This window comes from Oryzias latipes, chromosome 20, assembly GCF_002234675.1.
Source record: "Oryzias latipes chromosome 20, ASM223467v1".
Lineage (NCBI taxonomy): Eukaryota > Metazoa > Chordata > Actinopteri > Beloniformes > Adrianichthyidae > Oryzias > Oryzias latipes.
In genome coordinates this window covers 4482050-4728394 of record NC_019878.2, presented here as the reverse complement: position 1 = coordinate 4728394, position 246345 = coordinate 4482050, and the positions used below count along the sequence as shown (strand labels likewise).

Genomic DNA, 246345 nt, shown 5'->3' with positions numbered 1-246345 from the left:
TAAAAGAACCTTTTGGAGCAAGATGGACTCAGTCTTGTCAGGAAGCCTTTGAAACTATAATCGAAAAGCTTACAACAGCTCCGATACTAGCATTTGCTAATCCAAAGTTGCCCTATGTTTTGCATACTGATGCCAGTACGACAGGGCTGGGGGCAGCCCTCTATCAAGAGCAGGAAGGGGAGTTGCGTGTTATCGCATTTGCTAGCCGTGGGTTGTCAAGAAGTGAAGCGCGTTATCCTGCCCACAAGCTTGAGTTTCTTGCCCTTAAGTGGGCTGTAACTGAAAAGTTTTGCGACTACCTTTATGGAAGCTTTTTCACTGTTGTTACTGACAGTAACCCGTTAACATACATCTTAACTACTGCAAAGTTAGATGCAACAAGCTACCGTTGGTTGTCGGCATTGTCAACTTTCTCTTTTCAACTTCAGTACAGAGCAGGAAAACAAAACATGGATGCAGATGGGTTATCTCGTCGTCCCCATGCTGAGTTGGTGAATGATTCTATTTCCCAAAAAGAGCAGGAACGTATTTGCCAATTCATTCGGAAGCATTTAGCTGAACCAGAAAGTTCTGTTCTCATCACTAAAGATGCAGTTAATGCAGCTTGTGAAAAACATATTGTGTATTCAAACGTAAAGGCAGAGAACAGAATTTCACATGCTCTTGTAACATCTCTTGCATTGTCAGCTGATGCAATCCCAGAAAGCTATTCAGATTGTGATGGATTGCCTGTGATCTCAGGTATTACAGAGGAAGAACTTAAGCAGAAGCAGAGAAGCGACCCTTCATTAAAAGAGGTTATTAACCAGTTGGAAACGGGGAAGCCGTGTCTACCTCTGTTAAGAAAAGAACTTCCAGACCTTCCTATTCTACTCAGGGAGTTAAGAAAACTAACTCTGAGCAATGGAATTCTCTACAGAATGAGACAAGTTGGTGATGAAACATGTCGGCAGTTAGTATTGCCTGACAGTTTAAGGAACATGGTCATGCAAAGTCTACATGATGACATGGGTCATCTAGGAATTGACCGTACCCTTGACCTTGTGCGGACAAGATTCTTTTGGCCAAGAATGGCTGCTCACATTGAAGAAAAAATAAAAACATGCAGTCGTTGTGTTTATCGAAAAACTCCACCCGAGAGAGCAGCTCCTCTGGTAAACGTATGTGCCAGCAGACCCCTTGAGTTGGTTTGCATGGATTTTCTTTCTCTGGAACCTGACAGAAGTAACAAGAAGGATATACTAGTGATAACTGATTTTTTCACAAAGTATGCAGTTGCGATTCCAACCACAAATCAAAAGGCTAAAACAGTGGCCAAATGCTTGTGGGAAAATTTTATTGTACATTATGGTTTTCCAGAAAAACTGCATAGTGATCAGGGACCAGATTTTGAATCAAAGACGATCAAAGAGCTTTGTGATGTGGCAGGGATTCGCAAAATCCGAACTACCCCATACCATCCAAGAGGAAATCCTGTTGAGAGATTCAACAGAACCCTCCTTAATATGCTCGGAACTCTTAAAACCGAAAACAAAACACGCTGGAGTGAGTTTGTAAAACCATTAGTGCATGCTTATAATTGCACTAAGCATGACACAACAGGCTTCTCACCCTATGAATTAATGTTTGGACGACAACCTAGACTGCCCATTGACCTTGTTTTCAACATCAGTGGAGATCAGCAACATCAGAGATCCCACTCGCAATATGTTGAAACACTAAAACACCATCTTCAAGAGAGCTACAAGTTGGCTACTGGAAATGCTTCAAAAACGGCAGAAAGAAACAAACGCATGTTTGATAAACGTGTCACAGAATCTGTTTTGACTGCTGGTGATCGTGTGCTAGTAAAAAATGTCAAACTAAGAGGAAAGCATAAAATAGCTGACAAATGGGAACCTGTTGTGCATACAGTTGTCCAGCAAGAAGGAGATTTTCCCGTCTACACGGTCAAACCGGAAAACAGTGAAGGTCCATTCAGAACGCTCCATAGAGATCTTTTGTTACCGTGTGGTTTTCTGCCATCTATTCCAGACAAACCAGCAGATGTTTCTGTAAAGGTCAGACGTCCACACACACGTCAAAATCCAGTTGCTGTCGTAAGTGAGCCGGAAAGCAACACAGATGATGATGATCTAGTGTATCTTTGTCCGAAACCAGTTCCTTATGTTAGCAGGTCTGTAGACCAATACGATGTTGTGTTATGTCCAAATGATCAGACACGTTCATTAAACAAACCTTGTTCAGATGATGAACTAGTCGTTTCTTCTGAAAAACCAGCAGAACGAGACATAGAAAGTACATCTCCAGAAGAGTCTGATTTGCCTGAAATAACAGATGTTACCGGAAATGTGGAATCTTGTGAAAGAATCTTTTCTGAAGTGACACAGGAAAAACAAGCCCAAAACACTGAGGAAAGTGTATTGTTGCTAGAAGCAGACCATGAATCAACAGACTTCAAAAAGACAAATGTTGAGACTGTCAGTGAGTCTAATTCTTTACAGAATGATGAGACTCTTGGTCTAACTGTTGATGATAGCAACATAAATGAAACGGAAGAACAGTTTTCAGTGAGAAAATCCTCACGACAAAGACAGAAAGCACAAAGGTTGACATATCCCGAGCTGGGAAATCCTTTGGTTACAGTTGTCCAAGCTCTCTTTCAGACTCTGGGATCAGTTATATCTGATTCCATTGTGCAATCAAGTGCTTATCAACCACCTGAACCTCAGGTTGTTTAGCCAAATTTTCTTATGCACAGAGACGTGCAAACCGTTTCGGCGGGAGAGAGTGTAACCCAGGTTACTAGAACTTGTGGGAGAAGTTTTTTTTTATCCTGTAGAGGGCGCTGTAGGTTGGGAAGGACAGAACAACATGCGCGGAGGGATACGTCAGATGTGAGATCTGTGAGCTGGACCTCAGACTGCTGAGAGAACGTGAGCGAGTTGTCCCCGTTCTTTTATGTTTTTCTTGAAAGAAAGACAATTGTCTTCAAGATATTGCCTCCCAGATAACACGTTTTGTTTTGTTTCACACTTACAAAGGAATTGATCAGGTTTTTTTCCATTGTGTGAATTCACCACCGTCGCGAGTGCCCAGTTCCCACACACCGCAGCAAATGACGGAAGTCTGGTGATGGCGAGCCACCCAACTGGAGTCTGAAAAGAAACAACCTTAACCTGGAACACTGATTGCCGCAAAGAGGAAATTGAACATTGCGTTCAATCGTGGTAGGAGAGTGACTACCTTAATTCCACAGGTGCCCAATCACCTGGATCTGAAAGAACTGCCCAAGGACGGAACAGACTTGTATTTCTATTTTTAGATATTGTTTTGATTAAGAGAATTTTACATAATTTTATTGCATTATATTTTTTTGAACCAACCTGGTATATTGGGTTTAAAACTGAACTAAAAAGTATTTTTTCTGAAAACCTTGCAAGGTAAAATTTGACCAACCCCGGGGTTAACCAATTTTCTTTCTACACAAATTTTATTTGGGTTATCAGGTTTAATTGTTCATGTTCTGGAACTGTTTGAAAGTGTTTTTGTTAATTCCCATCCATTTATAAATAAGTCAAAAGTTAAAAAATCATAATTGTGGTCTGTGGTCATTTATTTAATTTAGTGTACTCAACTGCTCCTCTGAACCTAGAACTATTCTGGTCCAACTCAGCATTTGAGGTGCTACACAGTGATTTGTAAATGATCAAATATTTGGGACCATTCTGAACTGAACCATTAAACAGGTAAAAAAACAGTGCAGGAAAATGAAACCAGCACAGGTGACCAAACAGGCAGAAAGAGCAGGATCCCAAAGAAACAGGCAGAAAGAACATGGTGCAAGCTGCAGAGTCAACAGGGCCAAGAAAGTTTTGCTGCTGGATACATGCTGGTCAGTTCCTTTGTTCAGGAAACTGAAATGTGACTTTAAAAGACTGAACTTTGTGATAAAACTATGGGACAATAAAAGGGTGACATACAGAGGAATTGGCACGAGGAAACTAAAACCAATTTTTATGTAGGCAAATTCTAACAAGTGGAAACAGAACAGACAAATAACTAAACTTAAGTGAAAATATGAAAGTTGAGCCAGGAGAAACCAAACCTACAGAAAAGGAAATAAGTAGGCGTGTGTATTGACAAGAGTCTGACGATATGATACTGCATGTATCACGGTATGCGTCTCATGACATGATATGGATTGCGATATTGGCAGCAACGTGGTACAGTTCGGGACCCATCCCAAGCAAAACCTATGTAGTACCCGTCACATGGCAACAAAAACCTTGAGGCTGACTGAACATTTAGCACTTAACACAAGCTGATTCTCACGATATCTTGTTGTTTTGGTGTGGTGTAGAGCTGCTCAACGATGCTCAGTTTGTGGTGCTGCCAACTAGCGGTTGGGGGTTTTAGTGGAAAACAACTCAGATGCTGAAGAATGCTCCTAAGTGATTAAATAAATATCATCTTGACAGCATTTTAGAAATGATATAAGTATCGCCAAATGAATATCGAGATATATCGGTATCGTTCATCTGAACAATGAGAAACAGTAAACCACAAAAACAAAAAAATCAAGAAATCCATCCTGAAGAATTTATATACATTTATTTGCATTTTACTGAGGGAAATACGTATTTGAAGCCTCTAGCCAGAAAGAGTACTTTGTGGCAAAACCCTTATTAGCAGCTCAGAGGTCAGACATTTCCTGTAGTTGATGAGCAAGATTCTGCTCATATCAGGATGAATTCTGGTCCACTCTTCTTTACCAGTAGCCGCGTTTACATGGGCAAAAGTAATCGGAAAGAACGCCTGATCGGAAAGAAAATGCGTCATGTAAACACGCCGTTCGGAATACTCTGCCCCGATCAGACTCATTCGGATCAAAATTTCTTTCCGATCGAGATAGGTGGGTTATACCGATCGTTTATCCGATCGTGGAGCATGTAAACGGTCATTCCGATCGTGTGTCACTACTGCTCTGGGTTACGTCACGCATAGATGGTGTTTCGCTGAGAGAAAGCTTTGGAGCACATAGGGGACCGACCAGCTGCTTGGCGGAGGCCCCGTGAAAAGCGCCGCTCTGCTCTCACCCCGCTGGCTCTCTGCCTCTCCCCCCTTCACGAGGGGTATGCGGGGCAGCAGCGCTTCGGTCCACTGGCACCCGAGCCCCGGTGAGCGAGCAGGCGCTTCATAATATTCATAACATTAATAAAAGCACGTTTGGAAGATCGCCTCGTCTCGTGTTACAGAGCTGCTGCAAAAGTCTGTGGCAGCGGTCTGTTTACAACGGGACGCATCTCTTCTTCCGGTTTTTTTTTTTTACCACTACTGCGCATGCCCAAATGATTAATTCCGACCAAAGGTGTGCGCCATGGGAACGTTTGTTCTAATCGGAAAAAGGTTTTCTGATCCCATGTGCACGGGTGAACTTTAACCCGAACATTGATCCGATCAAGATATTCTGCCCATGTAACCGCGGCTAGTGACTTCTGAATCATTCAGATTCGGTGGCTGTTGCTATGGAACTCTAAGCTTCAGCTCTCTCCAGAGGTTTTTTATAGCAGTGGTCTCCAACCTTTTTAACGCCACGGACCGGTATGACGTCACACAAAGTTTTGACGGACTGGTCTTTAAGTTGTGGGAGAATGATTATTGTGGAAACAGTACGATAAAAGAGGAAAATTGACTTGCCAAGAGCTTTATTTTGACACGCACTACATTGTACATCGCACAGGTGTCATCATCATCTCCCCTTCCCAAACTCATGGTGCAAAAAGGAAGTACTTTCTATTAAATGTACCTTTCTTTATTTTGGAAGTCGAAGGCTCCTCTTCTGTCTCCTGGCTGTGCATTTTCACCTTGGTAAAGAAACTTTCCAAAGATGTTTGTTTTTTACTATTTTTGCTAGCTCATGGGTTTTATTTTAGCGGTAACCTATCACGTGACCGAGAAGAGCGCCTTGGCCTGCGTCAAGAGTGACATAGACTGATGTAACAGAGAATTGAGGAATTTTTCAAAATAAAACAAGTTTCAGATTCCGAAATAAATAAAATGGAAGTATTGTAAGTTATTTATTCTTTCTGTTTGGCCCGGTACCAAATGACCCACGGATCGGTACCTGTCCACAGCCCGGGGTTTGGAGACCACTGTTCTATAGGACTGAGGTCCAGAGACTGGCTGGACCACTCCATGATCTTGATCTACTTCTTCTTCAGTCATTCCTTGGTTGTCTTGGCTGTATGCTTTGGGTCATTCCATCCATGACCAATGAAAAGCCTCCTGGTGGAGGGAGGGAGGTTCTCAATCAGGATCTGATGGTACATGGCTCTGACCATCCTCACATCTACATGGTGAGGTAGCCATATGCAGACCCCCCCCCCCCCCCCAAGCATAATGCTTCCACCTCCATGATTGGCAGTTGGGGTGGTGTTCTTGGGGTTCTTGAGATGATGCCAAAGAGCTCAGTTTTGGTCTCATCTGACCACATCTCCTTCTCCCAATCACTCTCTAAATCATGAAGGTGTTCATTGACAAACTTCAGGTGGGTCTGCACATGTGTCTGCTTGAACAGGGGGGCTTTTCACGATCTGCAAGATGTTAAACCATCAAGTATTGCCAATAGTTTTCTTGGTGACTGTGGTTCCAGCTGCTTTGAGATAATCAACTAACTCTTGCTGTGTTGCTTTAGGCTGATTTTTCACTGTACTCATGATCATGGAAACCCCACCAGGTCAGATCTGGTTTGGAGCCCCAGACCTAAAGGTGGATTGATGAGCATGTTCTTGTATTTTGGCACCAGTCAACTTAACCTCCAGCTTCTTGCTGATAGTTTGGTAGTCCAGTCCGCTCTTGTGTAGGTCTACAATCTTCTCTCACTGGAAGCTAGTTAGTCTTTTCCATGTTGGAGAGTTTGGAGTCTGACTGATCGACTGATTCTGTGAACAGCTGTCTCTGTACAGGTGATCCGCTCAAACAGGTGTCTTCAGCTCAGGTTGATTAGGAGAGTCGAACTGGTCTGTGTGAACCAGAACTTTTAGGGGATCAAATACTTATTTTCCTCAATGATTAAATCTCTTTAAATTCTTTAAAGTGGATTTTTTTTATTTTCTTTGTGATTTTCTGTCTTTCACTGTTCAAATGAACCCAACATTAAGATGACAGACTGTCAATTTCTTTTAAGTGGTTGAACCAACAAAATCAGCAAAGGATCAAATACATATTGCCTCCACTGTAAGACGTGTTACCTGGGGACTGCAGCCTAAGAAAACAATTCAAAGACCAAAGGCAAAGGGTCTTCACCAAGTCATTTGCTTGTAGTTTTACCTGGTCTGCTGGGCAGCAAAGCTCTGCAGAGCAACACTGACAATGAGCAGCAAGATGAGGATCCACAGAAAGCATCGTCTGCTAAACAGCCATCTTCTCACAGACCTGCAGAGGGGGCAACACTAGTTAGAAGAAATATCTTGTGAACGTGTCATAAATGAATCGATGTGTTGTGAACTTGTGTTCGAAGACGACACTCATATCCAGGACCTGTTTTTAATAATGATTTTTTAAAATGAAAATCCTGAACCAGAAGATGATTCTGGCAGCTCCTCTGACCAATTAAAAGTTAAGAGCACGGTAGCTTCAGAGAAGAACCACTGAATGTCTGTCATCAAGCTTTTTCTAGGAATCTGAACCACATAAATCCACAGACCTGGAATTCATTTCAGACATGTAACTTTGAGATCATAATCTGTGCTCTTCATTCCATCACATTCTCACATAGCTTCACATCATTCTCAGCTTCCGAGAGAACAGTTCTGACCCAAACGAAGTGGAACTTTTTCTTAATAAATCAAAGCAAAGTTTAGGATTTGTAGCTGTGAGGAATGTTTTCGACTGATCTCCTGCAGCCGGCAGCCAAATGTGTCTGTGCCTCAAAGAAATCTGCAAAAGAGGGAGGGATGCACCCTCAGAAGTAAACCAGCTGAAAGATTGAGGAGTGACGGAGGCCCTAAAGGTGATGGAGACCTGCAACAGGCTTCTTTAATTCCTTACATCTTGTGCAGAGTGAGGAGCTCCAGAGATGAATGTCTGAAACAAACAGAATCTGAGAAACTTGCTGAACAGAAACAGATTTCCATCATTCAACCTCACACAGCTCTAAAGTTTAGAAACAAAACAAATGAGCTTCATTCACTTTTCCTTTCTTTTCTTTCCAAATGACAGTTTATTTTAGTGCAGGCAGAGATATTTTTTAGCAGAGCAATAGAAGTACAGAAGGAGAAAAACAAACGTGTAGGTTTTATTTTCTTAGGTCCATAGGTTGATGAAGATTGTCATTCATCCAGGTGATGTTGTCTTGAAGTTGAGTCCTGGCATCTTCGTTCAATTTGTGTCCATCCACATGCCTCTCACCCTCCATCTGAGATGTGAACCCTGGCCAGCTCTTGAAGCTGATGCTCCAAAGAGCTTTACTTTAAATCATAGAAATCAGATTGAAAGTTCATGGAAACTTGTGGTTAGGATCTGATCCTCTGGAATGGGCCGCTCCAGTATCACTTTCCATGGGCTGCGGAGAAGAGAGAGCGGCCTCCTCATGATTGATTCAGCAGCGGGTTAAAATAACACGGTGGATGTGAAGCTGCTGAACCACTCGCGGCTCTGTGTCTGGCTGTCAGGGCGCTGATTAGAGCTTTTCTAAGAAGTTAGTCCTGCCAGGTTAAACTCCAACAAATCTCACCGAAAAGCCTACTGTCACAGTCCCAGGGTGGGACTTTTGAGGAGCAAAGATAAGGCGCTCACAGTCAGACGTAATGCTGTGAATCATGAACACACTCTTGACCTTCGCTGTTTTAAACACATATTTTACTGTGGCTTGAAACAGAAGCTTACCGTTATGGTGTCTGCGCAGCTCTTCAATGTTTAATGTGAAGCATACAAAGCGGGAAGAGTTGGATTTCACAGAGGTGAATTGACAAACTTCATCTCAGCAGAAGCTTAACCTGAGCTAATCTACTCCTCATTCGCGGACAATTAAACCTCTCAGAGTTTGATACTGGACTCACATTGAACTTAATTTGTTTTTTCACATCCTACGCATCATATTTTAATGAGTTTATTTGTCTAAAAGGGTAAAAACTGAGGATTTTTCAGCAAAGCAGGAAAAACTGATTTTACACTTCAGCAAACAGATGCAACTGGAATTGTGTTCATGCAGTGAAGGACGTGTGTAAAATAACTTACGTGCCGATGAAGAGAGGAAATGACCTCCTCCCTGAAAACAGCATCTCTGTGAAAGCCAACAGTCTTCTCTGACTACGACCCGGTTGGCGTCGGGTCTGTGGGTAAGGCTCCTCCTCCTCAACTCAGCCAGCAAACAGACAGCAGCTCCTGTCTGGAGGATATTATCAAACACAACCAGTAAAATGGAGACACTCTGCAAAGTGAAAATAAAATAGATAAAACAGATTTTGTCTGTTTTCTTATCAACAAAAACTACTTACGTATTTAATGAAAAAAAGACAAACTGTGCATGTTTACACAAGTACTAAAAATGATTTAAAAAAAAACGTGTTTTAATATGTTAAGATTTTAACTTTTTTCTTTAATTTTTTAATCTCAATAATCTGAAAAAATTCAAATATTCAGGACACTTTTCGATTTTCAACCAACAATCAAGAAGAACAAAGGATGTGTCAATTAAGGCAGGACATCTGAACAATAATAAAATGATATATGACATAAATGATAAAAATTCAATTCAGTTTTATTCATATAGCCCAATATAACAATAATTGACAAACGACAAACTACTAAAAAGAACCTGATTCCAGGAAAAAGGGAAGGAACCTCTGGGTGTTCATATTAAGGAGGGATCTTCTCCCAGGACGGACAGACGATATGACAAAAACTCTACAACTACATATTTGGATAGTGTAGCAGATGGGCTTCATCCAGATGGAACTGGGGGACGGCTAGGGGCGAGCCAGAGGCGAGGTCCACGGCCAAGGACTGGAGCACAGACAAGCCAACTGGGATCTAGAATCACTCCCAGGAGGGGAGCGGGAAGGAGGGACAACACATGAATCTGACTGTGAAATTGAATTCAAACATTCAACCTTTGTGCTGTCTTAGATGACCCCACCCTTACATTGACGTGTTCTCCCTACCATGACAAAGGTGGATAAAGGTGGAAAGATTTCATGGAATCCATGGACACCAGTGAAGATCACAAATCATTGAAGAAAAAAGGTTCAGAGCACTGTCTAGTGGGTCTAGATGACCCAACTCTCAACTTTAAAGTGCCTAGGATAGCACAAAGGTTACTAGTAAGTCGAATGCAGTATGCATTGCAGACATATCGAATGGCAATTATAACGACAATAATAGGAAATCTACAGTTTTAGGATATCAATATTAATACAATAAAGTAATAATTTAAGCAGGAGGAATGGGTCGCCCTGGCCCAGTTTCTGAAACAATCTTCTCTCTGCTTAGATCCGCTGAGAAATATGTATAATGGATGTAATGAATGTTGTAATTATTCCCTCAAACACAAGTAGGTAGGTAGAGGAGCAATAAGTTAAATATTCTCTGATTACTATAGCTAGTCTGGCAATGAGTTTGTCCAAAAAGGAATGTTTTAAGCCTAACTTTAAATCTATAAACTGTGTCAGCCACTCTTCCATGAGCTTATTCCATAAGACAGGGGCTTGGTGGCTAAAGTCTTTACCTCCAACTGTACTTTTCGAAATTCTGCGAACCACAAGCAGTCCTGCATTTTGTGAGCGAAGTGAGCGAACAAGGCTCCTGTTAAAGATCTGCTCATGAGGAAGAGATGGATGTGCACAAAGGAAGATCATCCAAAATATAATGTCATTACAAACATAATAACCCAATTTCAGCTTTATTTCTTCATTTAATTGAAATCCATTGTTTTAAAAAAAAACACCTTTATGGTAAATGGCGTATACTTATACAGCGCGTTTCTTCCTACAAGGACAAAGCGCTTTACAGTCACACACACATTCACTCACTGGTGGCGGCTCCGCTGCCAAACACAGGCGCCCACCTACCACCAGAGGCAAGGTGGGGTTCAGTGTCTTGCCCAAGGACACTTCGACTCATGGGCGTGCAAGGTGGGAATCGAACCTGCAATCTTACGATCATGGGTCGGCCGCCCTACCGCTGCACCATGGACAGATGATATATCTTCTGTCATGATTCGAACGAGAGTTCAGGAATGACCCAGATGCTGGAACCCGGAATGAGACTTGACACAACGGTAAGTATTAAGTGGTTTAATCTGAACGTGAGCTTGACAGGGTTTCCTTCCTCAGGCAGAGAGGGCGAGAGCAGGCTGGTGGAAATCTTGAGCGGGAAACTCCTCGAGGGTGAACTGCGGCGAGAGCGAGGCTTGAATCCAGACGAGACGGGGCGCAGGCTGGAGGTTACTTGAGATGGCGTGGGCGAAGCTCGAAGCAAGGCGAGGCGAGGCGGCTGGCTGGAGGTTTCAGGGTTGGCGTGACTGCAACGTGGAAGGACTGCGACCAGGTGAGGATCCGGAAGGTTAATGTCCTGAAGCAGAGCGAAGACAATAACATGAGCTTGGTTCTATGAAACTGAGACAACAAACATGAGCTGACCAGACTATGCACCATAGGAGGAACAACGAACTGGCACCGGCTGATGATCCAGGAGGAGCTTATGAAGGAAGGTGTAGATGAGGTGAGTGGATCCAGCTGGTCGCGTGCACACAGGAAGGAGGGGGGAGGAGGGAGTAGCTGCCAGGCCATGACAGTACCCCCCCCTCAACGACCGCCACCAGGCGGTCCAGGGCGACGATCAGGATGGGCAGCATAGAAGTCGTCGATGAGGGTATGGTCCAGGATGAGCGAACGCGAGATCCACGAGCGTTCCTCCGGACCATACCCTTCCCAATCCACCAAGAACTGGACCCCGCGACCCCGACGCCGAACGTCCAAGATCTTGGAGACAGTGAAGGCGGGGGCCCCATCGATGGTACGGGCGGGCGGCGGGGAAGTGGCCGGCGGGCACAAAGGGCTCTCGGAAACAGGCTTGATCTGTGACACATGGAATGTGGGGTGTATTTGCAGAGCCGCCGGCAGACGAAGTCGAACACAGGTCGGATTGATGACCCGGTCGATCGTATATGGACCAATGAACTTGGGCAACAGCTTGCGAGAGGACGCCTGGAGAGGGACATTGCGGGAGGACAGCCACACCTTTTGACCTGGTTGGTATTCGGGACTCGCCCCCCTGTGACGGTTGGCAATCTGGCGGTTATTCTCAGCGGTGCGGACGAGAGCGGCCTTGGTCTGCAGCCAGATCTCCTGACAGCGCTGCAGATGGAGCTGGACAGAGGGAACCGCCAGATCCAATTCCTGGGAAGGAAACAAGGGGGGTGAGTAGCCCAGCGAGGCTTCAAAAGGTGACCGTCCCGTGGCTGTAGAGGTGTGGGAATTATGGGCATATTCCGCCCAAATCAGATACTTGGACCAGTCAGCATGGTTCTGAGCTGCCAAGCATCTGAGGGCGGCCTCTAGCTCTTGGTTCGCCCGCTCCGCTTGACCGTTAGCCTGAGGATGGTACCCTGAAGTCAAACTGACCGTGGCCCCCAGGGCGGAGCAGAATGCTTTCCAAACTTGGGAAGTAAACTGGGGGCCACGATCTGACACGATGTCACAAGGGATCCCATGATGTCGGAAGACGTGGTTGACGAGGGTGTCGGCGGTCTCCGTGGCTGTGGGAAGTTGAGGGAGTGGAACAAACTGGGCAGCTTTGGAGAATCTGTCTATGACGGTTAGTATGACAGTATGGCCCTGTGAAGGTGGAAGTCCCGTGATAAAGTCCACCGCTATGTGGGACCAGGGACGGCTAGGGACTGGCAGGGGTTGCAGAAGTCCCGAGGGAGGTCTGTTGGAGGTCTTGGAACGGGCACACGTGCTGCAGGCCGCAATGTACTCTTTAACATCGCGTTCCAAGGTAGGCCAGAAAAAACGTCGCTTGAGCAGACGACTGGTACGATAAACCCCTCCGTGGCAGGCGATACGTGAGGTATGACCCCAGGCGAGGACGTCAGACCTGAGGGAGTCTGGAACATAGAGAGTGCCCGGAGGGCTGGTGACACCGGCGGGGATCTCACTCTGAGCCTGCTGCACCTTGTTTTCGATCTCCCAAGTGAGATTTCCTATGAAACATGACGTTGGAAGAATGGTAGAGTCAGTGCGGGTTTCAGTGGTGGAGTATTTGCGGGACAAGGCATCCGGCTTGACGTTACGGCTGCCCGGACGGTAAGAGATGACAAAGTTGAAACGGTCGAAAAATAAACACCATCTGGCCTGGCGAGAGTTAAGCCGTTTAGCACTGCGTAGGTAAGCCAAGTTCTTGTGGTCGGTCCAGATGATGAATTGTTGTTCCGCCCCCTCCAGCCAGTGGCGCCATTCTTCCAGCGCGAGCTTGATTGCCAGTAATTCGCGATTGCCCACATCGTAATTTTGCTCGGTAGGGCTCAATTTGCGCGAAAAGAAAGCACATGGTTTGAGCTTTCCCGAACTGTCCTCGCGCTGGGATAACACAGCCCCCACTCCAGAGTCCGAGGCATCGACCTCCACTATGAATTGTCTGGACACATCGGGTTGAATGAGAATGGGTGCGGAAACGAACAGGGTCTTGAGCCGCTTGAAAGCGGCATCAGCGGCAGAGTCCCAGACGAAGGGGCGATTGGTGGAAGTAAGCCGTGTGAGGGGAGCAGCAATAGAACTATAGTCCCGAATGAAGCGACGGTAGAAATTAGAGAACCCTAGGAACTGTTGAAGTTTTTTACGTGATTGAGGTGTCTCCCACTGCACGACGGCCTCGATTTTGGCGGGGTCGGGGCGAATATTCCCAGCCTCAATGATATAACCCAAGAAGGGGACAGAGGAAACATGAAAGGCACACTTCTCTGCCTTGACGAACAACTGATTAGCGAGAAGACGTTCTAGGACAAGACGGACGTGGTGTTCGTGTTGTGTCTCGTCGGCTGAAAAAACCAGAATATCGTCGAGATACACGAATACAAATCGGTTCAGAAAATCCCTAAGAACGTCATTCACCAAACGCTGGAACACCGCAGGAGCGTTGGTGAGGCCAAAAGGCATAACGAGATATTCAAAGTGGCCCAGCGGGGTGTTGAACGCTGTCTTCCACTCATCACCTTCGCGCATGCGTACCAGGTGATAAGCATTCCTGAGATCAAGCTTGGTGAAAAACTTAGCTTGCTGAACCGAATTGAAAACCGACTCTAGTAACGGTAGAGAGTACTTATCCTTAACAGTGATCTGGTTCAATTCTCTAAAGTCAATACAAGGACGCAATGTTTTATCCTTCTTCTCCACAAAGAAGAAACCAGCAGCGACCGGTGAAGAAGAAGGACGGATGTGACCAAGGGATAGCGCCTCCTGAATGTAAGCCTCCATGGAGCTCTTCTCCGGACCAGAAAGGTTGTACAATTTGCTCTTAGGGAGAGGAGCTCCATTAAGCAATTCGATGGCGCAATCGTATGGACGATGTGGAGGTAAGGCACTAGCCCTGGATTTGCAGAAAACGGAACGAAGGTCATGGTAACAGGAGGGTACGTTCGAAAGATCGATGTCCTTACTAGACCCTGGGTCAGGTAGCTTGGTGTGGGGTACAGCAGACTGCAGGCAATTAGCCATACAGAAGGTGCTCCAGTTGGTGACGCGGGAGGATCCCCAATCTAAACAAGGGTTGTGCTTTTGGAGCCAAGAAAACCCGAGAATTAAGGGTGTCTGAGGACATTGGGTGATGAAAAAGTGATGGTACTCCCGATGGTTACCGGAGGTGATAACGAGAACCGGACCGGTGCGTCTGGTGATGCGTGACAGTTGTTTACCCCCCAACCCGGCTGCATTAACAGCGTTATCGAGAACCTCGACAGGGAGAGAGAGTTCTTGAACGAGACTTAGATCCATTAAACTGTGTTCGGCCCCTGAGTCAATAAGTGCTTTAGTTTCCAGAATTTTGCTTTGGTGGCAGATTTTGACAGGAACATACAGAAACTTGGGAACATGAGAAGTTTCCGGCATACCCCCCCGTGGCCTGTCATTTAACGGGGGGTTCGGGGGTTTAAACGAACCGCGCACTGTGAGACCTGATGACCCGCTTGCCCACAGTAAAAACATAATCCCTCATCCCGACGTTTCTTTCTCTCTTCGAAAGAGAGCTTGGAGTGACCAATTTGCATGGGTTCATCGAGTCTAACCGAAGGTGAAGCAGGGTTAGCAGGAGCTACCAGAGGTAAGGGGCGAACAGGATTGACATGAGTCGACGGCAGCTTACTTTTCTGCTCCGTTTGGCGTTCCCGGAGGCGGAGGTCCGACCTTAGAGCGGCCGTGACGAGCTCCTCAAAAGTGTCCGTTTCAGGCTGGGTACAAAGGTGATCTTTAATGCGTTCATTCAAAGACTGGTAAAAAATTCCCTTGAGCGCGGAATCCGGCCATCCGGCCTCGACAGCAAGAATTCGAAAGTCTATGAGGTGTTCGCTTACCGGGCGGTTGCCTTGTTTGAGACTTAGCAACCGCCGGGTGGCTTCTTCCTGCTTTCGGGGTTGGTCGAAGACGAGGCGGAATTCTCCCAGGAAGCGATCGAAAGGAAGATGCGTGATGGGATGAGCGGCTAGGAATGCTTGAGCCCATTGCAGCGCCTTACTGCGGAGAGAATTTACAATGAGAGAAATGCGAGCGTGGTCGGCTTGATAATACCTGGGGGCTTGTTGGAAAATCAGGTCACACTGTAGTAGGAACCCTCCACAGGCAGAAACATCCCCGAAAAAGGGTTCCGGCTGTAGACGGACGTTTTCCGGGGAAAACTGGGAAGCGGAAGTGGCACTGTTGCCGGAAGAAGTGGAAGCGGCACCGGAGGCGAGGTTGGTGGTTTGCCCGGTCAGTTCCATTAGCGATTGCGTTATGCCGTCGAGACGGCGAAATAGTTCCTGCTGGGCGGAGGACATTTGCGTCAAAGCGTCAGCTTGGCGATTCAACAAGTTACCTTGGAAGGCAATGGCGTGACGAAGTCCCTCCGGGTCAGCTGGGTCAGGTGTTAGGCCAGTTCGTTCTGTCATGATTCGAACGAGAGTTCAGGAATGACCCAGATGCTGGAACCCGGAATGAGACTTGACACAACGGTAAGTATTAAGTGGTTTAATCTGAACGTGAGCTTGACAGGGTTTCCTTCCTCAGGCAGAGAGGGCGAGAGCAGGCTGGTGGAAATCTTGAGCGGGAAACTCCTCGAGGGTGAACTGCGGCGAGAGCGAGGCTTGAATCCAGACGAGACGGGGCGCAGGCTGGAGGTTACTTGAGATGGCGTGGGCGAAGCTCGAAGCAAGGCGAGGCGAGGCGGCTGGCTGGAGGTTTCAGGGTTGGCGTGACTGCAACGTGGAAGGACTGCGACCAGGTGAGGATCCGGAAGGTTAATGTCCTGAAGCAGAGCGAAGACAATAACATGAGCTTGGTTCTATGAAACTGAGACAACAAACATGAGCTGACCAGACTATGCACCATAGGAGGAACAACGAACTGGCACCGGCTGATGATCCAGGAGGAGCTTATGAAGGAAGGTGTAGATGAGGTGAGTGGATCCAGCTGGTCGCGTGCACACAGGAAGGAGGGGGGAGGAGGGAGTAGCTGCCAGGCCATGACATCTTCAGTCCAGAAATGATCTCCAGAGTTCTAGTCCTGCTGTTTCCATGGATATTCATAAGAATCTACAAGAGACTTTTTTCTTTTCAGAATCACATTTTATCTAACTACAGCTCAAAATGGTGATATTTCAAAAAGACTATTAAGAGTTTTTACTCTTTAGGACGGATATTTTGTTTATTCCCTGAACATACAATTTTTTTTCTTTTATGTTTAGGATTATCCCAATCTCAACATGTTACTGTTATGTTACCTGATTGTAAATTTGCATCTAAAGGAAATTATTTATTCATAAATCATCTTCTAAATCTGTTTTGTCCCTTTTGGGGTCGTGGGGTTGATGGAGCCTATCCTGGGCACTTGTAGCTGAAGGTGGGGGACATCCTGGACAGGTTGCCAGTCAGTTGCAGGACTACAAATCACATACCCAAGCACACTCACATCTACACCCAGGGGCAATTTAGAGTAACCTATTAACCTATCAAGCAGGGAGAAAGCAGGGGTGCCTGGAGAGCCCCTGGAAAGGCACACGCATGCACGGGGAGAGTTTCCTTGGTGTTCTGTTTCAGGTCCCCTAGCCGGGACTTGAACTGGGCACCTTCTTGCCTGAGCTAAATCAAGCTTCTTACATTTTGTCTTTTAGTTTCCTTTTCTTGTTCGTGCTGTTCCACAGTGGGCCCTCCTCCTCTGGGCCTGGCTGCTGATTTGATATCGTATTTTGAGGTCATTCACATGACTTTGGTTCAAAGGTTTTGTCTGTTTTTTTTCTTTTTATAAATTATCTGAGATAAATCTCAATAACTTTGATTATCTGTATGTGCGTTGTTACGATTGCCACTTCAAAATTTAATCTATAATTTTATGATCCCTCACAGGGTTGCTGGAGGCATGAATAACATAGCACTTTCACTTTTGAATTGACTGACAAATCAATTCCTACTTAGGCAATGTTCATTTTCTTTATGACCCTGCATATAAAACGGAACATCTAATTTATTTTTCATCCTCTTTCATACCTACTTTGTAAGCTCGTGGAGCTGCAAGAACCTATCCAGACTGCTGTAGGGTGTGTGGGGTACACTCATAGATACATGCTGTATATAAATAACATGTAGCCAGTCATTTACAGGACCACAAACGCACACATTCAAACCTTGGAGAGAATTTTTGATTAATCAATGAACCAATAATATAAGCTTGTTTTTGCTCCCAGAGAAAACCCACACATGCCGGGGAAGAACATGCAAACTCCACACAGAAGGGTCTCAGTTCAGGTTCAAAGCAGTCTTCTTGGGTGAAGTGAGCGTGTAAACCACTACAAAGAAATGCAGCCTTTGTTTCATTTTTTATTACAGTAATCTCTTGCTATAACACGGTTTACTTTTCACGGTTTCGCTACTTCACGGATTTGCATCGTGCATTGTGTTCTGCATTCTGATCGGCTAAAAAGTCACTCCGCTTCTTCTCTACCTGTGCGTCAATAACACTACAGTTTAATATGTACACGTACGTAAAACAGCTTGCTAAAGTTACATTACATACGTGCAAATTCTCTTGCAATTTCGAGTTTCTCTAAAACCCATAGAAAAAGAGCGACAACAACTGTCAATCACTATGTTCTTCTCCTGAACAAACACAGCTGCTCCGCGGGCTTCAAAAGAAGAAAACACTGCAGAGCAGAGTCAGGATGCAGCGATTCAGTCTGGAGACCAGTGAAATACACCTGAGTCACTATTTGTCCCACTGTACTTTGTATTTTTTTCATAATCATTTTAAATTTTCTTCCGTTTAATCCAATTACTCGGGTCGCGGTGGGCGGGGCTAATCTCCGCGATTTGAAGCCTTCTGTTCACATTGATGATTAAAATTATTATTTGACAGTACAGTACAAAAGATATTTGTTGAAAAAAAAACATTTCTAAAGTACTTTTATTTGTGAAACAAATGCTTCAGCCTGTAAAATGGTTTGTTCTTTCTTTTCAAGAGTTTTTAATTGTATTATACTTGTTAAAAAAATAGAGGTTTCTACCTCACGGATTTTGACTATCACGGGTTCTTTTTGGAACGTAACCCCCGCGAAAAACAAGGGTTTACTTGTATATCCATTTATTTATTTTGTATTATAACGTTATTTTTTTTATCTGATTATAAGTATTTATCAATCAAAAAAAATCCCTAATTATTGTCGAAATGATTGGCTCATGTTATGTATATATTTTTTACAGAATTAATGTTTCAGGAAATACTTTTAGAATTATAATGCCTTTATTTTATTTTGAAAAGCATGGCGCGGAAGTGTTTCTGGCTTCAATCTAGCAACACAAAATGTTCGCAGTTTTCGGAGGTTTTCAAAGCCGGACCGGGGCTCTCCGTCCGGCGGTCTTTAAAAAGCTGCTGCAGAGGGATCAACCAGCGCGGGGTCCGAGCAGAGGCCGCTGGGTGTCGGTCTCAAACTCAGGTACGGACGCGGAAGCAAAGCTGCTTGGGCTAAAAGCTGTAGCAAACGTTCCCACGGGCCGGCAAACACGCGCCTTTCCTCCGCTGTGGGAATGCTCACGTGAACACAGCAGAATGTTTCTGGACCTGACTGTCCGAAACTGACGACAAACCAGCGACTATAATAAACAGTTTGGGCCAGACCGGAAAAGGTGAAAGAAACTAACAAAATAAAAGACGCAGCACATTTCTACGTCATATTTCGTATTTATTCAAAGAAAAACGCGCTTGCATTTGGATTGGTCACAACGCTGATCATTTCTTGCAAAAAATAAAGGTAAAAAGAGGAGGAACGTTTAAAAAATAGTTTAAAAACTCATAAGCACTTTAATTTGGCTCGTCCTAATTCAAGACAAGTGGCTAAATCTTGGTGAGAAATACACCAATTCACGCTTTTTACTTAGAATTGTCCCTTTTAATGCAAATAAAATAAAATTTGACAAATGAAAAAACAAAACAAGTATGTCACATACATAATCTTTCTAAAAGAAATAGGAAATTTTGTTCTTTTTTTTTAATGCACTAGAACAGTTTCACAAAATCACAGTTTCTTAAATTAGAGAAAAATCAAAGAACAGGTGCACCCAAAACAGCTCAAATATGTTTTCAGTTTTTTAAAGTTTTTTTTTTTTGGTGGGTAAACTAAACTATGGAAAACAGGTTTGATTTTGCACATTGACTGTAAAAACAGAACTGGACTGAGTGACTCCTCCCCCCTGGTGTTCCAAACAGGAAGTAGCCGCTGGGTCCAAGGAGCCAAAATCCCACAGACATCTGTGGAGAAATAAACAACTGTTACTCAGTCATTCTATTGGTCAGAATAACCATTCTTACTCTGTCACCTTTTTTAACATTATCTCGATAATCCAATTTTTTCACATTTCTTTCTTTGTTGAGAGTTTTTCAAGTTACAAACTGACCAATCAGATACCTTAACAAAAGCATGTGATGCCCGCCCGCCCCCACCTTGAGAAATTGAATTGTTTGCAGGGCTCCAGACTAACTTTTAACACTAGGAGCACTGTGGCCCCCAACTGAATATTTTAGGGGCACAACCAGAAATTTTAGGGGCGCATTCCGTAAATCAACATTCGAACCAAATCTACTAATTTCCACTGTATTACTAATAAATACTTTAATAATAACTGCAGAAATTACAATGTGCTGTTCCAAATTCAGTGTCACATTTTATTCTGCAATATTGAAGATGCAACAACGAGGTAAACTGACAGCACCATCGCTGTCATAACAGTACAAATACTAAACAAAATACCATACATTTAGAATTAAAAAAAAGTTTTTAGTAACAAAGTGATTACCGTAGTAACCTTTCGGTCATTTCACAGTTTCGAACAATACTTAAATGTATGTAAACATTAGGGGATGGAAATTCATCTTGGTGATACCAAATAAGTGCAGCCAAGATGCACAATAAGTGTGTTTGAGATCTCCCAGATGGACGTAATGCTGCGCAGATCACCTGGTGTGAGATGTATATTTTTGTTTTTGCTCCAACATCACCTGTCAATCAAAACAAAAATATCACGAGAAAGGGGTGGGAGCAAGGGGCAAACCTACCCGGACACAGCTGGAAACTGAACTGACTGAAAGCTGCCCTACAGACTACAAAACAATGCATTATGGGACATGTGTCCTGATGGGTGGTTGTAGTTCAGTGATCAATTAAAATAAATTAATATGCCAACTGATTAAGAAAAGGCTACATCCATTACAAAAAATTAAAATAATCATAAAAGATATAATATCACAAATCACAGATCATACTAAGGGGAAGAGGCATATTAAAACTAAACTGAATTTTAAGGACAACAACTTCCTGTTCTCCTTAAGTCTCGCTGCAGCTTCGCCTTCACCTTCAGACCGACTTAGACCAATCACTGCTTGCTAACATCACCTGGCTTCAAATGGCAGCATTCGTATCACGGAAAAAAGGCGACTTAAGTGACTTCATTTCATTGAAGCCGAAAGAAAGCAATTTTCTATGGATGAGGTCATACTCACTCCAGTTCTCATAAACAGTCAATCATTTTATATCACATCTATCAACTGAAAGTAGCAAGAAAAAAAAGTTTACAAAAAGGTGAACATTTAATTCAATTCAATTCAATTCAATTTTATTTGTATAGCCCAAAATCACAACAACAGTCGTCTCGATGGGCTTCGAAGTAAAACATGAAATCAAAAGGATCACAAATACAAAGAGTTCAATAGGAAAATACTAAAATGAACTAACAAACTGACTAAGCTATACTGGCATCCCTGCCCTTAGACCCCCCTTCGCGGTAAGGAAAAACTCCCAAAAAAAACGGATTCCGGAAAAAACGAAGAAACCTCAGGGGTGCCCACATGAAGGAGGGATCCTCCCCCAGGATGGACAGGCGATTTACCAGAACTCTTAGAGAAGAATTAACTTATCTAAATCTACAACTACATATATATAAAAGTCCAGCAGACGAGCTTCATCCAGCCGTGGTTGTGGGGACAGTCAAGGGCGCGAGTCGAGCCGGAGACAGGAACCACAGCCAGGTGTAGGAGCAGGAGCAGAGACGAGGTACTCGGTCAGGTACAGAGCAGAGATGAGCCAAAGATGAGCCAGAGGCAGGATCCACAGCCAGGTGTAGGAGCAGGAGCAAAGGCGAGGTAAACGGTCAGGAACTGGAGCACGGATGAGCCAACTGGAGTCTGGAAGCACTCCCACTCCCCAGGAGGGGAGAGGAAAAGAGGGACAATACATGAATCGCACTGCACCAAACAGCGGCATGGAAAACTAAATGATGAATAATGATCAAGAATAGAGGAGAGGAAGGGTAGAAGTAAAAAAAAAGGAAAGAGGACAGAACCCCAGTGCACCATAGTTACCCCAGCTTCAACTTCTAGCAGCCTTTTAAAAGAAATAGTTATTATTAAGTTTAATTTAAACAAATTAACATTAAGTTAAATAATCTCTGAATACTAACTAGTCTGACAATAAGCCTGTCCAAAGAGGAATGTTTTCAGTCTAGCTTTGAATGTAGAAACTGAGTCGGCCTCTCTTACATGAGCTGGGAGTTTATTCCATAAGACAGGGGCTTGGTGACTAAACGCTCTACCTCCAACCGTACTTTTACTAATTCTAGGAACAACAAGCAGTCCTGCATTTTGCGAGCGAAGTGTTCTCATTGGATGGTAAGGGACTATGAGGTCCTTAATATAGGACGGGGCCATTCCATGTAAGGCCTTATAGGTTAACAGGAGGATCTTGAACTTGATTCTAGAATCAACTGGGAGCCAATGGAGCGAAACTAACACATGAGTGATGTGATCTCTTCTGCTAGTTCCTGCTAACAATCTTGCTGCTGCGTTCTGAACAAGCTGGAGACTTCTCAAGGAACTCTTAGGACACGCTGCTAACAAGGAGTTACAGTAATCCAGCCTCGACGTAACAAATGCATGGATGAGTTTTTCAGCATCACTCTTAGAAAGTATATTTCTGATCTTAGCAATATTCCGCAGGTGAAAAAAGGCAGTTCTGCACGCCTGAGATATGTGAGCCTTAAATGATAAATCCTGGTCAAATAAAACCCCAAGGTTTCTAACTGTGGAATTGGGGGCTATACTTATACCATCCAGGGAGACTATCTGAGCAGACAGAGTATCTCTGAGGTTTTTAGGACCAAGTATAATGACCTCAGTTTTTTCTGGGTTCAAGAGGAGGTAATTAATTGTCATCCAGGTCTTGATGTCACTGATGCAGGCGTTCAGTTTCTCTATCTGGTCATTCTGGTCAGGCTTCATGGATAAATACAACTGCGTATCGTCGGCATAACAATGAAAATTAATGCTGTGATTCCTGATTATGTTTCCTAGGGGTAGCATATAAAGCGTAAACAGGATCGGTCCCAAGACTGAGCCCTGTGGGACTCCATAGTTGACTCGAGTGCACTGAGAGGAATGGCCATTTACATTAACGAACTGATACCTATCGGACAGATAGGATTTAAACCACTGGAGAGCAGATCCTCTGATCCCTATGTCCTGCTCTAATCTATGGAGTAAAATACCGTGGTCGATAGTGTCAAAGGCTGCACTGAGGTCCAACAGGACCAGAATAGAAAGTAGTCCCTTTTCTGAGGCCAATAACAAGTCATTAGAGACTCTAACTAGTGCAGTTTCCGTACTGTGGTGAGGTCTAAATCCCGACTGAAAGTCTTCAAAGTGGCTGTTGTCCTGTAGGTGGCAGTAAAGCTGCTTAACTACAACTCTTTCTAGGATTTTAGAAATAAAGGGCAGGTTTGATATCGGTCTATAGTTGGCCAAGATGCTAGGATCCAAACTGGGCTTTTTCAGAAGAGGTTTAACAACTGCATATTTAAAAGACTGTGGCACGTAACCCGTTTCCAGAGAGGCATTTATCATTGTTAATATGGGATCATTAATTAGGGGAAAAGTTTCTTTAAAAAGTCTAGTGGGAATTGGGTCTAACAGACACGTTGAGGATTTGGAGGACGTAATAATTGATGTTATTTCCGCTTGATCCACAGCAGTGAAGCAGTCTAATGTTACAGAGGTTTCTATGGATGCCTCCATTTCTACCGCTTCAGCCTGTTCTGGGCTGATAGTAGGAATAACTTGATTTAACTTATGTCTAATATTTGAGATTTTACTGTCGAAAAATGTAAGAAAATCATCAGAGCTGAGAGAAACAGGAACATGTGGTTCTACTGAGCTCTGACTGCGAGTTAATTTAGCTATAGTGCTAAAAAGAAATCTTGGATTATTTCCATTCTCTGATATTAAGGTTGAATAGTACTGGCTTCTAGCTCTACGCAGAGCTTTTTTATAATTTAATAGGCTATGTTTCCAGATATCCAGAGACTGCTCTGAACCGGAGCGGCGCCATTCTCTTTCCAACTTACGGGTTTCTTGTTTAAGAGAACGAGTTTCAGCGTTAAACCACGGTGCTACTCGGTTTTGTCTGACGAACTTAGGTTTCAAGGGGGCAACAACATCGAGTGTACTCCTGAGGGCTTGTAAGGCATCATTAACAAAGTGGTCATTTATATTAGGACTGATACTATGGGAGCTGGTCTCAGAGTATTTTCTCAGAATATCACGAAGTACTGGCTGAACTGTATGTTTAAACTCAGACACAGAACGGTCAGTTAAGGTTCTTCTAAGCTGTTTCTTATTCACTGGTGCAGAAGGATGTTCCAGTGTAAGCTGGAAGGTAATCATAAAGTGATCAGAAATGATGGGGTTAAGAGGAAGGACACTCAGCTGGCTGATCTCTATACCATAGGTTAGAACAAGATCCAGGGTGTGCTTATGACAGTGAGTGGGTTCATTCACACTTTGGGTGAAACCAACATCATCTAATAAAGCTGCAAAAGCCTTTCCTAGACAGTCACTGGGGTCATCAACATAAATATTAAAATCCCCTAATATTATAATTTGATCAGAATGTAAGACAATAGTCGATAGGAAGTCGGAAAACTCAGTTAAAAATTCTGAATATGGACCGGGGGGGCGATAAATAATTATGAGTAAAACAGGTTTTGGAGTTTTCCTGTTTGGGTGACTTAAAGACAATATGATGCTTTCAAATGAATTATAAGCATTTTTAACTTTAGGGCTGAGAAGTAAGCTAGACTGTGATATTACTGCCAAACCACCTCCTTTCCCTGAAATCCTGGATTTCTGATAGTTAGCATAAGTGGGGGGGGGTTGCTTCATTCAATCTAACATAGTCATCCTGATGGAGCCAAGTTTCTGTCAAGGCTAAAAGACTGAGGTTGTTATCAATGATCAACTCATTGACTAAGAGGGACTTGGAGGAAATGGATCTAATGTTTAATAAACCGCATTTAATTACATCATAATTCTGCTTGTGAGTACTGCTGTCTGTCACTTTTAAGTTTCTATGACGCGCTCCTTTCATTTGTCTTTCAGCACATAAGCTAAAGCTAGGACCTGCTTGACTTTCCCTGCATGGGTTTTGCACCAGCACTAACCCTAAGGGAGGCTCAGAGGAGCGTTTTACACTGCTGCTCTGCGCCCGGGTCTCGTCTCTGGATTGTCAGGTTAACAGACTAAGGCTAGCAGAAATGTTTCTAGAAAGAAGAGCGGGATGGACGCCGTCTCTACGCATGAGACCGGGCTTCCCCCAAAACGCGCTCCAGTTATCCACAAAACCAACGCCGTTTTCTGGGCACCATCTAGAAAGCCAAATGATGAAAAGCGGCTGTACATTTCATCACTGACTAAGTTCGGCAGGGGACCAGAGAAAATTACAGTGTCGGACATCGTCTTAGCCAGTTTACACACCGAAGTTACGTTTAACTTAACCACCTCTGACTGTCTCCGTCGGGCATCATTACCGCCTGCGTGAATCACGACTCGACGGAACCTGGACTTACTCTGAGCTAACATCCTAAGGTTCCCCTCGATGTCACCAACTCTGGCCCCCGGATAACACCTGACTGTAGCCGCTGGGAGCTCCACGTTTCTAACTTCAGAAAAGCCTATAACCAGAGTTGAGTGTTCAGCGGGTGTGTCGCCGAGGGGGGAGAACCTATTACTAACGTGGAGTCTCGGGTGCTCTAAGTTTTTGCATTTAGCACTATGTTTCCTCCCAACCGGTACAAACCCCTGACTGTCTCCTGGCTGTTGGGAGGGCGCTGGGGTGCTAGCTAAGTTAGCCCTGGTAGCGCGGCCCGCGCTACGAGTAACGACCTGGCTAGCCGGCTTAGCTTCCACTGTGCGGAGCCGCGCTTCTAACTGCTCCAGCCTGGCCTCCAATTCTAACACAAGACTACACTTAACACACCTACCACTATCTTCACTAAAGGAGGCAGGATCATCACTTAACATATGGCACATGGGGCAGGAGAGAGGAGGAGAGGCGGAAAGAGTGGTGGCCATGCTAGGTTTTAAGCTAAGGCTAGCGGTGTTTAGGTAAAGAGAAGTGGTCTATTTAGCAAAATGAGAAAGTGAACAGCAAGCGGTTTAACAGTGGTGAATTCGCTAATAAAAGGTACTAGATGTGAATATTAACCCAGATAACCCTTAGAGTAAGCAATAGTAGTAAGGCTAATGCCAAACAAGAGGACAGCAGTCACACACGACTAGCACTGGGAATAGCTCACCCGGAAATGACGTCACTGTTTTTTTTTTTAAAATATATAATTAGCGAGTCACATGCTCAGCTTTATCTTTCTGACCCAAGCATGTTAAGCCCCAGTCTTTTATTTGGGAGAAGATTGAGCTCAACAAAATTAGAAAAAACAAGTTCAAAGATTATCAATATTTAATAAAGGATCAAATGCAAGCATTTCTGTTATGCAGAGACATAGTTAATAGGGTTGTGCCGATGGACGATACCATCGTCCATCGTGATGGGTGACTGACATCCCGATGGAGAGACACCATCGTGATGCTTCGCCCCCGCCACGCTGCGAGTCGACACCATAAGACGCGGTTACATGTGCAAAATATCTTGATGAGGATTATTGGTCGGATTAGAATCCAACCGTGTAGATGGGCCCAAAAATTTTTTTTCAGATTATAAAAAACATTCACATGGGTCACACTTTCGGTCGGAATAAATCATTCGCACATGCGCAGTAGTGTTTTTAAAAAACGGAAGAGAAACTTAGTTCCGCCGAGCGGCTACATACATAGATACGTCAGTTCGGTATTATACAAGATGATCTCCTAAACGTGCTTTTATTAATGTTACGGTTATTATGAAGCGCCTATTCGCTCATCATTTTAATTTAAATCCGTGTTGTCAGTGCTTTTTCTGTTGAAAAACGGAGCCGGAAACCAGGATTAGCAGTATGCTAACACGGGCTAACAACATTAGCATGAACATAAGATCCATGCGTGAAACGCTGCAATCTGCATCTTGGCTGAACGTAAATATGTGGGGATAACATCAGCCTTTATTTTGTCGGGACACGACTGGAAACACAAATCCACGTAATTGCTTTAACGGTTTCTAAGGACTGAGTGGCCTGTCTGCTTTGAAGCTTACACACTGCGTTAGCTAGCGCTCAGAGCTCTACCCCGACACACACTTTTACCGGGAGAACCCGGTTCTCCTAAATTCCGGTTGCTCGTTCACGTAGAGCTGCGGGACGGATCACAGTCCTAAGTCTCCCACACGTAACAAAGCATCCTTACTTCCCCTAAAACACAAAACTGTAAGTCCGTCTGCTCTGCTAGAGACACGGTCGCTCGCCCCACCGGTCCATCAAGTGCAGGACCGGACCACTTCTTTTCTATTTTGTTTATTTTATTTTTTTTAAAGTCACTTCCCTCAGTTTAGACTGGATCATCGCGGATGAGTCATTATTTGGGAAATAAAATAAATAAAGTATTAAAGTAAAATAAGGAATAGCAATTATATAAGAACGAAAAAATTATCACCGTCCATCCCGATGGTTGACTGCAAACATCGTCAACTGCCAATTTAAGGGACATCGCCCAACCCTAATAGTTAACCATCAGTGCTGGAACAAACCAATGTCTCCTCAGTAACAGACATCAAAAATATAGACACGGAGTGTCCCAGAAAGAAACTTTTACTCATTATTCTCTCAAGTAGCTAGCTTGGCTCCTTAGAACGTGCCCCTGAATAGATCAGTTCTCAATGTGTTCAAACCCTGCTGCAATTGTAGGGTGCGATTCTAATTGGTTTATCTGCAGTGTAATGTGAGCTGCAGTTAGGGCTGGGAATCACTGGGTACCTCACGATACGATAAAATTTGCGATACATTGCTCACGATAACGATACTATCACGATATGGCGATATTGTAATCTATATATCTCGTCTCTAACAACTTATGATATATCAAACTTTAAGAAAGAAGAACTTGAAAAACTGTTTTTTTGGAAAATATTTCCCCATTTATTTTTTAAACACCATGATAAAGAACAACTTGTGTCCTATTTGGTGTAATGAATAACAGACTTTTGTGTAAGATTGCTGAAATCAGTAATACTATTTGACAAACAATGACAATTTTCATTTGGAAATATCTGTAAAATTTGGTTTAAATAATAGGGAACATGAACAGCAGCCATTATTTAGTACAAAATTGCTGTAAACAGGATAAAAATGAATAAGTCAAGTAGCTGTATTAACTTTTGAAAAACAAACCCATGGCCATTGCTTAATTTAAAAAAATAGCTGTGAATCAGATATTAATTCTGTGAACAAATTATAGTGTCTTTGTTCAAAATATATGACACCATTTAGTGCAAATGTGGTGTAAACAAAAATATAATTCTCACAGAAAAATAAAATCAAGTAGGAACTTTCCTTTAAGTTATTTAAGACATAAACTGCTTTCAAAATAAATGACCAGGGATAAAATACATGAAGAACTTAAAGTGCATCTAAAAGTAAACATCTTTGTGAACAACACGAATGGGGCAAAGCTGCATGCGATGTATGTTTAAATGTTCATGTTTTTCTGGAGAACCACAGGCTTTTTAGCGTCAAGTAGCCGCTCTTCTACCGCTGCTTTGAGGAGAAGGGGGGTCTAAGGGCAGGGATGCCACTCTTTCTTCCGTTTCCATCTCAACCATTGCTCTGGTCTGCCCGTACAGTGCAGGGATCCCTTTTTCAGTATTTCTGAGAGGGAATGTCAAAGCGTGGTTCGAATGCATTCAATAAAACCCCAAAACCATCGTTCTCCACCGCGCTGCAGGGACGGACAGTTTTCCGTTTGTTAATGCCGCTGCTCTGTCTCGCAGAAGACGGCGGTAGCTTCGTCTGGAAAAAGGTATCCGCGTCGGGCTGTGTCGGCTTCAGGCCAGCAGCAGCCATGGCTTTCTCACACAACTTCAGGTGATGCAGCTTCAATGCTGCCGGCACGTCTTTTAACCTGCTGCTCTAGCTTCTCATTGTTTTTCCGCTCCGCCATCTTTGTTTGAATGTGTGTTCTTCTTCTTCCGCCCGCAACAGCCAATCTCGCAAAAAGCGCCCCCCTATTGACCCTCCGAAGAATTGTCTTACCAAAGGATGGTTAATATAACGTTTTACAGGGTCTTTAAACGTAAATAAAAGGTCGATACTTGATGAAGACGTATCGAGAATCAATCGTGGGACTAAATGTCGCGATATATCGCCATATCGATATTTTGGCACACGCCTAGCTGCAGTGGTGTGTCTTTAGCTGGATGCGAAAAAGCATCAGGTCCAAAGTTCAGTATTTGTTCACTAAAAGTTACTAAATGTCCACAAAAAGCATTCCTTCAATCTATTCTACAACAAAAAGAAAAAACATCTGCAGCAAATAGACAAAATCAGTGATGAAAAGACAATTTATACTGGACACTTTCTTTTAATGAGCTTGTTTCCTTTGTTTCAAGTTACTTAAAAAATAATTCAAACAGCAAGCTTAAAGATTGTCAGGCCTCTGTTATTGCTTCTGATGAGCATCTGAAGCATCAGAATCCTTACTGGATGTCACCCAGCAATTAGGAGCGGTCTCAGTCCAGACTAAATTTACTCTCCTGGACCAGTGTATGAACACCACTTACGGTACTTCAGAGGTGAGCTTTACAACCAGAAGCACAGTTGTGCCATAGGCTCCCCAGTGTCTCCAACTGTTGCCAACTTATGCACGGAGGCAATGGGCAACCAAGCCCTCTGCTCCTTCCAGTGGTTCAGATGCAGTGGTGCAGCCACCAATTGTGCAGGCTTTCACATTTTAAAAGATGAGAGGTCTAACATTTTCCCCATAGGTGTCCCTCAATTATGATAGACAAAATGAGAAAAAAAATCCAGAAAATAATAATGATAATAATCCATTCTATTTAAAGCGCCTTTCAAGAAACCCAAGGACACTTTACAAAACAAAGGTTAAAAAAATCACATTGTCTAATTTTTAAAGAATCTATTTGTAAATTATGGTGGAAAATAAGTATTTGGAGACCAACAAAGAAGCAAGATTTCTGGCTCTGTAACCTCTTCTGTAAGAGGATCCCCCTACCTGTATTAATGACACCTGTTTGAACTTGTCATCTATATAAAAGACATCTGTCCAAAACCCTCAAACTATCACACTCCTGCACCAAGTTGGGAAAGCTGAATCTGCAATAGGTAAGCAGCTTGGTGTGAAGAAATCAGCTATGGAAGCAATTATTAGGAAAAGGAAGACATACAAAACCACTGCTAATCTCCCTCCATCAGAGGCTTCCCACAAAATCTCACCCCATGGGGTCAAAGTGATCACAAGAGCAGTGAGCAGAAATGCCATAACCACACCGGGGACCTAGTGAATGACCTGCAGAGAGCTGGGACCAAAGCAACAAAGGCTACCATCAGTAACACAATACACCGCCAGGGACTCAAATCCTGCAGTTCTAAAGCCAGAACATGTGCAGGCCCGTCTAAAGTTTGCTAGAGAGCATTTGGATGATCCAGAAGAGAATTGAGAGAATGTCCTATGCTCAGATTAAACCAAAATAGAACTTTTTGGTAAGAATTCTACTCCTTGTGTGTGGAGGAGAAAGAATGCTGAGTTTCATCCAAAGAACATCATACCTACTGTAAAGCATAGGGGTGGAGGCGTCATGCTTTGGGGCTATTTTTCAGCAAAGGGACCAGGACGACTGATCCGTGTAAAGGAAAGAATGAACGGGCCATGTATGGTCAAATTTTAAGTGAAAACCTTCTTCCATCAGCAAGGGCATTGAAGATGAAACATGGCTGGGTCTTTTAGCACGACAATGATCCCAAATACACTGCCTGAGTAACTAAGGAGTGGCTTCGTAAGAATCATTTCAAAGTCCGGGAGTGGCCTAGCCAGTCTCCAGATCTCAACCCCATAGAAAGTCTTTGGAGGGAGTTGAAAGTCTGTTTTGCCCAGCAACAGCCACAAAACATCACTGCTCTAGAGGAGATCTGCATGGAGTAATGGGCCAAAATACCAGCTACAGTTTGTGGAAACCTTGTGAAGACTTGCAGAAAACATTTGACTGCTGTCATTGCCAACGAAGGGTATTTAACAAAGTATTGAGTTGAACTGTTTTTGTTGACCAAATACTTGTTTTCTACCATAATTTGCAAATAAGTTCTTTAAAAATCAGACAATGTGATTTTCTTGATTTCATTTCTCATTTTGTCTCTCATAGTTAAGGTCTACCTGTGATAAAAATTACAGGCCTCTCTCATTGTTTTAGGTGGGAGAACTTGCACAATTGTTGGCTGACTAAATACTTTTTTGCCCCACTGTACGTGGACAACACCTGGGTGAGGATTAAAAACCAAAGAGGTGCTGGCCTTCATAGAACACCTTAATACACTGGACTGGAACATTAGATTTACGAGATAGAACACCAAGAAACAACCGCCCTTCCGGGACTGTGCAGTCATCAGAGATGAAGGCAACCTGCAAAATTTGCGATAAATGGTTACCTTAAATCTGCTAAAACAATCTTATGGCATCTTCAGGTATTTAACAAATCAAATCAATCCATTTATGCATTTGACCAATTGGATGCATTCCCCTGGTGGCTCAGGTGGTGGAGCAGGTCAGGTTCAATTTCCGCTTCCCCCAGTCAACTGTCGCTGTGTCCTTGAGCAAGACACATCACCCTCCCTGCCTCCAGTGAGGCTCCATCAATGTGTGAATGTGTATGAATGTCCGGGTGATGGTCAAAGGGGTCGCAAACTGGCTGCCACGCCGCTGTCATCACCTAGTATGAATGATGGGCACATTGTAAGCACTTTGAGCGCAGGAAAAGCGCAGATAAATCTTTTCTTTTTTTTGTTCACGTTGTTTACTTAACGGATGAAGCCTTTTTATGTTACATGCTCGCCTTAGATTACTGTCATTTGGAGTGTAATTTAAGGTATGTTGACTTTTATTTAAATGAAACTGTTGCAGTGAAATGGAAGTGATGTTTTTTGTTATTTTGCTATTTTTTCATGTATTGCAAGTTATATCGTCATCACAATATTGATCATTAATATTGCATATCGCGTTTTCTTATATCCTGCAGCCCTAACTGGGAGTAATTAAAACTCAGAAACACATAAGAAAAGAATGCCCACTTCAGCAGGAAAAATGAAGAGGTCCATCTGAAAACCTGTGGAAATCCCAAATGGGTCTTAAACAAGGCATCATCTCACACCAGGAGGAAAAGAGAGGAAGACTCTCAGGACAAAAACAAAAACATTATCACTCTGCACGACGCTTGTGTCTCTTAGAAACTTAAGAGAATTTCTGCCAAACACAACAGACAAACCTATTTCAAAACTACTAACACACTTTGAGACAAAAACTGGTTCACCTCAAAGACCCCACACCCAAAGAAAAAAGAAGAAAAAATTAATGCAGTCAATTACAGTAAAGGATACTCAGAGCTGTACATTGGAGAAACAAAGTAGCAATAACGCATGAAGATGTACCAGCACAGCAGAAACAACACCTGATGACCAGTTTCTGCTGTTTATTCACACTTAAAGAACATTCACTTGAAGATTCTTGAGAAAAGATAGATGGTCTAAAAGAAGGATCAGAGAAGCAATTCAGGCATATGTTAAGAACATTTACCTTAACAGAGGGGAGGCATCAAACCCAGTAACCCAATTTGTCTTATGTTTATCATGCTGGCCTTTTATTAGTTCAATAGAACACCAAAACATCAGCGCAACCACACCCAAAGACCCTGTGACGGGGCTGGGGGAATAGCAAAAGGAGAGGCTCTTGTTTCTCTTTTTCAATTGCAGGAATGTGTCTGTCCCACCTGGAGGATAAAAATGTTTACTGCACCCTGCACCACTCAAACTGATGAAACTTTAAGACAATTCTACCTGGATGAAGAATAACCTTCACTAAATTAACTAAGTTTAGATTCATCTCACTCCTTGGTGCACCACATTTAGATGCTGTATAGTTGAATTTTGAGCTGATGGTACTTAATGAGTAAACAAACAGGTATTGTCCTGAGCTTGATCTTGATTATTCCCTTATGTGTACAAAAGTTGCAATCCTATTACAGCTCTGCTTACTTTATTGAACACAAACATCCATATATTTACACTTTAAAGGGCCTATGTCATACTGTTCTTTAGCCTTTCAGAATAAACTGTATCCATATATATGACAATATATTACCTCTGGCACACCAAAGAACATATGATTTATGAAAAATGAGTTATTTTTGTGAGCTCTATTCCAAAGACGACTCGATCTTTGTGGAACCGCCTTTCGCTGTGACGGTTAGCCCAAGCAGTGGCGGTTCTACCCTGAATTACTCCCCGGGCGAGGCCCTCCTCTACCCCCCCCCCCCCCCCCCCCCCCCATAGAGTCACTTTGTCCATTTATTGTAACTGAAAATACAGTTAGGAAATATTTAATAAACACAAACAATCTGAAATAAATATTATAAACTACAAATCACACTAATAATACACTAGAATAAATGTAACTGCAGCACTAAGAAGAGAAAACACTAACTAAAACCTAACCTTTGTGGCCTTCCTGATGCAAGCTTGTCAATAACGTCATCATATGAAATCTGCTCCCCCCCTGAATGATTGATACTAACAACAGCAGGTTAGTTAGTTGCTCCTGAGACATTGGTGATCTCAGGTATGACTTGATCAACTGGAGTTTTGAAAAGCTAGCAGCAGCAGCAGCAGCAGCAGCAGCAGCAGCAGCAGCAGCAGCAGCAGCAGCAGCAGCAGCAGCAGCAGCATGCTACCATCACAGCTTATTTAACATTATGAACTAATATACAACAATAAAACACAACAAAAACTTTGTGTTACAGCAGAGCAGACAGACACATGAATCATAACTAATGTTACAAGTTAAGGCAGAGCAAACATTTAAGAATAAATATCTTAAAAATGACGTTATTTGCAATATTTGGGCCTACTTCAGTTTTGGTCATGATAGACCAAACAAGAGATTTTTCCTCTGCAACGTTGTTGTTGTTGTAGGGCAGGTAGCATTCGAATTTAGAAAACATGCATCTAGCTATGCGATAATAACCTTTTCTTTGTCTCTTTTCTCCTCTTCTTCTCTTTTCTTTCTAAATTGGGCACCAGCTTTGACCTTTTTTCTCCATATTTCAGATGTTTTTGCATTTAGCATAAATGTCCTGACATAGGTATCAAGTCTGTCGACTAAACCAACTGTCATCTAAGTAAAGAATTTTTTTTTGTTTTCCCATTTTTTATTTGAAATAACCAAAAAAGCATGATTTTTTTATACTTTTTTTATACCCGCAGCGCCCCCCCCCCCCCTCCCGTTCGTCAAACATTCCCAGCAGGAGCGCGTGCAGCTGCACCCAGGGTCGCCAATTCGCTACATGGCGGCGCAATTTTTATTTTTATTTTTTCATCAAGCACTGAGCCGCGGCCCGCGACCGTTGCCCCCCTGGAAGAAGATCCAGCCAGGTTTGCGCATGCAATTTGTGCTCCGTGCTCACCTCAGCCTGCACCCTTCACCCCGCGCCCCCTCCCTTCTCCTTATTCACCCCGCGCCCCCTCCCTTCTCCTTCTCACACACATTTGCGTCTACTTCTCAAAGACAGGAGGGAGCGCAGCTGCGGGGCGGGGGCGCTGCCAGGTTTCAGGCTGTTACAAACTCTGTGATATAAGTGAACCAATAGTGATGCATAAAGTATTTTACAAGAGCTGAGCCGCTGGCGCCGCCCCTCCGTCATTTTTCCGCCCCGGGCGATCGCCCGTATGGCCCGTGCCTAAAACCGCTACTGAGCCCAAGGGAGAAAAACCAGGAGCAGGAAGAACGACCCAGATCCAATAGTTCACTCGAAAGGCTCTAATGCTAAAAACCACAACAGAAAACCAGGAGCATAGAAACGAAGACGCTCCGACACAGAAACAAAAACAGACACTGTATAAATAGACACAAACATAGACACAAAAACCTCCTCAGGAAGGGGAAGGCCTCCAGGAGATCACAGTTGAGGCAAAGACAGGGTTCTTCATGGCATTTGCTCTTTGTGGGTGCTGCCCATTTCATGACATCATCATAGAGCGTGTCTGCGTCTCCCCACAACAACAAACAGCATCCAAACTTTTGCAAAAATGGATGTGCAGACGGTATATCTGCCTTTAGTAACCCCGGCGTCTATTCCAAAAATTTGGCAGCTGGGCCAGAATCTACTGGAGACCGGTTTTTATTCCATCACAGAGAGAATGGCAATGGCTAATGGGTTCTTTTTTGCGGTGAAATTCATTCACAAAATGCAGGAAACGCCAGATGAACATTTCTGGTTTTATTGAAATGATGAGAACATTGTATAAAAATAATAACAATACGTTTTATTTATATGGCACCTTTCTAGACACTCAGAGGCGCCTCACATAAACAAAGTGCATTAATAAATAAAAGCATGGGAAACAACAGTTGACAACTGAAACAACAATAAGTTGACAACTAAAACAACAGTTAAAATGTCACATACTGAATGCCCGGTGAAAAGATTTTGAGATGTTTTGAGAGGAAGTGAGTCCATATTTTGTAGATCAGAGTTGCGGGAAATGAAACGAAATCTTGGAGCAACCAGCCGAAGAGAGGTGAAGGATCTGAGGGAGCGAGTAGGAGTAGCAGTAGTCAGGAGTTCTGAGAGACACAGAGATACAGGGGCAAGGTTGTGGAGAGCTTTGAAGGTTGGAATGAGGATTTTGTAGGTAATCCGGTAAGGCACTGGTAGCTAGTGAAGCTGCTGTAAGACAGGTGTATAATGCCGAATGAAATGGGGTTTGTGTTCTTGTTCGAGTAGCTGAGTTTTGGACCAGTTGGAGCTTGCTGATGTTTTTTTGAGGTTGTCCAGAGGAAGGTTTAAGTAGTTGATGGATATCCTCAACTTTAGATATAAAACATGTTGCTGGGGTGTTACAGAAATCTGAGAAGTACCTGTGAGGGGGGAATTAGTTTGGGCATGATGTTGTTTTTGAGAGAAGGGAAAAGAGGGCTCTTGTGTTTCCTTCAGAGGAATTAAATAAACCAGAGAAATCAGTGACTTTTGCTTTGGAGATACAATCATTGTAGTTGATGAATATGGCTAAAGTATATTTACTTATGAACAGTAAGACCAGTTTTCTATGTAATCTTTCCAGTTGTCGTCCTTTGGCTTTAAAGTGTGTGCGATTGGAGGTGAACCAGGGTGTAGAAACGGGACATATGGTATTGTGCATTTAAAAGGAAAGTGAGCACTGCTAGCTCTGTGGAGAAAGTGTTTGTGTTAGCCTGGGGGCGGTGCCGGCAGCGCAGAACCTTCCTGGAAGGGGCGGTTTCTCATCTATCTACGTCAATTTGTGAGAATCCACTCGTTTTCATGGATTGGGAGCGGGTGGTGCTCACAGAGCAGGTTTTTGGAGGAAAAGTCAGAAATGTGTGAATGGATCAAAATACCACTTTGGGGCTGTTTTCATTAGGAATAAACGGCACAAGATGAAATGGAATAAAAACATTTCTCCAATATTCATCTGCATTTAAATTTGTTTAAATCAGGTTTTACAAACAGGTATTTGACGTAGCTTTTAACTTTTTTGCTTTTACTATTTTGTGTCGCTACATACCATATTTTCCGGACTATAAGTTGCTCCGGAGTATAAGTCGCACCAGCCCAAAAATCCATTACAAAATTGAAAAAAACACAGATAAGTCGCACTGTCGCATTTTGACGGGAAATTTATTTGACAAAATCTGAGACCAAGAACTAATAACTTTCACAACCTCATATGACACAATCATAGCAGACTGTTTATCTCATAATTTCACAGTAATTCTTTCTCATACTTATTTATTTATTCTTTTCATGAAGCATCATTGGCCAACTAATGCTCTGTTTTCATCCTATATTTGTAGAAACAGTTGTCATTTTTATTGCATTTCTGAATCTATGAAATCATTGGAAAATAGAATATTATGTTGTTAGCCTTCAAGATATTAATGTAAAAAAAGGTTTGCTGATTCTCTGAGTCACTTAACATACTCTTAACACTTAACATACCTCATACATCAAATTGACCCAGGAACATCATCTCTGTTCCTCACAAATGAACATAACAGGAGGGTTAACAATGTATTTATTTCAATTTATTTCTAATATAAGTTGCTGCGGAGTGCCAAACTATGAAAAAAAGGGCGACTTATAGTCCGGAAAATACGGTAACTTTTCAAAAGTGAAGCCCTTTAGGTGCAGCCTTTTGTTCAGTTGGAGTGCAATGTAAAGCATTTTATATAAAACAGCTGAATTAAGTTGAGAAAAAAACATTTCTTCAATATTTTAAACTGAACATTTTGTAAAGGTTACAGCAATAACAGGGTAAAAAGGACTATTGAACAAAGGGATGAATAAAAAACTGAGCTTCAAATGTGGATTGAGTGAAAGTGTCTTCATCCTCTGAAACCTTTAGGCTCCCTGACGTGCTGATCCAGAGTCTGGGAACTGGTCTCTGCTTATTCTAGATTCAACCCTTGAAGCAGGTCTGAGAAAGTCCACGAGCATTCAAAGGCAAAATGATTATTAAGATGGAGAAAGGTTTGAAAGATCCTTAACTGAGATCTGAGAAACACGAGAAGACGATGCAGTGATTCCAAAGTGCTTTCTGATGCCCCTCTATCCTGATTTCAGGTCATTTAACTAAAAATTGGTGCTATACAAAAGAATACCTGAGATTTTGCAGAAACATTTTGGTTCAGAGGAAGTGTTGGTTTAAACCCAAACACTTGGGTTTTCTTTTTTAAGGAGCGTCTACTTATTTTAGGTTACGTAAAAAGGAAGATAATCTTTAGAGTGAAGTTTGTGTTAAAGTTTTAATCATGCAGGAAAAGAGACTACTGAAGTCCAACACAAAGCTTTGAAGAGAAGGAATGTGTCCCTTTCAAACCCTTGTGATCTTCTGCAGGAGAAACAGTCCGGCCACTGGAGGGCATCAAAGTGCTGGACCTGACCAGGTGAGAATGGGGTTGATGAGTCTCCTCATCTCTGCTGGAGCATGAAGGCTCACGTATCTGATCTGTCCACAGGGTTCTGGCTGGTCCATTTGCTACCATGATCCTGGGAGACCTGGGGGCGGAGGTCATTAAGGTGGAGAGACCAGGTCAGTTCAGGGCTCTGTTCGGCCTGGCAACAAGGAAAAGGTTGTGGGGAATGATAGGATTTAACCAACTCGTTGTTCAGGTGTGGGCGATGATACCAGAGCATGGGGTCCTCCTTTTGTGGGCTCAGAGAGCGTCTACTTCCTGAGTATCAACAGAAACAAGAAGGTGAGCATCAAAAGTTCATGGACCATGGAGACAATGAAGGATGAATGCTCAGATCATGGACAGTCAGATTTTGAGAAACTTAGATATAAAAAACTACCTGTTTAAGAGCAAGATGGACACTGAAAACAGCAGATAATTTCATAAAAGAACATGACTGAGAAGGAATCGCAGGAGGTAGCATCATCATTGTAGTTGAGTACATTTGATCCAGGTTTAGCTAGTGTGATTGGCCTGTTAATTAAGTGAAGTGCTTCATCCTTCATTTATTGGTGGATGTTAAAGGGCCTATGTTATTCAAAATCTACTTTTTGAGCTTTTAAGTGTATTATAATGTTCATTCCTCACTACACACAACCTCAAAGCAGTATGTTGACCCATTCAGGCATTTCTGAGTATTCGTCCAAAACCCTGCTCTATGAGCACCAGCCCCTTCCAATCCCCAAACACAAGCGGGTTCTGAGATTGTAACGTAGATAAGTTAGGAGCAGCTCCTTCCCTCCAGGAAGAGTCAGCACAGCCCCCAGGCTGACACATACACCCACTTTCTCCACTGAGCAAGCGGCCATCGGCAAAACACTTTCATTTCAAATACACACCATCTCTTTGCAAAAGTTTGGATGTTGTTTGTTTTTTTGGCTGAAACACAGAGACGCTGCAGAGGCCGACTCATTAAATGAGCGGCACCCACAAGGAGAGAAAGGCGGAGCCTCAGAGATTGAGTTTGCGAAAATACATTTTCAGAATTACCCATAACAGGTTTGTGTTTGATATATGTACAAAGATACACATTTGAATTCACTTACTTATAGATGAATGAGAATGCTACGATGCTGAGAGAGCGGCGTTCATGCTCGCTGTGGGACAGGGTTCCTGTCAGAGATGTGTGAGTGCTGAAGAAGCTGTGAGCCATGGTGACCTCAGGATGAACTGTGATCTTTCAGAGTCTTGCTGTGGACCTGAAGAACCCTCGAGGAGCACAGGTGGTGCGGGAGGTACGTCAGACTCACAAGCATCAACACAAACCGGCTCTCTGCATAGGCTCCAGGCTCTGGCCCCGGGAGGAGTCGTAGGTTGGAGATCAGCTTGGGGTTTGTGCAGGAACTCGGTCTACCCCTTTAACGTCAAATCATTTTCACTGTGGTGTCACGCTGTAACTCGATGTGGCTCCATAAAAGTCAGACGTCATCCTGTTATGATAAGCATCAGGGCTATAAACTTCATTGGGTTACCATGGTAACACTTTCTGATTAAACAGAAAGTGAGTAAAAATGAGTATGATTGTGCTGCCAACAGAACATTCTAGACTAGAGTCTGGTTTAAAGTGGAAGAAATTGCTAAAACATCCAAGTCATTTGCTTGATGCCAGAATGTTTGAACCAGTTGAAAAAAAACAACAATAAAAACTTTAAGGCAAAACACTGGATCTGAACAGGAAGTGCTTCCAAGGTAAAAACCCACTCCAATGAAAATGGTTTCTGATGATGAAGGACATATATAAAGAAAATTAAGATTGGAATTCTTTATTTAAACAGTGATTGGTCAGGAGTAAACAAAAATTCTGTTTGAAATAGCTATCTATTCTGATGCATCCACTGTCAGACAAATAGATCCCTGAACATCTTTGTTTTCCTCGTCTGAACGGGAATCTGGATCTAAACTGTACGGCTGGATTGCTCCAATATTGCTCATTATTTTTGTTGCACTGCTAATGCTAGGTTGGGGGTGTGAGGGGCTGTAAACGTGGGACAGAGTTTAAACAGATGGATGATGGGATATCAGCGGAGGCTTACTTCTGCGCCAGCAGTCCCACCCTCAACTCAGAGGTGAATTTCTAATGAACTCCTGCCGCTCTGCAGAAAATATGTCCTAGAAAAAGACATAGTGATAAATGAAAAACACTAGGAACACTTGATCAGAGTGGGACTTTAAATGCTGGAGGTCAAACTAGATAAAGGAGGGGAAAAAAACTGTTATTAAACTTGAATAAACAGATTAACAAAGGCTACAATAGCTGCTAAAACGGCTTCAATAAAACCAGAATGAACCGAATTATTGTTATAGAAGTTCTGAGAAAGAAATCACACAGACAAAAAAGCCATGAAAACGAAAGAGTCGGAGTCAACAAACATGAAACTGCTGAATAGTTGAAAAAGCTTAAAATGAACACAACTGAGAGCAGGCAGGAATGTTTTCATGCAGGAGTGGTTGACGGAGTGGTTACAGGAGTTTAAGAAAGCTGAAGAACAACAAGAAGAAGGGTTTCTCTGTGTCTTTAAAGCTGAATTCCTTTAGTTTGATTTTAAAAAAAGCTGAATAAAAAAGTATTAAATGAGGAGAACTCATAGTCTTCTTCCTTCATCCACGTCTCTTTGTGCTGATTGGGTCGTGTGTTGTGTGTTAGCTTGCAGGAATGTGTGATGTCCTGGTGGAAAACTACCTTCCAGGGAAGCTCCAGGAGATGGGTTTGGGATTCGATCAGCTGGGCGAGGTCAACCCTCAGCTCATCTACTGCTCCATATCAGGTACGCTCTCACCTGCTGGCCTGTGTCTGTCCCAGATTTTGTTATCGTCCTCATCCTCTCCTTAGGGTTCAGCTCTGCCTCTGAACCACCAGAGGTCGCCAGAGTCCACTAAAAACCAGCTGAGCTCTCTTTTCCTCCATGCAGACTGCTTTATGGGGGTCCTGTTGAGGCATGGTCAGCAGGAGGGAGCTCTCAGTCAGCAGCATTTCACAGCGGGGCTTCTGATCTGCTCTAAAGGGCTTCTTTATGAGCTCTAAACTTTTCTGCAGATCAGCAGCCTTAGCTCATCTTAGTTTTTGTGTTTCTGTGGACACCTGAAGGCATAGCTGTGATAGGGCCCCAAACTTCTATGTTTGATCTGCAACATACTTAGAGCTGAACAAAAATCCTCTTTCTGCAGGGGGCGCTGTTACATGCCAGCACTCCACTGCTGAGAGCTTTCATGAGCTTTTTAGAGGAGGAGATCACGCACGCGTCTGATATTCAACATCTGTGCCATCATGAGAAAAATCTCCACCATTGGAGTAACTAACGTCTGCCTGTCTGCTACAACAGAAGATTCCTGCTGGAGTTCATCTTTTCTGATGGTACTCCTCTATCAACTTCTATCAAACCACTTGAAGTCTTTATGCAGCTTCTTGGATTTAGTCTGAGTATGTCTTCACTGGTCTTCACTGGAAGACATGTTTAATTTTTAGAATATCTCTGAATTGTAACAACAAGACTCCTGAACTTTGTAGATCTGCTGGTTTTTATATTGGTAGGTTAACAAAACCTCACTAAGAACATTTGTGTAAATTTGTATAATTTCTTGTAAAATGGACTTACAACACTTGATATAAAATGGTAAAAGGCGTATACTTATATAGCGCTTTTCTACCTACAAGCCCAAAGCTCTTTACAGTCACAGACCCATTCACCCAGTCACACACACATTCACACACTGGTGGCGGCTCCGCTGCCAAACACTGGCGCCAACCTCCCATCAGAGGCAAGGTGGGGTTCAGTGTCTTGCCCAAGGACACTTTGACTCATGGGCGCGCAAGGCGGGAATTGAACCTGCAATAATACGATCATGGCTCGACCGCCGTACCGCTGTACCACGGCCGCCCCAAAATCAGCTGACCAAACAGTTAGCATTAATGATAAAAATAGAAAATACAATATAAGCGATAAACTAATCTCCTGAAATGATTTCTAATTAATGTCTATTATCATGGTAACAGCATAACATTCAGGCCTAAAAAAGATTTAACTAATTAGAGAAAAATAACTCTTAGACGGTTCTATCAACACAAACTGTACAAAAGAATAGTCAGTCTCAAGATGTGCCTTCTCATTTTTGTTTAGGTTAATTTTGTGGACAGGTAAAACACAATCATCACTTTCTACACAGAATAAAATGTCCACATTTTTCATCCCCAGAAATGAAAAGAATTACTGGCAATGGTTTTATATTAAAATGGGAACTCCAGCGGTTCTTGAAAAGAGTGCCATTGACCATTGACTGTATAAGACACATGTGTCAAACTCAAGGCCCGCGGGCCAAATGTGGCCCGCCATGTCATTTTATGTGGCCCGCGAGAGCATTGGGCAACTATACATTAGGACTTAAACACTGTCCACATAACCTAACCTGACAGAATCAAATTTAAAAGGATTTATGCTAGAATAACAAGCATGTTTTCTATGCAACTGTAATTATCACTTTAAAAAGATAGAATAAATAAATGAGTTATTTAACATTAAGGAGAAGTTACGTTTATTTTTCATTACATTTAGTTACATGTATAAGTTATATCTGGCCCTTTGAGGACAGCCGCTATACTGATGTGCCCCTCGGTTAAAATGAGTTTGACATCCCTGGCATAAGAGAACTGGAGCGAATGAGTGTGACGTCACCCATAGAAAATGCCTCATTAAATCAATTTAGTTGCCATTTTTTCACGATACAGATACCGCCATGTTGGAACTAGTAAGCAGTGATTGGTCTCAGTCATTCGGAGTCATTGTTTCTATGGCAACCACTGTCACCAATTAGGCGTGAGCTTGTTGGAAGTCCCCTACCACTGGAAAGCGGGCTCTGGTAAATCTGTAAATCAAATGTTCGGCTTGAGACAACACATTTTTATTGAGGAATCTGATTGGTAAGTTTATAACTTGAATAATAAGCACTACAGAAAAACTATCATAAAAAAAAATTAACATGTTAAAAAGGTATCAGAGTAAGAACGGTTATTCTGGCCAATAGAATGACTGAGTACCAGCTGTTTATGTCTCTATAGAAGTCTGGGGGATTTTGGCTTCTTGGAACCAGGGGATACTTCCTGTTTGGAACACCAGGGAGGGCGGGTCTCTCAGTCTAGCCCTCGTATACAGTCAAAGTGCAGAACCAAACCTTTTTTTTTATAGTTTACCCACCCAAAAAAAAAAAAATCCTCAAAAAAAGATAAAAAAAAAACGTATTTAAGCTGTTCTGGGTGCACCTGATTTTTCTCTAATTTACCTGTTTTGGAAACTTTAGAAACAATTTTGATAAAAAAAGCGTGTATTGGGGTCACTCAGTCCAGTTCTTATATAGTCAGTGATGCCGACAGAGTTGGTTAATGTCAACCATATTGGTAAAATGTTAACAGACCTTGCAACATTAAAGAAATGTTCTCATAAGTGTTTCTATTCTATTCTATTTTGCTGTGTTAGCCTCCGTTCGTGTGGATCTTCAGATGTGGTTTTCTGTGCTCTTAAACTGTTCCTGTGACAAGTCCTGAAACAATCAGAGGCTTTCCAATGAAGCCCACAACCCCACACATGGCTGATAACTCATTATGGGATGTTGTTTACCCTGCATTCTCAGATTATGTCCCACTTTATCACCCGAACGTGTAACCAAACAGCTCTAAAGCTACAAACACCTGTCAGATATTATGAATGGGCGAGTGGATTTAATGGCCGGCTGCGGGCCGCAGAAGCCGCAGAGATGCCAGAGAGGTCTTTCATCTGATCTGAAAAGTGAGATGGACAGGTGGCATCTGTTTGGGTTTGGTTCTTTGTGGATGTTTCAGTGTCGGTGAACTGGAAAAAACTGAGCAGCGTGACGTTGGAGCGGATGCACTGGCGGCTGCTTATCACTGAACACTCATTTGTTTTGCTCTGCAGGAACATAAACTGCAAAACTTTGACTGCTCTGAGCTCAAGTCAGCAGAAACAGACTTTCATTTATGTTGCTTTTTTTCTCAGCATGTTCATCAAACACAATGGGAGAAGCAGCAAAGCTCCCATCCCACTAAAACAAAATGGCCACCAACACACGGTGGCAGAATGGGATAACATTTTGACTGTTATGTTACCTTAGATACCCTTAAGCATTAATGTTTCCATGTTTTCATCATTGGTTTGATCATCAACCAATATGGAGCCTTTTCCAATAGCCAGAATGATGAAAACCCTAAAACAAAAAGGAGCGTCGTCAGCAGTACCATCTTTATTATCTCACACACCTTCATTGCCTGTCTGACTTTTTTTTGATTGATTATCCTGTTCATAAATCTCTGTGGCTCCAACAGGACTCTTCAAAATAAAAGCCAAATTCTTCTGTAAGAGTGTTCTAGTCTGCTGGATAAAGGAAGAATCAGAACCAGATTGAAGAAATCTTCCTTTTGTCACCTTTTGTTTGTCTGACCTTCGTCGTCCGATGAACATGTATGTTTGTTTGGGGGATGAGGAGTGCAATAGCTGGTAAAGGTGTGAGGCTAAGTGGGGGGCCGTGGGTCTCTTATCTTTTTAAAAGCATTTTTGGAAAGCCTTGTTGTTGATGCGAGTGAGCTGAGAGCCGAGTGCAGCCAGGAAATCACTCTGGTTGTTTAGTCGCAGCGGCAGACTCAACACGGAGCTGGAATGTAGATTTCTTGGAAGAGCGCCGTTTGAGTCCCTGCTGTGTTTCCTTTCAGGTCAGAGCGCCACAGAGGTGCTTACCCGTGTGTGTGTGTGTGTGTGTGTGTGTGTTCAGGTTACGGACAGACCGGTCCCCAGGCTCAGAGTCCGGGCTACGACTCCATCGCCTCAGCGGTGTCCGGGATGATGCACATCACGGGGCCAGAGGTCAGCCTCTTCTCTGCTGTTCTCCTAAATCATCCTGATGCTTTCAGTCCGGCGGGTTTCTGTCAGATCTCCAGGGACCTCCATTCTCTTTGAACAAAAGAGCTGCGGCACCCTGGAAACTTGTTTCCATTCAAAATACAACCAAATGTTTATGATTAAAAAATGTTAAACGTATCACAAGATTCTTACTGCAGAGTTAGACTTTACATTTTTGAAATTGTTATCACCTCGTAGTAAGTAAATATTCATAGATAATGAGAAAGAGGACCTACATTTTCCACCAGTAAATAGATTATAATCCATTTTAATTACTGCAATCAATGACCATAAAGGCTCAGAGGGATTATTCTGACAATGGAGTGACATTGTGCCAGTAGATGCCCAGTAAGCAGCAGCAGTAAATGCCTTAAAATTCATTTTAATAATGTTTTTTAAATCTCCTTATGCCTATGGATGAAAATCAGGTTTCTTCCTGTCTTTCTCTAGTGATGTGCAGAAATCCTCCCTAACAAAACAAAACCTTACTCTGGTGTTTCTCCCCCGAGCAGAGCCTCAAACTCACATTCTAACATTTTGAAGAGGTTTTTTATACGCTTTTCCTCATCGGCTAACTAAAGATTCCCTATGAATGAAATCCGAAAACACGAGATCTGAGTTTATGCTATGTTCAATGCAGATATCTACAGTCATACAACGTGGTCACCAAAAGTAAGAACACCAAGTTGTGTCTTGTAGTTGTAATGAGAGTCTTTCACCTGGGAACAGCGTGGCACTTTCAAAACTTCCCTCAAACTGACATTTACCTGATTCCTGAACAAAAGAACTGATCTCTTCCATCCTGAACCTCATTTTTCTTTCTCCCGCTTCCTCCAAGAAGTCTGCAAAATTCAAAAATAAAACAAGTTTATTTGGATTTACAAAAATGTAATTTCTGAATTGATTGCCATTTTGTTTATTAGAGCTCATATCATATTCAAAAGTCTGATCAGCTGCTGTTTCTTCTGGAAATGCTCTAACAGGACGGGGAGCCGGTGCGTCCAGGTGTCGCCATGACAGACCTGGCAACGGGGCTGTACGCTCACGGAGCCATCATGGCCGCCCTTCTGCAGCTACAAAAGACGGGTAGAGGAGGTCACATCGACTGCAACCTGCTGTCCTCACAGGTACAAAGCCTGATCAGCCTGATGTTGCACACTTCACAGGTGTGTCTGTGTGTCACTTTAATCTCTGCACTACTAAAATAGTCATATTTCTGTGACGAAGAGGTTGTTTGACATGCTCGCTGTTTTAAAGCCCAGACCAACTTTGTCTCATTTGCGAGCAACTTTGATCTGGGACACAAAAAATATAGAAATGAATAATAATCTAAAAAATCAAAGCTGCATCGGAAATGGAAAAAAAGGGGTGGAGCTGAAGCGCAAGCATGCTTTTATCTTATTTATGTGGTCTGTTTCACACAAAGGTAAATGGAGACTTGATTTTGTCACATAACAAGTGGTTACGTGGTGAATTGGATCAATGTCCTTAAGCTAGTCTAAGTATGTAAACAACAATTAATCACTTGAATGTATGTATGGAGCTGAGGAAGCATCACTAAACAATATAAGGAAAGTTTTATAGTTTTAAACCCAAGAAACGTTCCCAGACTCGCTAGAACCTTCTGGAGATTAGATATTGATGATCACAGCAAAAACTGAAAAGTTAAAGAAGTTTTTGAACACATCTGTTCACAAAACGTTTAATATTTTTATATTTATATATATTTTATATATATAACGTTTAATATTTTGGTATAACTGTAGTCCTGCCGAACCTTAATCTTTACTTTCCAAACTTTGATTCATTCAGGTGGAAACAGCGGAGACGCTTTGATGTGAAGTTTAGTGTGAGGTTAAAGCTCTTTGACTCCATCAGACAGGACTCTGGACAGCAGCTGATCCATTTTGTTTATTAACTTGAAAACCAGTTTTTACTTCTGAGGAATTAATTAATTCTTCATCTTTATTATGTCGATCTCTGATTTTTGCACATCAGAGACAATCAGTGAACTAAAGGAATTTAATTAACTGAAACATTTAAAGTTGCTTTTTATTGGGAAAGGGTTAAAGTGTGGTGAACAGAAAAGAACAGAAAAACCTCATATTGGTTTACTCATGTTCTCTTTTTAAGCATTAGTCTCCCCACTTCCTGTTTTATTGATTCCCACAGCAAAGAGTTTTAAACAAAAGTTTTTTTTTTATCAGACTAAACTTAGTTAAAAGAGAAACATGTTTTTTGAAAATGTATGGTAACAATCATAAAAGCCGGAACAGTTTCAGGATTCTCCCAGCGTGTTGGCACTGTGGTGTCCTGTCAGTGTCGTTGGGCTCTTCTTTTCTTCTGGGGTGAGATCAGAACAGGTTGGGTTTGGCTTTGGACAGAGCAGCAGAAATTCTGAGCAGCAATTCTCAAGCTTTGGATGCTGCCTGTGTGTTCCTCTTCACAGCCGGTTTAGTGTCTGTGATCAGGTCCACCTAAGGCAGTTGTTCCCAAAATTGTTCCTGTCACAAACACAGCAAAGTCAAAAGGGTTTTGACTCCATTCTTCTGTGTTTGCGTGTAGTTTAGCAAGGATTTCATCTGTCTTAGCTGCCAGGCCTGTCATCAGAGTGCTCTTGTTTGTAAGTCAGAGTCAAGACTCTCTGGATTTGATGTTGTTTTCTTTTTTCCAGTTGTATAAGTTTTGTTTTCTGGATGAAGATGAAGATATATATTATATTGACTGTCTTTTTTGACGGTTTTCCAGTTGGCTCTTTAGGGTATCTACAGTTAAATGAGTCTGTCTGATTCTTTGGTTCATAAGCTTGGGGGAGGCTCTCTGCATAACATTCTTTGTCTTTTGTCCCTTCACAGCTTTTTGTAAGCTCTTGGGGATCGTGTTGGTCTGCCTGGACGTCGTGGTAGACCTGAAGTGGTTCTTGTTGTCACCCACTTTTTTAACAGTTTTCCTCCTGTTCATGGAACTTTCCCAAAACTAGAAGAAGCATCTCTAGATTGTCATTAATCCAGGTTGAGTAAAATCAGCTGGACTTGGTTTATCATTTTTATTAAAGATCTTTCTTCTGTCTTCCAAGTAGTTTTCTCAATTCTCAAATGTTAAATCAAGTTTTATTTAATAATTTGTTTAGCATTGCTGAAACTTCACAAGCTTTGATGCATAACATTTTTAAAAACCCTTTTATTTTGACATGTTCAAGATCAAAGAACTTTTTACATTTATTTTCTTCTGTTTGTGTTCAAATATTGTGTTGTCAGTGAGATAAACTGCAGATGGAATTTGAAGAAGACACATAAGAAGCTTTTTTTTGTACAGATGTGTACTTTAAATAGACAGTTCTGCGTTCCTGCAGCGCTCACGGTCAGCTCATAAATGATGTTGCTAAGCTGAAAGTCAGATCTCATGCAGATCAGTGGGGTGATTTTGACAATGAACATATACGAGTGTGTGTGTGTTTGCTGCTATGTAAAGGGAAAAACAATAATTTACAGAGAAAAACCTGCAGGAATTCAAACAAACCGCTGATTTATCCTGAGAATTTAAAAACATCCCAGTCAGGTTGTGCTGCTGATGTGACAGTGTTGATTTTAGAAAGTTGTTTTATGCGTTTCCTGTTTTCGTGTTTTTGTGCTGAAGGTGAACCTCATAGACCTCCATAGTTCAGGCCACCTGTTTCCTGCAGCTCATACGAAGCTCAAACTCTTCCTCAGTCTGTCACTGATGAAGATGCCTCACTGCTGCAGAGGAGAAGAAGATGCATGCAATGTAGACAAATCAAAAAACAGGAGATCAGAGATTATCTGTGAATGATAAATGAAGAGAGATGGATGACAGAAGACAGGTGGAGGTTAGAGAGAAAGGTTTGGCAGTTTTATCACATGCTAGAAGGTTCAGTGTGATGGACAGAAAAGGCTTTAGCAGCCTACAGGAGAACAGAAAGAAAAATAAAGAACATAAAAGTGAAGTAATGAAAAAATACATCAATGGAATAGTGGAGCCTGCGAGGTTTGATAACCATAAGTAGATCTGACTACTAGACCTGATTTGGGTTCCACATCTTTAAATCTTTATTAAACTTGCAGCCATTGCTGTAGAGTCTGTTCTATATTAAGCTGGTGTCCAGTTTAAAACTGGAGGGATGTGGCCAGTTTTTTCTGGTTTTGGTTAAAACTCAGGGAGCAACGATCTGAGCCGCAGCATTGTAACTAACTAACATTGGATGTCTACACAGTTTTCTGTCTTTTTTTGACTAATGTAAATCTGGACACAAGATCTCTGAATCTCACGTTTGTGTTCTGATTTGTGTCCTTTTAAAGACCCACTCCAATAAAAATTGTGTTTTTGGTAATTTTAACATGTTCTTGCAGCGTTTTTCTGATGAAGGTAATAGGAGGGTCTAAGTTAAAGTCCCATTATCTGCTTGAAAGTTGTTCTCCGCATTTGACCAATCCCCTGGGGGAGCGGTGAGCTGCAGACACAGCCGCCTTCGGGAACCATTTGGTGTGGTGGTTTAACCCCCAATCCAACCCCTTAATGCTGAGTGTCAAGCAGGGAGGTATTGTCCCATTTTTAGTCTTTGGTATGACTCGGCCTGGATTTGAACTAACAATTTCCAGCCACAGGGTGGACACTGTACCACAAGGCCACTGAGCTGGTTTAAACAGGGCCAGTTTAGTTTAGTTTAGCAATAAGCTATTGCATTCTATGACTTTATGTTCTTTATGATTCATGCTTATTATCCAATTACCGGTATGAAGCCCAATGAGACGACTATTGTTGTACTATTGAGCTATATAAACCAAATTGAATTGAATATTTAAAGAAAATGAAGCCTAAAATTGCACTTCCAAGTATTTCTTTATTCAAATTCAAAAGGTTGCTCTGCACCAACGGTCCCACCCACAACTCAGAAGTGAATTTGAGCTACTGCTGCTCTGCAGAAACTATGTCCTTTTGATTTTGGCTAAAAAGAATATAATCAGAATCCCAGTAAAATCCCTGTGAACACTTTTAAAATAGATCAAAAGTTGATCAGAGTGGGACTTGAATATCAGAACTGAAAGGCAAGTCTGAATTTAATATGACATGAAGATTTTTGACTAGACGTCAGTAAACAAAAGCTTCACTCTTTTCCTCAATTTTCACAAAACGGGCTTTTATTTTTGTAATTGTTGAACTGAGGAAAGTTGAACTGCATCCCGGAGTTTAGCTAATGCAAGATAACAAATGTATACAACCACAAAGCTTTGCATAAATTAACATTTAACGTAATCAACTTTTGTTGGTCTGAATGTGTTTTACTTTGTTTCCTTGTTCAAATCAAAATGGTGCAACATAAAAAAAGTATAAATAGATTATTTAGTTTGCCAGTTCTTTGTAGTGAGTATGAATTTTCAACCATACCACAACTGTCAAACATACATCATGGGGTCATAGCTCTACATATCAAGTTACCAAACATCCATTCATCAAAGTGGACGTGCATTCCAAGGGTTTTCTGCATGCAATGCTGCCAAGATGGCAGAGAAAGAGTACAATTTAGAGATTAACTTTGAATCAAATCAGCTACTGTTGCACACCTTTCCCTCTTTCATTATACATTTTTCAGGAACTTTGCTCTGTTCATACTATTGTATCAACAAACAAATCACTGACTAAATATTTTGTCTTAAAAGTGAATTCCTTGGCAGGTTCAGCTACCAGACAGTCTGGTGTCATTGTTAAAACTTATTTACAGCTGCCCTTAAGCGTTAAAATGAGCTGTCTGCGGGCAAAAAATGGGCAAACCTGTACGAGGCACACAGGTGACCCACACGAAATATCAATAATTATAATAATAAACTCTATTTATAAAGCACTCAAATTGCCCATACAGACCCGCAGTGCTGTACAATGAACATGTAAATAATCAGACCCAAATAGATTAAAAGTGTACAAAGAAATTGTACATTGTTAAAACAAAATATATCACAAAAATTAAATAAAAGAGAATAAATTGAAATGTGGTGGGATAAAAGAAAAACAAGGAAACTTTTTACTGTGTATTAAAAGCCAAATTTATAAAGTGGGTTTTAAGGAAGGACTTTAAACGGGCAGTGATGGAGCTTCTCTGACATAAATTGGAAGAGTTTTGGAGCTTTGCTGCAAATTACGGTCCCCTCGTATAGGGAATTACAGTAATCCAGCCTGTTGTTAATGAAGGCGCGGATCACTGTTTCAAACAACGGAAAGTACAGGATAGGTTTGACGTTTGCTGGCTGCCTTAGGTTTACAACCCAGTTCATTTGTTTGTCTAGTCTCAGCTCAGAGTCTACCTTCACTCTTAAATTTGTTGCATGAGGCGTCAAATATTCATTTAAAGAACCAAGGTTAGCAGTGAGGGACCCAGACATGTCGCCAAAAACTATTACCTCTGTTTTGCTGTCATTGAGACTTAAAAAATATTGATTCATCCAGGACTCTAGACGGGTTATTCTTTTTAAGAGGCACATACAGCTGCACACAGTCATCTGCACCACCTATGCCAAGGGGGCAGAAGAGGATGCATGGTCTCCAACACTCACACAGACGGTTTGATCACTCCAGTAAGATTTCAACCACGCCAATGCCAGTTCTTTTACTCCGACCCACTGCTCCAGGCGAGAAATTAAAATTCACGATCAACAGAGTCAAAGGCGGCTGACAGGTCTAAAAGCCCTAGAACCACACAATCACCAGAATGTGTAGCTAAAACCTTTTAAAAGAACTTACTCTGTACTATGCAAAGCCTTGAACCCAGACCTCAAGGATAGTGTTCTTCCAAAAAAAGCCATTAGCTATTCTTTCAAGTACTTTAGAGATAAAAGTTAGTTTAGAGATTGGCCTAAAATTTGCTGAAATTGTAGGATCCAATGCAGTATTTTTGAGTAAAGGAGATACTACAGCTTGTTTAAAAGATTGTTGATTAAGCCCATAGAGTGAAAATATTCATGCACAATTTTTTTTGTAGGTTTTGCTGGTAAAATCCTTCTCATGGTTGGCTGTTCTGCTCTGATTGGTGGTCTGCCACATTGGATCGGGCTTGAAGCTGGTACCAGCAGAGGCTCTTTGGTTGGTTCCACATGTGGAGTCTTCACAGCCGGCTGCTGGGGTGCACTGGTTCCTGTTGTGGCTTCTCTACTGTAAACACAGAATAACGTTGGCTTCTAAACAGAGCGATGATGGACAGCACCACCCATCTGAATGTGGGGCTGCCCGCTCTATCATGCCAGAACTATAACACCCCCAACCCCTTTCTAATCACTCTGCACTTCCTCTTCACTGCCACAGCTGAAGAAAAATGGGCACGAGGAACATTTAGTCCTTCAAGTCACACTTTCTCTGAAAGGTTTTCACAGTTAAACCGGTTTGAAGTTAAACTACTTCAGAGGGTTTTTGAAGCTGCATCAGAAAATAATAACTGGGTAAATGTAAATATAAAACCTCCATTTTGTTGTCTTTCTACATATCATAATTTTCATAAAGATTCAACATGCTACAGCCCCAATTTAGCAAAAAAATAAAGTTTCATTGCAACAAATGAGAATCAGATCAGAATCATGTATTGTCGTTACAATTCTAAATTGTAACGAGATTTGTGCAGCTCAAAAACAAGCAGAGGCCATCAATTGTTCCAAAATTACAGGTCGTCACAGTGTGCAAATATTCAGTTGTGCAAAGATGCAATTAAAATGCAGGTCATAACATAAAAATAAAAGTCAGAAGTAATGTATAAAAATAAAGAGAATAAAGAGGAGTAACAAGCCAATTTCCGACAAGGGTACAGAGTCCGTGTCAATAAGTGTGGTGTCCTTATACTAACAAATGTAATTGTTTCTCTTAATCCCTGGTATATTATTTTAATCCCTCAACTTGTTATGATTTAGTATTTTAGGTTTTAAAATATTGTTTAAATGTGTAAGTGTGTTTCAATGTATGTTTAACCAACTGTGGCTGCCTCTTGGCCAGGACTCCCTTGGAAAAAGAGGTTTGCAATCTCAATGGGATCATTCTGGTTAAATAAAGGTCAATAAATAAATAATGGGTGTTGTTTAAGGTGACTGCTTGTGGGAAAAAGCTTTTCCTCAGTCTGGTAGTTTTTGTCCTGATGAACCGGTAGCATCTGCCGGAGGGCAGTAAGTTGAACAGGGGGTGGGCTGGGTGGGTGCAGTCTTTTGTGATGCTGGTCACTCTGCTGAGGCAGCATGACCAGTAGGTGTCTGTGAGGGAGGGAAGGGGGTGGCCAATGGTTCCCTGTGCTGACCTCGCAGCCCTCCAGTTTGTATTTCAGTCCACAACCCTGATTTAAAAAAAAGACACTTCCTGTGAAAACACTTGTTGAAGACTGTTTTTATACAAATTAGTTTGGCTCACTTTTCTTGGAGATCCAACTTTTGATGAATGTAAGTGTTACAGAGTCATATAACGGCAGCAGCAGGGATGCAGCATGATGACTGTCTGTCCTCTCCACTGTCTGCCAGGTGTCCTGCCTCAGCCACATTGCTTCAAACTATCTGAATGCAGGAAAGGAGGCGAAGCGCTGGGGGACGGCCCATGAGAGCATCGTCCCATACCAGGTAACTCTTCCTAAACCTGCCCTTCCTGCTCTATAACGTTCAAATGGAGGTGGAAACAACATAAAATGATGTGCAAACTTTAAAACAACTAGGCATAATGATTGAAGTGGTTTTCTGTGTAAACCCGTTAACCATGAGGTCAGTAGATCTTTTGATCTTCTCAGTTTTTTTGTATTTTTTTGTTTTTTCATATAATATAAGACAACAAAGTGGCTGAATATGTTGATAGATGGATAAAACATCCCTTTTGTTGGGGAGCTTTAAATATGAAAGAATATGTAAAGGCTGATATGTCTTTTTCCTGGAAGATCGTGCCTACCTCCTTCCAGGAAAACTACAGACACAGATTGTTTCCATGGAAACAGGTCAGCTACGATTCATAGTGCATGCACAGACAAACCATTCACATACACTAGAATTAACATCATCAAGGTTCTATATATGCAGCCCCAGGCCTAAGGTCAGGCTTTGGTTCTGTTACAGCCAAAGCTCTGTGTTTCTCTGTGACACCTGTAGGTCTGACTAGATTTGATACATTTTTAATCTTTTTCTCAGTTTTATTAAAGTGACTTGGACAGTTTCAGAGCTCAGTAAGCATATGCGCTGGTGATCCTGTTAGGGCATCGATGTCGCAGCCAGATGAGTAGCTCTGGAGATGTTCACTAGAAACAATGGCAGAGGCATGAAAGGATGCAGCAATGCCGAGCTTTGATGGTGTTGGAGATTAATGGATCCAGATATCACCGTAAACATAGGTAAAAGTACAACCAGCTGTAAGCTGGTTGTACTTTACTACCGCAAATCTGGTTTTAAAATATAATTAACATGTCTCAACAAATGTTTTTATCTCTCATCCATGCAAACAAGCCTGCTTCATCTCACGGTCTGAGTGTGTGTGTGTGTGTGTGTGTGTGGGGGGGTTCTGAATGCAGCTGCTGCCTCTGATGTAGACGTGCACATTAAATCCTGCACATGCTCAAGGGTGTGCACGTTTGTTTTTTCACACGCATCAGGATGTGAGCATTTATTCATTCACCCATACAAGGTGCAGCTTTAATCAAACCCATGCATGAGTTAATGCAAGGTTTTTCTTCACATGCACGCTAATGTGCACGTTTAGTATATCAAACACACCAAGAGATTCCGGTTTATTCACACACAGAAAAAGTGGACATTTATTTATTCACACACAAAAGAAGGTTCCCCTAAATGTATTTTTACATGAGTAGGTGCACTTTTTTCTTTTTTCCCGCGCATGAGGAAATGTAGGTTTTTTTCTTCCCATGCATGAGAGCATGCAATTTTTTTTCCCCACACCCACAGAAACGTTAACTTTTAGTTATTCACAAAAAAGTTGAATTTTATTTTTTCACGCACACAGGGTGGCGGTGCACATTTTGAAACGCAGACACGGGGATGTGCACATTTATTTATTCACACGCAAATTAACATTTATGTAGAAACACAAGGACGTGTGCTTTTTTTAATGCACATGCACAAGGATGTCCAAGTGTATTTTGTCACACAAATTACACATGAGGGCACGCACATTTGTTTTTGTCACACGCATGAGAACATGCATGTTTTTTTCTTCACACGCACTAGAGTGTGCACATATGTTTATTCACAAATGGATTCACTTTATTTATTCACTCACACGAGGATATTCACTTTTATTTATTCACATGCAATAAAAAATGCGTGCCTTCATTTATTTAACAACGTGCATGTTTATTTAGTTGCAAACACAAAGATGAGCATTTCCAGGCATTGACATAAAAAAAGATGTGCACTAATATTTGGCTTGCACAACAATTCAGCCCTCCACAGATCTCCAGTCCAAACAGCAGAATCTGTGGTTTTATTTGAGTTTTTTTCTGAGAAGAGTTTCAGCTTTTCAAGTGTCTTCATCTCCTGTAGTTGACATTTCCAGGAATAACAGAGGCGACAGGGCAGGCGAGAGAGGAGGTTGTGTGAATCAAAACTTTTGGTTGAGGGTGGGGGGGGATCCACAGATGTCAAATAGTTTAGCCTGAAGCGTAATAGCTTGGTTTCCGAGGCTGAGGGTCAACCAACGGCCAGCAGAGGGCAGACTCCTCCTCCATGAACTGACCACGTCACCTGGCCTCTCCAAGGACTGGCTGTGGTTTAACTCCCCCTTTATGGACTCCATTACCCACAATCCCCTTAGGACAGAGGAAAGCCAGGTTGTATTGGGAGCCTTGTGACCAGAGGGAGAGTGCGTGCTGGCTGAGATGTTTCCACCACTTTCATGTGGTGAGGAGGTTTTATCACAGCAATCATGAGAGAGGGAAAGAACTAAGGAGGGGAGGAAGAAACATGACTGGAGGGATGGAAAGAAGGAAAATAAAAACACAAGAGGAGGGAAAAGAGTGATTCTCTGGCCTTTTCAGCAAGGTTTCTCTGGACGACTTTAGGTTATTAAACTGAAAGCCATCATCTCGCCCCCCACCAATCCCCTTAGCCTCCCATTTAATTAGAGTAAATTTCATTTCTACCTGCTGGGAGATGTGGAACTAATGAAAACGACTCTGATCCCCACGGTCAACACTTTCAAGAGTCAGATTTCCATCTAAATGTGCTGCAGATGTTCTTCCAGCAGAGGCGTGTTGATAGTTTGATGGAGATGAGGCAGGTGATCTCCAGGCAAGACTGAATAAAAAGCTCAGAGGGGTACACAGCCCTCACAGTCTTCTGGAGGGTCCTCTGGTGTTTGCAGGTGCTTACCCATACTTTCAGTTTGTCATCTGATTCTTTGGGTTCGATCATTGTGACGATGACCATTTTATGGTGAAAACTCCCAGAGATTGAAGATAAAGTAGAGTTCCAGCTTCATACTGTAGTTTTGTCCAAAATAAATCCCAATCCAGACCTCCACTGGTTCCCATGACTGTCTTCTGTAAAGGTTGGTAAAATAAGGACACAAAGTTGTGGTTTGTGTGACGCGCAGTCCTTCTATGAATCAAATGACTGCATGACATCTGGTTGGATGGTTGGACAATAGTTTTAAACACGTGTTCACTGGTAACCATACTAAGTAATTTATTAAACTTTTTAGAGTATAAAACACTCTCATGTTTTTTTTGTTTATAATGAAAGTGTGAAGTTTAATATAGATGGTTACCTACCATCACTGTTGTAATGAACCAGGCACATTGATACCATAATTACTGTACTTTTTCATGCAATTACCTGCCAACATTACAAACATCATCTCTTAGGGAATACATTCTGATTTCAGTGGCTCTGTCACATACAGTGTCTGGTCTGTTCACACTCGTCTAAAGTTAAGGCCCCATTAGTTGTCACACACCTGGATGTGTGACATTTGTTCTCTGCATTTGACCCATCCCCAGTTGGAGTGGCAAACTGCAGACACGGCCATGTTGGAAAACCATTTTGCAGTTTAACCCCAATCCAACCCTTTAATGCTGAATATCATGCAGGGAGGCATTGGGTCTAATTTTTAAAGTCTTTGGTATGACTCAATCATGGATTTGAACTCTCAACCTTAGGGTGAACACTCTACCACAAGGCCACTGAGTTGGTCATCTGACCCACTTAGCATCACAGCTGTTTGACATGAAATGCTTCTGTGTCACATAAAGTACACTAAAACAGATTTAGCTTTATGTAAATAACCCATCTTAATCAAGCAAGAGTTCAGAGTTCAGTATCTTTCCTAAAAACTAAACACCTTTGTGCAATAGAAATATTTTTCCTTTGAAATCTATGCAGCCAGGTCAACGCTGGCAACTGTAAACCACTCCATTTCCCGATCTGCATGAATCCGTAATGATGCTCTCTCTGAAAAAATGTTTTGTGCGGCAGAAGATGCTGTGTTGTTGTATTAACATGAACCGATTTGTTCCTACATCCCTCACTGATGCTGAATGTAATCGTTTCCTGGTTTGGAAGGTACATGGTCTAAAAAAAAGAAATCTAAGACAACAAATCCTGGATGATCCTTGTGATCTTCTATCTGTGCTGACCTCCCATTCTCTTACAATTGTTCCAGCAGCTGATTTATTCACACCAAGCTGCTTACCTATTGCAGATATAGAGTTTCCCAGCTTGATGCAGGTCTGCAATTTTGTTTCTGGTGTCCTTTGACAACTCTTTTGAAGTGTGGCTGTTTTGGAGTGTCCATGTATGTGGCCAAATACCTATTTACTGATAAATTTACTAATAATTTAATTAAAAATCAGACGAAAATATTATTTTTTGTATTATTTTCCTCCATTCTGACTCTCATAGTTGAAGTGTAGCTGTGATGTTCGTTACAGGCCTCTCTCATCTTTTCAAGTGGGAGAACTGGCACAATTAGTGGTTTACTAAACACTTTTTTTGCTAAACTGTATTCTGTTGTGTTTATTGCTGCTCCTCCATCTTGTTGATGTTAAGTCGGTCCATTATTCAATGGCTTTATATTCCCACTCAGATCATCTTTTGATGTATTTTAAAAGCGTTCCCAGTGTTCCCAGTTGTGGGAGGGACTCTTGGCACAGAGTTGAACTTGGATGATGTGTCAGAAATAGTTTCAAGAACTTCTTGTTTTTATTTATTTGTTTTTATTTTATCGGGCAATTATTTATTTTTATTGGTTAGCGCTCTTGCCTCACAGCAAGAAGGCCCCCGGTTCAAGTCCCGGCTGGGGGACCTGAAAAACATAAATGGGGACCAGATCAGATGTGGCCGAGGGGCCAGGCCAAACGCATGAAGTTTCAAGAACTTCCTGTGTGTAAATTTAAGAAAGAAGTATTCTGTTGTTTCAATGCTGTATGTGATAAGCCTTCTGCTTAATATAAATTTGCCTTTACAGGTAGTTGTTGTTGTTCTCCAGGTGGTGGTTTGTGTGGTCATCTTCCAGTTGGCTCTGTCTGGATTTGATCACTGGGTTTCATGTTTGCTGTTTCCATTTGGTTTGGGTTTCAGGGCTTCAGGACCAAAGACGGACACATTGTTGTAGCTGCAGGAAACGACAAGCAGTTTGTCCAAGTCTGTCAGGTAAGTTCTGATCCAGAAATCCTTTGTTTGCTCCGTCTGAAAGTCCTCACATCCATATACACTATATAACCAAAAGTATGTATTCACCTGCCTTGACTCACTTACAAACTGAAGTGCCGTCCCATTCCTAACCCATAGAGTTCAGTATGATGTGGGTCCACCTCCTGCAGCTATTATAGCTTCAACTCTTCTAGTAAAGCTGTCCACAAGGTTGAGGAGTGTGACCATTCTCCCAGAAGCACATTGGTGAGGTCACACACTGATATGTTGGTGCAGAAGGTCTGGCTCTCAGTCTCCACTCTAACTCATCCCAAAGGTGTTCTATTGGGTTCAGGTCAGGACTTTGTGCAGGTCAGTCCAGTTCATCCACACCAGACTCTGTCATCCATGTCTACATGGATTTTGCTATGTGCACTGGTGCACAGGCATGTTAGAAGAAGAAGGGGCCCGCTCCAAACAGTTCTCACAAGGTTGGGAGCATGGAATTGTCCAAAATGTTTAGGCCATGGAAACCCATTCCAAGAAGCTCTCTGCGTACTGTACTTGGGCTAATCTGACGGTCACATGAGGTCTGGAGCTCTGCAGCAGTTGACTGTGCAGAAAGTCGGTGGCCTCTTTGCACTATGCGCTTCAGCATCCGCTGACCCCTCTCCATCAGTTTACATGGCCTACCACTTGGTGGCTGACTTGCTGTTGTCCCCAAAGTGAGGGCCTTAGGCAAGGCCCTTAACGCTACTGCCTCCCGAGTGCGGTTACGCTGCAGCTCACCGCTCCCCCAGGGGATGGGTCAAATGCGGAGAAGAATTTCCCAATTGTGGGATCAATAAAGTTTCTAAAAAAAAAAAAAAAATTCTTCCATTTTGTTCTGATAGATCTGACAGTTGACTGTGGAATATTTAGGATCGGGGAAATTTCACCTCTGGATTTGTTGCACAGGTGTCATCCTATGACAGTTTCATGCTGGAATTCACTGAGTTCCTGATCGCGGCCCATTCTTTCATAAATGTTTGTAAAAACAGTCTGCCTGCCTGAGTGCTGATTTTAGTGCTTTTGGCCAGGCCAGGTGATTGTGACACCTGATTCTGATCATTTGGATAGATGAGCCGATACTTTTGGTAATATAGTGCATATGACTGAGAAAGGAGACTTTAACTTCCTCCTCATACTTCAATTCCATAAACTTGACGTATCTACAAGAGAGGTTTTTTTTATTAAAATTGTAGCCAAAAAAACATAAATTGGCAAAAAATTAAAGTGAATCATAATTACATGAGCATTGGTCTATGAACACTTCAATCACAGTAGTAGGTTTAAAGGTTGTCATCTGGACTTGGTTTTTAAGTAAAAGACGTTTCATCTCTTTTTCAAAAGGCTTTGTCAATGTCAGAATTGAATATGAGCATAAATAAATAAATAGGTTTAATTATTAGTCCTGTATAAAGTACAGATGTAAAAAGCGCCATTGTCATTGCTTTTCTTTAGAAGTAAAGATAAGATAAGATAAGATATTCCTTTATTTGTTCCATGATGGGGAAATTTCCTTGTTGCAGCAGCAGTACAGGAACAGAAAGCAATATGTAAAGAAAAAAAATAAAAACTATGGAGTCAATATACACACATATGTACACAATATACACATACATTTCCAAAAACAATTGCACAGGACGACCATATATTGGTTATTGCACAGGGTAAAAGAAATAAAAGAAATATGACAGAGCCGATGATGTTGGTTAACGTGGTTCACTGGGAGCAGCTAAGGTTGTACAGTCTAACGGCAGCAGGTAGAAACGACCTGCGGTGTCGCTCCTTCAGTCTGACGCTGAAGGAACTGCACAGTGAGGACACAGACTCACACATGGGGTGGGCTTCATTCTCCATCATGGATGATAGCTTAGCTACCATCCTCCTCTCTCCCACCTCCTGAATTGAGTCCAAAGGCAGCCCCAGAACAGAGCTGGCCTTCTTCACCAGCTTCTCCAGCCCCTTCCTGTCTGCTGCCGAGATGCCGCTGCACCAGGAGACAGCTCCATAAAAGATGGCTGATGCCACCACAGAGTCATAAAAAGTCTTTAGGAGTGATCCCTGCACTCCAAAAGACCTCAGTCTCCTCAACAGATAAAGCCTGCTCTGTCCTTTTTTGTACAGTGCTTCTGTATTACGTGACCAGTCCAGTTTATTGTTGAGGTGAACACCCAAGTACTTGTACGAATTTACTCTCTCAATGTCCCTTCCTTGGATGTTCACCGGTGCTAATGTAGAGTGAGTGTGCCTGCGAAAATCTACCACCAGCTCCTTGGTTTTCCCTGCATTAATCTGGAGGTAGTTCCGCTGGCACCAGTCCACAAAGTTCTGAATCAGTTCTCTATACTCTCTGTCATTGTCATCCATGATTAGTCCGACAACGGCAGAGTCATCCGAGAACTTCTGCAGGTGACAAGATGCTGAGCTGAACATGAAGTCTGCGGTATAGACAGTGATTGACCCTGAAGACCAATTATACTGACCAAAAATATAAACGCAACACTTTTGTTATTGCTCCCATTTTTTATGGTATGAACTCAAAGATGTGAAACATTTTCCACATACACAAAATAACCAGTTCTCTGAAATATTGTTCACAAATCTGTCTAAATCTGTGATAGTGAGCACTTCTCCTTTGCCAAGACAATCCATCCCACCTCGCAGGTGCGCCATATTAAGATGCTGATTACACAGCATGATTATTGCACAGGTGTGCCTTAGACTGGCCACAAGGAAAGGCCACTCTGAAATCTTCAGTTTTGTTTTATTGAGGGGGTCAGGGGACTCAGACAACCAGTCAGTATCTGGTGTGACCACCATTTGCCTCATGAAGTGCGACACATCTCCTTGGCATAGAGTTAATCAGGTTGTCTATTGTGGCCTGTGGAATGTTGGTCCACTCTTCTTCAATGGCTGTGCGAAGTTGCTGGATATTGGCAGGAACTGGAACACGCTGTCGTATACGCCGATCCAGAGCATCCCAAACATGCTCAATGGGTGACATGTCCGGTGAGTACGGTATGCTGGCCATGCAAGAACTGGGATGTTTTCAGCTTCCAAGAATTGTGTACAGATTCTTGCAACATGGGGCCGTGCATTATCATGCTGCAACATGAGGTGATGTTGTTGGATGTACGGCACAACAATGGGCCCCAGGATCTCGTCACGGTATCTCTGTGCATTCAAAATGCCATCAATGAAATGCACCTGTGTTCGTCGCCCATAACATATGCCTGCCCGTACCATAACCCCACCACCACCATGGGCTACTCGATCCACAACATTGACATCAGAAAACCGCTCACCCACACGACGCCACACACGCTGTCTGCCATCTGCCCTGAACAGTGTAAACCGGGATTCATCGGTGAAGAGAACACCTCTCCAACGTGCCAGACACCATCGCATGTGAGCATTTGCCCACTCAAATCGGTTACGACGACGAACTGGAGTGAGGTCGAGACCTGGATGAGGGCGACGAGCATGCAGATGTGCTTCCCTGAGACGGTTTCTGACAGTTTGTGCAGAAATTCTGTGGTTATGCAAACCAACTGTTTCAGCAGCTGTCCGAGTGGCTGGTCTCAGATGATCTTGGAGGTGGACATGCTGGATGTGGAGGTCTTGGACTGGTGTGGTTACACGTGGTCTGTGGTTGTGAGGCCGGTTGGATGTGCTGCCAAATTCTCGGAAACACCTTTGGAGACGGCTTATGGAGGAGAAAGATTTCAGAGTGGCCTTTCCCTGTGGCCAGTCTAAGGCACACCTGTGCAATAATCATGCTGTGTAATCAGCATCTTGATATGGCACACCTGTGAGGTGGGATGGATTGTTTGCTCACTATCACAGATTTAGACAGATTTGTGAACAATATTTCAGAGAACTGGTTATTTTGTGTATGTGGAAAATGTTTCACATCTTTGAGTTCATACCATAAAAAATGGGAGCAATAACAAAAGTGTTGCGTTTATATTTTTGGTCAGTGTACTTTGATCCATGCCTTCCTTTAATAATGACTACAAACTGTTCTTTTTTTGAGGTTCTGGAGCTGATAGAGCTTACCCAGGATCCAAACTACAAAAGCAACAAGCTGAGAGTCAAGAACCGCAAAAAACTTTTACAGACACTGTCACAGAGGTACACACTCACACAAAATCATTCACACACACGTAGAAATATTCTGATAAACACACAAACATGCACTGTGCCATAGAGATACATGTATTACAAAATGACACAAGGGGTCACATTCACTATCAGACACACACATACACAATGTCACAGATGTACTTACACATACAAATCAAATCTTTTCTGCTTTTAGATTCCAGCAGGAGAAGACAGCTGATTGGCTGAGGCGGTTTGAGGGTTCTAGTGTTCCTGTTGGACCAATCAACAGCATTCGAGAGGTCTTTTCAGAGCCACAGGTGAGTTTTTCTGCTCTGTCTTGTTTCTTTACATGAACAGTGTCAGGTTTAATAAAATCAGTTAACGGTTGGACTTTAGTTCTGTTGTGCTGTGACAATTTCCGGTGCCCAACCCTATCTCGTGCGTCAGTATTTATGTGTTATTCCTGTCAGTGGTTCAGTAGATTACTTTGACAAATCCAGAGTCTCACATCAATCTGGGTTGCTTGCAAACAAACGGCAGGTTTGCAGTCTGTTTCTCAGATTTTCGGATGTTTTGTGTTGTTGTGGTCGTATGGTCAAACCAGAACTTAATCTAAGACTCAGTTTCTATCATTTTAGATTTGTAGCGTAGTTGTTTTGGCCTGGTATGTTTATCCTTATGTTGGTATCTGTGTTGTGAAGGCCCCCCTTGTTTGTGAGTGAGCATGGTGTCCCAGAAACGAACCCTACCTGGAGTCCTCACTGTAGTATCGTGCAGTACTTCAGTGAACTATCACTCACCAGTGTTGGGTAGATTATTAATAAACAGAACTGATTAATTTATTTCAAAACTGTAGTGAAATTATTTACTTATTACCTATTTGAAAAAGTAATTCACTGCTTGTTACTTTACCTTTTTTTTCCTCTTGTATACAAATTCTTATGAGAAAAACATTACAAACTAGATCCTCTTGTCTTTCATTTAAATTTATTTTTAAAGCACTACCTTGTGCAAAGTATGAACCTGGTTCAAGACATAACCTCGTTTCAAAAGAATTTAGACAAAAGTGTGAAAATTGATACAAAATAAGTTACAACAGATGTGGTTTACACCACTACTTAAAGTGACGTGAAAAAAATGGTTAAGCCTTTATTATGAAATTAAGCTACTCTTTTGAAAAGACAGAGAACTGTTTTATGCCTCCATGTTTTTTTTCTCTGACTTTAGGTTTTCCATTACAATGAGTTGCACCTTTCTCTCTCTCCCTACCTCTGCCTTTTGTGCAAAACTCTGCACTGCTGTGAGTCTACTACCCCCCCCCCCCCATCTACAGAGCCCATTGAGTGCTAACTCATATTGATCAGAGAGGAAGTAACGAGGGTTTCTGTAGTCCAGCATTTAATGACCAAAATTTGAACTGTAATTCGTTGTGTTCCTCCGTTGCTGACAAAAGTAATTAAATTACAGTAATTCGTTACTTTGTAATCTGTTACCCCCAACACTGTCAGTCACCTTTGGAGATATTCAAATTGGAGGGTGGTTGGGATTTGAACTATTGTCCCTTTCGATGGAGGTCCGAGTCGCTAACATCCACTGCCTGGTAACGCATTAAACCAACATCACTTCTGCTAACTCTTAAACTCTACAGCTTGCAAAAGTGAAGACGTTCTGGTCGGCTCATCTGAGAAACTGAGAAAGTTACAAAGACTGATCTGAGGAGAACTGTTCATGTTATTTTGCTGCTTTGCACGGACACTGCCCATCAAACCGGGGCACTTCTGCAAGCTCATTTCAGAAATGAGCAGCTCAGCTGTCCTTCAACACAGATCTCCTTTGGGTTGGTTTATTAGTGGACTAATAAAGGGATGAGGAGCAGATCCTGACAGCTGAAAAGCACTGAGGAATCTTTTGTTGGCTCAAATGACTTCAGTCATTTCTGAATTAATTCCATTTAATGCAGTGAGAGTGGCTCAACACATGAGCAGAGTTATAGTACTTTGTTATAGCCAGCGTTGGACGTGTTGTGCAGGTCTGGACTCAGCATCTACAATGGTGTGGAATGGGTCTGGGTCAGTTTAAAGAGGCTCTGGCCCATCTTCAGTGTCCTCTCTGAAAGAAAAACAAACACTTTGATTAGCAGGGAGTTGTCCTCACATGTGGGTGCAGAGGTGACCTCTCCCCGTCGAGCTCATTTGTTTTCATCAGCAGCTTCTGTTTTAGATGAGCGCTTAAGCAGAACCGGAGTCCGGATCAGTTATCCTGCAGTCCAAAAGGTTGCGCTGCCACCTTCATTAGCACGAGAAGTATTTATGAAAGAAATAGTTTGTGGACAGCAATCAGGATCTTCTGATCGTGAGGACATGTGCACATACAAAGATAAACTTCCTGTTCTTTCCTTCCTTTGAATGTGTGTTTGGAGGAGGACAGCTCTCGGCACCACCTGCCGCGCTCCGTCATGTCAAACTATGACTCAGAGTGTGTGTGTGTTTTTGTCAGACCAGCCCATCTGCCTCTTTGAGCGGATGCTGAAACTTCAATTCAACTAACTTTTGAATGCTTAAACTCTGTGGAAGATGCTGGTGCTCCTTCACCTGTACGTTTGTCACATGACGTGAAGCCCAAAACCTTGCAGTGCATCAAGCCCAGTAGATCACAGGCGCATCACAAACATTTGAATGCAAGTTGTGGTGTTCCTTTGGTGCTTTCAATCGTTCAAACTGAAGAATCTGATCATAGACATGAATCAGAGGACTGACTTCTGTGGTCACATGACCTGTTGATTTGTTTTGGGCTCATTTATAGCCTAAAAATAGGCAAAGACAACTGTTTTCTCTGCAGCACAAGACACTTCACACATTTCACTTGTTTAAGTTTTATTAAGAACATAACCATTTTCCTCCACAGAATACAGCCTGCAGTCAAGCTGAGATTGACTTCCTTATTTGCTGAGCTTTTTCAGATGATGGTAGAAGTTTCCTCATCAGTCAAAACCACTCGTAGAAGCAGAACTTTTCGAATCAGCACTCACTCCAGGAGTACGAGGATGGTTCCTCCACTCCTGATGGAAGCCTGTGATGTGATATTCCTTATATACTTCCCACTGCGATCACTTTTTTAAACCATTTTCAAAGTGGTCCCAGTGGTTTTTAATTATGATTTTGCCATTTTTGGTCAAAATAAAAAAAACCTGTGTTGTTTTCTTTAACATAGTTTTTGCAGAGCGGCAGTAATTCATTAGTGGTTCACTAGAAATTCACCTCTGAGTTGTGGGTGGGACTGTTGGTGGGGAGTGGGCCTGCTCACTCTTCCAATCATTCCTTTAGTTACACTCTCGGTCACTAGCTTACAGCCCTCATAACTCAAAGCTAACAGTAGTGGTACAGAAAAAATGGCGAGGAATATTGAAGCTATCCAGCCGTAAAGTTTTGGGCCGGAAACCAGCTCAGACGAGGAAAACAAAGACTTACATGGATCTATTTGTCTACAAGTGGATGCATTCTTTCAATCTGAATAAATACATTTTCAGAAATTCATTTTAATCTTATTTTTCTTCACTTGTGTTCTCCATCATGAGAAAAATGCTACAAGAACATGTTAAAAACACCAAAAACACTTTGTATTTGAGCAGCTAGTTGTAGTTGTAGCACAGACACACTGGCAGGTTGAAGTACTATACAAGAGAAAAAAAATATCCAAGAAACAATTTTTTTACAACCATTCATTGAGAAAATATATACAATTTAGTCTTCGGAAAGTTAAAAAAATACATGCCATATGCATTACTTTGTATTTCGACCACTACAGCCAACATTTTAGTCCCAACACAGAAAAACCTATTAACGTTTATATTTAGGACAAGTTATAAAAAAACCCCATTTAAAATTAGGATTTGTATTTATCAAATGAGCTAATTTCATAAATGATGCTGCTGCAGGTCTTAATCATTTTGGTTATCTAGGTTACTGTCGTTACCATACCAACAGTTTTTTATTGATAAATCCTCTGGTTTGTATGTTCACGTGGACATCTTTGCCCCTCCGATAAGCCATCATTTCTGCTCCTTCAGGGTTTTCCAGCTTTTTTTCCCCTGAAGTAAAGCTCTTTCTCAGGAAGTCTGCGGCTGTTCTTGACAGTTCATGTGCGCTACTTCACATCACAGCGCCTGGACTCCGCAGCAGATCTCATTTACGGCTGCAGCACCGTCCTCTGAAAGCCAAGTGCTGACAGCAGTACTCCGGATTTATTTTAGCCCATAATTGCATCTCTCTGCAGTAAATGTTTCCCACATGATGTCTGCAATTAACAACAAGAGCAGCAAATCCCTCTTTGAGCTCAACTTCAGGCTGCTGCTGCTGAAACTGTGATTCAGCTCGGCTGATTGAGTTTCCTCTCTCTGCAGAGTGGTGTTTACACTCTGCATGCTGGGACATAAGACAGCCTCCGTGTTTAACGCTGCATGTGTTCGTTAGCATACGTTCGAAGGCAGTAAACACGTCACCTCTCAAGTTTCACAGGCAGCACTTCTGTCCAGCTTTCATTTGTTTCCACAGACTTTAAAGTTTCCTCACAGATTCAGGTCCTACCTTCAGCATCTGCAGATGCCCCATCCTCTGAGGTGCCATGGTTGGATGAACAGATTAAAGAAAAACTAGCAGGTGGAACGTACTTAACTTTGATTGAGAGCAGAAACGCAATCTTACGACCCCTTACGACTCCTCCCCCACACATATTAATGAACACAACACTGTTGTTTTCTCTTTGCCTCAGAAGTTTTGTTTTATATTGAAGGATGAACATTTTTAAAAAATTAGGTAAAGTTACTCACAAAACAGATTACTGTTTTCTCTGCACAATAGGGCGCACTAGATTATTAGCCCACCATCAATTCATTTTTGAAATCATGTCATATATAAGGTGCAACAGGCGAGACTAAATAGTCAGAGATGAGAGATAAGTCGGTCAGTCAGACTTTATTAACTGTGTTCACAGTAACTTCGGAAGTTGTGGAACAGTCTACACGTTAGCTATGTTAGCAAACTCACAATACCTGTAACTCTCATAGATGTGGGTAACACCTGTGATGCCTTACAGTGTAGAAAATACGGTAAATGATGGAAAACAATCATGACTCACCCCTCTTGAAACATTGTTACAGCATCAGTAGGGACCACAAGCCACAATGTTCTAAGCTCCAGAGACAAAGGTGGGTGACCACAAACGATAGAGCTTCCAAATCTGAACTTAGAAATAAGTAAAGTAGCTTAATCGACCTAAAATTAAGTTATTCATATTTTACGTCTCAATGATGACCTTTGTTTTGCGGATAGAATACAATGGGAAATATAGATATTCACAGGTCATATCAAGGATTTTTTTTTGTCTTTTTACATACCATATCTTCCCTCTCTGTGCTTTATTAACCATCAATTTTTCACATTTGACAGTTTTTAAAAATTTTTACAAGATCTTTTAATTTATGTTATTATATGCTTCATGTCTGCAGAGTGCAGTTTACTATTTGGTAGTAAGGGCTTGAACCTGTGAACACTCCTTACCATGCACATTAATATAATCGGTCATGACAAATGCAGCGCATTTCATCAAGTTTGCTCAATGTTAAGGAGGCGGTTTTTAGAACCTTATTTATCTTGTACCTTTCATAAAGCTGTGAAATCAATCCAAAGTCATGTCAAAGCTGCCATTGGTTCACAAATGTCTGCTAAGTCCATTATGCCTGGTTTCGAATCAAAATCAAAGTATAAGCTATTCTGTAAAGCACAGCGACATATTTGTTAACACTGTAAAATTTCCAGTGCGGAAACCAAGTTATTCAATGGCGATGTAAATATGTGCAAACTGTATGTGCAGTGACACCCTTTGCGGTACCTACCAGCAGAGTAAGGTTGTGGAGTTTGTAGTCGTAAGGGAAGGAAAATGTACCATTTCATCACAGGACTGAAAACGGCTGAGTCAACGTGAAACCTGACAAAACATGTAATATGTACATGTACATGTAATCTATGAACAGTGGCATTCCACTCTACTGTTCTCATTTGACACCCTTTGGAAGGGTAGAGTGGAAGGCCATTACAAAGGAAAGGTTAAAAAAAGTATTTCATTTTCCTTCATAATTTGTGTCTGACTTTATACTTTGTAATTTTTATAGAGAGATTTTACTACAACCCACTTTGTATAAAGATCTGTCGCTGTTAGAATGAACCGGCTGCTCCACGCGAGCGAACCGTGTCTGAGCAGAGTAGCCAGACTCGAAGCTTCGTGTTTGCAGCAAAAACAAAACAAAAGGTTTTTTTTCAGGCAAGGGGAAGGTGCTTTGTTATGGTGTGCACTCCAGAGGAGGCTTCGGACCACAGTCCATCCGGCTGCTCTGCAGGCCGGACTAAGGAGTACCGCGTCTCCCGGGAGATTGGTATCCCCAATCCAAGCAGAGAAGCAGCTTTGGGACAGTGTGTGCGCTAGCGGAGGCGGATTTTGAATGATCAGTCCTGAGAAACCATACAAACAATCCTGTGAATTTGTGTTACCAGTCGGGTCAGACTAAATAAAGGTTGATGTTATTCCAGTTTATGTTCATCCACGGCTAAATCATGTTGTTACCATGGCTACATGTTGTTAGCAGGTATTAGCTTATTACCCTTCTTCCGGATCCGTTCTAACAAAGATAAGATATAAAGCCAGTGCTTTATCTTTGGCATGGGGCCTCTGCCTGTGACTCCAATTTAACCAGTTAATCTATTTCTACATTCATCAAATGCAAACAATAGTAACCATCGTTTTCTGTGACAATACCAGTAAAGGCATATCTTGGACCTGTTTTCCAAGTTTAAGAGGAAGTTTATTGGTCTGACTTGAACCACTTTCAAGACGTCTTTGTCATCTTCTAGAATTTCGTTTAAATGCTGTAATTCAACATTTAAACTATTACACACTGTAATAGTGTTGAAAACATGTCTGTGTTGGTCTAAAAGCCTTTGAGCGGTACTTGTTCACTGCTGTAAAATGACTTTGTTGTGGTTTTATTCTCATTTTACATTCCTCCCATTACTTCAGACACGCCTCTTTTAGGGACAGAGTTCTTATTACCTTGCTGTTTTTCTAACTAAAACTGTCTGGTGATGTTAGCATCTGAATGGTTTCAGTACGTCTTCATAAAGCTGATCTTGAAGCTCCACCAAAACTTGCAGAATACTGACTTAAAGGTGTAAATTAGCAGTAGGTGCAACAGACTGGTGATCTGTTCTGGATGTGGGTTGCTGTCGTCACTTGACACAACTGGGAGTTGCCGGTTTGTGGCAGTTGCACAGCTCTGCAGCTAACCAGGATGGGTGGAAGTCATTGCTGCAAGTCTGAAATCTGAAAATCATTTGGAAAAAAGCTCTTCCTTTCCCCTTCCTCCTTGCTCAGGATCTCCCATCCCTTTATTCTTTGGTTCTCTGAGGTGTTGCTGCTATTTTCTGGTCTCCTGAGGCTAGACCAGCATTCGCAGAGCTGGCTGAGCCAATGTTTCTCCTCCTGTTGTCTAAAGAAGATGTAGGTAATAATAATGATAATAATGGATTAGATATATCTGCACTTTTTCTTGTTGCTCAAAGCGCTTATAATGTGTCCATTAATCATTGCCTCCTCATTTATACTTGGTAGGTAGGTTGAATAATCTCACATGGGGTCATTAAGGGTCAGCATGTTAAAATGCTGCAGACGCATTAGCAGCTGTTCCAGTGGAGTACAATCACTCATCTGAGTATCAACTGCAAGAACTTTTATCCAAAAGTTTTCAACGCCTCTTTTCTTCCATTTAGGGAGAAAGCAGAGTAGAAATGATGACTTTTTATAATCATGATCTTGCTGCGTCCATAGCTCTATAGATTTGGACCTTTTATTAACTAAATGTTGGATTTTTGGCTCTGAATTGCATAACATGAAATCCCCTTACTCCTTTCACTCTGTTGAAGCTGTCATTAAACACATTTATTTTCAAAGTGGATTTGTCGAGCAGAATTAAATAGGCAGTGTATTCCAGAAAACTTCATACGTGAATGCAGCAGACCTCACACGGTGGGATCCATCAGACTGAAATGATTGATCTGTGGTTTGTTCTCTGGTTCAAAGTGATTCATGAACTTCTCTTGGAATCACAATTAGAATGAGCCTTCCTTAACAAGAAGGAGATGCTGAAGGAAAATGATGCATTAAGTCCTCCATGCCTGAAACCTGTCCTGATCTTGCAACACAGTCATTTTAATCAGCCTTTATCTTATTTTTTGAGGTGTTTTTGTGACTTCATTTTAATGAATGAGTCCTCTTTAATAATAATTAATAATAATAAATTAATTCATTATAATAATTATTTATACTTTTATTTGTCCCACAATGGGGAAATTGTTCTCTGCATTTTGACCCATCCCCTGCAAACCAGCCGTGCCCGGGAGACGACAGCTGGCTGGGGAGAGCGGGGATCTAACCACCAACCGTTCGGTTACTGGACGACCTGCTCTACCGGCTGAGCCACTTGCCGCCATCATCCACATTTGACCCATGCCTTGGGGGGAGTGGTGAGCTGCAGGCTAGCTGCGTTCGGGGGGCAACAGCTGGCTGGGAAGAGCGGGGATCGATCCGCCAACCCTTCGGTTGTTGGACGACCTGCTGTACCGCCTGAGCTAAACTGCCTAAAAACTGCCAAATTGACTACCTCTTTGCTGCCTCACTCCTCTATGGAGTTCAGCAGTAGCCGACGGTGTTTGTACAACCTCAAACCTTATGTCTGTGTATCACACCACCTGGAAAATGTCCAGTTCCTGCATAAAGCATACAGCTAAAGATGGCTTTAATATCCTGATGACTGGAGCTGCTCCTGATTGGTCCCAGCTGAGAGCTCCCAGCCTCTGATGTGGAGGCAAACACTCAACATCAGTGATTCTGCTCAGGCTGAAAATGGAGAATGACTTGCATGCAGCACTAGAGGCTGGGATTCAAACCCTCAAACACGGTGTTGCATTGTTCAGAGGGTAAACCAGTCTTTAGTCACTGCGGTTGTAAACTTTTCTGTTGATCCAGTTCTAACAGTTTTTCTGCAACGCTCAGGGGAACTGAACTTTATCGACTCTGTCATATCAGAAAGCTCACATCCATCATGGCTTGCTAATGGGTCTTCCACAGTTTTATGTTTGGTCATCTGCGGAAGCAGCAGTACAACAGCATCAAAGCTGAGGAAGGTGGTTTGGTCTTGTGCAGAAGAATTCTGCATCAGGCTTTCAACACCAGATCAGAACTTTATTTAGTTTTAAATGTCACGATTTAATGTCACATCAGGGGTTAATAGAACGGTAGTATGAGTAAGAAAGCCCTTAAAATCTTGATGAAAGGATAATGGCTGATCGAAGTAGGCTTGGAAAAATTGCTTTTGTAGGACATTTTAAAGAGTTTATTTGACTTTAAATGTGGTCGTAGAATAGATTCAATAAGGTGTCATCTGCATAAAAATTGAATTTTTCATTTGGTTCCAGACTACTTTGTTAACCAGTAAGCTGCCCATTTTTTTTCTTTCCATAATTCAGTTGACTAAAGTTAAATTCAACAAATCCCATTCTTTATTTAAAAAAAAAAATGCTATTTAATGTATAACCAGATGTGAAGGTCTTTTATAAAGTTTCTAGCTTTAAACAGAAAAATGAAGGACTCGTCTAGTTGTGTTTTGGATGCAGTTTTTTATTATTGTTATTTTCTACCAGCTTCTTTTGGTGATTTGGAGTCAGAACCCAGGTCAGAGAGTGCTGAGTCATCACAGAGCATAATCTATTTGATTCTAGTTAGTCGCTCAAAGCAAAGTAATTCTGTGTCAATCTACGTATCAGTCTGCTACGAAAGCTGGATTTTAGTCAGACTGACATGCTCAGATTAGATTTAAAAACACTTAAAACAACCTATTATGTGGCCGGACATCAAATGTTAAACCAGCCAGCACAGTCTGCTGTCATGGTTTCTTTTGTGGTTTTTTTGGAGGATAAACCCCCGCCAGCTGCGACCGTTTTCTGCTTTAACTGCTGAGTAACAAGAGTTTGCTTCTATTTGACTTTTTCATCTGCCATTTGGAACTAAACTTTAGCCTTTCTTTGATCTTCGGCTGTCTTTGTTTGCTCAGAAGTTCTGAAAATAACCTTTATTGCTGTCTGGAAAGTGTTGAGTAGAGCCGGCACATTAGAGGCGTTGCTTTCCAGCCGGCCCAGGACCTCACACCATCTATTGGGAAGCATAGTAATCTTTGTAAACAGAGAGGGATGGATGATGGTCTGAGGACAGATACAGAGATTCATCCATCACCTCTGGACACCTGGCCTCTCCTTTATGCTGTCAGCTGTGGGACATAAAGGTTATAAAGAGATAATGTGCAGATTTGTTTCATATTTATCAAGCGTGACGGTATTTCTGCCTCAGAGATGGATGGATCTTACTGCAGAATGGATCTCCTGGTCTGGAGTCATTCTTTACAATCCTGGAGGCCTGCTGTTTCGATTGTGATTGAAGCTTCCCTGCAGAACCACAACCCTGAGAATCATCTGTCTGTTCAGAAGATGAACAACTGCTAAAACTACAAGTTTAAACCTCTGAAGATTCAAATTATTAAGAAATACTTCTGAACATATGACCCAACTCTCACTGCAAAGATAAGCAGAATAAAGAGGATGAGTCAATCAATCCCTCATTTTAGCAGTTGGCAGTAGCATGGAGTGTAACCTTTGAAAACCTCTAAGGGTTTGGTCTTTTAAATCGACTGGCTCTAAAAAGTGATGGATGATCAGTGGTTTATATAAGGGAATCAAACAATCCTGGGAGCATCTGGAGTCTTTCTCATTACTTGTGGGCCGTTGTTGGAGGTTAGTTGCAGGATAGACTGGATTTAAAGTCGTGCTAACAGACCTGATGCTGCCTCTGGGTCACGCAGGCCGAAAGGCGTCTGTTCCCAGATAACCTGGATCAACTGCAGCCTGACAGCTGACTGCTGCTCCAGGGAAATAAGTTTCTGCTCTGGATGAGTGGTGAGCTGATGGAGGTGAAGCTTTGGGGGGATCGATGACTGATTTTTATTTAAAATGTTGTTTTCACCATTTGAAAAAAGAAAAGAGAAGGATTTCAATTAGATAGCTGACACTGAATGGCCTGAGCTCTGGATCTTTGCCAGTTTTCATAGAAACTAGTTGTTGAAGTGATTCTGCAACAGAAAACAGACCAAGAAGGAAGAAATGATAAGTACAAACATGACATAAAAGGAAAATGAGATACAGTTTGGTAAATGTCTCGTCTGTGGAGTATCAGTAATTCTCCAAAAAACGTTCTTCTTCTGGGACACATCATCACCAAAAGCCACTTCTACTTCTGTGTCCTGTCTGTTATAATCCTTTTCACTGAGCTGAAGGGATGATGACCACGGCAGAGCTGGATCTAAGATCTCGGCGTAGACCCAGGACATGCAGGAGAGACCGTAGTCTCTTCTGCATGTCCTGTGAACGCCTCGGGGTACCGCCAGAGGAGCTGGAGGAAGTGAACGGGGAGAGGGAAGTCAGGGCATCTTTGCTGACATCTCTGCTGACCCGGTTCTGGATGAGAAGAAGAAGATGAGTGGATTTAAGAAACAGTTTGTTTCATAACAGAACAGCTGATTGAACTTTCAGACGCTTCATTTGATATAGATGGAGAAAAGCAGGTCAAGGGTGAAGAATGACGAGGCTGGCAAAAAGAAAGAGAAAGTTCAGACCATGACATGGCAATTAGGGAGGAATATTTGGACCATCCTAGTCAGGAACATCGTAAACATTATTGCAGAAGAATCTGGAAGTCTTTAGTAGATATCTCAACACCTTCTCAGATGTTCAGTTTAGTTCTTCAGCTGGTTTAAGTCTCATTTCAGGTTGGTTTATCTTTATAAATCACTAACCTCCCTGAAGGTTTCATGATTTACCGCTAAAAAGTATTCCAAACCACGAAAACAGTGAATCACGGGCGTCAGATGAACATTGTGTCAGCAGAAAGCTTGCTCCTCTGAGTGTTTTTTTGGCAGAGCAGCAACTTTGCAAGCAACGACGAAGAAGCCCAGCCACAACTTCCTGCTCCAGTTCATGTCCTAGAGGGAAGATTTGTCATTTCAGAATGAAACCACAGGTAGAGCCAGTCCACAAGAAGCTGTTTGACCCAAACGTGGAAGAAATTTACGGCTCCACTTGAAAGTCCTTTGTCATGAATAATTTGAACTTCCGGAGTTTCCACCTGTGTTCTGTCTGGATTTGACATGATGTGGAAGGAAGAATCACAATGGTCTTCACCACTGTACAGTGGCTGTGTGGAAACTCCAACATCAAAGAGCACATTACATTTCCTGAAAAAAGTTTCCCATCTTGATGAACATTCATATTTTTAAAATGTATTTAAACCCTTGTGATAACTTCAGGAACATTCTACCTAAACTCCCTCTTGCAGGTCTACCACTCCTCCCTCCTGAACAATAGCTGGTGGTCCTGCAGCAGTAGATCTCAGAGCAGCTCCTCAGCTCTGAGATCCATCATGAAGAAATATATTCTCCTTTAAAGAATATCTTTTCCAACACATTCTTTAGAGCATTTGAAGACCTACTCCGATGAGAATGGTGTTTTGGGTGTTTTTAACATGTTCTTGTAACTTGTTTCTGATGATGGAGGAAATATATAATGATAATTAAGATCAAAATTACATTTCTGATGATTTCTTTATTCAAATCATTGTGAATCAGAAACAGACGAAAAAAATGCAGTTTGAAAAAATGGTAAATGCCGTTTACTTATACAGCGCTTTTTTACCTTCTCAGAAGGACTAAAGCGCTTTACAGTCACAGTCCCATTCAACCATAAACACACACACACCGCCGAACAATGGCGCCATTCTTGCCCAAAGGCATGGCTGAGCAAGGCTGGAACTGAACCTGTGATCTTCTGAGCAGAGGTCGACCGCTCTACCTCTGCACCAGAGTATATTTGTGAAGAAGAAAATACGCTGGGTGGGCCACAAGTTCCCCGCTCCACCCAATCCTGATTTATCGGGTGGCCGTGGTGCAGCAGTAGGGCGGTCGACCCATGATCGAAAGATTGCAGGTTCGATTCCCGCCTTGCACGCCCATGTGTCAAAGTGTCCTTGGGCAAGACACTGAACCCCACCTTGCCTCTGGTGGGAGGTTGGCGCCAGTGTTTGGCAGCGGAGCGACCGCCAGTGTGTGAATGTGTGTGTGTGCATGGGTGAATGGGACGGTGACTGTAAAGCGCTTTGGGCCTTTGAAAGAGGGTAGAAAGCGCTATATAAGTATACGTCATTTACCATTTATCCACTTGCAGACAAACAGATCCATGTAGGTCTTTGTTTTCCTTGTCTGAGCTGGAGTCTGGATCTAAACTGTACGGCTGGATAGCTTCAATATTTCTCACCATCTTTGTTGCACTGCTAATGTTATGTTGGGGTTGTGAGGAGCTGCAGGAGAGTGTAAAATGATGGGTGATGGGGGGGGTGTTCTAAAAAATGATTTTTATTTTTTGTTTTGGCTAAAAGCAGCATAATCATCATTTAAAGACCACTGGGAAAAGATTAAGGGATGATCGGAATGGGACTTTAAGATGTGATTCCGTTGCTTTGGTATTCGAGAGCTCCTCTGAATAAAATTGTCTTATAAATGCCTGAATATAAATTTCAGCCTTGTTACATGGCACAGTTGAATTGAAAAACGGGCGCTTGTTCAGTTTAAAACACGCTCCTTCTGTGTTTGTGCGACTTGTGTTGTTTTATAGTTTGAGTGGTCTGACTCCATCAGGGAGTCGGATGAATCCCAATGGCGTCTCTTTGTTGGCCGGTTGCTCCATCAGAATACAAGTCATCAAAGTTTCTTTAAGAAATAAATTATGAGTCAATTTTGTTAAATGTTATTTTGCCGCATTAGTTTTTCACCAGGCCTGACAGCTTTGGAATCCTTCTTCCTGGAAACACCTGGAAGATTTGGAAATTTCTAATGCTTTCCAGGAGTGAAGTCCTCCCAGTTTGATGTGTGTCCCAAAAAGGAAATGTTTTCAGGGAAAAACTCTGAGATTCATTGATTGTTTCCTGACAGCGCCCTCACAAGAGTTTCCTTCTCCGCATTTTCACCAGTTCTCATCTTCCACTTGCTTGTATTCCTTCAGCTTTTATCTTAACAGTGATGCTTGATAAAAGCTGAACTTGACCTGACCTGCTTGAAGACTGCATGAAAGCAATACAACGTTAGAAGGTAAAACAGAAACTCATTAAACAATGATGCAATTGATTAAAAAATGGTAATTATGAGCAGGCTAAACAGGCTGTGTCCCCTATTCTGTCTGCTTCACTTTTAGATTTGTTTCTGAGTATTTCAGAAACCAGTGGGAGTAATTAAGACTCGCCTTTAGTAATAGATTTTCATTCACATTAATCGGTTACTCATCACATCAACAGTTTCGTAGTGTTTTAAAGGCAGACATTGACACACAACCTCTGAATAGTAAGAGTCTCTCTTTTTTAATTTGGTCCAACTATTAACTACTAAACCCCCTTATTGTTGCTGATTATATATATATATTTTGACGCTTTTCTAACTTTTTTGGGCCCTATTGCAGTTTAAACTCACCTATTTCCAGTCATTTAGGTTAGTGAGTTAAAAATAAATATTTGTCCTGTTGTTCATCGTACTTTCTGTCACAATTCAATTACGTTCATTGTGTCTACACGACTCTGACGAAGGTGGAAGGTTATCCGCCGAAACATGTAAGGTACGTTTGACAAAAACAAACCGTGTCTGAGAAAAAGAAATTATTTAAGAACACACTTCCTCTCACCTTCAGTCTAAAAGCATCTCAGTTGTACCAAAACCAAGATTTGTAACAAAAAACGATTTCCCACCCTGCTTTCTTTGATGGAAAAATGTGCTTTAATGTCACGTTTTTCTGTGTCTTAGGTAGGGCATGGTGTACAAAGTCGGCAAAATCATTGAGTTTCTTTTGGGTCGTCTCCCTCCTGCAATCAAAAAATCCAATCAGCCTGTTCTTCCTTTCTCCCATGTGTTCCTGCTTCTGCAGCTGCCGCTCCATCAGGTGTGGATTTAATCATTCCTGGGGGGCTGAAGACTGATACTGGACTGAGAAAGAGGGCTGGTGATGGTGACACTCAAATCAAAATCAATCATATTAAAATATGCTGCTAAATGAGATTGCATATATATGCATATATAGTTGGTTGAGTCATCCTATGGGTTTATCCACTCATGCAGAACATGAAGGTGGTTTTGCTTTACTTGAAGCTGTGACAACGTGAGACTTAACACTAGTTCCTCCCTCTGGTGAAAAAACTGCACCTATTTCAGTTCAAAACACAGAAGAGCAACATTTATTGGCATAGAAGTGCTGAACCTCACACAGTCCAAAAGACTCCCATCTTTGGAACCAAACTGTGTCCTACAACAAAAGAGGAATGAGTCAAGAGCTTTTGTTGATGGTAACCATAGTGACCAAAGGACCTGATGAAGCACTGCAGTAAAATAGTTATGAGGAGGAGTATGACAGTGAGAGCTGTGGTTTGATGAAGTCCAGCTACACAGAGATGACAGACACTGACAGCAGGTGATTGGCTGAGAGAATCCATGTAAAGCTCAACTTCCTGTCAACTGTCTGTTTGAGGGAATGAGCTGCTTCAGGAAGATGAGGGTGTCACCATTTTGTTAGATCTGAGCATCAAGCTGAAACATGTTATTTATTATAGCCTCATTTCATCCCCGAGTATGTGTTAGAAAAGGATTTGTTCAACACGTTCAAACAAAGAGGCGCTTCAAATTCCCTACAGGAGGTTTTTTTCTTCTTCTTTTTTTTTTTTTTACAAACAGGCAAAACCTGCTGAAATTCAGGTAAGGGCTCTGTGAGACCTCATGCAACCCAAAGTTTAGACTAAACCACAGGGGCCATGTTTTCTTACTTCCAGGCCAAAGATCCGTCCTGTACCTTGGAAGGAGAAATAATTAGTTTAGTATTAGGAGAAAAAAGGACTAAAAACCCTGTTAAAAACAAACTAAAGGCGACAGATCCAGCCCGACTACCAAACCAAACTACCAAGCCACAAAGTAAACCCTTTCCAGCCCCCTTTCCAAAAAAGGGCCAACAGTATAGGAATAAAAAAGTTAAAAGGAAAAAATTCATATGATAACAACATACCAGCACCAAGTTTCCATCACACACTGCCCCTGTTGGCCATCATACCAACCGGCTGATCAGATCTGCTTCACCTGGGCCAGGTAGGAAACAGGAGGTGGCAAGGAGGAGAACACCGCCCTCCTCTGTTGTTGATGTGCAAACAGTTAACAGTTTACCATATAGATAGATGTCTGTGGAACCAGAAGCAAACCTTTCAAAAACAAAACATAAAACAGTGTAAACTGAAAAAGGAAATCTCTAAATCACAAAAGCAAAGGGTGGCAAAAGAGTTTACAATGTGAGAACTTAAAATCACCGAATGAATATGAAAGATTATTGAAGAAAAGCTGCTGAGATTTGTTAACAAACATTACTTGACGAAAAACAGGTTACTAACACACAAGAAAACTAGAACTAAGTGAAAAAAACCAACAGGATAGGAGTAACAAAACCTCATCCTCAGATAACCACATTACAAAAAGCAGGTTTGAGCTCAATGCTCTTTTCCCCAATCTTTTTCAGGTCTCAAACCGGTTTAATGCCAGGACTGGTCCGAATGGGGACAAAGTTGGTGTTTAATATATTTTTTAACTTCCGGTTAAAAAAAAAAAATGTTATTATTTCAAAAAAGATTTGTTTTTATAAAATCTGAAAACATTAGTATTTTTTTTTTGCAGATGACACAGATTCAATGACACAAAACAGTTGATTTTTAGAAATTGTTTCTGATTTGTTAAAATTCAATAAAAGCGATTTTTTATCACATGAACATTTTCTGTTCTAGTTTTTTAGCTGCCTGCCTAATTCATTCCTAATCTCCCTTTTACAAGTTTCCTCAGAAACATCTTCAGAAGATTGGAAACTTTATTTGATTGAATCTTCATTCTCTGTAAAATATTTGCGGCTAGTTTAAACTTAAACTTTGTGATGAAGATGAAGACGTCAATGTGGAAGCTTATTACCAAATGCCAACTTTAGTTGCTTCCAACTTTTAAGTTGTGATGGATAAATAACGCAAAATAAAATGACACAACCATCGTAAAACTGGTATTTTATAGATATAATGATAAATGTGAATCCACCGTGTCTTTATTATCTGCCAATGTAAAACATTTGAGAATCAGTCGCCGTGTATCAGGCAGATCGGGGCAGATTCTGGTCTGTCTCAATAAATCTGTATTTTGAGGAAAACATCTGGTTTTGTCTGTAAATAGCAGGTTTTTTTTCTTTATTTGGTTTCCTCACTGGCTCTTTTCTCCTTAAAGACACTTTCCAAATACGTTTTTGAATGTTTTTCATTAGTTTTATGGGCTACTAACTTAGTGGTCTGAGCAGCTGATTAAAGTCACATCACACGTCAAGACAGATGGATGTGGTGAATAGAATCCGGGAGTTTTCCGAAATATAACTTTATCAGAAAATAAACAAAATGGATATAATCAAAGTTAGTGTCTGTATTTCTTTGTCTCTGCGGCCCGGTACCAAGTGGCCCACGTGCCGGTCCAGTTCCGCGGCCCGAGGAACCACTGCTCTAATAAACCTTTGTGTTGTAAGCAGCAGGCTGGATGGATCAAAGATAGCAGACAGCAGTTTGGTGGATGATAATTTATTGAGATCTTGGAGCCGGGCAGACAGGCAGAATCAAACAACGGTTTCTGCAACCAAACCGTCCAAATGGCTGAGATGGAGTCAGTAAAGGGACAATCTGGCAAAAAGGGGCTGGAGGAACTGGGCTTTATGCTGTTGTCCTGATGAGGGAAGTGGCTCCGGCTGAGAAGGGGGTGGAGCAAGAAATACACACAGGAACAGAGGCAGGGATCCCAACACTTTCTATATTATACAACATCCATCCATCCATTTTCTGAGGCCGCTGAATCCCTCTCAGGGTCACGGGGTGGCTGGAGTCTGTCCTGGCTACACCCTGGACAGGTCACAGGCCTGTCACAATTACACATCCATACACGATCATAATCCCACCCAAGTACAATTTAGAGTAATCAATAAAGCATGTTTTTGGACTGTTGAAGGAAGCTGAGTTTGGAATTCCATTGTAAGGCGAAAATGCCAAACACTGCTCCACCGTGCAGCCTATTTTTAATCAAATATATAAATGAATAAATACATAAAATGTCAAAATCAAACATCTTCATCACAAGAAGACGATGATTTTCTCTGTATCTCACTTTAGACACAAAAGACTCATAAATGGTAATTGTTAAACACACACTCACACACATGCATGCATACCTACAGTATGTGCATTAACACATCTAAAATGATTGTGCATGTGAAGTGATAACAAAGGAATTCTGAAACATCTGCTCCTCTCAGTTGAAGTCACAAAAAAAATATCAAACCCAAAGTTTCAATCTTCACACATGAAAAGGTTCAAACTAATGATTAATGTAACTCGAGCTGATCGCCACATGAGATCTGAAGGGTAAAACTGCAAGAAACCCAAGCAAGTGATGCGTATCTCACCTCAGAGCTCAGCGCTGTTACTGTTGGAGTAATGTTATGTCCTGTGCGGATCCGAGTTCAGCTGACAGGAACTATCATTAACAGAAGAAGAAAATATTTGGAAACTTGAGCGGCAGATAAAGCAATTGCACAGAAGAAGAGAAGAGGGCGTCGGCTTATTTTCACTAAACTGTTCACATTAAAAGCGAGATCTCTGCTGGAAGACAAATAAGTACAAGACCAACGTGAGGAGGCCCGACCATGTTCCTGCTCCATCACGGCCAAAACAACCAGAACTCTGTCGTGAGTCCAAGCTGAACCTGGATGTGTTTTCTGTTCAACACTGATTATCATAACAAGATTTTTCAGAGCGGCTGGAATGTGATGCAGAAACATTCACACTGGGCACATTAATACACTCCTCCCACCTCGCTGTGCGAACCCACAGAAGTTGAAAGAAAATGCTGAGACTCAGCAGATCAATGAAGAGAAGGAGAAGAGGGAGGTGTACCTGCTGGAGGAAGCTACTGGTGAGGAAACGTCAGCCAGGATTACCTCTTCAGACCTCTACCAGTCTGTGGTAGACCTGTCTCTGCCTGCTCTTAGTATCATCTGTTGAAAGTAATTGATCATGGAACAGAAAATGAAAGACATACAAGAAGATGCAAAGAACTCTGTCTCATTGCCTTTTGCTCGTGCCAGATCTATCATATTGGAGGATATGATCAGGCTTGGGAGACGATTGAAGGATCTGGGAGAGCAGGAAAAAGGAGGAGGAAGATTCTTTGAAAAAGATTAACTGGAGTTTGAGTATTGGGTTATTTTACTTTTCTGGCCCTTCATAAGCAGAAAAAGGTTAAAGATCACCATAGTGTTACTGGTTAGGATCATTGATAAGGTGATCTAACCTCTGTGTTGTTCTGCAGGTTAATCAAACTAATGATTGATCGTTTGGAGGGGGATCAGTACCAGTGAGCTGATTCACAACAAACAATAACAGCTAATAGAAGTTAGAAAAGAGCCTTTACTTCCTTTTTTTTGGGGACACATGCTCAGACTTCACGCTCGCCTTTTGGTATGGAAGCGAGATCAGCTGCTGCCTGCAGGTTTCTCTCATGGTAAAAACCTGCAGCTGTTTGTCCGCGTGTCTCTGCAGATGTGGGGTTTTCCAAGGACATTGAAGGGATGATTTGGGATCCTCCTGAGATTCCCTTTATATTTCTTTCTGCCTGTTTAACATTTTTTGCTTCATTTTTTTTTATACCGATAACATCCCTTTTTGTTCTCACACTTGCTCTAATCTTCTGTCTCGTGATGGTTTTTCCTTAAGTTTCCATTTTTTAGATGGTCTCTTCCCATCTTTTAAGAAAGTCTTTCTGTTTTTCCCCTCAAATCTGACTTCAATTTATACAATTCTTGACACCGTTCCTTTCTTTGCTGCTCTTTTTCTCTACTGTTCCTGGGAGTGGTCTTGAGCAAGTTTCTGGGGTTCCACCCCTCAAGTCGACCACACTTTAAACAGATCAGAAAGAGAGAGGCGCAAAGCCTCCATGTTTAGACTTGGAGCATTTGGAAGTCATTGTTGTGATGCATGCTGGGAACTCCAACCACATGAAGGAAACGACGACGCTGCGTGGCGTGACGAGGCTGAGGGCCAGCCAGCGGTCACCTAAAGAAAGTGTGAGTCATGGCACCAGTCACTTCACCCGTGTAACGTCTTCCCTCTTATTTTTTGCAACGAACTGACCTTATATCCTTATTTAGTGTTTCTCCTGAAGTGCTCTCTGAGGAATCCAGAGTAACTTTTATACCTCCTAAAGCAGGGGTCGAACAAGTTTGACACAAAGAGCAGAAATTTTTAACTGTGAGAGTCAAAGAGCCACAACACGCACTGACCTTCCAAGACATGCACACAAACAGCAATTAAAGCCATATTATTTCCCATAACACACTCCTCTCCCTACAACACAACAGCAAGTACTGTACTTTTGTTTATTTCAAGGAAAGTGTCCACCCTCAATACACACATCAAATGTGGCTTAGCCAGAGTTAACAGAATGACTACCCTGGAGGTCAGATGCCCCCTCCACACACACAGGAATTCATTTTATTTACTATTTGTTTTTAATACCCTCTGATGGATTTGAATGTGGTTTAAGAGGCAGAAAAAACTAAATATGAAAGGAGGCAAAGAGCCACATTACGGTATTTTCACGACCATAAGGCGCACTGGATTATAGGGTGCAGTTTCAGTCATGCGGGCTGTTTCTGCATTTAACACATACAAAAGGTGCACTTGGTTTTAAGGCGCGGGCACGTTAAAACATACCGGTAAAACATGCATGCTAGTGTGTGTTTTTAAAAGGCAGCAGGAGCAAAACTGAGTTGGTTGTGATTTATTTTTTATTTTTTCAGTCATCAATCAGCATCCAAAAATCAATCAAAGTCCTCATCTTCTGTATCTGAAATGAACAGCTGGGCTGAATGATGCTGGCTTTTGTGAAAGCTGGAAGAACAGTGCAAGCAGACACATTAGCCAAAGCATCTACAATCCATTCACAAAGTGTGGTGTAACTCGCTGCCTCCCAGTCTTAATAAAAGACTAAGACTTAGTAAAGGGAGTGGAAGATAGAAAGCTTTTCATTGTAATCCGCTGGAAGTTGCTGCACCACCTTAGTCCTTGACCCCGATGGATAGATGGAACAGTTTCAAAAAACAAAAGCACCAAGATGGACCTCTTAGAAAAATGTTCAATTTTCATTTCCTCTGCAAGCGTTCCTGCCTTCAGTCGAATGGTGACTATAGGGATGCTTCTCGCAGCTGTTCTCCCATTGTTAAGCCATCACTAGCACCGGTCTTCCAACTCAGGCCACCTGATGCGCCTTTTGGAAACAGGGCGCATCTTCTTGACTTGCCGGAGTTCGTTTTCCAGCTCCTTCCACTTGCGAACCATGGATTCAGTCATCTTGAATTCTCTGGAAGCTGGTCAATTCCCATGTTCTTCCTGTAGCTGATAGCTTGCAGTTTAAACTGTGCTTCATAATCTTGTCTCTTTGCGGATGGCCTTTTTTTAGGGTTTCCAAAACGATGTTGTTCTGCACAATGCACATAGCTGCACTTTTGTACTATTTGGGGGTGTGTCTTCTTTCACGTTGAAACGTCCCCCCTTACCTTTCTTATGCTGTCAAAGTTTTCCCAATTATTTTCTGACCTTCATTTCTTAAAGTAATGATGGCCGCTCATTTTTCTGTACTTAGATGCTTTTTTCTTGCTATAATACAAATTCTAACAGTCTATTCATTAGGCCTATCAGCTATGTATCCACCTGACTTCTGCACAACACAACTGATTATAAACTTACTGGTGGTGTGTGTGTAAAATTTTGTGAAGATCGCTCGAACAAAAGTTTTGTTTCTTGTACTGTGGAAAAATTTGAAAATCGCCATATTTCGCACTTTGCAATAAAATGGCAGCCAAGCCATACATATGTCCTGTGGCCATCCCATAATAGTTTTAAAAACTTCCTTTGGATATACCTGACACCTGTGCGTGTGTTTCTGGTTTAGTATATTTTAAAAATGTTTTTTTTTTAGCCCCAAAAGAGATTTTGGCCCCATTTTGACAGTTTCTCCTGCTGTGATGTCACCCCTTTTTTGGGTTGTTCACTGTGCCCAAAATTAATTATCACTGGGTGTGTGCAAATTTTGGTAAGTATTTGAGTTTGTGGCGAGAATGATATCTTCGACGCAATAAGAAAGAAGAATTGCGAAAAAATCTGGTCCTTGCAGTCCAGGACATAAAAATAAAACAGACAAAAGAATCCAGCTGGATTAAAAGCTAAGGAAGCAAACTATACTTTAAATTTATTTTCCTGAAATGAGTATTGATGAGGCCACACTGAAGTCATCCCTGATTCTGTGTTGGGTCCAGGCTGAGACTGTGTACACTTCCATGGGCAAACCAAACGCTGCACTGGGGTCCAACAGAATCAAAACAGAGACTGACTTAGACTGAAAACACAAACATCAGGAACATCTGAGTTACTTTCTATAAAGATTGTCAACTGTTACTGGAAACATTTGGATTGTAGAAATGTGCTTTTCTCTTATGAAAGTAGTTGGGGAGGCACTGTTTTGCCATAAATCTTTTCTTGCAGTTATTTTTGGAGTAAAAATATAGAAATGAATCTTGGAAGTTATGAAATCAGGATTTCAGTTTTGTAATTCCTTGGCTGTGAGTCAGCTAGAGAAGAAAAGCTTTTAATGTGCCTCTTTTTAAACTTTAAAGCTCCAAACCTCCAAATTGAAACAGAAAAAATTATCATCAACACTTCCAGGTATGAATGCTTGATATTAGAGTATGTTCATGAATGCTTGATATTAGAGAATGTTCAATGAATTTTGATGCTTTATTTTCATTTGAAGGGACTTTTTATTAAATGCATCTGGAATCTGTTCACATTCATGGAAAATGTTGAATAAGATGTGGTTTAACTGCTGTTATAAAGTGTTTGTCGCAAATGTGTCCATGTGGCTGCCTGTAGAGGGCGTCTCTAGGCTTAAGTCCGGCCTTCTTGTGTGGCTGTGGTGTGAAATCTGCAAAATCTCGGAGTGATTGAACCGTGTGAGAAATAAGAGGATGCAGATCCGTCTAAGGATGTTTCGCTTTAGGAGAATTTAAGGTGGGAATCAAACCCTGGACCTAAATCTACTGCCTGCTTGGAGCAGGAATGCTGTGCGGCACGATTTGGTTTGTGAGGCATAATCAAATCAAAATGTGTCTGCATACTTTCCCATGGGGAAGGAGGAGAAGAGGAGGAGGGCCTTCCAATTAAACAGTGACTCTGCTAGAGAATGAGAGATAAACAGACAGATAATAATCAGGAGTGAACAGAGTTTCAAACAAAAGCATGGACCAGGACAGGGAGAGAAATGTCGGCGACCGCTGGTTTTCCATGTTATTTTTGGAGCTGAAACCTGTTTTTATGTAACCATGCACAAAGTAGCAGCTAACGAGCTAAAATACCAAAATTTACTTGAAATGAGAGATCAAACAAACGATGGGGAGAGCTTCTTCTGAACCCACATCTGTGGCTCATTACGCCAACAACGCCTTTTAATGCCACCACTCATTACCGGCCAGAACACAAATGCACAACGACGACACTTGTGTGTAACAAGAGCCGAGTCAGAACTGTGTTTATATTTACTTTACTTGATGTTGAATGTTTCGGGGTCAGAGGTGAACAATTATGGAGCTCTCATTTAACATGAAGCAGACTAATTGAGTGAAGGTTCAAGTAGTGTGTTTTCATACAAATGCAAACATGAAGCTTTAAATCTGCGTTTCGCTGTCAGGGCTGTAATTAGTCAAAGTTTAACGGCAGGCTTTAGGATCTGCCAATCAGAGCTCTGTGTGGGAGTCTGTTCTGGTTTAAGGACCTTTGTTAGTAGACTCGCCATGCTTGTTGAAACCCATCTTCTTCACGAGGACCACAGACACAACGGTCTTCATTTCCACTGTCCATGTCATCCCATGCCTACCTTCCTCATTTCATTAGCCATAAATAGAACTGAATCCATAAACTTTATACCATTTCTCTAAAAGTTTAAATGTTGATTTAATGCAATCTTTTAGTTATTGCATTGGTTTTATTATGTATAATGGGACACGAAAGTCAGTTACTGATTGTGCAAGTTGTCCCACTCAGATACACGAGAGAATTAGGTGAGAGAGAGAATGTAAATAAATAATCTTGGAAATTACATTTAAATTTTAAAGCATGTTTGAATAATAGAACAGAAAATAAGTGTTTGTCTAATGACAAAAATTAATATCAAAACTTTCTCATATAATCCTGGTAGAAAAGGATAGAGGTCAAACGTTTTGTAGGGGTTATTAGAAAGTTTCCTCTGTAGCCGCTATTTTGGTCCATTGCTCCATGCAGGTCTCCTCTAGAGCTGTGATGTTTGGACTTTCAACTCCCTCCACAGATTCTCTGTCGGAATGAGGTCCAGAGACCGGCTTTTTGGGTTTCTCAGGGGTTAAACATTTTTGCTGATCTGTTCGTTTTTGTAATAATTGGCAGAAGATGTTTTCTCTGAGCTGAAGATCTGGATGTGGATGGACTTTATGGAAACTGGATAATAGCTAAACTCCAGGATGCCAAACAGAGACTAATCATTTTGAATTTGTGGTCCTCAACATCAAAAGACGTGGTTTCTTCCTCACATGGGTCTTTAATTAAGATGTATAGTTTATCTTCATTTCAGATGTGGACGGCAACATTTAATTTATAAACCACAGAAGAGCTGCTTTTTCTGAGCATATGTAGGCTTAATGATTCTGAGAATTCATATCAAACCCTTCTAGAGCTCTCTTTCTTTTGCTACTATGCAGCCTAGACACAGTCCTGTTGCTGCATTCTGGGATGTATAGAAGAACATCTCTTCCTGTAATACAGATGAGTAAAAACAGTGATACAGATCTTACCTTATGGAGGATAAATTTCATGTCCAAATTAGCACTAGAATGTATCTAAAGACCCCAGAGTGCAGCCTTCGCAGCAGCATGGCTTTATCTTAGAAGAGTCCAGCTGATAAACTGACTTGCAGTACTGATATTTCTTCTGTGGGTGAATTTTAAAAGTTTCATTAAAGGACAAATATTCAAAGCTGACCAGACCAAAGTCTTTGGAATTCTTGTTTTATTATCAGGGTGATGATAATAGCACCACCATAGCGATCGGAATATCAAAAACATTATTTCTAAAGAGAAAGCAACCCATGAAGCTGTGTTGGGGGGAAAAAAATCTGGATTTTTATGTTTGAAATATTAAAATAACGACAATCAAGTTGGACTGGCCAATGAAGATATCAGTGGGGACTGGGGAATAAGACACTCTATGATCGTTGCATATTTCATGGTAGAGGCAGGTGTTCCTAACACTTGTGACTCCACCTTACCTTACGTAAAGACTTACGTAAGAGGGAAGAGATGCACATGTTTCTGTAATGATCCATCTATCTATTTTCTTAATCTGCTTTATCCCTATTATGGTCATGGGACTGCCAGAGCTTAACCTGGCTACTGTTTGGCGTGGACAGGTCGCCAGCCTGTCGCAGGGCGTTTTACGTAATCATATTTATGTAAACCATGCAAGGTTTTGAAATGTAATATTCTCCTGCTTTAACTAGACAGCATCTGTCATGCAAATCAGGTGGATGACTATCTGATCTTCTCTCATGTGCTGCAAGATGATGCTCATCCCAAAGAGCAAACAAAAACATGACGCATGTTTACTGAGACATTTAACCGGATCTGTCTGATAAATAATATGAAGTCGGAGAAAATAGTCTTGCACAAACCAGATCTAACCAGAAACATTCAAAATCTGACATTGCAGAAACTCAGTTTAGCTATATCGGTAAAATTACAGCACATGACCCTTGGTATTTCAAAAATATTTATTAAAAAACATGTTAACAGAAATAATAACTTGGAATAACATGCATTCCGACATTCCAATCTTATCAGGCGTTAGCATGATATTGTTCTCTGTTCTGAATAATGTAATGATGATATTTTCAGTATTAGGCTAATGACATGTCTATCCAGGCTATTTTAACATAAAAAACCCTAATCACATCAGCAATGAGCGCAGTAGAGGCAAAGTATTTAATGCATTTTCCAGCAGTTTTATTCAATCCAGTGACAGAAATGATCAATATCTCTTGAAATCTGTATTCTTTCTTCCAAACTCTGCATAAAACCTGGATGTGATAGTGAAATAAGCGACTCGTCGCATTTCGGGCAGACACTCGGCAGAATTGCAGGTTACTCCCCTAGGGCGGGTCTGTTAATTAACCCACCTGCTTAGCGTCCTATTTAAGTCAGGTGTACAATTGTTCATTCTCTCTTACCTTCAGCGCTCATTCTTTGCCGGTCTCCGAGCCCGCGGGTCTCCTTCTCTTTCGGCGTCTTGCCATGTTCCCCCGTCCTTGGGAAGGATGATCCCCATCTTTCTGATGTGGGGTTTTGGTTTCGCCGCGTCTGCTCTCCTTAATTTCTCCTCCGCTCCGCGGGCGGCTGCCGATCCGCGGGCGGCTGACGGCGCACAGCGCGTTCGTTTCGCCGCGGTCGCGTGCATCTGCAGGGGGTGTGCTTTCCGCAATGTTCGGGATGTCCGTGCCCCCCGATCAGGAGTAGTCGGGTCTTCTCGTCTGCCGTGGTCACCCCAATTATCCACGGTGAGCGTCGTGCGGTACTTTTCCCATGTAGTTTTCTATGGCTGCGTCTCACTTCCTGTTTACTTCGGTGACGTCACGCCCCTAAGGACCCTGGGAATTGTAGTTTTTTCCGGGTCCTTTATGATGCACTTCTGATTTTTTTTCTGCTGCGTAGTTCTGCGTCGTCCGGTTGTTTTATTTTATTTTTTTTCAGGGGTTGTGGGGTCCTTTCTGTGGTTGTGAAGGCTGGCAGTCCTCGTTTGGACAGGTTTCTCATGCTGGCTGAATTTATCGTGGCTTTTAGCATTTATTTTCTATTGCTGTTTTGTTCTTTGGGAGCTGTGTGTAAATCTTGATTGTCTTTAATTTGATGCTGGCTTTATTATTATGGCGGTTCTTCTGTTTGTTTTCTTCGTTGTTGTAGCTGCTGGTTAGTTGGAATGTGAATCAGTGTCTCTTGGACCCGTCTCTGCGCTATGGACATTTTCCCTTATGATTGGTCTCTCTTATGCAGCATCTATGGCTCATTTTCTTCACTCAGCGATCCTCATTCATTGCCCCGCACGTTCTGCTCCGCCTGTTTTTTTTTCCCTGCTCTGTGTACCCCAGTGGGTCCTGCCCTGTCCTCAGGGACTTGCGTCGGCCGCATTAGTGAGTGTGTCGGTCTCGTCGCGGCCTTGTTTTCTCGGCTGGGGGTAGTTCGATCCTGGGCCGCGTGTTCCTGTTCTGGATTTTCGTGTTTTGCGTTTGATCTTTCCCTCTCTATGCCTGGAGTGGTTTTGTGATGAATGTTGTGTCTTCAGGCTTCCTCCGCTTGTTCTCCTGTGTCTGCGCCTTCTGGTTTGGGGGAAAAGGATTTAAGAAGAGTGGTTTGTGTTTGACCGGCCGCCAGAATCTACAGCTCTGATGGTTCTTAAGGGGTCGTCCGGTTATTTCATCCTTGGAGATTATATTAAGGCTGTTTCAATATTGAATGATAGTATTGTGTCATCGGTTGACTTGGTTAATTAACACTTTGAGCAACTTCTACCCTGACCATAGGAAATATATCACTTGCGCTCTCAAGCTTAGTTCAAGAGTTAAATCTTGTGTCCACAAGTCAGTCTTCGATCTGACTTTTCTAAGCAGATGGCACTCTGCTAGATGCATCCCCATTTGGAGGCTTTTTATACTCCGCCTCTGAATGCTTAAGGTTCAGTCTAGCAAAAATAATATCAAAACCATGATCCCTCATGGCTCTCAAGTTCTCTCTTGCAGTATCCAGTCGCCCTTGGCTAAATAAAAAATTTGAGAACCATTAATATCATATACAAGGCATCAAATCCAGCCGAGCTGTAATCCTCTGCTACGTGGGATGTTGACCTTCCTCATCTACAAATCTCCTTGGCTACTCTTCCCATCTACTACTCCTACTCCTCGATGGCCTCCTGAAGGTGCGTCCCTCTGAAACTGTCAAAGGTCACTTTTATCATTGGAATATATAAAACAAAAAATTGGTGTTAAGATTCCGTGCAGGTCATATATTTCACTATTATTTCACTGTTGGAATTTGTAATTATGGTGGTTTCTAGGGTGCGATAAATCCACAATGGGTCTTTACCTTAACTATCTACTAAATTTCACTTTCTCAGATTTGTTTTTAAAAGCACTGTTATTTAATTTATCTCAATCATTTTTGAAACTGATCAGTTTCTGGGTTATTTATATATTCTTGTCAAGACTAATACTGCTTTGTTTTTTATCTATGCATCGCATCCTGAGCCTGCGAACCCTCACGCCCCGATCAGCTTCTCCGTTTCCAGGAAATGATGTCACCCATGCTTTCCCTGATCTGGTGCTGCAACGATGACTGCTCAACGTACCTATTGCTGCACTGAAAGTGAAGGGGTGGTGGACCTCCTCTGCGTTCCAAGGACACTTCTGGCTTGAATCAATCTATGTCAGCTGCAGAATGAGTGTGAAATTCTTGGATTATAAATGTTGAAAGAAAATTATTTGTCAGGTGGAAGCCTCAAAATTTAGGTTGCTCTAAGTTGTATCAATTCATTCATTTTAATTGGTATGCCAAATGGGAGAAAACTTTGTGGCCGTTAAGCTCGTTGTGGTATTGTCGTTGGAGTTCGTAATAATGGCAGTTTAAGCCTGCGTTAGTAGCATGCATGATGTGTATATAATGGCGTCGAGCCCGTCATAGTGTGATGGCAGCTTAGAATAATGGATTTTACTAAGCTTGTGTGAATATTATGCCAGATGAAATGTTTATGGCCGTTAACCCCGTCATAGTATGTGATGGAAGCTTCAAATATGTGGTTATTTCATTCATGGCATAGGATGTCATCGGGAGCATTGTATTGGATGTAAGTTTGTGTCATCCTAGGGTCGTCCATTGCGGCTAGAATTATAGTTCCGCCAGCGTTTTGCGGACGTGGGCTTTACGTTCTAAGATCAGGTAGGAGTACTTCTTATGTCGGCTCCCATTTCATTTCTTTCCCTCTCTCTTTGAGGTAGTATGCTCCCCTGGTGAATGGGAGCGGCCCAACGGTCAATGGTGCCGGGGTAAACACATAGCAGATACACTAGATAGCATGTTCCCTTCGTAGAGTGGTTCTCGAACGGGAGCGGCCCAACGGTCAATGGTGCCGGGGTAAACACATAGCAGATACAATAGATAGCATGTTCCCTTCGTAGAGTGGTTCTCGAAGGGAGCGGCCAAACGGTCAATGGTGCCGGGTAAACACATAGCAGGTACACTAGATAGCATGTTCCCTTCGTAGAGTGGTTCTCGAACGGGAGCGGCCAAACGGTCAATGGTGCCGGGTAAACACATAGCAGATACACTAGATAGCATGTTCCCTTCGTAGAGTGGTTCTCGAAGGGAGCGACCCAAACGGTCAATGGTGCCGGGTAAACACATAGCAGATACACTAGATAGCATGTTCCCTTCGTAGAGTGGTTCTCGAAGGGATCGGCCAACCGGTCAATGGTGCCGGGTAAACACATAGCAGATACACTAGATAGCATGTTCCCTTCGTAGAGTGGTTCTCGAAGGAAGCGGCCCAACGGTCAATGGTACCGGGTAAGCACATAGCAGTCATACTGGAAAATGAAATGAAGTGAAGTGAAAATGGAATGCAGCCGAAAACACACCTCATCTTATTTACACACTGATTATACATTCACATTTTCTCTTCTGGATGATCTTGGCGTTGGGGGTTTTTGTTACCCTAAAGCGTAAGGAAAATAATTATCTTAAGAGAAGTCCTCCCTCAAGTAGAAGCCGCGAATGATGAGTATAAAATGCATGGTGTTTAAATTGAATCAGGTTGTGTAATCTTGTTGGCTCCCCTCCAGTCTTCTTTTTCTCTCTCTCTCTTCAGATAGTATGCTCCCCTGGTGAACGGGAGCGGCCCAACGGTCAATGGTGCCGGGTAAACACATAGCAGATACACTAGATAGCATGTTCCCTTCGTAGAGTGGTTCTCGAAGGGAGCGGCCAAACGGTCAATGGTGCCGGGTAAACACATAGCAGATACACTAGATAGCATGTTCCCTTCGTAGAGTGGTTCTCGAAGGGAGCGGCCAAACGGTCAATGGTGCCGGGTAAACACATAGCAGATACACTAGATAGAATGTTCCCTTCGTAGAGTGGTTCTCGAAGGGAGCGGCCAAAACGGTCAATGGTGCCGGGTAAACACATAGCAGATACACTAGATAGCATGTTCCCTTCGTAGAGTGGTTCTCGAAGGGAGCGGCCAAACGGTCAATGGTGCCGGGTAAACACATAGCAGATACACTAGATAGCATGTTCCCTTCGTAGAGTGGTTCTCGAAGGGAGCAGCCAAACGGTCAATGGTGCCGGGTAAACACATAGCAGATACACTAGATAGTATGTTCCCTTCGTAGAGTGGTTCTCGAAGGGAGCGGCCAAACGGTTAATGGTGCCGGGTAAACACATAGCAGATACACTAGATAGCATGTTCCCTTCGTAGAGTGGTTCTCGAAGGGAGCGGCCAAACGGTCAATGGTGCCGGGTAAACACATAGCAGTCATACTGGAAAATGAAATGAAATGAAATGAAATGAAGTGAAAATGGAATGCTGCCGAAAACACACCTCATCTTATTTACACACTGATTATACATTATACATTTACATTTTCTTCTTCTTCTGGATAATCTTGGTGTTGGGGGTTGTTACCCGAAAGTGTATGGAAAAATAATTGTCTCAAGGAATTGAACGGAGCCTTATGCCAAAACGAAGTTGTGAATCAAATTGTGAATGTCATCCTAAAGATGTTGTGAAATAAATGTTCTTCTGCAAGAGTTGTCTGACTGAAATAAGCGACTCGTCGCATTTCGGGCAGACACTCGGCAGAATTGCAGGTTACTCCCCTAGGGCGGGTCTGTTAATTAACCCACCTGCTTAGCGTCCTATTTAAGTCAGGTGTACAATTGTTCATTCTCTCTTACCTTCAGCGCTCATTCTTTGCCCCTCCCTCCTCCCCGGCTTCCACCTGTGGGCTCCGTTACGGGGGTTGTTACCCGAAAGTGTATGGAAAAATAATTGTCTCAAGGAATTGAACGGAGCCTTATGCCAAAACGAAGTTGTGAATCAAATTGTGAATGTCATCCTAAAGATGTTGTGAAATAAATGTTCTTCTGCAAGAGTTGTCTGACTGAAATAGTAATGACCTTAAGTATGCTCAAAGAATGATGAAAAAACTTGTTGTTTTACCTTTTGTTATCCGTGCGTCCCATCTGTCCATCCGTCCGTCCGTCCGTCCATCCATCCATCCATCTTCAGAGCCCGCTGAATCCTTTTTGGGGTCACGAGATTTGCTGGAGCCAACCTAGCTATTGTTTGGTGAAGGTGGGATACGCACTGAACAGGTCACCAGTCTGTTGCAAACCCACACACACTCACACACATGCACACCTAGAAGCAATTCAGAGGCACCAATGAACCTATGAAGTACAGTATGTTCTTGGACTGTAGGAGGAAACCGGAGTTCCCGGAGAAAACCCGCGCATGCATAAGGAGAACACGCAAACGCTACACAGAAAGAACCCAACCGGTATTTAAACCAACCCCTTGTTGCAGCAAGGCAAGAACATTAACCATCATGCCAACGTGCAGCCTAACTTTGGTTATCTTAATGAAAATAATAATGTTTTTAAATGACCGTAACTACTTTTATATGGAGGTTTTGGTTCTGTGAAGGATGTAGTGATGGATGTGGTGGTTTCATACAGGCTGTGGTTATGTACAAAATGTGCTTCTATGAAAGTTGTGACTCGACAAAGGCTTTAGTTTATCGTGGTATTGGTTTTATAAAAGTAGTAGTGCTACAGATCAGTGTTTTTCAACCTTTTCTGAACCAAGTTTCACTTTTTTGTTGACAAAAATCACAAGGCATATCAGCAACCATAAATGGAAAAAAGGGAAACTCTGTATTCTGTATGTACCAGTCCCTCCAGGATCTCACAGACATTTTGTGTACTAGTTGAAATAGTTTTACTAACAGTTTTTTTGTCCAAATCACAAGTATAACTCTAACAAAATGGTCTATTTATTTTTAGTACAAATACAACTATTTCCCTTTAGTCTTAGTTAAATGTGTCTGTTTGCAAAAATTCAGTCTTTTTAAATTTTGCTATTTATATTTATAACTTCAACTTTTTGAAAAGTTCCTAAAGATTATTTTTAAACTGTTAAAACAGACTTTTCAATACTTGTTGTGCTTCTTGGCATTTAACAGTAGTGTAGAGATGCTGTCATAGTAACCCAATAAATCATGGGAGATATTGTGAAAAAGCTGTGGTGCTGTGTTGCCGACAGACTCACGCTTCCAACTTGATTATTTTATGCACATTTTACACAGTCTTACACTGGATCCCGCTGGAAGCTACAGCACTTAACCGGATCTTTTGTTGTAACTCAGAGACTTTATGAGCCATGTCGACACAAGGAAGTAAGGATGTTAACCGCGTCTGATTGGTTAGATTGATGACATATTTAATTACGGTAAGCCTTCAAGACAAACTCTAATCCTGGACGGCCGGCCTCCTGCTGGTTTTCCAGAAACCCTGCCTGATCTGCTGCTGATTACCAGGATCAGGTACCAGGTACCAGGTGTTTAACCAATAAGGAGCTTAAACAGCAAGCTTGTGCGAAAACATGTTAGAGATCGGCCCTTGAGGCCTGGATACTGACACTCCTGAACTTTTTCCAAAATGAAAGCAATTGGCCAAAGTTTCAGCAAAAGTCATTCTTATCAAAGCATCTTGAATAGAAAATCAAATAAACACAAGAAACATTAATTTAATGATCGTTCACATTCCTAACTACTCAGTGTGTAATCTGGATGTGTTTGGATGAACACAGAGCGGATATCCTGACAATGGTAAATTCTTTTTTTGTGAAGTTTGAAGAGTTCTCCGAAGCACACCTGACCATCTCTCACTTCACACAAGTGTGCCGCGGCACACTGGTTGAAAAACACTGCTGTAAAGGATGTGGTTAAATTAAGGGGGAGAGCTTCTATAAATGCTTTTGTTTGTAAAGAATGTGGTTCTGTCAATGTTGTAACTCTACAGAAGCTGTGGTTCTCTTGGACCTGTGATTTCATACAAGCTTTGGCGCTATAATAGCGTAGGCTATAATAATGTAGGTTGTGAATTTTTAAGATAAGAACAGTAAGTTCTTTGTTCACTGCAAAATATTTTTCGTGAAAAATGTGGATAACAGCTAATTCAATCATCACAGCTGCCTTGCTCTCTTGAAGGTAGCAGGAGTCAAACTTTCATTCAAAAATGCTTCATATTTGTCCTCATGAAGGATGAGGTTCTAGTTTAAGTCCAGATCAGTCTCTTTGGTTGGTCTTGATGAACTTGTGAAGAAACGTTCTGTTTGTAAAAGTTCTCTGACAAATTGCATTCTGAGGGAAATCCAATGCAAATGTGGCCATGCCCTCAGTCCACAGAAACCATATCCGTGTCTCCATTCAGCTTGTTTGAATGCAGCAGATGTAAACTTAGACTCCGCTGCCCGCCATGCAAATCGACAGGTGGGTCCACTTTAAAAGGAGCATGTGGTGAGATGCTGGAGAAATGAAAAGCCCAAATTACAAACAGCAGAACTCTTGAATGCAAAACCTAGAGTGGATGGATGGTGTTTAGAAGCAGCAAGTGAGACTGAGGTGCGTAACAAATAAATCATCATTTCTGCTCATTATGTTTCACAAAGCTAATGTCCGTTGAGAGGCGGCTGAACACCAATGAGCAGACTTCTGCCGCATCATTAATCCATGGCTGTTTGTTGACAGTTTCAAACCACTTTGGGAAAAAGTTTTATGTTGTCCAGCATCGGAACAGATGGTTCAAGGGGAGGAAATGCCTAATTCATGGTTAAACAGAGCTTCAAAGTTTTGACGTAGTCTGAATCATCCAACCAGAGCATCTGAATCTTTCACAGAGGCAAACTTTGCTGTGTTCTATGAGTTTAGTAGACTTTTTTGTACTTGAAGAAAAAAATAATAAATTCAAACTTTGGTTCAGTTTCTGTAGATCCGCCAAAAAACTGCTGGAGATGAATTCAACTGGAACCAATCAGTCATCCGGGTTTGATCCAACTTTCTTCATTGATGGAATAAAAGCTATCCTGGCCATTAATGTGGTGGTGGGCCTGCCTGCCAACATCTACGTTCTTTGGCTCATCGTGGCGGGGAGAGCCGTGGCCTCTGAGGTCTTCGCTCTCAACCTGGCCGTGTCAGAGATCTTCTTCTGCTGCTCGTCCTTCTACACGCTATTTCACTTCTCGCTGCAGATGTCCTTGGTGATTGGCGTGCTGCTGCTTCAGTTTTTCTTGCAGCTCATGCTAATTTCCCGCCCGCTCTTCCAGACCTGCATTTGTCTGGAGCGCTTTCTGGCTGTGGTGCATCCCACCTTGTTCCTCAGGTAATGATGGATGATCTGACTCCATGTTTTCTCATCTTTTCATTCTCAGGGTCAATAGTGTTCTTCCTCAAAGACACTGAACCATGGAGACAAACTTCCAGAAAAGTTAGTTTTTTTTGTAGTACTCTCCACCTGAACTTCATGTGAAAAAAAGTAGACAAAATAATCATCTCTATTTATTCCTGTTTAATAATTTGAAAAGAAAAACTCCAAAGTAATATTTGAGATTAAACACTTTTAGCTTGGTTTTTGTCAAAAAGAAAACAGCATATTTGATCATAAACACTGTTATATAGATAATAGACAACATAATAATAGCTTTGTTATAACTATAAATCATCACAATCATTTTATTAAAAAAAGATTCTAAGATAAATACATAACAAATAACTCAAACTGAAACAACTATGAATGGTTAAGAACTCAAACCTGGATTGATCGTTAAACAGGGAGTAGGAGGAAACAACAAAATACTAACACAGCATCTGAGGAACACGACAAAAGTCCAAGATCCGTCTTCGTTTTGCTCATGATCTGCTCGGGCAGAATGAATGGATGAAATTAGGCGACCGTTAATTGAGGAGAGCGGTGTGGTCAATGTAACGTATAAAGATCCAGCTACAGTAAAGGGTAGAATTCAAACCGCTGAGCCCTGACCACCCAAATAACAGGTAGCTGACCCTCTGGTATGTTTTCACACCATTGACTGTAAGGAAGAACGAGGCTGAGTGACCCCTCATCCCTGGTGTTCCAAACAGGAAGTGGCTGCTTGTTTCAAGAAGACAAAATCTTATAGACTCCTATAGAGAAATAAACAGCTGTTACTCAGCCACTCTGTTGGTCAGAATAACCATTTTTGCTCTGATAACCTTTTTTAATGTTCTTGATAATCCTATCATGTGGTCTCTTGTCATGTGTTCAAAACATTAGATTGACAGATTTCGTGTAGCCTGCTTTCAAGTGGTAGGACTGTGGACCTTCAACAAGCTCACTCCTGAATGGTGAAAGTGGTTGCCATACAAAAGTTGACTCAAACCGACTCATCAATCACTGCTTACTGACATTGTCTGGCTCCAACATGGTGGTGTCTGTATTTGACAAAATGGAAGTAAACCATTTTTGATGGGTGAAATCACACTCATGACACACACTCAATGTTCCATAAACAGCATTCTCAGAAGAGAAGCCAAAGCTGAAAGGAACCAAACTCCTTGGAGAAATCAGACTCAGTTTGACCCTCCTCTGCTCCTGTTTCAGATTCAAGCCTCTGCGCTACAGGCTGCTGTGCTGCGTGGTCGACTGGCTGCTCATTCTGCTCGACTGCATGACTACACTTCTGGTGCATCGCACTGTTTTAGCATTTCTGCTCATATCTAAATCCTTAGTCTTCTTCCTTATCTTGCTGTACTGCGGCATGCGTGTTCTCTATGTGCTGAAGCAGCCGGCACCTGGCGATGGGGTGCACGGCGCCGAGAGCTGGAACAGCATGAAGAAGAAGGCCTTCAAGGTGATCATGATCACCCTGGTGTTCAACAGCAGCACACAGTTGTTGCAGCTCAGCCTGCTGGGCCCAGTGGTCCTGTATGCCTCCTTAACTCTCATCCTGCAAATCACATTGGTCAGCATGAGCATCAGCATTATCAGCAGCTTCATCACACCTGTGCTGTACCTGCACAGAGCTGGAAAATTGCCCTGCATCAAGTTCTAAAGCTACGGGCACACCTGACACATGACGCACATTCAAGAACCTGCTAAACGCAGGTTCTTGAACGCACGTTTAGTCCATGGTGTTCAAACTAAACAAGCAGGGAGGATCTTCTTTTTCTTTTGCTATTGTTTCCAAGCGCATCTTTACTGGTTTGCCGGACAACTCGTTGTCCTCAGAGTCCCCCCACAGAGAAGAGAAAACAGATTTCGTCAGCATCCAAGTGTGATTTTGTTCAGAAACCGCAGTTTGAATTGTGCGAGTTAAAGCTGCTTCAAACTTCCAGATAGGTTTAGGTCTTACGGTTCCAGAATGTTATTCATGTCATGAGCCGCAAACATGAAGAAACCTCATCAGGGACGGCTGGATTTCTGCTTCCAATACCTCTGAGAGCGCTGGCGGGCAGAGAGGAGCGAAAACGCTGCCGTATTAACAGCAAGCTTTGATTCTGGAGGTCAAACAGAGAGCAGCAGGTTCAGATCTTTATCCCTCTCGCCACTACTCCTCCTCCTCACCTTGATGTTGCTGTAACATGATGTAACAGGGGGCCGGATGGCTCCCCCGGGTGCTGCTCAGTTGACTTAATTCTCTGCCACAGTCACTTCAAAGACTCCAGGAGGGAGGTAGAGGAGGCGTTAAATAGTGGAGCAAAGATTTGATAACCTAACTCACTGACAGAGTTTTAACTCACTCATCATTGAAGAATAGATTTAAGCCTCTGAAGATGAAGAAATCATTTTCAGAAACCGCACGCCAGCAGTTAGACTTGTCCCTCGACCTGCAGCTCAGTGCTCCAGCCGATGGACTTAGACTCCGTCTGTTGATTTTTCTGCTTCATTGATGGGAGCAAACATTTACACAGAGTTGAGAAACTGTGCTGAGGCTGCTCCACTTTAGTCCAGAGTCCTCCATCCTCCATAGATTGACAGGTATCACTAAAGTGGTCCTTTTTGCCAGATGCCAGGACCATCATTACATTTATCCTTTTAGCTGTTCTTCCAGAAAATCGCACAGCAGAATCTCATTTAGGGTCAGTTATAAAAAAACATACCGCTCACTTAATTGAAAATGTACTTTAATACAACCACAGCTGGAACAAAGCACTGCAAAATAAACCACATGGAAAAAAGCTGCTGATCAAAACAGAGGAAAGAATAACTGCAGTCTCATTCTGGTGTTAAAAATTTGTTGTAAAAATGGGTTTCATGTTGTGTTTTACTTCAGGACAGAGTAGGCGTTTGTCAAACCGCTGTAGTTGAGTGTTCCACAGCTTTGATCCATGAACCTGTAGCAGAAGCTGATCAGTTGAGCATATGCAGTTAGTAACAAATATCTGTTAAGATTTACTTTTATCCAGGATAGTTCTATAGCAGAAAACTAGACTAAGTTTTTTTTTTTAAGTTAAACACCTCTTACCCAAGAGTTTATCGATCTTCTATACCCTGTAATGCATTGATTTGAAGACTCACTTTGATGAAAATGGTGTTTTTGGTGTTTTTAACATGTTCTTGTAGCATTTCTCTGATAATGGAGGACATATATAAAGGAAACAAAGCTTAAAATTGCATTTCTGAGTATTTATTTGTTCAAAATGTTGTTAATGAGGAGCATTCAAAAACAATGCAGTTGGAAATAGATTGTATTTGTGATAGAGAAATACAATCTGCGAGCCAAACGCTCCCTGCTCGACTCTGCATCCACTCACAGACAAATAGATCCATGAACGTCTTTGTTTTCCTTGTCTGAGCTGGAATCTGGACCAAAACTGTATGGCTGGATAGCTCTGATATTACTCGCCATTTTTGTTGTTCTGGCAATGTTAGGTTGGGGGTGTGAGGGACTGTAAGCTAGCAGGAGAGATGGATGACGGGAAATGGGGGCGGGGTTGCTCCGTACCAACAGTCTTGGTCACCCCTACTGCTGCTCTGCATAAACTCGGTAGTGAACAACATAGGTTTTTAATTTTGCCTAAAAACAGCATAATCATAGTTAATGGGAACACTTTTACGACAGATCAGAAGAGGAGTTGGGACTTTAGCATAGATCATGCTAAATCCTCATTTGAATAATGCTGTTTGGGGCGGATTTCCCTAAACTGCATAAACATTAACTGATTATCGCATTTAATCTATTTGCATGAAAACATATTTTTGTGACCTTTCATTAGGACCTCTGTAAATCAGGCTTTTTAAAGCCCTATTGTGATACAAATGGTTTCTTCTTTACTAACTGCACTGTGAAAAAAGCTGGACATATCATTCCATATCATTTATTGAGGGTGAAAAACTACTTTTGATTAATTTTTGATGTATTCTATTGAAATAATTCACTAATGTTCAGTTTAGTTAAATAAAAAGTGGTTATCTCTTTTACAAAATTTGTTTTAAATACACATTTGAAAAATGTGAAAATAGTATTTACTGTCAGACTGGATTGATTCTTAAATTGAATCATGACCTAATGAATAAAAAATTGAATTGATTTAATGTTTCAGTAGTAATACGCAGCCTTTTTTGTGTCACTCCCTCCAGCAGATTAAAGCTAGTTGTCCATGTGTGTGTCCAGACACACAACGGTGACAAGTCATTTTTCAGACGTAATGGTCTACAGTCTGAAAATGTAATGAGTGGAAAATAAAGCCTGTCTGTGACCACTCTGTGTGATGAGCATATGGATGCAATGATTCCCTGCATTGCACACAGATAGGATTACAAACCTTACACATGCTTGCAATCACGCAAGCACACACATCCGAGTGTGGCAGTCGGGCATCTTTGTTTTGTCACCATCAAGGCAAAATCCTTTTTGTCGTGGCTTTCACCTCCGGTGAACGGAGATGCATCTGTCAGCGACACGTCAGGAGAGAAGACTCACAATGGTGAATGCGACAAATCTGAGCCGGACCAAAAGCTCACACAAAGGCCCGACTGAGGCTGCACGTCCTTAAGCAACAGACACACAAACACATAGTTTCACACATGTGCACAGAAACACACAGTGTAATTTGTTCAGCAGCAGTTGACTTCCTGCAAAGTTTGATCCTTAAATTAAAGCCATCGATCAGAGCTTGGCTTTTATTAAAGTGCCCCCCCCTTTTGTGTGCGTGTTTGTGTGTGTGTAGGTTTGTGTGTGTGCCTGTGTGTGTGTCATCTGTTGATGCCCAAAGTACAAAATTAGTTTTCTTTAATTATTTTTTATTTGCTTCAGTGCAGACATTTATTGTGTCTTAGAATAAAACAGTGCGTTGATTTCCAAAATATAAGCTTGATTGACCTCATTTATTGGGTACAAAACAATAATTATTCTTGTTTTTAAACTAAAAGAACTTTAGCTGTAGCATCATATAAACTCGGGCTGCACAGTGGTGTGGTGGTTAGCACTGCTCCCTCACAGTGAGAATGCCCTGGTTCCTGGTTCAAATCTCCACCAGTTCATTTTTTGTCTTGAGTTTGTATGTTCTCCTTGTGCATGTGTGAGTTCTCTTGAAACACTCAGATTTTCTCCCACTCTCTAAAGACATGCTTTACAGGTTAGTTGGTGTCTCTAAATTGTTCCTAGATGTGAGTGTGCAGGATGTGTGACCCTGTAACAGACTGCTGACCTGTCCAGGGTGTTTGATTCAAGCGGGTTCGGAAAATGGATGGATGATAATATATTCCTTATCAGATGAACTCCTGACATCAAGGGAGACGTGTGATCAAATTTTAAACATCTGCAGAAAATTAAGTAAATAAAGCAAATAAAGTTAAAATCTTTATTCGCAGTGTTTGTCAATCAATCATGCCATTAACTTGAATCACACCTCAACATAACTGCAATCAAACTTAAAACTCAAACATTGAAAAAGTATTTAAAAGGATAAAAAGTTTTCCACTTTCAAACTCAGGTTCAGGATGTTTTAAATGTGGAGTTGGGGACCCTGAGGTACTCTAAAGGGGTCACGGGAGCTGCCTGGATCAATCTCATCACTTCAATTTTTTTTTGGGACATTTTAACTTCAGGGCCATCCAGTCTTTGATGTATTGTAGGCCAAAGTGGTGGGACAGGACATCATTTTGATCAAATATATATGAATATTATTAGCATAACAGTAGAAGGTAACAATGTTTTCTTAGAATAAAACTTTGAGAAAAGAGGTACAAAGAGAACTAATGATGTCCTAACATGGAGCCTTGTGGATCCCCAAACAACAAGGGAGCAGCTGAAGAATCAGATCAGAAAATGCTAGCACACATAATTCTGTCAGATACAATGAGAACCAGCCAAGTCTGTAACAGTTTCCCAAACCTCCTAAAATATGTTTTGATTTTTCACATACCTTTTGGCAAATTTTTCAAACCTTCTAAAATCTCTGACATTGACAATCCGCTCAAATCAAGTGGGAAGGCAGCTGCAGGGTTTGTTGAAATCTAAAAGTGTGTCTGCAGTGCTGCTTAGAAGAAACACCGCTTATTGGATTCATCAAGATGCAGCATACGTCATGTTGTCTGGGACAGTAGAGACATTACTTATTCCAAAGGAATTTTTACACCAGGCAGCAGCAGATGCAGCTTGTTTTCTGGAGTTTTTTCCCTGCAACTTTATGAAGCAAAGACTTATGAACAAATCCAGTATGAGGTCTAGGTGATAGAGTATCCAAAAACGACAAGAAAAAGATGCGTTACTTCAAAAAATGTTACTCAAATCGAATTGAAAAGTATTCATCCAAATAAGTACAAAGGGCAGGGAGGTCCAAACGTTTTGGTGAGATGATAATGTGGGAGCCTACAATTCGGCCTGCATATAATATCAATAAATGCAAATGAACTATTTAACGAAAATGTTTTTCAATGGGTCACTTTTGATTTCTTTACCTAGAAAATAAATACAATTAAATACATTTTTTTTTACTAAAAAAACTTTGAATTTTATATTTGTAGATTAGAAAGAAAACCGCCAAAAAAAAGTCTAACAAAAAACTTTCATCAGCATTAAATCTTGATTCATATGAAATGTTACACATTATTCATTATTAATTAATCATTAAATCATTAAACTTAAAAAAAGTAAATTTCAATCATGTGAGCAGGAAATTAACTTAAACAGTTAAATTAGTCAGACGTACAAAATACTGAGGTTTTGTTAACAGAGACAAATAATCTATTCCTGTCATTATGCCCTTAAGGCTCTGAAGGTCAAGGAGCCATGGACTGTTGCCAAAGGTTCATCAAGGCTCATAACAGAATTTAGGCAATCCCAATTCAGGACAAACAGTTTTTAGAAATTACTGGGGGCCGCACACAATTGATTTCCTGACAGGAGCCTGCAGGCCAGTAGAAATTTGAATACAGGCCACATTTGACCCATGGACAGGACTTTGGACATGCCTGACTAAGAGTAATAAAATAAACCAAAACAAAGCAACAAATAACTGATGATTAAAGTGAACACATTCTGCATTCACATCAAACACGAGTAATGCAGGCGTTTATTGTTGGTCTGTTTGGCACCCCCCTTAAATTAACTCCTCTACATGTGTCTGAAAGTGGGTTCATAGACTTTATTGGAGGAAGGAGGCCACAAACACCCGGATTTACACGTCTTCTTTTTAAAGCAAAAAAACATTTGGGACAGAGGGAAAGAGCTCATGCGGGCAAAGAATGCTGTGACAACTAGTTTGTAATCATTTAGTCACATGTTGTTTGACTCGTCTCCTGATGAACAGAAAAGGTATCAATTTTCAGCCCTGACTACAGAATCCCTGAAATCTGATTTACAGCTAGCATTTACAGTTAACTCTCAGCCTTATTTTTGACAGTCCTGCGTGATCGCCACCTGCTGAACCCCCGTTCAGGAATGCCTGTTTAGCGCGTTCTTGAACGCATGCCTGCTGTGTACGAAGCTTAAGTGACACAGCAATCCAGCTCTGAAAGACACCTGTTTGGACAAAACTGGAACAGTTCTTCAGCCGCCGGAAATTCGTCTCAAGAATCTTAATAGAATCTGTTCATATTTGTTTCTCAAAGTTGTTTGAAAAACCTTTAAACCCAAACCATCAGAACACTGACTGGGCTGGGGTTTTTTCAGCAAAAGCCTTCAGTGAGCCATCAACTTCATCATGATCATTTATGCAAAAACCAGCTGAGGGTGTCACGTTTTTAGAGAGGCGCCCTCATCTGTAGAGCAAACTCCTAAATCTCACAGGAAATCAGACCTCAGAAACAGGACTCTCTGAATATGGACTGCTGTTTTCCTCATCTCCCTCCAGAAATAACTGATGGCATCATTTCCTCCTCTATGTCGGCCCGGATGATTCAGGTGCGCCTGTAAAGTCGGTCAGAGCAGATGAAGGATTGTCGGCAGCCCCCCGCTGTGACTTTGTCTTTATTTATCGCCTCCGGTAAAAGGTTTCTCTGAATCCTTCAGCGCTCATCGGGTCTTCCAGGTCACCGAGTGCTGAGTTCAGGTCAGGACGACCACCGCGTCATGCTGATGCTGCTAGAGCCTGATGCTGACGTCGGCCTCGAGTTACAGAGGTCCAGACAGAACCCGAGAAGAGAGCTCCAGGTGGGGGTGCCACGCTCTGATCAACTGGGCTTCATCACGAAGGAATATTCTGTTTCTTTAGGCTCATTCTTAGAAAAACTGTCATTTTTCTCTGACCTCACTTTCCTGGGATTTTCCTGACAGAATATAAAGATTTAATGTTAGAAATGTTCTGCCCTGAAGATCTCCGTTTCTGCTTTGACTTTGAGATGAATGTCCGAAAACAGAACACCACTTTTTACTGCAGCAGATCACGAGGATGCCACAACAAAAGTGAGCAGCGAGAGTAGAGAAGGGTCTGAAAGGGTTCCAGAGTCTGAGTGCAAACTAATCCAAAATCCATCTACCCAAACCACCCAATCATTCAGCTCAGTTCACTTTAACCCTTTGATGGAAGCAAGCCTCAGTCATAAACCTTCTGCTCTCTGTGGAGGACTGGGATGCAGCAGCTCCAAGGCCCTGAGGCCATGAATCTGGAGAGAGTGCAGCCCAAAATCAGATTCTAGACAATAGGCAGATGCTGCATGAATGAAGGCTTTTTGGTGTTAGGAAAGATACATCTGTTTTTAGTAGTAAATGGAATAACAACGAATTTTCTGGGAGTTCCTGATGGGGCTGCAGAGAAACTGAGTGGATCTGCTGCCGCTGACGGCGATTTTGTTCAGCGGCGCAGCCGAGCACACTCACACACGAGACTGTTGACTTGTTGCATTTACATTCCACACTGCCACCGCAGCAGAAATTAAGCAGAGCGGCGCTCCCTTCCCTGGAAGAGCTGCATGTCGTTTTTCTAATGATGGCACAAACAAACACAAACATTCCGAGCAGGGCCTCCTCCACCCACACCAACTTAGGTTCACAGCTTCCACAACAGGGAGCCTGGCGTCTGAAGTAGCGGACGCTCACAAATCTCATTCTGAAAACTAAACTCACCGAAATCAAGTTGAATTAATTTGTGTGTTTGTTTGTTTACAGGTGAAACACAACGCTCTCATACAGGAAATGAAGCATCCGACCGCAGGACGCATCGCTGTGCCCGGTCAGCCTCTCTCATCTTCTCTGACACCAGTTTGTTAGTGCCATTGTCTGCATGTGTATGCACGTTAACATTCATAAACACGCACAGACATGCACACACTCCACTAGGACAGGGCTTTGATGAATTTCTCCACAGATGCGCAAACAAATATTGCTCATCAAAACCACAAGATCCTGCCGGTCATCCAGGGGGACGCCTGTCCGCTCCGCTTGATGGATCTCAGCCGGTTTCCACTAACAGGAAGCCGTTTGTCCACCGGGCCGTGTTTACGCTGGAATCTGACTCTAACCTCACAGTGGTTTGTGGTCTGACACAGGAAGACATTCATAAGAGGCAGGTGGAGGTGGCGTGTACTGAATCCACCGACTCCCTCTGGTTAGAAAGATACTAAGATGAAACTGAACACCAGCAGGTCCCTGTCAGCCTTCACATAGAAATATGGTACTTTCTTTGCCCAAATGATGCAGAAGTGATGACTTTGAAAATGTTTTTTTTATTATTCAAACTCACTCTGACCTTGTGGAAAAGGAGAAGAAAGTGTTGAAGTATTTGAACCATCCTGTATAACACATTGTCATCCTTGTAATATGATCAAATTCTACGTAGTGGCTATGACACGGCATTTAGTCTTTAGTAAAAGATTAACTTAACAGAAAAAATGAGAAATATTAAAGCTGCATTGCATGCCCCCACCCTTGCCACCCCCTTTTACCCTCCTTCGCTGGCTGAGCAGATGTTACAGGCGCCTCACTCTACCCTCCTGCCAAGCAGGTCATAGCTGCATCTGATAAATGCATGAAAAAAAACGCTTTTTCAAAATGCCGGCTCTTCTGTTGGTTTTTATCACCATAGCAACAATTTCATTTTTGGTTGCTTTGGGGTAACAAACATGTCACTGCAATTTTCAGAATAATCATCAACAGTAAACTTTTGGCTTTCATTGGCAAACAGAGGTTTTTGTTAACCACGCACACACTCCTAATATGTTCATGTTCTGTGTTATACAATTCTGTTCAATTTAAGTCAATGACCTGTGTTCAGTTTTTACAATATTTTGGTTAAAAATGTGTGAGCAGCATCATTTTTGCAAATTTGCTACACTAACGCCGTTCAAAATCTACAACTTCTAATTCCAACATCTTTTCCCAAGTAGTTAGCTCAAGGAGTTAGGAGGAATAGATCAAAATCCCTAGGAGGAGTTTAAATCAGTAATTAAGTTCAAAAGACTTTGGTGGTGGTTGGGGACTTAAGCTAGCAGTATGTTTATGAAATATTATGAAGATTGCTCGCCCTAAAGTTTTTTTCCCATATTGTGCGAAAAGGAAAAAAAAAAAATTCACACTTTTTTCACAATTGTGTGGATATTCCCTACACGTGTTTTCTAGTTTTGTTGGTAATTTTTTTTGAAGCCCCATAAGAGATTTTGGCCCCATATTTTTTTATTACTATTTCTCCCGCTGTGATGTCATTATTTGTGGGTGAGGGGGGGTGACTTTGTGCAGGGACATTTCTGCACAAAGTTGTATCAAAAAAGAAGAATTGCAAGAATTGCAAGAGACAATCTGCTCCTTGCGGTCCAAGACTGCTGTGAGACAGAACCATTCCTTTAAAGATATGTCCCAGGGATTGAGCCCCCCCCCCCCTGCATTTCAGACAGGAACGACAAGAAGACAAAATCCTCAAGAGAAATAAACAGCTATTACTCAGCTATTCTACTGGTCAGAATAACTAATTTTTTCTGACAACCCCCTTTTTTATATTATATTTTTGCTGTCTCGCAAGTTATTCAAGTTATAAACTGATCAATCACATGCCTCAGTAAAAGAAGGTGGCCTTGCATCAAATGCTTGAAGCATTTGATTGACAGATTCTCCAAAGCAAACCTTCAGTGTAAGGAGTGTGGTCTTCTAACAAGCTCACTGCTGATTGGAGAGCGTGGTTGCCATAGAAATGTAGAGTCAAACCAACGCGGACCAATCACGGCTAACTGAGGATACCTGGTTTCAACATGGAGACGGACGTATCATGGAAAAATGGGGCCTGAATTGACTTCATTTGGATGGAACCAGAAGCAAGGCATTTTCTTTGGGTGATGTCACACTCACTCAGTCCAGTTCTATTATACAGACAGTGGTCCCAGGTGTCATGCTGTATATGATTTGGAGAGTTCTACAGATGTGCCGACAAGCACGTCAATGTGTCTGGGTTAGCAGGAGCTGTGCCTGGATGACAGCCATTTTAAACGTTATTTCTGTCTGTCTGTCTGTTTAGCGACTTGCTATCCCACATTAACACGCATTAGAAAGGAAAAATAAAAATAAAACTGGATAAATGTTGTGAAGCATCTCCCATCCCTCTATAAAAAATATACATATATTAAATAAATAAATAAGAAAATAAGAAAAGGGTTTATACAAAGATACACCTTGTGTGTATCTTTGATTCATAACCCCCAAAAATAAAAAAAATAAAACTGGAGGATCTTTTAATTATTGTCTGGATGAAAATTAGATAACCATCATGAGCCTAAGTAGCTGGAGCGATCATGGCCGCTATGATGGCACCCGCAGCGTCTCTCCGTCTGCTGGGCAGCCAACCGCACCAGCATAGTGAGACCGGCTGCCCAGAGTCCGACTTTTAGGCGACTGCTTAATCCCACCTTGGAAATTAATCCCACCTTGGAAGCCTGCAACATTTTGAAATCAACTTAAAACATAAGTTGGTTTTAATATTTACAGTACTTATCTATTCCATAATGATCTGTGCATCCCAGTAAAACCTATTCTCATCTCATCGTCGGGTAGTAGGTCATAGGTTCAATCCCAGCCTTAACATCTATTGTGTCTTCGGGCAAAACACCCGACTTCCTATTTCCGCAACAGTATAAAAAAGTTCATGTGTAAATTATTGCAGATAAAAGAGTCTGCTGAATGCTTCTAATGTAATCCATATCACTGATAGTCTGCAGATATGTCTTTTTTGTTCTGAAAGAGGCTTTGAAACTGTGTCCAAGCCTGGTCGGGCCATGTTTACAACACCGTCCTGGGCCCCCCTTTTCCCGGGGTGCCCCCCTCCTGGGCGGGGGCAGCTGGCCCCGGCCTTGCTCCCTTCTGGACCAACCGTGGGCCAGGCGGGTGGCTGCCTGGAGCGCGGAGCGGGTCTCCCTTAGGGGGTCCTGGCTCGTGCCTGGGGTTGGGGCGGGGGGATGCCCAGAACTCCTGGGTGCCGATGAGGTGCTTGTCTGGGGCTGTGGGCACCCTTCTCAGGTGGGGCCCGGCGTTGGGCCCTCCTGGCATGACAGGGGGGCTGCTATCCTGGTTGGGCTGGGGCAGCACTCTCTTTCCCCCCATGCCTTCCTGCTCTCTGGTTCTGGGGGCCTCGCGGCGGTCCTGCTGGCCCTGGCCTGGGTGGCTGATGTGATCGCCCGGGGGGCGGTTGTTCTCTGCCTGCTGCCGTGTGGCCTTGGGGGTTCTGGCTGCTGCGGCTGCTGCGGCGGGGGTCTTGGTGTGGGGGTGGCTGGTCACTCTCCCTCTTTCTTTTCACATTCCACCATCCATTTTAGAAGAACATAAACACTCACCTGAGCACAGGTGTTAGCTCACCTTTGCACTAATAGTTTGCGTGATTGATTGAATGAAATATCCCACAGTAGTTGGTTTGAAGGCATAAGTATGCGTGTGTGAACACTATCTGTATTGTGTACATGTTAACATGTGGACATTTCTGCAGCTATCAGGTGTGTTTATAACATTTGAGTGTGTGTGCGGACAGGCCCCGCCCTTTGAGATTTGTATTACATCTGAACCTTATTGTAATGATAAACATTCAGTAGCTTGTTGCTTTATGCTGCTTCATGGTTTTACCCCCCCCCCCTCCTTTGATCACCCTCCTATCCCCCCAACATCCCTCTCTCTTCTTCCCTTCTTTCCTTTTCCGAAAAAAAAAAAAATCCCACTTTGGAAAGGTGGGATTAAGCCTGCAACATTTTGAAATCAACTTTATAGATAAGTTGGTTTTAATATTTACAGTACTTATCTATTACATAATGATCTGTGCATCCTAGTTAAACCTAGTGGCTCATCGTCGGGGAGTAAGGTCAGAGGTTCAATCCCAGCCTTAACATCTATTGTGTCTTCAGGCAAAACACCCGACTTCCTATTTCCGCAACAGTATAAAAAAGTTCATGTGTAAATTATTGCAGATAAAAGAGTCTGCTGAATGCTTCTAATGTAATCCATATCACGGATAGTCTGCAGATATTTCTTTTTTGTTCTTAAAGAGGCTTTGAAAAACCCTCAGAGCTCTTCTCAGCGCCAGTTCACCCAAACTGTCTTTGGTTAGTTGGTTGGTGTTGGGTCAGCCCAAACTGAGAAAGTCACTGATGTGGTCAGTACTAAGAAATATTCCAAAATGGAAGAGAAGGATCCTTTTCATACTCCAGGATGTTTTCTCGCTTCATTTCAGTTGTTTTTCTAAGTAATCGTGTCCTAGCCTGGGAGGGGGTTCAGGCATGACCCTGCAGCCACGCAGTCGTACACTTTCTGTTGGGTCCAGATGTGCAGACTGTGCAGTCAGAGAATCGTACCTGGCACAGTTTTGGAAACACTGTAACTAAAGGTTTGAAAGGCAGCCAAAACATGTCAGAAACATTTCCAGTCGTAGTTTTTCTTGATGTCGTCTTTTTCGTCCTCTGAGAGAAAATACTTAAAAAAAAAAGAAGTCTAATGTGTTTCAGAAACCAGAACTTTGTCAAAGGGTTTACTCTACTTTACAGCTCTGGAGACTTGTGTTATTTTCAGCTTTCAGCATGTTTATTAGGAAGATGGGGAAAAACGTGATCATAAAAATGTCAGCAGTTTTCTGTGTTCTGTCAGCACCCCATCAAACTGTGTTTAGAAACAGGTTTACACAGCTCAGGATGCTTTTCTGCCTTCATACTTTTGGGTATTTTTCAGCTGTGTGGTTGTGTAGAGCTTCTATGAACATTCACTGTTTAAATGAATTGAATGATAACCCTGAGGTGTGTCAGATTCTAGTAAGAGCATCTGAGCATCTGAAAAAAAACAGCCTTTGCTTCTGGTGCTCTACTGTCTTCTTAAAAACTGTTCTGGTGTTAAAGTTTAGATGATTTCATTTGTTATTTCTATGTAGGCTTTGTTGTTCCTGTTTGACAGTGGAGTTCAAATCTTCAGCTTCACAAAAGATTTATGTGAGCAATGCGCCAGAGTTTGTGGTTCTTAAAGAGTCCAAGGAGAAGATCAGATTGGGTTGACAGAAACTTTACTTGAAACCACAGATGTGGCCTAGTGATGGGTAACATGGACCACTTGGTGGAGGGTTCAATTCCTGTACCAAAAGGACAAAAGTTGAGGCGTGTTTACTTCACCATTGTTTTACCTCTGTGATGGCTCTGGTCATGGTGATTGAGGGGTAAGATGAATCGATGAAAACCCTCTTTTTTTTGTTTAACAGGGTTTTCAGCTCAGGAGTCACCCATGGTTTATTGTTAGAGAAACACAGCACCGTCCTGGAGGGCACAGTGTGCTAGGCTGTCGATGTCCTCCATAAGCCTGACTGTTTGAAATGATTACATTAGCCAATCAAATGTAGTTGATCGGTCCTATGGCACTAACGTATCAACTCGCATTGAGTAAAGAGTCAATACCTTACTTGAATAAAGTGTGGCATAAGGACACCGTACAACAGACACAAAGCGGGCCCCTTCCTCAAGACACACCTGCGCTTCCCTTATGAGACCGCTGCCCTTCTCTTTGACCCTCTACGGGCCCAGACAACCCAAAAACCTGCAGCACCCATACCAGTCAACCCCATTGACTGTAACTGTCTGGATTCACATGCAATTTAGCGCTAAACCCCTTTGCTGCAAGTAAAGCAAAGACAAGGCACAATTTTCTTATTCTGAAGAAAAGGGCTTGTTCTGTTGCCAATAAATGACCACCAAGTTTAAGTTGCATATTCTGACACCTTTCAAGCTTGGTTTTCTACCTTTTTTCAGGATTTGGTAGGGCAAAGTTTATTGATGTAATTTCCTGCTGAAAGCTCAGAACCGGGTTTTAAACTGTCCAAAAAAACCTAGAGTCAGAGGACTAATTCTTTTAGGCTCACGATGTTTTTCTTAATTATGTTTAAAACGAAACAAGGCATTTGCTCACATGACAGCATTACTAAGCCCTGCAAACGTCTAGTGACATTTTGAATACTTTCCTGTAGAATCCTAACATTTTTCTCAGCCCAGTGCAATAGAGCGCTCAGGTCATTAGGAATGCTGTGTAATTAAGACCTAAACCATAATCCAGGTCTCTCTTAAATTTATTTTTTATTCCAAACAAGCTTTCATCGTTAAAATTAAGGAAAAAAACTCACTGTAGACAGAATAAGTTGTTCAAGGTGTTGTGCAAAAGAAAACAAGACAATATAGTATTGAAAACAGGCTTATATGTAGTCTATAAACACCACTGGAATTTAGTCTAAAGTGAATTTAAAATGATGTACAGAAGAAGTGCAAATGGTCTAAATTTAAGATGGGTCTTCTTAGTGGAACAGCTGCCGTAATTTCTGATGTTGCTACAGCAGTTAAAAGGTACACATAGACATCGTTTGAACTGAAATATAGAAAGAGTGGTTAAAAGGAAAACAATTTTGGACTTTGGAAAAATTATTATTTTTATATTAAAAGTTCTTTAGTTCTTGTATGATGGTGGCTCACAACTTAAGATGTTGTTTCTTGGTGGGATGGTGAATAAAGACGTTACTGTCAGGGCTGACCGGGTGTTCAACCTGTGAGAATGCTGCATATTGCATTACAGTTCAGCCTGGAAGCAGCGTCGGTAACAGAATCCGGCGTTCAGGAGAGCAGGCCTTCTGCTTTGGATCAGAGAGACACAAAGAAGGAATGACAGTGACTGACAGCCGCAACGGATGGTTTGCATCTCATGGAGTCACAACACAGAGCATCTCTCTGTCGTCGCACAAACCGCACACACACTCACACAGAATTGTGTTTCATCTCTTTCCAAACACAGACTTTCAATGCTTTCCTGGAGAACTAACCTAAAACCAAGTTTTCACCCTGAAATGTCATGACTTTCCTTTGTCCCCCGGAGGAAGTCGAGTTCCCACAGTACCACGGCATAAACACACTTTCATCCCGTGCATGCACAAAGAGACACACAACGTGTAACATGACATCCCGTGAGGCTCGGTTCTTCTGTGATTTCCACAAAGCCATTCAGACGGAGGAATCTGTGTGTGCACGTGTGTGTGGAAGTCTATTCACAGCCCAACAATATCCTTTTCTTTGCTCCGCATTTTCCTCTTCTGTCCATCTCTGTTTAGTAAACAACACCAGTTGTTTGTGTGGGTACTTTGTGTTATTGGACATTTTATGCAGTGTGAGTGTGTGTGTTGTCTGTACCTCTGAGGGTAATTGAGCATAAAAACGTGCAGCCCAGAACATTCATTGGCTGACCTGCCGCTGGCATTCCTTCGTCTGCATGTGTGTGTCTGTTTGTGTATGTGTGTGTGTTCAGTGACAGAGGCCAGAGGTGACTTTGTGAAACAAAACAACAAAAAAGGGTTAATTATGACTGAGCCTGAAGAATCAACCGATGAATCAAAGAAAAACACACACAGAAAACCTGCAATTACCAAAATATATCTTCATGAAAATACCATTATCAAACTGACAAACATGTTAACAATTAGAATATTTCAGAATAATCCTCATTAAACTTTTAGGAAGAACTGTAACTTGCCAACCAATATAGTCACAGAGTATGTAAAAACATTTTTACTTGTAAAAAACTAACCAGTCCTTGTTTCTAACTGACAACTCTGATATTATCTTTAGGGATGTAAATTAATCATATTTTATATATTTTAAGTTCTATTTTATGAGGCAACAAGAATCTATTTTAAACATAGCAGGATAATACATTACCAAAGTACATGGCTATTTGTTTTATCCATTGTCTTTTGTTACCTTTCGGCTGCTTCCTTTAGGGGGCGCTACAGTAAATCAACCCTCTCCTCTGCATCCACTCTCATATCCTCCTTATGTTCATCCATGAACCTCTTCTTTGATCTTTCTCTGCATCTCTTTCCTCGGGGCTCCAGCCTCAGCATCCTTTTATCAATATCATCCCTGTTCCTCCTCTAAACGTGTCCTAACACCCCCATCTGCTTTCCTACATTGATCTTCAAAACATCTACCATGATCTGTTCCTCTGATGGATCCATTCCTGATCCATCCTGGTCTCTCCAAAAGAGAACCTCAACATCTTCATCTCTGCTACCTCCAGCTCTGCCTCCTGTCTCTACATCAGAGCCTCTAAACCAACAACATGGCTGGTCTCCACAGTCTTCGACACTATCCATCCATCCATCCATCCATCCATCCATCCATCCATCCATCCATCCATCCATCCATCCATCCATCCATCCATCCATCCATCCATTCATCCATCCATCCATACTGGCTTAATATTTTAAGGGCATGTGGGGACCCTAGAGTCTAGCCAGGTACTCATTCTTGCTGACACTAGTATAAGCTTGTTGAGGGTATTGATTAGTCAATAAGTTACTAAATATAAGCTCATCTTGCTTCACCAACACAGTTAAGTGTCTATTCTGTTGATTAAGTACAATGAGCCAACTTAACCAGGAGTTTTGTCAGACAAACGGCTTTCCATCACAGTTCAGAACTTTGTTCTGGAAGCGTTTTTGCTTACTGTCTTCATCTGAGCCACAGAAGACAAGACTGGCTGGATTCAGTTGCTAATTTTACACAAAACTATATTTAGCTTGGCAAATCTATAGTTTGTTGAGTGATGGAAATTAATTTTGTGAGGCACGTAGGTGTTCAGAGTGGTGTTTCTTAATGCAAGGTACTAACCATTACTTGCATAGACAATGATTAGAATAAAATGTCTTTTTCCCTCTTAAATCAAACGATAGGACAAACAAATCACATCAGTCAAAATAGAAGTTTTGGAATCAAACTATAGACCAAAATGCTTTCTTAACATTTATTCATCAAAGTATTCCTTTATAACTGATCCAACAGCTGAACAGACGCGGTGTTCCTTCTACAATAAAATGAAGTTTCCAGAAATGTTCTGTTCCTGTACTTTGCTTGCAGTCTCCTGTCGACTTCATTTAAAAATCAGATCAATGGGTCTCATCCATTTCTTTTTCCTTATCAAGGCTCTTATTGTGTAATTCTGAAATAAACACACATTTTTGAGTTAGAGGTAACCATGTCTTAAGGTTAAAGTCCCATTAGCTGTTATGCAACTTGGTGTGTGAAATTTGTTCTCCGTATTTGACCCATCCCCTGGTCTCAGGGCAGACACTCTACCACAAGACCACCAAGAAATAACTGATTTCCGATAGGTTTCACAACTTTAGGGTGTTATTGTGTTTGTATTTAAACCACTAAATACAACTTATAACTACATTACCAAAAGTATTGGCTCACTTATCCAAATGATCAGTATCAGGTGTTCTAATCACTTGGCCTGGCCACAGGTGTATCAAATCAAGCACTCAGGCGTGCTCAAACATTTGTGAAAGAATGGACCGCTCTCAGAATCTCAGTGAATTCCAGTGTGGAACTGTCACAGGATTCCACCTCTGTGAAAAATCTAGTGGTAAAACTACCTCACTCCTAAATATTTCACAGTCGGTCTCGAGAACGGGAGCAGCGACTCTCCTGGATTTGGAAAGTCAGCTGTGCTCCGTCCATGTTGGTGACGTGGCTTGGCTGGGCTGGAGGCATTTGTCGGCGATCTTTTTACTGCAGTATGCGCGTAAGATGAACAGCTTCTAATTGTAATCTAGTGGAAGTTGCTGCGGCACCATGTATATGGAATGGTGACTGCAGAGAAGCTTCTCCAAGCTGATCGCTGATCGTTAATCCATCGCTCGAGTCGCCTTTTTTCCCGCGGAAACTCAGCTGCGTCTTCTTGACTTGAGTTCGATTTCCAGCTTCCTCCACTTGTGAACCATGGATTCCTTTATCTTGAATTCTCTCGCAGCTGCTCCCATGTTCCTCTGTGTAGCAGATAGCTTACAGTTTAAACTTTGCTTCAGCCATGTTGTAAACAATGTTGTTCACGCCCACACTTCCCTCCCCCGTTCTCATGCCGTCACCTTCTACGCCCCACAACAACACATTAGGTGCACCGCCTCATAGGGCGCCCCCTACAGTTTGTAGAAAAACCAAGACTTTAAATGCGCCTTATGGTCGTGAAAATACGGTAAGCTGGTTTCAAACCTTGGGTTTTGTTTCAATACTTTGTGTCTATCCCTCCTTCCTTCCTTTCCTTCTATCTTTCCTCTGTGCTCCTTCCTCCCCCTCCCCTCTTGTTTCTTTCTCTGATTTCATCCCTCTCTTCCTTTCATTCAACCTTCTGGGCAGCAAGACAAACCCAAACACAGAATGAAGATAGAAAATGAAAACAAATGAGATGAATGAATACAAAATTACATAACCTTATTCACCAATTATTCTCCCTGATACCATAATTATTTTTCCTGATACCATAAACACACACACACAAGACTGGACATAGCCTCTGCTGAACATCACCAAAGAGGAAAATATGTTTTTTATGTCACAAAAACAAACGCACACATGCACGTGTGGCTTCAGATTCCCACACAAACTACACACTGACTGTGAGAGTTTGGCTCATTAGTGCTGCTCTTTAAAAAAAGAAAAAAAAACAGCTGATTGTTCAGACTTTCCTAAAATATGCTGTTTGTCCACTTCCTTCCTTCTTCCTTTGTATTTGTTTTTTGTCAAATACAGAAGTTCGAATGGATGGATGTTGATGGAAACACTTGAATGCTGCTGCAGAGCCACAGGAGTGTCACATGACACACAAGCACTCAATGTTTTTGCTTAAAACACTTTGTTCGCGTTTGTAGTTCTTCCTGAACTGACCTTTGGCGGTGTTTTACTTCCTACATGTAGGGGGGCTATAGCAGCCCTCGGCTTGCACATTTGCATGTCTAACCTTTGACACACCCCTGTTTTAATGAGCACAACAAGGACAGACATTGGGGAACATGTTCTGGGCGCAAGAACCAGTTTTCTGTTGTCAAAACAAAAACGTGATCATGGACACGCCCACACGACACTTCAAGCCATGCTTGAAGCTTCTATTCAGGTGCCATGAGTCAGCTCACTTTGGTAAAGGATTTCCAAACAAAGATAAATTATCAAATTAAAAAATGTTTAGCTAAGCAGCAACAATGATCACAATTCTTGTTTTTTTTTCGATTCGGATCGCTTTTCTCACAAAAAGCGGACTATATGTTACGTGATGCGGCGCATCGCAGCATCGTGCAGCACCACCACAGTCAAGATTCGGCGATATATATATGCTGATCGTCCCGATGGGTTGAATAAAGCATCAGTTCAGAGAGAAAGTTCACCTCTTACCGCTTGTTTTTGTCCAGATGATGAAGTAAAAGGTTGTTTTAAAGAAGCCGGTCCAGTGATACAAAACATTTAAGCTAGCTGACCGGAACTTCTTTTTTTACCGTGCGGTTATCAGGTTTTAATGCACACCCAGCAGCCAATCAGAATCGAGTATTCAACCGGACCATGGTATAATTACATTTAATAACTGAATTATCAAAAACTATGATTGGAGTCAAAGTTTTGCTCTGTTTAACCCAGTTTACAGCAACTTAGTCTGTGTCAATCCCTAATCAGAACAAATAAACACAAAAGAGAAAAACATCAGAACAAGCAGCAGAACACATTATGGAGCTGTCTTAAAACAGTATTGTTGCCCAATTCAGTCCAGGCCCTTTTTTTATTTAACAGACACTATTGTACTTCATTGAACCTTTTTATGAAAAACATGCACTTTAAAAAAAAAGAAAGACATTTAGTTTGTTAGTTTACTCTTTGTTCTTTTTCCTCTTAGTTATGTCCACACCAGGTTTGAGTTTTTTAATCACCACAGCTGCATCTGTTTTCTGGTAATATCACCTTTAGTATAATCAAGGCAAAGTTTCAGTCTTTTTTTGTCACCTTTATTTTCCCCATGCTTCACTTGAGTTAATTTACTAAAACATTTGATTTCCTGCCAAAACACCAATCTCCTGCAATCAGGTCCTCCCATTGACTGTAGATGAGAATTGGACTGAGTGACTCCTCCCACCTTGTGCTGCAAACATTACGTACCTGCTGGCTCCAAGAAGCCAAAATCCCATAGATTTCTATAGAGAAATAAACAGCTGTTACTAAGTCATTCTATTACATTATTGTTCTGATACCTTTTGTTCAACATCTTCTTGTTAATTCTAATTATTTAATGATTTGTTGTTGTTGTAATATATATATTATAAACTGACCAATCAGATCCTCAACAAGAGCATGGCCTCCACGTCGAATGTTCAAAATGTTTGACAGATTTCGTGTAGCCGGCTTGTAGTGTGTGTGTGGGGGGGGGTTAAGCCCACTCCTGATTGGTGAGCGTGGTTGCTATAGAAACGTTGACTCTGGATTGACTTTCTTTGGTTGGAACTGGAGGTATATAATTTCCAATGAGGGATGTCTCACTCATTTAGTCCAGTTCTCAAATAGAGTCAATGGGTCCTCCACAACAATACTTTAATGACAGATGGATAAGACCAACAAGCAGCCAGCAGGAGCTCTTCTGCTATTGCACCCCTCACTAATCCAGGTCATACTCTCCACCTTTCAGTTCTGGGGAGTCTGGTCAATGCATCCTGTTATATAATGTAGTGGCTCCCTTGTCTGTGAAGACTTAGTTGCAAGAATCAATCTCATTCATTTTCAACCAATTTTTGGTTTCAGTTTTTAAGTTCTTAGGTTTGTAACCCTTGTGCTATCCTAGGCACTTTAACATTGGGAGTTGGGTCATCTAGACCCACCAGACAGTGCGCTGAACCTTTTCTCTTCAATGATTTGTGATCTTCACTGGTGTCCATGGATTACAGGAAATCTTTCCACCTTTATCCACCTTTGTCATGGTAGGGAGAACACGTCAGTGTAAGAGTGGGGTCATCTAAGATAGCACAAGGGTTAAGCCAGGTTTGTTGATATTTATGAATGAATTAAATTTCAATAGCTGTTGTGGATAAAACTCCCAAAGAACAGGAGAAAAACCTGCAGCAGAGTCAGATTCAGTAAAAGGCAGTGTCTGCTGTGACGGGTTTGGGTAAAAAAAAACAGACAAACTCAAAAATATTAAACAAAGATGGCTAATGAGACATCTTTCATATATTCAGATATTTAGAATTTAACAGTTAACTAAGAAGAACATGATGCTGACAACACAAACGGTCAAATCTGCCAGGAAGACTCAAAGTGGAACTCGAGAAGTCTAGCATTCTGTCTTTCTGTCTATCTGTAGGTCCAGCTGTTCGCTTCAGCAGCTTCCCCCCCAGTGGACCCACACCCCCTCCTCTGATTGGCCAGCATACGGTCCAGGTGCTGCGACACACCCTGTCCTATGATGACGGCCTCATCAGCACGCTGCTGGAGTCTGGGGCAGTGGTCCAGAATGAAGCGTTCTGATTGACAGAGAGAAAAAAATCCTGAGGAAGAGATAAGACGGAGATCACGAGTTTATTCTTGGTTCAAGAGCCCAGCTGGACTCAGAGGAGATAATCTGTAAAGACATCATAAAAACACTCCAGGACTTTTCCCCCTTTCAGTCTTGATGTAATCCTGTAACGCAGATCACTGTGACCCAGACTTTGTAAATTTGAAAAATAAAAGCAGCTAATAAAAGAGAAAATCCAGTGAACCAAGCAGAGTTTCTTAAGGAGGGAGGGGGATGCTGATGGGGTTGGATGAAAAAAAAAACCCTGCTGAGATGCACAGAGGCGGTTCCACTCATCTGCTTCAAGATAAGTCCTTTAGTTTGAGTGTCGCCATGGAGATCTGAATCGAGACGGGTTCTGCTGTCAGGAAATGAGCTGATATTGGTGCCCGGGGGGGTTGGGGGCTGCCATTGATACATGTGAATATATGAATTTAATGGTGATGCAGACGTGTGAATTTGGGGGTTGGGGGTCAGTGGAGCTACTGTAAAGCAGTGATTCCTTAAAAACCAGGAATCTCAATCGTTCAAAAATTGACTGCTGTACTGGTACTTGGACAAGACTTGTGGGTAAAAGCGCTAAAATGAAGGCTTGTTTGTGTCCAGACCTTCATCTGATAAATCATTAGCATCTTTGGGGAGTTGGGAGGTTGGCTGCAATACGTGTGTGTGTGTGTGTGTGTCTGGGAGGAGGGGTCAGATCTCGACAACCAGGTAATTTGACCCAGACCAACATTTCTAACCTAAGAAAGGCCCAGAAAAACATTTTGCTTTGATTTACTATTCAAACTTACTCAAACACTGACACCAGTTTTCCATCAGCATGTTACATGGTAATGTTAAAGTGCTCTGATTGGATGAAGTTGAAGCTAAATTAGAACGCGGTAACGTTTGCCACATACAATGAATGGGCCCCCTTCAGGATATTCCGATGGACCAAAGTCTCCTACCAGAGGACAGTTGCCAAAACTAACATCTCATGGGAGGGTTCAGCTTTGATCCCCACATCTCCCTGGACCCTGGTGATGTTCAGCTCCTGTAACATTGGAGGTCATGGCCGATCACCCTCTCAGCAGAGCAGATGACACGCTGCAGATTTGCCTTGTCCCTAGCCACAGCAAACCAGACAGTAGTTAAGGATCCAAAAATGGACTGGATGGTGGCCTTGTACTGTAGAAGATAAACAAGATCCACGGAGGAGGGTGATACTGTTTCTGCTGCCTCAAGAATCAACCTCTGCAGAGGCTTTTAGGGGAGCTGATAGGGCCAAAGACACCAAAGCATTCAACAGAAGTCAAAAAGGTGAGTGTGGGGGAGTCTGCGGCAAGTTTCTGTGTGTTCCTTTGCTTGTTTTGATGTCAATACACGTTTGTTAAATTCAAATATGATTATCTTTTCTTGAAGGTTTTCTTGAATGCAGAAGTCTGGTGGAGTTTGAGGTTAAGACTGTGTGGAGTAAAATGTAACAGAACAAATTCATTGTCAATGTAAAATGACCTTTTAACCCTTTCACACCGGTGCTGCACTTCCAGTGTTGACATTCTTTTGACTAAAGTCAACCATCATCAAACATTTATGCTATCAAAATAATTCTAGGAGAATCTGAAGCTATGTCATGCATTTGACGCACATTCCAGAATGTGCTAAATGCGTGTTCTTGAACTTGTGTTTAGCCCTTGGTGTTCACACTGAACAAGCAGGGAGGGGCTTCTTGTTTTTTCTCTTTCTACTATTTATTAGCACGTCAGTGTAACCTTTCTGCTATCCCAGGCACTTTAATGTTGGGAGTTGGGTCATCTAGACCCACTAGACAGTGCTCTGAACTAGAGGGCTGCATTGGGATCGGGTCCCGCCGGGTCCCGCGGGACCCAACCCAAATCTCGCGGGATTGGGCGGTTTGGATTGTGCTGCGGGCGGGAGCGGGCGGCAAAAAATAAACCCCGCGGGATCAGTGCTGCCATGAATATCTGATGAATATATATTAGCGGACTACGTTAGGCTGGGCAGCTGCTGGATTCTTATGTACTGAAGCTCCGTGAAGGCACCAGGTAGAGACGCACAATGGCCTCTGTCATCTAACCTGATGTTGGGGGTGCGCCCCGCCCCGCCTCTTACTAAGAGCGAGCTTCAGGCCGTCTGTCTGCGCGCGCACACACGCACACTTTTAACCGAACAGAATTTGTGAAAATATATTTAATAATTAAGTTGCACATTACACAAAAGAGGAATGCATCAAAAGATGAGGCTGGAGGAGGGACATGAATCTCTTTAATAATATCAATACAAATACGTGTTTTTTTCCTGCGGGACGGGAGACATTACAAAATCAATGCATCTCTATTACTGTGCGGGACTAAATTCTATGAGTTTTGCGGGAGCGGGCGGGAGTGTAACACATACGTTGCGGGAGCGGGCGGGATTGGTCAAAAATTCAGCGGGCGCGGGCGGGAGCGGGATGAAGAACATAGTCCCGCGCAGGGCTCTACTCGGAACCTTTTTTCTTCAATGATTTGTGATCTTCACTGGTGTCCATGGATTACATGAAATCTTTCCACCTTTATCCACGTTTGTCATGGTAGGGAGAACACGTCAATGTAAGGGTGGGGTCATCTAAGATAGCACAATGGATAATGAGGCTTGGTGCGAAATGTCGAAGCGATTTGGACACTAAACAGAAACGGGTTGGTTCATTGCTAGCAGCCTTGCAATGGCATTGCAGAGTGGCCTTGGTTTATCTTATTTTAGAAAACAAACGCACAAATAGTCAGGCTCTGCCATTAAGAAGTATCAACAGATTATTGTCTTTAAAGCTGTTGGATCAAGATATTTCTTGGTCAGTTATCCATCAGAAGCACAGACGGTATATAAGAAATGGAGAAATGGAAAGTGAAAATGACGTATGGTAACCACTCTAGCCACTCAGGGTTGAACTTGTTGGAAGGCCACACCCCTAACATTTAAAAGCTTGTTGTGGAGAATCTGTCAATCAAAAGTTTTGAATATTGGAAATGAGACCACCACCTTTTATCGAGGCATCTGATTGGCCAGTTTATAACTTGAAGAACGTGAAATTAGGAAAAAATATCATGACAAATATATTAATTAGTGAGAGCATGTTAAAAAAGGTATTAAAGTAAAAATGGTTATTCTGACCAATAGAATGATTGAATAACAGCTGTTTATTTCTCCAAAGACGTCTATGGGATTTTGGCTTCTTGGAATCAGCAGGTACTTCCTGTTTAGGACGCAAATGGGAAGGGGTTCACTTAGTCTAGTCCTTTGACTGTATATGAGAAATGGACGGTGTATCCTCTCCCTACTGGTGTTCCTGATAGGAAGTGCCCAAAACCATGTCTGTATAAAAGTCATAACATTTGAACTGTCCGGGGGGATTTAAAAAAATTGAGTCTTTCCAGAAGATGTACATGTTCCTTAATTTCAAATTCAAAACTGAAGCGTCACAAAGTGACTGCTTTCTGAAATTAAACTCAGACAAAGTTATTAAACTTCTGTGTCCCACAGATGAGAGCAGGAAGGGCTTCTGCTGCTTCTGTTGCTGCAGCTGCAGTTTTTAGAACCCCCCCCCCCCAACACACACACACACACATACACACACACACACATGTGCACACAGGGCACGCACACTTTCTGGTGATCGTCCCCCAGCTGGCTGACTTTGTGTTGAACTCAAAGTGTGAGAGAATTCGGATGTACGTAACCACCGGCTCTTTAAGCACCTCTTATTCCCCAACATCTGCTCTGTGTGTCTGTGTGTGTGTGTGTGAACGTGCGGGTGTGTGTGTGTGTGTGTGGGGGAATGTATAATATATAACACAGACACAATAGTTTGAGGGGGTGGACACTGAACTAATATTTGCTCGCTGAGGTCACATGATTGACCTTGCATGATTCTTTTATTTTGAAAGGTTACATCACAGTGAAGGTTAGCAGAATGAAATGGTACATGAGCACGCTCAGATTTTGCTGTATCCTCACCTTGATTTAGTCTAACACAATCATGAAATCTGTCAGAACTCAGCTCTGAACCACACAACTTAAGGAAATCTACTGATGAGAATCAAACTGTCTTTCTTAAAGTATATTTTGTCTAAAAATTCATGCAAGACATTTTAGTTGAGCTTCATCTCAGCCTCAACAAGCCTCAGTCGTCACATAGAACAATGAAAGTAAAGAAGCCCGTCTGTCCTCTAAAGATGAAGAGGTGACCCTCAGAAGAGGATGATGCTCCATCCTAACCACAGCCAGAACCAGAGCACGTTTCCTGAACAGTGAAGACAGCCACACACGTACACATAAAGCTGCACAGACCTGCACAGGCGTGCACAGACTCAGGTATCCCGTATATGACAACCAGCGGGAGTTTCCTTGGAAACCACTTCCTGATCTGAGGATGGGAGCAGGAGGGAGCTGGAGAGGTGTCGAGAAGCTGCAGCAGCTGGACTTCACATTAAAGCTGCTTGCAGAGGAACACACACACTCAAAGTCCTGCATGGTCAGGATGTGTAGCTTGGTTACCATGACAGCACCTTCCTTATGTTTTCTCATGGCTCGTTGTTTTAGAAGAAAGGGAAAAAAATCCAACAAAAACTTTAAGGGCTCTTTCAAATTTTAATGGAAACTTTTCAAAGCAAACTGTGAATTGGCTTTGAAAGTAAAAGTTGTCTTTAACATCTCATCTTTAAGTGGAAATGATGACAAAACCACAAGTCTGATCACAGAGTGTGCTTTTGTAAAGCACCGGTGGGTGTGTATGTTATATGATTAAAAAAACTATTCAAGGAGGTTTGTTCAAGTGGAAATCCAATGCTGTGGCTTTCTAACCTCTAACTTTTAATTGCAACAATATTATTGAGCGTTAAAGCATAATCATGCAGATCTCTTCTCTCACCTAGTTCCATGCATCTTTTGAGAAAGCGGCTGTGTGGAGTTTGGAAACTGGTTTGTATTCTTCATCACCTCCAGCTCGGGACAGCCTGGTCCTGCTTTGGCCCTGAGGGAGGAAGATCGTGGATCTGACAGGCTTTAGAAGTGAGAACTGTCGAGGAGATTAAACCTGGATCACAGAGTTCTGGGATGAAGACTTTCAGAAGTCAGGAGTTGAGAGCAACAAACTGAACTTTGGAGTTGAAATAAGTGGAGACCCGGGGAACAATTTTTGACACAACATTCACAAAAAATGAAAGGTCATCCATGGATCAGTTGGTTCCTGTTCAACTCTTCTTTTTTTTTCTGGTTGCCATTTTATTTTTTCTATGTTCATGTCACATGATGCTTAGCCCCCACCCCTAGATAGTCCAATTATAATCTCAGACTCTTTACATTCTGACCCCCCTCACACTGGCCCTGTCCTGAACTTTGACAGTCAGAGTTTGGGATCACAGGCAGCGGGGGAACAATGGTGAGCTTGTGACCTGACCACGCCTGTCCTTGGGGATGGTCACGTTTCAGGGTGTCCTCAATGACTCCACCAGGACTCACGGTGACACACAGGTCCTCCTGATCCACTGCACGCTCTGAGCAGGAACTGGCCTCCTGGGACACATTGGAACCAGAACCAGGGAGGGGCAGAGATCCACCAACAGCACACCTGCACGATCTGGGCATCTGGTGCTGAATGCTCACAGAAGTCTGGAATCAAAGCTGGGATTGAAAATCCTGCTTTCTCTGGGAAAACAAAGAATTCAAGCAGAACTAAAGCACCAACCCAAGTTACTGGATCGGTCTGTAAAATAATTTGTGAGGGACGGGCATAAAAGAAATCCTGGACTGGATATAACATCTTCATGTGTCTGAGAACCAACTAGCAGTAAACAGATTCAATGTTCAGCGCCACCATGGGGATGCAAGTAGAGGGTCAGAGAGTGTTTATGTCATCTTGATAAAAAAGAACATTCTACAGGAAGGGTAGAATTTTCTTTTAATCCTAGTGTTTAAAGTTGATACCTTCAGTCATGTGACACTAGTTTTCACCTTCACAAACGTTCGTCTATAGGCCATCAAACATACATTAGTAGTTTTTGATGATTTTCTTTCAACATGTTTTCCAATAATCTTGTACGATTTCCACAAAGCTTCTTCTTTTTATAAATATTTCATACTTATTGATTTATGTTTCAGTTGGAGCTACAAATGTGACCTGCATGACAAGTTATGCTGAAAACATCATAAAATCATTATAGCTGAGTTTAACCTACTTTACCAGCTCAGAGGCCATGTGGAAGAGTGTCCACCCAAAAGAGACTGGAAGGTCATGAATTCAAACCCAAGTCAATCAAAAGACTTTAACCCTTGTGCTATCTTAGATGACCCCACCCTTACATTGACGTGTTCTCCCTACCATGACAAAGGTGGATAAAGGTGGAAAGATTTCATGTAATCCATGGACACCAGTGAAGATCACAAATGTTTGAAGAAAAAAGGTTCAGCGCACTGTCTGGTGGGTCTAGATGACCCAACTCCCAATGTTAAAGTGCCGAGGAGAGCAGAAGGGTTACAACTGGGACCCAGCACCTCCCTGCTTGACACTCAGCATTAACCCCTGTGCTATCCCATGCACTTTACCATTCACTGGTGTCCATGGATTACATGAAATCTTTCCACGTCACTGTAAGGGTGGGGTCATCTAAGATAGCACAAGGGTTAAGGGGTCAGATTGAGGGGTTAAACCCCCAGATGGTTCCCATTCGCTCACAGCAGATTTCTTACACCCAGGTGTGGGACAACTGCTGGGACTTTATTTAGGAGGTTTAAATCAAGCTTTTACACTTGAAAAAAGTAAAGATCCAAAAACCTAGTAGCTGAAGACCCCCCAGCTTTTACCTCCACAGTGGTTCATTGGTTTCTTTGATTGGTTGGTTTGTGTTTGGAGGGCTGCATTGGGATTGAGTCCCGCCAGGTCCCGCGGGACCCAACACAAATCTCGCTGGAGCTGTCGGTTTGAATTTAGCTGCGGGGGAATGGGCGGCTAAAAAAACACAGCGGGATAGGGACCAGCCAAAAAGCAAAGCACAGACCGATTCACAGACCGGGAAGACGATGCATCCGTTGCTTCAGTGCCAAAGTCGATCGATGATGAAGTGGCTGAATAACTCAGACATTTGGCTAATAATTGTAAAACTGCTGTTTTTCATGTAGCGGCCGTGGTGCAGTGGTAGGGCGGTCGACCCATGATCATAAGATTGCAGGTTCGATTCCCGCCTTGCACGCCCATGTGTCGAAGTGTCCTTGGGCAAGACACTGAACCCCACTTTGCCTCTGGTGGGAGGTTGGCGCCAGTGTTCGGCAGCGGAGCCGCCACCAGTGTGTGAATGTGTGTGTGTATGGGTGAATGGGACTGTGACTGTAAAGCGCTTTGGGCCTTCGTAAGAAGGTAGAAAGCGCTATATAAGTATACGCCATTTACCATACGCCATTTAGCCTTATTTTATCATATTATGTATATTTTTTTGTAAAGCAGTCTGTTTTATGTGCAAAGTTTTTGATAAAAACGAAATTATATTTGAATATATTGTGTGTTTTGTCTTTTGTTTTTGTTACTTGCAGGCCAGGGAAATGAAACAAACAACCCCATGAATCTCTGTAATAAAATCAATACGTGTTTTTTTTTCCTGCAGGACGAGAGAAGACACAAAATCAATGTATCTCTATTATTGTGCAGGAATAAATTCTCAGAGTTTTGCGGGTCGGGTGGGAGTGGACATACGTATTGCGGGAGCGGATGGGAGTGTAACACACGTTGCGGGAGCGGGCGGTAATGTTCAGAAATTCGGCGGGCGTGGGCGGGATGAAGAAAACAGTCCCGCACAGGGCTCTAGTTTGTGTAGCTGGTCTTGCTTGTTTCTCCATTTTTTGATCAATGAAATCTTTTTTTTCTTAATGTTCTACAGAGAAGGTATTTGTTGTTGTTTAGTAAAACAAATCCCCCAGGCCTCCATTGTGCTGCTTCAAAGGCTCCTCTGTGAAGGTTCAATGCAGTTTTTGAGCTCTGAAAAGTTTTACTGTTTAGAAATTCAAGCTCAATTCAGACTCAGAGACTAACCTCCACATTATTCACTAAAATCTGGAATCTGGAAAACTGCCTGAAGACAATAAGCAGTTAGAACAGAGAACAATGGTTTAAAAATGTTACGTCAAGCAGCTGTGAGTCCCATCAGAGAGAGTCCTGGCTTTTATTAAACCTGACCGCAGCCTGTCAGACCACACTAAGGGCCCATTGTTGTGTCTATGGAGTGTCTCACACTGAGTTGGTTGTGTGTGTGGTTAATCAAACATGTACATTGTTGTTTAAAAGGCTTCTAGCTGATCAAAATACTACAAACTCTTATCCTCAGAATTCATCTGTTTTTATTTGAAAACCATCTGAAATCTTCACTTGAGGATTAGATCAAACACTCACTTTAATGGTTTTTTACACTTTTAGCTTGTTTATTCTCAGAATGAAAAGATTCTCTCTCTCTCTGTCCCTCTCTCTCTTTGGAGTCACGGGAAAGCCAATTCAAGGTTAAGACACATGTTTCAGTGAAAATAGATGCTAAGGTTACTGCAGTTATAAGACCATTGTTGGGCTAAAGCTTCAGAGTTCACATAAATGTCATCTATGACGTGGCCTAGACTTTACTTGGCAACTCAAGAGACCCTGGTGTCCAATCATTTAAAGGAAGGAATGTCCTGAATGAGGCATAAAGTTTGTTAAGAAATCCTGATGCTGTAATAAGACCATCCACACCAACCTCGGACGTGACACAAGCCCTTAGGGATAACACAAACACCATAAGAACCTGGGTCACCAAGATTGTGTTGTACACATGGTTGGAAAATCCTAATCATCCCATCAACCTTCAAAATTTGGAATTTTATGATGACGGTAGAGAGTGAACAGTGTCCTTGTTTAAAAATTAGGGTTGCTGACATGACAAACTGCTTGATATCAGCACTAGTGTTGGTTTAAATCAGGTCTACAACAGGTGTACATCAGGTCTATTGTTGGTTTATATATCAGGTCTATTTTTGGTTTATATATCAGGTCTGTTGTTGGTTTATATATCAGGTCTATTGTTGGTTTATATATCAGGTCTATTGTTGGTTTATATATCAGGTCTATTGTTGGTTTATATATCAGGTCTATTGTTGGTTTATATATCAGGTCTATTGTTGGTTTATATATCAGGTCTATTGTTGGTTTATATATCAGGTCTATTGTTGGTTTATATCGCAGATCTACTGCAGGTTTATATCAGGTCTACTATTGGTTTATATGAAGTCTACTGTTGGTTTATTTCAGGTTTACTGCAGGTTTATATCAAGTCTACTTTTGTTTTTTTAAGTCTACTGTTGGTTTGTATCAGGTTTAATGTTGTTTAATGTCCGGTCTGCTGCAGCTTTATATCAGGTGTTTTTTTAGGCTGTATTACAGGTTTGCTGTTGGATTGTTCCAGTATTGCTACTAAATACTGCAGGATAAATGTGTGTGTGTTGTAGGTGGACTGCATGTTTACTGCCTGCCTCCTGCTATTTTATTTCAAGTCTGTTTTATGTTTTTGGGGGGATTTTGGTGCATGATGCTCACATATTAGTGAGCACCATGCACTACTATGTGCATTGTGTTTTTTTTAATTATTGGATTTGTATCAGGTTTTCAAAAAACAAAAAGACTCCATTCACCTTCAGATTAGAGCTGTGACATTTTGTTTAAATCATATCCACACACTAACAGACGTATTGCTGTGAGGTCGAAGTTAGATGTTAGCAGGATGCAAACTGACCCCATCTGTAGCAGAGGACCTTTTTGTATTCCATTTGTATTCCATTAATGTGTAGGTTCACGTGTTTGTAAATGAATGTGTGTGTGATGCAGCCTCTTCAACTGCAGTAAAAGTCCTTTGCACATTCACACTGGAGTTGAATTTTTTTGCCTGCAGCTCATGGATTTGTGGATGCCTCTGTGCAGCTCCCCTTTCACAAACTTTGACAGCTCTTTCGGCTCATGGGCCGGGAGCAGTGAAAAGTTCTGTCACTGTGACGTCAGAGTGTTTTTCTTTCTTACATCAGATTGAGTTTTTCCTTGTTTGTCCGTGAAGATGAGTGTGGTTGAATCTGACAGGAGCTTTGATCTTCTTTGAAACTTCAAAAGCGTGAAGCTGCAGTGGTGTGTAAGCTCACACATGTGCATGCACTCATGTGTGCAGGGCGGAGTTCGGTCAGATCTCTCTAGAGGAATAACGTTTAAAGGAAATCTGGATTTTATTTTTTCATCCCCGGCATTTCATTGTTTCTGCGAGTGTGAAAGGATTTTCCTGATTTCCTCCAGGGACTCAGCGGTCAGCTTCATTCTGCTGAAGTTCCCTGGAGCAAGCTGCAGAGTCCTGACCTTTCAGCGCCAGGGATATTTGGATCTTTTTCTGGTTAAAATTTGTTTTGTCGTTTCTTACTTTTGACTGGAAACAGTCTAATGGGGTTGGCAGAGCAGCTCATTGACGCGTCAACAAACTGTTTTTGATCAGAACAGAAATACTTCAGAAAGAAATGTAAAACCCACTCACTTCTGTCCCTCACTTTGGTCTGACAGGAAGGTGAGATGCCTCAGCATTGAACAGGTCAACCTCTGTCATTTGTTCAGCGGTGCTGAAAAACCTCACTACACAGCGCGAGTGACTTCTTCCTGCTAAACTAAGAAACTTGGCTTCCGCTTAGTTATAAGGTCTGTGTTTATTTATGGGCAAAAAATCAGGTTCAAACTTTCAACATCCGTTTCTATGATGATTGACACTGATGGTTCAGAAAACCTTGGTTTTATGATCCCAGGATGGATAATGAAGGCACTCTCAATCAAAACAGAATTGGTGATACGACATGAGTTTGGGTTTGGTTTTAGAAGGACTTTCTTGGAGCTGGTTCTGGGGGCTGACTCTGTTTGGACTACAGATCAGGCCTCCTCTTCTCCTCCTACAGGGACACCAGCTGTCTCTGAATACTCATAAAGTACTCATACTTATAAAGTATTCAGGGTCACGTGTTAAAGATGCAGTGTCTTAGTACACACCCCTTAGTACACACACCCCTCCCCCCTCAATATATACATCCCAACATAAACACACACACATCTAGCCACAGGGGTTGCAAGCCAGTAACTTCTGTGCCGGTCCCAAGCCCGGATAAATAGAGAGGGTTGCGTCAGGAAGGGCATCCGGCGTAAAAATTGCCAAAATAACCATGCGAATCATCCACAACACTTTAGACATACCGGATCGGTCGAGGCCCGGGTTAACAACGACCGCCACCGATGCTGTTAACCTACAGGGTGTCGGTGGAAATTTGACTACTGTTGGTGGAAGAAAGAGGGGAGGCAGAAGGGTCCGTGGCCAGAGAGAGAAGGGAAAAGGCAGGAACATAGGTTTGAGAATAGGGACTCTTAACGTTGGCACAATGACAGGGAAAGGCAGAGAGCTGGCAGACATGATGGAGAGAAGGAAGGTAGATGTACTGTGTGTGCAGGAGACAAGGTGGAAGGGCAGCAAGGCACGTAGTATTGGAGGAGGATACAAACTGTTCTATCATGGTGTTGATAGGAAGAGAAACGGGGTAGGAGTGATTCTGAAGGGGGAGTTTGTAAACAGTGTTCTAGAGGTGAAAAGAGTCTCAGACAGGATGATGAGCCTAAAGTTAGAAATTGAAGGGGTGATGGTGAATGTAGTCAGTGGGTATGCGCCACAGGTTGGCTGTGAGTTAGAAGTGAAGGAGAGATTCTGGAGTGAGTTGGATGAGGTCATAGAGAGTTTTCCCAGAGGAGAGAGAGTTGTTATTGGAGCAGACTTTAATGGACATGTTGGTGAGGGCAACAGAGGTGATGAGGAGGTGATGGGCAGGTTTGGTGTGAAGGAAAGGAATCTGGAGGGACAGATGGTGGTGGACTTTGCGAAGAGGATGGAAATGGCTGTAGTCAACACTTACTTCCAGAAGAGAGAGGAACATAGAGTGACATACAGAAGTGGAGGTAGGAGTACTCAGGTGGACTACATCCTATGTAGACGAGGTCATTTGAGAGAGGTTAATGACTGCAAAGTGGTGGTAGGAGAGAGTGTAGCCAGACAGCACCGCATGGTGGTGTGTAAGATGACTCTGGAGGTCAGGAAGAAGAAGAGAGGGAAAACAGAAAAGAAGACCAAGTGGTGGAAGCTACAGAATGAAGAAACTTGTGAGGAATTTAGGCAGAAGTTGAGACAGGTCCTGGGTGGTCAGGATGAGCTTCCAGAGGACTGGGAAACTACAGCAGAGATTATCAGGGAAACAGGTAGGAAGGTGCTAGGTGTGTCATCTGGAAAGAGGAAAGACGGTAAAGAGACTTGGTGGTGGAATGAGGAAGTACAGGAATGCGTCCAGAGGAAGAGGTTGGCTAAAAGGAAGTGGGATGTAGAAAGGACTGAGGAAGGTAGACAGGAGTACAAGGAAGCGCAGCGTAGAGTGAAGAGAGAGGTGGCAAAGGCCAAACAGAAAGCTTACGATGAGCTATATGACAGGTTAGACACAAAGGAAGGAGAGAAGGACTTGTACAGGCTAGCCAGAGAGAGAGACAGAGATGGGAAGGACGTGCAACAGATAAGGGTGATTAAGGACAGAGATGGAAAGGTGCTAACAACCCAAGAGAGTGTACAGAAAAGATGGAAGGAGTATTTTGAGGAGCTGATGAACGAGGAAAATGACAGGGAAAGAAGGGAGGAAGATGTGGTTGTTGTGGAGCAGGAAGTAGCAGAGATTGGAAAGGATGAGGTTAGGAAGGCTCTGAAAAGGATGAAGAGCGGAAAGGCCGTTGGTCCTGATGACGTACCTGTGGAGGTATGGAAGTGCTTAGGAGAGACAGCAGTGGAATTTCTAACAAGGTTGTTCAATAGGATTTTAGAGAGTGAGAAGATGCCTGAGGAATGGAGGAGAAGCGTTCTGGTTCCGATCTTTAAGAACAAGGGTGACACGCAGAACTGCAGCAACTATAGAGGAATCAAGTTGATGAGCCACACAATGAAGCTGTGGGAAAGAGTAGTGGAAGCCAGGCTTAGGAAGAAGGTGGAGATCTGTGAGCAGCAGTATGGTTTCATGCCCCGTAAGAGCACCACTGATGCCATTTTTGCTTTGAGAATGTTGATGGAAAAGTACAGAGAAGGTCAGAAGGAGCTGCATTGTGTGTTCGTAGATTTAGAGAAGGCGTATGACAGGGTGCCGAGGGAGGAGCTGTGGTACTGTATGAGGTCGTCTGGAGTGGCAGAGAAGTATGTCAGAGTAGTTCAGGACATGTATGAGAGAAGTATGACGGTGGTCAGATGTGCTGTAGGTCAGACAGAGGAGTTCAAGGTGGAGGTGGGACTACACCAAGGATCAGCTTTGAGTCCTTTTTTGTTTGCTATGCTGATGGACAGGCTGACAGACGAGGTAAGACAGGAATCTCCCTGGACAATGATGTTTGCGGATGACATTGTAATTTGCAGTGAGAGTAGAGAGCAGGTGGAGGAACAGCTAGAGAGGTGGAGGTTTGCTCTGGAAAGAAGAGGCATGAAGGTCAGTCGTAGTAAGACAGAATACATGTGTCTGAACGAGAGGGATCAAGGTAGAAGCGTTAGGTTACAGGGGGCTGAGGTGAAGAAGGTGCAGGAGTTTAAGTACTTGGGGTCAACAGTTCAGCTTGATGGGGATTGTGGAAAAGAGGTGAAGAAGCGAGTGCAGGCAGGTTGGAGCGGTTGGAGGAAAGTGTCAGGAGTGTTGTGTGACAGAAGAGTGTCAGCAAGACTCAAAGGAAAGGTGTACAAGACAGTGGTGAGACCAGCTCTGCTCTATGGGTTAGAGACGGTAGCAGTGAGACAGAGACAAGAGGCTGAGATGGAGGTAGCGGAGATGAAGATGTTGAGGTTCTCCTTAGGAGTGACCAGGTTAGACAGGATAAGGAACGAGTACATCAGAGGGACGGCTCATGTTGCCTGTGTTAGCGACAAAGTCAGAGAAGCCAGACTGAGATGGTTTGGACATGTTCAGAGGAGGGATAGTGGATATATTGGTAGAAGGATGTTGGAGATGGAGCTGCCTGGCAGGAGGGCAAGAGGACGGCCAAAGAGGAGATACATGGATGTCTTAACAGAGGACATGAAGTTGGCTAACGTTAGGGTAGAAGATGTTCATGATAGAGTGAGGTGGAAAAGGATGATTCGCTGTGGCGACCCCTGATGGGAAAAGCCGAAAGAGAAAGAAGAAATAAACACACACACATGCACACACACACCCTCTCAAACACACATACACGCACACACATTTTGCAAGGAAGGTGGGACCTGGGTCCATCTGTCCCCTGCCTCTTCCCTGGTGGGGGGTACGGGCCCCTTTGCAATGGCGGCCGTGTCCCCGGGGTGCCGGCTTCCTGGGCCCGGCGGTGCTCTCTCCGCGCGGTGGGGGGGTTCACATTACATCTGAGCGGGGGGTGTCTGGTCCCTGGGGGGTGGGTTCTGGCCCTTGCTCCTGAGTGCTGGGCCCCGCCAAATTTATAAAACTGTGGCCGAGCCTGGTCGGGCCATATTTACAACACCCCTTGTGGGCCCTCTTTTTTTCCCCGGGGTTCCCCCCTCCTGGGCGGGGGCGGCGGGGCCCCTGCCTCGCTCCTCCCTGGACCAACCGTGGGCCGGGCGGATGGCTGCCTGGAGTGCGGAGCGGGTCTCCCTTGGGGGGTCCTGGCTCGTACCTGGGGTTGGGGCGGGGGGATGCCCGGAACTCCTGGGTGGTGGTGGGGTGCTCGTTTGGGGCTGTGGGCGTCCTTCTCTGGTGGGGCCCTGGGTTGGGTTCTCCCGGCGCGGCGGGGGGGCTGCTCTCCTGGTTGGGCTGGGGCGGCGCTCTCTTTCCCTCCGTGCCTCCCTGGCCTCTGGCTCTGGGGGCCTTGCGGCGGCCCTGCTGGCCCTGGCCTGGGTGGCGGGCTTGGTCGCCCGGGCGGCGGTTGTTCCCTGCCGGTTCCCGTGTGGCGTTGGGGGGATTCCGGCTGCCGCTGCTGCTGCGGTGGGGGTCTTGGGGTGGGGATGGCTGGGCACTCTCCCTCCTTCTTTTCACGTTCCACCATCCATTTTAGAAGAACATAAACACTCACCTGAGCACTGGTGTTAGCTCACCTTTGCACTAACAGTTTGCATGACTGAATGACTGAAATATTTCACACTAGTTGGTTTTAAGGCATAAGTATGCGTGTGTGAACACTATCTGTTTTGTGTACATGTCGACAGGTGGACATTTTTGCAGCTAGCAGGTGTGTTTATAACATTTGAGTGTGTGTGTGGACGGGCCCCGCCCTTTTTGTACTGCATTTGAACCTTACCATAATGATTAACAACCAGTAAACTTGTTGCTGTATGCTGCTTCATGGTCTTATCCCCCTTCCCCTCCTATTATCACCCCCCTACCCCCCCCTCTCTAGCGTCCCTCTCTCTTCTTCCCCTCTTTCCTTTTCCGTCCGGTCCAACACCAAAGATTTTCAGACATGATTGAAATTAATAAAGTTTGGCCTCAATTACAAAAGGGGTTTATTCAGACATACCTTTGGTTTGTCTGAAGATTAATAACCCCTCTTGTTAAAGCAAAATATGTCCAACACAAGAGCCCCTCAGCTCTCATCTGTCTGCCCAGCTGTTGGACAGGACAAGTTAAAAAAAAAAAAAAAAAAAAAAAAAGATGCAGTGTCTGGATGGGCCTTAGCTGTGAGTCTGTTGCCAAAGGCGGATGGGCGTGTCTGTTTACAATGCACCATGGGAAATTAAGGGTGTGATAGTATTTATGCAAGCAGCTAATTGTGGAGGACAAATCTCTGATCTTTTGTCCATCACATGTCAGCACAAACACAGCAGCTGACAGTAACCCCAACCTCATTTCAGTACATCCAACGATTCTTTCTATTGTACTTTTGCTTTGTTTATTTTTACCATGGCTTCAATGCATGCTCCTAATATGTGGAGCATTGTGGTCTCCTGATGACACACTAGTTTATTATTTACATAATAACATGCTTTGTTACTTACGTTAATCTCAATACGGAACGTAAACTGTGTCTAACTTGTTTTCTGTTCTTACCAAAACCAGGTTGAAACCACAAAACAGGTTTAGAATCAGCAAGTGTATGCAGTTCAAGAAACAGTTCACCAAAGCCCAACCTTTTTCTTAGAGTGTGAGAGGTAAAGTTGATCAATGCACACTGACTTCACTAGGCACACCTGTCCAACTACTTGTTAACACAAATTTCTAATCTAGTCAATTACAACTCAGTGCATTTAGTTATTTAGGCATATAGAAATGGTCAAAACAATCTGCTGCAGTTTAAAGTGAGCATCAGAATTAGGAAGAAAGGTGATTTAAGTGAACGTGGTGTGGTTGTTGGTGCCAGACGGGCTAGTCCAAGTATTTCAGAAACTGCTGATCTAATGAGATTTTAATCAACAACCATCCTTAGGGTTTACAGAGAACGGTCCAAAAAAGAAAACATCCAGTGAGATGCAGTTCTGTGGGCAGAAATACCTTGTTGATACCAGAGGTCAGAGGAGAATGACCAGACTGGCTCCAGCTGATAGACAGGCAACAGGAACTCAAAGAACCACTGGTTCCAACTGAGGTCAGCAGAAGAGCATCTCTGAACATACAGCAAGTCCAACCTTGAAGCAGATGGGCTACAGCAGCACAAGACCACACCAGGTGTCACTCCTGTCAGCTAATAACAGGAAACTGAGGCTAAAATTCACACAGACTCATAAAAACTGGACAATAAAAGATTGGAAAAACGTACTCTGGTCTGATGAGTCTCCATTTATGCTGCTACATTTGGATGGTCGGGTCAGAATTTGGTGTCAGAAGCATAGATCCATCCTGCCATGCATGTGTTTGTCTTGTCTTTTTGTGTAACTGCTGCTTTGATTGCTTATAATAAACCATTTCCAATCCAATCTAATGGTTCAGGCTGCTGCTGGTGGTGTAATGGTGTGAGGGATATTTTAATGGCAGACTTTGGGCCCCTTAGTACCAAATTAGCATGTTTACAACGCCACAGCCTAACTGACTATTGTTGCTGACCGTGTCCATTCCTTTCTGACCACAGTGTTCCATCTTCTGATGGCTACTGATCAGTGTGGAGCAGTGGGGCGTGGCTCCCACTGTTTACATGCTGTACCACCTGTTTCTACCTCTCCTGAGCCTCCTAAACCTGTTGACCTTTCTTGTGTTCCATCGGATTATCATGACCTCAAGGAAGTTTTCTCTGAGGGCCATGCTTCCTCTCTGCCCCGTCATCAACCCTATGACTGTGAGAAAGAGTTGTTACCTGGTGCTTCGCTACTGTGACAGTGTAGAACCGTCAGCTGCCGCTGCAGGCACACACTAACGTGCACACACGCGCACATACACCCACGTGCGCATTGACGCGCACGCAAGGACCTCCAAACACGTCATTCATCTACAGTAACTTACCTTTTTCTTTCCGTCCCTGTCCCCCTGCAGGTAGCCCTGGGTGCGTACTAGGTTGCCGACTCATCTTCCTCACGCATGGATTCATACGAAGCACACACGAAGCCATCATTAGCGTCCGTTTGTTTACCCGGAAGTAACCCGGAAGTGGTCACCGACACACCGGGTCATGTGACGCATTGGTCACTGTTTGCATTTATTTTTTATTGAGCATTATTTGAATTTCTCTGTACATAACACAGAATGTTTCTTTGAATGAAACTGTTTATTTTTGTATGTTTATTTATGTTCCAGAACATTGTTAAACACTTTTCCTTCTTTCTTTTGGATTGATGGAGAGCAACGCCCAGGAGGAGGGGCTTACCATTTAAAACAGAACCTGTTACAGGTGTCAGTGTGGGAGTCTGAGTGGAGTAGTTTGAGTGTCAGAGTGGAGAGACATGTGTTGGTTGGCCTTTGTGGAGCAATTGCTGTGCTCTATTCTTGCAATAAAACAAGAATACGTTTCACCTTGGTGCCTCTGCCTTCATTTCCTGGCGGGACCCACGACAGCTACCCTCCAGTAAATCGTACAACCTCTCCTGAGAGGGATGTGATGGAGACCTATATCACTGAGAGTTTGGCTGCTGGACTTATCCGCCCATCCTCTTCCCCTGTTGGAGCAGGATTTTTCTTTGTAGATAAGAAGGATTTGTCCCTTCGTCCATGCATTGACTACACAGGTGTGAATAACATAACAGTAAAAAACAAAAAATCCTCTCCCACTCATGGATTCTGCTTTCAGCTCCCTCCGGACTGCAACCGTCTTCACCAGGCTTGACCTCCGAAACGTTTATCATTTAGTGAGATTAAAGGAGGGTGACTAGTGGAAGATGGCGTTCAATACTCCTCTGGGACATTTTGAACATTTGGTGATGCCTTTTGGACTGACTAATGCTCAAGCTGTTTTTCAATGTTTTATCAATGACGTACTGCGTGACATGTTGATGTCCTGTAGTTTTTTGTTTGTTTATCTTGATGACATTTTGATTTTTCATGGACTCTTGAGGAGCACGTTCAACATGTCAGGCTTGTATCACAACAGCTGTTAGCAAATAGACTCTATGCTAACAGTGAAAAAATGTGACTTTCATGCCTCTACTGTCAGTTTTCTTGGGTTTGTGATTGAGAAGGGCCAACTCAAACCAGATCCTACCAAGATCAAAGCGGTTGTAGATTGGCCTACACCCACTAGTAGGAAGCAGCTGCAAAGGTTATTAGGGTTTGCTAACTTCTATGGGAGGTTTATCAGGAACTACAGCTCTGTGGCCTCTCCCCTGACCAAGCTGACCTCTTTTAACCCTTGTGCTATCTTAGATGACCCCACCCTTACATTGACGTGTTATTCCTACCATGACAAAGGTGGATAAAGGTAGAAAGATTTCATGTAATCCATGGACACCAGTGAGGTTCACAAATCATTGAAGAAAAAAGGTTCAGCGCACTGTCTAGTGGGTCTAGATGACCCAACTTCCAATGTTAAAGTGCCTAGGATAGCACAAGGGTTACAGAACACTTCTCCTGGTCCTCATTGCTGATGGAGCCTTTGTATAGCTAAAAAGTATATTTTTCTCTGCTTCTGTGTTGTCCCATCACCATCTACAGCTCAGTTCATGGTGGAAGCAGATGCCTCAGAGTCTAGAGTTGGGGCGGTGTTCTCACAGCGTTCACTTCTGATCAGAAGATGCATCCCCACGCCTTCTTCTCCCGGCAGCTTTCTCCTGCTGAAAGGAATTACGACGTGGGGAATCGTTTGTTCTTGGCAGTGGTGGTGGCCTTGAAGAAATGGCGCCATTGGTTGGAAGGAACATCTCAACCTTTTTTTGGTACGGACTGATCATAAGAACTTGTCTTACCTCCGTTCTGCCCGCAGACGGAATCCCAGTCAAGCTTGTTGGTCCCTTTTCCTGGGACGATTTCATTTCACACTCACATACCGCCCAGGGTCTCGCAACCGGAAGCCTGATGCTCGGTCCGGACAATTTGAGCTGCCAGCCTCCTGCAACAATCCTCAGAATACCATCCTACCATGTTCCTGTGTGTTCGGTGCAGCCATCTGAGACTCTGAAAAACATTCCCTCTCCTCCTGAATGTCCCTCAGGTCTCCTGTTTGTTCCCCATCTGCTCGTTCCTCCGTGTCGCAGTAGGGCCACAACTCCAAAGTGGCTTGCCATCCTGGGACACACCGGACCTTGACCTTGCTTAAACAGTGCTTCTGGTGGCCCTCCATGTCTGCTGACACACGGGAGGTTGTCAAGGCCTGCTCTGTCTGTGCTAGTGGGAAGGCTTCCCATCGCGCACCAGCGGGGCTTCTGCAGCCAATCCCAATTCCTCATCGACCCTGGTCCCACATAGCGAAAGATTTCGTCACTGGCTTCCCACCTTCTGAAGGTAACACAACAGTCTTAACCATAGTCGACAGTTTTTCAAAGTCTGTCCGACCGCTTTCCAAGCTACCATCTGCCTTTGAGATAGCCACCCTCCTGGTCCACCATGTGTTCCGGCTACATGGGCTGCCCCACAACATTGTGTCAGACCGAGGGCCCCAGTTCACTTCCAGGGTGTGGAACGCCTTCTGTCGGGGCATTGGAGCCACAGCTAGCCTGTCATCAGGATACCACCCCAGACCAACGGCCAGACTAAGCGGGCTAACCAGGACCTGGAAGCAGCTTTGCGCTGTGTTGCTGCTAGTCACCCTGCATCCTGCTCAACTCTTGAGTACTCACATAACTCCTTGGTCTCCTCTGCCACAGTTCTGTCTCTATTCGTGGCATCCAACGGCTATCAGCCTCCCCTCTTCCCCTCTCAGAAGAGAGCAGTGGCCATGCCCTCCATCCAGAACCATCTCCGGAGGGCCCGTTGTGTTTGGCAGGAGGTCCGGGCAGCCCTCTCCCGCACTGCCTCTCGAAACCGCACTCTGGCGGACCGCCACAGGGTCCCAGCCCCGGACTAAAGATCAGCACAGAAGGTTTGGCTTTCCACACGGGACATTCCCCTGCAATGTGAGTCCAGGAAGATGTCCCCAAGGTTCATTGGCCTTTTTGAGATTGACCGGGTCATCAATCCCTCTGTGGTCCGTCTGAAGTTGCCTGCCTCCCTGCGCATCCACCCGTCCTTCCATGTGTCTCTCCTGAATCATATCTCTTGCAGTGTTCTTAGCCCCTTTCTCCCGCCCTGGTCGTGGATGATCATCCGGCGTTTTGGGAAAGTTGACTGGGAGGGTTATGGCCCAGAGGAACATTCCTAGGTTCCCCGCTCCTTTATCCTGTCTCCTGCTCTCTTTGATGACTTTTATGTCCGTCCTCCCAACAGGCCTGGTCGGCCGCCTGGTGGCATCCCTTGAGGGAAGGGGCACTGTTACAATCAGTATGGAGCAAGGGGGCGTGGCTGACCTTTTCTTCCCTGGTGCCTCTCTACACTGCACACCTGATCCTCATATCATCAGTCTTTGAAAGCCTGCACCCTCCTATTTGCTCTTAGTACCTGTCCAGTATGTCAGTCTAGCTCTGTGAATTCAGCAACCCGTCTAATTTAGTTTTTGTTCCTGAGGAATAAACTGTCAACCTGCCCACGGCTTCAGTCTCTGCTTTGGTATCCTTCCACTCAACCTTACAGTTACTTCCAGCAGCATAAGGCGCCATGTCATAAAGCTGGAATCATCTCAGAGTGGTTTCTTAAACAGGACAATGACATGTTGTCTTCTTGCAGTGTCACCCAGTTTTACCTTCTGAATCATATTATAGAAGCTGAATCCACAAAATCACTGTAATAATGTACAATGTAAGGCACTAAAGCAGAATTATACTGTAGTTAGCTTTGCTATCTACTTATTCCTTGAGGTACATGAGGCCAGGGGTGTGAAAATGATTAAGAACAAATCAAAGGTCTGCACATAATTGCATTAAGTGTTGATCACAGGCCAAGGTGAGATGCAAAGGAAGCTGTTGAGCATCAGCAAGATGAAAAACTAAAACCTTTCAAACTGATGCAGAGAAAACAACATCAAGTTAAATGAATTTAAGTTCAAACATTAGACACCTCCTTGCAGCAGATGGTTCAATAGATCCTAAAAAGCTGAGGGCGTTTGTGGAGATGCCTTAGCCATCAGACATGGAAGCAGTTCAAAGACTTATGAACCGTTTCTCTTTGTTTTCTCCAGGTCCTGGTCAGAGCTGGGTTTGGGTACCACATCACTGTCAGGTCAAACAAAAAGATTTCTTTACTGTTTCTGCTGATGTTTCATTTGCTGGAGGCAAGAACATCATCTGGCTGTCATTATGTCTCTACTAGTCTTTATAGAGAAGCATAATGTCAAAATATAACCATATATAAGTCATTTTAACTAAGTTTGACTTGAATTAATGGCTAAAGACTTCAGATTAGTCTTGCACTAGGGATCCTGCTCTCAAATGATAATCTTGATTTTTCCAGGCTTTTGGTCCCCTTCACTCATTGTTCTCTCCTGAGAGTGCTGTGTGTGAAAGCAAACCAAACCAGATGAAGGGGGGACATTTATCAGCATTCCTAGCAAGCCCTAGTCTACGGGTCGTTCCCAGAGGGGAGCAGGCCTTGCCGATAGGACCAGGAGCAGCTTTCCGTTTTTGTTTATACCACACCAGCCAATTTTTCAGGCCTGTACAACAGTTAAATCCACAGCATCAACCAAGCTCTGAAACTTGAAATGAAAACATTCATCTGTGATCTGATCTCTTCTGCGATGCTGACTGGATCAGAGAGCGGTCTGGTTTGCAGGACTTTCTGGTTTAAATGAGAAACCAGCTCTCATCTGGTAGAGGTATTTTTTGAATACGTTTTTTCCACCAGCTGACTGTAATTCAGGGTGGAAACAGGAAAAGTAATAGTTCTGAAGCCAGCAGGGACCAATAGGAGGTGATTCAATCTGCTGGGGAAAGTCAAACCAGCAAACTTGGTGTGTTTGCTGTTATTCCTCATTTTTCTTCCTGTCAAGAAGCCTGAAGCTTGTTGGTGTTGGTGTGGCTCTCAGCGCTGTGAGTCAGCCAGGGGAGCTGGAGTGTCTGCTGAGAGCCTTACATAAAGATAAGGGTGGTACCTTTGTTTACATAATGTTTGTTGGACGATGCTCGGTAATATGTGCTGCTGTTGTGCGGGCGTCGATTGCACCTGCATCATGTATACGCAGTGCAGCTCTCACTGCTGGGTCATCACAGGCACACTCTGCATCCACTCTGTGAGTAGTCTTCGTCTTCATCATGTTTGAGCTGACAAAGGTGTCCAACAGAACCACAGAAAAGCAAAATCAGATGCAATAACTTAGTTTTTAATGTCCAGAATTCACGAGTTGTTGGGAGGAAATGACGACGGCTAGAGAATCCGAACTGCAGATGCAAAATAGTGTCAGTGATGTGACCTGTTGACATAAGCAACAAGGACTGGAGGGTTGGTGGTTCAAGTTCCTGACCAAACAGGATCTAATCTGGATGCATCCCATCAAAATGAAATGTTCCAAGGGCATGTCATCAAAGTTTTGGTTTATTTAAAGCTGAATTTTCAGAGGGTTGCCTAAACTTTTTATAAATAGGAAGATGGTTGGGCCATACATGCCTTTACGCAAACATCTGCAGCCGTGCCTTGGATTTCTAACTTTTTTTGCAAGTTTATCAAAAATGACAGTAGGACAGCTCAGCCCTCATGACTTTATCTTGGCCTCTTCTGTCTCTCCGAGGTAAATCTTCCTCACATCTCCCTCTTAGTTTCTTGCATCCACTGCATGCTCCCAGTTGCCCCTGGTCCCACAATGCTGGATTTCCTCAGATGAATCGTTTATCCTCACTAGAGTGGACATTTTTTCTCTAGGTCTGCTCATTTTGCTCGCATGTCTCAACTTCCTCATCCTGTTGAAACCCTGAGTCAGTTAGTCCAACATATCCAACATTTCAGTAAAGCCTTAGTCACATGATTCCATACGAGGTTAACCTTTACAGGTGCTGTGGAGGGTTGTAGACAGGAGCAGACCAATCTCAAAGGAAGTGCAGGTGTCTCTTGTCGTTTCTTTGAGGCTCCAGTGGCCACCTTAAGGCCCGTCATGAAAATGGAACATACCATTGTCATGTTTACACATTTTTAAGGATAATGTAAATTACATGCACTTATGACGTAAGGTTGATGCTGTATAGTACGGTGTCCTTATGCCACACTCTAGTCATTGGTAAGTCATGGTGCTCTGTAGGTTCACCGAGAGGTTCAACCTCGATCATTTGTGCGAGTCACCTGCGTGCCCCGAACAGGTTTGCCCATTTTTCCTGTGCAGACAGCCTATATCCCCCCGTAAGGGCAGCTGTGACCGAGACATGATATGGCATTTCTTCAAGGATCGTCTCTGATGGGGAATCTCAGTTCTCAGCTCACATGTAGAAGACCTTCTGTTCCTTCCTTGGTGCTACAGTGAATCTGTCCTTGGGTTTCCATCCACAGTTTGCGAGTCAGAGCACCTAAACCAGGAGTTTGTAATCTCACTGCGTTGTGTTGGAGCACAGAATCCCTCCACCTGGGATCAATCTATGTCTTGAGTGGGCTTTCCTGCCTGAACCTAAACTTCAGGTCTTCCTTTTCATCCGAATATCAACACCCACTTCTCCCTCCAGAGAAAACTTCTTTTCTCAGTAGTCTCACCTCCTCCATCATGACACAAAAACTTGGGATGAGAAGTCTGACTTGTGCCAGATGGTTGTTATGGCGGTGCACTGTCCCAGGAAGCAAATCAAAAAACATTTGTCAGTGATTCTCATTTTCCTTAATCATGACAGTCTGTGTCTTTGTGTTGATTTATTTTCTCCTCCCTGGCTCTTTCCCACCTCTCTGTTCTTTTCTTTTCTCTCTCTGAATTTTTTTGCTTCCAGAGAAATTATTTTTCCTTCTTGTGATTTTCATTCCTTTGTTCCCGTCTGTGCACAGGTGTGGAAGCAGACTCAGTCTGTGGCAGTTCCTTTGGGGGGAGCAGAGCCTCTGTCACCTGAGCTAAACTGTAACAGTCGCATTCCTGGTTTCAGGTTCAGACTTGGGGAAAAGGCTGAATGACAGAAACCACTCAGAAGAGCTGGACAGGGTCTTTTGTCTAAACTGTCAGTTCCGATGTCTTTCCCAGACCTAAAGCCCAGATCAGCAGGTCAGCCAGAGAAACCAGTGACTCAGCTGTCCCACCGGACCCGTACACCTCCATTACTGGGTTTACACACACACACGTACACACTCTTCTTTTCCCTCTCATTCATAACTGGATTTCTTCCTGCAGACGTTCTCAGGAGTTTTAAAGGTACAATGCACATTTTTCCTCCTCAGCCGTTATTTTCAGTTTCAAGCATTTCAAAAGTCTGTTTGTTAACTTTGAAACCAATGTAACTACTTCTTCTTTGAGAGTCTTTTGAAAATGGATGAAGAAAAAGATGAAGATCATCCTTTGATCTATTGTCAAGGGGGTCCCAGGGGTCTTCTGATTATGATAATGCCATTTTTAGCCAAAATCTAAAATTCTGTGTCATTTTTATTAGAAATTCACCTCTGAGTTGTGGGTGGGACTGTTGGCATGGAGTAACCTCGCCTCAAATTCCCTCCTTTTTTCTGAGAGATATCTGTTTAAGTGCTTTCTTGCTAGCTTACTGTCCCTCACACCCAAAACCTAACATTAGCGGTGGAACAAAAATGGCGAGCAATATCGGAACTATAAAGCCGTACAGTTTAGATCCAGATTCCAGCTCAGACCCGGAAAACAAAGACGTTCATGGATCTATTTGTCTGCAAGTGGATGCATCAGAATGGAGCAGAGCAGAGAGCTTGTAACCCACCCAGCGTATTTTCTACATCCCAAATAAGTTCTTTTTCAAACAGTATTTCTTCATCTGCTCCTGATTAACAACGATTTGAATAAAGAAATAATCAGAAATGCAATCTTGAGCTTATGTTGAGAATATGTTCCCTATAATAAAAAAAATCCAACAAGAACATGTTAAAAACACACAAAACACCATTTTTATTGGAGGGGGGTCTTAAAACAACTGGAGCCTGGTTATTCACCAGGAAACCACCAGGGGCGGGTGTTACAATCCTTTTTCTCCGGAATTACTCCGAAGTAAAGCGTTCACCTTTCAAACACAAATGTACTAAACATGGTTTCCTTTCCACCTATTATACACTTAGATTTTTTTTTCCGCATGATTGTCATGGTAGTACCTCATCGTCTACCATCTTTCAGTTCTGTCTTGAAAAGATGGAGGAAGACAAAGACTTGCTCTCTTTACTTTTTTAGCCTCTTCAGTCATGAACATGCATGCCTGTCCTTGTGAAGCTGCTGTTTGTTCTCTGGAGGCGCCTGTCCTCCAAATACAGCTGAGATGTTTACGTACCTGCTCTTTTCCCAGCCCCTCCTCCTATGCTCTTCATCCTTCCTTTTCCTTTTCGCTCTTACTACATTTCTGTTTCAATCTTTTCTCATTTGTGTGATTTGCAGCTCAAATCTTCCTGAACGGCTGATCATTTGAGGAAGCTTTTGGGCCTACAAACTCCTCCTCTAGTGTTTATGATGGTCTCCGAAGAGGGAGCCTCCAACTCCCCCTCCCAAACTGCAAGCTTCATGAGTTTTTACTGTGTGGAAGGTCAGAGGTGGTTCACCCGTGCAGACGCTCTGGCCGTCTGCTGCAGTTCTCTGTGTTTGTGCAGAGATTTTCTTGTTGTGTTTTTGTTGCTGGCAATCACGCATTCCCACCCCGTCCCGGGGGGGACGCAGACTTCTGGGGAGTCATAATCTTCAGACAGTATCCATATATTTGAGCTCGTAATCAGCTTCTCTGCATGACTTTTCCACCTAAAATTCCAGCTGCTAAGCCCCGCCGGCGCAGCTGTTTCCACATAATCTTTGACTTTTCTGGACGTCTGAGCTCGAGTCCTTCGGAGAGCTCAGAGTCTGGACCTGATCCAGGTCAGGACCGGAGGTCTGGGGTCTGGTATCTGCTCTAATCAGTGAAGCTAACATCTCCTCTGGTTTCCACATTTAGAGAATGAAGGTTGAAAGAGGAAATCCTTCAGACGGATGAAATGATGTCTCTTAACATTTGCTGGTCCAAAACAACAAGGGTCTGCTCTTTTATTCCACTGGAGTTCTTTATTTCGACTCAGGAATATTAAAATGATAGCTCCATAAAGCTGCCCACTGATATTTCCTATAAGTCATTTTAAAACTTCATATGTAGTTTGCAACCTTCAAATGTCTGAAGCTACGTTCACATCAGGGCGTGTGACAGGCATTCCAGAATGCGCATAAAGGGCGTTCTTGATATTAGCATATGGTGTTGACACTGAACTGTCTCTGATGCTAGTGCATGTCCGCCACCCACAGTTGGAACAGACTTCGTGCAAAATGCACAAATCTTGTCATTTTTTCTCCAGGCTTTTTCTTTCACAGCTCTATTCCGATAAATAAAAAACTTGGTGTCATGGAATTCCATTCGGGCTCAAACCGCAATTATTATTTACTTCTTCTTGATCAATTTTCAAACGGTTGGCACCTCTGTGATTTCAAAGGGACGGCATCCATACGTCCCTATCAAACTTGAGTCCCTGTTTGGTAAAATTTTAACATGGTTTCACGCATTCAATGGACTTGCGTTTTGTATGTGGAGCCCAAAAATGCACTTAAAAATGTGTGTTGCAACACGTGAATGCTAGTTTTTAATTCAGGAGGCCAAAACACACATATCTGGACGTTTACAAAGACTTTCCGTTGGTCACTTAAACACGTTTTTTTGAGGGCTGTTTGAACACAGCAGTGTACAGTGTTCAGAGATTCAGGATTGGAATTTTCTGAGTTGCATTGATCAGACTATAATCACCTATCCATTTTCCAAACCTTTTGTATCACTTTTGGGGTCACAGGGTTGCTGGATTTAATGCAGCTAATGCTGGAAAGAAGCAGGATTCACCCTGAACAGCTCATAAGTCTGTTGCAGGGCCACACAATCACAGACCTAGCGATGATTTACAGACATTAACTTATGAAGCATGTTTTTAGACTGTGGTATGAAACTGGAGTGCCTTCAGAAAACCCACACACACTCGAGGAGAACACAGAAAGAACCCAACTAGGGTCTTCTTGGGGTGAGGTCAGAGCGATAACCACTGTGCCACCAAGCAGCCTCATCAGAAAACATTATAAAGCCAACAGTTGTTTTTAAGTTTTCGGTTGACAAAAGAACATCATCTTCAGTGGTCTATGGAAAGCAGTGGTTCAACAACTGACAGGATGTCTTCTACTGATGTTGAAGTTTTGGAGAATATGCCTTAGTCTCACACTCACAGTATATGTATCCTTCAGTCTGTCAGTCTTTTAAGACTTTTAGTAGCTACCACTCAGTTTCTGCAGGCCTCAGCCAACATTTCACCACTCAGTTAACAACAGCAGAGCTAAAAGACTAAAGGAGAAAAGGCTTAGCTGAGGTTCACTATTCTTTATCTGGAACAAAGTTGATGATAATGTGACCTCACAAACAGAAATTAAAATTTCTCCTATTAACATTTTTGATTTTGAAAAGTCCTTCTTTCCACAAATTTTCTCAATCAAGTCAGAAGTTGGAGCCTGTCTGAGAGAGGAGTGTGTCGGTGTTGTTCCTGAGTGACAGAGATGATGCGGTTTTGTTCTCAGAGCAAGTTGCAGGCAGTGCTTCTCCTGCAGACTCTGTTTTGGAAACAAACCACTCTTCTTCAGGAATCCCCTCATACACAGAGGCTGGAAACTTTCCGCCGCTGGGCGCGCTCCCACCAGGAAACAACAAGCTGCAGCTCTGCAAAGATCATCAGTGTGTGCTGTGTTATAGTTTCATGTTTAGAGTCTGAGAGCAGATGGAGGGTCAGATGGGACGTTTCACCTCCTTTCACCCTACTGCTGCAAAAACTTCAATTTATCAGGCTTTCTTGGATGCAGTGAAGAAAAGAAAAAAAGCAGGAACCTGGTTGGATGACATCACAAGTTGGCTGACATCTCAGGGATCCTTTGGCTGACCTTCACTGCATTTGTAAAAGTCTATTCTGGCTGAAGGCTATTACTGACAGTTGCAGTTTAGGACTGCGCTTTGACTCTGTTAGCAATTATACATGAATAAAAAAGAGATTCAATGGATAACGAGGAAGGAGATACAAAAAAAGACAATGAGATGAGGAGAAGGAGGTTACCAAGAAGGAGAGGTAAACTGGGCTCGCCGATTGGTTCTGACCCTTACTTACAGATTGGGCGGTCCCTTCACAGACTCCAGGGATCCATCCATCTTTGTGAAGACCTGGATTTGAACCTGCAGCCAGGTTGATTTCTCCTCTATCAGCTCTCGCATACTCACAGACCCAGTGCTCTTTTAAAGACCCAAACACACACTTGACATCTGGAATATATTGTGGCTTAACACGTTACTTTATGAGTTCTAAACCCCAGGTAATCAGGATGACAACCCTGAAGCACACAGTCCAAGAACCCGTTAAAGCTGGCGTCCCGTGGAGCATCAGTGACTTTACGAAGAGTCACATGTTACATAGATGAATTAGGAATCTTGATTGATTTAGTCAATTATTCTGCATCAGTCATGGGAAAAGTGAAAATCCTCGATTCCTCAAGTGTCCTTGGGCAAAACCCTGAACCCCAGTGGAGTGCCATCAGTGCGTGCATGGGTAAAAGGGACTGTGAGTGTGAACCGCTTTAGGCTTTTTAAAAAAGTAGTCAAGTGCTGGATAAGTATACTCCATTTACCATTTTTATAATCAATTGTTTAGGAATGTGTGGAAAGGTGGTTGAATGAATGCAATTTCACTCAGTTTGAATTCAGCAGGTCTGAAACCTTCTGATGTCCACACATACACATTTCTAAACAGACCAAGCTGTCTGTTCATCATAAGAAGCTTTTAAACCAGGTTTCTCATTAGCTTCTGAAGTCATTTTCTCTTCTTTGTTCTCACAAACCAGAAAGATCACAAACCTTTACAGAATAAAAGAATATCAAAAAATCCCATCCATCCATCCATCCGTCCGTCCGTCCGTCCGTCCGTCCGTCCGTCCATCCATCCATCCATCCATCCGTCCGTCTTCTGATCCTGCTGAACCCCTTTCAGGGTCATGTGGTAGCTGGAGCCTATCCCAGCTGCTGTTGGGCACAGGCGGGGTACAACCTGGACACGTCGCCAGTTTAATTTCAGGATGACACACTCACATTCACCTGTAAGGACAACTTAGAGTAACCAATTAACTTATAAACCATGTTTTTGGACTTTGGGAGCTAAACTGGAGTGCCCAGAAAAAAACACACATGCACGAGGAGATATTGAAAAAAAAATAAAAAAATAAAAAGAATGAACCAGTCCAGATTTTAACCAGAGCATTCTCACTTTGAGGTAAGAGCACTAAACACTACTACAAAAATCCTGGTGATTCTGAAAAACCCTGAAGTACAAGAGTTACCTTAAAGACCTACAAACCACTTTCTGTTCTAAAAGTATTCAAAAGGATGGTTGGATTCCGACCAAGAACTTCCAAAGGGAACATTTCTTTAGGATAACTCAAAATTGGATTTCGTGATGTTTCATGTGCAACCTTCTTCCATTCAGTGACCTACTATCCTTTGATTTTCCCACATCCTTTCTCCGGAGCCTCATCATATATCTTAAACAGATTTTTGGAATCCTACATGTATCCGGATCTTCCTCCTATTAAACACCTCCCAAGCTTCATCTGGAAACTGCTAAATTAATGTTGAACTCTTTTAGCATCTAAAGTCTTCTCAAAGAACACACGTCTTTCTCAAGATCCTCCTCTTAAACCTCAAGGTCTGTGTTTTTGAGTTGTTTCAAACGCCTTGTGCTGTAAGCCATACTGTTCTGATGAGGACTGTGTGTTTGAAACTGGTTTAAATGACTGTTTGTTCTCTTGCTTTGCAGCACAATGACAAGAAGAAGCAGGAAAAAACAGCAGAAATGTCAAAATGCTTCTGCAGGCTTGTTTGTGACACAGATGGTCTCAATGGTTAACGGCTGCACGCTCTCCTCTGGATCTCAGAGAATCGCATGCAAATGTCAGAGCACACCCGAAACTTGCACCTAATTAAAGTACAGGGGCGCACACTCACATGCGCACACATGAGAGGACAACAGCTGCTCTTTTTACAAGGAAAAACACTCTGAAGGATTTCTCATTTTCCATTGGTTGCTTTTCAAACAGATTAGACTGTTTCACTAAATTTGCTTTAACCTGCAGCTTTTCTGTTCAAAATATTTTATGGGTTTATGTTTAAAATAAATCAACTTCTGTCACATTCTTTAAACAACATTTTAGAGGAAATAAACAGAATAACTGATTTACGTTGAATAAATTGCAGATAAACTAAACATTCACCTTTAAATGTATACGTTTTTTCAACATCATAAGCTTTCTGGATCTTTAGATGAGGAAATAATAACCAGAAGCAGGTTGTGAAAATGAGCTGAACTTTTGGCCGACCTTCTGCTAATGAATGCATGATCAAAGAAAGTCTAACCCTAACTGATGCACAGCATTGTTTGAAGTTTGGGAATCTTTTAACAAACAGTATGCCTTTTTTTGCAGTAAAACATTCAAAAATTCTGAGCACACAATTCTGTAAGTTAAGAACATAAAAATTAATGAACCTGCAACAAAGTCAAGAACCTCATCTTAGTCTTTGCATGTGTCTATCAGCATGCTTATGTCCTGTTTGCTGTGTTTGTGTACAAGCACCAGCCTATACAGTGGGTTAACCTCTAATCAGAAAATTGCAAGTTCGATTCCTGCCCTGCCCGCCCATGTGTTGAAGTTTTCTTGGGCAAGACACTGAACCCCACGTTGCACCTGGTGGTCATAGGTTGGTGGCAGCCTTCAACTGTAAAGTTCTTTGGGCCTTCTGAGAATTTGGTAAACGCTGTATCAGTATCTGCCTTTCAAAAAGTTGAGTTTGGTCTGTAATCTTCGTCAAAGAAACATCAAAGCTTTGAGACACAGATTGTAAAAATATAATCCATAAAATCAAACTGTTTGATTTTTAAAGAATAAATTTGTACAGTGGAACAGAAAGTAGGCGTTTGATCAAAGCAAAACTTCATCTCAATCCTTTGTAATATAACCCTGGTTAAATATAACCCCAGTTATAATGACAGAAGTAAAAGATTTACAGTTGGTCTTAGCAGGTTTGCACTGCAATTGCTATTTTGGTCCATTCTCCCATGCAGATCTTCTTTAACCCTTGTGTTATCTTAGATGACCCCACCCTTACATTGACCTGTTATTCCTACCATTGCAAAGGTGAATAAAGGTGGAAAGATTTCATGGACACCAGTGAGGTTCACAAATCATTGAAGAAAAAAGGTTCAGTGCTCTGTCTAGTGGGTCTAGATGACCCAACTCCCAATGTTAAAATGCCTAGGATAGCACAAGAGCTAGAGCTGTGATGTTTCAGGGCTGTTGCTTCACAAAAGAGACTTTCGATTCCCTCCACAGACTGTTGGAGTGAGGTCCAGAGACTGACCTGAACACTCCAAAGCCTTGATATGCTTCTTCGGATGCAGCTCAGCATTTTTCCTCCCCCAAACTTGACGAGTGGCATTTATAAGAATTCTATTTTGGTCTCAACTGACTTTCTCCCAGTCTGGTTAAGGTCAACAGTCTTGTCCCTGGTGTCTTTTGACAGCTTTTTGGTCTTGGTGGAGAGGTTGCAGTCTGATTTTTTAAGAGTGTGGAAAGGTGTCTTTACAGAGATAACCAGTTCAAGCAGATGACAGTTAACCAGTGAAGGATAGAAGAGTTTCTTAGTAAAGAAGTAACAGGCCTGTGAGGGACAAAATTCTTGTCAGTTTCTTGGCGATACATACTTATTTTCTGCTCCATTATACACATAAATTCTTTAAAAATCAAACAGTGTGATTTCCTGGATTGTTTTCTACATTCTGTCTGTTACAGTTGAAGGGTATTTTGAACATTGCAGACCAAACTCATCTGTTTAAGTGGAAAAACCTGCAGTCAATTACTAACCAATAGTTGATGCTCCACTGGTTTGCCAGTGTAGGTATATAGTTTACCACATGCAGGTGCATTTATGTGGTATGTAATTAAAAAGTATATATCTATTGGGTTTTTTGCCTTTGTTTTTGCATTTTGAACAAAATACATTTCATGAAGTGTATTGGTTTTGAAAATGTATAAAGGAATGATCTGTCAAATGACCCTGGATAATCCTTTTCTAGTTCCTTAAAGCTAAAACATTTGTATACTGTTTCACAAATACCCATTTGAACACCACAATGAGGGATCAGCTATGCTCCTTTATTACCCCCTCTGGAGGTTGCTATGGATTGTTGACTCTTAGACATGTGACTTGAAGCCAACTGCTTTATTTTGAGTTATAGCTGATGGAAAATAAAGGTGGAAATAAGGTGCAACCAAAAATGTTTATATGTCTGTTGACTTCAAATCAAATTTGTTCATGTACTTTGATTTATTGTCTGCATATATTTTTGCACCCCCCCCCCTCCTTTTGTTATAATTAAACTTTTTGGTCCACTGTACATTCTATCTTTTTACTTTCCAGTTGGTATGAAAATCAAGAGACCCAGAGGCCAGTAACAGTGTTTGCGTTTGTGCTTTATTTGTTCCTGTAATCTTTTCAATAAAAACCCAGCAGGACATTCCTTAACATAAGTGAGCCTGTGTGTGTGCGTGTGTGTGTGTGTGTTTGTGTGTGTGTGCGAGCATAGCCCGGACGGGTCAGAACAGAAGCATTTAATGGTCCAGAGTGGTGTTTTAGGCTGTCAGATGGAGATAATGAAAGAGCAGAATGGACTTGTTCCAGGCTGCCCCCCTCCGCTGACGTCAGGCTTTGTCTGACAGGTTTCATTCAGCAGTGTAACTGAAAACACGTGCGTCCTCCTAAGGTTTCGGCGAAGACATATCCAGCCTGTTTGATCTGTCAGAGCAAATTATGGTTCAGATGCAAAGAAAGTCCATAAATGTTAGATCTTGGATTTCTTTCAGGACCTTCTGGGTCTCCTGGAGTTGTTTTTCACTTCAGCTTCAGCTTCTGAAATGGATGAAGCTGCAGCTGTTAATGGAGTACAGTAAGAGTTTAACTTCTCCTCTATAAGTTCAGTTTTACTAGAATAAAGACAATGTACGTTAAACAAAAAGCCGGTAGTAAAAATCATTGTAAACATGCCAGAACCAGCACAACAGCTACACTTCATCTGTTGTCCTGAGGCAGGCACCAAAAAACACTAAATACAGATTACATCACCCCGACACCTGAACTTGTACACAGAACAACAAGGACCAGGTACAATAGACAGTAATTAAATGACAGTCCACAATAATCTCTTATTGGAAGCAGAATTAGTTAATGTAAATTTCTGATTTAACTTTAAATAGTGCTTTGGATTTTGTCTTTGAGTAATTGCCACAATTCCATAGAGTGAATCTCTATTACACATATAAGGGACTAGACGAAAGGGCAGATGATTGATTCAAAATGAAACCAACTGTAAAGCATGGAGGTGGAGTGATGACTGTATGCGCTCATACTCTGTGATCAGAGTACTGTCATCTGTCTGTGTGACACCTCGAGCTGATCTCCAACCAGGTCCCTAACAGCAAATAAAGGATGACTCAGCAGAGTTTCTTTTTGAGTCTGATGCCTCGAAAAGATAAAGCTCTCGGCAATCAGGTGTGATAAGGTCTGAAAGGTAAAATCAAAGGTGATGGAAGATAACACATCGCTTGTTTTTTGCCTGACCTAATTTTAGAAGCCACCTACGCCTTGCTTCAGCATGTGTATGCGGGCATAGTGACATCAGTGGGATTCCCCCCCAGTCTGCTGGTGGAAATCCCCCTCCACACACGTGGGTGAGGAAAAGCAGCTGTCTGGAGGTGTCTGGCTGCATCATGTGACCTGAGGTCAGGACCAGCAGACGTCATGGAGGCAGATGAAATCATTGAGGGAAAGCATCCTTTTACAAACACGCAGCTTCATGTTGGTTTGTGATGAGTCACAGGTTCTGCTCCTCTGAAGCACACAGACATCACAACACAACCCTGCTTACGCAGCGCAAACACAAACGTCTTCATCATCAAGTCGACTGCTGCAGGTGACATGATCTTCAGAGCAACTGCAGATCCCTAGTGTTTGCCGCTCTTTTTGGAGCTGCGTGAAAGCTTCCAGGTGCCTCAAATGAAATAAAGAGCTTTTATTAGAGGGACAGAGATGTTCTCCAGCTGCTCTCCTATCAGATAAGTATTATTAATGCTCGACATTCAAATGGAGAAGCCACAGGGATGTTTCCAGATCTGCATCACTGATAAGAAGTTGTTTGTGTGTTTCACTGCGGCTGGCAGGTCATAGGTTCATGTCAGTAGGTCACACTCTGCTCCACAACATGGGAATAAAAAGAATGCTGGAGGAAAAACTCCTAAACTGTGATTTTATCTGAAGCTGGGCTGACTTCAGATGACTGCGGCACACACACAAACACATATATGCACACACAGACACACACATGCAAGACAAGTTCACTTTCTCTTACTTTCAGAGTGATTCAGACGGTTACTCATGGCTCACACGTGCATGTGTGTGTGTTGTCTAACCATGCTGTGTGTCTGGCTGCCTGTGTGTAAGTGGATGATGATGCGCTGCGTGGGCGGGCCGACATCAGTGTGGGCGGTACAAACAGGCCGGCATGAGGGCCGGAACCGCCTGGCCGCAGGTACCAGTTAAGGGTAGTGGAAGCTTCAGTTCTTTATCACTTCTGGCTCCCAAAGATGATGATGAGGAAGATAACCTGCTTGATGCCGCTGCATCTGACAGACTTGTCTGCACGCTCCGCCCAGGACTGACTCCCTAATCACGTCTAGACAGCCATCTGAACAGCACACATGTGACCCAAAACATACTCATGCACACGCAGATGGCCAGACAGAGCATGTGCTCCAGAAAAACACCTCAAATCTCAATAATCACATGATGGATGGATGGAGTTATGCATGTTAGTATGGCTGGATGGATAAATGGAATGCAATAACACTTGTGCTATCCTAGGCACTTTAACATTGGGAGTGGGGTCATCTAGACCCCACAATACAGTGCTCTGAACCTTTTTTCTTCAATGATTTGTGATCTTCACTGGTTTCCATGGATTACATGAAATCCTCTTCACCTTTATGCACCTTTGTCATGGTAGGGAGAACACATCAATGCTCATCTTGACCCCATAAGATAGCACAAGAGTTACAGAAAGATTCTATCCCTTTGCAGTTTTCTGAATCAGGCATTCTCTTCCTGATCTTAGATCAGTTCAAAAAACACTGTAACATCTGAAACAATTTTGTTATTTCTTAAATTGTGTGAATTCAAAAGTTAATACAGAAGAAATGACCCAGCTTTAGTCATGTGACTTTGGAACAGCCTGAAGGGTGGAGCAATAGTCCAAAATGGCAACTCACATTGGGATTTCTTTCGAAAAAGTAACTAAATCTGGTCAGCTGATATTTGCTTCAATTTAGATATTTGCTTCAATTTAAGCTGTTTCTCAACCACTTCTCAATAAAGACAAGAATATGTTAAGAAAAGACATCTATAGGTAATTCAAACCCATTTTCAGCACCTGCAAAAGTAGTCCAGTCTCTTTAACCCTTTAACTACCAAACCAAGACAAAAAACAAACAAACAAAAAAAACATACAAGTATAACTGACAGTGGGCTCAGTGAATGTATCAGGCAATGGAGAACAGAGGCCATGCAGAGGACAAACCCCTGAATGGGATGTTTTTGTTAAATCTGAAACAACTGTCATGGTGCCTCTGGCAGTCTCTCCTCCCCCTCCCCTCTCTGCTCTGCTCCTGACTCATACCAGCTGTGACCACTCACCTCATCAACCTCCAGCTCTTCTTAAGGAGATCCAGCTCCAGCATTCATCGCCAGTTCATTGCCCCTTATGGTGTGTAATCTGGTCACCTGCGCTTATGTCTCGCTCCTTTTGCTAACCTTTGCTCTCCTGCCTCAGGAATATCATTCACGGGTGTCACCTGAGTCAGATGTCACCACGAGCAGCCGCTACGTTCCTGGGATTTCGGAGAACTCAAAACCGCATCAAGACCTCTAGCCACGCCACAAGTCCTGTCTATGCCAAGACCTGTAGCCACACCACAAGTCCTGTCTATGCCAAGACCTCTAGCCACGCCACGATTCCTACCCACACCAAGACTTCCTGCTACGCCAAGAAACCTAATCACGCCAGGACCTCCAGCCACGCCCCAACTCCAAGCCAAGCTAACAAATAAAACCAATTACTTACCATCTAACTTACCTGTGTTTTCTTTCCGGGTTCCAGTGTCTCGGTCTGTTTCGCCTCCGAGTCATGACAACAACTGTCAGATAATGTTCTTTTTTTCAGTACCTCTTTCCTTCTGTGTACATCTTAGTTTACTCCTCTGTTTTAGTCTAAATTTATGTCTTAGTAAACCTCTTCTTAAGTCAAGCTAACTGTTTTAATTGGGGGTGTGCCAAAATATCGATATGGCGTGTATCGCGATATTTAGTCCCGCAATTGATTCTCGATACGTCTTCATCAAGTGTCGACCTTTTATTTACGTTTAAAGACCCTGTAAAACGTTATATTAACCATCCTTTGGTAAGACAATTCTTCGGAGGGTCGATAGGGGGCGCTTGTTGCGAGATTGGCTGTTGCGGGCGGACGAAGAAGAACACACATTCAAACAAAGATGGCGGAGGGGAAAAACGATAAGAAGCGAGGGCTGCAACTTAAAAGACGCGCCGGCAGCATTGAAGCTGCATCACCCCGAGTTGTGTGAGAAAGCTGTGGCTGCTGCTGGCCTGAAGCCGACACAGCCCGATGCGGATACCTTTTTCCAGACGAAGCTACTGCCGGCTTCTGCGAGACAGAGCAGCGGCAATACAAACGGAAAACTGTCCGTCCCTGCAGCGCGGTGGAGAACGAGGGTTTTGGGGTTTTATTGAATGCATTCGAACCACGCTTTGACATTCCCTCTCAGAAATACTGAAAAAGGGATCCCTGCACTGTACGGGCAGACCAGAGCAATGGTTGAGATGGAAACGGAAGAAAGAGTGGCATCCCTGCCCTTAGACCCCCCTTCTCCTCAAAGCAGCGGTAGAAGAGCGGCTACTTGACGCTAAAAAGCCTGTGGTTCTCCAGAAAAACATGAACATTTAAACATACACCACAGCAGGTTTTCCCCAAACGTGTTGTTCACAAAGATGTTTACTTTTGGATGCACTTTAAGTTCTTCATGTATTTTATCCCTGGTCATTTATTTTGAAAGCACTTTATGTCTTAAATAACTTAAAGGAAAGTTCCTAGCTACTTGATTTTATTTTTCTGTGAGAATTATATTTTTCTTTACACCACATTTGCACTAAATGGAGTCATTTATTTTTAACAAAGACACTATAATTTGTTCACAGAATTAATATCTGATTCACATCTATTCATCATTCATTCATCCATCTTTTTTACCGTTTATTCCCTTTTGGGGTCACCGGGTTGCCGGAGCCTATCCCAGCCACTTGGGCGAAGGCAAGGGATGCCCTGGACTGGTCGCCAGTCTGTCCCAGGGTAGAATATCTTCGATCACACATCCATTCGCTCTCACACTCACACCTATGGACAATTTAGAGTTGCCAATCAACCTATGAAGCATGTTTTGGACGGTGGGAGGAAGCCGGAGATCCTGGAGAAAACCCACACATACACGGGGAGAACATGCAAACAAAAGGTCCCCCATTGATGTAGTGTTTTTCATGTCCCCCAGCCGGGACTTGAAACGGGGGCCTTCTTGCTGTGAGGCAAGAGCGCTAACCACTGCTCCACCGTGCAGCCCTGATTCACATCTATTTAAAAAAAAAAAAAAAGTTAATAACAATGTGCCTGGCAGCTACTTGACTTATTCCTTTTTTATCCTGTTTACAGCAATTTTGTACTAAATAATGGCTGCTGTTCATGTTCACTATTGTTTAAAGCAAATTTTACAGATATGTCCAAATGAAAATTGTCATTGTCAAAGACAGAGTATTACTGATTTCAGCAATGTTACACAAAAGTCTGTTATTCATTACACCAAATAGGACACAAGTTGTTTATTATCATGGTGTTTAAAAAATAAATGGGTAAATATTTTCCAAAAAACTGTTTTTCAAGTTCTTCTTTCTTATAGTTTGATATATCGTGAGTTGTTAGAGACGAGATATATAGATTATTACAATATCGCCATATCGTGATAGTATTGTTATCAATGTATCGCAAATCGTATCGTATCGTGAGGTACCCAGTGATTCCCAGCCCTAGTTTTAATGCAGAAGGCTCTGACATTCCTCCTGTTGAAGATTGGGATCAGGGTGGAATCACGAGTGCTAAGATGATTTGAAAAGTTCCAAATATTTTGTTTCGGTTCAGAGGTTTGGACAAATACCAAAGTTGCGTGAGGTCAGGCTGTCTGACGTATTGTGATTGGGCTTATTGTATCAGTTGTTGAAAGACAACAGACAAGTTTTATGTCTGTCTAATGTGTTATGAGCACATGAAGCAATTAAATCATGTTTATAACATACAATTTCCTTGAAGAATGTCCCATCATGTACCTGTTACAAACCTCCCCAAGCACTTCTTCTTTTGTTTGGAATAGCCGGCGGCCACATGGCCTCATGGGAAATCTGACGTCCACTGGTGGCTCATCATGCTGATGGTATCTGACAACTCCACCCGCCAAACTGTGTGTTCCTGCACTAGAACGTGACGTGTGGCAGCTGTCTTTGATGGAGTTTGTATGGAGCCGGCGGTACCTCAGGACCAGGTCAGTAGTCTTTGGGACACCTGATCCTGAATGAAACGAAGTGTTGTGTCATGCAGCGCTCCCGTCAGGTTCTCAGGGATTTTACGTCTCGAATATGGTTCATTTGAATTTAAAAGTTTTTTTTCAAACATTGTTATCACAAAGATTCTACAGTGAAAAAAGAGTTTAATTTTGTTTTGTTTTTTCACGTTTGCCTTTTTGTTGATTATTATTATTATTATTATTTTGCTTCAAACTTGTTCATTTTTATATGACACATAAAAAAAAATCAGTAAAAAAGTATTCTTTTCATCAGGGACATTCAGCAGTCATCTTGATCAGAACTTCAATGGACATTTCCTGCTTCAGCCTACAGCTCTGTTCACAGCGGCTCTATCATTCCTCCTTTAGCATAAACTCTGTTCAATAGGGTTAAAACAGAACTCAGTTTGTACTGCTGAGTGTGATTTGTATCTCACTGCTGTATCTGCTGTTGTGTGTTTACTGTTCTTTCTACGCAAACTGTTCCCTTTCAAAACATGATAATGATATTTTATTTCTGACATTAACTTTAAAGACCCATTCTGATGAAAATAGTTTTGGGGTTTTAACATGTTCTTGTAGCATTTTTCTGATGATGGAAGACACATATGAGGAAAATTAAGCTCCAAATATTTCATTATTCAGATTGTTGTGAATCAGGAGCCGATTACAAAATGCAGTTTGAAAAACCGTTGTACATTGGGACAAAAAAGTATTTAGTCAGCCACCATTTTTGCAAGTTCTCCCACTTAAAAAAATGAGAGGCCTGTAGTTTTCATCATAGATATACCTCAACTATAAGAGACAAAAGGAGAAAAAGAGTGACCAGGACGACTGTGAAAGGAAAGAATGAATGGGGCTATGTATCATCCGATTTTGAGTGAAAATGACAACGATCCCAAACACACTGCCCGGGTAATAAAGGAGTGGCTTTGTAAAAAGCCTTTCAAGGTCCTGGAGTGGCCTAGCCAGTCTCCAGATCTCAACCCCATAGAAAATCTTTGGAGGGAGTTGAAAGTCTGAGTTGTCCATCGACAATCCCAAAACATCTCTGCTCTAGAGGAGATCTGCATGGACGAATGGGTCAAAATACCAGCAACAGCTTTTGAAAACCTTGTGAAGACTTACAGAAAATGTTTAACTGCTGTCATTGCCAACGAAGGGTATATTGCAAAGTACAGAGTTGAACTTTTGTTATTGACCAAATACTTATTTTTCTCCATAATTTAAACAATAAGTTATTTAAAACCCAACAATGTGATTTTCTGGATTTTTTTAAAATCATTTTATTATGGTAAACCTATGATGAAAATTACAGGCCTCTCTCATCTCTTTAAGTGGGAGAACGTGCACAATTGGTGTCTGAGTAAATACTTTTTTCTCCCACAGTAGTTGTTACATACAAACTATAATCAGCGGGACACAAGTTCCCTGCTTCGCTCAGTACTGATTCATCCACTGTCAGACAAATAGATCCATGCATGTCTTTGTTTTCCTCGTCTGAGCTGGAATCTGGATCTAAACTGTACGGCTGGATAGCTCCAATATTGCTCGCCATTTTTGTTGCGCTGCTAATGTTAGCTTCAGGGTGTGAGGGGCTGTAAGCAATAGGGAGAGAATGTACACAAAGCATATTTGTTAAAAAAACAGTTCTTGCTCTGCTACCTTTTTTAACATCTTCTAGCAAATCCTAATTTATTGTTTCTATTTTTTCTTTATCGTTTTCTATTTTTGATTGATGCTGTAATCTTTAATATGTTTTTGTATTGATTGATTTGCACTTACGTTTTATAGTCACATCTTTGCTTATCTTTCACTCTCTAAAGGCGTCTAATGTCTCCTAGGGTTCTGTATCTTCACAGCACCAGCAAAGCTTTATGGCCAGGACTGAATGAAGAAATGCAGCACCAGACGTTTGAAGGTGAAGACAGAAGTTTTTAAAAATCTTAAACTTGTAACTTAAACAGCAACTTCTTGTCTTTACCAGGTTTCAAACCTTCCAGCATTCTCAGTGGCGTTCTTCCGCTCATCTGCTGCTTTCAGCTTAAGCCTCGTCCTTTGGTCCCTCCATAAATCACAGCAAATTTGCTGCAGCCTCCACTTGTCTTATATCTGCAAATGTGAAGTGTCAGTTAAAGGAAAATGACTGTGCTGCAGGTTCTGTCCACTGAAAACAGAAACAATCATCTTCCGCAGAGGATTTTCAGCAGAAACTCACATTTCAGATCCCAGAAACGATGACTGACAGTGGAATAATGATCAAAGTGGTTCATAAAAACTCCAAATGGAAAATTAATGGATGCTGGAGCAAAGAAGCAGGAAATGAAGAGGCAGAGACGCTTCAGAGAGCAGTAGGAGAATCAGATAAAAGCATGAATGGGAGGGGGGTGAACATGAACTCTGTGACATGATATAACAATAGAAGCTCATTAATGCGTGTTTGACGTCAGTTTTCTGCACGTGGATGTAAGGAGAGGACGCAGCTCTGCTGCAGTTATTTCAGGTCCTGTCAGTCCAGCGCTGCCTGACTTCCTGTCTCTTCGGCGCAGTAATAACTCCCTGTCCAAGGTATGAAATCATTATCATGCTTGGGAGTGATGATGGAGCGCTGTGAGTCACCAGCAGTCTGCCGCCAATGATTGGTGCAGAGACGACTGCAGGAACGTGGCATTCCACGCTTTCTGATAACACACATCAAGGTGGGTGACTGAGTTCACGAGAGCTGAAGCACTCCAAGCTTCACGCTTCACTGAAAGACCCAGTTAGACTTTAGTCAGAGTCACTTCCTATCCTTTAGTGGATGCTCCAAGGTCAGAGCTCAGGTCAGAACCCTGAGCTCACGATCAGGCTTTTCTCAGGGCAGACTGCTGCCCTCAAATGCTCTAAATAATTCAAAGAACAAAAACACAGACTCCCAAAACTCTGAGAGACTGAAGATTTTCTCAGAGCTCATTCTTGCTCACAGAAGAAATCCAATGTATTCTTGTTTGCTTTTTACTCAGGCTGACCTGTTATTTTAGTCACATCACAAACATTCAGAAAGAATTATTTTTAAAATAAAATCTGTAATGGAAATGATTTTCTCCTGCTCTGTTGGTACATTGTTCTAATAACAAGAGAAAATCCTTAAAATTTAATTCATTTTTCCTTTAATGTTAAAGTTATCTATTTAGACAAACTAACTGGTTTCAAAACATTTCCCCCATGTGGTTGGATTTTAAATTCATTGATAAATGCACCGAAGATTTTTTTTAATGAACTTCCTTGTTTCATGTCATATTTGAGATCAAGATTTTCTGTTATTTGACAAATTCTACAATGATCTTTGTGCATATCCTCAAACAACTGACAGTTTGGGTTTGTCGCCTTTTTGCTCAATCTTTTTAATGAAAATCAATCGTGGTGTCTGATGATGTCAAATCAAGTCAAGATGTGGATGACCACAGAGTTGAAAAAGATGACTTTAGTCTACCTAAAAACTAACCAATAAGTCACATTGTCACAGGGTTGTCATTGCCTCTGAGTTTTTATTTAAATAAAAGATTACTTTTCTTGTTGAAACATGGGGGTCATATCATCATTGTTTGAAATCGTATTTATTCAGTCCACATCTAGACTTTTTAACAACCAAGAGAGAGCTATATCTTGGTTTGAGCTATTTCATAAATTTTGCTCGTGAATACTTACATAACCCATCCATCTATCCCTCCATCTATCCATCCATCTATCCATCCATGAATCCATCCATCCATCATCCATCCATCCATCCATCATCCATCATCCATCCATCCATTCATCCATCCATCCATCCATCCATCCATCCATCCATCCATCCATCCATCCATCCATCCATCCATCCATCCATCCATCCATCCATCCATCCATCCATCCATCCATCCAACTATTTTATAAACATGTTTTACTCCCACTTTGGGTCATGAGTTAGCTGGAGGCTACCAACTCTAAAAACCCAATGGTGGGGTTCAGCCTAAACAGTTCACCAGTCCATCACAGGGCAGAAGCAAAAACAAGACAGAACATAGGTTGATGAGAAACCTCAACAAAGTCATGCTTGGACCTTCCAGATGGTGTCTTGTTTAACACTGACACTCATGGTTCCACCTCCAAGAACAAGAATTGAACTAAAATGGCTCCTGAGATACAGGTGGCTGTGCAGGTATTATTGCAATTTCTGTCACGTCTTTGAAAGATCTAAAGGCTTTCGTGTGAACAGCTCCCCCCGCTAAATATCTTCACTCTTATCCTGTGGGACATTACATGTCTGGCAAGCCATCTATGAACCAAGGATGTGAGGGACCCCCAAGAGAAGTTGGTGTCCCTGAAGAGCGTTGTAAACATTGCCGGCCAGGCTCACTCACTGTTGGATTTTGGAGAGACCCAGCGCTCGAGGGCAAGGACCAGAACCCGGACCACAGGGCCACGGACACCCCCAGTTCTCATATGTGATGTGATCCAAGCCTCCTGGTCTCTCCAAGGAACTTAGGGAACCCTCACCACTGCGTGGAGAGAGGGCCCAGAAAGTCAGCACCCAAGGGACACGGCCACTGTTCCCCGGCAAGGATGTGATAGGGGAGAGAAGATCAGAAGTCCCACGTCCTTGTGTGGTTTGGGTTGTGTTTATTTTTGTGTGCGTGCATGTTGGAGTGTATAGGTGGGTAGGGCACTGAGAGGACATCTCCTGATTGCTTACAGTGATGTTCAAGCATCCACCGAGAGGAGAGGGGCCCAAATTCCTATGGTTGCCAAATTCCTTTTGGCAACCATAGGAGTGTGACCACTGCCAATGACAGAACGAACTGGCCAAACTCCTGACCCAGCTGACCCGGAAGGACTCCGTCTCACCATCTCAGAGCAAGGAGCATTTTTGGAACTACACACTAATGCCATATCTTGAATATCGAATATTCAAGAGGATTTATTTTCACAACTTAACGGTATAACTTAGACTCTCATGGAATTAACCGGACAAATCTCCAATCCTACTGTTTCAGCTCCGCCACCATCCTCCGGCAACATTCCGGGCTCCACTTCCGTCACGTCATCAGAAAATTTCCACCTCCGGAGGGCGCTGAGACCCAACGAGACGAGTGTGGTGAGTCAACTTGGCGGCGCGTAAGCATTTGAACAAACATTTTCGATCTTGTTTCATTATTCCGCCATATCAAAATAATTCCAGCAAACTAACATAACCTGATAAGACTATTAAGCTTTTGTCAGCCTGGAGGACCTGGAAAAAATTCATTGACGAGTGTTATAATACCTGTGTCATGGGGAAAACCACCACAACCACCCCCTCTTCCAAGCATATACGGCCTGAAGACTCTCCCGGGGCTGCCTCCTCTCCAGGCAGCGGCGTGAGCGACTTCCTAGACTCGATTGATAAAAAGCTGTCCAGCCTTGATTGCCGCCTTAATCTGCTGGAGATTCTCCATAGAGAGTTCCAAGGCCTGCGGGAGTCTCTGGAGTTCAGCCAGCAGCAGGTGCGGGAGCTCGCAGCGGAGAACCAGGTCCTCAGAGAGAACGTCAAGACCCTGAGCAGTGACACCGCTCGTCTATCTGAGGAGAACTGATCCATTAGGGAAACCCTCCTGGATCTTCAGTCGAGGAGCATGAGGGACAACCTGGTGATCTCTGGGATTCCAAAAGAGGGAGGGGAAGGGGTGAAGACCTTCATGGAGGCCCACCTGAAGCTCCCCAAGGAGGAGGTGCAGAAGATCTCTTTCACAGCCTCGGAGAAAGAAGGTCCGACAACCAGCGCCCGCGTCCAATTGTTGCTAAATTTGAACATTTTAAACAAGAGGAACTGGTGAAGGGCCGAGGACGGGAGCTGAAGGGAACGCACTTCAGCGTGACTGACCAGTTCCAGCAGAAATCCTCAGTAGAAGAAATATCCTGTTCCTGCTGAGGGGGAAGCATCTTACTGCCGTTTCTAGAGCGGTTGTGGCCGTTGACAACTGTACGTGGACGGCCGGCTGTTCTGAGACCCAGAGATCACCCCCTGGCTGTGCTGAAGGCTTTCAGATTCGCGCTGAGAACATCTGCGCTGCCCAGAAGAAACCCGCTAAACTCATTTCAATGAATGGAAAACCGGATCATCAATAATCCACACCTCGATCTCAGGAAAACAGTCTTTTTTCTTCACCTCCCACTCATGTCTCTGTTGTTGTTTTGTTGTTTTTGTTTTCTCTTCTTTCTCTTGTTTTCTATCTTTTCCTTAGTCCACCCCCCCTCCCCCCTTCTCATGTGTAAATCACCGAAAAGCAACGCATCCTCGGTAAGTATTTATTTATGCACGGAACGGGCGCGTGCATACAAGCGCACAGACGGGCGTGCACACGCATTCCCGCACACACACGCCGACAAACTGGAAACACCTCAGACAGGCTCTCATGGGACGCACGCAACACAGCCCACATAGCCAGAAAACATTAACGCACACATGCACAGCGCTTCTCTGTGCAGCGGGTCTGCACTACGGGCACGCGCACACGGACTGGCACACGCTCATTATTTAGCTTTACACCTTTCCAGTCAGAGCAGTTATGACCAGTCTTAACATTGTTAGCTGGAATGTGCGTGGACTTGGCTCTCGGCTCTCGGCCAAAAAGGCTGAAAGTGTTAAATCACCTGAATGATCTTAAACCAGATATAGCTTTACTGCAGGAGACCCATCTATCTAAATCAGATCACCATCTTCTGGGCTCCTCACAATTTTCATTCATGTATTCTGTTAGTTACAAATCCAAACAAAGAGGAGTTGCTGTTTTGATTAATAAAAAAATTAAATTTACCATAAGGATACAGTTACTGACCCAGAAGGTAGATTTGTAATCATTAATATATCCATTCAGAATAAGGACTTTTGTATAGCGAGTGTTTACGGCAGGAATGTTGACGACTCTTCCTTCTTTCATAGATTCTTCACCTCACTTTCGGTCCACTCTGACTCACTTGCTGCCCTCCATAAGTTTGGTTTTGGAGAATCATTCATCAATTGAATTAAAATATTATATCACAACCCAAATGCATCAGTCAGAACTAATAAACAGACTTCCAGCAGGTTTTTTCTCGGAAGAGGAACCCGACAAGGTTGCCCACTCTCCCCCTCTCTTTTTGCTTTATTTATTGAGCCTCTAGCTGCAGCAATAAGACAGAACGAGAGCATTAAAGGAATTAAAACCAAACACAGCCATCATAAAATTAGTCTCTATGCAGATGACATATAACTGTTTTTAAATAATCCACGTTCTGTAAATGAAACAGCAACAATTATTAATGAATTCTCCTCCATATCAGACTACTCCAGTAATTGGAATAAATCTGTTTTATCACCACTGAACAGTAATGTGGAGCAAAGACTCACAATACCAGTCAAATCAGGCTATATCAAATATCTAGGTATTTATTTTCCCCCAAATTAGAACTGGTGCAGCTAAACTACACCCCATTACTGAAAAGCATTCAGGACGATCTAACCCGCTGGACCAACCTGCCTCTGTCCCTTATGGGCAAGGTAGCCACGGTTAAAATGAAAATCTTACCCAAAGTTAATTATCTCTTCTCAATGATTCCCACACAACCGCCATTAAAATGGTTCAAAACATTAGACTCATCCATATCAAGCTTTTTATGGAACAATAAACCTGCAAGAATAAGTCTAAAAAATCTGCAAAAAGCTGTGGAGGCTTAGAATTGCCTAACTTCTACAAGTACTTTCTTGCAAATAGATTACATCACATCTTAAAATGGTTAAAAAATAATCCAGATACCAACTCATGGTTAGACTTGGAACAGGGGTTATGTGGAAAGATCAACCTGTCAGATCTACCGTTTATTAGCCAATGAGTTAAAAAACAGGATTGTTTCCAAAGTATTAATATAAATGCTACTTTAACAGCCTGGTGGGAATTTCTCAAAATATCAAAACCATCAATTCAACCGTGCAAAATGACACCCATCTGGAAAAACCTGGACATCCTTATAAACAAAAAAATGTTACACAAACTGGAGGCGTAACACTACAAGAGCAATTAATTATTGATAGAAGATTCATAACTCCCCAGGAACTACAAGACAAACATGGAATAAATAACTTCTTGGAATATCAGCAACTTAAATCTATTTTTACTAAAAAGTTTAAATACAGAGACAACGATATAAAGCTACCAGAGGTAGTTACCTCTCTGATTAATTTTTCAATGAATAAAACTCTCTCCAAAATATACAAACTCATATGCAATTTAGATAATAATATTTCTCTTCCAATAACAAAATGGGATGCAGATTTGAGTATCAGCACAGACGAAAGCTTCTGGTCAGAACTTTGTCTAAACACCTTTAAACTGACAAAAAGTCCAAATCTGCAGCTAATCCATTTCAAAACTCTTAACAGGATTTACTACACTGGACAGAAGATGTTCAAGATGGGTCTCAGCAACTCAGACATTTGCGAGCACTGTGATAGTAATTTACCCGACAGTTACATGCATGCACTGTGGTTCTGCACGCCTGTCCAGGCCCTCTGGCAGCAGGTATGTGTCGATCTATCAGTCTGGCTTAAGGTTTCAATCACAGCTTCACCGTCACTTTGTGTGCTTGGTGACATAAGGGCCATCGATATAGAAGGAGGATTAGTATCTATCATTTTCATAACTCTTTGTATTGCTAAAAAAACAATTTTAATAAATTAGAAAAACAAAAAAATATTACTGTAAGTCAATACAGAGATCTGCTGTTTGATCATATCAGCTTGGGAAAAATGTCAGCCCAAAGTTCAAGTAACTTTGAAAGAATTCAGTCTCTCTGGTCTCCCATAGCTAACTCCATGACTTAGGGGGTGGGGGGCCTGGTCGTCACTGCGCCTTGCCTTTCTGCCGTGGTTTGGGGTGGGGGTCGGGGCCTTCCGGTGCCCTATGCTGGGGGGGCTGGGGAATGGCTGTTTGACCACCGGGCGACAGTCTATCAGCTGTCCCTGACTTACCCCCTTCCTCATATAATCTCATATTAGGCTGAGGGGGTGGGGGGTTTAGCCTGCGTTGCACCTTGGGGGGAGGAGCTACTTGGGAGTGTCCCCCTCCACGTATGGAATGGGCCCCCCCTCTCTCGGTTTTATTTGCACCTTAGACATGTAGGGCCCTTGGTTGGGGGGGGGGGGTGCATGGACATTACCGCTAGCAAGCAGCAGATGTCCTCTTAGTGCCCTACCGGCCAATTTTAACCGCACCTTAGACATTTAGCGCCCCTTGGTTGGGAGGGTTAGGGGACATCACTGTGAGTAATCAGGAGATGCCCCTTCAGTGCCCTACACACCAATTTTATATACACACATAAATGCACACACACACCCTCACAAACACACACGCATTTCACATGGAAGGTGGGACCTTGGACCATCTGTCCCCTACCCCATCCCTGATAGGGGGAACTGGGCCCTTGGCAATTGTGGCCGCGCCCCCTGGGTGCTGGTTTTCTGGGCCCGGCAATGCTCTTTCCACGCAGGGAGAGAGCACAGCTGAGCACCCTGAGCTCTCTGGCAAGGCCAAGAGCCAGGGTTCGCATCACACCTGAGCCGGGGGTTTCCGTGTCCCTGTAGTGTGGGTTCTGGTCTTTGCCTCTGAATGCTGGGCCTCGCCAAATTTCCAACTGTGGGTGAGCCTGGTCGGGCCATGTTTTCAACATCTCTTGTGGACCCCCTCTTCTCCAGTGTACCCTTGCTCCTTCCTAGACCCACCGTGGGCCGAGTGGGTGGCTGCCTGGAGCGCGGAGTGGGTCTTCCTTGGGGGGTCCTGGCTGCTCTCCTGGTTGGGCCGGGGCTGCGCTCTCTGTCCCTCCGTGCCTCCCTGCTCTCTGGCTCTAGGGGCCTTGGGGCGGTCCTGCTGGCCCTGGCCTGGGTGGCGGATGTGGTCACCTGGGGGGCGGTTGTTCTCTGCCTACTGCCGAGTGGCGTTGTGGGGGGTTCTGGCTGCCGCACCTGCTGCGGCGGGGGTCTTGATGTGGGGATGGCTGGGCACTCTCCCTCCTTCTTTTCACATTCCACCATCCATTTTAGAAGAACATAAACACTCACCTGAGCACAGGTGTTAGCTTACCTTTGCACAAACACTTTGCATGATTGAATGAAATATTTCAAACTAGTTGGTTTGAAGGCATAAGTATGCGTCTGTGAACACTATTGGTATTGTTTGCATGTTGACATGTGGACATTTTTGCAGCCAACAGGTGTGTTTACAACATTTGAGTGTGTGTGTGGACAGGCCCTGCCCCTTCTAGATTTGTATTACATCTGAACCTGACCGTATTGATAAACATCCAGCAACTTGTTGCTTTATGCTGCTTCATGGTTTTACCACCCCCCCTTATAATCACCCTTCTACCCCCCTCTCTAACATCTCTCTCTCTTCTTCCCTCTCCTTTTCCGTCCGGTCCAACACAAAAAAGCTTCAAATATGATTAAAATTTATAAAGTTTGGCCTCGATTTCCAAAGGGGTTTATTCAGACATATCTCTGGTTTGTCAAAAAATGCAGAACCCATGTTGTTAAAATAAAATATGTCCAACACAAGAGGCCTTCAGCTCTCATCTGCCTGCCCAGCTGTTGGACAGGACAAGAGGAGAGAAAAAAAAACGAAAAAAAAAGAAGAAAACTTCCACCTCCAGCAAGAGCCTTTCAATAGCGATGTCAAAGCCTGCGGAGGATTTTTACTACAATGTCAACTCATCTTCCAACAGGCAACAGGTAAAATCACCTTGATTGTTAATGCCGTCCGAAATAAAGCACTTCAGTGGGCCCAAGCCTTTCTGGCCGTTCATCCCATTTCACATTTGCCATTTGACCGATTCATTGGGGAGTTTTGTTTGGTTTTTGACCAGCCTCCTAAGCAGGAGGAAGCCATCCGACATTTGCTCAGCCTCAAGCAATGCAATCGTTAGGTAAGAGACCGTGTAATAGATTTTCGGATCCTAGCGGTTGAGGCGGGCTGGCCTGACACCGCACTCAAGGGAATCTTCTACCAGTCACTAAATGATAATATCAAAGACCATTTTTGTTCCCTGCCAGAAGCTAATCACTTCGAAGATCTTGTCACTGCAGCCCTTCGATGAGATGTCTGGCTTCGTGAACGCCAAACAGAACGAAGCCTCCTCAAACGTAAGCAATCTTCTAACGCTCCTTCTCGCACTCCTATGACTAATGCTCCTCCTCCATCAGGACTTGAGTCATCCCGTAACATCACTGAAGAACCCATGCAGATCGGATACTCTAAATTGTCTGCTAAAGAAAGACAAAAATGCAAAGATGAGGGTTTATGTTTTTATTGCGGGAACCCCGGTCACTTAGTCTCTCAATGCACCCTTCGGTTAAACTCCAGAATCCCCCCGTTGGATGACAGATTAGTTCTGGAAATTCTAAAGAAAGATTTCCTTTTTGTACCTGTCAAAATCTTTCATGAATCAGTGGTTTATGATTTCAAGGCTTTTATCGACTCAGGCGCAGAACAAAGTCTCATAGATCGGCACCTCGTTAATCAACTCTCTCTACCCACCGCATCCCTGAGTTCACCTATCTAAGCGGCAGGATTAGGTGGTCAGCACCTTTCTAGAATTACGCACCGCACTAAACCCATTCTTACACTTACCTCCGGTAACCACAGAGAATACCTCCGGTTTTTTGTCACTCAATCCCCTCAGACTCCTATACTGTAATTCTGGGGTTCTCCTGGCTTCAACGCCACAACCCCCAGATTGACTGGTCCACCCAATGCATCTCCAATTGGAGTACTTTTTGCATGGCTAATTGCCTACACTCCGCCATTCCTTCCACCATCACTCCAGCATCTAATATAGTGGAAGAGGTGGACCTTTCCAAAGTGCTCCCTTGTTACCATGATATAAAAACGGTGTTTTGTAAAGTGAAAACCAACGCCTTACCTCCCCACAGGCCCTATGGCTGTTCCATCGAGCTCCTTAATGTCGCCGCTTTGCCTAAGGGCAAATTATTTTATCTGTCCAGTCTCGAAAAATCTGCCATGGAAAACTACATTCAGGAAGCTCTCTCCTCAGGTCACACCCGTCCTTCATCCTAAATGTAAATGACGTCCTCGGTGATTTTCTCAACCGCTTTGTCTTTGTATACCTCGACGATATCCTCATCTCTTCCAAAGACCTTGCTCAACACAAACGCCATGTCCGCCTCGTCCTCAAGAGACCACTCGAAAATCAGCTATTTGTCAAGTCTGAAAAGTGTGAATTCCACGTGTCCACTGTCCCCTTTCTGGGGTATATCATTAAGGCGGGAAGCATCCGACCTGACCCGTCAAAACTCGAAGCAGTCACCAACTGGAAAGCCCCAGAGACCCGCAAAAAGCTCCAACAATTTCTGGGTTTCGCCAACTTCTATCGACGTTTCATCTGCAATTATAGCAGAATCGCCGCACCCCTCACTCAATTCACCTCGAAGCTACTAACCCTTTTGAAAAGCTCAAAGCACTTTTTGTTTCTTTTCCGATCCTCATCCGACCTGATGTACAGAAACAATTTATAGTAGAAGATGATGCCTCCGACTCAAGTGTGGGTGCCGTTCTCTCCCAACGTGAAGAAACCTCTGGAAAGCTCAAACTATGCGCCTTTTTTCTCCAACAAACTTTCCTCTGCGGAACAAAATTACTATGTCTGTAATCAAGAACTCCTGATTATCAAGCTTGCTCTAGAAGAATAGCGTCATTGGCTGGAGGGGGCAGAACAACCGTTTATTGTTTGAACAGATCACAAGAACTTGGCTTATTTACGTTCTGCTAAACTCACGTCAGGCTTGCTGGTGTCTGTTTTTTGACCAATTCCATTTCACTATCACCTACCGACCTGGCAGCTGTAACGTCAAGCTTTGTATTTGTATTTGTATTTATTTATTTAAGGGACAATGCATACAACAAACAGTGTAGAATACTCTAAAGGTAATGAGACACTGTAAATATGCAGGATTGTAGCCTAGGCTAATTTCCATCCTCTGTCCCGTTCTGACCATGGCCAGCCACCTAGAGACTTAAAATAAAATGAGTAAAACAGAGTAAAAATGTACATATATAGCGTAAAATTGCATTAGAAAAATGACATAAAATTAACATAACTCAGATAACATTTAAAACAGTTTCAAATGCATAGTTCCCCAAAATATACATCAATAAAATCGCCAAAATCAGAACAATACTATGACAACTGTGACCACTTTTTTTCACCCCCCAATGGTTTATTTTTACTTTTGTTAGCAAACAGTTTTCTTGCATTGTCCCTAAAATTAGCTATGAGTGCAAGTTTGGTTTTCCAGCAGCCAAGATCTTAATTGTTTTGAGAAAGATGGAAGTGTGGAGAGCTGTCGAATGCTTTCTGGGATTGTGTTCCAGGTTTGAGAGGCTCGAAAGGAGAAAACAGTCTGTCCAAAGCTGCTTTTTCTGGAAGGAATGATGCAGTCGCCTCTTGAACTTGCTCTGGTGCTTCTGTTTTGTCTTTTTTTGACAAAGTCCTGAAGTGGGGGAGGAGCCAGACCGTGAAGGATTTTATAGACCAATATGCAATCTGTATGTTGAATCATATTATTGAAGCTCAGTAGATTGTGTTTCTGAAGTATTTTACAATTATGGTGGCTTTTGGGCTTTTTGTCCAAAGTTTTCAGAGCTTGTTTGTGAACAGTTTGTAGAGGTTTCAGAATGGTTCTGCATGCTGATGCCCAGCTGGTCATACAGTAGGTAATTTGTGAAACAATCATTGCATTATAGTACAGCTTAGCAGCTTCCAGAGTTAAGTTGTTTCTTATGTGTCTAAAATTTGATAAATTGAATTTAATTGAGTTCACAACCTTTTTGATGTGTGATTTGAATGTTAATTGTGTGTCAATTGTTATTCCTAAATATTTATATTCAGAGACAGATTGTATAGCTGTTCCATTTATCAATACCGGAGGGGTGTCTTGGTTAGTTGAGCTTTTAGAAAAATACATGCACACGGTTTTAGATACATTGAGAATCAGCTGGGATTTTTGGAGCCACTCTGAGATCTTGTTCATGGCTGATGTGAGTTCTTGAGCTGCTTGGTATCTGTCCCTAGCATGAACATAGATGACAGCATCATCTGCATAAAGCTGGCACTGCACATTAGGTGGGCAGCAGCTAGGGAGGTCATTGATGTAAAGACTGAACAGTAATGGGGATAATGATGAGCCTTGAAGTAACCCTAGTTGATTTTCTCCACATGATGATGTTGTATTATTGACTCTGACCTGTTGTTTCCTGCATGTCAGGTAAGATTCCAGCCAGAGTACAGTTCTTGGTGAAAGATTAAAATGATGTAATTTTTTCGATTAAGATGTCCCTGTTGACTGTGTCAAAAGCTTTCTTTAGGTCAAGGAACACAGCTCCCACAACTCCTCCTCTGTCAATCTTTAGTTTTAAGTTTTCGAGAAGAAAACAGACCGCTGTTTCCGTAGAGTGATGCTTTCTAAATCCAAATTGCATTTGATGGAGGTTATAAAAACTATAGTTAAGATGTCCTACAAGTTGTTCTGCTACACACTTTTCCAGCACTTTAGACACGACTGGCAAGATGCTTATTGGTCTGTAATTGCTTATTTCTGTTGGATCTCCAGATTTAAGGATTGGTGTGATCACTGATGTTTTCCAGAGGTCTGGAAAAGTACTTGTGTTTATTGATTTGTTGATTATGGTGGTAATAGGACATACCAGTGACTCTTTGTGAGTTTTTATAATTAATGTGCTCAGGCCAAATGCATCTTCGGCTTTAGAATTTTTAAAACCATCAAGTATTTTTCCAATTTGTTCTTGTGATACTGGACTTAGACTAAACGTTGGTTCTATTACTGAAGCAGGCATTACAACAGGCTGGATTGTAACAGGAGACAATGTCTGTGTCAAGTTTATGGCCGAGGTCACAAAATATCTGTTGAAGGCATCTGCAATATCTAAAGGGTCATTGGATGGACCCTTCTTTAATTTTATTTCACTAATGTTACGTGTTGCAGTAAAGCATCCTGCCAGTTTATGAATGTGTGTCAAGACTTCTTTTGCATTACCTTTTGAGTTAATTATAGCATTGATGAAGAAATTAGCTTTAGCATGTCTGATTTCTGCAGTAACTTTATTCCTTAGTGAGGTAAACAGCAATCTATTGGAGGTTGATTTAGTTTTCATGAACATTTTAAGTGCTTTATCTCTCTGTTTCATCAGTTTCCAGATTTTGTCATTCTTTTTGGTGCCTTGCTTTTACCTCTTTTTTAAATTGAAGCAATATATCCTTTATATAACTTTCTGCTCTCTCCAGGAACTACAACATCTCTGAAACCACTAGCAAGTCCTCCATCATCCCGACCACCTGTATTGTGGGTAACCTCACCTGGGACATTGAATCAAGGGTCCTGCAGGCACAACGTGTTGAACCGGATCATGCCCCCTGTCCCCAAGGAACTCTCCACATACCTACCTCTCTCAGGTCAGACGTCCTCACGTGGGGCCACGGTTCCCAAATCGCCTGCCATGGTGGAGTACGTGGAACTATCAACCTCCTTAAAAAAACGCCTTTGCTGGCCCGCTATGGAGAAAGATGTTTGCATATGCCTGAACCACCTGTGCCCGCTCCAAGGCGTCCAACTCTCCACCCGCTGGTCATCAGCTTCCTCTGCCTACTCCTGGTCATCCATGGTCTCACATCGCTGTGGACTTCGTGACGGGACTACCCCCATCTCATCACAATACTGTTGTTTTCACCGTCATTGATCGTTTCTCTAAATCTGTCCAATCCATTCCCTTTCCCCAGTTACCCACTGCTACTGAAACCACCGACATTCTAGTTAACCAAGTTTTCCGCCATCATGGCATTCCCTCGGACATCGTTTCTGACCGTGGTCCTCAGTTAATCTCACAAGTCTGGAAGGCATTCTGCTCCGCCCTTGGAGCCACTATAAGTCTCACTTCAGGATACCACCCACAGTCCAAAGGCCAGGCAGAGAGTGCCAACCAGAAGCTGGAAGCTGCTCTCAGATGTCTGGCAGCAAAAAACAATGCAGACTGGTCTAAGTTCCTGGTGTGGGTGGAGTATGCTCACAATACTCACCCATCTACTGCCACGGGGATGTCTCCCTTCGAAGACTCCCCGGGGTACTCACCACCTCTGTTTCCGTCACAGGAACTCGATCTGGCAGTGCCCTCAGTCCAACTCCATCTTTAGCGGTGCCAACAGGTTTGGCACCAGACCAGCGCCGCTCTCCTCCACACCAAGGAGAGCAACTGCCAGATTGCAAATCGCCACAGGGTGTTGGGGCCCACTTACCAACCTGGACAAAGGGTATGGCTTTCGTTGCGGAACATCCCCATCCAGGCTACCTCTTGGAAGTTGGCTCCCCGCTACATCGGTTTCTATGTCATCGACAAGATCATCAATCCTTCCTGTGTCCCCCTCCAGCTGCTCTTAAGGTTCATCCATCCAAATACATTATAGTACATGGATTCCAATGACAAACCAAAGCATCATGGCCTCAACCTTAAAGGGCTGCATTGGTTGATTTAGTGGATGGAAGCCCACACATCTATATTGAAGCATGGCGATTTCATTGGTTCATTAATCTTCTAAACCATTTAATGTAAGGATTCAGTGGTTTGGTTTTCTATGTCATGTTTTTGGTTTCCTTTTTTTCAGTCACTCCACTTCTGTTCATCCTTCTGTTCAACAGATCATCTGCTCTGTTTTGTCATCGGTTTGTTTCTCCCCATAGTTTTGTCATGTTTCAGTTTGTTTATTAAATGTTTTACTTCCTGTCACCAAGCTTAGTCTCCTGCATTTTTGGTCCTCCACCACCAGTTCCTGACAGAATGACCTGATCACCTTGGACCCAGCAGGGGAGTTTTTGTCATGTCATTCCACGCCAAGCCAGATGAGTTCCTGCAACATTGTTCATGCAATGCACTTCGACGTCCAACCAATCTGTTCCTGAGGGGGATTGCTGGGAGCATCCTTCAAGTATCAAGTTTCATGTGGAGGGTCACCGGGACCGCTCCTCTTCATTTGTTCCTGAGGAGGGTCGCCGGGCCCACACTTCATGTCCCCTGTCCCTGAGGATGGTCACCATTGATTCCCCCTTGGCTATGTCTCCTGGTCCAGAGGAGGGTCACCAGTGCTGCTCCCCTTCATGGTTCCTGTCCCTGGGGAGAGTAATTGGGACTTCTACTCTTCATGCCTGTTCACGGGAGGGCTTCTGATGCCCATCAATTCATTCTGGCTGCAGGAACACAAACGGTGTACCAGACTAGTTTTTTATTTTTATTTTCTGTTCCTCCAGGTCCCCTCCTCCTAGGGGTGTTTGGGCATCTGTTATCTGCCCTTTTCGGGAGGGGTACTGTAAGGATTCAGTGGTTTTTCTATGTCATATTTTTGATTTTCCTTTTTTTCAGTCACTCCACTTCCAGGTTCTTGATCCACAGCTGTCTTCAATTCAGTTAATTACCCTCAGCCTATTTAAGTGTCTTGGTTTCTGTTCATCCTAGTCAGATCATCTGCTCTGTTTTGCCACTGGTTTGTTTCTCCCCATAGTTTTGCCATGTTTCAGTTTGTTTATTAAATGTTTTATTTCCTGTCACCAAGCTTAGTCTTGCCCGTCACTTCAGTCTGGCTGCAGGAACCAAAACTGTGTTCTGGACTTGTTTTTTTTGTGACAGGAATTAAAACATTTAATAAACAAACTGAAACATGGCAAAACTATGAGGAGAAACAAACTGGTGACCCAGAGCAGATGACCTGACAAGGATGACCAGAAACCAAGACACTTAAATAGGCTGAGGGTAATTAACTGAACTGAAGACAGCTGTGGATCATGAACCTGAAACTGGAGTGACTGACAAAATGAAAACCAAAAACAACAAGAAAAACACCACAGGATCCATACATTTAATCCCTTTCAGGGTCATTGGGCTGCCGAACCCTTTCCTGGCCACTTGCGGGTGAGGGCAGGGGACATCCTGGACAGGTTGCCAGTCTGTCACAGAGCACTTTTGCATACTCATAGGGGCAATTTAGAGTAATCAATTGACCTATGAAGCATGTTTTTGGACGGTGGGAGGAAGCCAGAGTCCCTGGAGAAAACGTACTCATGCACGGGGAGGACATGCAAACTCCACACAGAAAGGTCCCCCATTGATGTTCTGTTTCAGGTCCTCCAGCTGGGACTTGAACCAGAGTTTTTTTTGTTGTGAGGCAAGAGCGCTAACCACTGCGCCACCGTGAAGTGCCTGCATGGCTTTTTCCATGTGAAAAAAGTTGACTTCCTTTTCATAATTCTACGACTTCATTCTTGTACATTTATTTATTTAAATGGTGGGCCTAATTCTCCGTCATATGCTGTCTGTCCTTTAACTTGGCAACTTTTACAGTTTTTTTTTTAAAAGTTTTTGCAAGTAAAATAAAAAATTCAGTATTTAATAATTCACTTCAAGTTTGATCAACTATTTTAGTTTATGGATTTCTTCTGGACCTGATTTAAACATTATTAGAAAACACAACTTGCAGAGGACAAGGTCACACATGAGCTGAACGTGACATTATGTAAGCATTCAGGTGTGCATTAAGCCACCGGAAACGGAGACGCAGAAACCAGAGTGTCTGGAGGTGTTACTCTGTATTTGTTTGTACTGCCTGGTGTAGTCATTTCCTCACAGTGGGAATCGCCCCTTATTAAATCCTGTAATCCTATTTTGACGACTCCTCAGAGTAAAATGATAGCATGTCAGGAAACAAAAGCGACGATACACATCAGGATGAGTGTGTATGTACTTGTGCTCTGACATCTGTCCACAGCAAGGACATCCTGTCCAGTTTTCACACAGATCTAGGCAGCAGAGTCCAGCCGTCATCAGGTTTCTCTGAAAACTGCCAGCTTTAAAATAGATCAAAATTTGTATGAGTGACTCACCATACATCAGAAGACAGGAAGTCTACTTGCATTTATGGTGAGCTTTCAGCTGCAGTTTTAAACCTCTTTGTTAGAAAATGGATGCAACTATTTTGACTTTTACCTAAAGAGCAATGCCACTATTTTTGATTTTACCTTAAGGATAAAACAAGCTGTCAAGCTGCTGCACAGAGAAAACAGTTTTTGTGATTCAGACCAGAGGTTCTGTCAGGATGTTTATTTTTGAAAAGAAGCCATGTGACACAAAGTTTTTTTAAAAATGTACATGATAACAGACTTTAAGTTCATTGTTTATTAACAAAGGTGATTTATAAACTCAGCATTTTCTGATTAGAGACCATGTTGTCATGGCTAGCGAGGCTGTGGCAGACCCAGATGCTGGAACCCGGAAGGAATACTCGGCAGGCGAAGAGGATGAGTAGTACTGAATTTAATCAGAGGAATGACAGAGTTCCAGGAGAGAACGTTTAGAGGATGGTTGGAGGGTCTTGGCGGCGAACACCGTTCTTCCCGGAGGATGTCCAGAGGGGTGACGAGGAGGGACCAGAGAAACGGTGAGTCTGTGAGTCCAGAGCGTGACTGATGTGGATGTGATCCTAAGCAGGCAGAAACAAGGCAGAGTTAGGCGAGGTATACGAAGCATGAACAATAATCGTGAACAGAGCCAGAGGATGCACCGCGGAGTACAACGAACTAGCGTCGAGTACAGGTCCTGGTTCTCCTTATGAGTCCAGCCGCTGATGAGGAAGAGGCGGGACAGCTGGTGTCCGCAGGTGGACCTGACGAGGAGGAGGAGCTGGCTGGGGGCACCGTGACAGTACCCCCTCCCCGACGACCGCCTCCAGGCGGAACAGGACGGCGATCAGGATGGGCCCGGAAAAAGTCATCCAAGATGAAGGACCGAGGGACCCACGACCGCTCCTCCGGGCCGTAACCCTCCCAGTCCACAAGGTACTGGAAACCACGTCCCCGGCGCCGAACATCCAGAACCCGGCTGGCGGTATAGGCAGGACCACCGTCAATGAGCCGGGCGGGTGGCGGGGAAGCGGACGGCGGGCAAAGAGGGCTCTGGTGGACTGGTTTGATTTGTGACACATGAAACGAGGGATGAATTTTGAGGGCGGCGGGCAGTTTCAGGCGGACACAGTTGGGATTGATGATGCGTTCTATGACAAATGGACCGATGAACCGAGGAGCCAACTTACGGGACGTGGCCTGGAGCGGGATGTTTTTAGAGGACAGCCAGACTTGCTGTCCAGGCTCGTAAGGGGGGCTCGGGATCCGGTGACGGTCCGCGATCTGGCGGTTACCCTCCTTAGTCCGGAGAAGGGCGGCGCGAGCCTGGCGCCAAACCTCCTGGCAGCGTTGCAGATGGAGTTGGACGGAGGGCACCGCCAGATCGAGCTCCTGGGACGGGAACAAGGGGGGAGAATAACCCAACGAGGCTTCGAACGGCGACATACCCGTAGCAGTGGAAGGATGATTATTATGGGCATATTCCACCCAGATGAGATAGTCCGACCAGTCCTCCTGGTTTTGAGCCGCAAAACAGCGCAGGGCCGCCTCCAACTCCTGATTAGCCCGTTCGGCCTGGCCATTGGATTGAGGGTGGTAACCAGAAGTTAGGCTGATGGTGGCTCCGAGGGCGGAGCAGAAGGCCTTCCACACCTGCGAAGTGAATTGTGGACCTCGGTCAGAAACAATATCAGAGGGAATGCCATGATGACGGAAAACAACATTAACAAGGGTGTTGGCAGTTTCGGTGGCAGAAGGCAGGTGGGGCAGAGGAATGAACTGAACAGCTTTGGAGAAACGATCAATAACTGTGAGGATAACTGTGAACCCATGAGAGGGGGGCAGACCGGTCACAAAGTCCACAGCAATGTGGGACCAGGGTCGACCAGGCGTGGATAGAGGATGGAGATGGCCGGCTGGTGGCGAGTTGGAGGACTTGGCCCTGGCGCAGGTGGTACAGGCAGCGATGTATTGACGCACATCTTCATCCATGGAGGGCCAAAAGAATCGACGCCGGAGAAGCATAAGGGTCCGGCGGACACCACCATGGCAGGCGATCTTAGAGCTGTGTCCCCAGGCGATGACGTCAGATCTGAGCCTGTCTGGGACAAACAAAGTGCCAGGAGGACATATAATTGAATCGGGTTTCTCACCTTGGGCCTGTAGTAACTTAGTTTCAATGTCCCAAGTGATGTTCCCCACAAAAAGGGAGTCCGGAATGATAGGGGCTGTGCTGGGAATGTCTGTGGTGTTGTATTTCCTTGACAGGGCGTCGGGTTTGCCGTTTTTACTGCCCGGGCGGTAGGAGATGGAAAACCTGAACCGGTCAAAGAACAAGCACCATCGCGCCTGTCTGGAATTAAGTCTCTTGGCAGATCGTAAATACTCCAGATTCTTATGATCAGTCAAAACAAGAAACGGTTGTTCAGCCCCCTCCAACCAATGTCTCCACTCTTCTAAAGCGAGTTTGATGGCAAGTAACTCACGGTTGCCGATGTCGTAGTTCTGTTCAGTAGGACTGAGTTTCCTTGAAAAGAAGGCACACGGTTTCAGTTTGCCAGAGGAGGATTCACGCTGCGACAATACGGCTCCAACTCCTGAGTCAGAGGCGTCGACCTCTACGATGAACTGTTTATGGACGTCAGGTTGGATGAGGATAGGTGCAGTGGTGAACAGTTCCTTGAGCTTTCTGAAAGCCGTGTCGGCGGCAGTGTTCCAGACATAGGGGACCTTGACAGAGGTGAGACGAGTGAGAGGTGCGGCGATGCCACTGTAATTGCGGATAAATCTCCGATAGAAATTGGCAAACCCTAGGAACTGCTGTAATTTTTTGCGGGACTCAGGAATACTCCAATTAGAGACTGCTTGGAGTTTAGAGGGGTCAGGTCTGATTTTGCCTGCCTCTAAAATGTACCCCAGAAAAGAAACGGAGTTGACGTGAAATTCACATTTCTCGGCTTTAACGAAGAGTTTGTTTTCTAGAAGTCGTTCGAGGACGAGTCTGACGTGGTGGCGATGTTCTGTGGAATTACTGGTGTAGATAAGGATGTCGTCTAAATAGATAAATACAAACCGATTAAGGAAGTCGCGCAGAACGTCGTTCACAAGGCGTTGAAAAACGGCGGGGGCGTTGGTGAGGCCGAAGGGCATGACCAGGTATTCGTAATGCCCGAGGGGGGTCTTGAAGGCAGTTTTCCATTCGTCCCCCTCCCGGACTCTGACGAGGTGGTACGCATTACGGAGGTCTAATTTGGTGAAAACGTTGGCTCCCTGAACGGAGTCAAAGACAGAGTTAATGAGTGGAAGAGAATACTTATCTTTTACAGTTATCTGGTTAAGCTCACGGTAATCAATGCAGGGCCTGAGGGTTTTATCTTTCTTCTCTACGAAGAAGAACCCTGCACCGACAGGGGATGAGGAAGGCCGAATGTGCCCCAGTGAAAGAGCTTCTTAGATGTAGTTTTCCATAGAGAGCTTCTCCGGACCTGACAGATTGAATAGTCTCCCTTTGGGAAGGGGGGCACCGCCGAGAAGCTCGATCGCGCAGTCATAGGGTCTGTGAGGGGGTAAAGCACACGCCTTAGCCTTGCTGAACACCGTTTTGAGGTCATGGTAACATGACGGCACTCTAGAAAGATCAATATTCTCTTCTTCGGGAAAATTAGCTTTGGTAGTGGTGGGAACCGCAGAGTGTAAACAGTTTGCCATACAATACGTACTCCAATTTATTATTCGAGAGTTAGACCAGTCGATTTGGGGGTTGTGAAGGCGTAACCAGGAAAAACCCAGAATGACGGGGGTCTGGGGAGCATTAGTGACAAAAAATTGATGATATTCGCGATGGTTTCCGGAAGTTATGAGCTGGATAGGTTCAGTACGCAACGTTATTTTGGATAGTAATTTACCACCTAAACCAGCGGCTTTAACAGGAGCGTCTAAAGGTTCAACCGGTAACCCAAGATGGTGAACTAAACTTGAATCGATGAGGCTGTGTTCTGCTCCGGAATCAATGAGAGCGTGAAGTTCATGGACGTGATTAAGGCTAGGAAACTTGACAGGGATAAATAGGAAAGGCTTGGCTTTTCTATCAGACTGATCCCCTCGCGACCCGTCACTTAGCGAGGGGTTCGGGAGTTTAAACGCTTTGGACATTGCGAGACCGTGTGTTTGGGATTTCCACAATAAAAGCACAATCCTTCATTTCGGCGCTTAAGTCTTTCTTCAGGGGAAAGTTTTGAGTGACCAATTTGCATGGGTTCTTCAGCAGAAGTGAAAGGAGCTTCGGCGCCGGCAGGCGATTGTTGAAGGCGAGGGAGAACCTCCGAGGCGGGTCGACGGTTGGCAAAACTCCGCTCATGATGACGTTCTCGGAGTCGTATGTCAGATCGGAGGGCTGCAGTAACAAGTTCCTCGAAACTGTCCGCTTCCGGTTGAGTACATAAATGATCCTTGATGTTCTCATTTAGGGATTGATAGAATATTCCCTTGAGGGCAATGTCCGGCCAGCCCGATTCGACCGCTAAAATACGGAAGTCTATTAGGTGGTCACTCACCGGTCGGTCACGCTGCTTGAGGCCGAGTAACCGCCGGGTAGCTTCTTCCTGCTTGCGTGGCTGGTCGAAAACGAGCCGGAATTCCCCGATGAAACGTTCAAAAGGCAGATGCGTGAGGGGATTAGCGGCTAAATAAGCCTGAGCCCACTGGAGCGCTCTGCTGCGGAGCGAGTTAACTACCAAAGTAATTTTACGTTGATCAGACTGATAGTACCTGGGGGATTGTTGAAACAGTAGCCGACATTGTAGAAGATAACCGCTGCAAGCCTCCACGTCGCCGTAGTACGGTTCAGGCTGGGACCGGATGTTTTCATCTGGAAAGGCGGAAGTGAGGTCGCCGGAAGCGGGAGATGCAGTGGTAACGGAGCTAGAGGCTTGGTTTGCTAAAGCTTGTGTGAGATGATCCATCCGGCGAAATAATTCCTGTTGGGTGGCGGACATCTGAGCGAGGGCATCGGCTTGACGAGAGAGTAACATACCTTGCTGGTGTAAGGCTGCACGGAGTCCATCCGGGTCAGCTGGGTCGAGGTTTGGGCTAGTTCGTTCTGTCATGGCTAGCGAGGCTGTGGCAGACCCAGATGCTGGAACCCGGAAGGAATACTCGGCAGGCGAAGAGGATGAGTAGTACTGAATTTAATCAGAGGAATGACAGAGTTCCAGGAGAGAACGTTTAGAGGATGGTTGGAGGGTCTTGGCGGCAAACACCGTTCTTCCCGGAGGATGTCCAGAGGGGTGACGAGGAGGGACCAGAGAAACGGTGAGTCTGTGAGTCCAGAGCGTGACTGATGTGGATGTGATCCTAAGCAGGCAGAAACAAGGCAGAGTTAGGCGAGGTATACGAAGCATGAACAATAATCGTGAACAGAGCCAGAGGATGCACCGTGGAGTACAACGAACTAGCGTCGAGTACAGGTCCTGGTTCTCCTTATGAGTCCAGCCGCTGATGAGGAAGAGGCGGGACAGCTGGTGTCCGCAGGTGGACCTGACGAGGAGGAGGAGCTGGCTGGGGGCACCGTGACACATGTTCTGATATCGGAACATTAAATATGAATAATGTGTGATGATTGTGATCAGGCAACCAAAAAAGAGCAAAAACCAAGGAACCTGAGTTAACAGAGCTGGAGCTGAAGATGTTTAAAAAAGTAAAGTTGTTCGAAGCAAGCCCCGCAGAGATCGCCTAAACTTCGGAGAATACTGGACGGCAAATGGACCGGAAGGGAGCAACAGTGAATGAGGCAAGACCAGGCAATTACAGGACATTTATGTTGAAGGTGTTGCTGTCGTCTGTCTCTGAAGGTTGGTTCTGTCACCGCAGGTGCAAATCCAAAGAATGAGATAAAGGCTACTCTAGATAGTGTGAAGACATAGATTCTTGTGATCTGAGGTTATCTTCCTCCAAAGATCTGGCACTCTTTTCAACAGTAAGAGTCAGGGTTCATACAAGGTTGTGTGGTATAAGTTCGTGACCTCAGCAACAGTGTCAGTAGAGTGTGGTCCTAAAAGCAGAAACCTTCGTAAACATGGCTTTAGATAATCTCATCTAGTTATTTTTTCTTAAATACAATTTTACATTAAAAAATACGACGGAGTATTGGGGCCACCAAAAAAAAAAAAAGTAAAATCACAAGTTTTTATCTCGTAAACTTAGGAGATAAAACTCGTAAATTTATGAGAAAAAAATTGTAAATTTACAAGATTTTAAGTCGTAAATTTATGAGAAAAAAACTCGTAAATTTACGAAATTAAGTGGAAGTGAGCATGCAGAGCAGACCGACTAAACTCAGTTGAACAGGTGATCTGAATGAGCTTGAACGTTCCAAATATCTGGAAGCTCATTTGTTTGATTTACAATTTATTAAAGTTTTATTTATTGATGGTTGGTTTGCAGGATCTCTGCAGCCCGATGAAGCCATCGGTGTCCCTGCAGCTTTCCACTTCAATCCTTTCTTCCTCCACCAAAAACAAGATCTCTACGTTTGTGTGACGCTTCGGTCTGAGGAGGAGGATCACTTTTTTGGCATTTTCAACGTTCTAATGCTAATATAATAGACTATTTTCATTGATCTTTGTTGTTTAATGATATAACGGGACGTATACTTCCGCATTGGTGTTCGAATCTGATGAAAGGTTCATGACATAAGGTGACAGATGAACTTCAGGGTTTGTGAATGAAAAGGAGAATAAAAGCTGCAGCTATCCTCTGCACCCAAACGTGTCTCTGAGCTCCTTATTTTACATATGAAACTCCGCTTTACTGACACTGAACTTTGGAAAGCTGCCTCTACTGACAATAATCTGATTTGGAGTCGCCAAAGGTTCAGAATCTCTCTGTTTTAAACCTATAATAATCCGAAAATACAGCTTCACAAAAGGCTCCACATCTTTCATCTTCAAGCGATGCTCCGATAAACGGACAACTTCGGTGTTTTCTCCTTGTTAATCTATGACTTTTTTCTCATTTTTATAGATCTGTATATGTACGTATATATGTATATACTTGGTTCTTACTTATTTCACCTTCTACGACTGTACAGTTTTAAAGCTGTTTTTTTTAATGTATGTGTGTTTCTATAAAAACTTGAAAATCTTTAAATAAAGAGTTAAAAAAAAAAATTTTACGAGATAAGATCTCGTAATTTCACTTTTTTTTTATTTGGTGGCCCTACTTTTTTTTTTTTTTTTTTTTGGGTGGCCCTAAAACTCCGTCATTAAAAAATGTTATTTTATTTATATTTACTTGCACTTTTAAATACATTTTATGTATCTATCTTTACCTTCCTTTTATCATGATTTTAGTCGCATTGTTTCCATATAATTCTTTTGTACCAGGGCTTTGCTGTTTGGTCTGAGGTTGTTGCTGCGGTTCCCACCCTTGCTGTGTGTGTGGGGTTACGGGATGTATGTGTGAATGGAGGGGAGGATTGGGGGCAAAGTCGCTCTGAGCTGTGACGCATGTAAAGCACTTATCAAAAATAAATAATGCTTGACTGATAGATAGGGGAACTGCAATGCACTTCAGTAATATGATAGAAGACACTGGCCTCAACTGAGCTGGGACAGACAGACCTTCATCACAGCTGACCAACAGGACTGACTCATCAACTATGGTGACACCAATACATGTGGCATGTTCAGTCTGTTTTATTAATCCTGTGAGTTCAAGTTAGGGTTGGGCGATGTCCCCTAAATTGGCCGTTGACGATGTTTGCTGTCAACCATCGGGATGGACGATGATATCGTCGGGGGGGGGGGGTATTTTTACATTTTTCGTTCTTATATAATTTCTATTCGTTCTTTTACTTTATTTCCCAACTAATGCTTCATCCGCGATGATCCAGTATAAACTGAGGGAAGTGAGTTTAACAAAAAAAGTAACAAACAAAATAGAAAAGAATTGGTCCACTCCCGCACTTGATTAGTCAAGTGGACCGGTGCAGCACGGACTTACAGCTTTGTGTTTGATGGGAAGGGGGGGGGTGCTTTGTTACATGAGCGGTATGTGTGGGAGATTTGAGACTGCGATCCGACCCGCAGCTCTAGGGGTACGAGCTACCGAACTCAGAACCGGGTCTAAAAGTGTGTGTCTGAGCACAGCTCCGCTCGGATCGTCAGCACACACACAGTGCTGTGGGGCTGTGTCGCTCAGTCCTTAGAAAACATTCAAACAATCACGTGGATTTGTGTTTCCAGTCGTGTGTTAGCCCGTGTTAGCATACTGCTAATCCTGGCTTCTTTCCGGCTCCGTTCAGAAAAAAAAGCACTGACCACACGGATTAAAATTCAAATGATGAACGAACAGGTGTTTCATAATAATCGTAACATTATTAAAAGCACGTTTAAAAGATCGTCTCGTATATTACCGAGCTGACATGTCAATGTATATAGCCGCTCGGCGCTGTTTAACATTGTTTTGTATTGAATTGTTACATTCAATAAAGTTTGAAAAAAAAATAGCCGCTCGGCGGAACTTATATCCTTTTCCGGTTTTTCAAACCCTACTGTGCATGTGGGAATGATTTATTCCGACCGAAAGTGTGACCTTAGTGAACGTTTGTTATATTCTGAAAACATTTTTCTGTGCCCATGTACACGGTTGGATTCTAATCCGACCATTGATCCTGTAATATTCCGACCACTAGGTGTCACTGTGATTTGATAGGATACCTACCTGTTCTGTTGTGAAGTCTCGCGGGATTTGTGGAATGTGTGTGAGATTCAAGATGGTGGAAGTAAAACAGTGAATGTGACAGTTTAGAACAAGAACATTACAGATCCCATCAAGATATTTTGCACATGTAACCGCGGTTTATGGTGTCGACTCGCAACGTGGCGGGGGCGTGGCATCACGATGGCATCACCCATAGTGATGGACGATGGTATCGGTATCGTATCGGCACAACCCTAGTTCAAGTGCAAGTTTTTATCAAATGTTTAAAAATGTACTTAATGGTAGCTGTAGTGCAGAGGTAGAGCAGTCAGCCTCTGATCAGAAGATCACAAGTGTCATTCCTGCCCATGTGTCGAAGTGTCCTTGGTCAAGACACTGAGCCCCACATTGCTCCTGGTGGTTATAGGTCGGCGCCAGCAAGGCCACCATGAATATGTGTATGCAAGGGTGAATGGTACTGTGACTGTGAAGTGCTTTAGGACTTCAAGGAAGATTATGAAAGTGCTATGTAAGTCTTCTACCATTGATATCATTTAGACTTTTAGCTGAGAAGTGATAAAATATTTTTACATTCTGAAATGTCTTAACGAAAAAGAATGCGCGTCTCAATCGACCTACCAGGATATATTAAGGTTTAATAACATCTTATTTTCTGTCTTATAAAAGAAAATGTCTTTGTTCTGGTTAGAACCAGAATTTTTGTGTGGACAGAGTGACCCCCCCCCCCCCCATACACATAGAAATACACATATGTTGTGCCAGTATTTTCTATCCTTCAGTTTGTTCTGTCCTTCTTAGGGACACCACAAACACTTTTAGATACAATAACTCACACCTTGACCCCAACACCTTTGTGTGTGTTTTATATGTGTTAAAGTGTGTGTGTTTTGCTGACTGATGTTCACATTTTTAGGGATAATAAAATAAATGTTTACAATCTAAAAATAGTTTGCATGTGTTAATTTTTGATCTTGATGAAAGTAATTTTGCAGTTCAGTCTGTGTCTTTGAGTTCAGGCTCTACAGCTGAAGTAGTGGACGTTATGATGATGAACCTCAATGAGGACACAAATGGTTCATGTATAAAGTAGTGGTGTAATGTAAAAATGAACCAATGCAAACTGATGGAGATTTTTTATACAAAAGTTAAAAAAAGAAATAAATACGTCTGCAAATAGAACACTGAAGTTTTTTTCTGGAGCAAATGGTGTCATTCATAAAAATGATATGTATCTACAGCAGGGACTTTTTCGGCTGCTTCATAACAGCAAAATTCCGAATTTGGACACATGAAAAGATACTACAGCTGTTCAGAATGAAGACGCGTGTGGAAGTGGATTTTTTCTTTTTTTTTGAGCAACAGATGAAACATCTCAGAGATACTTTTCTGCTTCTGCAGACAGAAACAGTTTAATCTGTTTTTTAAATTACTTGTGACGTAAGTAAGAAGTTGAGGATGGATTTTCTCATCAGGAATTCAGTATGTAATTTCTATGCAGGCTCAGATTTCCCATCGTGACGCTCAGCTGCAGCTGCATGGGATTTAGGTTCAACGTCGGTGGAATTGTCCACATTGACTTCTCAAAGTTCAGCATCAGTTTCAAGGCCGATTGTTGTACACAGATCCATTTGTGTGCATGTCGGAAGTTGAATTGTGGCCAGTCAGCACACTCAAGAAAAGTGCTTCAGATATGGAGAAGGTAAAGGTAGCAGAGGGAAGCCAAGTGGATTTTTTGACCCTTTTGCACTGAAGCTTTGATCCCAGGGTTAAAATTCTTTCGACGAATGTAACTCTTCAACTGGTGGCACAATTAATGTAATTCCAGCAGATTCTGAAGCAGAGAAAAACACCTTTTTGCCGATATGCTACTCTTTAGGTTACTAATGAATCACAAATTGGTGCAAAGTGAAGTAATGAAAAATAAATTAAATGAAAATAATGAATAATGCTTTTCTCCAAATCAGAATCAGCTGATTATTGTTTATTGCACAAGTTTGAAGGGTTAAGGTATGTCAAAAGGTCTATTTAATAGGGATGTATCAATGACTTCCTACAAACCAGATTAATATGTTTGAGACAAGTTGATACTTGTATCGACCTACACCATTAAAAAATGTTTAAAAACAAATAAATCAATATTCATCAGAAAAGTATTAATGACAAAGGATTGATGCTGTTAGGTAGGGAGGGAGGGCTGGGGAGCGTGAAGGACCCAAAATGCAGAGACGGGAGGCACACGGTTCCAGGGCAAAGGGTTTATTAAACTAACAAAAAGTGCTGCCGAGCAGGGAAACAAAACTAAACTCACTGTGAGTAAAACATGAAAACATGGCAGAAGCCAGTCAGGGAAGAGACGGTAATGGACCAGCACAAGAGGAAGGCAGAGACAAGACTTAAATACAAAACAGGACTGACAAGACACAGGTGAACATGATCAGGAGAGATTGGAACCAGGGAAGTCAAAATTCAAAAGCATGACAAAAAAGGAAACCTTTCAAAATAAAACAGGAAACAGAACTCAAACACGACAGAAACAAAAGGAAGCAAAACTAAGGCAAAGACACCCAAACCATGACAGCTGACTACAAAACAGCTGGTACATCAGACTGTCCTCTTAACTGCTCGACACGACAGAAAAAAACCCTGCTTTTGAAATGCCGTGACTCTTCAACCATTTACCGATTAACGACATTTGATGCTGAGAAAGCAGCGTTGCGCCAAAGTGTTGCATGTAGCGCAAAGCTGTTTTTCGCATCATTACAATCTGTTGGGAATACATGAATTGTGTAAACTGTAAATGAGTAACAATAATTCAAAGACTATCAACACCAGAGCTAAACTGCCAGTTTAAAACGGTTAAAGAGATGTAAAAAGAAGCTCTTTTATCAGCAAAACTTTAAAGAAACCTTTAGAAACCCAACTACTACAGGTCCAAGGTGAGAAACCTGACTCTGTTGCCTGTCCCCCTGGCACTCTGTTTGTTCCCGACAGACTCAGGTCCGATGTCATCACCTGGGGTCACAGCTCCAAGATCGCCTGCCATGGTGGTGTTCATCGGACCCTCTGGCCCTCTGGCCCTCCATGGATGCGGATGTACGCCAGTACATCGCCGCCTGTACCACCTGCGCCAGGGCTAAGTCCTCCAACTCGCCTCCTGCCGGCCATCTCCAGCCTCTGCCTGCGCCTCACCGACCCTGGTCCCACATCGCTATGGACTTCGTCACAGGCCTGCCCCCCTCTCATGGGTTTACTGTTATTCTCACTGTTATAGACCGGTTCTCCAAAGCTGCTCAGTTCATCCCCTTACACCAACTCCCTTCTGCTACTGACACTGCCAACATTCTGGTTAACCATGTCTTCCGTCATCACGGCATCCCTTCCGATATTGTGTCTGACCGTGGTCCACAATTCACCTCGCAGGTCTGGACGGCTTTCTGCTCCGCCCTCGGAGCCTCCACCAGCCTCACATCTGGATACCACCCGCAATCCAATGGCCAGGCAGAGAGGGCTAATCAGGAGTTGGAGGCTGCCCTCCGCTGTTTGGCGGCGCAAAACCCTGAGGACTGGTCGGACTATCTCGTTTGGGTGGAGTATGCACACAATAACCACCCCTCCTCGGCTACAGGCATGTCCCCTTTTAAGGCCTCGTTGGGCTACTCTCCACCTCTGTTCCCCTCACAGGAGCTCGATCTGGCGGTACCTTCTGTCCAACTACACCTGCAGCGCTGTCAGGACGTTTGGCGCCAGGCCAGGGCCGCCCTCCTCCGGACTGCAGAAGGTAACCGCCAGATCGCAAATCGTCACCGTGTTGCCAGCCCTAACTATGTGCCAGGACAGCAAGTGTGGCTGTCCTCCAGGAACATTCCTCTCCAGGCCACGTCCCGGAAATTGGCGCCGCGTTTCATTGGCCCATTCCCCATTGAGCGCATAATCAATCCCACCTATGTCCGTCTGAAATTGCCTGCCGCACTCAAAATCCATCCGTCTTTCCATGTGTCCCAAATCAAACCTGTCCACCAAAGCCCCCTTTGCCCGCCGTCCGCTTCCCCACCGCCCGCCCGGCTCATCGACGGCGCCCCGGCCTACACCGCCAGCCGGGTCTTGGATGTTCGGCGCCGGGGTCGTGGATACCAGTATCTGGTGGACTGGGAGGGTTATGGCCCGGAGGAGCGGTCGTGGGTTCCGCGCTCCTTCATCCTAGACCCCTCCCTCATCGAAGACTTCTTCCGGGCCCATCCCGATCGCCGCCCTGTTCCGCCTGGAGGCGGTCGTTGGGGGGGGGGGGGGGTACTGTCACGGTGCCCCCGGCTGGGCCCTCTTCATCAAGTCCACCTGCTGACAACGGCTGCTCCTCGTCAGCCTCATCAGGACCCAGGCTCTTAAGGAGAACCAGGACCTGTACTCGACGCTAGTTCGTTGTACTCCACGGTGCTTCACTGGCCTCCTCTTGTATTGTCTCGCTCTGGTTCTCGTTACCCTGACTAACTCCTTGCTTTTGTCAACTGCTCAGGATCGTGCTCTCGTCAAGAACACAAGGGCTGCACTCACCTCTCGCTGCTTCCTGTCTCGGCGTCCCTCTGGCTTCCCTCTGGACCACGGTGATCGCCCTCAAGAATCTCCAACCATCTGCTACGGATTCTGCCCTACAAATCCCGTTCCCAGAATTAAATCTATTAATTCTTAACAATCTGTCTGCCGAGTATCCTTCTGGGTTCCAGCACCTGGGTCTGCCACAGCCTGCTAGCCATGACAAAAAGATTTCTTTATAACGTTTTATTTTGAAAGCACAAGAGAAATTTGGGGTGTGACGAGCATGTCAGCTCTGTTGCCATCGCTGTATGAGAGTGTTAATGAGCTTGGTCTTTAAAGAGAGTAAAAGCAGGGACTGCCGTGCTTAACCATTTAAAAATATGAGGGAAAGCTGGAAGGAAAATGTTTTCCTCCTGATGGTCAAAAAGTGAAAAAGAGATTTTTATTTCAGTTTGATAAAGCAAAAAGAAGCATGTTTCTGACTAAAACTATTTCAATAAGTAGAGACATTAAGAATGTGTGTTAAGATTTCATTGTGTAATGAAATATGTGCATTAAATAAGCCCATAAACTGTGACGGTTAGGCTCTGGGTTAATGGCGTCTTACATGCTTGGGATGAACTCTGACAATGGATAAATAAACCCCAGAGCCAAGACACTGATGGTGGTTAGAGACCATCATTCCAAAGCAGCGCTGTAGGTGGAGAACGCGGTGGAGGAGGGATCATGAACCATCCAGAACAGGGGTGCTCACACTTTTTTGCCTTCCCATTTATTTGAATGAGAAGGTATGTTCAAACTTTTGGTCTGTACTCATGTCTATGTGCTTAAAAAGGCAGACTTACTCTGAAGATCAGATTTTTAAGTAAATTAAAATTACTTTGAATTAAATTGGTAAAGTTAGATGAAGATGTAAGATTACAGCATGATGAGAAGTCTTTTTGCCGTCAACATGTGTTCCTAGTTGTCGTGTCAGCGCATGCTGTCAGTGCACCGCAGCGCTGACAACAAAAACCGTTGCATTTACATTCTGTACTAGGCTCTTTTTTGAGTGAGTGACCTTGGGCCAGTTACGGTTGGGAGTCTGACACTCAACACTCATGCCTTTCTGATGATGATGAGGAAGAAAGCTCCACATCTGGCGCCCAGCAATTTTTTTATTGGCGTAATCTTTGAGACAAGCATATGCTAAAGATCAACCAAGCATCCCAGAGCGCGCAGGATCCCCCCACCGCCCTCTCAGGCTTTCTAATGGGTGGCGGGGACCGGTGGGTGAACGACAGACTGCACGCCGCGCAGGTTTCTGCTCTGTGGGCAAAGCTCCAATACCGTGTGCATCTCGACAACACTGCTGCTTGGATCCCCGGTGGGACCGCAGACCTGACAGAAGGCGCAGTGGCGGGACGGCTGGGTAAGTGTCTCTGTCTCGCTTCCAATCCAGCCAGGGCCTCAATAAACACTCCTGCGGGCTGGAGTGACCCTCCATCGGCAAAAGGCTATCCAATCATAGATTGTAAAAAAAATCCATCACCCATAGAAAATGTCTTACCTCCGGCTCTTGCGAAATGAGGCCCCCCCATTTTGAAATCAGTTGACAGTGATTGGTCTGAGTCGCAGTCATTGTATCTATGGCAACTACTGTCGCCAAACAGGAATTTCTACGCCTCTGCCTCTTTAATGCTGCGTTTCCATTGACTATGAAATTGGATTTATTTTAATAAATTGGTGGAAAGTGGAAAAATTTGAATTTCGAAAAGATATTTGTGCTAGGAGGAGGTGGTTTTTGAGGCTTATTGAAATGGACACATTTTCCATTGCAAAACTGCTATGGAAACACTTTTTTCTAATCATGTGACCAACAACACTGCACAGGTAGACAGTTTGCATTCATTTTCTCAACCCACTGGGGCCGCAGAGTTGCCGGAACCCGTCCCGGCTACTGTAAGGCGAAGGAGGGATACAGCCTGGACAGATTTCCAGACTACGGTCGTTCCGCCGGATCCTGGCATTGCAGTTTGTTATGCACGGGGGCGGAGCACGTTTGTTTGCTATGCCGGCACCCAGGTGACTGGCTGGCCGCAGACAGAGTGCTGCTGCGGGATGGATAGGCAGCCTGCTCAGGGCCTCCTAAATCTTATGATATTTTTCTTATTTTCATCAAATCAGTTATAGATCCTCTAGTTTGATTCTTGTTTTTATTTTCCCCCTCCTTTCCCAGATGTAGAGGCAGAAAGCGAGAGAGTGAATGATCTGAACCCAGACATGGAGAGGTGATTACCGATGCTTTTATAGAACTTTTTCAAATAAATAAATTCGATCTCTAAACATCCTCCGTGTTTTCCATGCATTGTAATGAGATAAACAAAGACAGAAATTTAAATGGATAAACTGTAAATCATCTGTGTTTTTGAATGAAAACTGACTCGCATGACTTGGTTTGTGTGTATTTGCATAATTAGGATTTACTAGGAAACAAAATTGTGTTTTGTCGACATTTCTAGAATTTTGATAAAGTTTTGCAGCATTTGTCTAATGGACTCTATTCAGATTTCCCTTATATGGTCAATAACGCGGGCTCGTGAGAATTATACAAGCCCTTGGGAGAGAACCATTCCAACGTTTGAATCTGTGAACCCGTAATTTTACATTTGTTAACATTTATTTTTATTTAATATTTCTTTAAAATATTTAATTTTCTTTTAGAAGAATTGCAAAATGAGAAGGAAAGGGTCTTAACAGACGGCCTGGATGAATTCTGCTGCCATTGTTTACCCAAAATCTGTCAATCAAACACTATAGACGTTCGACGTCAGACCCACATGCTTTAACTAAGGCATCTGACTGGTCAGTTGATAGCTTAAATAAGATGCGATAAAGAAAAAAATATTTTAGGATTAGAAAGGAGATGTTAAGAAGAAGGTATCAGAGTTAGAATGGATATTCTGGCAAAAAAATGACTGAGTAATAACTGTCTAGACCACTGTTTTTACAGTCTATTTTGATGGAATACAGACTGTACACAGTGAAGTTAAACCAGCTTGTTGGGTGACGTATGGATCAGAGGATGTTTGATTGGCCGTTCTGCATGTCAATCAAGTAATGTACTATACGTCGAGGATTATTATTCGCTGATGTCAATTATTTTCAAATACATTTTTATTTTTTTGTTTATTTATATTTGATGGCCAGCGATCTACCCACACATCCTTTGCGATCGACAGGTCATTCGCGATCAACTTAATGGGCACCCCTGATCTAGAATGCAGAAACAACCATTCATTAATCTAAAGGCAAAGATATAATGGTGAGAAGAAAGACGGGCTACTTAGCTGTTGGTTCAGAGTAAGTCCTGATTGATGATGAAGTGTTGAGTGACGTAAAAACCCAACCGACCTGTTAGTCAGGTAGATCTTCCTCATTGAAATTGCATCAAAGCTTCACTGTAACTGTATTATATTTTCATAAACTCCTTCATAATCTACAGTAAACTCCAACAATCTAAGACTGAAACTGCTTTTAAAGATACAGTTTAGCTGGGAAAATGGGCTCTGGTTGGAGAAACTCCTTGCGAAAGCCCCATCTGTCTTTTGTACATGGATCATGTCTCTTTTTGGTCTGATGTCCTGCCTCCTTCCTGAAACTAAATGTAAACACTGACCTGCAGACATTGAAGTTAACCCTCACTAGATAAGAACACAGCACAGAAGTCTCATTATGCTCTCAGAAGATCCTTTAAACACAGAAAGTGTTTCTTGGGAAAGGCTGTAAATCAGATGAAGGTTGGGAAGCCTCAGCCTCCGGTGAGCCAAACCCACGACCTCAAAAACCATCCTGCTGACCCCAAACGGCGTTCCTGCTGGCCTTTATGGCTCTTTGTGGTTGGGAAAAAGGCAATTTTAGTCGTTTTATGTTTTATGCTGTGATTAAAGCTGATTGCTGAGGACTTCCAGCTCATGAATCATGGTGGTCCAGCACAACTTGGCAGACTGCTGAGTCAGCAACTTTTCAGGGGGAAGTAAAACTGAAGGTGTCGGACAACCAAACTATGACATGCCTTGTTGATGTGCTCAGCTTCACTTTATTTTCTGTGCTCTGATCGTTGTTGAAGCAAAGATTGTAAAAAGGTTTTTTTTCTGCAGTAAAACCCTTTTTCTTGCCTGCCTCCTATTTTTCCATTACATGGTTAAAGAGGTCAAAGTGTTTTGAAAGTTCCTACATTTCTTCTCCTGATTCTTGCTCAGATTTCTGCTACGTCAACAAACAGCCCCAGGTAAAACTCCAAAATAAAAGCAGAAGCATTTTTTACAGGCAGCTCAGTAGAATTCGCAGAAAGCCGACATAGCTACCTGAAGAACTGCTGGATTTGCTCTCAGCTTCAACATTTTCTCAGCATCTGTGGAACCCGGAGGGAAATGACTGTCGTCACAACCCCACTGCTAGAAGACAACCCCCACCAGCCTTGGCTTCACAAGGAAAACGCACCCATTTGTGATAATTGACCTCAGTGATTTTATTCCAGGACAAATCGTCCGTGACTGTAATTCGTCAAGAAAAACATCCGTGTTAAATTACCCAGAAAGCTTTCATTACGGGAGCACATGTGACACTCCCCACCCAGTAGACTGTTTTCAGCAAGACCAGTGTCTGACCGGAACTCTGCAGTAAAGTAGATCTTTAGGGCAGTCAAATTCAAACATTTGCGGCTGAAGTTTTAAGCGCTTTGATGGCTTGTGAGTAAGTCTTTTAAAGCAGTCTGTTCCTGGAACTCAGCCTGATTTCTGAGGCTTCAAACCAAAGGTTTTCTTCTTTTCCTGGGTTCTCTTTTAAAAGCCTAGTTTTAGTTATACTGTGACCATTTTCACTACACAAAGTCCCTCTTTTATACATAAAAAAACCCTCGCCCCACTCACCCGCTGCGGGTGGTTTCTCCCTCAAGCCCGGGTCCTCTACCAGAGGACTGGGAACTTGAGGGTCCTGCGCAGTTTCTTAGCTGCTTTCAGCACTGCGCTTTTTTGGACTGAGATGTCTGAGGTCTTTAAGTACAACCAGTCTTAATCCAGATATAATGTGTTCGGGATTATGAGGCGCACTGTAGGTTATATATAAAAAAAAAGGGGTTTTAAATGTGCCTGAGCGGAAGATGAGGCTCGGTTGGTGTATAAGAGTAAAGTCAGAAGGAGTTACATCTTGAGGTCTGTTCAACGCACACAGATGCTTTACCTGTCCTTACAGTCAAAACACATCATCAGAAATTTACACATAAACTTTCCAATTAAACATTATTTTAAGATAACTCATTGAAGTCAGAACTGAAAAAAAATACAAGTTGGTTTATACAAATTGTTATTGTTCCATGGTTATTACTATTATTAAGGAAGTATTTATTTTTTAAATAATGTTAGATGGGAGATTATGTCCTTCCAACTCATCCCTAAATATATTAAGAGTATCTCAGAGGCAAGAATAATATTTCAAAGTACAAATACAATAGTATTTTTGTGAAAAATGTCAGAGACCTGACACGATGACTCTAAAAATGAAACAATCAGTAAAAAAAACTTAACATCTAAAAAGAAAAGAAAAAATGTTAGTTCAGGAATTTAAAGTGTATGATTTTAGGGACAAACCAGCATAAAATGATTTTTGGGATGTTTAGTTTGAGCTGACACAGAAAAGTCTCTTAAAAATGACCTGCAGGAGCTTCATTCCCACTTTGTCTTCTTCTGCGGTTTCATTGTTAAGATCCCGACAGAGCTTCCAAAAACACGTCATCTTCTTAGAACGGTTAGAAGCGGTCAGCCACGATGGCCGCCTTGCTGGCAGTGAGCCCCGCCTCCACTGAGGTCAGAGCAGGCCTTGAATGAACTGCTGCAGAAGCGGGAAGGTTTCTGTTAAACAACATTTTCATACCAACATAAACACCTAATAACCATTAAACCTGAACCCCCACCACCACCCACTGGAGATTTAGTAATTTACCTACTGAGAAGGTTTGGCTCTAAAACGTCTCCAAAGCCTGAGCTGGCCTTCAGAACCAAAGCAACTCTGTCTTGGTTTCCTCCCGACGGCACACACCATGTTCTGCTCCTGTTTGATGGCCTTTCCTGCCGTCTCCTGGCTGCCAAAGCCACAAAACTCTTAAAGGCAGATCCTGACCGAACACAGTTGGCAGTCTGCGCTGGCTTTGCACTACAGCTCTGAGTCATTAGTGGGTCTTTCTGTGGAAAACAGAAGTTTCAGAGTGTAAAGATTTAATTTGAGCCACACATGCTGATGCCACGTAAAATGTAAACTTTTGAGGGAATTCACTAAGCTAAAGATTTGTGGGCCTTAACACTGAAAAAAGTTGTCCTAATATTACAAAAAAGACAGTCCTATGCCCATTAGTAGTTGTCTAGGGTATTTTATTTTAAATTTATTTTATATATCACACTATGGGGAAAGTCTTCCCTGCATTTTGACCCATCCCCTGGGGGGAGTGGTGAGCTGCAAATTAGCCGCGCTCGGGGGAAGGGATGCAGGGATTGAACCGCCAACCATTCGGTTGTTGGACAACCTGTCACGGTGCCCCTGTCTGCCCCGCCTCCTCCTGCTCTGTTCCGGATTCCACCAGCTGTGACCACTTCGCCTTCATCAACCCGTCTGCTCTTAAGGAGATCCAGTCCATCCATTCGACGCCAGATCGTTACCCCTTATGGTGACTACGCCTGGTCTGCCTGCTCATGCCTTGTTTACTCTCGTCTTGCCACGTTCTAACCCTGTGTATCCCTGTCACAGGATTCATCACGACGAAGGTCACCTGTGTGGAAAACCTCGGCTGCTTACCTGTTGCTACGACGAAATCCGGAGACGCTCTGCCGCTACTCTGCCTCCAGCCACGCCACGAGCCACGCTCTCGCCAAGGATCATCTTACAGCCAAAACAGAATTGACATTAAAACACTCTTGTGATCATTCTGGGTTTCAGCGTCTGGGTCTGTCCCGCCTACCGATCATGACACAACCTGCTCTACTGCCTGAGCTAAACTGCCGCCCGTGGATAAGTTGAGGGGCATAACTCTGGTATATAAATACACACATAAAATACACAAAAGAGAGAACAGACAGATCACAACAAAACCAAATACAGCCAGAGCTGTAAGACAGCATCAGAAAAACCTTACACCTGGAAAGTCAGTTCTTCTGCTTCGTTGAGTTGAGTGCAGACTTTGTGACTTTTTGTTATGACATCATAACAGCTTATTTAATGCAAACCGAGTCTTTGTGACAGTTTGATTGACAGTGATTTAACAGACGAAATACTTAGACATGTAAAAGTGAAATGATTTTTATTACAATTGTTCTCTTTCATAAGAAAAGGCTGCATGTACATGCCAAAAACTCAAGAGAAGTGGGGATCCCTCCGCCACCTGCTCTGGTTTTTGTTTTATTTGGTTTCATCACTCTCTTACTTTCATCTCTTTTTTTGACAAACATTGACTTTTTTTTTTTTTTACTGCTAATATGAGGGATGTCTGCTGCTCTTTTCCCCACCACTTCTGGGTCTGGTGCATTGTTTAATAGAAACAGCTGTTCTCACCTGGCAACAAAAATGCAGCAGGACAACCCTGATGTAAACTGTTTTTTTATTCAACAGAGCTTTGGTATCAAGATTATTTCCCTTCCAGGGCATCGATAACATTCTAGAAAGTTTAATTCTGTTTTAGTTTAATAAATGAGGCTCAGAGCGCATGCTCACTCAGTTGAATCGATGTATATGACTGTGACCCTGTGACATACTTTTGACACTTGTTAAATGGGGAAATCTATTTAAGACGAGCAAGAGTCACACTTATAGCACTGTACAGTTTGCTTGTTTTTTTATGTGCCTGTGTGATGTCAATTTTCAAGCCACTCTCTTAAAAAATAGAATTGCCGCTTGGGGACGAATAAAGTTGTTTTACTTGACTTGACTTGAGTTGAATTGAAGCAAGAGTCATATTCCTAAAAGACAAATCGTATTCAAAGCAGAAATGTCAAACATTGAATTAAATGTTTTCTGATTTTTTATTTAATTGTGAACAAAGTATTAATTAGTGCGCAATTTTGTATTTATGCATACATTTCTTATATAAGGGTTAATGGCTGACGAAGTGTGCATTATCACTTTTTAACACACGCCGTGGAAGCCTGAACTGTCCGACGCGAAGTGGGTTAAAAAGTGACAATGAACACTTCGATGCCCTTTAACCCGCCTACACCATGGTCACTTACCAAAGCAATAAATGTTAACCAGTTTATGACCCTCAATTCTTGTTTTTTTTCCAATTTGGTTCGCTTTTTTCACAAAAGGCAAATAGTCCGCGTCGCGCCGCACCACCGCTGCAGTCAAGATTCAGCGACATAAAGCGATACATATATATCTGATCTGATCTTTCCGATGGGTTGGATAAAGCATCAATTCAGAAAGAAAGTTCACCAGTTACCTCTTATTTTTGTCCAAACGATGAAGCAAAAGGTTGTTTTGAAGAAGCCGGTGCAGTGATATCACTTTTTAATGCACACCCAGCGGCCAATCAGAATTGAGTATTCACCCGGACCATGGTATACTTACAGTTATCTCACACCATAGCGGGACTGTTGGCACAGAGTAAGCCCGCCTCCATTTCCCATCATCCCCTTGTTTACACTATCTCCCTCTATCTTAAATCCCCTCAACAACCCCAACTTTAAATTGACGTGTTCTCCCTACCATGACAAAGGTGGATAAAGATGAAGAGGATTTCATGTAATCCATGGACACCAGTGAAGATCACAAATCATAGAAGAAAAAAGGTTCAGCGCACTGTCTTGTGGGGTCTAGATGACCCCACTTCCAATGTTAAAGTGCCTAAGATAGCACAAGGTTTAAGCACCTCAGGCTGGGAATTGGACTTCCTATTAACCGATCAGAAGATGAATGCAATCCCCGAAGGCCATGGCAGAATTGTTTCTTCCAGAGATCAGATCGGAGATTTTCCTCCGAGTGGCAGAGTGTGATGTGGAAATCTTGGCTTTCTCGGTCACATTAGTGTTACTATAACAAGCATATTTCCATGTAAACCATCAGAGGACATTCTCAGATCTGTTTGAAGTGCTCCATGTGCTGCAGGTGTTCAGCTTCCACCAAGTCTTCTACGGAGCCCATCTTTGATCTGTGCACATGCCATGTGATTATTTTCCTTCTTAAAATTGTTTCCATCCTCAGAAAATGCTTTGTTTGTCATCTGCTGGAGCGGAGGCTCTGCATTTTAGCAGCTGAAAGTTAAACAGAGTAGAGAGGAGAGACCGCAGAGCTTCAGCCAACCTCTGCGCTGCTCCTCCGGAGTGAAACAGCTTTATTTCATCCGCATTTTTCCTCCCCAGGCGGAAATTAATTCCCACTGCGTCTCTCCAACAAACTCTGAAAGTCCCTTCAACTCTCAGTTCTCAAAATCGCTTTTAAAATCTGTTTGTTTAGCAAAGATGGCCTCACATTGTTGTGCATTTGAAAAGGATCCAAAGCCAAACTCCCGGCTGGAGTTTTAGCATCAGAGAAAGTGGTGACAAACTGCTGAGCAGTAATTTATGAAAAACAGGCTGTGTTTACAGAAAAAGAAATGAAGTTTAATAGCTGAAGCGTTTCAGCAGCCAGAGTGCAGAAGATGAAAGAAAAGGACACATTCCCTCTGTGTACATCCTGGAAACTTTAATGGTGAAGAACATAAAGATGAAAAACAAATAATACTGCAAAATAAATTAGATTAGAAAAATGGCACAAGCACATTTATTTCATACAACAGAGCAAAGCAACATACTGCAATCTTTATATCAATATATACAGAACCAAAAATAGACTCTTATTCTTTGTCCACTTCTTTTAGTGTCAGAATGTATCGTTATCATATTTATTATTATCTTGTCTTGATAAAGTAAAAAAAAAACTCTTTGCAAACCTGACCACTCATTGTATTTACACTTTTATTTTTTTATGACAACTATTTTTCGATCTGACATGTTTTGATGCTCAGATTTCAGAAGGAAAGGCTCCATTCTCCAGTTTAATGCAGAAAAACTCTCCATGTTTTGACAAAAAGGCCACAGATACTCTTGACTTTTGGCAAACTAATCAACAATACTGATATCACAAACACACAATTACACTGATGGTTTTTGTTCTATTTTTTTTCCTTCAGATGCAAAACTAGAAAACGTTTTTCTCTTTTCTTTTAGGTTAAATGAAAGTGTAAAGCATTGTGGAAAGCAGAGTTCCTAAAACCATCACAACTCTAAATGACAAATACAAGGCTTTCAGAGATACAATACAATTCCGTTTTGTCTTTCTGAAAGGGATTCAGACATAAAATACTTGTCTCCCCTAATTGCATCACATTTCACACTACAGATCTTCAAAGACTCCATTTTATTTTACTTTCTGTCACTTTTCCTCTGAGCTCTACTGACGCACACGTGTCTTTGGTGTCCTAAGGGCAAACTAAACCTGCATGTGTGCTCTAGAAGCTGAGAAGTGGCTGCTCCTCATCACAAAAGAACCTTCAAATGCTTTCAGAACCACATTCACTGATCCTTAGAATGACAAACATGCAGGATTTTCTCTTAGTTCTTTAAAAAATGTTATTCTCTAACATTTAGATCAAAAGATCAAAAAATGTATTGTCTTTTTTTTTCTTTTTAGCAGTGTGTAACGTCTACTGCCTTAATCATCTGTAGTGTGTGTAAAGGATTTAATTAAAACTCTCAATTTGGTGAATCAATGTTTTCAGTCTGTCACTGCATTTAAACTAAACCAATAATCTCAAACAAAAATATAAAAAGATATAAAGCATTTTCTGGGATGATTCTTGTGGGTTTGAAGTGACAAACTCCCTGGGTGGGCGGAGCCTGACCACTGGACCTGACCCATCAGTGACTGGGCTTGTTGAGAGAAGTTACTTTCTTCAAAAAAAGGGATGAAGGGGTGAAGAACAGGGATAAATAAATTTTTTAGTCAAGTTTGTCTATATAACCAGAATGTTTGATGTTATACCCCAAATTAAATGTTTTTTTTGTTAGTTTATCATGGCCTTATTTCCTTCAAAATAAAAATTCTTTTCGGGTCAATGTCAATTTAACAACAAAGACTCATCCGGTCAGAGTCAGTGTGTTTCCTGTCAATATGCTTCATGCAACTGGTGCAGATAAACTGCATAATAAAAGCCTAATAACAACTGCAATGCAAACTTAAAAGGAGAAAAGTCCTTTTAAAGTCAGACTTTCTGCATTTTAGTAACATGAACCTAATGATGACGTTAAAATATTTCCATTTGCTGTGTGGTTTGTCTATCATTGCCACCTGAAGGCAGAACCAACAGCAAGTAAAACAGATATGAGGAAAAAGTAAGAATAGAATAAAATCATTAAGAGCTCTTGTTTTTGGTCCACAGGGGGTGGAGTTTTAAATCACATCTGTTAGAGTAAACTTGAGAATGTCATTGTTGAGTCTTGCTGTAAAAAGTCAGTCTGAATTTGAGCAAAATACAGATGCTGATCAATTTTCTTTGATGGATAATTGAACAAGAGTTTTATTGTCAACAAAAGAAGTTTCTTACAGCACAAAAAGAAAATGTTTGACTTCTCAGCTCTAGAACAGACTTTTGTTTTAGACAATGTGGGATTTTTTTCTGACCATCTATAAATGTAAACATACCAATACATCCTAAAGGATCTAGCCAAATACTTTCACTGACAGAAACATTTTTAGACGAATGAAGTTTCACAACTTATAAATATAAATAATCCCAAAAAGTTTTTTTTTTCTTTTTGCTAAATTGGGACTCTATTGATGGAAACTGGGAGAAATGAAAGCAGCATTAAAGCCCCTAAGAAATACTTTTTAACATCTATAGCAATAATGGCTACATTTAAAAGACAAACGTAGCTTTTTAGGTGCTCTCATTCAGTCACTTCAAAAAGTTTTTTGTAAACGTTTCTAAAAGTTTTGTCGGTGTTTGGTGGAAATAATTAGCCTGACGCAGCTGTTTGATGGACAGTCCACCAATCATGTCATGGGGTTTGCCTTCCTTCTTTTTTTTGACACTTTTAACCCATGTGTACAGCACGAGTCACCTCCGGCTAAGCAGGGAATAGGCCCTGCAGACTGACCATCATCAGGAAGACTTGCTGGTGCCTGTGGGTTCTTATGAGGCTCCGGCCGTCCTGGAGGGGTTTTCGGACTCTTTTATCTACTGACTACTCTCTGAAGGTGTGAGGCTATAGTGCAAACAATGAAAACGTTTGTAACGTTTTTGTAAAGAGAAATATTATCATTAATAACATTAATATTAATAACATACTTACTAGTAATAATAATTATAAAATTAACATGGTTACCTTGGTAACATAAAAAGAAGTGTTTGGTTCCAGCAGCTGGGCCAACTTGTTTCTTTCAAGTATCTCTCAACGCACACAAACATACAAACGAGCATACGCACACCACAAATGTACACTTCCAAAGAAAAAATACAAAATGTTTCTTTCTTCTTTTAACATTTGAAAAAGTAAACAGAGTAAAATACAATAGTTATGATACGTGAAGCACGTTGCATAGTTTAGAGGTTTTTTTGTCCTTAGTTTTTCAGGCACCTCATTTTTCCAGAATCTGACGGATTGAGTGGTGCTTGAACGTCTCGCCACATAAATAAGCCTCACTTTTCCTGTTTTTGTAGCAAAAATATATTAGATATTCATTTTTTTCTTTTCTTTTTCTGAAAGTGCCATCAAGATTCTCTGGGAATTCTGCTAAAATAGTTTGGAAACAAGTTTTTATCCCAGAGAGTGACCCAGAGAGAGGTAAAGACTGAGTCCCACAGTCACCAGCTCATTGTCCTGTCCTCCCACACGGGACGTAGAGGTGCTCTCACCAATTCTATTCAGTCCACTTTGTTGGGTCCATTGTGTTTTGGTGTCTACGAGCAGCCGCACTCCTCCACAATCATGTTTGGGATGTCCTTCTTCACGATCCTTTGCTTCTCGTCGTAGTACAGCATGGACATTGCTCGTAGCTTGGTGGGTGTGCAGCACGATTTCAGGCTCTGGAAGGGGCTGTTCTCCTTCATCCGGTAGTGGCTGATGACGGTGGAGTGAAAGGACAGGGAGGACCCTGGGAGGCTTGCAGCATGAGACGGGCAATCGCCCTCGCAATAGTTGGCGTGGTAACCCGATGGGGCAATTATCCAGTCAGCCCACGCGATGTCTTTGAAGTTGACGTAGAACTGCTTCTTGCAGCAGACACGCACCTTCCCATCGCACTCCAGACCTCGTTTTCTGCGCCGCCGCGAGTCGTTGCTGTCTCCCTGGCGGACCACTGCCATGAGGAAAGGCCGGTGGGACTGTTCCCGCTGGTTGTTGCGCTGCAGTGTTTCCGTGCTGCCAGAGACAAGGACAACCGTGACGCCAGCATCTGCACAGAGTGGGCAGGACATCCTGAGGCTCAGTGTGCTCCCCTCTGAGCTCTCCAGCAGCGCCTGCACTGCCGCTGACACGGCAAAGGTGTGCCACCCACTGCGACGGGTATCGACCTTCTTCTCGGCCAGCAGGATGTCATCCTGTGGTTGAGACAATCGTCCGTTGGGGAGTCGGCGCTGCTGGAAGAGGCGAATGGTGACTTTGGCTCGGCTGCGGTTGGTCTTGACCATACGAAGGAAAAGCCAGACAGTAGCCTGTTCCACCAGAGACATGTCACCACCTTCCTTGGAGAGGACAAAGTTGATCGAGCCTTGGGATTCACCTGAGAAGCACAGAGAGGACATGTCAGGGAATGGACAGTTTAGACTTAGCATATCTCCTAAAGTGGTGGGTCTTCTCAGCCATATCTCAAGTAATGTTACTTGCTAGGAGTTTGATCTCCATTTGATAAAAAAAAAAAAAAGAAAGCCATTTGACTTTACTACATCATCAACAGCCAACAAAAGCAGACCTTACAGTACATCTAGAGGCGTGTCTCTTCCAACAACACAGCCAGTGAATGCATCATGTGCACATGTGTGCCAAAATTCTGTGTGTCAGCCACATCTGAACAACAGAGTAACTCGCACAGCTCAGCTTCTTCATCATGTTACCCTCACACGCTTCCTGCTGACTCAGCGGCGGTCGCGGCGTTTGGAATCAGGCAGCAATAAAGACAGTTAATGGTTCCCACCAGGAAACAGCCGTGATGCTGTTTCTGCAGCGCAGAAGAAAGTGAACAGACTCCAAACTGTTGGTTCCAACGCAGTGCAACCAGAAGCTGCAGTCAGACAGTAAAACTCAGTAAAACTCAGTCTCTGTTTTTGAGAGGACAAAAACTTATTTTCTCAGCAAGAAAATATATTTTATTTGTTGGATCATTATTCCTGAAGGTGGGAGTTTGAAAGCCAGTTTCCAACCGTTTATTATTTTATGGAAACAAGGTGTTCAGGCTGATTAAGCTTTTCAGTTAGTGGTGTCTTTTATTGAGCTTCATTCAAACTCTTTGTTTAACATTATTTCAGCGTTTCAAACTTAAAATATAAGTAAAGAAGCAAAAAAGGACTTTGGATAAAAGCAGAGCTCACAGTTTACCTGGAGTAGAAATAACTTTAACTTCACCTGAATGCCATTTGAGCTTTGTTTGTGCTCTTGATGATCTCTGGATGAAACAGGCAGCTGAGGACATGAAGCATTCCACAGAAAAAAGCCTGCTTCATCATGTTTTATGAGTTTATTTTCCAGAACAAAAGTGAACTTTTATCAAACAAAAAACGTGAATAAAGGGTCTCATCAGTGATGGGTTTGAGGTCCTTGGACTCCCTTACTGGCCCCAGGTCCAGCAGAATATGGAAGTATTTTTTCCCCAGTCTATCAGGTTTAAAGAACTTGGTTCAGAGACTTGGTTCTTTTACCAATGGTTGCGCTGCCCTTTTAAACAAGACTTTAGGCGTTTTTATCCCTGTCTGTGTTGGGCTTTCTTCTCACATACTTGAGCACAGCCTGAGCTTTCCTGGTGTTTGTTGTGTTTGTGTACAGTTTGTGCGCTCCATGTTCTCGCACAAATGCCTGCCCGGGCCTGTGAGGATTTCAGAGGAACCTTCAGGCTGCGTGGCAAGCTCCTCCGTTGCATAACCTTCCCGTGTCCCTCCTCTTAGTCGTGTCTCGCGCTTGTGGGCGTGCACGCAGAACCAAAGTCACGATCTGAGCGTTGGTGAATGTCAGCGACGGCGGTGGTGCTCCGGTGCCAATGAGTGCGAGGAGGCGGCTGCCACTCTAAGGTCCATTAGTGTCGTTTAAGCGACAGTTCAGGGGCGATTTTCTCACCTACATCATCGTCTTCATCTCCTCAGGGAGCGTGAAAAATAAAAGCCCTGTTCATTCATCCTTCCTCAGAGAAGCTAACCGGATCCAAACTGCTGCAGGAGCACAGAGAGATTTACATCTGCAGATTATCTTCACAACATTATCTCCTTGGTTTTGAGGAAAAACTCTATTTAAGGGACGAGTTGGGCTGTTTTGTTAATGTGACTGTTGACTTGACGTTAAGTTGATCAGACAGCAGCTTTTGTTTTCTATGAGAAAGGGATTTAATTATATTGTGGAATTAAACATCCAACTGCAGGCAGGAAACATCCTCAGTGTTTTACGTTTGAGTAATATTTGTGGTTACATGGTAAACAAGTAAAGCTGCTCTGCTGGACCTCCAGGAGGCTTCTGTTGTTTGCTCTGAATGAAACAACTGGGCTACATCTAATGACTGTTTTGTTAACAGCTTGTTTTGTCCAGCGATCCTGAGAGGCATCGATGGAGGAAAGACACTGCAGAAATCCTCTTCCCAAAATCAAAATCGACCTCTGATCCCACAGAAATGTTTGCAGAAAAAAATAATCCACGTTTTTATTCTGCAGGTGAAAGTGAAAAATTTAGGGGACTATTTTTTATTGACCCCTTCTACTTTTTATAGTCAGTGAACATCAGAGCGTTGTGACAGTGATGTTACAGAAATCCAATTATAAGTTTAAAGGCTACTTTTTCTCTTACGTTTGAGTTATTTTGGTTTTGAAGTTTTTATTTAAAATTATTTGAACATTTTCCCAACTGCTGATTTCAGGACTTCTGATTGGCTGACTTACTTGGTCTGTGTTAACTGAAGGCACAAAAGCCTTCAGGAACATAGCAATTGGCTGCTTCTTTATTCACTAAAGGACTTAAAAAATCTTTTGTTCCTGGAGCAGCTGTGGATGCTGCATTAAACCTGGTTTAGGATCTGTATCTTTTTTACTCTCAAAATGTAACCAACATAACAAAAAATTCCACGTTTGCAATGATAGTCGGAAAAATAGTGGATGTAGAGAAGAGTTCCATTATGGGCAAACAGGAAAATGCACCAGAACATCTAAATTCTGGTTTTACATTTTTCTGGGTTGCATTTTAACTCGTACATTTTCAAAAGAAATGATCAGAGTTCAGTGATTCCATCTGAGATGGGTTTTTACTTTTTTGTTGTTGTTGTTTTGCCATACACAAATCCTATTTTGAGCTAAAACAAAACCATGACCCAAAAATCAAAGTTTGGACCACATCTAGAGGAAAGTGAAGGGTTGCATCCCTGGTCCGCACGTAATAAAACTTATTAAAATCTGGAAATAGTCAACATCAAAAGCAAAGAGTCTATGAAAAACTATTCTAACACCAGACAAGGACTTTGGTAAGCTGGTTCAACAGTAAGACAGCGCAGAACCCAACCTGGATTCTGCAGGAGCTCCTGTTAGTTCCAGAATTGCAAACCTCTGTCAGGCAAAACCCTCCAAACACTTCAGCCAAACCCAACAGAATGAAGCCACCTTCCAAACTTATGACCTAAAATATTGAGTTCTTTCTTATTATTCTGACATTCTACAAACTAGAAAGAAAATATGGGAACAGAACAAAACAAGGAAGGTTTCCTAGGTTTTCCTGGCAGTTGATAATGGGGGGAAAAGTTCAGGTCCGTTTGAGCGCAGGCTCTGTGTTGGGCTCACCTGTTGGTGTCCAAACAGGTTCCCGTCACATGGAAGGAAAAGTTTAATGGTTTGGCAGGAGAGCATCATACAGCATCTTTTCCCGTTTCTCATGAACTCCTGCTCAATCTTAAACTAAACAGTCTGTGGCCCGCTTCTCAGGATGGAGCGTCTCGCCTGGAATTTTGAAGATGGTCCAGACGCAGATTCAGAGCTGGAAGCATTTTTCCATGAAAACAACAGCGAGGACAAAACAGTTCTGACAAAGAGCAGGAAGACCGACAGCAGATCACTGGAAGCGAGAGCAGGAGCCGCCTGGAGGAAAATCAATCCAAACACTGATGATGATGGGGTTTGTTTAACTTCATGTCAGGGAGAGCAGGGGGGTTCATGGAGTCCGGCAGCTTGTTTAAACTCAGAGGAACCAGATTTGTGTTTGCGAGTTTGTCTGCAAGTCTTTTCTTTGCAGCTCATCGCTCTTCTTTCCCAACTCTCCTTCATTTACAAAACGGCGGCCTTCAGCCTCCGACGTCCCAGCAGCTCATAAACCTCGGGGGGGGGGGGGGCTGACACACACGCAGGGCTAAAAACACGTTTTCTTCAGATCATTTCTCCAATAAAGAGTGATGGAATGAAGGATAAGAATGCAAAAAAAAAAAGCTTTTTCGGTGCCTTTTGTCAGACCATAAATTAAAAAGCGGCTTGCAGTTAAAAATACAATTCTAGACAATTGAATTAAAAGCAATAGCAGACATGTCCTAACAATTCACTGGATTTATCTCCAGTTTATTTTATTCAAGTGAACACTCTATGCAGGTATTCTAAACATTCTTCGCTCATTATTGTTTCCAAATGAAATGTAATGTTTGTTTACTTGACTAAAATATACAAAGATACTTTAGCACTGCATTTTTATGACCCTTCATAACTATATAAACACCCCAAAAATGACCATTAAATATCCAGTTTAGACTATTAAAAAACAAAATAAATTAGATCATTTCTTAACAATAAAAACTGGTTTAGAAGATCAGCAGTTCTTATCCTCAGCTGTGATTTAGACCTTCATGGTCAAAGAGAGCAATAATCAAAGGTTTTACTCTTTTTTCCGGCTTCTGTACTGAGGGTCATTGTGTTTGTGCAGGAGGTAAACTGTCTGTCAGCAGAACGGATCATTTAACGCGATTAGTCCAAAATTGTCTAGTTGACTAAAAGTGTTGCAGTGACAAAGCAAGAAAATTCCTGAGTATTTAGAACCACAAGTTTATGATTCAATTCATTTCTAATACATTTTTACCTTATGTTTTTTTTTTTAAACTATTTTAGTTAGGCAGTGATGTGAAGGGTTTTGACTTGGACCCACACTGGGTTAAGCTCATTGCACCCCCTGGGAAGCAAACCCTGGTGTCTTGCGTGCCGGTCCAACACCCCATCAACTGAGCCATCCAGCCTAACAGCAAGAAGGCTCTGGTTCAAATCCCAGGTGGGCTCTTTCTGTGTGGAGTTAGCATGCTCACCTTGTGCATGCATGGGTTTTCTCCAGCTGCTTCTCACAGTCCAAAAACATGCTTCATGGGTACATTAGTGTCTCTAAATTGTCTCTAGGTGTGCGGTCCTGCATTAGGTGCACGGTAGCTGGGATAGGCTCCAGCAACCCTGTGACCCCGAAAGGGTCTCAGTGGGTTCTGAAGATGGATGGATGGATGGATGGTTGAATAAAAGCTTGAATTATTGACGACATAATAAATTCTTACACTAAAAACTAACCAAAGCTGGTTTATGCCTGAAAACACATAATACGCTGTAAAGGAAGTTTGTTCAACATTTCCTATAAAGTTATGTTTCATGTGATAAATGAAGATGAGTCTAAAACTGAGTTTTTAGAGTTTGGGCTGAACTGATGCTGTTCTGCTTGACTCTGATGCACACACCTAGAAGGTTGACTGCCAGCCTCAATCCTTCCCAAATCCCCATCCACCACTTTAACTGGGGTCAGAGCAGAGAACAGAAGCAGAGGGTTTGGTATAATAAAAGCAGAGCTGGATCAGAACAGATCTCATCAGATCCTCTTTAGTCCTGCATGCTCACACAGGAAATGCTTCATTATTCAGTGTTTTCAGATCTTGATGTGTTCTGACAGTAGCCTAGTTCTTCTCAGACTTCAGCATCTAAACACCTGACAGGTTCCTGAAGAAATGAACTTCTCTGAACTTCAAACGTCTGACTTATGAGATCCACTGAAGGTTTTATAGAGCTTAATAAATTTCAGAGCACAGAGCATACACCTGTCAAAGCCTAAAGCAGTAGCAGGGTTCACTGTGGTGGCGCGAAGAGGAGGCAGACCTGGTCTATGATCCTGTAAATCTAGGTTTGGTTGTTTGAACGAGTGGGCATTCCCTCCATCAGCCTCCGTCAGCCACTAGTCCTCCTGTTTACTCACAAATGCACACGCTGACAGTGACTGAGACAGAGCTCTGGTCCTCGTTTATGGGACAGTCTGCCAGAGGACCTGAGAGCCACAGAGGGCATAGTTGCTTTTAAGAAAAGGCTTAACCTGGCTTTTAATTCATTTTACTCCTTTATTTATTTATTTTATTTTGTATTCGTTTATCCATTTTATTTTGTTCTATGAATTTACACTAGATTATTAATCATTCATAGTTTAATGTTTATTTCTGGTGCTTCGTCAGTTGGCTCCTCCCCCTTTGAGTCGGCTGCTGTTCAGCCGCTGCAGCTCTGGATGGGGACCTGCATCTCCACTTAGATGTGGTGGGGCGGTCCCCGCCTGTGATGCTGCATTTGGCTGCTTGTGCAGCTATTAATGGAGTGGGAGGTCCCAAATATTAGCGTTTCCAACAACCAACATGTTTTCCTGCTTAGCCTACTTCCCATTGTCTTTCCCCATCAGTTAGGGTGTGGGAGGTGTGAAAGGGTTGGGGGGGGGTTGTGTTTGGGTCTGGGAAGGGGGCTCTATTTTAATTTTCCGGCTCGTTTTGATATTTTTTATTTTGTTTTGTCTTAATTTAAAGCACTTTGTGTTATGTTTTTATTGGAAAAATGCTATGCAAATAAAGTTTGATTTCATTTGATTTCATTTGATTTATTTTGATTTGATCTGTGGGCACACAAACAGTCGCTGGAGTGCGTTCTTCTGCAGACCAGCAGCCTGAAAGTGCTGACATGAATCTGCAGTTTAACCTCCTGCAGCTTTTTGTAAGACTCAGAGTAAAGCAGCAGCTGAAACAAAACTGTTAAAGCTGCCAATTATTATTTCAATCAAAATCAAAAGAAAATTCTTGAAATATGTGAGAATAGCAAGGATTTTTTACTGCTTTCATGGGGTTTAGGAAAAGCAGATGTTTGTCCAGTTTGGAGCCTTTAGATGAGAGTTAAAAAGATTTTTCAGATACTTTAAAGTCATCCAAGATTAATGAATGGAAAAACTGTCTGAAAAGTTTTTTATCTTCATTCCCAGGAGCATAAATCACTGTGTGACTGCGATCTCGCCCCCCTGCAGGCCTCCGCCAGCATGTTTCTTGAAGACTGACAGAAGATGCAGCCGGACTGGAGTCCAAACCAACAAGCATGGGGACTTCCACAGCAAAGTTTATGAACACATGGGACCAACGAGGAAAGGACTGGTCTGACGAAGACCAGCTGTAAAGCACAGAGGTGGAGGAGGGATCATGAGGGACTGAACGGCTGGTTCCCAAAGATAATATTTTCTGTTTCCTGAACCCCCTTCACATCTGCACACCCCACTGTCTGCAGGAAATGAGAGGAAGTTGGTGTTAAATGTTCCTTCTGCTGTTCAGAGGCGCAGATTAAAGCTTCTGCTGGGATTCACAGTTTGCACAGCTGCTCCCCCCCCTTCATTCCAGCATTTGTGTCTTCGGGAGCCTGAATCAAGGATACCATGGAAGACAGGGATTGTAGAAACGCACCAGATGTGAAGGATGGCAAGCAGAGACTTCCTGTCAGAGCGCTGCCTCCAGTCAGGCTTCCGCTGGCTTGGATCCGACGCCGCGACTCCTCCCTTCTGTCACCTTTACAATCAGAGTTTGGCCTCAGGACATTTTATCCTTCTTCTTGGTCCTGGAAAACTCACGCCTCTGTGTTAGCTGGTGCTGCTCTGATTTGATTACCTTCCCTGTCTCTGTCAAAGAGAAATCCCAAAAATGGCCCTAAAGACAGAGCTGAATCCCTCTGAAACTAATTAACATTGGTCTGCTCTGACTGACACTTTAGTTTAGTTTGCCCTGCAGCAACAGAACAATCCTGCAGGTCTGAGTCTTAGCTTTGGAAACCTGCGCAGACCGACCTGTTCTCAATATGAGTCGCCAAGAACAGGCTGTTCATCTGCAGAAGTCAAAATAAAGATCTGAGCTAAAGTCGTAGGTTCTTTTAATTTTGAGCAGTTTGGACCGTAAAGAACTGCTTGGTTCTTATAAAAGCGATCAAAGTGGAGATGTAAACAGCATTTACTGTCTGGCTGAGGCGCCAAAAGAAAGGAGTGCAAAGGCTTCCAGTGAGCTTTTAAAAAAGGAGGAGACGTTAAAGGAAATGGGATGGGAAAGGAAGAAAGTCTCGTCTGAACACAAAGTTTTCGTGAAAACTTCTGTTTCTGGGTGGATCAAAGATGAAGGAATGAAGATGAGTCACAGGGAAGAAAACTGCAGACACGTCCGGTTCTGATGTTTAAATGGGAACCAGTCAACACTGGAGAGGATATTCAGCACAGGCTTCACAGATGCAACAGATTACCCCCAGCCAGCTACAAGCTTCATGAAATAGACAGTTTTTAAGAAACCTGGCAGAAATATGAGGATATAAAACCTTCATTTTTCACTTTGAAACATGTTTCTGCTCAGAGAAACCTCGGCATCCATGCTGACGTTTGTGAGGACGCTGTCAGGACGCTGTGAGGAAGATGTTGGTGCAGAAAAAATCGTATCTTTCCACGCTAATATTTACAAAGTGAAACGCACTGCAGGCAGGAGGAAACAGACCGAGCTTCCATGTTTCTTCATGTTGTCCCCCATCATGCTCGGCTCACGTATCCTCTTTGATCAGCAACAGATTGTAAGCGACTTCCTGTCACATGACTGCGACATGGGCTGGATGAAAAATTTCCAACAAGCTTGGAAAGCTTTGAGAATGAGGTCAAAAGGTTGGAGTCCAAAGATCCATAGTTGGATGTGATAACAGCATCTTTCCACTTTACATAACAGAAACATTTGCTCTAAAAAAGGACCCATGAGAGTTTAGGGACTGAGACAGCCAGCGTCTTAAGACAAATCTGTTTTTGGTTTTAAATTCTGACTTCCAGGACCTGTTGTTCTTGAAGCTGATGTTAGTATCTTAGTTTCCATGTTTAATAAAGTGATTAAGAACAGTTTTATTTTCTAGAAGCAGACTTTTCTGACTAACATGAGAACCAGAGCTTCGTTAACATACGTGAACATGGAAACAACGTTAGGATGATTTTGGAACTGTTCATTCTGGACTTATGGAGTCTCTCACATATAAAGAGTAAAAAGCTTTTCACCTTGTTAATCCAAACCTGAATGACACTCGTCTCTTCCAACCATAAGGATGTTCCACTCTTATTTGGGACAAACTACTTTCAGATTCTAGTCAAACAAATGAACAGACTTGTTTTTCATATTTCTGTTTCAGTGTTTGGCAGAACGCTTGTCTGTTTTGACTTGAATGTGAACATAGACATATAAAAAAAAGGGAGGGTTTGGTTCTAAAAAAAACAAAACAAAGGACAACGCATAACTCACTATGTTGTGCTGGAGGGATCTTAATGCCCCTAAAGCTGAGCAGAGCCATGTGTGATGAAACAAAGCTTTCATTATACCTGTGTCTACGCTAATCATCTGCAGGCAATTTCTCAGCGTTTGTGTTAATCTGAAGATGCTTCATGTGTTTCTGGCCAACTTTCCCACTTAACACAAGAAAAATGAAACTGGAGGAGTTTGTGGTTGCAGCTGGAGCTGCAGGAGCGTGTCGGTTTGTGCTGTTAACTGTGCTGTCAACTGTGTCGGCTGTTAGCAATAAATAAAAGTGGCCTGTAAAATGATTCCAGCAGAGAAACTCGGCTTCAAACACGAGAACTGCAACAAACACGAGCGACCCGTTCCAACATCACCCCCCGCCCCCAACTCGGCTGCTGTTCTTTGCTCTTCAACAACCGTGTGGTTTTCATTTGCAGACATCGTTTGCAAACCGTATTCATCTCTGCAACAATGAACCTACCGACCAAAAACTCTGCTCTGAGCTCCAGTTCTGGATTTCATAGTTCATCCTCTCTAAGGTGAAGAAGTCTTGATCACTACAGACTTCCTGCTGGAAACCAGAATCTAAACATTTATCAAAAAAAACAAACCTATGTCTGAGTAAACCATAAGGAAAGCATGAACATTTTATTTTATCTTTACTTTCTCATTGAAGCTGAATTAAATAGAATTGATGATGCAGATCCAATGCATTTGACTAAGCAACCACCAGGGGGAGGGGTTAAAAACTTCAGCTCTGGGCTGTTTTACATTAAAAGACCAAACAACAGAAATAAACACATTCACAATTTAGCTTAAGTCCATGCGTCCACTCCCATTTATTCTTTCTGTGTGAGGATTTACTATACAATACCATTATGCTGTCTCTTTTTTCTATTCAGACTGCATTGTGCTGAAGACCGATGTGAACGTACTATTTGATTCACATTAGACTGTAGGATCTGAACCACTGGTCCCCAACCTTTTCAGGCCACAGACCAGTTTAATGTCAGGCAATCTTTTCACAGACCGACCAGCACGAGGCCGAAATGGGGGTCCGATTTTTTTAACCTCCATTTTCTCTTAACTTTTGAGGGTAACAGTTATCTGCGTCCACTAAATCCTCTGGCATTTTCTAAATATGATCATAAATCCGCAGTTTAAACAACTTTAGCAGCTATTAGCAGCAGCATCCTCATAACATTAAAAAGCCAACTGCTAAGTTTTCTGCATTATTATTAGGGTCTGTGGGAACAACTGCCACAATCAAACCATATTTGGAATAAAGACTGTAAAATTGGCAGTGGCTCAAGCCGTTGAGCCAATCCATTATTATTAAATTCAAATTTCATTTATTTTCAAGTCAAAGATTCTTTTTGTTTCCTCTCTGGATTTTTTTCGTCAAAAAAAAACTTTCCAAAAACATTTGTTTTTTTGTTGACTTTGCAAGCTTAGTGGTTTCAATTTAGCGGTTGTCGCAGCCACTTTAAGAACGTAGCAGATGAATTTTTGACATGTGACTGAGCGACTAGACATGCTTCAAGAATGAGTCAGAATCCAGCAGTTTTTCAAAACAAAACTTCCTACAGAATTAAATTAGAAGTAAAATGGAAAACTGTAGTTTGTGTATTTTTTTATCTGCAGCCTGGTACCAATTGTCCAATGGACCAGTACCAGTCCACAGTCTCGGGGTTGGGGACCATTGACCCCTTAATAGTGCCCATCTTCCAACAATTAGTTAAACAGATGTCATGCAGATTTGTCTATTGTTTTAAAGGACGGGGTTCATTGCTATCCTCCCATCAAAATGGAGATAACTGTAAAACAAATAAATGTCTTTTAACCAGCCCAAACAAACCAACAGGTCATGTGACCACATCATTCATCAGCATTCTGCTCCTTTTCAGCCAAATCCATGGAACGGTTCCTGAAAGGAAGCTCTCTCAGTAAGTCCAGACACAGGAACTGTTTCTGCTCCGACAGCTGCATGTTTCTGTTTTCAGTCTGTCAATTGAAGTTGAGTGTTTTCAGACGGTGAAGCACGTGCACTCGCAGCTGAAGCTCTGTGACCTTCTGATGAAGCTCCTGATTTACCCACTGTTGTTGGGTTCCTCTGAGGAATGTTTGGCGGTCTGAAGCCGTCCGTCCGCTGAGCCATGCACGTACACACTTCACAGGGTGAAGCTCAAGCACTGCCTGCTCAAAGACGTCACATCAGCCACCCACCTTGATCTGTGCAGGAAACTCTTATCAAGACGGTGGGGGCAACAACTTCCTGTAGAGGGAACAACATTAAACAATTGCATGCCCCTCTGGTGTCACACACAGCAGTGACACCCGTGTCCCACTGGGACCTCAGCTGGGCTCAAATATAACTAAGAGCTGAATCAGACGCCGTACTGCACCCTCCATTTTCTGCTCCTTCCCAACCTTCTGTCAGTGACCCCCACCACTGAAGTGGATTGCTTCTGACCTTTCAGAACTCCTCTGTTCTTCCCAGGGAACCAGACCAGCAGCGGACTACAGCAAGTGACACAGACGTCTCGCTCAGACTTGCATCTAGAGACACAGCTGGGACTGTTGACTTCAGGATGAAGCCTGACCCCACCCCCCTTTCACCTGTGCAGACACAACACCACCACTACCCTGCAGCTTTCACCATGACTCACTGCTGTTTCAAAGATCAGGTTCAAAGACTTTGAGGGAAGAATGGACTGATGATTTGTGCTGCTAAAGGACATTTCAGAGGCAATTTTTCTGGAGAATGTAGCAGATTTCAGTGTTTTTCTCCCGGCCCTGGGAAAGTCATGTAGACTCGGCTGCAGTAATCAGGATTGCTGATTGAAGTCCCTTCCTTCCATGGATGGAAAAAGTTCATCTGCATGTGATCAGAGACCAGGGTTTTTTTTTATGGAAACTAGAGTTTTTGAGGATTTTCACACCTCCCATACCAAGATAACTTATATAAGAAACCAGCAATGGATTAGACCAGAAGGACTGTTTAAAGTGGCAGAACACGAGCACAACTTAATGTTTGATCCCAATTTAACACAATAGATATGAGATAATACGTTACCGTTGTACCTCAGCAGAGTCAGGTTTTTGTTGCTCTTGATTTTTCGATATATAAAAGGAAACTTAGTCACCGTGAACTTGTGTTTAATTAACCCTTGTGCTATCTTAGATAACACCACCCTAACATTGACTTGTCCTCCCTACGATGACAAATAGGTGGAAAGATTTCATGTACACCAGTGAAGATCACAAATCATTGAAGAAAAAAGGTTCAGCGCACTGTGTAGTGGGTCTATATGACCCAACTCCCAATGTTAAAGTGCCGAGGAGAGCACAAGGGTTAATGAGCCCTGTTTAAAATCGCACTGTTTTGTTTCTGGGAGCTGACCACTGGAGCCACAAAGCAGATCCACTGGACCCTATACTGTAGCACTGTAATGATGAGGATTGACCAAACACTGCCAGGAAGCTGGCATTGACCAATCAGGGTCTGGGATTTGGTTGTGACGTATGGGGGGGGTCTTTTGATTCAGAGAACTGCCAACCATTTGAAAGATTAATTAAGGTGAAGAAATGAATATTTGCATTTATATTGGAATAGAGCTGTGAAAGAAATAGCCTGGAGGAAGATTTGCCTTCTCTTCCAACTGTAAGCATATGCGGTATTGTTGGGTAGCGACAGTCCAGTGTGAACCTGACTTTACAGTTACAGTTCTGCTTCAAATACCAACTTTCAAGTCAAAGGTTCATTTGACCAACTGCTAGGCCACGACCACTTTATCCTCGTGTCCTTTGTCCTTAAAATGATCAGGTTTCGCATAAAGCACTGATGATAGGAAGACCGAACAGAACATTGGAAGGTTCAGTTAGTGGGTACAGTTTCGTTTGATGACTATTGTGTCTGAACTGTAAGAATCTTTCAACATAAATCATGCAGACTATAGGTTCATCACTCTACCTGAAGAGGAAACAGTTGTAGATCTCTTTTTCAATGGTGTATTTATACACATGTGGAGCAGGACCACTCACTCTGTGACTGTTTTCTACAAAGTGATTCGTCTGTCCACATGGAAAGCATCTCTGGCTGTCACTCCAACATCAAAGCACAGCCAAATATTCAAACCTACAACTGCAGAGAAACAAACACCCGACCAACGGGCCACCGCAGAAAGGGGTGAAGGATGAAGAAAAGGATGTTGAGAATATGAGGTTTGCCAAAGAAAATATGCCAAGAAGAAAAGGATTTTCAAGGAAACCAGAGAGGGAACATGCTAATTGTGGTTTATTTTCATATCAGACAGATGTTTTGTCTTCTTATCATCTGCTTTGGTTCATTCTCCCCTTGTTTGTTGGGGTCAGCGAGGAGAGCCCAAGCCGCTCACTGCGCTGCCACAGTGGGACCAACAATGAGCGTTTCTTCTGTCTGTCGGAGCGACCGAGGGTACGCCGAGGTTACAGGCAGCAGCAGAGAAGAGCGGGCGTACATGAAAGCCGATTGTGGAATGTCGCTAATGATGTGTTCAATTAAGTTCAATTAGCCTAATTGTCCTCTGTGTGTGGTGAGAGGCCGGGAAGAAGGCCGGAGACAAACTGGGATGGAGGAGAGGACTTTAAAAAGACAGCGCTGATAGAAAGAAACCAGTGGACAGATAGACATTGTGCTAGAGCTGCTAAACAGAGGTTGACACTTCGCCTGCGCCAAGAATCCAGTCGCCTCTTTGCTCCTTTGCTCGCCGTCGCCCAAAATAATTACTGTGCTCACTGAATGCATCAGCTCTTCCAGACAAAGTGCGGTACTGGCTGGGTGCAAAGTTTTCTCACAGCAGCTTGGGTTACATGTGACAAAAACAACAAGCTCATATGGAAAGAGGGCTGCAGCTAGAAAACCCTAAAATAAGCATTCGGCCGGATATAGGACAAGGTGTGACGGGCGTGGGCTTTTGATGGACTGTTAACCAACAACCAGCAAGATAGGGGGCTCAAAGAATAAAGAACACAGCAGCAAAATCGACAGGAAGAGAGTAATAGTCAGGGGTCAGTGAGTGTCTCTATTGATGTAAAACCGTTAGGTAAAACTGCTTGTCATCTTCTCATATCGCAACAAAAAGGCGACCGAAATGACTTCATTTGGTTAGGACCGGATGTTAACCATTTTCTATGGGTGACGTCCCACTTACTCTGTCCAGTTCTCTGATACAGTCAATGGAATCTCCTCAAACTTTCAAAATAAGACATTCTTTCAAAATTCTTCTTTACTGGCACCTTGCATCAAGAAAGACCAAATTCAAACCTCCCAGAGGGTTTGAGGTGGAATTCTTCCACTAAGACTGGAGTTAATTTGACAACATAAAATCTGTTTTGCAATCAGAATGTTAGACAAGGGTGGAAACCCTCTTGACTAGATGAACAAACATTGTCTTAGACTGATAATTAAAAACAAAGAAACAGAAGAAGTTATGAAAGGGGGAAAAAAGGCTAAATGTGAATCAACTAGTGTTTTTTTCCGATGCTGTTGTCCCTCTGTGATTTTTACTGCTGATTTCCAAAACAACAAGAATGTCAACACTAAAACCCAAATAAACCTGTTTTTAAAAACATTTCCTCGATCCTATAATAGCTGTTTCCTGCTTCCTGATTGCTGATTTTCTTTTGTTGTTTTACATTCCCCAGTTATGTGAGTTGTTGTTGGCTTGAGCGCCCCCTAGAGGAAAGTTTACCTACACACATTTGAGTTATAAAGTATGTGAAATTACAATTAAAAACACGTGTTTCTGGGGTGTTAGCCTTTTAAACATGCTGCCAAAGCACAAATAAAGGAAGGAACAAAGGTGCTGCACTAAAACATAGATTTTATATATGATTCTAAAGAAAATAACCTCTTCAGGGGTTTTACTTGGATATCAAATTTTTCATACACATTTTTTTATCTACTCAATTCATTGAGTTTTTTTTTAATTCTCTTTCTGCATTTTGTCTTTTTTATCTAATGTTCAACAAAAATTTCCAGCCCCCTAATATTCAGGATGAAAAAAAAATCTTCATGTTTGAACTTTTCTGCTTTCAAATCAACTAAAACTTCAGAAAAAGTCCCTTCAATGTGCATCTTTCAGCCTCCTGACTGACTGTACATTATCAAAGGCAGATTTCACGCCTTTTTAAACCACCTCTTTACTGCCTGGATGAGGTTTACAGTTAAGAGAACAGCCTTCATGAAAGTTTAGAGCAGAAACAAAACTGAGCGGAGAGCTCCTTTAAGACGTTCAAAGAGGCTCAGAGCTCGGCCAGCATCTCCTTTTAAGCTGGTCAGAACTGCTTCAGCAGGTGATCAAAAAGTCAGCCATGCTTTCTGCCCCCCAGTGGCAGAGAGTTCCGCTGTTCATCACATTTTATAACAGTAAGAATAATAAATTGGTCCGTTTTTTAGCTCCTTCACCCCTCCGTGTTATGTGACGGACAAACTCCAGTCTAGAAGCTTCTGAAGAACCAGCTTCTGAACGGCTTTAATGTCAGTTTGAGAGCAGGAAAGTGGAGAGGGAGTCTGCTTGAAGTTCTGTTTTTTCTTTCAGTCAAGCTGCTCCGTTCAGCCTGTTTGCACAGATCCACTTCATAAAAATCTTTTCCGTCTGCTGATTCAGACTCTCGCCTACAGCAGTGGAGCAACAGAAAATCCAGAGAAAGCAAACGTCACGATCCTCTCCACAGCGCCAAACTGACAAATCAGCTGAAGGAATTTGCCGCTTAGCACCGAGAGGTGATCTGATGTTCAAATGTTAAAAAAGAAAATGGCTCAATCTCTTCTGGGTAAAGTTTTCTGCTTTTCATCTCCTACTGTAAGACAAAAAAAATAACCCTAACACATCTGCTCTGTTGTTCCTGTATCTTAAAACTTGCAGTAACTTTTTGTAAGAGAAGTGAGGTGGAACTGGAACTGCTTTTCTGGAGCACCTCACACCCAGGAGACCTCATAAATGCTAAGCTGTGAACCGTCACAGACATGCTGCAGATGGGGGGAACCGGGCCCTGCCACAGGTCTGCAGGTCAAAGGTGAGCAGAAGGTGGAAGAGCACAGTCAAAAGCCGGGGTGGATCCCTGCTCCTTGACCAGATCTCTGCTGCTCCCCTCTGTCCAAACAACACCTAAGAGGCAAAGCACACAGAAGCTCCAGCCCACTGACTTTAAGCAGATAATGAGCTATTCTCAGAAAACAGCAGGATACAGGTTATTTAAGGGGGTGGGGGGTGTCAGCTGAAAGAGTGCACAGGTGGAGTTAAGCAGGTGGACACACATGTTGGTCTTTTTTTCATTACAGGGTTTTTTATCGACACAATGCATTCCTCGTTGATCCTTTAACCCACACTAAAACGTGAGGATCCGCTCAGGATCCAGGGTGGTCCTCACAGTTTAGAAGTGTGTTTCTCCCTTTTCCAATAATCTATTTCTACTCTTTCTTTTTGACAGTAGCAAGAGTTTCGGAAGGTAGGTTTTTTCTTGCTTCTTCTCCCGTTTTTAGTCCTGACCTCATACTTTACCACCTTCAGAGGGTTTCAGGATGATCCCTGTTGTACTTTTCTTGCCTCAATTACTTTTACTGTTGTAATTTTGTTATTTTTCTTAACTAAACGAGTTCTAAAAAGCTTTTGGTCATAGGCAAGCTCTGGAAATCCAGATTCTTTGAAATCATTGCAAAGCCTTCTAGGGGAATATTAATTTAAATGATTCAACTCCGATTCCTCCACAAACGCACTGAAAATGCAGTTAACAGGCTTACACTCAGGTCAGTGTTTGCTTGTGTGTAATGTTGATAGATTAAAGTTGACTTCCCAGTCACAAATTATTGCTGCTGCTTTCCATCCATCAAAACAGATACACGTGTTTTCACAGTGGTTGTTATCGGCGCGCTGCGCTGACTTCCATTCATTTGACAATCTGGAGTCAAACTCTAACCTCAGCTTGACCTTCAGACCCCAACACAGGTGAGATGCTCCCCCATGTCAGAAGGGGTCCCAGCAAAACCAACAGACCCCATAAGAGTGGTATTTACAAAAGGCTCTGATGAGGGTTCAGAGATGCTTTCACACACACACACACACACACACACACACACACATACACACATAAGCACGCACACACACACACGGCTCGGGTTTGACTCACCTGCCTCAGCGAAAGTGATGATCTCCGTTGTTTCTTCTGAGTCGCCGCCGTCTCCCATGTGAGCAGCGGCTGCTCCTCCCATCCCTCCGCCGCCTCCTCCACGGCCACCCCTCCCCCGCATCTCATCCTCCCCCCCGATCTGAACGCTGCCGTCCTCGGCCACTCGCCCCACGTGGAGTTTGCGCAGAGCGTTGAGGAGGGCGGCACGTGGCACCGGCCGGGTGATGTTGGGACGCTCCTGCAGGTGCAGCATGTTGAGGATGTGCCTCTTCACAGCCTCCACCACGTCTTGTTGAGCCGCAGCCTCCTCTTCCCTCTCATGTCCTGCTTTGTCATCACCATCTCCCGCCATCACCCCTTCGTTTCGCCGCATCCTGGCCAGGGCGCAGGAGGGGCAGTGGGAGCTGGAGGAGGTGTCCAGCTGAAGCTTTTGGTGAGGATGAACACTCAGGGAAAGAGGCTGGAGCATGGAAGCTGGGTCTGAGGTCGATCCGGAGCCCCGGACCTGGACCAGGAGCAGAAGGGCCCAGCTGAGTAGCGGGAACACTGACATGATGGCAGGAGACACTTGAGCGGCTGAAAGGCTGGTTCTGAGATGCTGTCTGATGCAGATGCACAGATGGGACAACAGGGATGAAGACACCTCTGATTTCAGGCAAGAATCAAAAAATGAAGAAGAAGTCTTCTCCTCCTCTGCCAGTCTCTCCGTTGTCCTCCTCTCTGAAGTTTGGAGGCAGCAAAGTTGAGCTCAGCTCACAGTCCACCTGCGAAACGGAGGGAAAAAAGCTGCAAAGAAGCGAGTGAGAGGACGAGACCAAAAAAAACAACGGCGAGCGAGAAAATGAGTAATCCTTATCTTTTTTGTCAGGGACAGATGGCTGTGAAATGTGGAGGCGTCACACGAGCCAAAGAAAAAAACAACAAAAAGAAGAGAAAAAAAGTCAGATGTGATGAATGGATGAAGGGAAAGTGTTGCCGTGCTCCCTGGGCGAAGTCACTGCAGAGTGTGTTTTCGGCGTGTGTCAGTTAGACTAAGTTATCCCAGACGAAGGGAGTTCCTCTCTGCCTCTTTCTGGCTCTGCTCCCCCCCTCTCTGCCTCTGTGAGAGTTGAATGCCGTCTCTGGTTCACCAGTTGAATGGTTTTAGCGGAGTGGGCTGGGCCGCCTCTCTCCTCCTTGCTCTTGTCCTTCTTTGCCTGCCTCTGCCACTCTCTCGCCTCCTACCATCATTATATCTGTGTCCCTCCTCCTTCAGTCTCGTCCAATCTCACACAGTGACTCATAGCACTTTTTACCTTTCTCTCTGTGTGGTTGTTCACAGAGAAGCTGGGATTCCTTTGCCCCCCCGTCAGTGAATCAGTCATGCACTGAGGGGGAAAAACTGCCACAAACGTGACTCCTCTTTCCGTCTGACCGTCAGCAGGCCTGTCTGATGTGCTGCATGTCTTCAGTCTGGTTGAGCCTCGTCTCTTGACAAGCCCCACCTAGACAGTCTGAGATCAGGATGTGAGCGGCAGTCATGGGTCGGCATCTTTTAACACCTCAATCCACCATAGCGGAGGAGAAGTCCAAGACTTCCAAGAGTCGGGAAAGGGAAGTCCAGCTGATCTAGAAGAGGATGACTGAGAATAAAACTGAGAATAAAACAGTCCAGCACTGTGAGAAGAAGCCACAGAAATCCGAAATCCTCCTGTTTCTGCTTCTTTTAATGATTTCTGTCCTTATGATGAAACCTTTTACTCAGACCTTTAATTAAAACACACACACAGGGGCGAAACTATGAAGGGGGGCAAGGGCCCCGCTAATACTTGTCCCCCAATTTGAGTCAATTTTAGTATCATTACTGACAAAGTAAGAAATGATCACACAAGCTTCTTTAAAATATTGGTGTAACAATTGAGTTTAATGATTTGATTCATCATAAGTTGTTGTTGTTGATCAGATTCATAGTCAATACTGTTTCATTTTGTACAATCCGATTCACTGACCTAGAATGGATCCAGGACATATTTAATCAAAACTTCAACCTGACTCAGAGAGAAATACCTGGTACTAAACAGTCCAGGGATTTACAGATTCCTTGGATTTCTTCAGGATCATCAAGTGTAAATGAAATATGTGTCCAAACAAACAAGTAAACAATAATGAATGCCAAATCCATTCACATTTTAGTTTCCTAAAGTTCAGCCCACTGTTGTTTTTCCACATTAAAAGAATCCAAAGGCAACATTCTTAGAACATTCTAGCACACTGTGTGGTCACATGTCTTTGCTAAATTCAAAGTGTTTCCACACATTGGACTGGAATGATGGACTGATCAGTTTTTGCTGATGTCATCAGGTGTGTTTTCTGCTGTGATGAAGATTGGTCGTTTTGACATTATAGTAAAATAAACCTACCATGTCTCAATCCAAATAGTATTTTCCAATATCAATCATCGATTTATCTAATTTTGAAGTGACTTTTAATGATATAAGTCGGTTTGATTAACAACTTGCGTCAGACGGATCGACGTGTTTAGATGATTTTAAACGAAATCTTGAGCCCCTCAAATGAATTTTCTCACCCCTGTATTGTGTGTCTAACCCCATCTGGGCTTCCACTCTGCTGTCCTCATTTGCCTTCCTTCCAAAGTCTTTGCCCCCCTGAATGCTCTCTTCTGCTCATAATGACCTGAGAACGTGATAAAAGCCAATGCCATTCAATTATTTATACAGCACAACCTAAGTTACTCAAAATGCTTCACAAGTTACAAAATAAAGTCAAATACATTTATAAATTAAACAACAAAAAAACGAAACATAAAGACTCACACCCCAGCACAGAAAAGCAAAATATATTTTATTTGAACTAATTACATTTTAAATATATATATATATATATATATATATATATATATATATATATATATATATATATATATATATATATATATATATATATATATATATATATATATACATATATATACATATATATATATATATATACGTAAATGAACAGTTGAAGCACAGGGTCAGAAGTTTTAAAACTGTGGTTTTAAAAATGATTTGTATTCTGTGCAGCTTGGAAACTTTGAAGCCACTTATTCCTCGGCTTTGGTAGCAGAACAGAGAAGGTTCTGTTCCTCCCTTTTCAAAATACTTCGGTATCAGAGATGAATTCTAAAAGCCTTACACGTTTTTAAAAGAACTTTATGGAAAAGGACAAACTACAGGTAACATATGAGGAATTGCATAAAGGAACTGTGGAGGGGTTTTCCCAACATCTTTCAGGAAACTCATGACATTGGTGACCATCATCTCCATCTTCCCTGCCTCTATCGTAATCCTCTGTCATCTTTTCCTAAATATCTGGTCATCACTTTATGGAAACTTACACAGGTTGAGTGACTACATCTGTCCCAGTGTTTGGTTTAGTCAGAATTCCTCCAAAACGTCCAGTCATATGATCATGCCCATTTGGGGGATTCCGTGGATGGTAGGATTCTGGGATGTTTGAACAGAATTCATCAGAATTGATGAAGAGGTTCTGTTAACATTTACAACATTCAGTTAGTAAATCCTAATGAAATTTGAAATAGTCATATTTTGAAGGAAACATATCTGCAAGCTACGAGTGATGACATGGTAGAAAAAATTCAGCTAGATGTGGTCTCTGACACGTATACAAACTGTTCTGACAGCTACTTTTTTTAAAAAGCAATTGACTCAAACAAATTCAAAGAAACATTTCTGGGGTTATTTTAAGGAGCTCCATCAATTTGTTAGACTTTGAGCAGTTTCTATTGGAGAACCACGGAGAGGAGTCTGTGCTTCCAGAAAAGAAACTAATGGCTTTGCGGAGTTTTCCCAGGTTTACTTTACTAACTCCAAACAGAATAGGGGGATGTAGCAGGCTCAGTGAAGGTTTTGGTGGGCAGCACAAGAGGGAAAAAACGTTCCTCTTCTGCAGAAATGGAAATCATTTCTCTTGAACTTGTTTAGAAATAGAAAGGGATTCAGACGCTCTGACGTTAAACCATTTCGAGTACGACATAGTTAGTGTTTTCTGTTTTCACTCAGAAAACATCCCGCAGCCCCCGTCTCAGGCAGCAGTCATGAGGAGATTCGAGTCAGATGTGACTGTAGAGGAAGCTGAGGAGACTCAGTTACACAACGAGGCTTCCTGCTCTCTTCAGATGTCTGGGATTCTCCTCTGACGTCCCCTCTGCAGGGAAAGTGTGTGGTTGTAGAAACACTCGTGAGCTCACCGTACGTCCCGTTGCCTTATAAAGGCTTTGCAGTGAGATTATGAGCATTAACATGTCTGCACTGGTGTCTTCTTTAAATAAGTCTCCGCCTCTGACTCATCAAACTGTCGTGGCAGTGGCGGGGCTTTGATGATTCCTGTTCTTAGGCTGCCTGTTGGTCTGAAAAACCGCATCCTGGACATTCAGAACAGCTGGAGGAGGGGACCAACATCTTCAAAACGCCATATTTATTTAAAGTTCAAGTGGATATCTGAGCGTTTCCAAACATGTCAAGCAGAGTCTTTGGTAACCAGGTCTGAAGTCTCGCAGAAGTTTTGAGGAATGTTTCAGTCCAAAGAGGCAAATCAGCCTCAGAATCAGTTTGTGCTTTCATCCCGCTCTTGTGTTCTTCTTTCATTCATGCAGATCTTTAAGATGTTTTGTTTGTACTTCTGCTCATGAAAACATTTCAGAGGAACGCCACAGCAGGAGGATGAAGTGAGGGTCTTCATCATGTCAGCGTGTGTTTTCAGTGTGTGTTTGTTTTTGGGACTGGCGGGGTCAGGCCCTCTTTAGCTCTCCCCACTTTACTCTATAAACTTGCCGTACTTCGTAGATTTGTTTGTATTTTAACCAGGACACCTGGCCGTAAATGTGAAATAAACAGAAGAAGCTGGTAGTTTGAGAGACACCAAAATGCTCCATCTAGTGGCCAATAGATATAGACCCACTGTGACCTCAAACTACCTTTTTCCGTATTTCAACAATGTTGACCTGCAGGTCTCACGACTTGTTAAAATCATATTTGTAATGGATTCTTCCTACAGAACAACCTCCGTGTTCAGTGGAGCGCAGTGGGAAAGAAAGAGAATGAAGGAGAGAAGAAGGACTGTCAGGAAAGACAAGGGAAGAAAACAGAGCTGCCCAGAGGAAGGGAGGAGAGGGAGGCAGAGGAAGCGAAGGGTGTAGGATGAAAGAAGAAAAATAAATATCCAAGAGTTCAGTTAGCCTGACAGCTACAGTTTGAAAGGCAGCAGTCCAGAAGCATCCAGACGTTCTTCTCAAGACTCTTCACATGAGCGTCTCCTGAGGCCACAGAGGCTTCACAGATTAGCTCAGGAATTTACTGGCTTCTGAAAGTATTTGGTAGGTGTTTGTGGTGACAAATCAAAGAAGCTTAACTTGGAGTTGGAAGCAGATCTCGTGCCACCAGGTACTGGTTTGGCTTTAGATGTTCTCAGGAATCCATTTGTTTTTCCACTGGGAAATTATATCACGCCAACTGTCACCTCTATGGACCAAACTTCCCCTGGTTTATTTCCACCTTCGGCAGAACGCCACATGTGAGGCAGACATCGCAGCAGTCGTACTGTTTTAGCTTTAAAGGATTTAAAGATCAAAACTGCATTTCTGAGGTGGAATTTTATTCAAATTGTTGTTAATCAGAAGCAGACAAAAAAAGGCGGTTTGAGCTTATTTGTTACTTAGAAAACACACTGGGTGGGTTATAATTTCCCAGCTCCACTCCATTCTGATACATCCACTTATAGACAAATAGATCCATGGACAGCTTTATTTTCCTCATCTGAGCTGGAATCTACCTCAGAACTGATTGATCCAATATTTATCGTCACCACTAACATTATCTTTGGATTTTGTGGGGATGTAAGATGGCGGGACAGCGTGTAAACAGATGGGTGAAGGGAAGGGGGCAAGATTGCTCGGTCCTCATCCCGCCCACAACTCAGAGGTGAATTTCTAATGAACTCCTGCCATTCTGCAGAAAATATGTTCTAGTAAAAACACAGTTTTTTTTTTTTAATTTAGGCTAAAGATTGAAAAAAAAACACTGGGAACGCTTTGAAAATAGTTCAAATGAAATCAGAGTGGAACTTTAAAGGAATCCTTAAATGTTCAGTCTTTGAAAACACTGCACACAAAGAAAAGTCAGGATCTCCAAATGTGCCGACCGATAAACCGCTCTGTGACACCTCCAATGAGTGTAACATAAACAGAAGCATTTACCAGAATCATGATAGTGTTTCATCCAGGAAATGATGAGGATACGTGGTTGGAGGTTTTCCGGCTGTGTTTTTATGGCTCAGATTATTCCTTTCAATGAAATTCATTTTATCTAGAAAATGCCAATCCAGCTCAGTCCTGACCATTCAGGTTTGGAAGATCCATATTTTGTGCAAGGAGCCTCAGATTTGTCAAAGGGATCTGGTTGGAGGGTTGGCTTTCTGGCCAGGCAATTTTGAAATATTATCATTAAATGCACATGGAAACTTCATAAGAAATAAAATGTTAAAAATGTTTTTTTTAAGCCTCTCTGTATGACCACCGCTCTACTGACAACATTCTTCACATTCTCTCACACAAACAGACCATGATTGGTACGACAGGAGTTTCTGTGCGTGTGCTCTAAGCGCTGCTGACGTTTTCCGGTAAAATATGAAATGAATTTTGAAAAGTAATGAATTTCATGCTCTTAATCTAGCCACAGGGGTTGCAAGCCAGTTGCCTCTGTGCCGGTCCCAAGCCCGGATAAATAGAGAGGGTTGCGTCAGGAAGGGCATCCGGCGTAAAAATTGCCAAAATAACCATGCGAATCATCCACAACACTTTAGACATACCGGATCGGTCGAGGCCCGGGTTAACAACGACCGCCACCGATGCTGTTAACCTACAGGGTGTCGGTGGAAATTTGACTACTGTTGGTCGAAGAAAGAGGGGAGGCAGAAGGGCCCGTGGCCAGAGAGAGAAGGGAAAAGGCAGGAACATAGGTTTGAGAATAGGGACTCTTAACGTTGGCACAATGACAGGGAAAGGCAGAGAGCTGGCAGACATGATGGAGAGAAGGAAGGTAGATGTACTGTGTGTGCAGGAGACAAGGTGGAAGGGCAGCAAGGCACGTAGTATTGGAGGAGGATACAAACTGTTCTATCATGGTGTTGATAGGAAGAGAAACGGGGTAGGAGTGATTCTGAAGGGGGAGTTTGTAAACAGTGTTCTAGAGGTGAAAAGAGTCTCAGACAGGATGATGAGCTTAAAGTTAGAAATCGAAGGGGTGATGGTGAATGTAGTCAGTGGGTATGCGCCACAGGTTGGCTGTGAGCTAGAAGTGAAGGAGAGATTCTGGAGTGAGTTGGATGAGGTCATACAGAGTTTCCCCAGAGGAGAGAGAGTTGTTATTGGAGCAGACTTTAATGGGCATGTTGGTGAGGGCAACAGAGGTGATGAGGAGGTGATGGGCAGGTTTGGTGTGAAGGAAAGGAATCTGGAGGGACAGATGGTGGTGGACTTTGCGAAGAGGATGGAAATGGCTGTAGTCAACACTTACTTCCAGAAGAGAGAGGAACATAGAGTGACATACAGAAGTGGAGGTAGGAGTACCCAGGTGGACTACATCCAGTGACGTGCAGTCAGGAGAGGCAGGTGAGGCTGTGCCTCACCTGTCATTATGGGAAGAAAAGAGAAAAAATAAATTCAATTATTATATTTAATCAGTAATTTGTGCTTTGCAGTCATTTTCCATTTAACTGTACCATTTCTGTGTGTTTTTTCTTTTCAAAATCGCTGAATTTCCGCATTTGCCGTTCAGATACTAAGTTACGTGCGATGAGGCACCAGCCTGCTGAGCCTCACCTTGGATTGCGCAATACCTATGGAGTCAGACGGTACTGCTGTCTCTCTGTATGTCGGTTCAATCACTTGTACTATATGAGCTGAGTTTACATAATTTAGCAGATGTATATGATGTACAGTGTTTGTTTTTATAAATAACTGTATGTGAGGGACGTGTTTCTTGTGCTGAGCGCTAAACGCCGGCGAAAAAGCCGCTGGGTGAGGCCAGCAGTCCTCGTGCCTCATGTTAGGGGGCGCCGGTGAGCCCTGAGATTATGACGCTAAAAAATACTAGAAGAAGTGACAGCAAGCGGCAAGTCATTTTCTACAGAAGGAGCGGCGTATGGAGTTTATTTACAAGTAAAGGTAAGATGATAATAACGTTTGTGTTTTTTTCTATGCTGCAGTTTGTATATGAAAAAAAACTGCGTTGAAATTATATTTTAAACAAAACACGTTAACTGTTGTCAATCAAATGGTGAATAAGTTACTCAGTGTGGTTCATATGTTTGTAAATCTGACTGATGACGTCAGTGCCTCACCAGCCATTAACCTCACCGCACGTCACTGACTACATCCTATGTAGACGAGGTCATTTGAGAGAGGTTATTGACTGCAAAGTGGTGGTAGGAGAGAGTGTAGCCAGACAGCACCGCATGGTGGTGTGTAAGATGACTCTGGAGGTCAGGAAGAAGAAGAGAGGGAAAACAGAAAAGAAGACCAAGTGGTGGAAGCTACAGAATGAAGAAACTTGTGAGGAATTTAGGCAGAAGTTGAGACAGGTCCTGGGTGGTCAGGATGAGCTTCCAGATGACTGGGAAACTACAGCAGAAACTATCAGGGAAACAGGTAGGAAGGTGCTAGGTGTGTCATCCGGAAAGAGGAAAGACGGTAAAGAGACTTGGTGGTGGAATGAGGAAGTACAGGAATGCGTCCAGAGGAAGAGGTTGGCTAAAAGGAAGTGGGATGTAGAAAGGACTGAGGAAGGTAGACATGAGTACAAGGAAGCGCAGCGTAGAGTGAAGAGAGAGGTGGCAAAGGCCAAACAGAAGGCTTACGATGAGCTATATGACAGGTTAGACACAAAGGAAGGAGAGAAGGACTTGTACAGGCTAGCCAGACAGAGAGACAGAGATGGGAAGGACGTGCAACAGATAAGGGTGATTAAGGACAGAGATGGAAAGGTGCTAACAACCCAAGAGAGTGTACAGAAAAGATGGAAGGAGTATTTTGAGGAGCTGATGAACGTGGAAAATGACAGGGAAAGAAGGGAGGAAGATGTGGTTGTTGTGGAGCAGGAAGTAGCAGAGATTGGAAAGGATGAGGTTAGGAAGGCTCTGAAAAGGATGAAGAGCGGAAAGGCCGTTGGTCCTGATGACGTACCTGTGGAGGTATGGAAGTGCTTAGGAGAGACAGCAGTGGAATTTCTAACAAGGTTGTTCAATAGGATTTTAGAGAGTGAGAAGATGCCTGAGGAATGGAGGAGAAGCGTTCTGGTTCCGATCTTTAAGAACAAGGGTGACACGCAGAACTGCAGCAACTATAGAGGAATAAAGTTGATGAGCCACACAATGAAGCTGTGGGAAAGAGTAGTGGAAGCCAGGCTTAGGAAGAAGGTGGAGATTTGTGAGCAGCAGTATGGTTTCATGCCCCGTAAGAGCACCACTGATGCCATTTTTGCTTTGAGAATGTTGATGGAAAAGTACAGAGAAGGTCAGAAGGAGCTGCATTGTGTGTTCGTAGATTTAGAGAAGGCGTATGACAGGGTGCCGAGGGAGGAGCTGTGGTACTGTATGAGGTCGTCTGGAGTGGCAGAGAAGTATGTCAGAGTAGTTCAGGACATGTATGAGAGAAGTATGACGGTGGTGAGATGTGCTGTAGGTCAGACAGAGGAGTTCAAGGTGGAGGTGGGACTACACCAAGGATCAGCTTTGAGTCCTTTTTTGTTTGCTATGCTGATGGACAGGCTGACAGATGAGGTAAGACAGGAATCTCCCTGGACAATGATGTTTGCGGATGACATTGTAATTTGCAGTGAGAGTAGAGAGCAGGTGGAGGAACAGCTAGAGAGGTGGAGGTTTGCTCTGGAAAGAAGAGGCATGAAGGTCAGTCGTAGTAAGACAGAATACATGTGTCTGAACGAGAGGGATCAAGGTAGAAGCGTTAGGTTACAGGGGGCTGAGGTGAAGAAGGTGCAGGAGTTTAAGTACTTGGGGTCAACAGTTCAGTGTGATGGGGAGTGTGGAAAAGAGGTGAAGAGGCGAGTGCAGGCAGGTTGGAGCGGTTGGAGGAAAGTGTCAGGAGTGTTGTGTGACAGAAGAGTGCCAGCAAGACTCAAAGGAAAGGTGTACAAGACAGTGGTGAGACCAGCTCTGCTCTATGGGTTAGAGACGGTAGCAGTGAGACAGAGACAAGAGGCTGAGATGGAGGTAGCGGAGATGAAGATGTTGAGGTTCTCCTTAGGAGTGACCAGGTTAGACAGGATAAGGAACGAGTACATCAGAGGGACGGCTCATGTTGCCTGTGTTAGCGACAAAGTCAGAGAAGCCAGACTGAGATGGTTTGGACATGTTCAGAGGAGGGATAGTGGATATATTGGTAGAAGGATGTTGGAGATGGAGCTGCCTGGCAGGAGGGCAAGAGGACGGCCAAAGAGGAGATACATGGATGTCTTAACAGAGGACATGAAGTTGGCTAATGTTAGGGCAGAAGATGTCCATGATAGAGTGAGGTGGAAAAGGATGATTCGCTGTGGCGACCCCTGATGGGAAAAGCCGAAAGAGAAAGAAGAAGAATGAATTTCATGCTCTTGCCAGCAGTACTGATTGGCAATGTTTCAAACTAGGGTTGGGCGATGTCCCCTAAATTGGCCGTTGACGATGTTTGCTGTCAACCATCGGGATGGACGATGATATCGTCGGGGGGGGGGGCTATTTTTAAAATTTTCGTTCTTATATAATTGCTATTCGTTATTTTACTTTATTACTTTATTTATTTTATTTCCCAACTAATGACTCATCCGCGATGATCCAGTCTAAACTGAGGGAAGTGACTTTAACACAAAGAAGTAACAAACAAAATAGAAAAGAAGTGGTCCGCTCCCGCACTTCACTAGTGAAGTGGACCGGCGGAGCTCGGACTTACAGCTTTGTGTTTGAGGGGAAGGGGGGGGGGTGCTTTGTTACATGAGCGCTATGTGTGGAAGATTTAAGACTGCGATCCGTCCCGCAGCTCTAGGGGTACGAGCTACAGAACTCAGAACCGGGTCTAAAAGTGTGTGTCTGAGCAAAGCTCGGATCGTGAGCACACACTGCACTTTGAGCTTCATAGCAGAAATGTTGCTCAGTCCTTAGAAAACATTCAAACAATCACGTGGATTTGTGTTCCCAGTCGTGTCCCGACTAAATAAAGGCTGATGTTATTCCCACATGTTTACGTGCAGCCAGGATGCAGATTGCAGCGCCACCCAAAGCTAACGTTGTTAGCCGTGTTAGCATACTGCTAATCCTGGCTTCTTTCCGGCTCCGTTCAGAAAAAGCACTGACCACACGGACTAAAATTCAAATGATGAGCAAACAGGTGTTTCATAATAACCGTAACATTATTAAAAGCACGTTTAGAAAACCGTCTCGTATATTACCGAGCTGACATGTCAATGTATATAGCCGCTCGGCGCTGTTTAACATTGTTTTGTATTGAATTGTTACATTAAATAAAGTTTGAAAAAAAAAAGCCGCTCGGCGGAAGTTATATCCTCTTCCGGTTTTTCAAACCATACTGCGCATATGCGAATGATTTATTCCGACCGAAAGTGTGACCTTAGTGAACGTTTGTTATATTCTGATATCACTTTTCTGGGCCCATCTACACGGTTGAATTCTAATCCGACCATTGATCCCATCAAGATATTTTGCACATGTAACCGCGGCTTATGGTGTCGACTCGCAACGTGGTGGGGGCGTGGCATCACGATGGTGTCTCTCCATCGGGATGTCACTCACCCATCACGATGGACGATGGTATCGTCCATCGGCACAACCCTATTTCAAACTTTTTTGAAAAAGAGGCTACAGGCTGGTTTAAAATTCACCAGAAACCACATTTGACACCAGGACCTTTCTTTGGACATACCTGAAATAGTTTCAAGTAAAATTTTATTAGACGAATAGACTAGACTAGACAAAAACTAGACTAGACTAGACTAGGCTGGATTAGACTTGACCAGGGGTGCTCATTACGTCAATCGTGATCAACTGGTCAATCTTCAAGGACATAAGGGTAGATCACAGGCCAGCAAAGAAAAATAACCCAAAAAATAAAAATATATTTCTAAAAAATCCGTCAGCGAATCAAAATCCGTGAATGAAAAAAAAAATGATGTATATATATAGATCTTTAAGACATTTACAAAAAAGTGTGGACACCCCTGGACTAAACTAATTTAGACTAGACTAGACTACAATAGAATAGAATTGACCCTTTATTAAACCTTTATTGTCCATCTCCACATGTACAATGAGATTAAAAGCCATCACCATAATAGTGTAAAAAACTATTTATACATGTAGGTTGTGTCAAAACAATGTTAAATAAGCTTATTTAAGTAAAATATATAGATTTGAAATAATTAATACATAAAAGCCATTTTTTTAAATAAAGGGGGTACTAGAAAGATACTGAATTTAAAAAATGTGTATATAAAAATATATATAGGGATATATACACATAAACACGCCAGCACAATTTTATTAGAACAACCAGGTTGTCTTAACTGTTTTATAATAATTCCAAAAAAATAAACAACATCTGTCATTTAATGTCTAAACTGAGCAAGTAAAAGCCGACTTTAAAGAACAAATTTTTCTCCAAATTGAAGATTTTGGAAAGACTTTTAGCATAACAAGAGTCCATAATGCTGCCAAAAATTGTAGATGGACATCCAAAAACCTTTTTGGGTACAACTTGGTAGACACATTGAGGAGTTGTCAAAATCAAAAAGAGTGAGTCTTTTTATAAAAACGCCACAGACTCTGGTGTTGGTTTGATGCTAAATATTTCCGGTCTGACTTAGAAACTCTGCATGGGAGAATATTTGCTACTACCACCAAGATCTGCACCTGTGGAGATGCATAAACCCTACACCTTCCTGAATGGACTAACAGTCACAGATATGGATGATCAACTAGAAGACATTAAGGTTTACATGGTGTCTGACCTTTTATTTTGGTGAGGGAACGCAGCCTTAGATCACCCAGAAAACTCTGAGTCATTAGAGGTTTGAGTCTGGATAATATCCGGACTCAGAAGAACATAGACAAAGTCAGTCTGAGATGGAGCCAGCTGGAGCAAGTTGGAAAAAGTCAGAGGAGGCCAAAGTAGATTGCACCAAACCAAGACAAGTCAGAACAAGAGAAGAGGTGAAAGCAAGCAGGAGTGGGTCATAGTCTCCAAGACTGGTCAGAGCAGATCCGAGCAAACAAGAACAAATCTGAGCAGGTGGAACCAAATCAGAGCTAGCTAAAACAAATCTGAGCAGGTCAAGGTATAGCTGCAACTATGGCAAAGTCACATTATTGTTCAGTGAATTCCTTGAACTAAATTGAAAAAGCTTTGATTATCAAAAAAGGCGTTAGTTTAGTCAAATGATAATGGAAAATAGCCATTCTTTCCCACCTTTTAACACAAGTTTCTTTGGATGGATTTAATAGCCACTCAATGTTCATGGGAAGCGTTCAGAGAGCAATGCAAAAAATACAAAATTATCTTTAGTTTTCTTTTTTTTGCATTAGAACTGTCACAATGACATCACCCTTCTCTTGCTTTGTTGTTTTTGTTGATTGGTCATTTTTCAGAAGGAAAACCACTTCAAGAATCCTGTGGTTCAGCTTTTCCCACACAAGGGTGGAACGTAAACATGCTGGGGAAAAACTCTCATACATGTCTGCTGTGACAAACACACACACAAACCCCAAACCTGTTCTTTAATAAAAACTGGGGGGGGGTTGGTGCTCAGTAAACACGCTGGAATTCAGCCTGTAAATAAACTCCAGCCCACACAGACGTTTTTCAATTTCCAAACACCTCACACAAACTCATAACACTCACATTCCCATCAGCTGATGGTGTGATACAGTCTGGGGGAGGGGTAGACTATGTCATTGTGCCAATGACCACAGAAACTAAAGTCCCACTCTGATCATTGGATCCTTTTCTGATCTATTGTAAAATCAATCCCATAATTACAGCCAAAATAACAAAACAAAAAAAACATGTCTTTTTCTAGTTTCTGTAGAGCAGCAAGAGTTCATTAGAAACTAAGTTGTCATTGGTGTGGAGCAACCCCACCCCCCTTCCCCTCCCACTTGCTGAAAGCCATCTGCTGCTCTCCTGCTAGCTTACAGCCTCTCACAACTCCAACCTAACATTACCGGTGCAGCAAAATATCGAGCAATATTGGAGCTATCCGGCAGTACAATTCTGAGCCTTTCGAGGAAAACAAAGATATTAATGGATCCATTTTTCTGCAAGTGGATGCAACCGAATGGAACGAAACAAGGAACAGGTAGCTTGCTATAACAGTTTCTCTGACACAGATACAAGCTATATTTCAACGGCATTTTTTGTCTGCTCCTGAGTCACAATCATTTCAGTAAATAAATACTCCGGAATGTTGTTGAAATCTTACTTTTCTTTATATATGTCCTCCATCATGAGAAAGAAGCCACAGTAACACGTTAAAAACACCTAAAACACATTTTATGTTGGAATGAGTCTTTAAATCTAAGTCACATATAAACTGCATTTGGAGTTTAACCTTCAACAGTTCCCCACTTCCAGTTGCCCGAGCCGCCTCAACTGGCTCCTCATGATGTGGAGGAGCAGCGGCTCTACCCCGAGCTCTCTGCGGGTGACCGAGCTTCTCACCCAATCTCTCAGGGAGCTGTTGATTGGTTCTGCCAACCTTTTGCAGAAAAACAGTTCATGTAACAGTCATGATGGTGAGAGTTATCATGTTTCCTAAAAGGGTTTCACTACAAGGCCTCACATCACAGCATGTTTAGGGTTTGATTCTTCTCATGGGTTACATTTTATTTTTCTGTTGAGTAAATGTACATGTTTGTGTTATTACTGTATAGATATATGATGGTGGGCTATCCCCACCATCAAAGACACTGCAGATGTTACAGTCTCCCCCTGGGCGGGAGCTTCTCAAGACCTAACAGGGGGTGGCTGCCGGTGGGCCCATTAGCCTGATTTAAAAAGCTAAACCCAGGCAGCTAGATGAAGAGCTGTCACTGAAGCCTTGCTGCATTCAGAAGCCTCAGCAGGACTGTCTGTTTGCACTAACAGGGAGGATCTTCAGCCACACACATTCATTTTATGATTAATGCAGATGAGAGGCCCCATTTTATACACAAAAATCTATCAGTGTTTAAGTACATGAAGCACTTTGACTCTGGTGGAACTGCATGTGGAGCCTTTTAAGGGCATGAAAGTTTGGAAACACATGAAACTGCTCCAATTTTTTGATCCAAGAAACAGTGTTTATGCAGGAACTGTCTTTCTCCTTTTCAGGGAGATTTGTGCGTAAAGTTGGTCACTAACTGCATATCAACACTGGCTGTAAAACACAGTTAGAAGTTACATGTCAGTGAGTTGGGTCATCTCTGGAACCGAAACGCCTTTTATTGGATTAAAGGTACATTCACATCAGACACTTTGATTCCTGCCTTCAGCTCAGCTCCACTTAAGCGCAGAGAAATGAAACATCCCCGTGTAAACAGTCCCAAACACAGTACCCTGAAATATGAATGAGAAGCAGACATAAACAAATAAAAATAAAAAGCATGTTCTGTACACTGAGAGGGAAAACATTAGAACATCAGTCGTGTCTGTGATGACTTCATGCCAGAATCACTGACTCATGTCAGAAGCCTGGGGGGGGGGGTTAAAGCTCTCCACCTTTTTTTTCCAAACTTATTTGGATTTTGAAACAATAACAAAAACAATGTATTTATACAGAGCATTAAAAACAAACATTGACACATTATTTGCATTCATATACTCACCTACATACTGTATATATCTGGTTAATGAACAACTAAAGGGTAAACAAATACATTCAAAGGCATTAGGTGTTATTCTGATGTACGTGGTGAGTCCAGCTTTCCCAGTATTTGGCAAATGTGTTTGTTGCAAGTCTTAAAGTATATGTTAGGTTCTCCATGACATAGATATGTATTATAAGTGACATCCAGTTCTGTAGAGTTGGGGGGGGGGGGGGGTTCCTTCCAGGTTATGGCTTTTCTAGCCCTCACTAAGATTATTAAGCAGAGGTAATTTGTGGAGTATTGTAAATCCTGAGGCAAGCACTCCTCCATTCATTAAAATAAGAGATTTATTTTATTTCAATTATGACTCAGAGCAGGTCCATTTGATTGCTGACTTCTTTTTTCAGACGAGTTCAGGATTTTATTTATCACAGGCAAAGAAAATGCAAAAAAGAACTGATATATTTCTTAATGTGTTGGATAAAAATATGAAGTTGAATCATAGAGAGGCAGACCTTCAGTGACCTTTTACTGTTGGAAAGTCCTTCCAATAATCACAAGGATGACAACAGTCTGAACAATTCAGTTGAACTAGTCATTAATGATCACGTCTATTTATAAGCAATTACACAGCTATTTTCTTCTTACATTTATCAAATCAAACATTATAAAAAACATTTACGTTAAGTTGTCTGTTTTTTTAATCATTGCATTTCATTGTTTCTTTTATGGTTTTGATAAATCTGTGTGAATTTTTGTTGTGTTGTCTACAATCAATGCTTGAAATAAATCAAATCAAATCAACCTCAACATTTTTGACAACTAAAGAAACCACACATTGCATAAATACCAAGCTGTGCTGTATGAACATCTGAAGAAAGAAATCAGGACTTATGAGATGAATCCATTTTTTATTGATAAGGCAGCAATGATGCTGATAATTATCCGTATTGGACTTGGACACAAACATGCCAAATGGTCCAGTTCACTGACCACTTGAAGCTGGTGTCATTAAGGAATGATTTCCCCTCCCATGATGAAATGTCAGAGTTGTCTCACACTGGTCCTTAAAACTTTTTTATGGCAATTTCTTTTTCATAACAGCTGTGAGATGGGTGGTATTTTTAATCAAATACTGTAATTACGTATAATTTAGTGAGCTATTACAGGTGTTTCTTAGACTGGCAGGTGTGACCCATGGGTGGACTCATGGGTGTCTCATCCAAGTGTCCATATAGAAAGCTGTAGGGTCGGTTAAAGGAAATGGGATAGTCCAAGCTTATTACTGTTCAGAATCCAGGAGGTGGATTATCAGTGCCTTGTTTATATGTATGGCATAAATAGTTCACAGCACAAAGGTCTTACACACATCAGTCATTTCAGGGGATTGACGGGGATTGTTTTTTGAACATCTGTGCTTGCTCTTTTAACTTCTTGAGTGGATTTTCTAAAGGATGGAGCCATCAGCGTATGGCGGACAGGCCACACAGCCGGTTCTCCGGACTGGTCCCTGAGGTTGCATTCTGTGACCTCAAAGCATTTCTCTGCTTAGTTTGTTTGCATTTCTGCATCACACACTTTTTAATATGTTTAAGATCCAACAGTTCTGGCATCCATAGTTCACAGCACAATTCAATTAATTGAAATGTAATTCATGTGTTGAAAAATAAGCAACATAAAGCAGGAATAGAGAATGACAGACTTTGGTGGACTGGAAAGTATGTGGAAAGAAGCTAAACATTTTTACAGGATTCCGCAGGTGAATCCAGAAGAAACACAAGGAACATAACTATGATCAAAGTTTTTACAAAGTAAAAATACTAATTATGTCAGCCAAGAGACCAGTCGATCTCTGATTAGAATGTCACACCTTCTCGGGCAAGGCTCCCACATTTCTCCAAGTGGTTGAGGTTGGCACCAGTGTTCAGCAGTGTGGGAATCTGTTTGTGCATGGCTGAATGGGACTATGACTGTACAGAGCTTTGGGTCTTAATCAAGGTTTAAAAGCGTTCAATATGGCATTTCATGACTTCCATAAATTGAACGAAGCCATGAAACGCCATAGTTCAATAGGTATGCGCCTTTTACCATAATAAAATGGCTTGTTGTGTCCTATCAGTACCTCTTAATATCAAATGCAGGGGGTTATAAAGGTCCAACATTTTAAGAAGAAAGAATCTGAAAACCAGAGATTATCTAAACCTAGAGGCATCCAAGACAACCCTGTGGTTTTCAGACACTTTGCCAGTTTCTTTAGAAAGTGGCAAGGAAGATGTTAGAAGATGATGGTGACAGGATGAGGCAGACTGTGATAGTCTTGTTTTGTATTCCTTTGCAATCTTTTTCAGAAAGTGGTGGTAAAGGGGGTGAGGTCCAGGGTGTGATGGATCTGATTTCCTGTGCATGTTTCCTGACACTAGATGGTTGTTTGTCCTGGATGGAGGGCAGACTGGGACTATTGATCCTCTTGGCAGTTTTAACAGCCTTTTGCAGTCCGCCTTGGTTTTGTTTGAAGACAGAATGGATGATGAAGAGGAGGACCAGCACCATCAAGGCTTTAGTCATAGATGCCCTTACAGGTGGGTATGGGCTGTCTGTAGGTGAAAAATGAGCAAACCTGTGCAGGAAGTCTTAGTGAACACTTAACAACACATAAGTGTAAGTAAGGGGGAAGTAAAGAAGGTGAGACGCAGGCCTACAGATCTTTTCTTCTTTCTATTCCCCTGAGTCCTGCAAAAGGGGCCGATTAGTGCTATTCAAGGGAAAGAGACTTGCTTGTTTTTGCCCAGCCTAGCTTTAAAAGATTCAAAGTAAACTTTATTGTCAATCTCTATGTTTTCACATACATAGAAATTGAAATTCCATTTCTCTTCAAACTCCAGTCTGAATGGGGAATCCAACTTCAAATGAATAATAAATAGAATAAGATGAACAAGTAGGGTGACTATAAATATAAAAAAATTAAGTGACTATAAAAATGAGAAAAAAATAGAGTGACTGTTGTATAGTTCTTTTTTTTTTTTACAGCACCAGTGGACTGGTGGAAGATGCAGTTCAGTGCTTAAGAGGTAGATGACGTGTGTATGTCAGGGTTCAGCAGAGCAGAGTGACAACAGGGCAACAAGGGGGGGAAGGGAAGGGGGAAGGGGGGGGGCAGGGCCGGGACAGAGTTCAGCTTCCTCACAGCCTGGTGGAGAAAACTGTCTCTGAGTCTGCTGGTCCTGGCCTGAAGACTACATAGTCACCTCCCAGATGGCACCAGACAGAAGAAGCTTTCTCTCTCTTGCCAGTACAGAGGTGCTAAGGTGCTAATGCATGCTTTTATTTCCAGCAGACTAGATTATTGTAATGCCCTGCTCTCTGGTCTTCCCAGAACAAGGTTATCAAACCTTCAACTTCTGCAAAATTCAGCCGCACGTGTGCTGATGAGGACCAGGGGGCGGGAACACATTACACCCATTTTAAAATCGCTGCATTGGCTCCCTGTGCAATTCAGAATTGATTTTAAAGTTCTTTTATTGGTTTACAAATGTTTTTATGGTCTCATGGTTCATATTTATCTGACATGATTTTAAAGTATGAGCCCTCGCGGACCCTGAGGTCCTCTGATACCAGCCTGTTGGTTATTCCAACAGAACTAAAACATACGGCGAGGCCTCATTCAGTTTTTATGGACCTCACCTGTGGAACAGCCTCCCAGAGAGCCTCAGGGCCACAGAGACTGTTCATGTTTTTAAAGGAAGGCTCAAAACCTACCTTTTTAATCTTGCTTTAAATTGAAATTTAGGAATTTTGTGGATATTTTTATTTTCTCTTTTTATCAATTTGATATGTGTATGTGTAAATAGCTATTTTTGTTTTTTATTTGTAATCAATCTATTTATTCATTTTAATGTATTTAGTCACTTTTACCATTTTATATGTCTACTAAGGTTTATTTATGTACTTATTTTCCTTTTTAATCAATTACCGGTAATTTTATCTTGTATTTTACTCCTTCACATTTTAGCTGTATTTCCAGTTTTCCGCCGAGGGATCCTCCACATCGGTGATGAACCCTTCTCAGTGAGCAGGGTCGCTGCAAAGGGATCTCTCCTTTGTCTAGATCTGGGGATCTTGTCCACATCCTGTGGTAGTGGACATTCCAGTGACACCCTGGGTAGGGTGTCACTAATGTGGACATGTCCCCAAAACTTCGTTTCCTCAACCTCAGTACAAAGCCAGGTATTTTACATTGCATCCTTTTGTCTTTTATCACAGCGAGTGAGTATATGTGTGTGGGAGGGGGTTGGCATTGTGCCGGTTTTTAATTACATATTTGTTTGTCTCGTCCTTTGTTTTTAAATTTCATTTTGTAAAGCACTAAATGCCTTGTGTTTTAAAGGTGCTATATAAATAAACTATGATTTGATTTGATTTGATCTGCGATGCAGAGGGCATTCCAGGTGAGGCGGGTGCTGTAGATGTCCTGGAGGGAGGGGAGGGGTGCACTTATGATCCTTTCAGCCACCCTCACGATGCGTTGGAGGGACTTCCGGAGGGACTTCCGGAGGGACTTCCAGAGGGACTTCCAGAGAGACGCGTTGCAGGTGCCATACCACACCGTGATGCAGCTGGTCAGGATACTCTCCACGGTGCCCCTGTAGAAAGTGTGCATGATGGGGGGAGGTTAGCTATAAGAAATGAGAAAATTAGACCATTATACAGATGCATGTGAATAAGGCTGGACCTTAATATGTTGGCAGTTCACCATTGGTGCAACTCCCACCACAGTGCTGTCACTGGCTCCACATGGAGGTTTTGGAGCACCACTGCCATCAGGACAGCAGGATGATTTCACAGACTCAGTGTTTGGATGGAGCCTCCACAATCCCAATCACCACAATCAGTGTCGCACCAGGCTGTCCGCAGAAACAGCTCCAAACTTGAGAAACCAGCTGACCACAGTGTCAATTTTGGCCAAACCACTGTATACGATCCATCCAAACATAACAGGGAGCGGGCAAAACATGTGAGACCCAGTGAGGGTGGGAAAGAGGAAGACTGTAGTTAGAGGCCTTGAGTAATGTGGTGTCACAGCTGGGCACTCAGACTGTGTGACAAAAAAAAAACTGCTTCTTTGTCTGCAACAAAAAGAAACCACAAACGCCTTCACACTAAACATGTCACTTATTGATCCCCAAGTCCAACTGAAGAAGTTCTTTTCTGCCCCTAATGTAACTGTTTTTCTGGTTTTGTGACCAAATAAGTAGGGGCAAGAATGTGCAGTCATGTGATTTAGAAAGCTGTTTGTAAGTTTTTGTTTTTTACCATTCTACAAAGTCATCAGTTCTGTGAAAAGCTTGGTTAAGAATTGGTTGTAGAATTCAGTAGAAAGAAAAACAAAGAATCTGGGAGCACACCATAGAAGCCAGCTTAAAAAACAAGTATACAAATGATCATCAAAGGGGAAGCAAGAAAAAATGCAGGCAGCAACTTGACAAATTTAATTACCCCTAATCAAATAATCATAACTCAAAGTTAGTTTGGGATGAGTTATAATATTTATTGGAAAAAGACCCCCAGCAACTTTTTTCGGTTTGGTGGCTGAGTTTGCATAGATTTGGAATTAGCTAGATCAACAGAAACTCCAGACGGAGGACTCTTCAGGCCCAAGAATCCATGTGTGTGGAAGAGCATTCCATTACAGGAGTGTCCATCCACATATCAATGCGTGACAACATTTATATTAAAGCAAATGAATGAAATTACTCTTAAAAAGTCACTTTCCTGTAAACAAACTCATCTGATTATTCCAGAAAAAGTAAGTATTCTTAATCAGACAGATGGAATTTCCTCATTTTATGTCCCACAGGTCTAATTTACACGAATGTCTCCAAATCCTTTAAAACAAGTTGCCAATTAACCAGTAACCAGTAATTATTGAATGTTACGACAACAATCTTCATGACTTCACTTGAGAAAATAACAGAGATTAAGTGTCATGATGTATCACTGACCAATTCTCACTATATTCCCGTAAGAATCTTCTTGTTTAATGTTATTTGTCTATTGCATGCACAACAATATTTTAATTATCACCACCTGTATATTTTCCTTACTCACATGCTCATGCGCGTCAGTGCGGTCGCTACGCCTGGGCAAAAGATCGATTGAATTAATTAATTTGAATTTTTTCTTACGGGTGATTTAAAAAATAACTTAATCGCCTTTTTTGGCTCCCCAGAGCTTCTGTAGCGTTAGTTTCACACGGCAGTATGGCAAGCGAAAACAACAACATCATAGCACACAGAAAATAGCAAGCGACAACATGGCTACCGGTGAGAGTGGCAAGTGTGTTCCCAAGACAGGAATAAAATCAACTTTTGTTTGGAACTGGGATGGGTTTACTGCCACAGACGTGGAGGAAGAGACCCCCCCATGCTGCAACGTTTGCCTAAAGCCCATCGCAGTCAAAGGCAGCAGCACCACAAACCTATTCCAGGACCTGAAACAGAAACATCCAGCCGAATTTGAAAAATGCCATTCTCTCCGAGGCGAAGAAAACCGCAGTGACCAAAAACAGCTAAAAAACAGCTAACTGTAGGTGAATCCTTTGCACAAGGCACCGCATATGACAGGCAAGGGGCACGGTGGAGAACAATTACCGAAGCGGTCGCTTTCCAAAGACATGGTGCCCATATATACCATGGAGATGACGAGGTTTATTAATTTAAGTAAAACCTTAGACCCCAGATATGAGCTGTATTGTTAATCCTGTAGAACAGGGGTCTCAAACTCATTTTCACCGAGGGCCACATCAGCATCTGTCCTCAAAGGGCCAGATATATCTTATATATGTAACTAAATTTAATGAAAAATAAATGTAACTACTCCTTAATGTTAAATAACTCATTTATTTACTTATTCTAACGTTTTAAAGTGACAACTACAGTTGCATAGAAAACATATGTTTGCTTGTTACTCTAACATAAATCCTTTTACATTTGATTCTGTCAGGTTAGGTTATATTGACAGTGTTTAAGTCCGAATGTATAGTTGCCCAATCCGATATTTCAAGTCCAATTCCCCCTAGATATAAATACACACCAATTTTTAATTTTCATTTTAGGAAATTAAAATCTTTTATGCTTTCGCGGGCCACATAAAATGACATGGCGGGCCACATTTGGCCCACAGG

General features: G+C 42.7%; 2 protein-coding genes and 2 long non-coding RNA genes across 6 annotated transcripts; 1 reads left to right on the top strand and 3 right to left on the bottom strand.

Annotated features, from left to right (window-relative positions):
* Positions 1-11281: 11281 nt before the first annotated feature.
* LOC110017285 lies at positions 11282-11703 on the bottom strand. The gene is made up of 2 exons (XR_002292647.1): positions 11655-11703; positions 11282-11574 (listed from the first exon to the last, which is right to left on the bottom strand). It is a non-coding gene; the product is annotated as an uncharacterized LOC110017285 (long non-coding RNA).
* A 4501-nt stretch (positions 11704-16204) lies between these two features.
* Positions 16205-16626, bottom strand: LOC111946629. Its single transcript, XR_002872352.1, has 2 exons — positions 16578-16626; positions 16205-16497 (listed from the first exon to the last, which is right to left on the bottom strand). It is a non-coding gene; the product is annotated as an uncharacterized LOC111946629 (long non-coding RNA).
* Positions 16627-18990: 2364 nt separating this feature from the next.
* On the top strand, positions 18991-120834 carry sugct (succinyl-CoA:glutarate-CoA transferase). Of its 3 annotated transcripts, XM_004080827.3 has the most exons (14): positions 18993-19176; positions 38123-38171; positions 38244-38317; positions 38398-38483; positions 39425-39475; positions 40885-41005; positions 45012-45103; positions 46123-46266; positions 53638-53733; positions 58690-58761; positions 62822-62919; positions 63107-63209; positions 106957-107020; positions 120439-120834. In XM_004080827.3, exons 1-14 carry the CDS (start codon positions 19044-19046, stop codon positions 120600-120602), a joined length of 1347 nt encoding a protein of 448 aa, XP_004080875.1. In that variant the 5' UTR covers positions 18993-19043; the 3' UTR covers positions 120603-120834. The 3 variants fall into 3 exon arrangements, with proteins under 3 accessions (XP_020568126.1, XP_020568128.1, XP_004080875.1); XM_020712467.2 differs by lacking the exons at positions 106957-107020; positions 120439-120834 and adding an exon at positions 99009-100996 and having other exon boundaries at positions 18991-19177; positions 38121-38171; XM_020712469.2 differs by lacking the exons at positions 106957-107020; positions 120439-120834 and adding an exon at positions 78006-79430 and having other exon boundaries at positions 18992-19177; positions 38121-38171.
* An 81152-nt stretch (positions 120835-201986) lies between these two features.
* LOC101170230 (inhibin beta A chain) lies at positions 201987-225104 on the bottom strand. Its single transcript, XM_011488645.3, has 2 exons — positions 223257-225104; positions 201987-206084 (listed from the first exon to the last, which is right to left on the bottom strand). The coding sequence occupies exons 1-2, from the start codon at positions 223807-223809 to the stop codon at positions 205264-205266; spliced, it is 1374 nt and encodes a 457-aa protein (XP_011486947.1). The 5' UTR covers positions 223810-225104; the 3' UTR covers positions 201987-205263.
* Positions 225105-246345: the final 21241 nt, after the last annotated feature.

Excerpts from the sequence above, each read along its gene's own strand:
- sugct (XM_004080827.3), top strand. The coding sequence starts at position 19,044 with ATGTTCGCAGTTTTCGGAGGTTTTCAAAGCCGGACCGGGGCTCTCCGT. Across the intron at positions 38,172-38,243 it reads AAAGTGCTGGACCTGACCAG|GGTTCTGGCTGGTCCATTTG; the intron begins GTGAGAATGGGG and ends ATCTGTCCACAG. Across the intron at positions 63,210-106,956 it reads AGGTCTTTTCAGAGCCACAG|GTGAAACACAACGCTCTCAT; the intron begins GTGAGTTTTTCT and ends GTTTGTTTACAG.
- LOC101170230 (XM_011488645.3), bottom strand. The coding sequence starts at position 223,809 with ATGTCAGTGTTCCCGCTACTCAGCTGGGCCCTTCTGCTCCTGGTCCAG. Across the intron at positions 206,085-223,256 it reads CATCACTTTCGCTGAGGCAG|GTGAATCCCAAGGCTCGATC; the intron begins GTGAGTCAAACC and ends TGTGCTTCTCAG.